At 42.0% G+C, this 273030-nt stretch overlaps 9 protein-coding genes, 1 non-coding gene and 3 pseudogenes across 20 annotated transcripts; 5 read left to right on the top strand and 8 right to left on the bottom strand.

Moving 5' to 3' along the window:
- Nucleotides 1-6594: 6594 nt before the first annotated feature.
- On the top strand, nucleotides 6595-39920 carry HVCN1 (hydrogen voltage gated channel 1). 5 transcript variants are annotated; one of them, XM_053587457.1, is made up of 8 exons: nucleotides 6679-6776; nucleotides 7329-7414; nucleotides 13554-13593; nucleotides 29685-29966; nucleotides 34364-34468; nucleotides 36828-37059; nucleotides 39320-39432; nucleotides 39785-39920. In XM_053587457.1, exons 3-8 carry the CDS (start codon nucleotides 13573-13575, stop codon nucleotides 39848-39850), a joined length of 819 nt encoding a protein of 272 aa, XP_053443432.1. In that variant the 5' UTR covers nucleotides 6679-6776; nucleotides 7329-7414; nucleotides 13554-13572; the 3' UTR covers nucleotides 39851-39920. The 5 variants fall into 5 exon arrangements, with proteins under 5 accessions (XP_053443430.1, XP_053443432.1, XP_053443428.1 ...); XM_053587455.1 differs by lacking the exon at nucleotides 39785-39920 and having other exon boundaries at nucleotides 6595-6706; nucleotides 39320-39539; XM_053587453.1 differs by lacking the exons at nucleotides 6679-6776; nucleotides 39785-39920 and adding an exon at nucleotides 6949-6985 and having other exon boundaries at nucleotides 39320-39539.
- Nucleotides 26219-26325, bottom strand: LOC128585132 (U6 spliceosomal RNA). Its single transcript, XR_008379877.1, has one exon. It is a non-coding gene; the product is annotated as a U6 spliceosomal RNA (small nuclear RNA).
- Nucleotides 39921-40084: 164 nt separating the features above from the next.
- Nucleotides 40085-70334, bottom strand: TCTN1 (tectonic family member 1). Of its 4 annotated transcripts, none has more exons than XM_053587450.1 (15): nucleotides 70068-70334; nucleotides 65552-65672; nucleotides 61071-61201; nucleotides 59716-59867; nucleotides 57047-57134; nucleotides 55350-55459; nucleotides 53625-53645; nucleotides 48355-48489; nucleotides 47216-47341; nucleotides 46743-46828; nucleotides 46047-46187; nucleotides 44215-44377; nucleotides 42077-42202; nucleotides 41068-41212; nucleotides 40085-40225 (listed from the first exon to the last, which is right to left on the bottom strand). In XM_053587450.1, exons 1-14 carry the CDS (start codon nucleotides 70258-70260, stop codon nucleotides 41069-41071), a joined length of 1737 nt encoding a protein of 578 aa, XP_053443425.1. In that variant the 5' UTR covers nucleotides 70261-70334; the 3' UTR covers nucleotides 40085-40225; nucleotide 41068. The 4 variants fall into 4 exon arrangements, with proteins under 4 accessions (XP_053443425.1, XP_053443426.1, XP_053443424.1 ...); XM_053587451.1 differs by lacking the exon at nucleotides 40085-40225 and adding an exon at nucleotides 69366-69457 and having other exon boundaries at nucleotides 41061-41212; nucleotides 70068-70154; XM_053587449.1 differs by lacking the exon at nucleotides 40085-40225 and having other exon boundaries at nucleotides 41061-41212.
- A 4861-nt stretch (nucleotides 70335-75195) lies between these two features.
- LOC128584837 (splicing factor 3B subunit 4-like) lies at nucleotides 75196-76401 on the bottom strand (annotated as a pseudogene).
- A 1927-nt stretch (nucleotides 76402-78328) lies between these two features.
- On the bottom strand, nucleotides 78329-78695 carry LOC128583297 (NADH dehydrogenase [ubiquinone] 1 beta subcomplex subunit 6-like; annotated as a pseudogene).
- A 16410-nt stretch (nucleotides 78696-95105) lies between these two features.
- Nucleotides 95106-143083, top strand: PPTC7 (protein phosphatase targeting COQ7). Its single transcript, XM_053588893.1, has 6 exons — nucleotides 95106-96665; nucleotides 122836-123015; nucleotides 129775-129973; nucleotides 135081-135204; nucleotides 138043-138172; nucleotides 139203-143083. The coding sequence occupies exons 1-6, from the start codon at nucleotides 96437-96439 to the stop codon at nucleotides 139259-139261; spliced, it is 921 nt and encodes a 306-aa protein (XP_053444868.1). The 5' UTR covers nucleotides 95106-96436; the 3' UTR covers nucleotides 139262-143083.
- A 10703-nt stretch (nucleotides 143084-153786) lies between these two features.
- RAD9B (RAD9 checkpoint clamp component B) lies at nucleotides 153787-193988 on the bottom strand. Its single transcript, XM_053589571.1, has 11 exons — nucleotides 193838-193988; nucleotides 190651-190721; nucleotides 188848-188997; nucleotides 188266-188380; nucleotides 185402-185501; nucleotides 178760-178866; nucleotides 175539-175645; nucleotides 175386-175450; nucleotides 174740-174862; nucleotides 172396-172636; nucleotides 153787-154365 (listed from the first exon to the last, which is right to left on the bottom strand). The coding sequence occupies exons 1-11, from the start codon at nucleotides 193872-193874 to the stop codon at nucleotides 154237-154239; spliced, it is 1245 nt and encodes a 414-aa protein (XP_053445546.1). The 5' UTR covers nucleotides 193875-193988; the 3' UTR covers nucleotides 153787-154236.
- Nucleotides 177628-177882, bottom strand: LOC128584575 (40S ribosomal protein S29-like). Its single transcript, XM_053589580.1, has one exon. It carries the CDS (start codon nucleotides 177854-177856, stop codon nucleotides 177686-177688), a length of 171 nt encoding a protein of 56 aa, XP_053445555.1. The 5' UTR covers nucleotides 177857-177882; the 3' UTR covers nucleotides 177628-177685.
- Nucleotides 193989-194095: 107 nt separating the features above from the next.
- On the top strand, nucleotides 194096-216691 carry VPS29 (VPS29 retromer complex component). 3 transcript variants are annotated; one of them, XM_053589577.1, is made up of 4 exons: nucleotides 194096-194180; nucleotides 201114-201305; nucleotides 204025-204260; nucleotides 204809-205315. In XM_053589577.1, exons 1-4 carry the CDS (start codon nucleotides 194178-194180, stop codon nucleotides 204924-204926), a joined length of 549 nt encoding a protein of 182 aa, XP_053445552.1. In that variant the 5' UTR covers nucleotides 194096-194177; the 3' UTR covers nucleotides 204927-205315. The 3 variants fall into 3 exon arrangements, with proteins under 3 accessions (XP_053445552.1, XP_053445553.1, XP_053445551.1); XM_053589578.1 differs by lacking the exons at nucleotides 194096-194180; nucleotides 204809-205315 and adding exons at nucleotides 194191-194458; nucleotides 216447-216691; XM_053589576.1 differs by lacking the exon at nucleotides 194096-194180 and adding an exon at nucleotides 194191-194458.
- FAM216A (family with sequence similarity 216 member A) lies at nucleotides 206871-217805 on the bottom strand. The gene is given in 8 exon segments (XM_053589572.1): nucleotides 206871-207236; nucleotides 209713-209792; nucleotides 210332-210496; nucleotides 210593-210726; nucleotides 212419-212540; nucleotides 215524-215564; nucleotides 217439-217532; nucleotides 217535-217805. Coding segments are annotated over 8 exon segments (1026 nt in total). The 3' UTR covers nucleotides 206871-207117.
- Nucleotides 217756-254618, top strand: GPN3 (GPN-loop GTPase 3). 2 transcript variants are annotated; one of them, XM_053589573.1, is made up of 11 exons: nucleotides 218113-218297; nucleotides 223782-223890; nucleotides 231971-232138; nucleotides 234999-235123; nucleotides 237078-237193; nucleotides 237341-237437; nucleotides 237646-237774; nucleotides 238625-243264; nucleotides 245552-245651; nucleotides 251830-251943; nucleotides 254551-254618. In XM_053589573.1, the coding sequence occupies exons 1-8, from the start codon at nucleotides 218250-218252 to the stop codon at nucleotides 238685-238687; spliced, it is 855 nt and encodes a 284-aa protein (XP_053445548.1). In that variant the 5' UTR covers nucleotides 218113-218249; the 3' UTR covers nucleotides 238688-243264; nucleotides 245552-245651; nucleotides 251830-251943; nucleotides 254551-254618. The 2 variants fall into 2 exon arrangements, with proteins under 2 accessions (XP_053445550.1, XP_053445548.1); XM_053589575.1 differs by lacking the exons at nucleotides 218113-218297; nucleotides 245552-245651; nucleotides 251830-251943; nucleotides 254551-254618 and adding an exon at nucleotides 217756-217976 and having other exon boundaries at nucleotides 238625-242995.
- Nucleotides 243128-257110, top strand: ARPC3 (actin related protein 2/3 complex subunit 3). The gene is made up of 7 exons (XM_053589579.1): nucleotides 243128-243264; nucleotides 245552-245651; nucleotides 251867-251943; nucleotides 254551-254619; nucleotides 255417-255543; nucleotides 256002-256096; nucleotides 256815-257110. Exons 1-7 carry the CDS (start codon nucleotides 243259-243261, stop codon nucleotides 256875-256877), a joined length of 537 nt encoding a protein of 178 aa, XP_053445554.1. The 5' UTR covers nucleotides 243128-243258; the 3' UTR covers nucleotides 256878-257110.
- Nucleotides 257111-262304: 5194 nt separating this feature from the next.
- On the bottom strand, nucleotides 262305-263293 carry LOC128584389 (glyceraldehyde-3-phosphate dehydrogenase-like; annotated as a pseudogene).
- Nucleotides 263294-273030: the final 9737 nt, after the last annotated feature.

Here is a 273030-nt window from a genome sequence, read left to right as displayed (position 1 = left end):
GAGTCTGCCAAACAACAGTGACAACTACAACCAAAAAATAGCCGGGCATTGTGGCAGGTGCCTACAGTCCCAGGTACGTGGGAGGCTGAGGCAAGAGAATCACTTGAGCCCAAGAGTTTGAGGTTGCTGTGAGCTATGACGCCATGGTATTCTGCGGAGGGCGACAAAGTGAGATTCTGTTTCAATTAAAAAAAAAAAAGAATTCAGTCATGTGGCCACAGGAAGCTGGAGGAGAGTAGGTCAGCTAAGCCACGTGGCTCACCTGCTTCCAGCATCACATTTTCTCTGACTCTGGCTCTTATGGGCTCACTCTGATAATGCAGAATAATTTAACATCTCAAAATTCTTAATCCCATGGTTCTCTGCTTATGGTGGGACCTTCAAGGTCAAGGAGCTTCCAATCAAGGCAGAAGGTGAAGAGCGAGCAGGCACACACATGGTGAGTGAGGCAGCAAGGGAGAGCCCATTTCATTCTTCTGCCTCACATTCAAGGTGGCTGTTTACAGCTCTGCCTCCTGCAGTCCGGGTGCTCCTTACCAGGAGGGACCTCGTCCTCTGGGTCTCTCTCCCTCAGCTCCTGGCCTGGGCTTCCCAGATGCAAATAATAGAAACCAGCTCAGGCTGACTGAGGCAGACAGGGAACTGGCCAGACAGTAGTGAGATCTCCACAGGATGAGCCCTGATGGCCCCTAAGCTTGTCCACAGGCACCCAGACCGCAGAGTTTCCCAAATGGGAAGACAGAATGGGAAATGGGCATTGAGCAACACCCCAAACCCAACAGAGGTGCAAGCAAGGACAAGAGCCGGGTGTTCTAGACCGTGAGCAACAGACTTCCTGACCTGGGGTGGGGAACCTACAGCTGGCCACATGTGGCCGTCTAGATCCTTAAGGGTGACCTTTAAAAAATTTTTTTTGGATTCAGTCAAGAGGCCACCCTTAAGGATCTAGAAGGCCACACGTTCCCCACCACTGGAACCTGACTCAACAGTAGAAAAATGGACATGCTCTCAAAAACAGAAGTAGGGAATTGGGGCTGCCCAGAGTGAATGGCCCCAGTGACTCACCACCATCAGGACCCAGGTATTTTCCATCCTTCAGCTCTGCCCTGCTCAAATGAGAGCATGGCCAGGCCTTGTCGAGAGGCAAGAGAGAGGCAGAAGGAGGAGACCACCCCACAAGTCCTGGCAGGCTGCCCTCGGGTCCCACTGGCCAGAACAAAGGGTCACATGCCCTCTGCTGAAACAGACTGTGGTAAGGAGGGTCAGAATCATTGAATGGGTTCAGATGTCTCTCCAGAGGTGGAGAGAGGCTTGGTCAACTTGCACCAATGTCAGCCCCAAGTGGCCAGGAGGGCTGAGCCATGTTGTGGGGAGCAGTTTCTTTGAGTAACCAGTAGGTGGAACAAGGTGATGCTGCTAAATCCTTTAATTTGAGGTTCTGGTCCCTAAAATGAGAAAAATAGACAACTTGCAGGACTGTAACAAACTGGTCAGCATACAGAAGTGGTCAAAATAAGGAACCATGCCCACTTTACTGATATGTACCAGGGATGCATGTCCAGTCTATGAAAATTAGGTCAATTTAGGGAAGTGGTCAGCTATGGAAGTTCTACTGTATTTCCAGTGCCTTCTGCTGCCCTCTTCCCAAAGTTAAGTTGCACCCACTTGAACAGAAAGGAAAGATCCCAGGGAACTGGAGCACCTGACCTGCAGACACTCGTACCCACCGCTCCTGCTACAGGTGGGGCAGGGCCCGCTGAGAAGGTAATCTTCCAAGGCTCAGCAAAAGCTGTGAAATGGGGACAAGACACCTGGCGTGTAGTAAGAGCTGGCTCGGTGGGGATGTAAGAACATTCCAGGCCCTGTGCTAGGTCAGAGGGCGCTCAGAGGGAGCTTTTCTGAGGATGGGGAGTCTTTTCTCTGTGCCCTCCCCATCCATTTTATCCCATCAATCTCCATCTGACACCACTTATCTTCCTGCTTCTTCCAAACACTGCTCTTGGTTTCCAAGATGTTCTCTGTCCTTGTTTTTTCCTTCTACCTCTTAGCCTACTCTTCTGCCTCATTTGGTGCCTAGCACATAGTTGGCACTCAGAAACGATTTGATGAATTAATGAAAGGTCACCTGGTTGACAAAGGAAGTGATGGAGACAGGATTTGAACTCAGGCCTCTTTGATGCCAACATGCATCCTCTTTCTACTCTTAAATGTGATTCTGAACCATGAAGCAGAAGTTTGAACTGAGTATCAGGAAAGGGAGTTGGAGTTAGCCATTCCTTGTTCATGTAGCTACATCATCACATGCAGGCAAGCCTGGTGCAGATTTCATGTGTGGCTGTCACTGCAGTGGATGAATCATATCTGCTGGGGAAACTGCCTCTGGACCCAGATAGCAGATATAACTCTGAGAAATCCCAGCAGAACCCCCTACCCTGTCCCTGGCTGAGCACTCCTCTACTTTTCGCTCCCTCTCTGTTTTCTCACCTTCTCCTAGGGCCAGGATATGGTTTTTGTTCCAGGAAGGGAAGTGGTCAACTGCAGCAGCTGGAAACTTCCCTGGAGGAACCAAAACTAGCAAAGATAGCCTTCTGTCTTCCCACTGGGTAATGCCAGAGCTGGCCACTGCCTTGGACCGCCCCTGCTGTTCTAGAGCTGAACAGGCCCAGACCCCGAGGGCTGCTCTTAGATCTTCCTCAAAATGCTGCATAAACACCAAAGGCAGGACACCCACAGAGCTCCCAGGACCACTGATGGTTGACATATCCTCAACCAAGCTGAGCTCACCGCTTGGTGAAAATGGGGTGGGGAGGGACTCCTGTGTGACAGAACTATAATGGCACTGCCCACATCAGAACAAGCCCTTCCTCTAAAACAGTTCCTAATCTTTGTGTAACTTGAGGCTTTTGACATCTGAGGAAGCTTCTGGACTTCTTCTCAAAGTAATGTTCTTCTTTTCTTTTTTTTTATTTTAGAGACAGAGTCTCACTTTATCGCCCTCAGTTGAGTGCAGCCTCCCGAGTGGCTGGGACTACAGGCACCCACCACAACGCCCAGGTATTTTTTTGTTGCAGTTTGGCCAGGGCCAGGTTCAAACCCACCACCCTTGGTATATGGAGCCGGCGCCCTACCCACTGAGCCACAGGCACCACCCCAAAGTAATGTTTTTCAATGCATAAAACAGAATGCATTTTATTACAAAGGACACCAGTTATCTTGAAATGCAATTTGGAATTATTTTTTAAATTGTGATAAATATATGAAGTTATTTGTTAACACATTAATATGTTAACTGTCATATGAGTTGGTTTAACTTACACTAGTTTTGAGCCTGGGTCCTTGTGAAGCATATATAACTCACTCATCTCTTTTCCTATCTTGACCTAAGAAAACAACATGGCCCCAGGGAAAACTTATGTTTTTCTAGTGTGGCAGTCTATACGTTAATCTATAAGTACTAATACCTGGCTCAATAACTACTATAATTTTTTTCATTCAGTAGGTACTTATTGAGCCATCTAATAAGAGGTCTTTAAATAAAGTGGAAATGAGTAAGACCTGGAGTCTGACATTGGTCCAATAACTACTATAATTTTGAAGTGGTAAGTACAAGTTATATTTTGAGATATCTACAATAACTATATTGTGATTTGAAAGTATCTGTGATTTTGATTAGGACAAAATTATAAGTATTGCTAATGCAACCATGGTTTGTTATCTATATTGCTAACAAATGGAAATGTTAAATTTTAGTTAGAGGTTAATGAAAAAAAGGATGTAATTTTTTTCCCACCTAAGTTCATGAACCTCTTGGATTTTCCCTAAGGATGGTTGACCTTACTTCCCCAACTAAAAAGGGAACACTGTAAGAACAAAGGCTGTTCTTTCATCTTATACTAAGTATCTAGAAAGGGCCCACCACATACTGACTGTCCAATATTAGTCTGTTGGGTCTTTTGGATTTTCTAGGTAGACAATCACATTGATCACAAATGAAAAATTTTATCTTTTCAGTCTTTGTCCTTGTTTCTTTTCTTGTCTTATTGCATTGGCTGGGACTCTCAGTACAATGTTGAATAGTAGCAGTGATGGTGGGCAACTCTATCTTATACTCATTTATTAATTTATGCAATAGAAAATACCTACTATGTATCCAACTCTGAGCTAGGGTTAAAGATGTAACACAACTGAGCTCTTTCCCTGTCTTCCAAAAAGACTGAGTACTAGAAGGATTTCAGTGAAGATAGCAATGTTGAGAAAATGACCAAATTCTCTAGACTTGTTGAGCTATTCCTTTAGGATCATGGTTTCCCAAAAGTATGGAAACAGAACCCTGATGGTAGCCTCAGGTCCCAGATCACAGGTAAGGGTGGGAGTTGCAGGCTTTCCCAGGGCCATTGCAATGTGGGGCTAAGAGGTGAGCATGTGGGAAGAATACGGAATGATACCTCCAGCCAGGGTTCAGCCAAAAGACCAAGCTACGGCCGGGGTTTGAGCTCTGCCTTAACAAGTCTGTAGTAAGCTAATATCTATGGGAAGAACTAGTTAAGACAATAAGAATTAAGCTAACAAGAAGAAGATTGCAGCTTTGAGGTGTGTAGTTAGGCTGGGTACCTGGTCCCTCTTCCTTTTCCCAGTCAGAGGGGACTGAATGCAGAGTAGGAGCTGCAGGGAGCAGTTCCACCTCTTCTCCACTCTTTCTATCTCCCTCTGAGTAGGAGGAGAGTTTTTAATAAAATATAAGGAGGTTAAATTTTAAAATGGACCACACTATGCCTTAGGGATTGGAATAAGAATGTTATAATACATGACTGAGAAGTCAGGAGATCAGACCAGAATTTTTTTAGAGATAGAGTCTGGGTCTGTTGTCCAGGCTAGAGTGCCATGGCCCTAGCCTAGCTCACAGCAATCTCAAAGTCCTGGGCTCATGCGATCCTCCTGCCTCGGCCTTCCAAGTAGCTGGTGGTACAGATGCCTACCACCATTCCTGGCTAATTTTTCTATTTTTTGTACAGACAGGGTCTTGCTCTTGCTGAGCCTGAAGGCTAGTCTCAAACTCCTTCCACGTCAGCTTCCCAGAGTGCCAGGATTTTTCTTTTCTTTTTTCTTTTTGAGACAGAGTCTTAAGCTGTTGCCCTGGGTAAGAGTGCCACGCTGCGGCGTCACTGCTCACAGCAACCTCAAAATCTTGGGCTTAAGCAATTCTCTTGCCTCAGACTCTCAAGTAGCTGGGACTACAGGCGCGCTCCACAACTCCTGGCTCCAGAGTGCCAGGATTACAGGCTTGAGCCACCATACAGACTAGACCAAATCATTTTTTTTTTTTTTTGAGACAGAGTCTCACTGTGTCACCCTAGGTAGAGTATCATGGCGTCACAGCTCATAGCAACCTCTAACTCTTGTGCTTCAGTGATTTTCTTGCCTCAGCCTCCCAAGTAGCTGGGACTACAGGCGCCCATCACAATCCCCAGGTATTTTTTTGTGGTTGTTGTTGTTGCAGTTGCCATTGTTGTTTAGCAGGCCCAGGCCAGGTTCAAACCCTTCTGCCTGGGTGTGTGTAGCTGGCGCTTTAACTGCTGAGCTATGAGTGCCAAACCTAGACCAAATCATTTTTAGGAAAGCTTATGACCCATCAAGGCTGGCAATGCAGAGTCAGCTAAAGCCAATGGAAACAATATCCCCACAGGAGGCAGAATAATGCCCCCCCCACACACAGCATGTCCTAAACCCCAGACCCTGTGAGTATGTTGCCTTAAGTGCAAAGGGCATCTGCACTTGTGATTAAGTTAAGGCTCTTCAGATGGAGAGATTACCCTGGATTACCCAGATGGGTTTGATGAAATCACAGGGGTCCTTATAAGAGAAAGGGAGAAGGTGATGTGTGGAAGGAAGTAGACATGGGAGAAGGAACGCTGGCACCTCTAGCAGCTGGAAGAAGCAAGGGACGGACACCCCTGGAGCCTCCAGGTGGCACAGCCTTGCCCACGCCCTGATTTTAGCTTAGGAGACCCATTTCAGACTTCTGGCTTCTGAGCATAGTTGTGTTGTTTTAAGCAAGTAGGTTCGGGGTAATTGTTACAGCAGCAACAAGAGGCTAGCACAGCCCCAAGGAGTGGAAGCTCTTTTCCCTTTAAACCAGAACCAGAGAATTGTGTAGAGAGTGACTTCTGCCCTGGGAAGTTTGGGACAAGTGGTCTTGGGGGAAGACAGAAGGTAACAAAACAACTGATTACCCAGAGTGAGAGGAGTGCCGGGGAAGCCCGGCTAGGCAGGACCTAAAAGCTGGACCTGCAAGATGGGAAGGAGTCAGTCTGGAGCAAGGAGAAGCAGCCTCCAGGAGAGAAGGCTCCTTCCTCTTGCTAATTTCAGCCCTGGAGCAGAGCAGCCTCTCCAGCCTCAGCCCGCTTCCAAGCCGAGCTCTGATCCTTATGCCTCCACTGCCTCGTGCACAGCAGATGTTGTGCGTAACGAACCAGGGGTGTCGCAGGAAGAGGGTGACTGGGAAGAGGGCTACGGCCGCCAGAGGCCAGCGCTGTTCCCCCACGTGCCTGTGTGTGTTGTGTGTGTGTTGGGGGGGTGGTTCGCCCTCCGGAGGAAGGAAGTGGCTGCCTGCTCCCACCCTTCCCTAGGGCTGGCCTGGGCCGGGATTCTCGTGATTCGCTCCCACAGGCAGGACCTTTGTCCATCTTCAGGACAGCGGGAGGCCCAGGTCAGTGTGTGGGCTGCTGAGTGGGAGCTGATGAGGCGGGGGATTCTAGGGAGAATCGGAAACAGAGGCGGTAAGGACAAGGGGACTGAGATCCAGGCAACCGCCGGGGCCTAGACCCCACCTGAGCCCTGGAGGGGGCGGGGGCGGGGCCGGGGCGGGCCCGGGGCGGGGCCGGGGCGGGCCCGGGGCGGGCCCGGGGCGGAACGGGCGGGGCGGGGCTGGCCCGGAGGCGGCCCGGCTCCCATTTGCAGCCTTGGCCGCGGGCTAGTGGGGCGTTGGGTAAGTCCTCCGGCCTGGAGCAGCCCCACTTCTCCAAGTCCCCCAAGCTCGATCCCTCCGGGGAGAGGGGACTCTCCTTTCGCTGTCCAGTCCTGCTGCGTGCGCCCAGCCCTCAGTTGCCGTCGGTTCTAGCGTCTCCCAGCGCGGGCCAACGCGAGAGGACAGTGATCCCCTTGCCTTGGCGTGGCCGGGCAGCCCCTGTCGGCCTGTTATCCCCCCTTGAACCGGGAGCGCTGATGGGAGCCGCCCTTTGGTACTGAGTCCGGGCTGGTGCCTTTGCTTCCTCACCTGTCCAGCAGCAGCAACAGGTGAAGTCTGAACCGTTATTGTCTCCCTCTAACAGGTGAAGAAGCCAAGACTCAGAGAGGCCAAGCCACTTGCCTGGGGTTACACAGCCAAAGGAGGCAGAGCCAGGATTTTTACACCCAGGTCTGTGTGATACCCCGGATCCTTTGAGTCAAACATTGTCCCTGACCCACCGCCCTCCTGGGAAAGCTGCGGGGAGAAGAGTATGAGCAAAGGCTGGAAGGAGCAGGGTGCATCCATCCCTGCAGGAGGACCCCCCAGGGCAGCAAAGCCTTCACCTGGAAATACTTTAACACTCAACTCAGGAGAAGTGGTACTGAGGAATAAGAATTGTGGGTTGGGCCAGACAAACCCCAAGGCAGAGGAGAGCAGTTTCCCACTGGCAGCACCCCCCACTTAACCTGGTACCTGTGCAGGGTGCAGGGGCTCTTGCAGGCCTAGGCATGTGACTCTACCTGTCTGTGCCCTCTGTTTTCCTTATCTGTCCCTTGGTGTAAAGCATGGGACCTACCTCACAGGCTTACTGAGAAGACTGAGATGCTTGGTGGAAAAGGCTTACTCCAGCCTCTGGCACAAGGTTACTGCCCAGCAGTCTCCCCCTCCCTTGCCCCTTGGAAAGCACTTCTCTGGACGTGCTTTAACCTCAGGTTGTTCAGGGCCATCTGAGAGCTGCAGTTTTTCTGGACAGCTCCATCAGCATCTAGATGCTTCTTGAGTAAGATCAAGGCTGGGGGCAGCAGGGTTTCGAAAGTCTCTGGGCTGAGACTTGCACAAGTCCAGGACTGCTGCACAGCTCCAGCCCTGCCCTGGTTTAGCAAGAAGGAGGAAGCCAGTGTTCTTGCCCCTAGACCTGCTCCTTTCCTAGTCACTCAGGCCACCACCCCGGGAGCCAGCATCCTCCTTTCTGTCTTCTCTCCCCTCCTGCTCAGTGGAGCAGCAGCAAACCCGTAAGCATATCCTGCATCTACGTCCACACTGCCACCCCATTTCCAGGCTGCCATCGTCTCTTGCTGCTTCATGTCTTCTCTGCTGCCCCTCCGGCCACCCCCAAAACTTCTGCATCGCCTGCCATGCTCTCTACCTGATCAGGCCTGTGTGGTTATTTCTGATTCTTCTCTCTGTCATTGTCCTCTTGTCCACTGCTGTCACCTGGCCGCCTCCTTCCAAGTTTTTTGCTTTTTCAAGGCCTCTCTGCACAGTGCACATGCTCTTCCTTTTCCTGGGAATGTTCTTCCCCACAGTTGTCTTGTGACTTGACCCCTGTAACTCAGGGAACACTATAAATGTCACTTTTTTTTTTTTTTTTTTTTGAGACAGATTCTCACTATGTTGCCCTTGGTAGAATGCCATAGCGTCACAGCGCACAGCAACTACCAACTCTTGGGCTTAGGCGATTCTCTTGCCTCAGCCTCCCAAGTAGCTGGGACTACAGGCGCCCGCCACAACACCCAGCTATTTTTTGTTGCAGTTGTCATTGTTGTTTAGCTGGCTCGGGCCAGGCTTGAACCTGCCACCCTCAGTGTATGTGGCTGGCGCCATAACCACTGTGCTATGGATACAAAGCCTAAATGTCACTTCTTGAGACTTTCCTGACCATCCCACCGGAAGGAGCCATGTTCACCTGCTTTCTAGCACATTACTCTGGCTTTCTTTCTTTCCAGCACTTAGTCCCAAGGGATATGATTTTTTTTATTTTTTTTATTTTTTGGTTTTTGGCCGGGGCTAGGTTTGAACCTGCCACCTCCGGCATATGGCACTGGCGCCCTACTCCTTGAGCCACGGGCGCCGCCCCCCAAGGGATATGATTTCTACGTGTTTCCTTGGTTCCTTGTCTCCTCAGCTAAAAGGTAACCCCACCAGGGCCCTGACCTTTGTTTTGACTTTTTGCCCTAGAGTCCCCAGAACCCAGCACAGTGCCTGGCACCTATAAAAGTTTCAGATAATTTTCTTCAATTGTAAGCAGTGTGTAAAACCATCGGAGTTCTGTGTTTCTTCTCAGTGCTTTAACAGCATTTTTTTCTACATTTCTTCATAAACCTCAAATTTGTCATTCTTCTAACACCCCTCTGCCTTTCTCAGCTTTATCCTGAATCTGGGCTTGAGGGCCATTTCTAGGTTCTAGCCATAATATCCAACTTAGCTGTATATATTGTTATCCTATTGTATATGGTTTTTACTATCCAGTGATTTGAGATATGGTTTTCAAACTGAGGAGTTTAAGTCCAGGGTATGATCATTTTGAAGGCTCTTGCCACTTATTACCAGTTGGCTACTTTAAAAAATCATCCCCAGCAATGTCTTCAAATTTGCCTGCAGCCTCACAGCATTGGGTTTTATCCTTTTCGTTGGTTTTGAGTAGCTTAATGAGGGAGGCATGGTAATTGCACGTTTTCTCTTGCTTGAATTGGTGAACCTGGGTGATTTTTTACATGTGTGGTGGTTCCATTTCCTATCCTGTGAAAGAAGGAAGTGTCTAGGTCACTTTCATTCTTTTCTTCACCTTCACTTGTTGTGATGGTTCCACTTGAGCCTCTCTGGGGAGAGAAGGCTGCTATGGGGACCAGAACTAAACTCCGCTGGTTGCAGAAGTGGTTCTGATCAGTCAGCAGGCAAAAAACTCTTTCAGAGTCCTTTGTGCCCTTGGTACAGGCCTGTAAGGAGGGAAATGACTTTTTTTTTAGTCTTTGTGAATTTTTTTTTCTTTCTTTTTTTTTTGTAGAGACAGAGTCTCACTCTATCGCCCTTGGTAGAGTGCTGTGGCATCACACAGCTCACAGCAATCTCCAACTCCTGGGCTTAGGCGATTCTCTTGCCTCAGCCTTCTGAATAGCTGAGACTACAGGCGCCCGCCACAACGCCCGGCTATTTTTTTGTTGCAGTTTGGCCGGGGCCGGGTTTGAACCCGCCACCCTCCGTTTATGGGGCCAGCATCCTACCCACTGAGCCATAGGCACCACCCAAATATTTTTTTCAAAATGGTTAATATTTTTTGTTTGTTTTTTTTTGTAGAGACAGAGTCTCACTGTACGGCTCTCAGATAGAGTGCCATGGCGTCACACAACTCACAGCAACCTCTAACTCTTGGGCTTACGCGATTCTCTTGCCTCAGCCTCCCGAGCAGCTGGGACTACAGGTGCCCGCCACAACGCCCGGCTATTTTTTTGCTGCAGTTTGGCCGGGGCTGGGTTTGAACCCGCCACCCTCGGCATATGGGGCTGGCGCCCTACTCACTGAGCCACAGGCGCCACCAATATTTTGTTTTTTTTAACTATAAAATTTATACAAGAATGCAGGGTTATTCACTGAAACATTGGGGTGGGAAGAAATTGGGAAACAACCTAAATAACTGTTTATTGTTTGTGGAATCCTGGGCAACCATTACAGGGAGTGCACTTAATGTTGAATACCCTGGCATAGAACAGTCTCTGAGATGTTGTGTTAGTCACCTGTGGTTGCTGTAACAAATGGCCACAAACTTGATGGCTTTAAAATAGCACATACATTTATTTATTTATTTATTTTTATTTTTGCCACAGCACTCTACTGAGGGTGACATAGTGAGACTGTCTCAAAAAAAAAAAAAAATCATAATTTGGTTTTGAACTGCCTAGTGGTAGGAGGTGCTCTTTATAATCTTTTCTTTGCAAACATTTAATCCTTGATTTAACTCACCAGCACTATGATTGCCATCACTCACTGATTTACCAAAAATTGGGTAAATAAGTATCTTATTTGTTCTTATTAATCTTCCTTAAGTGTATGTATAGCTCATATTTAGGTATTTCAATGTTTGATACTAGAGGTGTTTGGGGTCTTTATTTAGAAGTTCAATCTTACTTTTGTGACCAGAAATATGCTGTAGGAACTTAACCCTTGTTTGTATCAATTGGTCTACCGTAAAGTTGCGTGTGTTATGTGTCCTTTCACTTAATATGTGAGTTTCCAAGAACCTACCAATGATGGCAAGTGAGGGCTTACTGTGTTAATAAATATATGGAGAGAGAAACCATACACACAAATTGGAAGAGTCAATATTTTAAAAAATGTCAATTGACTTCAAATTCCTGTGTACATTCAATGTAATCTCAAGGAAATACAGCAAGTGTTTTTTTCTTATGTATAAAAATTGACAAGTTGATACTAAGGGCAAATACAAACTAAAAATTAAAAGCAAATTTTTGCAGGACACAACTATAACAGGGACTCTTCCTAACAAATGCAAACATTATAACCTAATTGTACCCTCACATTAATCCCCCCCAAAAAAGAAAAAAAGCCATGTTTTTAAAATTCTCCTTGGTAAAACACAGGAAACAAAAGACTCTTGCTCCTTCCTTTTCTCAGAGCATTTACTTTTTAAGAAAATAATTGTAGGCTCAGCACCTGTAGCTCAGCAGAGCTGGCGGGTTCGAATCCAGCCTGGGCCTGCCAAACAACAATGACAACTGCAGCAAAAAATATCCGGGCAGAGTTGCGAGCGCCTGTAGTCCCAGCTACTTGGGAGGCTGAGGCAACACACACATTTATTATCTTATAGCTCTGGGAGTCAGAAGTCCAAAATTAGTCTTATGGCCCCAAATCAAGGTGTTGGCAGGGCTGCATTGCTTCTGGGGACTGTGAGGGAGAATGTCATCTTGACTTTATTCATTCTTGAGGTGCCCACATCCCTAGAACTGTGGCCCCTTCTTCTGTCTTCAAAGCCAGCAACATGACATCTTCAGATCTCTCTCAGACTCCAGTCTCTGCTTCTAGCCTCACATCTCTTGATCCTCCAACCTCACTTATAAAGACCTTTCTAATTACATAGACCCACCTGGATAATCTAGGACAATCCCCCATCTCCAGGTACTTAATTTAATCATATCTGCAAAGTCCTTTTTGCCACATAAAGTAACATACACATTCTGAGGATTAGGACCTGTGTGTTTTTGGGAGATGCACCTTATTCCGCCTACCACTCCCTAAAGGGAAATAAGGTTCACAGCAGTGTGTGGGTTCACATTTGTGTAAGGAAAAAAGGGGGGTGGGAGGGGAAATATGATGTATGTGTGAAGGCATAGAATACCCTAGAAGGCTACATAGGGAACTGTTGAGAATGGCTGCTTCATGAAAGGAGAACAGGATTGGAAGGGAGACTTATCATAGTATATCTTTTTGTATTATTTAAATTTTTTACTACATGTATATGTCACCTATGTTAAAAATAATCTTCAGAAGTAACACATAGTCATTGTAAAAGCTTAGCTCTCCTAGAAGCAGAGAAGGAAAATACCCACTCAACTCTCACAGCCAGAGCACTCCCCCCTTTCTTCCAGAATCAACCCAGTGTGAAGAGTTTGTCTGTATTCTTGTAGGCAAAAAAAAGCATATCTATTTTATCTATTTTTCCCCTACATAGCTGGGGTCATCCTACACAAACTAGGCTGCAATGTGGTGCCTTTCTCACTGTGTGACTCAGGTCTTTCCACATCCATTCAAAGGTGTACGAGCACTGGCAGCTCCACTGCTCAGACGTATGTTAACTGACTTAACCAGACAGCTGGTGGTGGACACTTAGATTGTTGGCTGCTTTTCAGAGCAACCCCACCTCCGTAGTGTCTGTCTTTTTAAATTGGAATGAAATTCACATAACATAAAATTTACTGTTTTAAAGTAAATCATTCAGTGACATTTGTGTGCAGCCAATACCTCTTATCTAGTTCTAGAATCTTTTCATCACCCCAAAAGGCAACCCTGTATCCATTAAGCAGCAGCTCCGCATTCGTCTCTTCTCCCACTTCTGGGCAACCACCAGTCTGCTTTCTGTCTCTGAACTTGTCTGTTTTGGATATTTCATATCAATGGAATCATGTACTGTAGTGTGTGACATCTTGTGTTGGCGGCTTTCTCTAAGGATAGTTTTTAGAGGTTTATCCGTGTTGTAGCACAATTCAGTAGTTCATTTCTGTGTATGGCTGAATAACATACCATCTTGTAGACATACCCATTTTGCTTTTCCATCATCCACTGATGGACACTGGGTTGTTTCCACCTTTTGGCTGTTGTGGATAATGCTGCTATGAACTTCCACGTACAAGTGTTTGAGTGTCTGTTTCAGTTCTTTTGGGTATATCCCCAAGAAGTATGTTGTTCTACACACATTTTGAGCTTAATAATATTCTCAGACACTATTAAAACTAACTTAGTACATACTAACAAAGCACTTACTAAGGCAAATGGCAGCAGAATGGCAAATCTGGATGAATGTTTTCTTATTTTTCAGATCCAGAAGCAAAAGGAAAATGTCCACCCGGGATGAAAAGGTAAATTGATTCAGCTGGTCTAGTAGCATTTAAAGACTTCCCAGCCTTAACGATAATTCTGTTTGGTGTTTCAGCACCCTAGTCAGGGCGTTTCCACCAAACCTAAGTATTAAAAGTCACAAAGATGAAAAACTATAGGACAACTTCACAGAACCTCAGAGTAGCCTGATAACCTAAATCAGGCGGTTCAAATCCCAGCTCTGCATTTTAATGACTGTATCGTTAGGCCAGGCCCTTCAACTCCCTGCACCTAGTTTCCTCATCTGGAAAATGGTGAAAAGGTTATATACATACTACCTCTGCTCCTGACAAGATTGTCGGTAGGATTTGATGAGACAGTGATCTCACATTAGGCAGATACTAATTCCATACAGGGCTTCTCCTTACCGCCCAAGTTACAGTTAATGAAACTTGGACACAGAGAAGTAAAGCCACCTGCTCAATTTCACACAGCTAGGAGGTGGCAGAAATGGAATTTCAACCTGTCCTGACTCCAAAGCAAATGCTCTGCCTCCTATATCATATGGCCGTCCTGAGTAGGACCAGTGAACTCTGTCCTTGATATCTGTGGTACAGGTTTCTTGGACTTGGGGGGACATTGGTTATGAAGACTGGGGCATGATGGAGAGGAAATGTTGAATTCCATTTCAGCTGTTCTGGGGCCTGGCCCAGTGGAGCTACTGAGGGAAGTACTGGAAGTTCAAGGGAGCTGCAGGGTGAGTGGGGCAGAAACCAAGCAGCAAATGTGAGGGCTTCCAGGACCTCATCAGAGTGAGAACGGTGATGATCTTATACTTTGTCAAGTTGATGGCCCAGTAACTGTAAGATTTAGGGTCCCATGGATTCCAGGTATTATTAGTAGAAAGTTAATACCAAAGAAAGGTAAATAGAAGCAATGTATACTTTACCGTCATTTTAGTTCCCTATTAAATTTGGTGGACCAAAAAAACATGTGGAAATGCTTTATGCCGATTAGACTGTGGTGAGACCAGCTCACTCGACCCTATCAGGAGGAACTGGATCAACCCCTACAACTTTCTGGGAAAAAAACTAGTAGTGTGTCAAGAATCAGGAAAATGTTCATATTCAAGGCTGGTCATCTCACTAATGGGAAAGGAAATAATCCACAAAAAGGAAAAAGTACAATTTAGGCACCATGTTTCTTGACACCTTAGGCACCTAAACCAACAGTGTACAATGCACCATTATTTTATGTGCTATGGGGGGAAAAAGCCAGTGCTGCCATTCACCCTGACGTGAGGTGATGAAACACGGAAATGGATCATCCAGATTTCAGAAATGTTAAAATGTGAGAAAATGTGGTCTTGGAATTGGCAATAAAAGGGCTGAAAGTTAGAAACAGTAAAAAAAAAAAAAAAAAATGCAATAACAAGACTCTTTGGTAAGTTGTTTGCCCATTGAAAAGGCCTAAGTCTGCATATAACTAGAGGGGGAAATAAGTTGCAAAATTGTCTGCAGTCTGTACAAGAAATGAATTAGAAAGAAAGAAGCAGCTAGATAATGGGTGTTCTTGGACTTGGGGGGACATTGGTTATTGGTTTTTTTGCTCATGTTTTCACAATGGTAATAACCAAAAAAGATCTAGGCTAAAGGTCTGTTCTGTGGTGAATCAGAGCAGGTGAAGCTGGGAGGGGGGTGGGCAAATGAGCCCGGGGGTTTGAGTGAAGCTGGGGAGGTGCAGGGACAGCTTGGGTGGGGTGGCACCTGGCCAGAGACCTGTGCTGGGGCACAGAGACAGCAGGGCAGTCGGGGGTTGGAATGTAGAACAAGGACACACCTGGGGCACTTCTAGGGCAGGTGTCTGAGTGTGGGGCTGCTGCCTCTTGGGAGGATAAGCTAACCTTATTCAGTTCCTCTGTGTGGATGATTGCACATCATCTGCCACATCTGGGGACCTTGGGAGACAGCTGCGCCTAGAATCCTTGCAGCCTTTTGGCTTATTTCTCAGCAGGTGTGCAGAGGCTCCAGGCAAAGCTGGGGTTCATTTCCAATGCTGCTTCTCCCCCTCAGCTGGCCACACCCAAACCTATCAAATCAGTCTCCAAGCCTGGGTCTTAGGCTTCCTGGTGTTTTAGAGCTTCCAGGTGCTTCCAGAGTGTGGCAGGGCCAAGACTCTGGTCAGCTAGGCTGGGCACCACTTCCTCCCTCTCTGGCATTTCCATAGCTGAAGCATCATTAGTTACTGGTCCAAGTGACTGAGTCACAGTGGTGATAGCACTTAATTCCTAACTATATTTTTTCCTTTCTGTGCTTTTATAAAACTAATACCATAACTTATGCTTCTAAATGATGGGACTTTTTACCAAACTCACCTCTCTGACAGTTATTCTCAGGGAAATAGCACCCCCGCCCCACCCTGTGTCTTTCAAACGCGTTCGTGGATCCTGAAATCTATATGGAGGGTTTTGTTTTGCTTTTGCTTTTGAGATAGGATCTTTCTCTGTTGCCCCAGCTAGAGTGCAGCAGCTCATCACTACAACTTCAAACTCCTGGGCTCAAGTGATCCACCTGCCTCAGCCTCCCAAGTAGCTGGGACTACAGGCATGTACCACCATGTCTATCTAATTTTAAAATTTATTTCATTGTTGCTATTATTTTTTGAGACAGAGTCTCTCTTTGTTGCTCTGGGTAGAGTGCCTTTGTGTCATAGCTCACAGCAACCTCAGACTCTTAGGCTTAAGCTATCCTCTTGCCTCAGCCTCCTGAGTAGCTAGGAATATAGTTACCACCACAATGCCTGGCTATATATATATATATTGTTTTGTTTTGTTTTGTTTTGTTTTTGTTTTTTTTGTTTTTTAGAGATGAGGTCTCGCTCTTGCTCCGTCTGATCTTGAACTCCTGAGCTCAAGCAATCCACCAACCTTGGCCTGCTAGAGTGCTAAGATTATAAGTGTGGCTCAGTGAGTAGGGCACTGGCCCCATATTCCGAGGGTGGTGGGTTCAAACCTGGCCCCAGCAGAATTGCAACAAAAAATTTTTTTTTTTGGTTTTAGAGATGGGGTCATGCTACGTTGCCCAGGCTGATCTCAAATTCCTGACCTCAAGTGGTCCCAGCACCTTGGCCTCCTAAAGTTCTGGGACTACAGGCATGCATGAGCCACCACAACCAAGCCCCTAAAATCCATTTAATGGGCTACATTCAGCCTTTTTGTTGTTGTTGTTGATATGGGGTCTCATCCAAGCTGGTCTCAAGCTCCTGAGCTCAAGTGATCCTCCTGCCTTGGCCTCCTAGAGTGCTAGGATTTCAGGCATGCCCAGCTGAATTCAGCCTTTTAAGAAATGAAATAGGGCGGCGCCTGTGGCTCGGTCGGTAGGGCACCGGCCCCATATGCCGAGGGTGACGGGTTCGAACCCGGCCCCGGCCAAACTGCAACCAAAAAAATGGCCGGGCGTTGTGGCAGGCGCCTGTGGTCCCAGATACTCGGGAGGCTGAGGCGAGAGAATCGCTTAAGCCCAGGAGTTGGAGGTTGCTGTGAGCTGTGTGAGGCCACGGCACTCTACCGAGGGCCATAAAGTGAGACTCTGTCTCTACAAAAAAAAAAAAAAGAAATGAAATAGGATAAAATGGAAAACATAAGTGTTCCACACACACCTTAGTGACAGTTATAGAATCTTTATGTCAGTGTATAGTAAGGGGCAAGGTATAAAACATGATTTCTTACTGAGAAGCCCTGTCTCAAACTCCCCACCCAGCATGGGGCTTTGCCAGCCATGATCCAGGTGTAGGGCTGGGCCGCGTTCATGAGGGGTCCACAGGGCCCACAGGCCACCAGCAGCCTGGTTTAGAATCCTAGGTGTATTCTTAGTGGCTGTCTGACCTGGGGCAAGTCCTTGGCCTCTCTGTTCCCAGTTTCCTTCATCTGTAAATGGAGACAATGACATCCCCACCTGATAGAGTTGTTGCAAAGTGTTAGGAAGGGCTTTGCACAGAGCTCAGGGAAGGAGCAGGTGCTCTGGGGATAGTTACAGTGACTATGCTCTCCATTCCTATAAATAACTATTTCCCACACAGTCTCATGATCATCTTGCCAGGGGACAGACTTGTCTATCAAGTCAGGAGGTTCCTGACCCAGAAGAGGAAAGAAAGCTTTGGGGAGACCAGGGCCATTGGAGGAGCTCCTCAGCCTGTAAGCATCCCCTCCTGCCGGAACTAGTCAGCTGTCACAGTGGTTGTTTTCATGAACCTCAAACTTCCTCCCCACCCTAGAGAAGGAAAAGACTTCACGCTTATTTAAAGACTTCCCTGATTTTAAAAATAGGTTTTCCCCTGAACATTAACCCCCTGGGGAGGTGTTGAGGAGGTGAGCTTGTTACTTGGTCCTCCTATCTCACCTCCCATCCCCACCCCCAGGAGAGACTTGCTTAAGGGTTTTGTTCCACCACCTAGGTACATGCAGTGGAGCATGTGGCCTGCCAGGCAGAGAGGTCCTGGCGTTGAGCAGGAACCTGTCCAGTCTGTGCCCCTGTGGGTTGGCAGTCTGGTGGAGGACATCAGCCTCAGTCACAAAAATAAGTAGACATGATGCTACAGAGAAGGGTCTGGAGGCCTATGAACTGGGATACTGTGGGTGGGGACTGAAGGAACAAAAGATAAGATGGACCGAGTGTGATGATTGATACACACTTGTACTCAGGAAGCTGAGGCAGGAGGATCGCTTAAGGCTGGGAGTTCAAGGCTGCAGTGGGTTGTGATTGCACCACTGCATTCCAGCCCGGGTGACAGAGCATGAAACCATCTCTAAAAAAAAATACAATAAAGAACATAGATGACAAGGTGAAAGGGGGAGGCACATTCCAGGCAAAGGAATTCACATGTGCAAAGGCCCTGTGGTTGGAGACACCTGTCAAGTATGGAAGGCTAAGGGAGACAGTGTGGCTAGAGCAGAGACCAGTGAGAAGTGAGGTCAGATAGGCAGGCAGAGGCCATGGCACACACAGCAGGAGTAGGCCTCTGGGAAGCTCTTGAGTCTTTTTTTTTTTAAGAAACAGTATCTTGCTCCAGTGCAGTGATATGATCATAACTCATTGCAGGGTTGAATGGCTGGCCTCAAGAGATCCTCCTGCCTCTGCCCCCCAAAGTGCTAGGATTACAGGCACATGCCACTGTGCCTGCCTGGCTGGGCAGGCAGGCAGTTTTCTTTGAAACCAAAGAAGATATTTATTTATTTTATTTTATTTTTGAGACAGTCTCATTATGTTGCCCTCAGTAGAGTGCTGTGGCAACACAGCTCACACCAACCTCAAACTCTTGGGCTTAAGTGATTCTCTTGCCTTAGCCTCCCAAATAGCTGGGACTATAGGTGCCTGCCACAATGGCTGGCTATTTTTTGGTTGCAGCTGTCATTGTTATTTTTAGCTGGCCCGGGCCGGGTTTGAACCTGCCAGCCTCAGTGTATGTGGCCGGTGCCCTACCCACTGAGCTACGGGCGCCGTCAAACTTTTATTTTTATTATTATTTTTTTTTTTGAGTGAGAGTCTCAAGCTGGGTAGAGTGCCGTGGTGTCATAGCTCACAGCAGCCTCCAACTCTTGGGCTCAAGTGAGCCTCTTGCCTCCGTTTTTCTATTTTTAGTAGAGACAGCATCTTGCTTTTGCTCAGGCTAGTCTCAAACTCCTGAGCTCAGGCAGTCTACCTGCCTCGGCCTCCCAGAGTGCTGGGATTACAGGTGTGAGCCACTGCACCTGGCCCAAAAAAGACTTTTGAATAAGGGACTATGTCAGGATTCAGTGACTCATTGGGAGGGCTCCTAGGACTCAGCATATGGATATCCTAATGGCTGAGACTTAGTGCAGCAAAAGGACGCAAATTAAAACCATACAGGGAAAAGGCACATAGGGTGAATTTCGGCGGAAACCAGGCACAAGCTTCCAGAGTTTTCTCCTGGGGAGGGATCACAGAGTTCACATATGATTCTTCCTACAACCAGTTGTGACAAGATGTGTGACATGTTTAAGGCTGGAGAAGTTCATTAGAGACTCAGCACCCAGAGTTTTGGCTGGAGGCTGGTCACATAGGCATCCTCTGCCTGGCACTTAGAAAAGTTCTAGACTCTTCCAAAGGAGAGCAAGTGTTCAATGCATACCATGCTGTTTATACAGTCTGAGCCCAGTGAGCTGTTCTTACCAGGGAATGGTGGGAACCTTCCAGAAGTTCAACTTTCCAGAGGGCTGCTGAGGGCCAGGCAGGCCTTTCTGAGGACAGCAACCTCAGGTTAATCCTGTTGGGTTAGCCAATAGGGAGTGATGTGGTCTTAGGTGACAGAAGAGTAGCAGGTCATTGAGTTACTGAAACACACTGGCCTTAGTGATGGGTGGGCTTTGAGGGGAGGAGGTGAAGGCCAGGATTTGGGCCTTGCCTGGTGGGCCTGAAACCCCCAGGACCAGGAGACAGGAACTTGAGGTGCAAGTCTGTGGTGGGCATCTACTAACTAGTGGTTACCATGTTGCAGGGGCTGAGCTTAGCCCTTTACTGAGGGAGGGAAGGCCCCATCTCAGACCCTGGGGCCTTCCACCTCTTATGACTCCACCTCTTATGATACCATCATTCTTGTCATTTAAAAAAAAACAAAACAAAACTTCGCTCCATGCCTGTAGCTCAGTGAGTAGGATGCAAGCCACATACACCAAGGCTGGTGGGTTCAAGCCTGGCCCAGGCCTGCTAAACAACAATGACAGCTGCAACCAAAAAATTAAATAGCCAAGTGTTGTGACGGGCGCCTGTTATCACTTACTTAAAATTTTTTGTTTAACCACTTTGCATAAACAAGGTCTCAGTATAATAAAAAAGATAGGTAAATAGTAGGTTGAACTTTATGATTACCAATTGCAACCAGTTTTGACCTATAAAAATAGTCAAGTTTTCTTAAATTCTTTTTTTATTCTGTGTTCTATTATTTTGGTCATCTTATTTGGGGATCCCAATTATATACTGGGTGCAATTGCACATGAACTTTATGGATACCCTATATACGTTGGTTCCTTCTGTCCCCACCTCTACTAAATATTTTATTCCCCACTTAACTCTCTGAGTGCTGAGACTCATGCCAACAATGAGAGTTTCTTATGAAAAAAAAAAAAAAAATAGAAAAAAACCCAGCTCTGTTTCCATCCCAGAGGTAACCACTGTTTTGAGTTGTTAATTTTGCCAATTTTCCTGTAACCGTAGATCAAAGACACCTTTCTATGTTGACACATAGGAGTCCACAGCCCTGCTGCTTTCAGAGCAGCTGTAAAGTCTGAAGCGTGGGTCTACTGTGGTGTGTTTAACAAGCTTTGAGAGTGTTTGCAGTTTGGGGCTGTCGTGGCAGGACCATAGCACCCGTTTGCATGTATGAGTCTCTTGTCAGGTCAAATGATAAGGGCAATTTAGATTTTGATAGAAACTGGCTTACTCCCTTCCTTCGCTCCCATACCTGGCATGTCAGAAAGACTCAAAAATTTCTTTCAAAGATAAAAGAAGTTAGCTTGTTACCCTACTGAAAAGGACACACATACTTATGTGCCCACCAAGTGGTATATAAGAGTGTCTTCTGTCATCCTGCCACTGATATGTGGTATGACTTCAGGCAAGTGGTCTCTCCTTCCTGTGCCTCAGTTTCCCCTCCTGCAGAATGGAGAGACTATACTTCCCTACCTATCTGCTTCTTAGCATGGTTATAAGCATCAAGCCAAGAGCACATGAGGTGGCCTGTACCATGAGCCAAAGGGAATAGGTGTCCCTGAGCTTGGCCGTGGTAACAGGCTTCATCCCATGGTTTTGTGACCTGAAGTACCCTCCCGCCACCTCCTCAGAGATGGGGGTGTGGCCCCAGGGATGAAGAGGAGAGCACCCAGTCTGTAGCGGCCCTGTCTTAGGCTGACTCTGATGCACATCCTCTGTATTAGTTTCCAGGGCTGTGACAAGTTACCACGAACTAGGCAGCTTAAAACAAATTTATTCTGTCACAGATGTGGCAGCCAGAAGTCTGAGATCAACGTGTGGGCAGGGTTGGCTCCTTCTGCAGGCTCTGAGGGAGGACTCTTGGGCCTCTTCCCCAACTCCTGGTGGCTGTCCCAGTCCTTGGTGAGTAGATGCATCACTGTGATCTCTGCCACCACCTTCATGAGGCCTTAGCCCCCGTGTTTCCTTTCTTCTTTCTATAAAGACACCAGTCATTGGATTTACGGTTAACCCTAAATCTAGGATGATTTCACCTCAAGAACTTTAACCAATTACATCTACAAAGACCCATATTCCAAATAAGGTCTCAGTCTGAGGTTTTAGGTGGGCGTGAATTTGGAGGGGCCACAATTCAACCCTCTAAGCAGGGAGAGCTCTGGTCTGGCCATGTATTCTAGGACATTGTCTCCAAGTCATACAGCCCCGGGGCCCATCCCAGCTTTTCCATTTTCCAACACTGTGTTACTTTGGATGTGTCACCTCTGTCTCCAAGACCCTAAAGGATGGCCTCAACTGTGATGGTTGTTAGGAGTTACAATGAAGTGGTACCTGGGAGGAAGTCAGCAGCAGTGTGCTAACGGGACGTACAAAAAAGGACAAGCAGTCAGTAGTAACGTGTTGTGACTTATTGGGGTTTGAGGTTAATTAGCCAATCAAGTCTCCAGAAATAGCTCTGGGAGGGAACAAGAAAATGGGAACTCAAGGGCTATTAGGTCCTGGGATTTGGGAGTCAGTCTTTTCTTTTCCTTTTTTTGACAGAGTCTCACTCAGTCACCCTTAGTGGAGTAGTGGAGCGCCCTGGTGTCATAGCTCACAGTAACCTCAAACTCTTGGGCTTAAGAGATCCTCTTGCCTCTGCCTCCTGAGTACTGGGACTACAGACACCTGCCACTATGTCTGGCTAATTTTTTCTATTTTTAGTAGAGACGGAACTCTTGCTTAGTCTGGTCTCAAACTCCTGAGCTCAAGCAATCCATATATGCCTTGGCCTCCCACAGTGCTAGTATTACAGGCGTGAGCCACCCACCTGGCCTGAATTTCTTCAAAAGTACATTTTTCTGCAATTGTTGGATGACCATGCGGTAGGGACTTTCCCCTCCTACAGATGGCAGCGCAAGCACTTGTGAAAATAGCCACGAGAATGTTTATTCTCCATCACTTCCAGGTCTATTTTTCTCTTTTCCCTATTTCCCAAGTACTGATTTTTCTGTCACAGTACCTATAAAAGGGAAGCGGGCAATATGTTTACCTTGAAGGGCAGCACCTATGATTTTGTTGCTCTTAAGTCCTTAATGATTTACTGCCCTGCCTGTGACTGAGGGAGGAGGAATCTCTGCTTTTTTCAGCGTTTGTGGCCCAATGCTGGAGATGGATGGTTTGGAGATACATGGAGCTCATTAGTAATGTTGTGACAGGTTGGGAGGGCCTCACCCAGCTGATGGAGGATGGTAATTGAGAAAGGCCACCCAGGGAAGGTAAAGTCTAGACGTAAGACACGGAAGACAGGGTGAGATAGGTGAGGGGCCTTCCGGCCAGTGGGAGACATGGGGATGGAGGGGGCGTGGAGGAAGGCCAATTGCATGGAGAAAGGATTGGCTAAGTGAAGATGCTGGGGTAGAGTCCAGGCGAGAGAGAGTGAGAAAAGACAATAGGACATGAGGGATGTGGAAGCCAAATCAGTGAGGCTTGAGGTACCAAGAGGGGCTGAGGATGAGCTTCCGTTCTTGGCTGGGGTGGCAGGATGGATGGTACACCATGCTGGGGAGGGAGGGAGGAGGGAAGGATGGATATGGTGAAAGATTAAGAAATGGGCTCAGGCTGGCAGGCTTCATACTTGTAATCCTAGCACTCTGGGATGCCGATGCAGAGAGATCACTTGAGCTCAGGAGTTCACGAACAGCCTGAGCAAGAGCAAGACCCTGTCTCTAAAAAAAGACCTACGCATTTTGGTGGGTACCTGTAGTCCTAGCTACTTGGGACACTGTAGTCCTAGCTACTTGGGACACTGAGGCAGGAGTATCACTTGAACCCAGGAGTTTGAGATTGCTGTGAGCTATGATGGTGCCACTACACTCTAGTTGGGGTAACAGAGTGAACCTTTGTGTGGAAGCTCTCTCTGTGAGTTCGGTTGGGTCACAGCAAACTGATGACTGGGCAGGAACTCAAACATCAGGCTGGAGACTTTGATTTGAATGTGAACAGTGTTAAAGACACAATTGTTGCTGAGACCACCAAAGGGGAAGAGCCACCCAGTGCAAGGAATGGTCCAGCCCATGTATAGTGTTGGGGTCTCAAGAACCTTTGACACGGGGGCAGGGGCATGCTGAGACTGGGAAGGGCAGCCAGAGTGAGATTGTCACGTAAAACAGAGTCAACAATGTCTAAGGGTGTAATAGATAGGCAGGTTGGCACCAGAATCATGGGCTTTGATACAGAAAGGTGACTTTGAAGAGAGGAGTGTCAAGGTATAGTGGGGACAGCCAGGATGCGTGCAGGGGAACTGCAGCTGTGGGGGTGTCCAGTGTCAGCAACTCCACTGGCTTGGATTCTTGGAGCTGCACAAAGGGACTCTGTCAGTTCATGTACCTGGGAAGTCTAGGGGTTGCAGAAAAAAGCAAGAGACGTGAAATGTCCACAGATGGTGAAGTTGGAGGGGAGGAGTTTTGTGGTTAAGAACAGTAACAGCACTTCCGGGAGAGGTTGCTCCTGTGCCTCACCAAGTCAGTCTTTCCATGAGTGCTGAGAGTCCGCGGTGTGTGGTGAAGCTGCTGAGGCCCACAGTAGTTTCTTGATCAGCTATACCTTTGCCTTTTTCTAGAACTTTCTGCTTCTGGCATGACAAACTTGACTTAAAACCAGAATTGTTTTCTGGTCTGCTGAGTGCCACCTATTTTCACCCCATACTACTAAAGTTCCTTCTTTACTGGTGGCAAGATTTTAGAAAGAAAAATTTCCTCTCCTTTAAAATATAAATGTGGTTTTTGCAAAGTACCCTGAGGCTCCCACCATGCTGAGAAATAGTACTGGTGAGGTTTCAGAGGGAAATTATGGGGTTGCTGGGAGGGTTCAGTGCACTCCAGGGCTGGTCCTGGGAAGCCAGAGATGATGGTCCAGCAGAGATGAGGCCACAGCCTGGCATGGGAGGGAGAGTACCAGAGCCCTCAGCCAGCAGGTGCAAGATGGGCTTCTGCTGTAGGTCAGATGTCACACAAGACTCTGACCTTCCTGGAGCATGAATGTCAGAGAGGAGAGAGAAATAATAAATAAATGACTACACAAAACTATTTCTAGTTAGAAATTATGATAAGGACTCTTGAAGGAAAAGTAAAGAATGTGAGAAGAGGTTATAAAATTGGGAGGGGATCTGATTTAGATTTCAGGGGTCAGGGAGGGCCTGAGGAAGTGACACTTCAGCTGAAGCTTCAAGCATGGGTAAGAGTAAGCTAAGCTAGGGTAGGGAGAAGGGCATTCCAGATTGAGAGAACAACCCATCAGAAGGCTCAGAGTTGGGGAGCAGAGGGATGGAAGGGTAGCCAGAGTATGGTGAGTACTGTGGGGAAAGAGATAGGCTGGTCCCCACAGGGCCAGGCGCTACATAGATATATGAGACCACTTGATACTGTCCTCGGCACTCTATTTTTTTCTTTTAGCCCTTTTTACTTGCCATACTTCCACCTGATGTTTTCTGTTGCTCTGTTGTCAAGTCCACTGAACCTTTTTTCTATAGTATACCATTTCCATTTCTCTATTATCATTATTATTATTATTTTAAGTGACAAGGTTCTGCTTTGTTGTCCAGGCTGAGAGGTATGGCAGCATGATCATAGCTCACTATAGCCTCAAACTCCTGGGCTCAAGCAATCCTCCCACTTCAGCCTCCCAAGCATTTGGGACTACAGGCATACACCCCCCTACCCAGCAATTTTTTTTGTTTTTTGTAGAGATGGGGTCTTGCTATGTTGCCTAGGCTGGGCTTGAACTCCTGCCCTCAAGCAATCCTCCCACCTAAGCCTCCCAAAGTGCTGAGATTACAGGCTTGAGCCACCACAGTCTGTATTAAGATTATTTGTTCCTTTAAGATTGTATTTGCTTTGAAATCCTTGAATATGTTTGTAATAACTATTTTCAAGTCTTGTTGGCCAGTTCCGTTTTGTTCATTTTGAATCTTCTACTAATTGATTCTTTACTGATTGTGGGCCACGTTTTTTGCTGCTTCATTTGTCTAGTAATTTTTATTGTATGCTAGACATTATGAATTCTATGTTATTAAGTATATACTGATTGTCTTACTAATAGCGTTGAGTTTTGTTCCAATAGGTAGTTGATTTTATTGGAGATCAGCTGGATCTTTCAAGGCTTATTTTTAACTTTTGTTGGGAATGAGTCTAAGGTAGCCCTTACTCTACGGCTAGAGCAGGTTTACTTTTAAAGCATGGCTTTTCTGGAGTTTCTACTGAATGTGTAGGTGTACTCTTGACTTTTGGAAACTCATACATCTCCCAACCCAGTCCTGGGTAATTTCTGATAGTTGTTTAGTTTATAGCTCCTCCTGAGTTTTTTTCCTGAAAGTTATATTTTGCCCTGCTTTATGGAGTCTTGCTGTGCACATATGAAGTTTAATACTCAGCCAAAGCCTATTTTTTGTTTTTGTTGTTGTTGTTTTAAAAATATGGACTGCTTCACAAATTTGCATGTCATTCTTGCACAGGGCCCATGCTAATCTTTTCTGTATTGTTCCAGTTTTAATATATATGCTGCCGAAGCAAGCACCCGTAGTCCATTTTTTGGATCTCCTTTTCTGCACAGCTTTTCTTTTTCTGGTACTTTGCCATGCAAATTTATGAGGGTCAGGAGCCTCAGTAGCCCTGACTATACTCTTTTTTTTTTTTTTTTCATGATTTTTTTTTTTTATTGGAGACAGAGTCTCACTTTGTCACCCTCAGTAGAGTGCCATGGCATCACAGCTTATAGCAATCTCCAGCTCTTGGAATTAGGCGATTCTCTTGCCTCAGCCTCTGGAGCAGCTGGGACTACAGGCACCCGCCACAATGCCTGGGTATTTTTTTTTTGTTGTTGTTGTTGTTGCAGTTTGGCCAGGGCCAGGCTTGAACCCACCACCTTCAGTATATGGAGCCGGCACCCTACTCACTGAGCCACAGGCGCCACACGGACTATACTCTTTACTTTCACAAGTCCACAAAGTACTTCCAGGCACAAACCCAGGGAGATTCTGAGGTTCACCTCATTTGTTTCTCTTCTCTAAGGGATCATAGTAATTTCTTATGTTTCTCCAGTTTTATGGCAGTAGAGATAATTTGCTACCAGTTACTCTATCGTGTCCAGAAGCAGAAATCTCTTTTTTTTGTATGTTTCCGCTTATGTTTATGTCAAAAATAATGTATAACGTTTTCTATGTATTTTTAATTTTTGGTTAAGTGGTATTTGTTCATATTCTTCTGCATTTTTTTTTTTTTTTGAGACAGTCTTACTTTGTCACCCTCGGTAGAGTACTGTGGCATCATAGCTCACAGCAACCTCAAACTCTTGGGCTTCAGCAATTCTCTTGCCTCAGCCTCCCCAGTAGCTGAGACTACACATGCCTGCCACAACGTCTGGCTTTCTTTTTTTTTTTTTTTTTATTTTTATTTTTGGCCGGGGCTGGGCTTGAACCCGCCACCTCCGGCATATGGGACCGGCGCCCTACCCATTGAGCCACAGGCGCCGCCTCTTTTTTTTTTTAGAGATGAGGTCTTGCTCTGGCTCAGGCTGGTCTTGAACTCTTGAGCTCAGGCAATCTGCCCGTGTTGGCCTCCCAGATGTAGTCTGGCCTACATTGTCGTCTTACACTTGTTTGGGGTTTTTTTGTTGCTTTTGTTTGTTTGCTGTTTTTTTGGCCAGGGCTGGGTTTGAACCTGCCACCCTCGGCATATGGGGCTGGCGCCCTACTCCTTGAGCCACAGGCGCCACCCCACTTGTTTAGTTTTTTTGAGACAAAGTCTTACATTGTTGCCCAGGAAAGAGTGCTGTGGGGTCAGCCTAGCACACAGCAACTTCAAATTCCTGGGCTCACGCAATTGTCCTGCCTCAGTAGGATTACAGGTGTGCACCACGAGACCTAGCTAATTTTCAGCAAACATTCTTGAACATGTCATTAAGAAAAGTATGGTGGCTCAGCGCTTGTAGCACAGTGGTTATGGTGCCAGCCACATACACCGAGGGTGGCAGGTTCAATCTCAGCCCAGGCCAGCTAAACAACAATGACAACTGCAACAAAAAATAGCTGGGTATTGTGGAGGGCACCTGTAGTCCCAGCTACTTGGGAGGCTGAGGCAAGAGAATGGCTTAAGCACAAGAGTTTGAGGTTGCTGTGGGCTATGACGCTACACCACACTACTAAGGGCAACGTAGTGAGACTGTCTCAAAAAAAAAAAAAAAAATGCTAACTTCAACTTGACAATGCCAAAATGCTTCCCCAAATGGAGGTGCCAGTGTCTATTCCTATCATCAGTATTCAAGACACCCCATTGCTTTACATGCTCACCAGCATTTGATGTATAGACTTGAGATTCTCACCAACTTCAGGAGTGAAAAGATGTGTGATTATTACTTCAGTTTTTATTCTCCTGAGTATTAGTGAGGTTGAACATCTCAGTCATTTGGGTTTTCTCTTATGTGACCTATTAATATGCATTGTCCATTTTTCCATAGAGTTTTCTTTTTCTTTTTTTTTTTTTTTTTACTTGTAAGATTTCTTTATATATTTTGGGCACTAAATCTTTATTAAGTATTGCAAATATTAACTCCCAGGCTGTGATGTGTCTTTTAACTTTGTAGGGTTGTGTGTGTACATGTGCATATCATATAAAAGCATCTGTTTTGTGTTTTTTGTGTTAAGCAATCTTTCTCTATCCTGAGGTCATGAAGATACTTGCCCATATTTTGTTGTAAGACTTTTAAAGGGTTTTGGTTGTTTTTTTGTTTATGACATAATCTTGCTCTTTTGCCTTGGCTAGAGTACAGTGGTGTCATCATAGCTCATAGCAATCTCAAACTCTTGAATTCAAGGGATCCTCCTTTCTTGGCACCCAGAGTGCTAGGATTATAGGCATAGCCACAGCTCCTAGCCAAGGATTTTTTAAATAAACTTATGCACATTCATGTTAATGCATCTAAAAATTATTTTTGTGTGCATGGAGTAAGGCAGGGATCAGATTTTATATTTTTCTGTGGGGAAAGCCAAGTGTCCTAACTCTCTGGTCTTTCCCCAGTTATCTGGACTGCCACCGCCTCACCTCCAGATTCCCTCAGGGACACAGATCTGAGCGGGCTATTTTCCTGATCCAGTAATTATATTGCCTCTTCTTGTACTCATACCTTTAAGTTTAAATTACTTTATGAAAAATTTGATACCTGGTAGAGTGGGCTGGGTAGAGTGGGCTGGGTAGAGTGCCGTGGCATCACACAGCTCACAGCAACCTCTAACTCTTGGGCTTACGCAATTCTCTTGCCTCAGCCTCCCGAGCAGCTGGGACTACAGGCGCCCGCCACAACGCCCAGCTATTTTTTTGTTGCAGTTTGGCCGGGGCTGGGTTTGAACCTGCCACCCTCGGCATATGGGGCTGGCGCCCTACTCACTGAGCCACAGGCACCGCCCTCCTTTCTTTTTTTTAATCATCACCCTACTTATCATTAGTCTTGTGACTTTTCTGTGAAAATCTGGGTACTTTTACTTTTGGCTTCTCCTCCCTGCCCTGCCTCTCAGCTCCAGTTTTCAGGTGTGATGTCTCTGAACTGTGGGGCAGCCCTTCTGCTATTTATGCCTGGGCCTGTGGTGGGTATTTTATGACTGGGCTGCAGCACCAATTCTGTTGGTTGGTGCCAACAAACCACAGAGACAGGCCCAGTGGGGTCTGGAGTTTCCTGTTGGCTCATAGGTACTGAGACCCTAGATTCCAAAAATAGAAACATGAGTAACCACTGTGACCTCACGGTGCTCTGAGCACCCGGGGCTGTCTTCATCCACAGTGGCCCAGCCTGGGAGGGGGGGGCAGTGTCAGATCTGAGCAGTCTCCACGGGCTCTGAGAGCCACCCTGCCTGAAGTTTGTGTGCTCTGTCCCTGCCCCTTCAGGCAGTCACCCGAAGGGCCAAGGTGGCTTCCGGCCAGAGGATGAGCAAGTTCTTAAGGCACTTCACTGTTGTTGGTGACGACTACCAAGCTTGGAACATCAACTACAAAAAGTGGGAGAATGAAGAGGAGGAGGATGAGGAGGACCAGCAGCTGCCACCTACGCCAGCCTCAGGGGAGGAGGGCCAGGCTTCGGGCCCAGATGCTGCCCCTGTCCCCGCACCCAGGCCTCCCCTTGACTTCAGGAGCAAGTTGAGGAAGTTGTTCAGCTCTCACAGGTTTCAGGTAGGTGGGGCAGAAGCCCAAGATGCCCCAGGCAGGGGAAGAAGGGCAGGCGGCTGGCCAGGGTGGGACCATCTCCACCACTGCCTCCTCCAGCCCACAGATGTTCACCACGTGCAGGCACCCCATGCCACGCTACGATGCAGTGGGCACATCCTGCATTGTCAGAGGGTAAACAACCATAATCTGAAAGTAAATAAAAGCTTCATTAAGAACAAAATGTGGTCTAGCCATACAATGGAATATTTTTCAGACATAAAAAGGCATGAAATGCTGATCCACACTACAATGTGGATGAATTAGGAAAACATTATGCCAAGTGAAAGGAACCAGGCATAGAAGACCATAGATTCTATAGGAAATGTCCACAACAGGCCCATTCATACAGGCAGGAAGTGAAGTGGTGGTGGTTGCCACAGGTCAGAGGGTTTCTACGTAGGGTGATGAAAATGTTGTGGAACTAGATTCACACAACTTTTTGAATATACTTAATGCCACCAAACTTTATGCCAACTTTAAAACTGTTAAAATGGTCAATTTTACATTATACAAATTTTATCACACACATACACAAAGTAAATTAAAGGGCAAACACTGGAGACAGCTGAGTGCCTGCTCTTGAACAAGACCAAGAGGGTCTCTTGCTCTGGAAATGCATCACCAGGGAAGTCTCTTGTGGAATGAAGCCAGAAGTACCTGCTAGGCTTTAACGCTCCGCTGGCCTCCAGGTATGGTCATGGGGAGAACAGCAGAGGAAGGTGTGGTCCTCACAGATGGGCAAAGGGAACTGACCTTTCTGTGGGGTGCATTGTGAAGGATCTTTCTGATTTCGAAGGACTAGTGCAGGTAAGCCTGGCTGGCCCTGTGGTGGGCAAGTAATGTCTGGAAATACATTTCAATTCATGGGTTCTGCAGGAGGCCTGGTGCATTAGGGAAGGACATAGCTCCTTGGCAGTCTGGTTCCCAGAGGCAAGTAATTTGGGGTCACTGCTGCAAGTAGTCTAAGCCACAGTAAGGCAGCTCCTCCTTAGAGCCCATGCCCCTTCTGAAAGCAGAGAAAGCAGCCCTTTCCTCTCCCATCACTGACTTTGTTCCAAGATGAAAAAAGATTTTTTTATTTTGGTCTTTTTTCTTTTCCAAACTCATGTGGCTTAAAAAAACAAAGCAAGCCAACAGCACTTGCAGCTCATTCCTGTGACAGGAAGGGAAACGTGGTATTAAATCGTTGGGGTTGAAATCTCAAACCTTCAATTTCAGGAGAAGGAAGATGCCAACTTCCTTCCAGCTGCCTGGGGAGCCCTGGACCACCCCTCAGGACATCCCCACCCCAACCGGGCCCACCGAGCCACTTGGCCTGCTGTAGGGAAAAAGGCTTTTGTGAAACAAGATGTTTATCTGCTTACTTGACAGTTGCTTATTGAGCACCTATTATTTACAGCAGCAAATGTGGTGGACATATCCCTGCCCTCACCGAGGTTCTGACAGTCTGTGGAGAGGCATGAGTTACAGGAATTACCACTGAGATAAATACTGGTTATAAATGGAGACAGAAGGGGCTCTGAGAGATCCTGAGGAAGACCTGATCAAGGACTGGAGTTGGAGGAGGTGATAATTCACCTACCACTTGCAGACTGAGCAGGCGGGACCCTGTGGGAAGGAGGGGAAAAGCTTTCCTGGAGAAGGGCTGCATTCACCAAGGGCCCAGGCAGGAAAGAGCCTGTGGCACCGAGGAAGAGAGAAGGATGTCTGTGGCTCAGGTGTAACCAAGCAGAGCCATCACTTGACAAGAGAGGAGGTGAGGGACAGTTATCAGTAGGTAGTGCCATGAAAGGTTCTCAGATTTATAGAGAGATTCAGAGTGGAAACAGGGAGGCCAGGCTGGAGTAGCAGATGAGGGTTCAGGGGTGTTGATCACTGCAAGTAGAATCAGCAAACAGGAATCCCTTTCTCAGGTAGTTTGAGGTGACCAAGGCGACATGATAATTGCTTTTATTTCTGATACAGACTAGCACAACCAAAGGAGAGAACATGGGGTGATTCAGGCTTCCAGGAAAACTCTTAAGAGGACAGGATAGAAGCAAGCCAGGTGGTCCCAAAGGTCAAGGACTTCACTTTTATTCCTTAGCACCGTGGGCCAGGCCCTGTGCTAAACATTCTCCATGCATTACCTCCTGTCATCCTCCCACTGTTGTTCTGGTGTAGAAAATGTGGCCATCCCCATTCTCCCCAGGAGAACACTAAAGCTCATGCCAGGGCCCACACCCTGTACCTCTGGCCTGTGTAGCTGGTCATGGCTGTCTTTGCCAGGGTGAGGATTTGGAATTAACCGGCTTCATTGAATTATTAGCATTTTTCTTTGTGCTGTGGTTCCCCTCAAAACTAGTACTGCCTTATGAATTAGAAATTCAGGGCCTCGGGGATTACCAGGCATTGTAATTTTGTGTACTTGGGTCAGTCTGTCTCCTTTTTCTTTTTCTTTCTTTCTTTTTTTTTGAGACAGAGCCTCAAGCTGTCACCCTGGGTAGAGTGATCTGGCATCACAGCTCACAGCAACCTCCAACTCCTGGGCTCAAGCGGTTCTCCTGCCTCCGCCTCCCAAGTAGCTGGGACCACAGGTGCCCACCACAACACCCCGCTATTTTTTGGTTGCAGCCATCATTGTTGTTTGAAGGGCCCTGGGCTGGATTCCAACCTGCCAGCTCAGGTGTATGTGGCTGGCGCCTTAGCTGCTTGAGCCATAGGCGCTAAGCCAGTCTCATTTTTCTTTTTGGTGGCTTCTTTTGAAAATTAAGGTGAGATTCACAGAAGATTAATCATTTTAAAGTAGATAATTCTGTGGCATTTATTTAGTACATTCACAATGTTGTGATAGTGAACTCACCACTATTTAGTTCCAGAACATTCTCATCACCCCAAATGGAAACTCTGTACCTACTAAGCAGTTTCCATTCCTCCCCTTTCCCAGATGTTGGCAACCATCAATCTGCATTTTGTCTCTAAGGAATGGACATGTTATATAAATGGGATCATGTAATATGTGGTCTTTTGTGTCTGGCTCCTTTCACTTAATAGGATGTTTTCTGGGTTCATCCACACAGTAGCATATATCAGAACTTTATTCCTTCTTATGGCTGAATATCAGGTTTGTTCCTAAAGTCTCTGTGCCTGAATTTTAGACCACGTGAGCGCTTAGATCCCTTTAGCTCTAAAATAAAATGATGGAAGAAAAAAACTCAGCAGAGGCTTGAATCTTTATTAAGTTGCTGAATTTGGATATGTGTAAAAATTGCATTACAAAGTAATTTGCTGGGCAATTTTCACAGTAAACCACATCATCATATACTTTAATTACTGAAATTATTACCTATAGGTTGAACTTGTCAAAGCATTAATAGTTTGCTCTTATATAGGCCTTGTTTAATTTCATCCTGACACTGTGGAAACTGCCAAGATAACAGATTAATTTTCAGAGATCAAAATCTATTATTGGAAAGTGTGAGAGGAGAGGCCCTGGGGGAAGGAGGTGATGGTCCAGAAATTCCTGGGTCCTGTAGGGCAGGGTCCGGTAAGGCTGTGATTCCACCACCATCTCCCAGAATGCTGTCCCTTCTACCCCACCCTTAGTGCTCTCACTGAAGCTTTGGTAATGCTGAGGCTTGTGCCAAGGCTTGTGGCATTATGGAGGAGTTAGGGGCCAGGCCTGCCATTAGTTACCTCTGCCTCTATGACTGCCACCACCACCAGCTATTTCCCACAATAGCCATCAGTGAAACTGCCCACCCACCCTAATCCCCACTTTTCCTCCTCCATCAGCAGGTCACAAAGCCCCCGAGATTATCTTTCCCCCAGCAGCTCTTCTCAGTTCCCTGGGAAATCCTCAGCTCTGATGAGCATGTGAGCCAGGCGAGCACCTCATAGCTCTATGAGAGTTCGTCTGTGAGTACAGTGGCCATTGCTGTGACCCAGTGATCTGCAGTAGGCAGTCCCTTATGTCCCTTGCAGGATTCAGATCACTGAGGCTGGGACATGTTGAATTATTAAGCATCTATTGTGCAGGTACCCTGGCAACAGCAACCCCCCAAAATAGAGGAATAAAAACTTCAAAAATGATTATTTACTTTTTGTCATCTAGGAAGTGGCAGTTCAGTTTAAGAGGCAGCATTTGAGAAAAAGTGGCCAAGGTCAGTACAGAGATGCTCTGGACCTGGGAGATGGCAGGAAGGAAGCAGCTTTTGCTGGAGAGGGGTTGGCCCCCAGTAGGGTCCCTCCCAGCAGTCTCTCCTTCCATCCTTAGCATCTTTACCACTTGGTTTCACCCATCTTTCTAAACCAGCTCTTAATGACAAGAGGAGGGTTCCTGTTAGGTCTCATGGCTTCTGGCTCTTCCCCTCGGTATGCAGGTTATCATCATTTGCCTGGTCATTCTGGATGCCCTCCTGGTGCTTGCTGAACTCATTCTGGACCTGAAGATCATCCAGCCAGACAAGAAAAACTACGCCCCCCAGGTAGTGTGTCACTGCTTTGCTGGGGTTCACTGCTATGATCTGCACTGAGGGGGCTCATGGGGGAGCAACTGACACCCCTTGGGAGTAGCAAGGGCTTCCAGGAGAGTGGTTAGATGGGGTGTTTTAGTCAAGGGACAGAGAAGGGATCTTCCTTTCCAAATTATAGATGAGCATTTACCACAAGCAGGAAATTCCATTTCACTTGGCTTGAATCGTGAGCAAAGCTAGACCCCTGGGCTGAAGCATGTAGCTGATTTGAGAGGGATTGTCCACCAGGAGTGTGATCAGCTCTCCCATTCCCTGGGGCAGGAGGGTCATTTCTCCTCCTGTCTTCTGTTGATGGTCTGTGAGGGTCTTCCCTACCCTCAAGTTACTGGGGCATGTGCTTACCTTGAGTGGTAAAAAGGGCAGAAGGAAACATTAAAACTCCTTAATCCTGGTACCTTCCCAGAGCTACCCTGGGACATCTTCTCTGCCAGCCTGAGACTGTACCGGGAAGGAGGAACATCTTCCCTCTCCATTTTTTAATAGAAACCATTAACATACCTGCTATAGTCACTGTCTTTTTTCTCAAATATGTATTATAAAAATAACACATAGACATTTTGCTGTATTTACTTTATTGCTGTCTATGGCCACAGACACAAAACATTTCTGTCTGACCATTTGCTATCATGACACTCCACCTCTAAATACTTCAACATGCCTAAGATTACTTAAGGTCTTTTCTCCCACAGAGCCGTAAGAGCATTATCATATCTAAAGAAGATCAATCCCATCTAATAACCACTTTTATTCAAATGTCCTCTCTTGTACCAAGAATATTTCTTACGGGGCTTTTTCTCAAACTAGGATTCTATTTTAATCTAGAAGAGTCATCCTACCCTTTTTTTTTTTTTTTTTCTTTTTCCCTCTTGACATTGACTTTTCAGCCAATCATCTTATAGGATGCCCCATGTTCTGGATTTGCCTGATTATTTCCTCTGAGGTCCTTTGACCCTGTGTCTTTATCTCCCTATGTACACTAGAGGATAGGTCCGGTGTCAGTCAGTGGGCATTCTTCATTGATGGTGGTGTCTTCAGGAGGCACATTGTGCCAGGGTCTCAGCTTAGTACCACTCAGCTGGATCACTTGATTTAGTTGGCAAATGCTGGACTGCTCCAGGGGCACTTCCCTTTGCAGTTATAAATGACCTATCTGCTGACACTTTGGTACCAAGCAAATACCCTCTTGGGTATTTAGCCTGAGTCAGCAAACACACTGGCAGATGCAAAGTGATGATTTGCTAGTTCTGTCTTACCTTCTACATTTAGTAGTGGGTATTCTTCTATAAAAAATTTTCCTTTCTTTCCCACAATTGTGTCTGCATGTGTGGGTATGCCTCACTACGGACTTAAGATTATTTTATTCAGTGTGTTACAATCAATGTTAGTCATTTTTGATGTTCAAAGTGTCCCAGATTTGGTTCCTGAGAGCTGCTTCAAGGGAACAAAGCTGTCTTTTTCACTGCTGTCTTTCTGGCACACTCCATAAGTCTTTGAAAGTTGACTTGCTTTCTGGTGCAAGAAATCTAGCACTTTGTACTTTCCCCATCCCAGACCTGGAAATGGTTACCTTACTTTGAGGACTAGTACTTATAAATGAAGATCTAGCAATCTTTTTTTATTTGCTACCTGCCTTGGTAACCATTCATTTTTTTTTTCCCTTGGTAATCATTCTTAATTGGTACACATGGATCTGCTTCAGTCTTTTTATTCTTTATTTTTAGGAAATAGAGTATTGCTGTGCTGCCCAGGTTGGACTTGAACTCCTGGACTCAAGCAATCCTCCCACCTTGGCCTCTGGAGTAGCTGGGATTATAGCTACTCACCATTACCCAGCTTAGTCTTTTTTAACAATTTAACTACAATTGTTAGTGCTCTATATGGAGGTGCCATCATTCATTTGAAGAATGTCTCCTATTGGATATTTATATTGTTCTACAATGTAGGAAATTGAAAATGTCTGGCCCTGCAAACAATGCTTTAGTAAATATCCTTACAACACATCTTTGTACATGTGTGAGCTTAGCTCAAGGATAAATTCTTAGCTGTGGAATTGCTAAGCCAAATCGTATGGTGGATATTTTTTTTAATTCTGACATTGACTGCCAAATTGCCCTTTAAAGAACAGGGACCTTGTCTCTTGTGTTCAAGGCTGTATTTCCAGCACCAAGAACAGCGCCTGGTGCTAGTAGTCAACAAATGACATCACTCTCTGGTAACTGGGCAGGTGCACTGAGGTCAGCTCATCTGTATAACCTACCAGCTGGTGACAGATGCCCAGATCTACTCTGACTGTGGCTCCTTGTCTCTTCAGGTCTTCCACTGCCTCAGCATTGTCATCTTGGCCTTTTTTATGATGGAGATTTTCTTTAAAATATTTGTCTTCCGCCTGGAGTTCTTTTACCACAAGTTTGAAATCCTGGATGCTATCGTGGTGGTGGTCTCGTTCATCCTTGACATTGTCCTCTTGTTCTGGGAGCACGAGTTTGAGGCTCTTGGCCTGTTGATCCTGCTGCGGCTGTGGCGGGTGGCCCGGATCATCAATGGTGTGTCTCCTGGGCTCCTGGGAAGTAGAGAGACTGGGGGCGGGGGGGCCTGTTTTGGGTTGGAGGCATGGCTGCTTTGACACTCAGGGCACATGTGTGTGTGCACCCATGGTTCCCATTATGGAGGCTACCGCCTTCTTCCCAACCTTCTCTTTTTCCTTAAGAGTAAATTGAGGGCAGCGCCTGTGGCTCAGTGAGTAGGGCGCCGGCCCCATATGCCGAGGGTGGCGGGTTCAAACCCAGCCCCGGCCAAACTGCAACAAAAAGATAGCCGGGTGCTGTGGCGGGCACCTGTAGTCCCAGCTACTCGGGAGGCTGAGGCAAGAGAATCGCTTAAGCCCAGGAGCTGGAGGTTGCTGTGAGCTGTGTGATGCCACGGCACTCTACCGAGGGCCATAAAAAAATAGTAAATTGTCTCTACAAAAAAAAAAAAAAAAAAAAAATAGTAAATTGAAGTGGTGTGATCCAGCATCCCACTACCACCTCTGTGGCTACAAATTGAGACCAGAATGTGTGTTCTGAGAAGGAACTGCCTTCTCTATTAGGTTGTATTCTCATGGAAAGGGTTGGCTCGGCGCCTATAGCTCAGCGGCTAGGGTGCCAGCCACATGCACTGGAGCTGCCGGGTTCAAATCCAGCCCGGGCCTGCCAAACAACAATGACAACTACAACTAAAAAAAATAGCCAGGCGTTGTGGCGGGCACCCATAGTCCCAACTACTTGGGAGGCTGAGGTGAGAGAATCTCAAGAGTTTGAGGTTGCTGTGAGCTGTGACCTCACAGCACTCTATTCAGGGTGACATAGTGAGACTCTGTCTCAAAGAAAAAAAAAAAGAAAAAGTTACTAGCCCCTCCTGGCTTTTGCCAGTGCATCTATCTTTTTAATTTGGTGTTTCCTAAGGGGATTTTATCAAATCCTGGCCCACCCTGGGAGGGTACTTTCCAGAAGGGAGGCAAGTAGGCTGAGAAATGCTCTGTGCCGGGTTCCTCCCCTTGATAGAGTAAAGGCACACTAGCACAAGGAAGCCTTGACATCTTTCAGGTTTTCCAAATTGATGTTTTGGTGCTTCTGGGGGAAAGTAACGCCTATTCGCTTGCAATAAGACTCTGGCTCTGAGAATGTACTTTGGGAAATACTGTTTTTCCATATTTCAGGTAAAAATCCTGTTCCTCACACAGACCCTATGGTCCAGGGGCCTCAGTTCCAGAGAAGCAATGCTTATGCTGTGATTTCTCTATAGACGGAGTGGTCTCCAGCTGGTTCTCTGTTCAGCTAGTAGTGACCTGGTCAGAATTGCTCAAATGCCTATCTGTGGACCTGCTGTCTCAGTCACCTTTGAGGCCTTTTTTTTTTTTTTTTAATGAGGAGCCAAATTCAAAGAGTCTGGAGCGCAGCCCAGACAGGGTATTTGTTTTTTGAGCTCTCCCAGGTGCTCTGTGTGTCTGGCCAGCTTTGGGAGTCCCTAGACCAGGGCCCAATATAACAGACTGGATCATTGGAGGAAGACAGAGTGACAGTATGTCTGAGGCAGGCATGGCCTCTGTTGAGTTCCTTCCCTTGGCTGGCTCGTGAGTCCTGTCACAGTGCCCCAGGCTCCATGGCCCTCAGCTCCAGTGTGACCTGGCTGGTAAAGGACCAGGTCTGTTTTGGATGTGGGACTATATAAACAGCTCCATCTGTGGACTCTCGTTGGCTTTAGGAGCTGGTTATGAGCAAGTTTAGATCTTGCAATTAAAGATCATTTAAAATGACTTTTTTTGCAGTTTTTGGCCAGGGCTGGGTTTGAACCCGCCACCTCCGGCCTATGGGGCTGGCGCCCTACTCTTTTGAGCCACAGGCACCACCCTGCAATTAAAGATCATTAATTGCAATTGAACATTCATTTGGATTCTGTCACAGGAAAGAAGGAAGCCTTTTGGTTTCTACTGAAACTGCTCCTGTTTACAGGGAAAGGGAGTATTTCCCACCTGTGCTTCCACAGCATTTTGCACACTGCAGCTCTATGCTGATACTGGCATGAGCAGGTTCTGGATTAAGGAGCTTAACACTCAGTGATTATTTTTTAAGGATTTTCCAGCCATGTAGGCTAAAGAGATATATTGTATAACTGGATACTAAGCAGCTCAGAAAAGAAACCCCAATCAGCCTAGTTCTGCTACCTTTAAATGATGACCATCTCATAGTTCTGTTGTTGTTAACATTAGAAACACACTTGTTACATTAAAAACAAGTATCACTGAAAACCTCATTTTTATTTCAGGGATAATTATCTCAGTTAAAACACGTTCAGAACGGCAACTCTTGAAGTTAAAACAGATGAACATTCAATTGGCTGCCAAGATCCAACACCTTGAATTCAGCTGCTCTGAGAAGGTAAGAGGACACTTGGTGGGGAAATGTTTGCAGTCCCCTCCTTCAGCATGTTTCTGTGGTGCCTTTAGTCTGGAACACCTGTCTCTTGACTGAGTCTTCCTTATTTGGCTTCATATTTGGCTTAGGTACCACATCCTTCCCGAAGAATTGCTACCCCAGGGCTCTGCCAGGTCCCTTAATGAGTGTGTCTGTCAGTGTTGCTGTCTGATGGACGCAGGCTCCTCAGAGGACTGAATTCCACAAAGATTACAGTTTTCATTCATCTTTGTGTCTCTGGTCCTGGAACTCACTAAACGATTGTCACATCCCTGGTGGGACTCAAAGTAAATCCCCATGTTTGCTTTTCCAATAGGAACAAGAAATTGAAAGACTTAACAAATTACTGAGACAGCATGGACTTCTGGGTGAGGTGAACTAGACATGGACCAATTCCACCCCAGAGAGAAGACCCTGCCTCACAGGCCTGAGCCAGGATGAGAGAGACAGCCACCTTTCCTTGGGCCATTTGGTGAGAGGTTTGGTTTGATGCCACGGCTGCACTCTCGTCCAGCTTGGACTGTGGGTAGACACAGCCTTTTTGGGAGGCTATTTCTTCCTTGGTGTGACGAAGAGCTGTCCACCCCATTCCCAACCACAAAATGTATCAAACTGTATTTTCCCATATTGAACACTTTCCTTTGCTTAGAAAGGAGCAATGATGCTGGATCTACTAGATGTATATAAAATTTAATCTCATCAAATGTATAGGTTTCAAATTTCTCATGGAGCTGGCATATCCTTTCATATGCGTATTCTGAAAGAAAAAGAAGCTACTTTAGCTACCGACCCTTTCTAGAAAAGTCTTATTTCCAAATTCTTCGAAACAGCTTCGCCTGTCGCAGTTTCCCCAAGGAGTGTGTTTCCCAGCTGCATCACCCAGACTCTAGCTGGCACCACCTAGTTCTGCCACCTGACAACACTTTTCTCAATTACTGTACAATTATTGTTTAAAATAAACTCTCTCCTTCGCGTGGGCCCTCCTACTATATTCTTTCCTCTGTGGTATCCCCTACCAGCTGCCATTTGGAGAGCTAGCTAGCTACAGTGCCTGGTACAGAAATGGCAATTAGACCCAAGACTGCACTGTAATTAACATGATATTTGGGAAACAATCCCCTCCGGAGGCTTTGTACTCTACTCACATGATTTGATACAATATTTTGCTATTTTTGTACTCATTTCAGTGGGACCTGAAAGAGAACCTGAACTAAAAACAACAAAGATTTTAAAAATAACTCAAAGGCAGGGGTGAGTAAATGGCAAGACCTTCCCACACCTATGCTATTTCAAGATCTGTTTTCTTTACCATCTCCCCAAAGACAATTTGGTTTCTGTATGTGACCAGGTGTTCAGTACTGGAAATGACCAAGACCAGATGTCTCCCCATTCTAAATTAAAACCAAATAGAATTAAATTCCCAAAAAGAAAAAAGTTGGGAGGAAAGCAAGTGGAGAGGGGTAGCATGTTGGTGTGGAGGCAACCTCAAGGGTTAAGAGACATCATTCATTCTCTCTGAGGGACTTCTGGCCCCAAATGTACACTATTGTAAAGGTGAGGACTAGAAGCGGGATACAGTTTCCTTAAGTAACAACTTACGTCAAACGAACGGGAAGAAGAAATTAAAGGGCAGCCTGGCATTGATCGTTGGCAGAGCACGGAAGCCTGCCTCTGCAGGTGCAGACACGTCAACAAAAGTAACCACGGTGGAAATAAGAATCGTCTTTTCATTTCCTGCATTGGTCTGTAATAAAAAGCCAGAAATACAAGCCCCCGTCTGGTGTTTAGCAGGGTAACAAAGATGAGACATTTTCTAATCTCTTCTTCACTCAACCACTGTCAGTTTATGAATCTGATAGGTACCAGAGCACTAATCTGCCTTTAACTTGGATGAAAAGAACAGTGTTCCCTAGGTTGTCCTAATGAACATATCAATATGTGTGGGGAGCAGACTATGGCCGGCAAGGCCCCCACAGCCTGGGAAATACTCAGGGAGTGACCTCCAACCACTTTTCCTCCCTTAATATTATTTTCATCTGTCAGAAGTCACTTAGCCCATGCATACTTTCCTTGCTATCGGCAAGCACACGGTTTTTCCTCTTTAAGGATGATCTCTACCCCATGTGTTAAGATTTATGCAACCTTGTTATAAATAAAGCTGTTGCTGCGGTTCAGGGGCTGGCTGCAGTCATCAGCTGTGTCAGCGCTCCTGACATCATCCTGCCTTTCTTTGCCTCTCCCCGTCTTTCATGGCTTTGTATTTCTCAATTTCCCACCATTTCCACTCAAGTCAACTCTCCCCACTCGCTCCAGGTCTCGAGAGGTCTCTCTCTCATGCTGGTACGCGACAAATATCATTCATAACTCAAATTCATGGGAATTTTAAAGATCAAATCTGAACAGGAATGCCAATGTGAGCAGAACCATTGTCAGTGGAGTTGTTTTGTTCTCTAAAGTAAAAGATCAAGAATGACTTTGTTAAATAGTTTTAAGAACACAGATTGTTTACATTGTAATCTTTTCCATAAAGTAATAAAATTCACCTATCACACTTGAGTTTTGTTTGGACTTCTGTGTTAACCTATATCCAAACTAAAGTTAGGCCTACCTTAGGAAATGAGGATAAAATTAGATTCGCAGTTACATTGACTATCTTGGCCTGTGGGTTTAGTAAGGAGCCATATTTAGTCCACTTCACTTCTATAACCAAAGCCACTGGGAGCTGGCAAGAATCCTGCAAAATAAAATGGCATTAATCAATTTGAATATTACACAACCGCAAGCCAAACTTAATCTGTAGTTCAGTTTTAATTATAAAATGTTTCACATATTACAAAATGTTCTGAACAAGAGAATGAATAGACTATATAAGTTCAGATAAAAACAGCTTAGAAAAAGCTGTATTTTAAAGTCCTCAATGCTCCAAAAATATTTTAACACCTAAAGCATAATTTTTCCATCCCCTTGTATTTCTAAAAAGGCAGCATCACCTGAAATTGTGTGGTATAAGGCCAGTACCCAACTGTGGAACCTTCAGGGCCTTACTTGCTCTAACTTCATCTACCTGTTTACATCTACCTCAGACTTCAGGAGAGAAACTAACCAGGCCTAATTTCTGTCTAATTCCAAAATGGAATTATTAATGGACAGAAATTAGGCCTGGTTGCATATCACTTTGAAATACACTGAGGAAATTTAAGTGCTTTCTTTTCACTTATCTCATTTCATCAATTGGCAATTAAGATATAACATTTGGGTATCCAGGCAGTGTCTGTATGTTGTCAAAAAACATGAACAACTCGTCATCTGCACTGAGGACGCTGAGCCACAACGGAGCTGCCAAGCTTGTTGGATGCTCAGGTCTAAGGCTTTTCCCCAGGACCTTGGTTATGGGCAGCCCCAAGGGGAAAATGGGCAATTAGGCCTTCCTGACCTCCTTGCTCTGCAGTCCCTTTGGTTGGCAAATGTGGTAATTATTAAAACTGCAGGCTGGGAGATGGGGACTCTATGGTACTATTTTACTTCCGTGACTGTTTACCATTTTTCCATAACAAAAAGTTTTTAAATACCTCTTTTCAGGACACGGGCCTGCTAAATTTGGTGCCTGCCAAAAAAGCACTGATGGAATTCTTTAACTTGGAACTGCCTTTTATAATAAAAACCTTGGAGGCTAAACAATCCTTGCAGATGTCCTGTTGTTAGAAGGTCAGCTGGGGTAAGCTGAGCATAGCTGATGCTCTGCACTGGCTTCTACCTGGGTTTCCTGTGGGGTTGGTGCAAAACCCGCTGCAGGCCCTATGAGGCCTGTGCCTGGGACCAGTACAGACCTGGGCAATGCTCTGTGCACACTGCTGCTCTCCTCCCTACCTGCGTCTTCCCTTCTGAGGAGGAATAATAACTGGATGTCTTTGCCCACCACCAAGAAGTCAGAAAAAAATTGTCTGTTTCACTGGGACAGCAGAGCTGAGCCAAGACTCCCAACAGTGGAGTGGTAGGGACTGAACAGTTCAGGGACTCAGTGGGGAGGGCAGGCTTGGAGCTTTGAGCCAGTCCTCACTCACTGTGCCCATGCTATAAATACGCTGAGCAGATAATGAGAGGTTGAAGAAACTGTGACAAGAAAAAGCCAGGCAATTAGAGGATAAGATGGAGAGCACGCCTCCAGTGATGGGACCAGCCTACACTCTGACTGTTAAGACAAAAGGGAAAGGTGGGCAGAGGAATCACATGTGACCAGGGAACCTATTTGTAGGAATGTCAGCTTCCATTAAACTCCTTGGGAAGCTGTGAGAGCTCTCATGTGTGGGCTACCTTCCATAGACTGGGGAACAACAGATGGGAGAAGTCTCAATCTTTGAGACAGGCCTCACACTTGTCTATCATATTGCAGATGCCTAAAAAGGGGGCTCAGGGAACACCAACAATCACAAAGTGATCCTAGGATGGTAGCACCATGTCAAGGCCAGATGAACCTCATTTAACCCTCTCTAGTACCCCATGTAGCTGGTACCATGACTTTCATTCCCTTTACACAAATGAGGAAACAGGCTCAAATCCACAAAATTGCTGGTCAAAGGTGACATTGCTAACAATGTACAAAATCAGTATTAAAAAGTCAGGCCCATCTGATAACAAAGCCCAGAACCAACCTACCTCCCAAATAGGTGGTTTCCCCAGCTCCTCTGTCACCCTATCTGGAAGAGGCAGAGACTGCTAACATGTATCCTTCACCTTCCTCCCCTTTACCTTCATGTTGGATGACTGGGTGACCAAATGGACAGGTACCCAGTCCAGCGCATCCTGGGCTCGTGAATTTCCGAAAGGAGCCACATAATCTGGGAAAGCCTGGCCCTTCAGCAGGCTCTCCACCCTCTGTGCAACCAGCAGGCATGGGAGAGCTCTGGTCAGTCTTAGGGAAGAAAAAAGAGGTCAACTGAACAAGTCTGCTGTTCATCTACCAGCAGTTTTTAAAGGCCTCAACACAAATGCCTTTTCAGTTTCATCATTTTATCACTCTCCAATGGGGGGTTATTTGGACAGAAGCTAAAGTGTCTCTAGGCCAGGCATGTTGGCTCACACCTGTAATCTCAGCACTTTGGGAGGCCGTGGTGAGAGGATTGCTTGTGGCCAGGAGTTCAAGACCAGCCTGGGCAATATAGTGAGACCCTGCCTCTCCAAAAAAACAGAAAAGTTAGCTGGGTGTGGTGGGTGCCTGTAGTCCCAGCCACAGGGGAGGCTGAGGCAGGAGGATCACTTGAGCCCAGGAGTTGGAGATTGCAGTGAGCTATGATGACACCAGTGCACTCAAGCCTGGGTGACAGAGCAAGACGTATCTCAGAAAAAAACAATAAAAACTGATAAAATAAAACAAAACCAACAAAATGTTTCTAACTTTGCATAATCTTGGCCAGGGAGATAGGTCCAAAATATTTTTTCCTAAACTGCATTCCACTGAAGCTCTGTACAAGAAGGGTTCCATGGTCAACAGCTGAGGAAACACTGTACTTCCACATCCCAATGTCCTTCCTGAAGCACATGTACACTTAAAGGCTCTGAGGAAAAGGGAAGGGGGAACGGGTATGGTAAGCTCCCACCTAATACGTACAATGTAGGGGTATATGGCACATTACCTGGGTGAAGGACTCAACTGCAACTTGGACTTTACCTTATAAATGCAAAGAATGTAACCTAATCATATGTACCCTCATATTAATCTGAAATTTAAAAAAAAAAGGCTCTGAGAAGTCCTATAAGAAGGAATCAGGTTTTAACTTTAATTTGGTATTTCTCAAACATACTGGACTATAGGCCTATCCCTCTGACATCTTGGGGCATGTATTCTATGGAACCACCTTTGAGAGACACTGTTCTAAAGGGCTCAGCAAGTATAAAGGGTAACAGTGGATCTACAACCAAACTAATGTTGTAGGCACCCCGGGGAGATGTGGGGGGTGTGCAGGTAGGGGGAGGGGATGAAGGGCTAAGAGCCAAATCATCGTCTTCTAAGGTGGGAACGCAATACAAAATTCATAAAACTAAAAAATCAAGAAGGAGCATTATATGCAAGTTATCTAAAGATCTGGGAGTAGGTTTCCAAAGAACAGGCTAGAAGATTTGCCCCACCAACTCTGGGGTGGGGCAAATTAGGGTAATAGCTACTATTTTTATAACACACTGTGCAGAGGTATTTGACATTTTGTATTATGAGCATATTTGAAAACAAAAAGATAAATTAAAAACAGATCACATATAGGCACTCCCCCCATGGTTTTGTTGTACTGTGTATATTAAAATTTAGAAATATAGAAAAGACTTTTAGAGGAAGTATTTTTGCTATTAACTCAAAGGTTATACAACCTTAAAAAATGAAACAAAAAATCCCTGAGACTTTTACTCTGCCACATTTGATAAGAAAAATGATTGTAATAGTTTTGCTACTATTCATTAATAATGATAATAATCTGTGTGTAGCTTTTGTAAGAGCTCATCAGCTGATGCAGAGGTTTGAATGGGGATGAGTGGAAATGCTTTGTTTTCTGATCAACACAAATTCAAATAGAACCCAGTTATTCACTTACCTTAGTTTACAACCAGATAGCATATTGTAACCAAACAATACTGGGGTCCGGATCCCCTCAACTGCTAAGCAGTCTTGCTCAGCTGTGCTACGAAGAATAGTAAGTTGTCCATATCTATTCATGGTCTGAATGATTCCAGATATTCACAGACAGTTAAGGGATAATCAACCAGTGCTGATTCTCAGGTAAGAAGACAGTGTTACTTGTGGGACATGACTAAGACCCAAATACACCTTCTCTGGGCCTCAGAGATTTTTACAGTTATTTCTTGGGAGAGGGCAAAAATACTTATAACTATTTTCCTTGATTAGTAGACACTTAGAAAAAAAATCCTAAGAAACTGGCCTTTCAAAATTAATTCTAAACTGTAAAAATCACTACATTTATTTAAAAGTCTCTGTTTAAATATGAAATTAAATACAGCTAGATGTCAACTCTTCTGTTGTAAGATCTTCATTTTAAAACACTGACATTTTCTTAGGACATGCTGTTTTCCCCCCTACAGCCAATCTCCACTCAGCCCCACTTGCTGGGCAGTCAGACCCACAACCCGCCAGAGCCACCCAGGGGAATCTCCAGCTAGGACTTATCTCTCTTTCCCACAAACAGGCCCTGGGTCCCTCAGCAACAAAGAGAACTGCAGTCCACGCACATGGACAGGGAAATCGGTCTTCCCTACAGCACCAAAAAGGATATCCCTTCTGCAGCTGGGTGCCAGCAGCTAGTGGGAGCCCCACAACATAACCAGGGTTTCCACTGAGAGGAACCGGCTTTGTATTTTGCTGAAAGACAATATAAAAATGCCCCCACATAATTCTCACTTTAATAAAAAGATGGCAGGGAGAAAATGAAATGCTTTTCATAATAAAATCTGCAATTACCAACCAATAAAAGAATTTCTCCCCCTACTCATAACTATAAATATATCTACTGAGTGTAGGAGTACGTCACACTGTAGAAGAACAAGCTACCCTGGAAGGGAATCTTATTCCCAAATGGAAAAGATGCAAGGACTATACTTAGTTGTATTACAAACTCTACATGCCACATGCAAGCCCTTCGTTCACTACAAAGTGTTAGATGTGATAAGACTTCTAAATTGAGGATTTTTTCACTAGGAAGTTATTAACTTGGCAATTAAATACTTACACAAATTTGACCAAACTTACCTGAATAAAATGAATTTCAAACTTTTGCTGCAGTGGAACTGTTACACTGCTAATTATCCCCAGAAGGAGAGAGAGATCAGCTTTTATAACTTCACCTGCCTCCGTATATGTAAGGCTATACTTTACCTAAAAACAAAATGATACTCCAAATATACCTGTTTCCATTTCAGTAGCTTTATTAATAACTCAAATAAAATATCCACTGGTAGCAAATCTTTTCCCATTTCCCCATTTGTTTAAGCTTTTCTCTGCTATCCAGTCAGATTATAAGGTGTTCCCTCAGCATTACTCCCAGTGGAAAGCCTCTGAGCCTCTCTGTGCCTAGTTACCTAAGTTCCAACTCTTCTGGTTCAAGCAGAATGTAATTAGCCTAACAAAAACAGCAGCAAGAACAAAAAAATTTTGTTTAGAGACTGGATCTTGCTTTGTTACCCAGCTCACTGCAGCCTCAAACTCCTGGACTTAAGCGACCTCTCCTGCTTTAGCCTTCTGAGAAGCTGGGACTCCAGGCAAGTGCCATTATGTCTGGCTAATAAAAATTTTTTTTTTTTTTTTTTTTTTTTTTTTTTTTTTTTTTGTAGAGACAGAGTCTCACTTTATGGCCCTCGGTAGAGTGCCGTGGCCTCACACAGCTCACAGCAACCTCCAACTCCTGGGCTTAAGCGATTCTCTTGCCTCAGCCTCCCGAGTAGCTGGGACTACAGGCGGCCGCCACAACACCCGGCTATTTTTTGGTTGCAGTTTGGCCGGGGCCGGGTTTGAACCCACCACCCTCGGTATATGGGGCCGGCGCCCTACCAACTGAGCCACAGGCGCCGCCCAATAAAAAATTTTTTTAAAGGGGGTTCTCACTATGTTACCTAGACTGGTCTCTGACTCCTGACAAAATGCTGGGATTACAGGGACGCCACCATGCCTGGTCAAAAACTACAAAAATTTAATGTATTCTTGCAAGTCACTAGATTTATGGAGACAAGTAAAAAATGTCCTCTGATGAGATGGTGTAAAGGCAAACAGGATGCCAAGACAAGCAAAGTGACCATAGTATGCACCAGAGCCTCCTTCAGAGGGTGTGCAGTTACCGGCAGGACATGCAGCTTGAGTCCAGCACAAACAGACAAGCTAAACTGGGCACCTACCTCAAGAACGACATTCCTGCAGATGCTAACAGGTCCAGCATTGATGAGCATAGGCCATACTACGCTAGTTCTTTTCAGCTGGGTGAGCGTTTTGTTTAGAGATTGCATGACGATAGACTGAACAGTGATAGAGACCTACAGAGTGAAGAAGACCTGGATGGTTAAAGGCACTGTACACAGAAGTGAGGGGATTAAAATAACAAAAACTTGAAACAAACCTCCACTAACGTCATGCCAAGTGGAGGAAAGCAAGCTACAGAAATGCTTTGTGCTCATATTTGCAAAAATACAGATATTTATATGGAAAAGCCTATGTACACTCACAAAGAAAATACATGGAAGTATAAAACTAAAATCTTAAAAGCAGGTACCTCTGAAAAAATATGTCCAGACAAAAACTTACACACCAGTGGTTCTCAACCTGCCTAATGCCGCGGCCCTTTAATATAGTTCCTGTGGGTCGCAACCCACAGGTTGAGAACCGCTGCTGTACACAAATGTTCATAGCAGCTATACTCTACAATAGCTAAAAACTGAAAACAACCTAAATGTCCATCAACTTATGAAGAGATAATTAAGAGATCGTATATCTATCCAAAGGAATATTATTCATCCATGAAAATGAAGCACTGATTCATGCTAGCATATAAATCAATCTTGAAAACATACTGAGTAAAATAAGCCAAATTTTTGCAAAAGGATGAACACATTATATGATTCCATATATGAAATGTCCAAATAGGCAAATCCACAGAGACAAAAGTACATCAGTTGTTTCCAGTGGTTTGGGGAGAGAGCTAGGGAAGAATGAAGTGTGACTGATAACACATGTTTCTTTTTGGGGTGATGAAATGTTTAGAAGTTAAATAGTAATAGTTGCACCATCTTGTGAATATACTAAAAACCACTGAATTGTATACTTTAAAATGGTGAGGTTTGTGGAATGTGAATTACATTTCAAACAAACCTCCACTGATACACATATACTCTCTCATCCCTAAAATTCAACTCCTCCTGATAAACCCCACACTCCATACGTACATGTGCACATTCCATATTAAGTCCCAGGATATATATCCTTAAAGCTTCCCTAAATGTACACATGACCCTATTATACACAACTTCTACAAACACACACACACACACACACACACACGCAAGCAAAGTGGTTACTTCTGGGTGGTGAGATTATTAGCAAAAGAAAACAATCAGTGAAACCTTTTAAGCACCATCAGGAAGCTCTGGTTATCTCAATGCTATTAAAGGACGTTTTTCATCTATGGGCATCACTAGCAAACTGACAAAACAGTGAGCAACCTTCTAAAGGTAGTTGGACCTTCTCATACTATAGGACAAATCTATTTGCTCTAAATTTCAATTCTTGGGAGCTACTGGTTAGGAAGGAACCTAATGTATCAGCTGTTTATACGGCCTTGAACTTTGCTCTTAATCACATACCATGCTATTTACTATTTTAAAATTACTAAGTATTTAAGCTGTCACTTTAGAGATAAATAAGCAGTCTTTGTCTGCTCCCATGACCAAGAAGACCTGCAACTATCTTTTATATAAGTCAACTACCTCTCACAGAAGAATGGGACATGATTCATGATAAAGACAAGCTGTCATGTGTTGAGAGGGGCAGAAGGCAAAAACAGTCATAGCAAGGCCCTCTGCATAACCAGCTGCACTGATGAGTTTAAAAATTATGTAGAGGCCTGATGTGGTGGCTCATGCCTGTAATCCCAGCACTTTGGGAGGCTAAGGTAGGAAAATTGGTTCAGGACAGGATTAGAGACCAACCTGGCCATGCAGAAAAACCATGTCTCTACAAAAAAAATTTTTTTTAATTAGCCTGGCATGGTGGCATATGCCTATAGTCCAAACTACTCAGGAGGCTAAAGCAGGAGGATCACTTCAGCCCAGAAGTTCAAGGTTGCAGTGAGGTCTGATCATGCCACTGCACTCTAGCTTGGATAATAGAGCAAAACCGTGTCTCTAAAAAAATTAAAAATTAAAAAAAAAGGTTATGTAGGAATTTCTAGGCTTCTAGGCTACAATTTGAATTAATTAGCCCTTGTTTAAGTCATCCAAAGACAACCCTGGATAGCTTCATTGAAACAAACTGACCCCTGATTTTAGCAATGACACCAAGAAAATGCCCACCTTTCCATTTGAGCCTCTGATGGACCACTTCCATGGTGTGTCTTTTTTTTTTGAGACAGGGTTGGGTAGAGTGCCGTGGCATTACAGCTCACAGCTACCTCACACTCTTGGGCTTAAACGATTTGCTTGCCTCAGCCTCCCAAGTAGCTGGGACTACAGGTGCCCACCACAATGCCTGGCTATTTTTTGGTTGTAGCTGTCATTGTTGTTTGGCAGGCCCGGGCTGGGTTTGAATTCGCCAGCTCCAGTGTATATGACTAGCACCCTAGCCGCTGAGCTACAGGCGCTGAGCTGTAGGGTTTTTTTTTTTTTTTGAGACAGTGTTTCACTTTGTCACCCTCAGTAGAATATTGTAGTGACACAGCTCATAGTAACCTAAAACGCTTGGGCTCAAGTGATTCTCTTGCCTCAGCCTTCTGAGTAGCTGGGACTACAGGCTCCCACCACCACACCCAGCTATTTTTAGAGATGGTGTCTTGTTCTTACTCAGGCTGGTCTTGAGCTCCTGAGCTCAGGCAATCCACCCACCTTGGCCTCCCAGAGTGCTAGGACTGCAGGCGTGAGCCACTGCGCCCGGCCTAGTATATAGGTCTTATTGGCAAAAACTGAAGGGTCCAGTTTAAATAAGCTTTGGAAAGACTGAGGGACTAGTGTAAATGGCAAGAACTGCCCCAGTCCCAATGTTTCACTGGAATAGTCAGAAGAATAAAATGGGAGGACTGTTCTGATGTCCCCAATGTCTTCCTCAACCACATCCCATCTCACACCTCCTGCTAGTAAGAACTACAGCATACTTAACCATTAAACTATCCATTTGCTTCTATGATGATAGGAAAGAAAAAAATTAAAGAAAAACCCAACAACAATGAAACTAAGGGCTCTGCTTAAATCTTCTCTGATGGCTCAACAAATACTGACAAGGATACTGGGCAATCATGATAGTCTTCACTTAACAGGGAGACTGTATCCAATTTCTATATTTCTGATCCTCTAACACATCCCTATTAGTTTGTATGCTTGTTCTTTAGAGCTCTGGTCCCCAACCCCCAAGCCACAGACAGTACCCGTCTGTGGTCTATTAGGAAGTGGGCTGCACAGCAGGAGGTGAGTGAATCTTCACCTCTGTTTGCAGCTGCTCCCCATCGCTCAGATCACTGCCTGAGCTCTATCTCCTGTCACAGCCCCCCCCACTCCATTCAGGTCTGTGGAAAAACTGTCTTCCATGAAATTGCTTCCTGGCGCGGCGCCTGTGGCTCAAAGGGGTAAGGCACCAGCCCCATATACCGGAGGTGGCGGGTTCAAACCCAGCCCCTGCCAAAAACTGCAAAAAAAAAAAAAAAAAAGAAAAAGAAACTGCTTCCTGGTACAAAAAAGTTTGGGGACCGCTGCTTTAGAGCACAAGCTTTAGTTCAGAGTTGTGAGTTGGAAGTCCCAGTCTACTATGTCCTGCATAGCTGCAGGATAAAGAGGGAACGTGTGTGAAGCTTGTAACATGGGATGTGCCACAGAGCAGAGCTTAATCCAGCATCATGGTGAAGTGAAGGTCTCTGGGGCCAGACTGCCTGGATTCCTGTCCCAGCTCTGCTGCTTCCCGGCTGTGTAGCTGTGAGCAAGTTAATTCATCTCTCTGCAACTCTTCTGCCAGAGAGTGACAACAACAGGACATACCTCCTGGGTAAGTACATATCCCAGGAAGATATGCCTGTTCTTCAGATATGTACAACACTGAGAACAGGGTCTGGAACCCATTCCATTCTTTCTAGTAATATCCATCATTTCTCATAATAAGTCTTCCCAACTTGATTGGATTGACCTCCTAGTTAATCATCACTTATCACATAACCCAGTGAGTGCCTAATTCATACTGGCTGCTGCCCTAGAACTAAGGTTACATCATGAACAAGGCAGACTGGGTTGCTGCCTCCATAGATAGTTCAATTTTTGAGTAGTAGAATCAAAGTGTTTTCTAGTAGCTAGAGGAACATAAGAACTAGCTCATTATGTGACTTTCGAATTAAGTTCTTGGAAACCCTAGGGTTCCTCAGAGGGACGAAAGGGTGGAGCTGGGAAATTGGGCAGGTAGAAGGCTTCAGGCCCCATCTCTGCTCCAACCAGCATAGCTCCAGATTCAAACCATGATAACACAGGGAGGGTTCTGCTTGAGTCTACATTTGAAAAAAGGGCTGCAAAAGTAAAGCTTGAAAACATCTTCACAGATGAGGGAATCCAGCCTACATACACTACTATAAAATCCAAAGTCACATGGCTATTTCCTTTCAAACTCCTTCAAACATGTTTGTGCCAAAGAGACTTAAGTCAACTGTGGCCAGTGTTGTTACTGTCCCCAGGGTTTTCTGTGCGCACCCTCCCACTCAGCCTTGCATCAAGCCTTTGCACAAACACTCACCATCCACTCAATAAAGGGAGGCTGAGGGGTAAGTCAGATAAGAACATAATGGCAAAGCTGAGTTTTGGACCCAGCTAACAAGCCCCATAGGCTTTGAGAAACTGTGACAAAGCCATTGTGTCAGGCCTCCTTGGGGACTGTGTTCACAGACCGGCCTAGCCATATCTAAAAAAGACCTTGGCATCCTGACCATAGCTTGACAGCAGCCTTGAGCTGGGGGTGACAAGGCTTAGACTGGAATCTACCCTCAAATCAACCCCTGTAGGTACACTCTGCGAGTGCATACCTCCTGCACATGTGTGTACACCCACTGAGCAAAACATTGACAGTTTCTACTCTGGGCAGACAGCATCCTGGGAACTGGCCAGCTCTCTTGACAAGAGACCAAGGGCCACCCTGAATGTTCAGAAGACAATCACACCCATTACCAGTCAAGACAGCTGTGTCACTTAAACACTGAAGAGTGTGGAACCACAACCGAGGGAGCTGGAAATCCTGAAGCGTGATTCCAAAGGAGCATGTACTAATGAGTTTCCCTATTTCGTGTCTGTTTGCTTTTTGACAAGTGTACTTGTTATTGGCAACAAATACAAATTGGTACCTTAATTATAACTACTATGAATATTCATTTCAAAGGGCTCAGAAATAAGACAGTATACTATAAGCTATCTTACTTTCAATTAAGATATACTCTTACCTTTGTTCCTGAATGAGGCACCTAGACAAAAAGAAAGCACAACAAATTGTGTTAAGTACAACAAAGAGAACCATTTTCACTGCTTTTTCAGACCATGGGTTAAATCTTATTCAAGATTTCACAAAGAGAACACAATTTCCTTGGTCAAGGCTTCCATCTACACGGATTTATATCCATGTTGTAATCAAAGAGGTAACTTGCATTTTCCATCTATATTCGTTTCCTTCAGACTGAAGCTCAACAAGTTAGTCTCAGGAAGGTTCCATGCTTCAGTGTCATTGTCCCATATTTCAACATAGATACCACTATTAAAGCACTATGGGGGAGGCACAGGTCCTGCCCTCTTGCTGCACCTGTCCTCACTGTCACTCACTACCATCACCTGCTCAAGTATTTCCACAAACTCCTTACTGCCGCTAGCCCAAACCTGCTCAATGTCAAGTGTCTGTGTCCCCAGAACAGCTGGCACACTCTTTCTGAAGGGTTCACCTCCCTTCATGTTCTGTCCCCCTCTCCCAACCTGTCACAAGACACCCTAGTAAACCACGGGGAGCTGTGAGGAGATAGAAAAATAGACATGTTGGGCGGCGCCTGCGGCTCAGCGGGTAGGGCGCCAGCCCCATATGCTGAGGGTGGTGGGTTCAAACCCGACCCTGGCCAAACTGCAACAAAAAAATAGCCGGGCGTTGTGGCGTGCGCCTGTAGTCCCAGCTACTTGGGAGGCTGAGTCAAGAGAATCGCCTAAGTCCAAGGATTTGGAGGTTGCTGTGAGCTGTGTTACGCCACGGCACTCTACCGAGGGGGATAAAGTGAGACTGTCTCTACAAAAAAAAAAAAAATAGACATGTTTGGGGAGGCCTTAATTGAAAGCGAACTGCACCTGCATGCCTTTGGGACTACTTCCAGGACTCCTTCAGGACTACTTCAGGACAACCGTGAGAAGTCAAACCACCTGGAAAAATTCATGGGCCTAGATGGCTAACTTATAAGAAGAGAGGGAAAGGGAAGGGAGAGGAAAGGTTAAACTTGATTCTAAAAGCGGAAGCCCAAATGAATAATAACTCCATGGACCATATTACCCCTCACCAAAAAGGAAATGGGGTTGACAATAAACATGTGGTTTTTAATCACTGAAAAATGTCTACTCCCCTTGCAGCCCTCCACCTCATCTGTTAAGCAGGCCAGCACCTCACTCTTTTATTCAGTTCAGGTTTTGGTCACTGCAAGAAGGGGCCCCTTCACCACCATGCCCTGTTCTTTTGTTTCCAGCCCTTTTCTGACTGCTATTTCATCTGCCAAAGAGTAGATTTTTTTTCTTCTGGACTATTTCTAGAGAGAGCTTTTTGATACTAAAATGATTATTTCTGTTAGACATATCATATTTATAGGATTTCTAAAGTTTTTAATTATTAGTAAAGATTTTAATTCAGGAGACAGACATTATTGGTTATCTTCATGATGAACCAAAGTAGGAAAAATGAACAAAAGCAAAATATGAGCTAACTGTATGAAAATAAAAATTTCTTAAATTATTTAAGAAATAATTATTTAAATAATTATTTAAATTATTTCAATAATCACTGATACCAAAGTACTGGAGAAAAGAAATTTCAATTTGAGTGTTAGTCATGTACTGAAATTATTCTATACTTGTCATATTTTAAAAGGATACAAAGAACAGAAAACATATCTAACAAATCAGTTCCACTTCAAAATAATTCTTACCCTCAAAATTTCAGGGCTGCTATAATAAGCCATGCGAAGGGCTTCAATTTGATCACACTCTTCTAAATTTATTTCTCTGGTGCACTTAACAGCCTGGTTCACTAGAAATGCTGGAAATCATAACATTCCCAAGGAAAAAAATACAAACAGATGAAAATTTTCAACTGCCCCATGGCAACTAAAAAAAACATAACCTAGGTAAAACTACAAAATAAGTTACAACACAAATATGTAATGTGTTTAAAATACGGTTTTTAATTACTTTCAAATAGGTATTCAAAATTCACAAGATTCAAAATTCAAAAGGCACAAAAAGATAGTGAGCAATGTCTCCCTCAGGAAGGTTGAGAACCACTGCTCCAACGCCTTTCTTCCCCGCTGCCCAAGCTACTCCCAGTCCCCTTCTTCAGAAACAGTGAAAATGAAGTGTCTTGTGTATCATTTGGAAATGTTCTATGCAAATAAAAGCAAGTGTGTATGCCAAAAAAATTTTTATTGTTTTCTTTACCCTTTTGAAAACAAATACACCATATATACACTATTCTGCTTTTCGGTTTTCTTCGCTGAACAACATATATGGAAGATCAGCCTGTCTCAGTACATGAAGAGCTTCCTCCTCCTTTCTTAAGAATAATTAGTATCCTATTAGAGATGTTGCATAATTATTCCACCAGTTTCCTATTAATGAACACTTAAGTTGTCTCTGTCTTTACCATTACCAACAATGCTGCAATGTATTACTTCATGTGAGCCAGAGTTTCTGTAGGATTAACTCACAGAAGTAGAATAGTTGCGTGAATAGCACATTCATTTGGAATTTTGATACATATTGCTAAATTGCCCTTCACGGAGGTTGTACCAGTCTATAGTCCCACAGGCTATGTAGGTGACTACCTATTTCCCTACAGCCTCAACTTTTTTGAACTTTGCCAATCTGATAGAGGAAAATGGTATCTCAGTTTCATTTTAATTTACACTGTTCCTTGTGTGTGTGAGGTTAAGTGTCTTTTCAATGGAATGTGTTTTCCTGCCGTGCATTATTTTGATAAGCTTTTTGATAGTGAAGCTCACCTAAGTGTGGGAGAGCCAGGCCTGCTGCCTTCCCTTCATATAAAACCCCATTCTGTGGGTTTTACAGGCTCCTAAATGGAGCAGCAAGACCCATGGGAGACCGGGCATTGGAGGAAGCATAGACTGCAGGCCAACTGTGTGGGTTCAGTCCTCATTCCACCACTGCCTGCCTGGGCCTGAGCAAGAAACTGCATGCCACTCAGTTTCCTCATTTAAAAAATAAAGATACTAACCTGACTGCAAAAGATCACTGTGAGGATTAAATGGAAAACACATGCAAGCACTTAACCCAATACCCAGCACACAGTAAGCGCTTACTAAATGTTAGCTGTTGATAAGCTTTAGAATTTTGCAACAATTGGAAGTGTTAAACAACATCTTTTTTCAGATAGAGAGTTCCCCACCATTCCAAGTGCTCAAGCAGCAACTGCATGTGGTAGGAAAGACTCTAGAGCTGGGTAGGCAATGAAACTACATAAACTTGAGGTCTCTTTCAACTTGCAAATTCTGTTTCTAGTTATGAAACCTGTTTAATTATAACTACTATTAATACTCCTAATAGTACTACATAACTACTATTAATAACAGCAAACTGTTTACAGAAAAAAGAATAGCCGATCTCTTACCTGCAGGGTTATTGTCAGTGCACAGAGACGATGTGAGGGGCAAAGGAAATCTCAGAAATGAATCTGAAGTCTGCAGAGGAGCCCCAAACTGCAAATACAACCACCAATAATCATGATGGTGTTATTAAGGAATTCATTCAACACTTACTATGCACCTATATGTGCCAAGCAGCACTGCAGGCATAAGCAACATAGTGATGAGCAAAAGACAGATGTGGTCCTTGCCAACACGGAGCTTACATCAAGCTGCTTCATCCTTTTCTAAAGGAGGTATGTTTCTGTGCATGCATTTTACTGAACTTGCACGCTTTTTAATTACAGGATTTCTCTGGAAGGGTGTATAAGAAGTTGATGTAAGATTTCCCTCTGTACACAGGAACTGGGTGGCTAGACACAGGGGTGAGAGAATTATTTTCCAGTAGCATTCACTATTTGAAGAACACATAAAATATACATTAAATTATAAAAATCAATGTTTTATGACTCATTTTTATGAAAGAATGCCTTCTTTTTCCAATCCAAGTCCTATAAAATTCTTTCTCAATTTTCAAAATCCACATTTGCAGCTACTGGGCATAGAGCTAATTTTCTTGAATTTGAAAGTTTATTCAAATGTCAATGTCTTGGTGCCAGCAAAAGTATGGGAAAACAAGTCCTTTTGTTCACTGGAGCTATGAGTATAAATTACCGTAATCTTTCTGGATGGCAATATCTTACCAGCATTTTAAATTTTCATTCATTTTGACCAAGCTAACCCATTTATAGAGACACAACCTAAGGATTTAATCATACAAGTGTACAAAGATATATGTCTATATAATAATGTTCACTGTAGATTTATAATAGCAAAACTGGAAAGAAATGTCTGCTAAGAGTGGAAAAGCTCAGATACATATACAGCAAGGAAAGGAATACTTCCTAAATTGTAGCTTTAACCCTAGTTCTGACAAGTTACTTTCCTGTGCTTAAGTCTGTCTTATCAGATAAATGGGAACAATGATGGGTCCCTCCCAGGGTTATATATGAGTAATGCCTGACACACAGAAAAATACTCAATAAATGGTAATTTTTATAGTGACACAGCAAGATGCACAATATTTGTCACTGAAAAAGGTATTTTCTAGAATAATGTGGTTAACTATAAATCCTAATTCTATACAAAATTATATGTACATTTTAATAGATGTATTTAACAGTCAGGAAGAATACACACCAATCTTTTCACAATGATTCACAGTGTGAATTTTAATGGAGACAAGAAGCCTTTCAATTTTTACTTCTATACATTTATAATTTTAATCCTTAGAACTAATACATGTTACTAGCTGGGCAAGGTGGCTCACGCCTATAATCCTAGCACTCTGGGAGGCTGAAGTGGATGGATTACCTGAGCTTAGGAGCTTGAGACTAGCCTGAGCAAGAGCGAGATCCATCTCTACTAAAAATAGAAAAACTAGCCGGGCATTGTGGCACACACCTCTAGTCCCAGCTACTTGGGAGGCTGAGTATAAAGTATTACTTGAGCCCAAAAGTTTGAGGTTGCTGTAAGCGGGCACTCTACCCAAGGTGACAGAGTGAGACCTCTATCTCAAAAGAAAAAAAAAAAAAGAACTGGTACATGTTTCTTTCATACTTTTCTTTTAAAAAGATGCTTCTAGGGTGGTCATGGTGGCTCATACCTGTTATCCTAGCACTCTGGAAGGTCAAAGGATCACTTGAGCCCAGGAGTCTGAGACTAGCCCAGGCAACATAGCAAGACTGTATACTCTGTCTCTACAAAATATAGAAAAATTGGGTGGGTGTGATGGCATGCACCTATTGTCCCAGCTATTTGACAAGCTGAGGCAGGAGGATCACTTGAGCCCAGGAGTTCAAAAGCTGCAGTGAGCTATGATCGTGCCACTGAACTCCAGCCTGAATAACAGAACTCAAATCGTGCCACTGAACTCCAACTCTGAATAACAGAACTCAAAAAAAGAAAAAAATAGATGCTCCCCAAAAAGTTAAAGTGTATTCAAAATTACACACATTTAAAGGTATACTAATGAATAAATATAGAACAGCAGTACACATCTTCCAAAGTCTATAAGCAATTTAAGGAAGAGAAAGCATCCAACCAATCTACTTCATGTTCCCTCCCTGCAGCATAACTCAAGCTTATTTTGCTGCATCTTTTTAAGGCTGAGGAGAGCAAAGAATTCTGCAGAGAAAAATGCAAGCTTACCAAAGAATAAACTACATTAAATCCTATATTCAAAATTCAAATACTCATTTTACTCTTCATGATCTTTGATTTGTAGGCATGAACATGCTCACTGCAACCTTAAACTCCTGGGCTCAAGTGATCCTCCTGCCAGAGGAGATCTGGGACTATAGGCACATACCACCTCACCAGGCTAATTTTAAAAAATTTTGTGTAGAGACAGAGTCCCTCTATATTGCCCAGACTGGTCTTGAACTCCTGGCCTCAAGCAATCCTCCCACCTTGGCCTCCCAAAGTGCTAGGATTATAGGTATGAGCTGCAAGCCCTGGCCAACATTAAGTTTTTTAGTCTGTAGTATCAATTCTATGTCTCAGGAAAGCCAGTTAATAACACACAGAAAATTAACTTACAAGGACAGGATATCCATGTCAGGAAGAGCAGACTCAATCAAAATTCTTGGCTCACCTCATATTTTGCGGTATTTGGAGCATCCAACTTGGTTGTGAAGGAAACATCTGATTCAGCATTCAATGTAAAACCATCAGATGTTTTCATCAACTTGTCAAAACTGTTTTCATCAGGTACTTCCGGATTAATAAAGGATAATGCAGGTTTATCTGTTTTCAGAAAAAATATTTTAAATCAGCATAAAATATATAGTATATATGACATAATATTTTGGAAACAGCTTTTGGTAGCATTAAGGCTGATATGGAAAAAATAAAGTGTCTTTTTCCATATTCACTTCTTCTAGCACTTCTTGAAACTTGTTAAATAAATAGGATCCCTACCTTCAGCTTGCTTCTCTAACAGTGGGGGAAATAATAGTCTCCAGTGCCTGTAAGTAAATAGCACAACAGAAGCCAATAATATAATCGATTGACTGATGAGTCTGCTCCATCGATCTGTAAGGGGATGCTCTCTCCAGATGGCTATGGAAATGAAAGAAACCTATTTCTACTTTCACACAGCCACCTTGAAAGCCCAAGAGAAAAATGTGCTGGGTACAGGAGAGAAAGTTGGGAAGAGAGCAGGCTGGTTTGTACACTGGGCTCATGTTATACCAGAGAATGTGACAGTTGCTAGCCAGTCATCACTTCTGATTACAAATTGGGCAAAGCATTCATGTAAATTTTCAATCATAAGGGAATAAAACCAAAAGACTTAAATATATTCTGAAAAGATGAAGTTTAATTAATAAAACCATAAATGTGTCACTAATATTTGATATCTTCATAACATTTTACACTCACGTTCTTTGGATGTAGACACTTATTTGATCTTAATACTCATATAAAAATAAGATCCTGTTTTCATGCAAATATTCTTAGTAAAAATAAAAGAGAAAAAGGAAATAGAAACCACAGGTAATGTTCAAAGCAGAACTTGATTTTCTTTTTTTTTAATTTTAACTACATTTCTCTTCTTTATCTCTTAGTGGGCCTGATCATTACACAACCTGATTTTCAACCATTAATCCTGGAGGAAAGAAAGTAAAAAAACAAAATGTGTATATAGAAAACAATTATAAATTTTATGTATGTCTACATATTACAAACACCTCTGAAATTATAAACTCCTCTGAAATTAAGAGCAAAGGTTTTAAAAGACAACTACACAAGCACAATTACTTTTAAAGAAAATGTGCACACCTACAAGTCTATAAAGTTACCTGTTGAAGTGATCTCAGAAGATATACATTATACATAGAGCCAAAATATAAAATATTTGTTCAAAATCTAACTGAATGTTTTTCCATAAAATAATTTTAAAACAAATTTTCTAGATTTTCACAAAATATATCAATGTTGAATACTTACAGTTTATAATATGAATGCAGAAAATAGACGGGTTGATCTGGTCGACAAGTTTAAATACCCTTTGAGGTGGATCTGCTGTAAAATTCAATGAATAGATGGCTGCTTTTTGACTACAAAACTGGTTATTGCTCCTGAAAATTACAAAAAATAACAACACAAACTTATAAGGCATAAGCATACGATCTTAGTAAGATTATTTTAAAACTGTCAGATGTTTGTGCACTGTACCATGTTAACAGTGCACAAACCTAGAGGACAGTTATGAAAGTATAATGCTAGAAATGAATCCATTTCTTTTTTTCAGTTTATTCAGTGTTAAAATGTTTGGCATTTGAGCCAGGCACAGTGGCACATGCCTGCAGTTCTAGCTACTTAAGAGGCTAAGGACAAAAGGATCACTTGAGCCCAGGAGCTTGAGGCAACACAGTAAGACCCCCTCCTTATTGGAGGTCAGGAGTTTGCAACCAGCCTGAGCGAGAGCAAAAACTAGCCAGGTGTTGTGGTGGGTGCCTGTAATCCCAGCTACTCAGGAGGCTGAGGCATGAGAATCGCTTGAGCCCAGGAATAGGAGGTTGCTGTGAGCTATGACACTTAGGGCACTCTACCAAGGGCAACATAGTGAGACTCTGTCTCAAAAAAAAAAAAAAAAGGTAGCTATTGCCTGTGTACTCTTGCCAAGACTGGATGTTATCATTCAGTTTTTATTGGGCCTTAAGGAATGCACAGGAATCAAACAAAGGGAACAGGAGGCCAGCTAATCCAAGTGCAAGAATAGGATTGGCCAAGGATGGGAATAAATAAATTGATGGTCTTTGGGAATCTCTGAGTACCAATGTTGGGCTGGAGTAGAAGATTTGAGATGGAGGTTAGTAGGAAATAGGTTCTGAAAGAAGTTGGGAATGCATCTGAATGGAGGCTCAAGAGTCTGTAGGTAATGAGACCTTCTCAAGGTTTTTCAGCAAATAAATGATAAGAAGAAGTGTGAGCTTACACAGTGGAAGGGAGTAGTGACAGGCAAACAAAGAGCTATAGTCACAGAAACTCAGAATGGGACCCCTCTTTCCCCTGCAGTCAGCCAGCTCCCTAATCCTGTGCAGTGTCAGTAGCAGATATGGATATTTCTCTCCGGTTCCACCATCCTGTCTTTTGGGGAGGGTAGGATAACCATTACTCCTCATCTTCAATAGCTTCTAACTTGGTTCTCTACTATCAGGCTTGGCCTTTATGACATATCATTCACGCTGCTGCAGAATTCCCTAACACAGAAATCTGATCCTCTCACTACTCTGCCCGTTGCAGACTTCAGGACACAGTCCAAAGCACTTAGCATGCACCCAATGCCCCTCCTCTTCGCCCCCTCACCCCTCCTCTCTAGCCACACTCAGTTAAGCAACAGGGGTATGACAACAGGTCATACCTTTACTCTCCCCCACCAACCCCTTCCCCCAGGACTCTGCTCACATGTCTGTCCCAGCCAGGAATGCCCTTTCCTGATTCCATGCTGGCCAAATTCCATTTGTTCTTCAGGACCCAGTTCAGCTCAGCTTAGTTCATCTTTTCTGGAAAGGCTTCCCTCATGAAGCTGTTTGAGTTCTCCCAGTGCTTGGTGTAGAAAGTGCCACCCACTCATCAGTCTCCCTTACTCAACAGTAAGCTCTCTGAAGGCAGGAGTGTGTCTAAGTCATCTTTATAACCCTGGTGCTGGCATACAGAAGGTACTCAAGAAAGGTGTGATCAGGAGTGAAAGACTGCTTAGACAAGAGAGAAGACAAGGGAGAAGCAGGAGTTAGAAGCCTCCAGGTTTCTAGTCTGATTTCTGTTTACAAGGCTGATGGTAGAGGAAGACAAAAGGGGACACAGAAAGTCATTTAGAAGTAGAGGGGAGAAATTCATTCATACATTCAACTTGTTTTCTAATGAATGCCAACTATGTGTCAGGAGCAGTGCTAGGCTCTTTCATTCATGAAGCTTCCATTTAATAGAGAAAAGACATCAATTCAATAAGCTTATGGATGAATTTATAAGTTAGTAGGTAACAGAATTAGTTGCTAGCTTAACAAATGAAACAAATCTTTTATGAATTGGAACCTATATAACAAGAAAGCTCAATTAACTAGGATTATGACTTTTTTCTCTTTTTATTTTATTTTTTTATTTTTATTTTTTGTAGAGACAGAGTCTCACTTTACCACCTTTGGTAGAGTGCCATGATGTCACAGGACTCACAGCAACCTCTAGCTCTTGGGCTTCAGCCTCCCAAGCAGCTGGGACTACAGGCGCCCGCCACAACACCCAGCTACTTTTTGGTTGCAGTTCAGCCGGGGCTGGGTTTGACCCTGCCACCCTCGGTATATGGGGCCGGCGCCCTACTCACTGAGCCACAGGCGCCACCCTCTCTTTTTATTTTTTGAGACAGAGTCTCTGTCTGTCACCCTGGGTAGAGTACAGTGGCATCACTGTAGCTTACTGTAACCTCAACCTTGTCGGTTCAAGGGATCCTTTCACCACAGCCTCCCACGTAGCTAGGACTACAAGCATGTACCACAATGCCCTGCTCATTTTTCTTTTCTTTTTTTTGAGACAGAGTCTCACTTTGTCGCTCTCAGTAGAGTGCCATAGCGTTGTAGTTCACAGCAACCTCAAACTCTCAGGCTTAAGTGATTCTATTGCCTCAGCCTCCCAAGTATCTGGGACTACAGGCACCCACCACAATGCCTGGCTATTTTTTAGAGATGGGGTCTTGCTTTTGCTCAGGCTGGTCTTGAACCTGTGAGCTCAGGCAATCCACCCATCTCAGCCTCCCAAGTGCTGGGTTTACAGACATAAGCCATTGTGCCTACTTTATTTTTAGTAGAGATGGGTCTCACTCTTATTCAGGCTGTGTGTGGAGTATGACTTTAGATCTGGTTAAGAAAACTCAAAAACTTAACTCAGAAAAACATGAAGTCCTTTCCTGAGGGTACTATAGATTCAGCCTTAACTTCTTTTTTTTTTTTTTTTTTTTTTGTAGAGACAGAGTCTCACTTTATGGCCCTCGGTAGAGTGCCGTAGCCTCACACAGCTCACAGCAACCTCCAACTCCTGGGCTTAAGCGATTCTCTTGCCTCAGCCTCCCGAGTAGCTGGGACTACAGGCGCCCGCCACAACGCCCGGCTATTTTTTGGTTGCAGTTCGGCCGAGGCCGGGTTTGAACCCGCCACCCTCGGTATATGGGGCCGGCGCCTTACCGACTGAGCCACAGGCGCCGCCCACAGCCTTAACTTCTAACTTCTAAATTCAGGGTTTGCAAACCCCACCTGATTTTGTAAATAAAATTTTATTGGAACATACAGCCAAGCTCATTCACTTACATATTCTATGGTTATTTTTGCTGAACAATGGCACAGCTGAGAAGTTAAACAGAACCTATATGGCCCATGGAACTTAAAATGTTTACTATCTGGCTCTGTACAGAAAAAGTTTGCTGACCCTGATCCTAAATAATCTATATCTAAAATTACTGTACTGGCTAATAAAAAATAAATGATATTCTAAAAACAGTCTCAGGCTGAAGGAAAAACCTAACTCTTAGGCTCCTGGACTTATTAAGGCAGGAGAGCAGAATAATTTCCAACAAAGACTGAATCATGCTATAGTCTAAGTAGCAATAAAATTAAACTAACTACAGCATCCATTCTCCAAGTGATTTTATAACATTAGAAATAGATTCAATTCCTCATTGCTCAGTAAAATAGTTTCTCAAGGGGGAAAACCCATTGTACTTCCAAAAAGGATTCAACCTATCAAGTGGTCAGTTGCTAAAACTTGCTCTAAGTCTAAATTTAAATTAGCTATCTCTAAATATTCAGATTGGGACCATTCTAAATAAAATGAATCTTTTCTAAGTGCTGCCATTTTTCTAAAAGTAATCTGAATTATGAGAATAGATCACTCTAAATATGATCTAAAGAACATGATATTTCTTTACCTTGTAATCAACTGGGAATGCCATTTTCCACTGTTCTGTACAATGTGAATGTGAAAATTCCAGGTAGAATTTTGTATCAGGAAAGTACAAAGCCTTCCTGTCTATTTAATTTTTTGTTGTAAGTATTCTGTCTACAACAAAAGCTGCAAAATTAAACTGGACTTTTTCACCTTATGCTATGCATGAGATGAATTCACTGATACAAAAATGGGTTATCTGTTTCACTCAAACTGAAATGTAATTCAGTCTCCAAACACTGACAAATTTCATTATACTATTTAGAAGAGACATACACTCTCTCTTCTTGTCTTGTTTGCCTGCAGTATCATCTAGCTGGATACAAACACGGGATAGCTACACATTTACATATTGGTTTGAAATGGATGGTCTCTGAATCATGCAAAATACAGGAAATCATATTTAGATTTTTCGGTCTAGAGGGTTTTCATTTTCTATTCCCAAATTTGATTATTCTGGTCAAATTTTATCAAAACTGCGTGTGTCATAAACTTACATGACAACTGGAACTGAGCAGGTAGAAAAGACACTGAAATCCACAGAGCTGCAGTCAGGATCACAACAGCAGTTGATGTCACACTGTGCTGGGGACAAGTCACAGACACACAGAGCAGCAACTACAGAAATAAAAAGGGTAGGATCCATAGTATCACAATCAGCAGGTGGTGACTGCCCCCTGTCATTGTAACACACCACAGATTTCTTACAGAAGGTCCATTTTATTTTTCCTATTGCACTTGGGGGGAAATCTGTGAAGTGGAAATGAGTCAGTCTGAGCTCTCTACAGAGATTTCCTCAAAATGGCTAATCATCTGACCTACTTGGAAAGTTCTGTTTGTGCTCTATCTACAAAGACTCTGATTTGGTGAGAAGACTATGAAATCCAGAAATCTGTAATTTGCAAAAACTTTCCAGGTGATGCTAATAATTAAGAACCAGCATGCCTAAACCATAAGAACCTGCCTGACCATAAGAACCACTGGTTTAAAATCACAAATTCCCCAACTAGCTATGCATTGTGCCAGGTGCCTATAGTCCTGGCTACTCGAGAGGCTGAGGCAAGAGAATCACTTGAGCCCAAGAGTTTGAGGTTGTGGTGAGCTGTGAAACCAGGGCACTCTAAGAAGGGCAACAAAGTGAGACTCTGTCATAAATAAATAAATAAAATTACAAATTCCCAAGTCCTCCACCAGAGACTGAGTCAGAGGCAGTACACAATTAATGACTCCATGAAAGAGTGTTTTCAATCTTGTCCCTCTCCTCATATATAACCTGCAGTTTTGAAGCTGAACTCATATTCACAACCTCTTGGCCGGAATCAAATTGGCTCAGGTGCTTAGACTATCTTTGGTAATTTAGACAATAAAGCCAGGGGTAGGAGTAGGAATCTCCCCACTTAGCAACTTTTAAATTATTAATAAAAATTATCTGGATTTTTAGTTCCATATTTTATTCCATCAAACAGAAAAAAAACCTTTTAAAGAAAGAGGAGATAGGTGTGGTGGCTCATGACTATAATCCTTGCACTCTCGGAGGCCAAGAAGGTGGACTGCCTGAGTTTAAGACCAGCCTAAGCAAGTGACCCTGTGTCTACTAAAAATAGTAAAATTAGCTGGGCACTGTGGCAGGCACTTGTAATCTGGGCTATTTGGGACGCTGAGGCAGGAGGATTACTCAAGACTGAAGAGTTTGAAGGTGGCTCAAAGGGGTAGGGTGCTGGCCCCATTTGCTGGAGATGGAGGGTTCAAACCCAGCCCTGACCAAAAACTGCAAAAAAAAAAAAAAAAGACTAAGAGTTTGAGGTTGCTGTTAGCAATAATGAGGCCACAGCACTCTACCCAGGGCAACTGAGGAAGAGAGGGGGAAAAAGGGAGAGGAGGAGAGGGAGTTAAGGGAAGAGGGAGAGAGGGAGTGAGGGGGAGAGGGAGTGACAGGGAGAGGGAGTGAGGGGGAGAGAGAGGGAAGGAAGGAAGAAGGAAAGAGGAAAGAAATAGGAGACCATAGGAATGATAAACACTGAATTCATGGTAGTGGTTATTGTTGGAGGGAATGAATAAGATCACGGTTTCAATCTTGTCTGTAATGTTGTCTTTTCCAAAAAGATTTTAGACAAATGCTGACAGATCCTTACAACATTCATTTGTATATATGTATTATTTCACAATATAAATGAGCTTTAGAAAAATATAGCCCATAATAGGTATAACATACTCTGAAAAAAAGGGTGTGAGGAGAAGGGGGAGGTTTGGTCAATAAGTATGCAAAAATTTCTCAGCCTAAGACACAAAAGTTTAAATTTACTATGCTCTATAGCCAAGGACTCCTCTACGTACTTATTACAATAATGATGCAACTAACGCATGCTTAACGTAAAAAATAAGAAGTGTTTTAGGCTCCCTGCCTTACGTGTTTAAAATTACAATCCGACTTTGTTTTCAAAACTTAAAACTTCAAGACTGTATAAACTACTTATAGGTAGTTTTAAGACTACTAAGGACAAAGCAATAATGTTTAATAACTCCACTTAGGGAAAAAACGGTCTCTACCCAGAATGTAAGTGCACTTAATCATTCAACAAGTTATCTGCTGAGTCCTCACCAGGTCTAAGTAGCACTCAGCTGCTCTTACATGCCTCTTATCGTTTGCATGACTGGCTTATAGAACAGGGTACTGATGAACACAGCTCAGATTCAAGATAGAACAGTTATCACTCTCCCACCAAGGCTGCCTGTAAGCCATTCTGTAAATTTCCATAGTTCTCCACTTTGAGTCAGCCTCTTGCTCCAACACTTACCAGCCATGTGACCTAGAATTAGGCAAATAATTCAGCTACCTGGGAAATGGGGATAACAATACTTACATCAAAGGGTAATTGTGGAGATTAAATGAGATACATCACAGGTGACATGGTTAGCACAGTACCTGTCACAGTAAGCAGTTAATAAATGAGCTAATAGTAGTGATACAGCTAAAGAGGAGTCCTTTAAAAACATGGAGACAAGTCAGGCATAGTGGCTAATGCCTGTAATCCCAGCACTTTAGGAGGCTAAAGCGAGAGGACTGTTTGAGGTCAGGAATTCGAGACCAGTATCTCTACAAAATATATATTTTTTTAATTGCTGGGCATGGTGGTGAGCACCTGTAGTCCCACTTACTCAGGATGCTAAAGCAGAAGGATCACTTGAGCCCAGAAAATAAAGGCTGCAGTAAGCTATGATAATACCACTATGCTTTAGCCTGGGCAACAGAGCAAGACTGTATTAAAAAAAATACACGTATGTGCATATATAAATACATAAGTAAGCAAGCAAGCAAGCCTGGAGTGGTGGTGCCCACCTGTAGTCCTAGCTACTCGAAAAGCTGAGACAGAAGGATCACCTGAGCCCAGGAGGTGGAGGTTACAATGAGTTGTGATAGTGCCACTGCACTACAGCCTGGGGAACAGAGCAAGACCCTGTCCCAAACAAACAAATAAAAAGATTAAGTACATGTAAAAATTCATCTCTCATCTTCAAAAAAACAGCCCTGCCCACATGCCCTAATAATGATGGTTCAAACATAGCTTCATTAATGGATGGAACAGAATATTCACGTGGATAAAAGATAACCCAGTCCAAAAACCTTACAGAGTTTCAGGCATTGAATACTTGGCTATATTCTGTCCCAATTTATCACTGATTTAACTTCCCTACTAATTCATCAAATCAATAGTTTAAATGTAAAACATTTTCATTTCTATAAGATAGCAAATATATTTACCTATTTTTTTTTTTTTAAGACAGAGTCTCGCTGTCACCCTAGATAGAATGTTGTAGCATCATCATAGCTCATAGCAAACTCACACACTCCTGGACTCAAGAGATCCTCTTCCCTCAGCCTCCTGAGTAGCTGGGACTAAAGAAACCTGTCACTATGCCTAAATAGTTTTTTCTATTTTTAGTAAAGACTGGGTCTCCCTCTTCCTCGGTCTGGTCTCAAACTCCTGAGCTCAAGCAATCCACCTGCCTCAACCTCCCAGACTGCTAGGATTACAAGTGTGAGTCGTCCCCAGCATAATTCTCTGTACTTTTTAATACAGACTACTCATAATTTATGAAGAAGGACTTTTGGGGAATAACCATTCAGTACCTGAAGTTAAGTGCTGGAGTGCAGGATGTCAGCAAATGATGACTTTTTTATTTACTAATCGTGAGCCTTTACTTAAGAAAACATCTCTTTCTCTTAAGAAGAAATTTAAGGAAAAAAACCTACGGGGGTTACCCTCAATCCACACAGAGGATTTAAAACAATTTTTTCTTGAGATCACAAACCCTTTTGAGAATCTGTTGACTGCTATGACTTCTTAACTCCAGAAAATTTTGCACTCAAATCTCAGGGGATCACAGCCATTGTCTGAAGTCATCTATGTGAAATCAAATTATATAATATTCATTAAATGTTTAATACTAGGATTAGAAGGAAACTTTCTGAGAAATATGTTAGTTATCCCTAATATGAATTCTAAGAATTGAGCATAACCCCCCACCCCATACCTCCCACCTCCAACTCAACACTGGAGGAATCCTGGGATTTTCATAACTCAAGTCAATGGACAAGAAACTTGACCTAGTCACATTTAGTAAGCTAGACTTTTGGCATCTTTTTAATATAGTCCAATGCAGCCTATGTATTCATTTCCCCTACTGTCTAGAAACTTTCAATTTAATTTCATCTTCGGCTGTAAGGACTCTATTACCTTTAGCATTAATGGTGTCCAGGACCACTTCAAGTACTTTCAAAGATTTGATACTGTCCCCCGTACGCTTTCTGAGCCCTGGTTTCATCTCTATGACAGGGATAGTATCTACCTCTCAGAGTTATTGTTAAGAAATTAAAGTCTACGGAACACTCATCAATATCTGCACACAGTGAGTGTTCAATAAGCCTTAGTTGTCACTGTTATATCCTCACTCGGGCTATCCCCTCCAGGTTGGATTACTGTGACTCCCCAGCAGTTGACACTTGGTACCCACCGTCCATGACCGGGGTAGGCCTGGGAAACCCGGGGGGTCTAGCCGACGGAGAGGGTCCGAGAGTGGCCAAGGCTGTCTCAGTGGAGTTGGGGCGCTCTGTCGTCACCGCCGGGGTGGCCCAGGTCTGGGCGCTCACGGAGGCGCAGCAGCCGGAGAACACCAGCAGGAGTGGCGGGAGGTCTTGCTGCCCCATGGCCCAGACGATCCCACGCCGCCAGCCCTAGAGCTAGTACGTTGCCCGGCAACCACCACAGCCCGGCGCTAGGCATCACGGGAAGAGGCCAGTGAGCCCGCGAGAGGCCTCGGGAGGAGGGCGGGGGCGGCGGACAGAGCGGGGCGAGGCCGGCGAAGAGGGGGCGTGTCCATCCCAGCTTTGCGCGATTCCCAGCCGATCCGCGGAGCCTGTTAAAAAATGCGGTTTCCCTCCTGTGACCCACATTTGGGGAACAGAAGATAAAAATAAAAATATAGGGCGCCGCCTGTGGCTCAAGGAGTAGGGCGCCAGTCCCATATGCCAGAGGTGGCGGGTTCAAACCCAGCCCCGGCCAAAAAAAAAAAAATATATAAAAAATGCGGGTTTCCGGGCGCCACCTCAGGAGACCTCCTGAGTCAGTAAGTCGAGGCAGGGCCCAGGAATCGGTAATTTTAACAAATGTCCTCAGGAAAGCTGGTGATTGGACAGAAATTTGGGAACCGCTATCCTAACGCGACTGACTGTGGGTCTTTTGGAGGAGCGTGGAGATCACATCCCCATCCCTGAATTCTATCCCAGATCCTGTCGATAAGGGCTTCCCATTTTTTGTTTTAGGTGTTTCTCACGAGGTCGCCAGATAACTTCTGTTCACCGTGTTGTAAGGACGCAAATGAACACTTTTTCCATACAAAAGAAAAGCTGACAAAAATTGAGTGGAATAATTTATCCTCTTTATAAAATTGCATGTTAACATAAGAGTACATACGATTAGGTTACATAAATTGCTTTTGTGATTAAAATCCGCGTTGTAGTTGGCACCCAGGAAGTATGCCATATACCCGTGCAGTATACCTGTTGGGTGGGAATTTATCCAACTCCTTCCCCGTCATTTGAATTTACTTTTTCTCTCAGGTGAATATGTAGTTGTTAATCCCTAGTTTCAAACTGGTACTGAGTACGTGGCCTATTTTTTCATTCTTGTGATTCTGCTTAGAATATTCTCCAAATCTGTCCAGATTGTTACAAAAGATGCAAAATTTCCATCTTTTTTATGGCTGAATAGCATTCTATTTTATAAGACTTAAAGGAAAAACCAAAGCAAATTTACTATAACACTACAAAATGACCAGGAGAACACAAGATTTGGGAAAGCCCCTTCATTCTAAACTGGCTTAGGAGGTACACAAGCTCAGAGATATTGGCTACACTTTTGACACTTAATCTTCAGAAATAGATGTCAAAATATTTAAACATATCATGGTATTTATTCAAAGAAACGCATTTAACAATTCAGAAGAATGCCAAGCAATATATATACCTTGTTTATTAAATTTATACAGCAAATCTAGGTCATCAAAGTGACATCTTTAGCACCTTCGTGTGCCATTCCAGAGACAGTATTGCTTAGGTTGGTCTCTAACTCCTGAGCTTAGGAAACCACCCTCCTCAGCCTCCCAGAGAGGACCACTTTTAATAACTGCTCAACTGTAATCCCAGGTATTTGGAAGGCTGAGGCTGAGGATTGCTTGTACCCAGGAGTTTGATATTGCAGTGAGCTATGATGCTGCTGCTGCACTCTAGCCCTGGCAACAAAGTGAGACCTTTTCTCAAAAAACAAACATACAAACCTATGTTTTACAAACCTTTATCTTGTAACTTTTTTTGGAAGTATTTTTATTTGACATGTTTTCAGGGTGCTCCTTTAATTTTTAATTTTAATTTTTATTTAATTAATTTATTTATTTGGGAGGGGGAGACAGAGTCTCACTTTGTTTGCCCTTTGTAGAGTACTGAGATGTCATAGCTCAGAAACCTCAAACTCTTGGGCTCAAACCATCCTCTTGCCTCAGCCTCCTGAGTAGCTGGGACTACAGGCACCTGCCAGTTTTTTTTTTTTTTTTAAGGGAATTTAGCCTCCCAGAGTGCTGAGATTACAGGCATGAGCCAATGCCTTCATCCTTGTTTTATAACTTTTAAATCTAGTACTTACTTGTTTTTTAAAATCATTTCTTTACTTCCAGCCTCTACCTTCTAATAATATTTGTGAATCACTTTGTCCTATTTTCTGTTTTGAAGTTTTAGCCTGCTGGATTAAATTTTGATAAAGTGGGCCAGGCACAGTGGCTGGCACCTGTAATCATAACATTCTGGGAGGCCAAGGAAGGAAGATCATTTGAGCTCAGGAATTGAAGACCAGCCTGAACAACAGTGAGACCCTGTCTTTAATAAAAACAGAAAAATTAGCTGAGTGTCTTGGTGGGCACCTGTAGTCCCAGCGTCTCAGGAGGCTGAGGCAGGAAGATCGCTTGAACCCAGGAGTTTGAGGTTTGGTGTGAACTAGGCTGATGCCACAGCACTCCAACCTGAGTGACAGAGTGAAATCTTGTCTCAAAAAAAATTTTTTTTAAATAAAGTGCCTTTTAGCTCTACCAGTTTTATCTTTATAATAATATGATTATATGACCTCTTCAAGCCTGACATCTCATGCTTCCAACCAGGACCTGCTAACATGATGTAGAAAATAATCTCACCTCCCCTCTTTGTCCAATCACACACACTCAAATCCCGAAAGTAATTTTATGACATTCAATTCAAAATGAGGATTGGATTAACCAGATACATTCAGCAAACCTTAGAAACTTTGGAACTTTTCATTTCACGGTGACCTATCATCTTTCAACTCAGAGCATCCTCTCTCTCTCTCTTCCTTTTGCCTTGGCCTGAGTAGGTTCCCTCATTAGGATGGAAGGACACAAAACTGGCTAAGATCTATTTCCATATTTTGTCCAAAACCTCAACATTTGGGCTGTGCACAAATGTTTATGATTTTAAATGTCCATCTGTTTCTCTAGGATTATCGGCATTCTCAATTCCTTATAGTCTGTGCCAACATTGAGAGGAGTGAAGACAATTCAGCTTTTTGGAATATTTGGCTTGGAGCCTGAAAAAAATCAAAGACGGGAGGAGCAGCAAGGTGGGAAAAAAAAACAAAAACTAAAGCTGACTTCATAAGAAAGTGTCAACCACTGTGTCTTGCTCTTTGGTGTGGTTTGAGGTGAGTTGGTTATTACCAATGTTGTTATTATTGCATCAGTGTACAGGAGTTTCTAGTGTGCCATTTTATGAGTTTTTAACAAACACATACGGTCATATAACCACAACCACAATTGAGTTATAGAACAATTTGACTATTGCAAAAAGTTCCCTCAAGCCCCTTTATAGTTCAGCCCCTCCCCATATCCCAGCTCCTGATGACAATGATCTATTTTCTGTCCCCATATTTCCCCCTTTTCCAGAATGTCACACTAATGTTATATAGCTTTTGAGCCCAGCTTCTTTCATGTAGCCTAATTACTTTCAGATTCATCCATGTTGTGCATATAAATAGTCCATTCCTTCTTTTTTTTATTGTGGTAAAAAGCGTTAATTTACCCTCTTACCCATTTTTTTTTTGTAGAGACAGAGTCTCACTGTACCGCCCTCGGGTAGAGTGCCATGACATCACATGGCTCACAGCAACCTCCACTCTTGGGCTTACGTGATTCTCTTGCCTCAGCCTCCCAAGCAGCTGGGACTACAGGTGCCCACCACAACGCCCGGCTATTTTTGTTGTTGTTATTGCAGTTTGGCGGGGGCTGGGTTTGAACCCGCCACACTAGGCATATGGGGCCGGCGCTCTACTCACTGAGCCACAGGCGCCGCCCCCTCTTACTCATTTTTAAATGTATGATTCACACTGTTGTGCAGTTCTCCAGAACTTTATCATCTTGCAACGCTGTACTCCATACTCAGTTAATATTAATTCCCCTCCCTACTACGGCCAGCCCTTGGTAACAAGCTTCTTAATGCTGTTTCCATGATTTTGACTACTTTAGATACTTCATATGAGTAGAATCATACAATATTGGTCCTTTTATGACTGGCTTATTTCCCTTAGCATAATGTTCTACATCCATATTGTAGCATGTGACAGGGTTTCTACCTTTTTAAGACTATATAATATTCCAACCTCTGTAATACCATATTTTCTTTATCATTCATCTGCTGGTGGACATTTGGGTTGCTTCCACCTCTTGGCTATTGTGAATAATGTTTTAATGAACATGTTTTGAATAATATTTGATGCAAATATCTCTTCAAGATAGTTCAAGATAGTTCTTTGCATTCTTTTGATTTATTTACCCAGAAGTGGGATTGTTGAGCCATATGGTACTTCTATGTTTGTTTAATTTGGTGGGGAGCCACCATACTGTTTTCTAGGATGGTTGTACCATTTTACATTCCCACAAACAGTGCACAAGTGTCTCAACTTTTCTGAACAACTTGTCAACACTTGTTATATTCTGTTCTTTTGATAGCTTTAATCCTATAGAATGTGAGGTGATATCTCATCATGGGTTTTGTTTGTTTCTTTGAGACAGAGTCTCACTCTCTCACCCTGGGTAGAGTGCAGTGGCATCGTAGCTCACAGAAACCTCAAACTCTTGGGCTTAAGGGTTCCTTTTGATTCAGCCTCCAGAATAGCTGAGACTATACATACCTGCCACAATAACTTGCTATTTTTTTTTTTATTTTTAGGGCTCTTCCTCTTGCTCTTGCTCAGACTGGCCTCAAACTCCTGAGCTCAAGCCATCCACCTGCCTCAGCCTCCCAAAGTGCTGGGTTTACAGGCATAAGCCTCTGCACCTGGCTTTTATCATGTTTTTTTTTTTTAAACAGGACTTTAGTTTCATTTTGTCTGTCCATCTGCAAAACACTTAGGACCAACTTTAAAAAAGAAATACCTCCTGTGGGAAAAAATTGCATTAAAGGGGAGCAGGAGTGAAAGGGATTAGTGCTTTAGCCCCAAGCATAACAGAAGCTATAACAACTCTGATTGGTCCAAGGACTCAAAAGATATTGGGAGGGTATAACCAGAGGAAGGAAAATGCAAATTTACTGACGGAAAGGGCCCTGGAGCAGGCCATGAGGGGGAACTAGAGGCCGGGGAGTTGGTCTCGGTGGAGGGAGAGGTCCCCTCTGGTAACCATAGGGTGGAGGAGGTCCACACATACCATGTGGGGGCATAAGACCTGGGTGGCCTATGGGAGGCTCAATTGGAGGCCCTGGGGGGAAGGGCTGCCCATTGGAGGAGGTCTAGAATGAGGCATTTCAGGTGGTGGTCGAGGTGGTAGCTGTCCCCAAGAGCCATGAGGGCCATGGTGTGCCAGTTGCATCTGGGACATCACTGGATGGGGCATCCCACCCTGTGGAAATGGGTGAAGATATGAGTGTCCGTGACCAGAATGTCCTGCTCCTGGGGTTCCTGCTGATGGGGTGGGGTGGGGCATGTCTTTCAGCTCCAGGAGGTATAGGTGGCAGAGGCATGGCTGGGGGTATCCCAGATGGGACGGCTCCAGGAGGTGGCACTGGGGTTGGGAAGGAGCCAGCAGGAGGCATACCTGGTGGTGGAAGCCCAGATCTCAATGATAATACCACCGGCTTGGGGCAGATGGTGGAGGATGTGCATCTGGAAACAGCTGATGGAGGTTGTGAGCCTGGGAGAGTGAGTTCTGAGCTGCCAGAAGTTGTTCAGCTGCTGAGCCGTGGCGCTCACCCTTAAGAGTCCTTCTTGAAGGCATAAGACACAGTGATTGGGCAGTTACAAAGGTACTGCCCATTCATAGCCTCAATTGCTGCATCCAAAGCATCAAACAAAACAAAATTAATAAAAGCATAACCCTTGAAGTTGCCTGTGTCAGAGTCCTGCATAATATTGGGGATTTATAAGATGACTCAAAGGTGCTGAAAATATCATAAAGCAGCTTCTCATCACTTTCTGGGTCCAGGTTCCCAATGAAAATGTTGACCCCTACATTCAGGTTTTTGTTGTGAACTGATGCCTTGTTCACACATATTCCCATAGAGTTTGATCATGTTCATAATCTTAATGGTATAGTCAGCATCTTCTTTGCTCAGGAATCCCACAAAACCATAACCTTGATGCTGGCCTGTGACTCTATCCTTTGGCATGTGGGTGTTGACTACTGGTCCAGCTTGGAGAAACAGTTCCCACAGCAGTGGTTCACTAACTTTCTCATCCAGACCCCCCATGTATATGGTGGCATCCTGGTTCCACTCGGAGATCAGCCTGGCAGCCATGGTGAAAAAGCTCCTGCTGTCTCCAAGCAGCAGCTCTGCCTTCTGACCTCCTTCGTCATGGTTTTGATTTGCATTTCCCTAATGATTAGTCATGTTGTTCATCTCTTCATGCACTTATTGGCCGTTTGTATATCTTCTGTGCAGAAATATCTATTCATGTCTATTGCCCATTATTTAATTGAGTTATTTTGTTGTTCTTATTATTGAGTTGTAGGAAGTCCTCATATAATCTGTATATTATCCTCTTATCAGATATATGATTTGCAAATAGTTTTTCCTATTCCGTGGGTTGCTTTCATTCTGTTAATCTGTCTCTTTGTTTTACAAAAGTTTTAAAGTATGATCTACTCCCATTTGTCTATTTTTTCTTTGGTTGCTTGTGCTTTTGTTGTCATATTCAAGAAATCATTGCCAAATCCAATGTCCTAAATCTTTTTTTTCTTCTAGGAATTTAATAGTTTTGGGTCTTGCATTTAAGTCTTTAACCCATTCTGAGTTAATGTCTGTACATGGTGTGAGGTAAGGACTTACCTTCATTCATAGATACCCAGTTTCCCAGAATCATTTTTTGACAAGACTGCTCTTTCAGCTCCATGCCAGTAGCTCAATGGTTAGAGCATCGGCCACATACACTGGGGCTGGGGGGTTCGAACCCTGCCCGGGCCTGCTAAACAACAATAACAACTACAACAAAAAAAATAACCAGGTGTTGTGACAGGCACCTGTAGTCCCAGTTACTCAGAGTCTGAGGCAAGAGAATTGCTCAAGCCCAAGAGCTTGAGGTTGCTGTGAGCTGTGACATCATAGCACTCTACCAAGGGTGACATAGTGAGACTCTGTCTCAAAAAAAAAAAAAAAAGTCAGTTAGCTGTATGTTCAAGAATTTCCTTCAGTTCATTCCTTTTATATTACTAACAAGTATTCCAAAAATGGCTATACTGAAATTTCTTCATCCATTCATCAGTTAAAGCTTCTTCCAGTTTTGGGGTGGTTACAAATAAAGCCACTATACATATTTACACACAGATTTTGTATGAATATATACTTTTTGTTTCTCTTAGAAGTAATATCTCTGGGTTAGATGGTCAATGTGTGTTTCAATTTATAAGAAAAACTTCCCAACTTTTTTCTAAAGTGACTTTCCCATTTTCATTCCAAGCAACAATGTATTTCACATGCTTGTGAGCACTTGGTATGGTAGGTTTTGTATTCATTTTTGATTTTATTTTATTTTTTTTTTTTTGCAGTTTTTGGCCAGGGCTGTGTTTGAACCTGCCACCTCTGGTATATGGGACTGGCGCCCTACTCCTTTGAGCCACAGGCACTGCCCATTAGTTATTCCGATAGGTGTGTGGTGGTATCTCAAATCGTTTTATTAGTTGGCTTTTAATAAATCCAGTTGGCTTGTAATGGCATATCTAAATTCCTTTTAATCTTGGAGTGCCAAAAGCATTTGTCAAATGTTAAACAAAGAAATGAATTCTTCACTTTTCTGTATAGAAAGAGCCTCAAAAAATAGAAGTGAGCTCGCATCTTGGGCCCACTGAGAGACACTTCTGTCACCTCCCCCACCTCTATTTCTGTTTCTATGTTGTAAATATGTTTTTTATCTTTTCCTCAGAACCGTCAGATAGTTCCTCTTTTATTCACTTCCTACTGCCAGCCTATTACTGAGTTCTTCGTGAGCCCTGCACCCTTGTCATAGGATTAGGCATTTCTGTTGCAGCTGCTTTAAAGAACATACCGTTCATTAACCCAACTTCGTTGAGAAGAATGTGGACACCAAAGAAAATCAAACAAGATTAACAGTCTTTTTTTTCCCCTCAGAGTCAACTTTAAAGTTATTTTTCCAAAAAATACATTCAGTAAATATGGTAATGTAGTAATGCACTTGAGCTGGTAAGCGTTCAAAATGTTTAAGTAATCTTCAATGATGTTGATCAGGGAATTCTTTCATTGGTGGAATTACTTGTCTATCCTCCAGAATTGTATCACCTAGGAATATTCTGGGCTTCCTTTCAATGATGGCAAATGGTTTTGTTATCACATGGTGCTGACACAATAATGAACAATCCGGGTAGAAACAAAGACATTCTGTCGGTATACCTTATAGTCCATGTTCCTCCATGGGGTGGGCTTCTGCAAAAACTTATTCTAGAATGCTTCATAGGCCACACCCTCCAGGGGGACAGCCCCAGCTCCTGAGCACTCAGCTCCTGGTCCTTCAGCCATCACCTTCTCAGCTCTTGAAGCTGCTGCAGCTGCAGTTTCTCATCTGGCATGTACCCAGACATGTCGTCACTGGTAGAGATTAAGCCTTTTGACATAGTTCAAAAGCCTCAGCCTCACAGTGTTGAAATATGTTTTCCATACTCAAAATCGGGACCTATGGCCTGACAAGTATGGATGTATTTATGCAGAAAATAAAGAATTTGGAATGCCCTGGACATTTCCGAATTATTGTGGCCATAGTTATGAAAAATCTGAACCATAACCCCCCCCCCAAATTCTCAAGTCCCTTTATTATTGTCAGCTTTGGGGGTGGGGGAGGGGTTGCAGGAGTTGTGGTAGGGAGAAGATGCCTGATGGGAAAAGATAAAATTTATCTTAGTATGTTTGCTACCTCTTTGATATGGCAATCACTTGTGAATTCCCCAAAACAAATAGTCCTTCCAATTTGAACCCAGTGGAGACAACCTGCAACTGAATTCAAACAGGTCAACTGTTTACTTTAGCACCACATTACTCCTATTAACTTCTGTCCCCTCCCAATGTGACTATGACTACAAGTTTTCTCTTTAAATGGTCTCTGAAACACACAAGAGTCTAGTTATTGTCATAGTTGTAATAGTTTCTGGGGAGCAGAAAGGACAGTGATTCTTTAATCCATTGTGCATGTATTACTTTTCAATTAAAAACTAATTTTTAAATTAAATAACCACAACAATAAAACAAATTTTAAAAATCTGGCTAAGCACCTGTAGTTAAACAGCTAGGGTGCCAGCCAGATACATTGGGGCTTGCCCGTTCGAACCCAGCCCAGGCCTGCCAAACAACAATGACAACTATAAACACAAAAATAGCTAGCCATTGTGGCAGGCGCCAGCTACTTGGGAGGCTGAGGCAAGAGAATCTCTTGAGCCCAAGAGTTTAAGGTTGCTGTGAGCTGTGACACTATGGCACTCTACTGAGGGTAACATAGTGAGACTCTGTCTCAAAAAAAAAAGAAAGAAAGAAAGTAAGAACCTTAAAAACCATGTTCTGTCCCTTATATCAGAGCATTCTTATTACCTTTAGGGGAAGCACTTCGCAAACAGGACAAAAATCTCCCTCTACCATCAGCCTTGCCCACCACTCAAACTAGATTGGAAAGCAAATAAAAAACTTGGGAATCACTTATACATCTTTAAAAAAAAACTAGACTGTAGTCCTCTATTGTTGTATTATAAGAAGAGTATATACTTTCAGAAATTAGTAAAAATACATCTCACTGTTCTTAAAAAATATATTATTATTATTATTTATTTTTTTTTTTTGTGACAGAGACTCAAGCTATCTCCCTGGATGGAGTGCCATGGCATCAGAGCTCACAGCAACCTCCAACTCGGGCTCAAGCAATCCTTTTGCCTCAGTTTTTCTATTTTTAGTAGAGATGGGGGTCTCGCTTTTTTCTCAGGTTGGTCTCAAACTCATGAGCTCAAGCAATCCACCCATCTCGACCTCCCAGAGTGCTAGGATTACAGGCATGAGCCGTCTCACCCAGCCTGGTCTTAAAAATTTTTTAAGGGATGGCACAGAAGAACTAGTTGGCTACCCAGCCCACTTCCATTTGGTCACTGGACATGATAATTTGGAGCCTGGCCCTCAGCTTTAAAGTTTCAGAAACAAAATCTTTTTGGGGCAAACCAGGATTACTTGGTCATGGTAATCAGATGTTCTAGATATCAGTAGAAGATATGCCCATCTATTGGTCCTACTTAGCCTTCAAATCTCACTTCCTCTAAGAGACCTTCTGCCCTAACCCACCAAAGAGGCAGACTCTATTGGGCTTTGGAGCAAGACAGTCTGGGTTAATCCTTTTCCATCCCTTATTTAGCTGGATGATCTTGAGCAAGTTACCTAACCTCTCTGAACCTCAATCAATACCTTCATCTGAAAAATAGAGAAACTACTGTGGAGAGGAGTTGAAGAGTTAGATTGAGATACACAAGTACTTAGCATCAGACCTGTCAGTATGCAGCTGCTCCATAAACGGTAGCTCTTAAATGGCCCTCCTACATGCCACCTCTCACAGCTGACTTGATTTGTCCTACACACTGTATGGAACATATACTTTTAAAAAGCTTGCTTATCTGAGAATCACATTTAATTGGATGTCCTGTATTTTTAGTTGCTAAATAGTGTGACAACCTTTCATGGTAAGTTATTATTGACAGGCTGTTTCAGTGGATAGCACTAAGAAATATGTTTTCTTTCAAGATAAAATCCATCATTCTGATGGTTACAATTAAAATCAATGCTACACAGGTTTTTCTTGACCATGTTGACCTTGTACATGTATCTCATTTCTTTCACACCATAAAGTTTAGTTCTCAATAAATGCGATGTAATTTATTATTTGCTTTATCTCCAAATACACATTTAGCATAGCGCTAAATAACAATACTATTAAATAATAACGATACAGAATAACAGTACTAAAACTACTACCAATCATATGATCATTAAAAATAGTTCAAGATTTTTTTTGCTACACATTTCTCATTTGATACCTCTGCTTTTAGAATGGTACCTTTCCTCCACCATTTTCTCTGACTACTATTCTTAAACCCAGAACTTCTCTGGTTAAAGTTCTCCAGAAAATAAATATCTAATTTTCTGCAGTGACTGGGGCAAGGAATTCATAAGGAAGGTAATCTGAGGTCTAAGTGTTCTTCCAATGTTATTTATTTTCAACTAATTATCTGTTTTCTGTCTCACCTTTCACCCCAGGGACCTTCAACCTTCAATTACTGAGCTTTTCTTGGGACTTATCAGCTCCAACTAGTTTATAATTCACTGGCATCTCCTTTTGCAAGAACCGGCGTTTCTCTACTCAGCACGTCCATCCATTTACTTTCTATCTTCCATAAAAGGATTTGAGATCTCTTGTGAGCAGCCTTCTCTCCCATTTTCTGTGGGAAAAAATATGGTACCTTTTAAATTCGTTTACCATATTTTTTGGGAGAGTTTCATGCAAGAACAGAGGTTGAAAAGAACAGACTCAATCTGCCACATATCTATGTTTTATGTAAACATTTACCATATCAGTATAGAGGAAATATAATGAAATGATTAAAAGCACATATTCTATAATGGAGAAGTCTTTGCATGTGTGGGGACAGTGGAAATCTCTGCACCTTCTGTTTAATTTTGCTATGAACCTAAAACTACTCTAAAAAAAAGTCTATGGGGGGGCACACTTTTCTGGAGCCCCCAGAAAAGTGTTTAGATTTAAATCCTTAGTTCTTCCACTTGCTAGCTGTATAACCTCAGCCATACTTTCTGTGTTCAGATTCCACACCTATAAAATGGGGATAGCAGTGGTACAGGTACCAAGGTTAAGTGTATATAGCATGGTGCTACGCACTTAATAAATCATCATAAAGCTTTGAAATGTCTTTTGAGAAAGAATATAGGCTCCTTTATTTGAAAAGAACAAAATGGTGTCAATTAATTCTGCATAAACCGTAAGGAGAAAAATTCTGTTAATGTTGCCTTGAAGTTGACTGGATTCCTCCCAGCTTAGCAGTTTTGAATCATGCCATTTCACCTTTCCCCTGAAGATGGCAGCATTTGTCATCAAAACTTGGTCCCTCTCGCACTGCTGACTCTGAGCATAAGAGGAAAAACCCTTTTCTTTCTTGTTTTTTGTTTGTTTGTTTTAGAAACAGAGTCTCATTTTGTCACCCTCAGTAGAATGTGATGGTGTCATATACCTCACAGCAACCTCATACTCTTGGGCTCAGCAATCCTCCTGCCTCAGCCTCCTTAGTAGCTGGGACTATAGGTGCCTGCCACAACACCTGGCTATTTTTTAGAGTTGGGGTCTTGCTCTTGCTCAGGCTTGTCTCAAACTCCTGAGCTCAAGCAATCAACTTACCTCAGTCTCCTAGAGTGCTAGGATTACAGGAATGAGCCACCATGCCCAGCGAACTCTGTTCTTTCATTGGCTCTAGTTCATGCAACACATATTTACTGAGCACTTATTATGCACCAGGATCCAGAAGCAACAGTGATCAAGCAAATACTGCCATCACCCTCTCAGAACTTCCAGTTAGTAACAGCTCTAGAACTTCATTCTGAGAAGTAGAGGGGCCTTCCCGGGAAAACCTTCCTTCAGAATGGGCCAGTATTTTGCAGAAGTCCAGTATTCAGAATACTCTCAATAAGCAAAAATGATGCTATGAAAACCTTGCTCACCACCAAGGGTTTTTAGGCCTAATTTTACTTAAAAAGAGGTTTCATAAACTCTACCCTCTGAGAAAGGAGTTAGGATATGTAAATTGAACAATCCAAACTTCAGAACTTTAGATTATTCTGAGCCTTGAGAAGAATGTGGCTATGTCGCCTCAGTCGCATAGAATGCAATTGCAACTTCTACTTTTTCCTATAAATGCTTAGGAATCAATTAGTACCAAAGATAAGAATCTCCCCTTCCCCAAGAACATTACTGCTCCTCACAGAATGTTAATGCAATCTTTCTTGAATAGTAGAGCTGTTGTTTTAAGCTATACTAATTAAATTGCTATAACATATATACTGGCCTAGTATGGAAAATATTGCAACTCTGCTAAAACTGTTTCTGACTATGTAAGTGAAATATTAGCTTCACCACTTTGTAACACCTTTTGGAAGACTATGTTTCCCAGGTGGCTATCCTCAATCTTTGCAGTAGAATAAACTTCATTTTTAAGTAGAGCCAGCTGTGGGGGCTCATGCCTGTAACCCCAGTGACTTGGGAGGCTGAAGTAGGAGGATCGTTTGAGTGCGGGAGTTTGAGGCTGCAGTGAGCTATGATTATGCCATTGCACTCTAACCTGGGCAATGAAGCAAGTCTGTCTCTACAAAATAAAAGTAAAGGTTGACAGGGCGGTGCCTGTGGCTCAGTGGGTAGGGTGCTGGACCCATATGCTGAGGGTGGTGGGTTCAAACCCGGCCCCAGCCAAACTGCAACAAAAAAATAGCTGGGTGTTGTGGCGGGTGCCTGTAGTTCCAGCTACTTGGGAGGCTGAGGCAGGAAGCCAGGAGTTGGAGGTTGCTGTGAGCTGTGTGATGCCATGGCACTCTACCAAGGGCGATAAGGTGAGACTCTGTCTCTACCAAAAAAAAACAAAAAAACAATTAAAGGTTGACAGATAGTAAGGGACATTAATATGTTCATTAATGCAGAAAGAGGGTGGTGGAGTTGTAGAGCAAGTGGACAGGAGGATTTAGAAAGTATATGCTAGAGATAACACAAAATGCCCCCAAATATTTGAGCCAAACATCTTTTTTTAAAAGAAAAGTTATCCAAATTTTGGAAATAAGATGAAGAGAGGGCCGTGTAGTCCTGTCAGTGTCATCTAGGATATCATTTAACAAATAGGGATCAGCAAACCTTTCTATAAAGGTCAAGATAGTAAATACTTTAGTCCTTGTGGGCTATTTGCTGTTGACTACTCAACTCTGCCATAGTAGTACTTAGTCACTACACAGCGAAAGCAGAAACAAATGGCTGTGGTTGTGTTCCAATAAAACTTTATTACAAACACAAGCAACAGGGATAGATTTGGCATTTACAGGCCAAATGTTCCATTGTTTGCCTAGCTATTTATTGGCTAAAGGCCCAGATTTTTTTTTTTTTTTTTTTGTAGAGACAGAGTCTCACTTTATGGCCCTCGGTAGAGTGCTGTGGCCTCACACAGCTCACAGCAACCTCCAACTCCTGGGCTTAAGCAATTCTCTTGCCTCGGCCTCCCGAGTAGCTGGGACTACAGGCGCCCGCCACAACGCCTGGCTATTTTTTGGTTGCAGTTTGGCCGGGGCTGGGTTTGAACCCGCCACCCTCGGTATATGGGGCTGGCACCTCACCGACTGAGCCACAGGCGCTGCCCAAGGCCCAGATTTTTATCCAGCAGAGTTTTGAATTATTTCTCCCCAATACAAACAGAACCCCTACTAGCTTGTAGTTTTTATTACCTTGTGGAAGATTAACTGGTTTTGTACCTAAGTTTCCCACTTTCTCGAATATCTACTTCCACAAAATGTTCTTTGAACCAGCTTTACTATCTTACTATTTCCTCATTTACAAGTTAGGTAAACTTTTGATGCGTGTTTTCTATGTGAATGAGTCATGATTTAACCTTTGACATTCTTGTTTATTATACTTTGTTAGTTAATGAATTTTACTGCTAATTACTAGGGGACAAGAAAAGATCCCTATGTTGTGGAGAGTGAATAAAAAAATAAAAAGAAGGAACTTAGAAACTGCTTCCTATTCTGTTGTCAAATTCTGTAATGAGGATAGAGTTTTTCTGCCTTGGCAAGAAATAAAAAGAAAAACTCTATGTAATTTCTTCCCCAAATTCCTTTCCCTCTATTTCAAATAAGGCATATTCTTTATGTCTCAAAAAACAGGATATGAAAGAAGTCGTTCTGTCTCACCCATTCTCAGAGTTGATCTCTACGATTTTACTTCCACATTTTAGTACCAAATTCCTGGCCTCCTTACATCAACTTTTTTTTTTTTTTCTTTTTTTGAGACAGAGTCACTGTCATTCTGGATAGAGTGCAATGGTGTCATAGCTCACAACAACCTCAAACTCTTGGTCTCAAGCAATCCTCTTGCCTCACCCTCCCAGGTAGATGGGACTACAGGTGCCCGTCGCAATGCCAGGCTAGTTTTTCTATTTTTAGTAGAGACAGGGTCTTGCAACTGCACTCTAGCCCAGGTGATAGAGCCAGACATTGTCTCAGTAAAAATAGAAATAAAAATAAAGCGGGCAGTGCCTGTGGCTCATTGAGTAGGGCGCCAGCCCCATTTACCGAGGATGGTGGGTTCAAATCCAGCCCCGGCCAAACTGCAACAAAAAAATAGCTGGACCTTGTGGCAGGGGCCTGTAGTCCCAGCTGCTCGGGAGGCTGAGGCAAGAGAATCGCCTAAGCCCAGGAGCTGGAGGTTGCTGTGAGCTGTGTGACGTCATGGCACTCTATCGAGGGCGGTAAAGTGAGACTCTGTCTCTACAAAAAATAATAAATAAATAAATAAAAATAAAGCAAGCTCCTCATGGAGATATAGGTCTTGGGTGCATTGAGCAAATATGTGTTCAATTCATCATTTAAAAGAACCAGGCCTTGCTTTTTACTTGAAATACATAATTCCTGTGGTTAAGAACTCCAATGCTTCCTGGTGCCTTCGTGTAAAACCCCAAACCCTCAACTTGGCCACAAGACCCTGCATGATCTGCTCTCTTCTCACCTTCTTAACTTCATCTCCTACCTTCCCATAATCCTCAATACATTTCAGCCATACTAGCCTTTTTACTACTCCTCTACCAAGCCAAATTTATTCTTACCCCAGGACATTTGCACTTGCTATTCTCTTTGCCTGGAAAGCCCTTCATCTAGAACTGGCTATTTTTCTCAAATTTCCATGTAGGTCTCAGTTCAAATGACATCTTTTCAAAGAGGGTTTCTCTGCTCACCTTATATAATTTAGCCTCCCTGCTCTGTTTTCCTGATTACTTGTAAGACTGAGTTTTTTCCACATGTTTTTTGGACATTAAGGTTTTCTTGTCTGAATTGCCCCTGCTGGGCATTTGAAAAATATTTTTCTACTTTCCTATTGAGTTCTTTTTCTTTATTAATGTGAAGAAGTTCTTTACAGACTCTGGATACTAATCTTTCCTTGGCTTTATTTATCACACACAAAAAATTTTTTTTGAGAGTGCGGCACCTGTGGCTCAGTGAGTAGGGAGCTGGCCCCATATGCCGAGGGTGGCGGGTTCAAACCCAGCCCCAGCCAAACTGCAACAAAAAAATAGCCAGGCGTTGTGGCAGGCGCCTGTAGTCCCAGCTGCTCGGGAGGTTGAGGCAGGAGAATCACATAAGCCCAAGAGTTAGAGGTTGCTGTGAGCTGTGACGCCACGGCACTCTACCCGAGGGTGGTACAGTGAGACTCTGTGTCTACAAAAAAAAAAAAATTTTTTTTTGAGACAGAGCCTCAAGCTGTCACCCTGGGTAGAGTGCTGTGGCATCACAGCTCACAGCAACCTCCAACTCCCGGGCTTAAGTGATTCTCTTGCCTCAGCCTCCCAAGTAGCTGGGACTACAGGCACCCACCACAATGTCCGGCTATTTTTTGGTTGTAGTTGTCATTGTTGTTTGGCAGGCCCGGGCTGGATTTGAACCCGCCAGCTCTGTTGTATGTGGCTGGCACCTTAGCTACTTGAGCTACAGGTGCCAAGCCTATCACAAATATCTTTTCTCGGGCTGTGTCTTATTTTAATTTAAGGGTTTTTGTTTGTTTGTTTCTTTCTTTCTTTTGTTTTTCGACAGAGTCGTGCTCTGTTGCCCAGGCTAGAGTACAGTGGCATTCTTACAGTTCGCTGCAACCTCAAACTCATGGGCTGAAGTGATCCTTCTGCCTCAGCCTCCCAAAGTACTGGGATTACAGCCATGAGCCACCATACCAGGCCTAAAGCCATCATTTATTATTCCAATGTTCTATTTTTCTTCTACAAGTTTTAAAGATTTGTTTTTCAGGCTGTGCCTATAGCTCAGTGGGTAGGGCACTGGCTCAGTGGGTTCGAATCCGGCTTCAGCCTGCTAAAAATCAACAATGACAACTTCAACAAAAAAATAGCTGGGCATTGTGGTGGGCGCCTGTAGCCCCAGCTACTTGGGAGGCTGAGGCAAGAGAATCGCTTAAGCCCAAGAGTTTGAGGTTCCTGTGTGCTGTGATGCCACGGCATTCTACTGAGGGAGACATAGTGAGACTCTGCCTAAAAAAAAAAAAAAAAAATTGATTTTCACCCCTGAAATTTACTCTTGTATATAGTATGAGTTAGAATCCAATTTAATATTTCTTCCAGAGTGAAGACTTATGTCCTTATACCATTTTTAAAATAATTTGTTTTTCCCACTAATATATAATATCACCTCAGCTTCCTTTCAGGACTTTATATATTGGTGGGTCTCTTCTTCCTCTTATCTACCTAGCTAAACCTTCAAAAATTCATTTCTGGGCACGATGGCTCAAGCTTGTAATCCTAGCACTTTAGGAGTCCCAGGCAAAAGGATCACTTGAGGTCAGGAGTTCCAGGTTGCAGTGAGCTGGCTGTGCCACCAGCCTGGGGACCTAGCAAGATCCTGCCTCTATAAAGGAAAAAAAAATTCATTTCTCTTTTACCTGCCTTTCTCTAGTTTAGTCAGCCAGTCTTCCTTTATTTGTCTTCTAGTCTTGCAATCTGTCCTGATAGAAGCATATTTTTAGAAACAACTCAAGTCCTCCTTGATTTCTCAAGTAAACCTATTACCCACAGCAAAAAGCATCCAGGCATAAGTCTCATTGTCTTCATAGTTTACAGATTTTCATTCACCTTGTCTATCACAAGCCACCAGAAGAATATCTCCTATATAATAAGGACTCTGTTCTTTTCATTTGTTTTCATTAATAAAATACACCCTCATTCTCTGGACAAAGGCAAAGTCTGAACCCCCCAAATCCAAAGCCCTGGGCCAAAGTATATGCAATTAACAAATCAAGTCAATTTGCTCAGCCAAAAGCTTTGTCGAAAGAGGTACTACAAGAAGCAAAAATCTACCCACCAGAGCCTAAAAGTATGTAAACTGAAGCTGTGGCTTCAAACTTGCCTCTGCCCTCTTCGAGGCAAGCCCACTTTGGGACAGAAAGGTTTTTCCCTCAATAATTGAATCCCTGTTCTAGCTGCCTGCTGAGGTCAAAGCTGTGCTCACACTGGTTAGGTCAAGGCCTGCCCCAGAGGCCCTTGTACTCAGGCTCCTGCCAGTTAAAATCACGCTGAACAACTGTAGCAGTCACAAACTGCCCAGGTCAAGAACACATTTGACCCATAATTACCTTTTGTGTGTGTGTGTGTGTGCGGTTTTTGGCCGGGGCTGGGTTTGAACTTGCCACCTCCAGCATATGGGACCGGTGCCCTACTCCTTGAGCCACAGGTGCCACCCAGACCCATAATTACCTTTAAGCTTAGAGTCCGAGTCCTGACAACACCAGAAATTTGATCTCCACGTGCCGCATGTCAGTCCTTATGTCATCTTCAAAAGTTTTTTAAAGAGAAAATTTAAATTTACATGTTGAGTTGGACACAGTGGCTCACACCTGTAGTCCTAGCACCCTAGGGAGCCCTAAGTAGGAGGATTGCTTGAGGTCAGAAGTCCAAGACCAGCCTGAGCAAGAGCAAGACCCCATCTCTATTAATTTTGTGGTATGTACCTAAAGTCCCAGCTACTCAGAAGGCTGAGGAAGGAGGATCGTCTGAGCCCAGGAGTTTCAGGTTGCATTGAGCTATGATGACACCACTGCACTCTAGCTGGGGCAACAGAGTGAGACCTTGTCTCAAAATGAAATAAAATAAAATACACACAAAAAACCCAACAACCCCCAAACAAACAAACAAATAACATACTGGGGTTTATAGGGTGTTAATTAATTATATTCTTCTTAGCCTTTTCTTTTCTTTTTTTGCAGTTTCTGGCTGGGGCTGGGTTTGAACCCACCACCTCCGGCAGGGCCAGTGCCCTACCCTTTTGAGCCACAGGCGCCACCCATCTTAGCCTTTTCTAATTCCAAACCCACAGAGAAGTAGATTCATGAATCAGGCAACTAGAACTGTGAAGTATCAGCTTTATTGATAAGACTAATTGGAGAATATGGCTTAGTTGTGTATGCAATCTCCCTCTGGATTAAATTGATTTACACAGTGGTAGACTGGGTTACTGCAAGCCTCTTCTATAGGGACAGGCTCCCCATGGTGGAGGAAGAACACAAGTGTTTAAAAGTCATGCCATAGTAAAAAAGAAAAAAAGAGAAAGTGATGAGGCAACATGCTGAGCATCTTCTCCCAGATCTACCATTCAAACAAAACACTTCTCATCTCACAGAGGTGCCAAAGAAGGAGACCTCAAGTTTTTATTCAGTAATTTTGGAAGTTTCCTCTCCTCCGTGTAACTAAGTGAAAGATAATTTCCCTCCTAATAGGCGCCTCTGGTTTAGGGAATTGTTCTTGACTCGGTAATTGTAGCTATAGTACCTGCATCACATGATGTGTTTGTCAGGATTTACTGCGTTGTAAGCCAAAATCAAAACGGCTTAAGTGAACTGGGGAATTCATATGAGTTCAAAGACTGATCCTCAGTCAAAGCTGGATTCAGAGGTTTGATCTATTTTCCCAGGTTTGATCTATTTTCTATCTTACCATCTCTGTTTCTCTCAGTATTGGCTTCATTTTCAGGCTGCTTCTTCCCAAGTAGTAAAAAAGATGGCGAAGAGCAGTTTCAAGTTTGTATCTTTGGCAATAATTTCTCCTTCCTAATACTTTGTCAGCAAAATCCCATAATGGAATTTTATTGGTCTGGCTTGGGTCATGTGCCTTCTCTGTAGACCAATCACTGCAACCAAGAGAATGCAATGCTGTGATTGGCTAAACCAGCCTTAGGTGTCCACTCTTGGAGTCCTAGAACCTAGGCGGGTGTTGGATTATTCCTCCAAGGAAAATCAGAATACTATAATCAGAGAAGCAGGGGAATGGATTCTAGATGGAAGAACTATGACCACCACAGAAGACAAAAAGCAAGATAAATTAAATGGAAAGAACAGCCAATGGCTAGTTCCTTCAAAAGGGCTTAGCAGGGCAGGCATTAAGCTTCCCAGAGACACCTTTTCCAGTTCAGCCCAGCTCTGCCTATTAGCTTCCTATGGAATGAACATATTACTCACTGCCTCTCCTCAGCTGTAGAATGGGTTGCTTGTTCTCTATGATCTCTAATGCTCCTTCAGCAGCATTTACCCATTTGGTATCTATTTAGCACTTACATGACAGGCACCATTCGGGACACTTGAAGTAGTTACAAATAGAATGGACAAAATTCCCTGCTCACATAGAACTTATCATTTAGTCAAGGAGGAGACAAACATTAAACAAAATAAATGTCTTGTGTTATGAAGAAAAATGTAAACAGGACTGGTAGGTGGTTTAAATAGATGGTCAGAGAAGATATTGCAGGAAGAGCACATGGTGAGTGCATAGTCTATGGTATCTATTATCTCACTGTCATTACTATTACTATTGTTTTTGAGAGAGAGTTTCTCACTATGTTGCCCTCAGTAGAGTGCCGTGAAGTCACAGCTCACAGAAACCTCAAACTCTTGGGCTTAAGTGATTCTCTCAACTCACCCTCCCAAGTAGTTGGGACTACAGGCACCCACCACAATGCCCAGCTATTTTTTTGTTGTTGTAGTTGTCATTGTTGTTTAGCAGGCCCCGGGCCGGGTTCGAACTCACCAGCCTCTGTGTATATGGACGGTGCCCTAACTACTGAACTATAGGCGCTGTGCCTGTCATTACTATTATTATCATTATTATCATCTGGCATATTAAAGGTATTTGGTGACCTCTTGTTTTCTCCAGCCTTAAGTACCCTTAGCTTGGCATATAAGGCCCCCTGCTCTGATTCCTAAACCTTTTTTTTTTTTTGTAGAGACAGAGTCTCACTGCACCGCCCCCTAAACTATTTTTTAATTGAGATAGAAATTAATACCATACCCAGTGAGAATGGTCCACATCACAAAATCTCAAAACTGCAGATGCTGGCGTGGATGTGGAGAGAAGGGAACACTTTTACACTGCTGGTGGGACTGCAAACTAGTACAACCTTTCTGGAAGGAAGTATGGAGAAACCTCAAAGCACTCAAGCTAGACCTCCCATTTGATCCTGCAATCCCATTGCTGGGCATTTACCCAGAAGGAAAGAAATCCTTTTATCAAAAGGACACTTGTACTAGACTGTTTATTGCAGCTCAATTTACAATCGCCAAAATGTGGAAACAGCCTAAATGCCCACCAACCCAGGAATGGATTAACAAGCTGTGGTATATGTATACCATGGAATACTATTCAGCCATTAAAAAAAATGGAGACTTTACATCCTTTGTATTAACCTGGAGGGAAGTGGAAGACATTATTCTTAGTAAAGCGTCACAAGAATGGAGAAGCATGAATCCTATGTACTCAATTTTGATATGAGGACAATGACAATTAAGGTTATGGGGGGGGGAAGCAGAAAGAGGGATGGAGGGAGGGGGGTGGGGCCTTGGTGTGTGTCACACTTTATGGGGGCAAGACATGATTGCAGGAGGGACTTTGCCTAACAATTGCAATCAGTGTAACTGGCTTATTGTACCCTCAATGAATCCCCAACAATAAAAAAAAAAAGTGAACAAAAAAGGAAATTAATACCATAATATTTACCCTTTTAAAGTGTACAGTTCAATGGTTATTAGCATATTTACAAGCTTGTGCAAACATCACTACTGTTCAATTTCAGAACTTTCTTTTTTTTTTTTTTTTTTTTAAGACAGAGCCTTGAGCTTTCGCCCTGGCCCTAGAGTACCTTGGCGTCACAGCTCACAGCAACCTCCAACTCCTGGGCTCAAGCGATTCTCCTGCCTCCACCTCCCAAGTAGCTGGGACTATAGGAGCCTGCCACAACGCCTGGCTGTTTTTTGGTTGCAGCCGTCATTGTTGTTTGGCTGCCTGGGCTGGATTAGAACTGCCAGCTCATGTGTAAGTGGCTGGCGCCTTAGCAGCTTGAGCCACAGGCTCTGAGCCCAATTCCAGAACTTTCATCACCCCAAAAAGAAACCCCATAACCACGAATAGTCCCTCCCCACATTTGCCCCTCCCCCCCAGCTCCTGGCAACCACTAATCTACTTTCTGTCTCTATGGATTTGCCTATCGTGGACATTTCATGTAAATGGAGCCATATAATAAGTGGCTTTGCATGTCTGGCTTCTTTAACTTAGCATATTGGTTGATTAATTTTAGAGGCAGGGGTCTTACCATTTTGCCCAGGCTGTCTTCAAACTTCTGAGCTCAAGTGATCCTCCTGCCTTAGCCTGGGGAATAGCTACGAGTTCAGGTGTGAACCACTGCGCTTAGCTCCCCCCATTTTTTTACTACTCTTCTCAATCCTAAGATCAAGTTGCACTAGACTGCTTGCAATCACACTTTGCATTCGCAGAATTTTTATTTTATCCTCTTGGAAGGATTATACTTCTTCCTCAGATCTCTGTCTATTCAGGCCTCTCACAAATATCACATCTTCATGAAGTGTCCCTGAATGTTCTCCAACCCCTTGGGTCTCATTTTTCCTCTTCCTAGTCCCCTCTTTTATTTCAACTGATTGTGCTTATTATTCTCTGTATTTACTAAATTTTAGCCCTCCTACTATGACTGTTATGAAGTACAGACTGGCTTTTTTCTTTTTTTTGCTTGTTTTTTTTGAGACCTTAGCCTAGAGCCTTGAACATAACAAGCACTCAACAAATATTTACTCACTTGCATGACATTGCTGTAATCCAGTGGCTCTAAATCCGGGACCATTTTGCACCCCAGAGGACATTTGGCAATATCTGGAGACATTTTTGGTTGTCCCAACTAGCGATGGAAGGGGTGTACTGGCATCTAGTGGGTAGAGGTCAGGGATGCTGCTATGTCCCCTCCAATGCACAGGACAGCCTCACAACAAATTATCCTGCCCGGGTCAAGCAAAGTAGCTCACACTTATAATCCCAGCACTTTGGAAGGCTGAGACAGGAGGATCCCTTGAGGCCAGGAGTTTGAGAAGAGCCTGAGCAACACAGTGAGACCCCTATCTCTACAAAAACAAACAAATGAAAAAGGGTGTTGTGGCATGTGCCTGTAATCCCAGCTACTTAGCAGGAGGATTGCTTGACCCCAGGACTTTAAGGTTGCAGTGAGCGATGATTGTGCCACTGCATTCTAGCCCAGGCAACAGAGCTAGACCTTGTATCAAAAAAAAAAAAAAAAAAAAAAAAAAACCCAAAATGTCAATAGTGTCAAAGTTCAGAAACCTTGCCATAAGCTAATTAGTGCTTCTTTTGACTAGGTTAGCAAAAAAGAAATCCAAAGGGATCAGTGTATCAGTGTACCAGCAGTCTGGCAGAAAATTCTCACTAGGGAAATTCATGGTTTTGTTTTGTTTTGTTTGTGTTTTTGCTGGGGGTGACTCCAGTGCAAAACTCTTCTCTAATGCTATAGAGGTGCTCTGGGAGTGTAGATGGTATTTTCACCACTCATTCGCCTCCGAGAGTGGCAACTGACCTCCCTGGAATCCTCGAAGTGCTAGGAATGTAACTCTATTAAGAAAGAAAACTCAGGACCTTTTAAGTCTAGCAAAGTGTAAAAATGAATTGTGCTCCTCAGGGAGAGGAGGGGAGGTGTTTTACAAAGTACCCTCCCCTAGCTTCTCTCATGATGGTGAAATTTCAGAGGTGGCTCTGGAATAAATGATTCAAGGGAACTTGAGGCCATGTCTCCTCTCCTTTTAAAAAGTGCAAAGGAACTTTGAGAAAGGACTGTGTTTGTAACTTGCATCTGTGAGCAACTCATTTGCCAGAAACTGAAGGCACCGTATCACCTAACCATCAGAACAGAGGTTACTGGCTTTAGAGTCACATCTTGGTGTTCCTACTCTCTCATCTAACCGGTTCTTGTGACTGACACAGAAATTAGGTAATATATGCCTTGAAAATGAAAGGTAGGACCAGTCAGAAGGAGTTTGACAAGGCAAAGAATAGGGGTTGACATACTCTTTTAAAAAGTTTGTCCTTGAGGTAGAATTACCTGACATGCTGGCTGGGATTTGGTAGCGGTGTGTATGCTTGAAAGAACAACCTTTGGCACAGCTGGCAAAGACATAAATGCCAAGCAGAGGATTCCAAGAGGTGCCAGTCCCTCTTCTGGGTGCTCTCCAATTCTTGTGCCATAAAAAAGGGCAACGTGTGAGTGCTTTATTAGAATTGCTATACTTCCTATCCAGAAAATGAGCATTTTGGAGGAGGTCTGTATATTTGACAAAATGCTACTCACTATGTGAAATGATTTATTCAATCCAATTTTGATGAAAACTCTTGAGGACAGAAACGTATAGAGTACTTGGCACACTGTGAACTGCAGAAGTGTTTAATGATGACAGTAATTAGAATAACAGAATAATGTGCATTGAGTGGATGGTTGGCAGGATTTTAGGCCTATTAAGTAAGTATTAAAAAGAATCACTTAAGAACAAGATGGGAGTCCCCAAAGTAACTATGATCCTGTCAAAAGTGAACTGGAAAAGAACTGATGTTTCTGAGTACCATATATTTATGTTTCCTTTTTTTTTTTTTTTTGTAGAGACAGAGTCTCACACTTTACCGCCCTCAGTAGAGTGCCATGACGTCACACGGCTCACAGCAACCTCCAGCTTTTGGGCTTACATGATTCTCTTGTCTCAGCCTCCGGAGCAGCTGGGACTACAGGGGCCCGCCACAACGGCCGGCTATTTTTTGGTTGCAGTTTGGCCAAGGCGTGGTTTGAACCTGCTACCCTTGGTATATGAGGCCGGTGCCCTACTCACTGAGCCACAGGTGCCACCCCATATATTTATGTTTCAATAAAACTAAAAATTATTTCAAAGTAGATTACCCCAAAAGTCACGTTTCTTTATTTTTGTGAACTCCATTCATTCAATCACTCCTTTATTCAACAAACATTACTTTCTTTTACTATTTTTGGTTCCTATTCCAATATTTCTTTTTTATTTAACAGATCATTTACAAGTGTCCTACTGTGTGCCCAACATTGAATTAAATTCTAATAATTCAATGGTAGACAATCCTTGCCCTTGGGGAACTTAGACTCTAGTGTAATATTTACACTAGATTTTTCATTTCGTTTTTTCATTCATTCATGTATTTACTATATGCCCACATGTTGTGGGGATATGGCAACAACAACAGAAAATCAGAGACCCTAAGATAACTGAATTACATTCTAGTGGGTAAAAAGAAGAGTAAGGGCAAAGGTCTAGAGGTAGCTGTGAGCATGGCCAGAGCAAAAGGGAAAAGACACCGTAGGTGTCCCCTTCCATTCTAATAGAGATGTTACATTTTCTCAATTTTTTCTAAAAGATTATGCAAATAGTCTCTTCTTTCCAAACAGATTGCCACCTTAAACCTTTCCAGTACATTAACTGTAAACATGCCACTAGATTTGTGTGTACCTCTGTTTCTCAATTTGTTATTGGAATCCTGGTTTCTTTCAGGTTTTGTTTAAAGGGATGGTGGCATTATTATTTTTTTAAGCCTTTAAAATATACAGTTCAAATAGGGGGGAAACAGCTTCAAACAGACCACCTGTAATTCTCACTAAGTTAACCTAAACCTAGAATGTGGGGAATCTTCAGGTCCTAGACATACAGCCTAAGCAGCAAAGTCAAAAGTGACTACAACTATAGGACTACAACTCCCAGGAGACACTGCGGGCACACCCTCCGCGCACTCTCAACTTCGGTGATTGCATAGGATAGAAACCTCGAGGGGCGTGGCTCTGGTCTGGACCGCAAATCGGGGCGTGTTCAGGGGCGTGGCTAGAGGGGGCGGCGCTGTCGGCGCGGCCCGGAACACGCTAGCGGAGCGGAAGATGGCGGCGGCAGCGGCGGCTGCAGCCTGGACCCCAGTTGGGCTGAGGCGGAGGACCCGCCGGCTCTGACCTCGCTCTGGCTCCGGTGCGCGCGGCTGAGCGTGTGCGAGGCCCCGCGCGTCGGGCAGGGGCGGCGGCGGCCACTGCGCGCCGCCCTGAGGAGCGTCCCGGCGGCGGCGCGGCTGCGGCTGAGGAGAGAGCCGGCTCCGGGCCTCCGCGACCTACTGCTCCCCCGACCCCCCGCCTCCTCGGGGGGGCGGCGGCGGCGATGTTCTCAGTCCTCTCGTACGGGCGGCTTGTGGCCCGCGCGGTGCTCGGCGGCCTCTCGCAGACCGACCCCAGAGCCAGTGGCGGCGGTGGTGGCGGCGGCGATTACGGGCTGGTGACGGCCGGCTGCGGCTTCGGCAAGGACTTCCGTAAGGGCCTTCTCAAGAAGGGCGCGTGCTACGGGGACGACGCCTGCTTCGTGGCCCGGCACCGCTCCGCCGATGTGCTCGGTAAGTCCCTCGCCTGGGTACCCCCCACTCCAGCCCGGGATCCGCCTCCTGGGGACTTCCCCGCGCGGGGCTTCCCCAGTTCCTCCGGGCGGCGAGAGGAGCCCGAGAGCTCACATGTAGGGAGCGCTTACTATGCGCCAGGCGCCGCGCCAAGAGCTCGGAGGCGCGTTTTCCGCTGGAACACCCCCTCCCCTTTTAGAGATGAAGAAACTGGGGTGCAGAGCGGTCTAGCCACGTACCAAGGTCATAGTCTGAGAATGTGATCAGTCTGTCCGAATCCAGAGCCCCATTCTTAGTCACTTGGCTGTGCCGGCCCGCGGCGACCTCCTCACCTCTGTCGGCGACACCTGCAGGCTCTAACCTCGCAATGGTTCCCTCCCTCTTCGCTCTTAGTGCCCTGGTGATCCCTGCTGCTTTGCGTGCTCTTGACGCCACAGCCCGGCCACAGGCTGCGGGATCCCGAGCAGACACACTCATGAGCCGTATTCTTTCGCCGCCTGGATCGTGACCAAATCTTCCGTCCTTTTCGGAGTCTCAGCAGTGAGGGCTGCTGGCTTTGTGGGAAAACTCACCGCACATTTTCCCAAACTGATGTTGTTCACTTGTGGTCACTTAGGAGGTAACAGGGTTAGTCTCCTTGACCCAAAATAGAGTGGCCGAACCTGCTTGTAGACTGCAGCCAAGAAAGCTTTGAGAATTGGTCAAAGGCTTTTCAGGCCACAGGTGCTTCCTGAGACCTATTCTGGTTACACCTTTGGGGGCAGGAGACTAGGGACAGAGCTTGCAGAAAAGGCTAAATAAAATTGACATGCAATCAGAAACTTTACCATAATGTAAATCTTTGGAGACTTTGTGTATACCATAGTATATGCTATTAAAGTTTTTTTCATAAATAAAGCACTTCCTTTGAAGTTGAAGGACATGTCATTGAATTTGGTTTTTTTTTTTTTTTTTTTTTTTTTTTATTTTTTATTTTTTATTTTTTTTTTTTTTTTGAATTTGGTTTTGTTATTGAATTTGGGTTCAAATGTCACTTTGGTTTCACTTCTTAGGTGAGACTGAGTTTTTGGTTACTTTAAATTTCATGTGTTGAGGGAAAATTTGGCATTGGAACAAATGGTTCCATAACTTTTTTTATGACAGTAATTATTTTTTTAATCTGATGTCAGAATAATTGCCAAGTCTTTTTAGTTCTACCACATGTAGTGTTTGTGAACATGGGACTGGAAAGGTTATACTCAGTTTAATTTATGAATGACCCCATTACCTGGCTTGAAAACAAATCATTTGGTGTTTAGGCAATGCTACTAATATTCATCTTTGAAAGAGAAGGTTTGGGAGCTTGTGGATTGAAATTGTGCACATACACTCTGAAGTTAGCATGACCAATTGTGTATTTTTTGAAGGACTATCAGTAGCTATCTTTTCCCAGTGCATTTAGAAGTGCCTCACTGGACAACCTTGTGACCTGTCCTGCTTTTTTTAAGTTGCGTTCATAATTCAACAGGATGAAGGATGAGGGTTCACCTTTTAAGTCTGCTGTATGTTGGCTTTTGTGAAAGATCTCTGATTTGATTGATGATGTGGGGTTATTTAAATGTATCAAGTCCTACCTTAGGATATGGAGAACTTTGATCAAACTCGTTCTAAAAGGTATAAAAATAATTTCATGGTCTGGCATCCTGGCAGAAACCTGGCCTATTTGGATGCTCAGCTTTGTCACTTAGTAGTTATGTGATTTGTGCTCTGGAGCAGAGCCTCTTCATTTTCCTTATCTAGACTAGTGGATGAAGGGAGTGAACTACCTGGTCCTAAGCATTACAGCTTCTGCTCATCAGATCCTAGTTTTCTTTTGTTTTGAATAGATGGTACCCTTTGTTATTTTGCACTGCAAATAACAGGCATTACTTCCTATCTCATTCACATAGACACTTTTTGGTAGATTTCTTCTGTTTCATACGTAGGACTAAACCTGTAGTTCTTAGCTTTCCTTGGTTCACAGCGTCTGAGGATCTTTGGGCTGCTCAAGGGCTTTCGCCTCAGAAGAATGTGTACATAAAAGCTTTCAGGGACTTCAATGACTATATGAAGTCCATTCATGTACTGCATAAAAGCCCATGTATGGGTATTGCATTAAGAACCCCAGGTCTATACACTTCTTTTATTTTATTTTATTTTTGAGACAGAGTCTCAGAGTGCCGTGGCATCACAGCTCACAGCTACCTCAAACTCTTGGGCTTAAGCTATTCTCTTCCCTCACCTTCCCAAGTAGCTGGGACCACAGGAGCCCGCCACAATACCCGGCTATTTTTTGGTTGCAGTTGTCATTGTTTAGCAAGGCTCAAACCCTCCAGCCTTGGTGCATGTGGCCCTTTCCCTACTCACTGAGCTATGGGTGCCAAGCCACTATACACTTCTTTTTTTTTTTTGCTGTTTTTGGCCAGGGCTGGGTTTGAACCCACCACCTCCGGCATATGGGGCCAGTGCCCTACTCCGTTGAGCCACAGACGCCACCCACTATACACTTCTTGAAAGGAATGCCACCAGTCACAGACAGGTGGTTGCTTATATGACCAAGGGATGGTCTTTAGCTACATTTGACAAAGATCAAGCATGAACATAAGCATATATGGAAATGGTGGGGTTGGGGACAGTGAAGGACAGATTTTCCAGGACTGTCATGTTATGGAGGAGCTCATTCAGAAAGCAATCTAGGGAGCCACCTGAAATAACTTTATAAGTTGGCCTTATTTGATCCTTGGCTCCCATGAACCCGTTCATATGATGGTGACTTCTATTGTATTGATACCATTCCACCACAGGATGATCTGATTAGTTCTTGCTATGAAAGCGGTGATGAATCTCAATGAGTCTTTAATACTGCTTTCTACTTTAGAAGATGGAGTTATAATCTGGATTACATTAAAAGGCTATGTTGAGAACTAAAGTTATGTTGAATTTCATTGTTTTTGAACCTTTTGGTTCTATAGAAAATTCATTTTCTTTGGCTCAATGCTGTTTTTATTGCTAAGCATCTGTGCAACACAGATTTATTGTCGTCCTCTAGGACTCCTTGACTGGAATGAAGGCTGTTTATTTCTTTTTATATGAAAAAGAGAAAGCTGTTTTGTTTCTTTAGTTTAGAATTGATCTGTCCTATTAGTCATACAGTGACTAATAGTACTTTGTGCTTCACAACATTTTTGTGGAGTCCCCAGTTGATTTTTTTTTTTTAAAACCAACTATGGTGGGTGTGGTAAGACATAAGAACCACTCCCATCATCCTCTAGAAAATTGGCAGAGGTGCTTTCTGTTTTATTAGGTCCAACAGGAGTGAACCAGTCCCAGCAGGAGCTATGTACACTTTTCTTGTTTCTTCTTCCCTGTGGCTAATCCCAAGTTCTCTTATTACTGTATATGGCTTGGCCTCCTAGGTACACAAAAATATGAGAGCTGCCTACTGTAATCACTGGGTTTCCCATACCTCTAAGCTACTTACCAACAGAATCAAAGACTATTGAGAATTTCGAGACTTAGAATCACTGGAGAGGAAACAGGCCTACAGTGTGTCAAATGACATCCCTAAGGTTACTGCACTAGTTTTTGACAGAACTGGGACTAGCACCTAGATTCTTCATCCCGTCCTCTTTTACAGTACTGGTCAAGTTTACTTGATGACAGGAATTCAGAACCAGTCCATCTCCTGGTACTTTATCCTTCTGATGCATTTCCTGCTTATGTGTGCACAATGTGTGTGTGTGTGTTGTATATGTTTATAACTTCTTTATTCATTCTGACTCATAACTGAGATCTGAAATCCAACAAAAACTCCTCTGCATACTAGACCATAGTTTACAGAAACCACTTATTTTAAAAATGGCAGCGTGGTCTATGCCTTGTAAATTCTGACCTTTGAATATTGAGTTGTAAAGCAATTCTTATAAAACTGTCGGATGTTTATTTAAGCTTGGTTGAACTTGAAACCTAAAAGTGAAATTAAAACAATTTCATATTCCAAAATTTTGACTGTGGTCAGAATTTTGGAGTGTTTTTGTGAGTAATGTCAATCTTAAAAGTAGTTTTAAAGTATAAAGAATATAAAGATTATGTGAACAAAATTATTAAGTTCTAAGTTTTACTTAAGAAGTGAATGAGTTAGGTAGAATTTGCTGTTTTTAAACAGTCATAATAATTTTAATATACTTGATAGAACCTTTATCCTTTTTTTTTCTTTTTCTTTTTTTGAGACAAAGTCTCACTCTGTTGCCCCAGGCTAGAGTGATATGGCATCATAGCTCACAGCAACCTCAAAATCCTGGGCTCATGCAATACTCTTGCCTCAGCTTCCCATGTAGCTGAGACTACAGGCACTCACCATCACACCCACTTAATTTTCCTATTTTTAATAGAGACAGGGGTATTTATTGCTCTTGCTCAGACTGGCCTCAAACTCCTGAGCTCAAGCAATACTCCTACCTGGGCCTCCCAAAGTGCTAGAATTATAGGTATGAGCTGGCCAGTACTTTTATTTTTAAAGTAATTTCAGCATTCTTGATAGTTTCAGAGCTACTTTTCCTTTGTTCACAAATCTTTAGTGATTCTCTAGCTTAGTTTTACATTTTCCTAACTTCCAGCTTCTCTCTCAGTTTGTTAATAATCTCTTAGGCCATTGCCAGAATCCCACAAATAAGCAATGGACCCCTGAGCTCCCACTTTTACTTCTACTCTATGTCTCATGTCTCCTTCTTTACTGTTGTTTCTAACTCTTTATTTCTTCAGTCTAACTCTATATTTCTTCATTTCGCCGGCAGTTTCCACAGGTCTTAGCAGACCCTGCCACTGGGGTGGGACCCTGACACCAAATAGCTGGGACTGCAGCCAAGTGCCACCATGCCCAGCTGTCAGAATGGATTTTTTTTTTTTTTTTGTAGAGACAGAGTCTCACTGTACCACTCTCGGGTAGAATGCCATGAGGTCACAGAGCTCACAGCAACTTCTAACTCTTGGGCTTAGGCGATTCTCTTGCCTCAGCCTCCCAAGCAGCTGGGACTACAGGCACCCACCACAACGCCCAGCTATTTTTTTGTTGCAGTTTGGCCAGGGCTGGGTTTGAACCAGCCACCCTCGGCATATGGGGCCGGCGCCCTACTCACTGAGCCACAGGTGCTGCCCAGAATGGATATTTTTTAAAAGCAATATGCAACCATTGGTTTCCTATAAAAAAAATTATGTCAAATATAAAGAAACAAATTGGTTTAAAATAAAAGGATGGATACAATAATATGGATAAAAAAATAATCTCTTAAAAGGATTCTGGATGACTGCTTGCAGAGCAAGTAATGGAGTTTTAGAAGCATTATACTTTTTAGAAGATAAATTTTTTTAAAGAAATTTTAAATTGTAGCCGATAGGAACTTCTGTGGAGGTTTTTTGGTGGGGGAACCCAGATGGGAGAAGGCTGTACTTTGAATTTTAGTAGTGCTTTATAAAACTAGGCAATACATAACCAGAGTGGTTTCAACAGTATCCGAATGGAGTCTGTACTAATGTGTGATTAGGGAAGCACTACACTGGGTTAGAGTATGACCTATAATTATGTCCTTTGAGTAGATCAAACATTTATGTCCAGTTTAAGCCAGATGTCAAATTCATTTCAAATAGATCCTCATACCTTTTAGATGGGACTTACATGGGCTTTAGATTCAGAATTCTCAGGAAAATGCTTTGGAAAAGTAAGTTGACAGTATTTTATGTCTACAAAAATTTGACTTTCAAACCAGAAATTTTAGTCAATTTAAAATAGTGTGCCTTATGAGTTTGCCTTTCAAAATTAGCTGTTAATTTGTGGCTTTTTAAGAAGTGCCTTGGATCGTGATTTTTTTTATTAGTAATAAAATTTATGGGTTTGTCTTGTTTGGGAGTCATCATATATTTAAAAAATCTGATAGGGAGTTATCTGTCTCCCTGACATCTAAAACTGTTTCTGTTATTAAGAACAGTTCACAAAATTGCATATTATAAATCAAGACTCTATAAAAGCAGACCTACTGCAGAGGTCATTAAGCTAACACACAACTTATTATTTATATAAACTTGAGTTGGCAGTTGGAACAGCTCTTTTCAGTTTAGTTTTAAGATTTTTAAAGAAGAAAGTTGCTAAATGTTTTTGAATAAGATCCCAAACAGCCTGGGGGTGGTGAGGGATGGAAATTGTTCTTTAAGAAATGAAAGTACTTCACTCTGTTTCTTCTAAGCCAGTTATTCAGTATTTATCACAAAGCATTGTTCTACCATCTTACCAGTTCTTTATGTAGTGCTTTAGATTTTACAGAGTTTTTTAATGTTTTACTTATTTAATCTTTATAACTCTATGAAGTAGCTGCTTACAATTCCACTTAAACAGAATCTGTGTCCTCATCTGTGAAGTTGACTCATCAATAAGGTTGGTACAGTTAGTATCACCTTTGGGCTTGAACCTAGGTCTTTTGCTTGCTGATCTAGTGCTTTTGAACAAATGGTTTTGTTTTGTGCTTATAAAAGTTACACATGTTGAGAAGAGTACTATATAAAATACCTGTAACTCATAACTCAGCTATAGCCAGTGTGGTTCCCTCTAGCCTTTGTGTATATAATTGTATGTATCCACATTATTAAATAGCATTGAATTCATGTGTATTGTATTCTGTAATGCTTTTTTTTAATTTAGGTTGACCATGTTTCCATACCGATAAGCATAACTGTATCATATTCTCCTGCATGTGTATAGTTCATATTCTCAATTTTCAAGTCCTTTGATATAAATATTGCCATAGGTCCCTCCAGGAAAGTTCTACTCATTTTCGCAGCTGCTATGAAATTGCTCTCATTGGTAAGTTTATTGTTGATCTTGAGTCTGTCTCGTTTAATAATTTATAAACTTCCCAGGTTCTAAAACAATTGTTTTTGAGGTGAAGAAGTTTGTAGTGGGAGAACTGTTCTAGAGCTGATTGAATTGTTGGTATGAATCCCAAGAACTACAAAATGGCTATAAAAACTTTGCCAGAGACTACAAAAGTGATTTCCTACAAAGAGTGCTTTCTGTTGAAGGACTGAGTACTATTTTTACTCAGGCCGATTCCAACACAGTTTTGCACTAATTTTCTCTTACCCATTAACAGACTGTTTTGTTTTTGTTTTTAGAGACAGGGTCTCACTTTCTGTTGCCCAGGCTTGAGTGCAGTCACTCAATCATACCTCACTGTAACCTCAAACTCCTGGCTCAAGTGATCCTCCTATCTTAGTGTCTCAAGTAGCTGAAACTACAGTCACACACCACCATGCCTTGCTTTTTTTTCTTTTTCCGTTTTTTGTAGAGGTGGGTCTTGCTGTGTTGTCCAGGCTGTTCTCAAATTCCTGGCCTCAAGCAATCTTCCCAAAGTGCCAGGATTCAGGCATGCACTACCATTCCCAGACAACTATTGTGAAAAGAAAAAGAATTTATCTCTTTTTGGGCTTCTATAATTTTACATTTTGATTTTTTTTTTTTTTTTTTTTTTTTTTGAGATAGAATCTCTTTCTATGCCTTGGGTAAAGTACTGTGGTATCATAGCTCACAGCAACCTCAAACTCTTGGGCTCAAGAGATCCTCTTGCCTCAGCCTCCCAAGTAAGTAGCTGTGACTAGTCACTTACCACACTGTCTAGCTAGGTTTTTCTATTTTTAGTAGAGACTTTGTTTTTTGTTTTTTTTTTTGAGACAGTGTCACTTTGTTGCCCTTGGTGGAGTGCCACAGTGTCATAGCTCACAGCAACTTCAGACTCTTGGGCTCAAGTGATCCTCTTGCCTAAACCTCAGGAGTAGTTGGTACTACAGGTGCCTGCCACAATGCCCAGCTATTGTTAGAGGCAGGGTCTCGCTCTTGTTCACACTGGTCTTGAACTCTTGAGCTCAAGCAATCCACCCTCCTTGGCCTCCCAGAATGTTAGGATTACAGGCATGAGCCACTGCACCTACGTTTTGATCTTTAAAGGATAGGATACTGTTATTAGCAAGTTTTTTACTTAACAGAATTAGTCTCGGGTGTTATTTGAGGTCGATGCAAAAAGTTGGTGTAGGGGACACAGCGATGGGAGTAGAAAGGTTGGTGTGCTGAATGAAGTAAACAGAAAGTGCTTCTGTTTTAACATCTGCTATGTTTTGACAGTAGTTTTGGATACAAAAATAGATTTAAGCTATTTCCATAGAGCTGGAAATCATTTATGGCCTCTAGGTTGACCAATGATTGGTAATACAGTCATTGGTCATTCTATGAAATGTGAAAGTATAAACAGGGATGTCTTATGCAAGCCTTGTATTTATTTTTATTTTTTGAGACAGAGTCTCACTCCATTGCCTGGGCTAGAGTGAAGTGACAACATCATACTACAACCTCAAATGCCCAAGCTCACGCAATCCTCCCTCCTCAGCGTCCTGAGTAGCTGAGACTGCAGGCACACACCAACTGTCTTATATTTTTTTGTAGAGATGGGGTGTTGCCATGTTGCTCAGGCTAGTCTTGAATTCTTTGCTTCAAGTGATCCTCCTGCATTGGCCCCTCAAAGTACTAAGATTATAGGCATGAGCCACTATACCAGGCCAATGCTTGTTTTTAGAAATCTATTTCTCTTAATTCTTGAGAGGCCACTTGATCTTATCATTGTTTTTCTTTTTAATACCCACTGAATTCAGTCTTTGGCTTTGAATAACAAGGTTAGTGTGTTTTATAAGTATAATAGTCCCTCCTTTATGCCCTGGGATAGATACTTCTTTTTTTCTTCTAATCATTGTTCTCAAGGAGGGATAAATAGATCTAAAACTCTCAGGGAATGTCTGAATCGCTAGATAGTACCTACTCCCTATGAACTATGTTTTTTCCTATACGTACATGTATATGATGTAACATGAACACAGTAAAGTTTAATTTATATATATATTTATTTATGTATTTATTTATTTTGTAGAGAAAGTCTCACTTTGTCGCCCTTGGTAGAGTACCATGGTATCACCCAGCTCACAGCAGCCTCCAACTCCTGGGCTCTTGCCTCAGCCTCCCCAGTAGCTGGGACTACAGGCGCCCGCCACAATGCTTGGCTATTTTTTGTTGTTGTTGTTGCAGTCGAACCTGCCACCCTCGGTATATGGGGCCGGCACCCTACCCACTGAGCCAAAGGCACTGCCCTAAAGTTTAATTTATAAATTAGGTACAGTTAGAGATTAGCAATAGTAATAATAAAATAGAACAATTTTAACTATATTGTAATAAAAGTTATCTGGTCTCTCATAACTCTGTGCTATACCTCAGGTAAATGCAACTGGAAAGGAAAACCGCAGTAGTTCCCGCAGTATGTACATTCTATACATATTACAGTAGTACTGTACATTCTATACATATTATTTACAGATCATTTAAATTTAGTGAAGTCAATATTGATCTATAACTATCTATTTTTTTTTTTTTTGGCAGTTTTTGGCCGGGGCTGGGTTTGGACCCACCACCTCTGGCATATGGGGCTGGCACCCTACTCTTTTGAGCCACAGGCACCGCCCTATAACCATCTTTTTTTAGAATTTCAAATTGAAAATTGGTCAACCTGACTTTTTGTTAATGTCTTAAAAGAGAAAAACTTTTCCAACATAAAAGTCAGATGTCTACAACTAAAGTGAAAGGACAAGGGGAAGTGTTTCTACTCTCCAGTTCTTAATTGAAATTTCTCTGAAAATGCACACGTGGCAGTGTAATAAGGACAAAGGAGAAATTGAGAAGCCTGAAATGTAACCTTTGTTTCAAAACTGGTTCATGTAGTAAATGTAATACTGTATGTGAAACGTAAAATACACATATTTGTTAATCTTTATTTTTTTATTAAATCATAGCTGTGTAATTAATGCAATTATGGGGTACAATGTCCTAGTTTTATATACAATTTGAAATACTTTCATCAAACTGGTTAACATAGCCTTCACCGCATTTTCTTAGTTATTGTGTTAAGATATTTATTTTCTGCGCTTAGTGAATTTAACATGTACCAATGTAAAATGCACCCTAGGTGTGGTCCCACCAGTTACTCTCCCTCCACCCATCCTTCTCCTCCCTTCCCTCTCCTCTTTTCCGTTCATCTTGGGCTATAGTTGGGTTATAGCTTTCATTTGGAAGTGTGGGTGCTTATAAATTAGTTTCATAGTAGGGTTGAGTACATTGGATACTTTTTCTTCCATTCTTGAGATACTTTGCTAAAAAGAATATGTTCCAGCTCCATTCATGTAAACATGAAAGAGGTAAAATCTCCATCTTTTTTAAGGCTGCATAATATTCCATGGTGTACATATTATTAATTTATTAATCCATTGATGGGTCGATGGGCACTTGGGCTTCTTCCATGACTTAGCAATTATGAATTGGGCTGCAGTGAATGTTTTTAATTGGCTTATCAAAGATCAAATGACGGTAAGTAGCTGGGTTCATCTCTTGGTTCTCTATTCTGTTCTATACATCTACCTCTCTGTTTTTGTGCCAGTACCATTCTGTTTTGATCACTATCGATTTATATTATAATCTGAGGTCTGGTAGCGTGATTACTCCTGATTTGCTTCTATTTCTGAGTAATGTCTTGGCTATTCGAGGTTTTTTTCTGATTCCATATAAAACAAAGTATTATTTTGCATATATATATATATATATACATTTTTTTTTTTTTTTGCAGTTTTTTGGCTGGGGCAGGGTTTGAACCCTCCTGCTTCAGTACATGGGACCAGTGCCCCACTCCTTGAGCCACATTTGAGGTCTTTAAAGTATGACAGTGGTCCTTTAATAGAGATTGTATTAAAATTGTATATTGCTTTGAGTAGTATGGACATTTTAACAATGTTGATTCTTCCCAGCCGTGAGCATGGTATGTTTTTCCATTTATTAACATCTTCAGCTATTTCTTTTCTTAGAGTTTCATAGTTCTCTTTATAGAGATCTTTCACATCCTTTGTTAGGTAAACTCCCAAATATTTCATCTTCTTTGGCACTACTGTAAAAGGAATAGAGTCCAGCTTGACTATTTTTGGCTATATATATATATATAGCCAACAATATATATAAAGGCTACAGATTTGTGAGTATTGATTTAATCTTTATTTTATAAAGAGTTTCTAGAATGGGCTCCTTTTTCTTTCTGGGTGATTTAGAGTCCTAGAATCTTAGACCTGAAAAAGGAACTCTAGAGAGGATGTGTCCTCCTGCTGCTCACTCCACAGATGAGGAAACTAAAGCTTAGAGAAACAATTTGGCCAGTGTCCTAGGCTTAGTTAGTGGAGCAGTGTTATTTCCAGACTATTTTTAAATGCTCTTTCCAGCAGCCTTGTCCCTCTCTCTTTTGAGACAGAGTCTCACTATGTTGCTCAGACTGCAGTGCAATGGCTCTTCGCAGGCATGATCACAGTGTACAGAGCCCTTGAACTCCTAGACTCAAATGATTCTCTCGCCTTAGCCTCCCAAGTAGCTGAGACTACATTTGTACAAGATCTAAAGGTCTGTCATAGGAGCACCTTGTAGTGGGTTCTGACCCAGGAGAGACACCTTGTGTAGTGATATGAGATTCATTCTCTTTTTGGAGTGTTTGGCTGACATACAAGAGGAAAGTTTGTATGTCAGAGTTGTGTTGGTGTGCTAACTTTTCAGTGCAGTCAACTGAACTCGTTTTTCACTGGTTGCTTCCTGTTTGTTAGTCCTTGACAGGTGCTGTGAAGAAACCAAGATGAACAAAACAGTTTAACCCTGAAGTCTTCTAGTCTGGTAGGGAAGGCAAATAAAAGCACAAGACCAGTGTAAAAGAATACATATTAGGTGTTGTGGAAGTGAAGTGAGGCCGAGCAAGATGGGTTTTTCAGTAAACTCAGGCAAATTAGAAAAATGATAAGACTCTCCACATTAGAGGATCAGCAGAAACAAAATATGTTCCCCAAACTATAGCTATGTTGTGGCTTCTGGGGCCAGAATAGGGGGCACTGTTGAGAATTGATTCTAGAAAATAGATTGAGAGCAAATTGTTGAAGGTCACAGTTGCCATGTTAAGGAGTTAGATGTTACATTTTTGTTTTGGTAGGAAACTATAGAGCAGTGGTTCTCAACCTTCCTAATGCCACGGCCCCTTAATACAGTTCCTGTGAGTCATAACCCACAGGTTGAGAACCGCTGCTATAAAGGATATTTTTACTTTTGCTGTTTTTAGTTTGGTTGTTTTTGAAGGGGCTCCATATACAGATGGTTCACAATTTAAAAAGGTGTGCAGCAGAAAGTCTCACTCTACTCTCCAATCTACAAAGTCCCTCTCCTGAGGGGCTACTAGTGTTATTAGTTTCTTTTGTATCCTTCTAAAGCAGCAGTTCTCAACATCCTACATATCAGATATTTACATTGCCATTCATAACAGCAGCAAAATTACAGTTATGAAGTAGCAACAAAAATAATTTTATGGTTGGGGGTCACCACAACATGAGGAGCTGTATTAAAGGGTCGTGGCATTAGGAAAGTTGAAAACCACTGTTCTAAAGAATGTTTTTGCATGAACAAGGAAGTATACTCATATGGAAGGTATTTGTCTATAGAGAAGTAGCACGGGTATATAGCAGTATTTTAAAAAACAAACTGATAGAGGAAGAAGACGACAAAAGACCAGTTAGGAACCTACTGAAATTGAGCTGGAAAGTTCTTGAACTAGAGCAGTGGAAAGTATATAGTAATAGTTAGGCATCAGACCCATTGTGGAGTTGGCAGCAATTGGTTGTAGGGGATGAAAGAGAAGGAGGACTTGGAAGTTGATTTTGTGATTTTGCACCTGGAAGATTCTTAAGTTTTCTAGCCTAGAGCTATGGGTGGTTGGGCTGCCATTAATTAGTCTAGGAAATGCAAGATGAAGGGTCAGATTCAGGAATGGAAAATGGGATTACTTGGTGCAAGAAGCATTTCAGAGGCAGAAGCCTCAGGCTTATGGAGTGCTTGCTTGCATCTAGTTGGCCTAGTGATTCTCAGTAGAATCATTTGTGTTGGGAGGCCCAGGCCCATCCTGGGCACACTGATTCAGGACTTAGAGGGTGGGGCTGGGGTTCCATAGGTAATCTCTGCAGCAAGAATTCGGAACTCCTATGCCTGGATTAGGCCAGCCGGCAGGAATGAAGTAATAGCTAGCAGTGTGAAAGAAACTGGCCCCTCTCAGGGCTCTCAGTATAGAGGGGTAGGAAAAGAAGGGGAGATCATGACAAAGGCACTGTTGTTACTATAGTGGCCTAAGAAAATGATTATGCTCATTTCTTTATTACTAGTTGTTTTAGGATTTCCCATTTAAAATGAGAAATTTTGGCCAGTGCCTGTAGCTCAGTGAGTAGGATGGCAGGTTTGAACCCAGCCCCAGCCAAACTGCAACAAAAAAATAGCCACGTGTTGTGGCAGGCTACTCAGGAGGATGAGGCAAGAGAATCACCTAAGCCTAAGAGCTAGAGGTTGTTGTGAGCTGTGACGCCACAGCACTCTACTGAGGGCGACAAAGTGAGACTCTATCTCTAAAAATAAAATAAACTGAGAAATTTTGGAATTCTGATATACTGAAGGCTGTGGGCATTGAAGGGAAATGTGTTAAATAGGTTACTTCAGAGTCACTTTTGAGGGGAAAAAAGTTCATTTTTTCACAGTACAAATGAATCTTTCTTTGCGTATTTTTGGAGACAAATATATGTTTATTTCTTAGTACTTGAAAATTTTACTGTTGAATGTTATTGGAATGTTGAATAGTGGTGGATGTGTGGCTGGAAGAACTGAATGAACTGCACATCTTTTATATGTTATCTGTGAGTGGGCATTGTCTTTTGGTTGTGACCACAAACTAGTGTTTGTAGAGGCTGGCAGCCTATACACATACACACACACACACACACACACGTCAAAGGTTTTTCCCCCCTTCTCTTTCAACTCCCCCATTATTGCTCCAGGCTAGACTAGTGTATTTGCTACTTGTCCCTTGGTCTTAAAAAAAAAATATTTTTTTGGCCAGGCATTATGGCTCACGCCTATAAATCCTAACACTCTGGAAGGCCAAGCAGGGAGGAGTGCTTGAGCTCAGGAATTCGAGACCAGTCTATGCAAGAGCAAGACTCTGTCATTACTAAGGGTGGCTCCTGTGGCTCAGTGAGTAGGGCTCTGGCCCCATATACCGAAGGTGGCAGGTTCAAACCCAGCCTCAGCCAAACTGCAACAACAACAAAAAATAGCCGGTATTGTGGTGGGCGCCTGTAGTCCCAGCTACTTGGGAGGCTGAGGCAAGAGAATCACCTAAGCCCAAGAGCTGGAGGTCGCTGTGAGCTGTGATGCCACAGCGCTCTACCAAGAGTGACAAAGTGAGACTCTGACTCTAAAAAGAAAAAAGGAAAAAAAAGTTAGCTGAGCGTGGTGGAGAATGTGCCTGTAGTCTCAGCTATTTAGGAGACTGAGGCAGGAGGATCACTTGAGCCCAGGCATTCAAGGTTGCTATGAGCTCTAGCTAGGCTAGAATGCAGGATCATTATAGCTCACTGCAACCTCAAACTCCTGGGCTCAGGCAGCCCTCCTGCCTTAGCCTTCCAAGTAGCTGAGATTACAGGCACGTGCCACCACACCACACCTGGCTAATTTTGTTTTTTTTTTTTTGGAGACAGAGTAGAGTGCTATGGTATCACAGCTCACAACAACCTCAGACTCTCAGACTTAAGCGATTCTCTTGCCTCAGCCTCCCAAGTAGCTGGGACTACAGACACCTGCCACAACACTCAGCTATTTTTTGTCATTTTTATTTGGCAGGCCTGGGCTGGATTCGGACCCACCATCTCTGGTGTATGTGGCTGGTGCCCTAGCCGCTTGAGCTACAGGTGCCAAGCCCACACCTGGCTATTTTTTACAGAGACAGGATCTTGCTCTTGCTCAGGCCAGTCTCAAACTCATGGTCTCAAGCAGTCCTCCTGCCTCTGCCTCCCAGTGTGCTAGGATTATAGGCATGAGCCACTGTGCCTGACCCTCAATGGACTTTCTTAAAGATAGGCCTGAGTCATTTACTGAATGTCCACTGTGAGCTGACCACTAAGGTATGCACTGTGAGCACATTAACCTTTTTCCTCACACTGGCCCAGGATAGTCTATATAATTCCCATTCACAGATGAAGATACCAAAGCTCAGAGAGCTGTCTGAGGATACCTAAGAGGGCGGAAGTTTGAATCCACATCTGCCTCCAGAGCCTATGCTCTTGCCTAGTATACCACATTACCTTTCAAGTTAAAAATGATCATTTAAAACTTAGGTGATTTTTTTTTTCTTTTGTCCAGGCATTGTGTTTCATGCCTATACATTCTAGCACTCTGGGAGGCTAAGGAGGGATTTTGCTGATTCTGAACACTACTTATTTATTAGCTATACTTCAGCCAATAGTTGAGCAAAGCCCCTTACTTAAAATAAATAAGAGGTTCAGGAGCCTTGTTGAGTTTGGTAGCCTCAAACCAGCCTTTACTTCCAGGCTTCCTCTATGTGCTTCAACTCCTGCACTAGATTGTGCTGATGAGTGGTGAGAGTTTCCTGGCACAAGTGTAAGAGGGATTTACCTGGAGGTCAGGTTGCCCTGCTCTTAGAACTCTAACTGGTTATGACTTACACTTTATCCATATTAGTCAAAATTGTAGGGAACTGCTCAAAGTACCTCTCTCAACCTCCTCCCCCACTAGTGTTTTTTTCATCCCTCAAGATTCATTCCAGATACTTCTCCATGCAACCTTTTGTGATTCCTTTGGCTACATGTGTTATCTGACTCTTTTTGGTTTTGTTGTTATTGGTGGATGTTTAATAAGTCATTTATCTTAAATCTCTCCAAACCCCTTTGTCCAACCACAATCTTTAATTACCATCTTATTTTAAGTTCCCACATACAGGAAATTTTATTACACATAAGTGCCTTTAGCAACAGTGTCTTGCATGTAGTAAATGTTAAATAAAATATGTTGAATAGATTTAATATTAAATGTAAGTGTAGAATGTAGTTCTAATTGGATTTATAGAAATAGTATTTGTTATTCCTCCCATAAAAGTAACATGTACTCATGACTGAAAAGTAGGAAAGTATGGAAAATTAAATAGAAAAATATTGCTCAATGGGCTGGGTGTGGTGGCTCACACCTGTTATCCTAGCACTCCGGGTGTCTGGGGCAGGTGGATCACCTAAGCTTGGGAGTTGGAGACCAGCCTGAGCAAGAGCGAGGACCCTCACCCACTCCAACCCATATCTAAAAAGAGCTGGGCATTGTGGCAGGCCCCTGTAGTCCTAGCTGTTTGGGAGGCTGAGGCAGTAGGATCACTTGAGCCCAAGAGTTTGAGGTTGCTGTAACCTATGATGCCACATCACTTACTAGGATAAGAAAGTGAGGCTCTGTCTCAAAAAAAAAAAAAAAGTATTGCTCATTAGTACTCAAAGATAGGGACCTAATTAAAAAATAAGGAGTAAAAATATAACTAGTTCAGAAATTAAGAGACAATTCTGTACTTGGCAGGCTTATTCAAAAGAATGATGTTGTCATTTAAATTTAAAAAAAAGGAACACTTGTGCCAAGTTGCATGTGACTTTTAATGTCTCCCAGAAAGGGTGCCTATTTTAGTCAAGGCCAGTCCTTATTTTTATAGCAAGATGAAGAAAGCAAGGGTTAAAATTCTATCTTCTTTGATATTAAGTCAAGAATATGTAGTTTAATTGTAATAAATATTAAGTTGACCAGAATTTTAGATTTAATATTGTAAATTAATAAACAGGAGGAAAATCTTTCTCTCTGCCTACAGGGCAAGTATAAATACGTGCATATCAGATAGCAAACCTTTAATTGCTTGTTACTTCCCTACTTAAATCTTAAATTATTTGGCATTATAACATTTCTTAACACCAGAAAACTAACAGAAGCCACAACTTTAATAAAGGCCCTTAATTCTGTAACACATTTGGCGCCTTGCCTATACTGTTAATGACTTACAAAAAGTAAAAAAAAGCATGACTTCCCAGTGGTTGCTTCCTGGGTGCAGAAAGCATGGCTAACAGCATTTAGCATTTGAAGAAGATACTGTTGCAGGCCAAAAAGGAGTGCAGTGACCTTTTCAGTGACTTAACCTTCAACTCTGCAGTCTGTGGAAGGAAGGCTAGTGATTCATACCAAGTCTATGAATTATACAAGTTCTCCAAGCCACAGTTGAGCCAGAATAGATAATTCCACATGAATTCTTTGTTTAAACAGAAGAGCTAAAGTTAGAAGAACATTTTTATTTTAGAAAGATGGACTTTTAACTTTTTTCCTTCACTCTATTATTTCTTAATCCTCATTTCAGCACTTTTCACTGCTTTTTAAGACAAAATTGCCCAGAATAGTCTGGAAATTGTCTTCTTTAGTTAATGAAGTATTCTGGACAATAGATGTAAGTATGTGTATGTCTGGGCTAATTAATTTGATTAATTATTAAGTAATTACATAAGTCAACAAGGAATAGCTTGCTATTTTGTTTGGAATCCTAAAACATAAAATGAACCATTTATTCTAGCTTTGATACCTTATTTGAATCTTGTTAACTATCCTGGACAGTTTCATTTCTACTGAGTTTTGCTTTTAGATTCCATTTTCAGTTTTACTACAGAGTTGAACCTTTCTTCATTTTCGTCTTTTGAGCTTCATTCCCTGGGCTTTTGAGTTAATTGTTCTGCTTAGAGATCTTGTGTTCTTGACCTAGACTTGGTCTCTGTAGAATCAAAAGACACCAGACTTCATTGTGATTAATGCAGAGTAGTTGCTTTGGGGAAGCTTCTTGCAAAGGGAATAAATATATACCTTGCTTATTAAAGCAGGGAGAGTGTCATAATCTGTATAATTTCACCTCTAGAGAACTGAAAGGGCTATTAATCAAAGCAAATGGCACTTTTTCTGAATAGACTATTGAATATATTTTTTCAGTAATCCTGCTTTTGTTCACTTTCGAATATTTATTTACAGATACAGTATTTCATAGTCCTTAATCACAGAGGAGTGTTCTTAAATGCCTAGATAGTTGAGGCTGAAAAAATGTTGATAGAAATGTGACCTGTTCCATTTGACAGCAGTTGAGTTTCTGCTTTGATCTCATTTTTCTCTACTTATAATGCTTCAGACTGCGATGCCTCTAGACAAGTAAGTCTGGCTCTGAGAACATCAGATCAGAGTATTTGAAGAAGAACCTCTGCATCTGAAAAGGAACTGGCTGTCACACTGCAATAATGCTGCTTAGCCAGTTTCTCATTAGTGGGCCCTTGCTGCAGAAAGTCTGCAGAAGCAGATACCCTGATTCCTCAGAGTACAGAGGGTCTCCTGCTACTTTTGTTACTCAACTCTTGTGATCCAGCCAGATTTTTATTCAGTTTCTCCTCTGGAGTTTCAGTTCACTATCAAGTACCCATCTTAGTAGACAGTAGATGTGTTTCACAGATGAGAAAACAATTCCCTGTAGAACTAGCTTGCTTTATTGGAGTGTGAGGCTTGATGTAAAATGCCTGGAAAGCATCTAAAGTGCAAGGAATAAAGCTATTTATTACTTTGGGGTACTTAGTAATATTTGAAATTCTGCCAGAGTCTGTGTTAAATACATTTTTGTATCAAGTAAAATTGCTAAGTGTATCTTCATTGATGCTTATATTGAAATTTAGTATTTATTTTCTGGGCATCACTTTCCTCTAGAAAATGTTTGCTTTGTAAGTGACTGCATGTCAGTCAGAAGTGAGCATAGAAAGAGGGCTGAAGAAAAATGGTATCATCATGCTAATGGCTGATAATGCAGGATGATACTCGAGAGATTCATGCTGATGTTGGCTAGTTCCAAAGTCTCTTAGGGTGAGTCTTTTGCAACTATTAACACATAATTAGGTGACCATTTATAATTGGAAAGACAAGATTTTTTAAGATTCTACTATTTGAGTTTACTGAACATTTTTTTTTCTAGTTGACCCTTTTCCACTTTGTAAACTGGTATTTCCATTTAAATGATACAGCTAAAGGGATTTCTGTGCCTTGTAGTCTCTTCTCAGCCTTTCGCTCAGCTATTTCTGATATGTAACCATATCTTAATCTAATAATGGTTTTAATTGGATTTTGGGTCAAAGGAAACACTTAAGTGAGACATGTTCACAGACTGTTATTAATGGAGACATAAGATGATTACAGTGAATTACAGGAAATAGTTTCTATATTCAGTGCAACCTCTGTCTTGGCATTCAAGGCCTTTCTTGTTATTAACTCAGCCTGTCTTTCAGCTTCACCTCTCTCTACCTGTATAGAGATTATATCATTCTGACAAACTGGATACTTGGCTTTAATCAATTAATATATATCTGTGATTGTAATTTGATGCATAAAGTAAGATAGAATCCACAAATGAGCTATTTAGCTAGGAATTCTCATTTCTAAAGTAAGGTCAGTGCCAATCCCCACCCCCACCCCCCAATACCACCCTGACTCTGAATTTACTACTTTCAATACCAGTTTTTTTCAGCCTTTTTTATTTCACAGCACACTTGAAACTATAGTTAAATTTCCATGGCACACTTAAATTATGTTAATCAAAATAAAGAGTGAAAAAAATAATATACTGGCTTGGCACCCGTAGCACAGTGGTTATGACGCCAGCCACATACACCGAGGCTGGTGGGTTTGAGCCCAGCCTGGGCCAGCTAAACAACAATGACAATTGCAACAAAAAATAGCCAGGCATTGTTGAGGGCTCCTGTAGTCCCAGCTACTTGGGAGGTTGAGGCAAGAGAATCGCTTAAGACCAAGAGTTTGAGGTTGCTGTGAGCTGTGACGCCACAACACACTACCGAGGGCAACATAGACTCTGTCACAAAAAAAAAAGAATATACTTACAGTGCTTTCACTATCTTTTGAAAATAATTTAATTAAATCACTGCTCTGTACCCTCCCTGAGCATCTCATTCACACCCAGAATTGCCTTGCTAGCTGCAGGCTCAAAGTTCCTGACTTCCTACAGAACATTTCTACAAAGATGCCCTGATGGCACCTGATGCTTGGCATATCCAACACAGGATTTAATACCTTCTAAAGGCTCTTGCCTACTGTGGAATCATCTAATCAATACTTTTTCATTCCTGAAATCCAGAAAAAGTAGTTCCCCCTTATTTGAGGTTTCAGTTTACTCACAGTACATTATAAGATATTTTCAGAGAGAGACAGAGACCACATTCAGATAAGTTTTATTATAGTATAGTTATGATTGTACTGTTTTATTCTTTTATATTTTGCATCCAGTAATTCTGTTTTATTATTATTGTTAATCTTATTTTGCCTAATTTATAAATTAAACTGTATCATAGGTGTATATGTATAGGAAAAGACAGTATAGTCATCCCTTGCTATCCATGGAGGATTGGTTCCAGAACCCCCACCTCCCATGTGGATAGTAAAATTGATGGATGCTCAAGTCCCAGACACAAAATGGCATAGTAGTATTTGTATATTACTTAGGTGTATCTTCCCGTATACTTTAAATCATTTGTAGATTACTTATAATACCTAATACAGTATTAAGTGTTATGTAAAAATAATAGGCAGTGATTCATGCCTATAATTCCAGCACTTTGGGAGACTGAGGCAGGAGGATTGCTTGAGGCCAGGAGTTTGAGACAGCCTTGGCAACATAGTGAGACCCTGTCTCTACTTATAATGGAAAACAAAGTAGCTGGGTATGGTGGTATGCACTTGTCGTCCTAGTTACTGGGGAGTCTGAGGCAGAAGAATCACTTGGGTCTAAGAGTTCAGGGCTACAATGAGCTTTGATTATGCCACTGCACTCCAGCCTAAGGCAACAGAGCAGGACACTGTCTCAAAAAAAAAAAAAATTGTATCGTTTAGGGAATAATGACAAGGAAAGAAGTCTGTACAATGTTCAGTGCAGACCCATTTTTTTTTTCTTGGAATATTTTTCAGTCTGCGTTAGGTTAAATGGATGTGGAACCAGTGGATATGAAGGGCTAACTGTATCTATATGGTTCAGGATTATGTGCAGTTTCAGGCATCCACTGGAGGTCTTGGACTGTATGTTCCTTAGATAAGGGGCACTGCTATATAAACAGTGGAGTCCAGGAGTCTTTTATTTATTCTTTACTTTGTATTTCTAGTGATTGTTGATTCTACTTACTATCTCTAATCTAAAATTTTACAATTGACTCTTGCAAGATTTCATCCTCTCTTCTCTTCCAGCATATTCTTTATGCTGCTATTAGGGTTATTTTTCTGAAATATAAATTGGCTTAAATCACTTCTACTCAGAAACTTTGACTTTCTCCTGACTATAGCAGCACGGCCTGGTAGAAATAAATATACCACACGAACATATGTAATCTTAACTTTCCTAGTAGCTACATTTAAAAAAGTAAAATGCAACCAATGTTATCAATTTTAATTAATATTAAATTAAGTTTTATATAATTTATATACTTTTATATTTATATAATTTAATTATATATTTATATGATTTAATTAACCCAGTAGATTCTAATATTTTAATATGTTCAGTGTAAAACTACTACTAAGATATTTTACAGTTTTTCTCTTATAGGTACTACATTTTTGGAATCCAGATTACATTTTACACTTAACAGCAAGCACATCTCAATCCAAACTAGCCACATTTCAAACTCAATAGCCTGTGGTTAGTGGCTCCCCTGGTAAACAGCACCTGTTGTTAATACAGGTTACTTTAGAGTTCTCAGATTGACATTCTGGGCCCTCCCTCTACGGCTTCTGCTCCTACCCTGTATTTTTCAACTTCTCCCTGTTCACCCAGCCCTTGCCACATCCAGTTGTCTGCATTTCTATTCTTCTCATTTCTCTTCCTTGCCTGTGGACATTTGACTGACCCACCAGGGCCTACCTGAATGCCACTTCTGAGAGAAGTATAGTTTCTTGTGGTGTCTTGTGTCCTGTAAGCACTGATCACTCACTCCTAACCTTCTTGCAGCAGCATTTATGAGAGCAGTTTGGTTGCTGTTTGAGAACTAACAGAAGAGCTTCTTAGAGGCAGGCGGTCTCCCTAGGCCCTCTTACTTCCTAGCAGTGCATGCAATGTGGTAGTATTTATGGCCTCCATTTGCTCTTAGGGATATCTTATACTTTGGTGTTTGATAGGTGCACTGCTGACACCTTTGGGATGTTAAACAATCTCATTTAACAGTTGTTTTCTTTACCTTTGAAATGTATTCTGAGTGAAATTTCCCTTTGGTCAGTTCCACTGTTTAAAAAGTCTTCTTGCTTTTTGTTGTCTGAAGCTTTTGCTTATGAAAGAGAGGACATATTAATTTATGTGTAGAAATAATATGAATAAAATTAGGTTTCAAGGCTCAGCGCCCATAGGTCAGTGGTTAGGACACCGGCCACATAGACTTGAGGCTGGCAGGTTCGAACCTGGCCCAGACCTGTAAACAATGAGAACTGCAAAAACAACAACAACACAAAAAGCTGGGCATTGTGGTGGGCACCTGTAGTCCCAGCTACTTGGGAGGCTGAGGCAAGAGAATCACGTAAGCCCAAGAGTTTGAGGTTGCTGTGAGCTGTGACACCACAGCACACTACCGAGGACGACATAGTGAGACTGTCTCAAAGAAAAAAGAAAGAAAGAAAAAGGAAAAAAAATTAGGTTTTAAATATATGTGTGGTAGGTTATTGTGGTTTTGGCCTGATTATTATCCCAGATGTGACTCTTCACCCTTTCATAATTTGTTCTTTTAAGTAAATTACAGATCTAATGCTTTTTTCTCACACTTTTATTGAAAAATTTATATGCTCTTTGAATTTCCCTTTCCCCTAAAGAGATTTGGCTAGTCAAGTTCTGCCTGGCATCTTTTGCCCATGTAAAAAGCAAACAGATGCTTGAAAGGTTGTGCTCTATTCTGGGAGAAATCTGATTAATGTTGAAGGTCTGTGTCAGGTCAGATTCAACCTGCTGACAGATTATTTAGTGAGTGCCAGCATCACTCTAAATCTTATCTCAGATTTTAATGGTTTTCTTGTGAAGGACATTTGCAGATGAAACCAATTTGTTTTTAAAGTTAATTGTGGCTGTTGGGCCAGAGACTGGTTAAGAAGAACTTAATTTCTGAGAGCAGGCAGTAATTCGAAAAGAATGAATGATTCATCAGATAATGTGGCAAAGACTGTAATTGTATTTGTGTTATAACATAAACTGTTGGCTTTTGAAATTGTGAAATCTTACCTCCAGTGAAATAAGAATTCCTCAAAAGAAGTTCCTGTTAAACTATCTTAAATTCTTGTACAGGCAGCCCCTGGTTTATGAATGAGGTAAATTCTGTAGATTTGTTCTTAAGTTGTATTTGTATGTAAGTTGAAACAGGTATATTGACCTGTTACCTGCAAAAGCTTCCACTAGTCATAAGTGTGAGTCGTACGTCAGTTAGAAGTTTGTTACTCAGGGTCTGCCTGTAATAAATAGTTTCTGAGATCTCCTCACAACTGCTTTAAAAACAGAGTAAAATGTGATGCTCATTCTTGGTAAGGTAGATCTCTGGTCATCCCTGATGCTTCTCTTTTCCTTACCTTAACCCCAGTTCCACATGTAAGTCCTTCTGTTTCATGAATCCCAAATGCTTGCACCCTCTAACTGCACTGCTAGCATTTCAGACTAGACTATAGAAACAAATGGCTTACTTGTCCTCCTGCTTCTACCCTTGCTCTCCACATAGCAGGCAGAAGGGCCTTTTTTTTTTTTTTAATCTTTTTAAACTTGATTATTGTTATCATTATTATATAAACTTTGTATTATAGAAAATTTCAAATATATATCAAAGAAGATTGAACTTCTCATACACCCTCAGCACTGATGAGCTCATGGACATTCTTGTGTCGTCTAAGCCTCTCCATTTCTCCCTGTTCAATCATCTAGTTATTTTGAAACAAATCCTACACTTTGTATCATTTAATCAACTAATTGGGAATTGCACTGAAGTGAATTTTTGCTTATTGGTCACATAAGGTGGGGAAAGTTGCTACCCTAGGTGGTGATGTTATTTTTTACCCTCTTTTCTGTCTTGCAATTCTGTTTCTTCTTAACTTTTTTCAGAATATGTTCCCTTTCTGTTTGATAACTGCCATCCTCAGAAAAAGTGTGTCACATGTATATTTCATGTTAAGCTTCTTCTTCAGGACTGTATGTACAGATGTTCTCCTACTTGTGTACCAAAAGCACAAGAGGTGTATGAAAGTTCATCTTCAAAAATGTAGATGTGTGTATGGGGAGGATGTTTCAAAGTCTTAAAGATTATAAAATTCTTATTTTCTGGGCGGCGCCTGTGGCTCAGTGAATAGGGCGCCGGCCCCATATACCGAGGGTGGTGGGTTTAAACCCAGCTCCAGCCAAACTGCAACAAAAAAAAAACAGCCGGGCGTTGTGGCGGGCGCCTGTAGTCCCAGCTGCTCGGGAGGCTGAGGCAAGAGAATCGTGTAAGCCCAAGAGTTAGAGGTTGCTGTGAGCCGTGTGACGCCACGGCACTCTACCCGAGGGCGGTACAGTGAGACTCTGTCTCTACAAAAAAAAAAAAAAAATTCTTATTTTCTTAAATCATATAATATACTCATGACAAATTCAAACACTATAAAATAGTAGGGCGGCACCTGTGGCTCAGTGGGTAGGTCGCCGGCCCCATATACCCAGGGTTATGCGTTCAAACCCAGCCCTGGCCAGCTAAAACAGCAATGGCAAATGCAACAAAAATAGCCGGGTGTTCTGGCGGGCGCCTGTAGTCCCATCAACTCTGGAGGCTGAGGCAAGAGCATTGCCCTAGCCCAAGAGCTGGAGGTTGCTGTGAGCTGTGACGCCATGGCACTCTACCAAGGCCAACAAGTGAGACTGTCTCAAAAAAAAAAAAAAAAAAATACAAAATAGTATGAAGTATAAGCAAAATTTCCCCTTTTGTTCGTTGATCATTTTCAGCTCCTATTTACAAAGCAACTATTGTTACTTTCTTATAGATCCTTCTAGAAAGCCCATTTAAAGCCTGAATAATGTATGTGTTTGACATTTTCTCTCAGCTTCTTCAAGTTTAATAGACAAAAATTTATTTTAATGTTGAAAATATTATGCAAGGGATTTGAAAGGGAGATTGTATGATGTTGGCTTTAATGTTTTATTGACCTTTTTAAACACTAGTTTCCTTTTGATAAAGGAGACTTAAAGAAGCCTTAGACTGTGAACTCAGCAACTCTGGACCTGTGAAAATCTCTATACTAGTGATATCCAACAGAAATAGAATCTGAGCCTCATATGCAATTTAAAATTTCCTGGTTATTCTCATTGAATAAAACAGGTGAAATTAATTTTAGTAACATATTCTTTTTAGTTCATTATGTGGCATAATGTATCCATACTATTATTTATGTAATCAATATATAAATTAATGAGAAATTTTACTTATTTTTTGGTACTAAATTTTTGAAATTCAGTGTGTTTTATTTATACTGACAGCTCATTTCAATTTAGACCAGCCCCTTTTGAAGTATTCAATAGTCATATGCAGTGACAGCTATTGTTAAATAGCACCGCTCTGTTTAGGATAGTGGTTATCTCTTAGGAGGAAAAGAGGGTAGGATGTATTCTTAATTTTGTTCTTTATTTTACAGTTGTTGACAATGTTTGGAGTTAAAATATTGCTGCTTTTGCTGTTCTTAATGATTGCCAACTCTGACTCACTTGTATTATCACTTAGTATCAGCACTTTTTAAAAATCAATTTTCATTCTTACAAATACAACAAAGCATTAACTCACATAACTTTATACAAAGATGATAATTCAGCTGAGGCAATGCCACAAAGGCAATGCCACCCTGTGGTAGCTTGAAAGTTTAATCGTCAATATGTGAAAGACCAGATTCTAAATAGAGAATTTCACCTAGAAATATTAGCATACAATGTATTAAGCCTGAGGGCTTTTTATTATGAATTTTAAATGTGTGTATGTACTAGTATATAGTGGAAATTGACTGTTAGGAGACAGGGGCAGGAATTCCTGAGAAGTTGGTAAGACTGTTCTTTAAATGTAATATTATTATCTTTTTTTTTTTTTTTTGTAGGGGTTGCAGATGGTGTAGGAGGATGGAGAGACTATGGAGTTGATCCATCTCAGTTCTCAGGGACTTTAATGCGAACATGTGAACGTTTAGTAAAAGAAGGACGATTTGTACCAAGTAATCCCATTGGAATTCTTACTACAAGCTACTGTGAGTTGCTGCAAAATAAAGTACCTTTGCTTGGTAAGTAGATATTCTAAGTGTTTTCATCTTTAAAGAATCCTAGTAAGGCCTGGCATGGTGGCTTATGCCTGTAATCCCAGCTACTCAGGAGGCTGAAGCAGGAGGATCCCTTGAGCCCAGGAGTTTGAGGTCACGGTGAACTATGATGATGCCACCACACTCTTGTTCAGGCAACATAGTGAGACCCTGTCTCATAAGAAAAAAAAAGTGGGGCAGGGTGGGAGCTAAAAACAAAACCAAGCAAATTATTTAATCATTTATCAGCCTAGCTTTTTTTCTGAGGCTCTTCCTACTAAGAAGAGTTTGGTAGACATGCTGTAGGATAAACCAAAGGACTTAGTACTGTTTGAGTACTTAATACCACTTGGAAGGAATGTAAATAGGTACAGCCACTTTGGAAAACAATTTGATATTACTAAATAAAGTTAAATACCAACATATAGTATACCCCAGCAGTCCCACTTGTAGGTATTTACTCTAGACTAGGAAAAGTCTTGCACATCTAGAAACCAAGAGATAGGCACAAGAATGGTCTAGCAACATTCTCAATAATAGCAGAAATATTGCAGCTCAATTTATAATCGCCAAAATGTTGAAACAACTAAAATGCCCACCAACCTAGGAATGGATTAACAAGCTATGGTAGGTGTATTCAGCCATTAAAAAAGATGGAGACTTTACATCTTTTGTATTAACTTGAACAGAGTTGGAACACATTCTTCTTTGTAAAGTATCACAAGAACAGAGAAGCAAGAATCCAGTGTACTCATTTCTAATATGAAACCCGTAGGCAATCTAAAACACATAAGAGAAAAACTCAAATCAATTCAGTGTAGGGGGGAGGAGAATAGGGGAGGGTGGTGAGTGTGCTCTACTTAATGGGCACAATGTTAGAGTGTATGGCATACCTCTTGGGGGAGGGACACAGTTACAAGAGGGACTTTGCCTAACAAATGTAAACATTGTAACCTAATTCTTCGTACTGTCAATTTGAAATAATAAAAAAAAAATAGAAAACTGGGGACAATCAAAAAGTCTGTCAGTAGACAAAAACACATTGTGAGAAGGAATGACTTAAAGCTACAGGCAATGTTCATTTAGCAACATGTTGTAAATGGAAAAGATTTTCTAATAGTCTGATTCCATATATTTCAAGTTCAGAAACATTAAAAGTTAAAACTGCATTTTATGGCCAGGTACGGTGGCTCAGGCCTGTAATCCTACTAGTGCTTTGGAGGCCAAGGTGGGTGGATTGCCTGAGTTCATGGGTTCAAGACCAGCCTGAGCCAGAGGAAGACCTCGTCTTGAAAAATAGCCGCGCATTGTAGCAGGCACCTGTTGTCCCAGCTACTTGGGAGGCTGAAGCAAGAGAATCACTTGAACCCAAGAGCTTTAGGTTGCTGTGAGCTACGGTGCCATGGCATTCTACCAAGGACAGCAAAATAAGACTATGTCTCAAAAAAAAAAAACTGCATTGCTTAGAGATTCTGAAATATGGTAAATGAAGAAAGAAGAACCAAAGGTTATAAGAAAGAAGGAGGGTAGGATCTTGTCTATAGAATTCAGTTGATTCAGTTCATCACCTGTGGTGAGTTCAAGTTACAGTTACCTCACACTTTTAACAGCTGATTAGTTTGTGAAATATTGTACTAGAAAACTTATAACCAAATACCTGGGGTTTATCTCTTTGTTTATGCTGTTGAAGCATCCTTTGACCGAGCGTCTGCATTTGTTTGTTGAATGGTTTCCTGGAAATCTTACCCAGCCTTGTAAGCAGACTCCCAGAAAGGGTATTATTAAGTTTCCACTAATTGCCAGCATTTTTCTGGTTACTAGAAGGCCTCCTTTCCAATATCATCTACATTTAAAACCAGCCTGTGTTCAGTCTTAATGGAGATTGCCACAGTTGTAGTGTTTGCCTTCAATTTAAATCTTTTGTAAGAGGGGGTTCTTTTTGTCACTGCTGTCAGAAAGTTCTGTGTTTGTGCTGTGATTAGCCAGCTTATTTTCCTTCTAACTGCAGAAAAATCTTTTTTTCCATTTTCAGTATATACTGCTTTGTCTTAATTCCCTGTTTGGATATTTAATTTGGAGATTGCTTGATACAGTGAAACATTCTAGATTCTGTTCTTAACACCTCTTGTTGACTTGTTTGTGTGGCTCTGGGCAAACACTTAACCCTAATCTCCTTGCATCATATGTTAATGGAGAGAGTGAGAGAGCCTCTAGACACAGATGCTAGGGAGGCTGCCTCCTCTGACCCCCAGTCATTTACTTCAACCAGTTATAAAACATATAACTATCCTGATTTTGTACTGTTTAAAAGCTTTGGTTTTTTGCTGTTTTCTCCCTGTCCCTATGTCCCTTCCTATTCACACTCATGTAACTGGGAGATGTTAGTAAATAAAATACACTTACGGAAATGCTAGAAGTTTAGGTATAATTGTAAATAATAATAACAACCTTGTAAGATTAGACAATCCTTTTCTTTTGCCAAAAAGTCTACTAGGGAATCATGGCACAAAGGGCAAGCTTGTTAGCTGTAACTACTTATTTATGTGCATTTCTAGCTGCTTTTGGGTCTGGTTTGGCATCACAGGCTAATTGTTGACATTGATTTCCTCAGAAACCCTTAAGTGGAACATCTTAGGAAGCCAATACATCTTAAAAATTTGAGGCGTCAGTCCTAATAAGGTTATCCCTTTCTCTGCTGCATAAAAGCCTTAGTAGTAGTTTACAAAATAAGAGGCTGAGTGATAAAAAAAAATTTCCATTTTAGTGTAAGAGATTTAGTGTCTGTGTGAGTCAGTCTTCTGAACACCCAGCTCTCTCATTTTCAGCACCTCTTTTCTTGCTCTGCTTTGCCTACTTGTTCCTCTCCACATGAGGATGATGAGCTCTTCTCCAGTGTTAGACTATCTGACCCTGAGCCATGTGCACATTTCAGTAACCTGAGAAAGCAAACAGGGAGAACACCATTCAAGCCCAGATGATTCTGTAAGGCCAGGCTCGCATTCTTTAGTGCTACTTTGGACACTAAAGCTCAGTCACTTACCGGGACCATTTTGATTCTAACTCAGCGAGTTATTGCCACAGGGATAGCAAAATGATAGTCTGGGTTTGTCAGTAATCATGAGTCAACATCAGTCCTCCTTGTAGCAAAATTTTCGAGGCTTTGCTACTCTTTAAGTTTTCATTCTTAATTAGAATTTAATTCTATCAGCTTTCAGAAGATTTTGGGGTGGTAATTCTGTTAATGGTAAATGGTTGGAGTCTTTGTGCTCTGAGTTAGGAAGGAGAGATCTTTATTGTAAGCTATGGAACAGGTTATTGACAGCACTACCAGTGAGTTAAACCCCTGTTTTTGGCCAGGCGTGGTAGCACATGCCTATAATCCTAGCACTCTGGGAGGCCAAGGTAGGAGGATCACTAAGGATATTGGAAATGCAGAACCCTCTCCTAGATCATCATTTATTTTGGAAATATGATTCATAACTTGCTAGGACAGAAAACTGAAAGATCATAGTAAAAGTGAAAAAAGGCCAGGTGTAGTGGCTCACTCCTGTAATCCTAGCACTCTGGGAGGCCAAGGTGGGTAGATCACTTGAGCTAACAGATTCGAGAGCTGTCTATACTAAAAATAGAAAAATTACCCAGGCATCATGGCAGGCACCTATAGTCCCAGCTACTCAGGTAGGTGAGGCAAGAAGATTGATCCCTTGAACCCAGGAGTCCAATGTTGCTGTGAGCTATGATGCCATGATATTCTACTCAGGATGACAGAGTGAGACTTTGTCTCCAAAAAAAAAAAAAAAAAGTGTTTTCTTTGACATTTAATAGATAGGGACTAAATGGATTACCTACCATTAGGGTCAGGATAGTACCAATGCATATACTGTAGATAACAAAAAAGGAATCTCTAAACATTAGGATCAGAAAGATGTGTATCTTTAAGTGTTTTAAAATTATTGTTATATATTTTTTATTAAAGTCAATTTAATAATTATTACACATAATCCCCCTAAGAATACTATTAATACTTTAGTGATTATGCTCCCACAATTTTTCTATATATGTGCATAGAATAATGATAACTCGAATTGAGTCTACTGTATGTTTTCAGCAGCCCCATGAGGTAAGTACATAGGTACTTAATGTTAGTCTCCTTGGCTGGACGTCCATAGCTCAGTGGTTAGGGTGCCAGTCACATGCACCCAGCCCGGCCCTGCTAAAACAAACAAAAAGCCAGGTGTTGTGGTGGGTGCCTATAGTCCCGGCTACTAGGGAGGCTGAGGCAAGAGAATTGCTTGAGCCCAAGAGTTTGAGGTTGCTATGAGCTATGATGCCATGGCACTCTGCCGAGGGTGACAAAATAAAACTCTGTCTCAATTAAAAAAAAAAAAACGGGCGGCGCCTGTGGCTCAACAGAGTAGGTGCCCTGGCCCCATATGCCAGAGGTAGTGGGTTCAAACCCAGCCTCAGCCAAAAACCGCAAAAAAAAAAAAAAAAGTTAGTCCTCATTTTGTTAGGAAGAAACAGACCTTGAGAGAGTAAGTGACTTGCTCATGGTCACAAAGCTAGGAAACAATGGCCTCTTCCACACAGCTAGTTCCACAGTATGTTTGTTTTGCTCTTAACTATCAATAATTTAGACTTTGCCTAGTAAACATCACTCCTTTTGATGTACAGTTTAAGTTTTGACATCCTTTTTGTTGTTGTTAAGGAATCTTTAACACTAGTTTGTAATCTGCTTATTTCCCTTAAATTTTCTTTTCTTTCTTTCTTTTTTTTTTTTAGAGACATAATCTCACTTTATCACCCTCAGAAGAATGCCATGGCATCACAGCTCACAGCAACCTCCAGCTCTTAGGCTTAGGCAATTCTCCTTCCTCAGCCTCCCGAGTAGCTGCGACTACAGGCACCTGCCACAACGCCAAGCTATTTTTTTGTTGCAGTTTGGCTGGGGCTGGGTTTGAACCCACTACCCTTGGTATATGGGGCTGGTGTCCTACTCCCTGAGCCACAGGCGCCACCATTAAGTTTTCTTTTCAAATATATTTCTTTAACATGATTTTAATGACTGTCAAATAGCTATCTGTTACATTTGAAATGATAATTAATTTTAATCCTGGGCCAGGTGCAATGGCTCACACTTACAATCCTAGCACTCTAGGAGTCTGAGGCAGGTGGAATGCTTGAGCTTCAGGAGTTCAAGATCATTCTGAGCAAGAGCAAGGCCCTGGATGTTGTAGTAGGCACCTGTAGTCCCAGCTATTTGGGAGGCTGAGCCAGGAGGATCAGTTGAGTCCAAGAATTTGAGGTTACTGTGAGGTATGATGCCACAGCACTCTACAGAGGGTGACAAAATAAAGCTCTGTCTCAAAAATAAATAAGTGAATTTCAATCCTTAGAAACTACTCTATGAGATAGCTGCTGTTATTCCTGTTTTTATAGATAAGGAAACTGAAGCACAGAGAGGTTAAGGAATGTCCCCCAAATCACACAGCAGGTAAGTAGCAGAAGTAGCATTCAGGGGCAGGCTGATTCCAGAGTCTTTACTCCTAAGTATTATTATGTGATAGTATATAGTATATGACCTTGCACTATACTATGGATGTACTATAATTTATTTAACTAAGGACTTGGTTTTAGATGTTTAGATTATTTCCAATTCTTCCTTGTTTTCAACAGTGTTTTTGCACTTAAGTCTTGTCACTCTGATTATTTTCTTAGGATTACTTCTCACAAGTGGAATTGCTAGATCAAAGGACATGTATTAATACATTTTTCAGGGCTATCTTGCCCTTCAGAAAGGTTGTTTAATTTTGCGTTCACCACCACAGAATAAGAGTGAATATATTCTCTACACTTTTGCCAACACCATGCCTTATCTTCTTTTGACTCTTATTAAACTAAATGACAAAAAAAGTTACTAGTAAGATGGTTATTTGTTCATGTATTTGCAGCTTTTATTGGTCAGCTGCCTATTTTTCTGTTGTGTCATTTTTCTGGTAGAAGTGGGTCAATTTTATTACATGAAACTAATGTCTCTTGGTTACACAGTTAGCCTCATCTGGGGAAGATGGTGTGAGATAAGCACAGCAAAAGTATGCAAACTTTTTGCTTGCTGGTTAGAATGTGGGTTCTTCCCTCTGGACACAAGCAATTTCTAAACAGTGAACAGGTTGATTCTACAAACTACCAGCAAAAATTGGTCTTGTTACTTCATGGTCATTAGTCTATAATAAAAATTCCTCATGGCCTCAACAGATGGAAATTAAAATTGCATTTTTGTGTCCTGTCTTAAATGTTAATGAATTTTGTGAAGAAGGCTTCATGCCAGTGACTAATGAGAAATGTTGGGAGACTGTAGCATTTTCATTCTGGCATTTAAGTATTAAAACGTAATATCTTAATAACATGCTGTTGAGCGTTTGGCATAGGTTATAGCACTATTGAAATGAAATAGCATGATTAAATACCAGTTTTTTTTGTCGATTTCAATCTCAGCAAATGAAACAATTCAGATCATTAGTGGCTCACTTACCCATATGTAATATAAGCTCCTTTTTCTTACTGTGTTGACCTTGATCGGGTTATGACTGACATTCATTGGGTGTGTGGAGAGTAACTAAAAAGGGTTCTGTTTAGAGAAAGGAGATTTAAATTATCTGTTGCTCTTTGGGGTTATGTGATTAAAATGTGTATGTAGAGGCAACCTAGGAAGAGAAAATAAATGGAAATTATTTTTGTTTCTAGGTAGCAGTACTGCCTGCATCGTGGTGCTGGACAGAACTAGCCACCGCTTACACACAGCAAACCTGGGCGATTCAGGCTTTCTGGTTGTTAGGGGTGGTGAAGTTGTACACCGATCAGATGAGCAGCAGCATTACTTCAACACTCCTTTCCAGCTCTCAATCGCTCCCCCAGAAGCCGAGGGAGTTGTCTTGAGTGACAGGTAATCTATCCTCTTAGTCATTAAGTGTGGGCCTGAGCTCATCCATAGGTCTCTTCTCATTTGTTTTGAATGCAGTGAAGACAGGCACTTTCAGGTTTTTGTTTTTGTTCTTTTTTTTTGAGACAGAGCCTCAAGCTGTCACCCTGGGTAGAGTGCTGTGGCATCATAGCTCACAGCAACCTCCAACTCCTGGGCTTAAGCAATTCTCTTGCCTCAGCCTCCCAAGTAGCTGGGACTACAGCCACCCGCCACAACGCCCGGCTATTTTTTGGTTGCAGCCGTCATTGTTGTTTGGTGGTCCCTGGGCTGGATTCGAACCCACCAGCTCAGGTGTATGTGGCTGGTGCCTTAGCCGCTTGAGCCACAGGTGCCGAGCCCCCACTTTCAATTTTAATATGAGAAAAGATGACACAGTGAGAATGTTGTCATCACAAAGACTTTAGTTTGACTTTGAAAAATAGTTTGCTTGAACCAGATAATAAAGTCAAATTGAATTCTGATAAATACCCAATAATTTGACAAGACTGGCCAGGCACGGTAGCTCACATCTGTAATCCTAGCATTGTGGGAGGCTGAGGTGGGAGGATGCTTTGAGCTCAGGAGTTCGAGACCAGCCTGAGCAAAGTGAGACCCCATCTCTATTAAAAGTAGAAAAATTAGCTGGGTGTGGTAGCAGGTGCCTATAGTCTCAGCTACTTGGGAGGCTGAGGCAGGAGGATGGCTTGAATCCAAGAGTTTGAGGTCGCAGTGAGCTAGGCTATTGCCACAGCACTGTAGCCTGGACAACAGAGTGAGACTCTGTCTCAAAAAACAAACAAACAGAAAAGGGCTGGGTGCAGTGGCTCACACCTGTAATCCTAGCAGTATGGGAGGTCAAGGCAGGTGGATCACTTGAGCTCAAGACCAGCCTGAGCAAAACAGAGACCCCGTGTCTACTAAAAATAGAAAAAAGCTTAGCCGGCATCATGGCAGATACCTGTAGTCCCAGCTGCTTGGGATGCTGAGGCAAGAGGATTGCTTGAATCCAGGACTTTGAGGTTGCTGTGAGCTATAATGGTGCCACAGCACTCAGGGTGACAAGAGTGAGATGCTGTTTCAGAAAAAAAAATTGACAAGACTGTGAAATCCTATTTTTGGCTTACATAATATCGTTTTTTTCATATTAGTACCACACGGTACATACAGTGTATTTGTTAAATTGTGCTGAAATGAGTCATTATTTATGCATACCATTGCTTGTGCAAGATTATATACAGAGTGCAGACAGACATCTGCTTTGTTAGAATAACTTCCTGATCTTCTGGACTTTTTACTACATGCATCAAATAGAACTTGCTGGAAGTGATCAAAAGTGGTCTTATATGTGTTCTATGTGATGATTTTGAGGTTTTCTCTTTTTCTCTCTGACATCTTCATTTTTAAATTTTCAAGAGCCTTCTGACTGGGTTTAGTGGCTCACACCTGTAATTTCAGCATTTTGGGAGCTGAGGCAGGAGGATTGTTTGAGGCCAGAAGTTGAAGACTAACTGAGCAACACTGACAAAAATAAAATAAAATAGCCAGACGTAATAGTGCACACCTCGGTCCAGCTACTCGGGAGGCTGAGGCAGGAGGTTCACTAGAACCCAAGAGTTCAAGGGTACAGTGAGCTTTAATGATAGATACCACTGCACTCTAACCTAGGCATCAAAGAGAGATCTTGTTTCCAAAAAAAAAAGAACGTTCCAGGACAGTTGGTACTTTTTTCACTTTTGAATTAACTTTTACAATTTCTTTTCTTAGATGAATGTCCAGAGTAAGGCTAAGACAGTCTCAGATTTCACTGCCTTTAAAATTTTTAATAGAACCTGGTACAAATATCATTGGCAATTCATAAATGTTATTGGATGGGTAGTGAACTTTTTGTAAAAAATACAGACATTCTAGCAAGTTCTTGTTGTCTCTACTTAGCAACTCTTGGTAAGCCTATTCTTAAGTCTAAACTAAAATAAAATTATTATTACCATCTTTTAAACTAGAATAAGCATTTTCTATAATTAGATATTTAGTATTGCCCATGTAAAAAGTCTACTAGACTTTTTGGAAACAAGTAAGTAAGAATACTTTCAGGTTTAGGCAGATTACCATACTTGGGAGAGTATTTGATTATAGGTTCTTCTTTAGTTGGCTTTAATACACATTACTATTAGCCATATAGGAATGGGGTGAATGCAGAACACCAAGGCTTCAGTAGATGCCAGCTTAGATAACAGTTTTTGGGGAAAGGTGCTTTAATTTCCCTTCATTTGATTCTTCTTGTTTGGGGTTCTAAGTGCTTGAATGGCCTTGCCATATCTCACACCCTGTCTTTGGGATAGTCTGCTTAGGGCAGCACTCTACAGCCCTGCCAGTGAGGTGGAGGTGGCTTCCACTTCAGTACAGAGACTGCTTGGTAGCATGTGATTTCAGCTTGTGTTTCAGTACAGTCAAAAGTTTCCAGCAGCACAGTATGTTCAATCAAAATGGGCAGAACTGCAGCTGGCGGAACACCAAGCTCATGGGTGGGAGTATTAGGAGAGGACAAGCTGTCCAATGGGAGCAAGACTCTCACAGGCAGAATAGCAAAGGACACTCCTGGGGAAAGAAAAACCTCAGCATAAAATAGCGCTTCAGTGCCAACCTGGTCATTAATCTACACTTCTAAAATGTGATTCGTTTTCAAAGGCTAAGGAGATGAGAGTGTCTTGCATTGTTTCTTTCTTTATTCCAGGGAAGGAATCAACCTGATTTCCACCAGTTTTTTTTTTTTTTTCTTGTTGCATGTCTCCTTGGTTGTTTGTCACCTTTGTTAACCTTAACTTATAGGTTTTCCTTTAATATCTGTTGTTGTAAAGTATTTATTATATGGATGTACAAATGAAAATTGTCCCCTGCAACATCACAGAACTTTAGTTATGCCACTTAATTTCCTCAGTCAAGTAAAGATGAACCAGAAATTTTCTTAATATATTTTGTGTAAACTCCCAGCAGGCATAGGTGGTTTTGTATTTTGTGTTGATCCTTTCTATTCACAAATTGTATAACATGTCGCTTACACAAGTGTTGAGGTTTTTCTGTGAAGCTTAGGGTACTTTGGTTCAAGCCCCTCCCTTGTGGGTTAATGTCTGACTTTTTTTCCTGGCTTCTATTTCCTACTTGGGCATTAAGGCAGATTATTAGATCTCACCTTGCCCTTTGCTTAAAAGGCCAGAAGCAGTGAAACTGGTCTTCACAAATGGCCAAGAGCCAGCCTCAGAGAGGTCCATGAACTCTTGGAACATATATATATATATATATATATATATATATATATATATATATATATATATATAATCTTTTCTCCCTTGTCAGATAAAAAAATCTCCCATCTTTTTTTTTTTTTTAAGTTATACACAAAAAAATGTAGTGAGAAATCTACCTCCTATCCTTGCCCCTTGTCATACATTACTTTCCTCAGAGAGGCTTCAGGGAGCAGTTTCTTTAACTCTCTCCAGATTTATTTTCTGCATATAGAAACATCTACATCCGTGTGAAATGGTGAAAACACTTTTCTTCCCTTAACAATATATTAAAGAGTGTCCCCCCAATTTAGAAGGTTAAAAATTTTGTTTCTTCATTCTCTTAGTCATTGAACAGATATTTCTTCCTTCCTTTTTTTTTTTTGAGATAGAGTCTCATTTTGTCACCCTCAATGGAGTTGCTGTCACAGCTCATAGCAACTTCAAACTTTTAGGCTCAAGTGATTCTCTTGCCTCGGCCTCCCGAGTAGCTGGGACTACAGGTGCATGCCACAATGCCTGGCTATTTTTAGAGACAGGGTCTCACTCTGGCTCAGGCAGATCTCAAACTCATGAGCTCAAGCAATCTACCTGCCTTGGCCTCCCAGAGTTTTAGGATTGTAGGCATGAGCCTCTGTCCCTGACCTGAACAAATACTTCTTGAAGACTTCCTATGTGCCAGGCACTAATAAATAAATACCCATGTCTGATAAGCAGTTTGTGACCTCTGGGAGACACACAGTCCTTACTGTGCCATTGTAGATATTTCCTTTGAATCACTTCACACAGAACAGGCATGCATTTCTCTGTGGGTGTTCAGCATCCACCCTCTGGATGCTATAGCATAGCCCTCTGAGAGCCAGATTCAAGTTTACAGGGAAACTGGTAAATGAAAAATGAAACAGAGGCAAGGTGCAGTGGCTCACGCCTATAACCCAAGCTCTCTGGGAGGCTGAGCCAGGTGGATTAACTGAGCTCAGGAGTTTGAGACCAGCCTGGGCAAGAGCAGCATTCTATCTCTACTAAAAATAAAAAGCTAGCTGGGGCTCAGCACCTGTAGTTCAGCAGCTAGGGCGCCAGCCACATACACCGGACCTGGTGGGTTTGAACCCAGCCCAGGCCTGCCAAACAGTAACTACAGCCAAAAAATAGCTGAGTGTTTGTGGCAGGTGCCTATAGTCCCAGCTAACTTGAGAGGCCGAGGCAGGAGAATTAAGCCCAGGAGTTGGAGGTTACTGTGAGCTCTGACGCCACAGCTCTCTACCAAGGGTGACAGAGTGAGAGTCTGTCTCACAAAAAAAAACCCAAAAAACTAGTTGGGCTTAGTGATGGGCATCTGTGGTCCCAGGCCGAGGCAAGAGGATCACTTGAGCCCAAGAGACTAGGTTGCTGTGAGCTATGATGATGCTATAGCACTCTGCTATGGCAACAGAGTGAGACTCTCTCTCAAAAAAAAAGAAAAGATGGAATTTGACTCTAAAGAATTAGGAAATAAAGACTTTTTTTTTTTTTAAAGGAATGTTAAATCTGACTCAGAAGAGAACCCAACCCTTCTCCCTTTTAAGCCGTGTATGACTAACCATCAGTCTCAGTTTTATTTGGTAGTTTTAGCTAAGCTTTTCAAACATTTTAGAGTTTTCACTTTTTTTCAGGGTAAGGAATTTCAGAATGACTTTTAAAAATCAACTGTATTACTATAAATTAGTTTTTCTTGAAGCCTTGTTACATTGTAAAATAGTGCCTGTAGGAAACTTTAAACTGTATCTCTAAAAGTCTTTCTTAACTTTTCCCCTTCTCTGTCCTTGCCACAGCCCAGATGCTGCTGATAGCACATCTTTTGATGTCCAGTTAGGAGACATTATCCTGACAGCAACAGATGGACTCTTTGACAACATGCCTGATTATATGATACTTCAGGAGCTAAAAAAGTTAAAGGTAATTAACTCAAAGGTTAGCCCCTGGAAATTGTGGCCCTCTGTGGACTGCTGAGGTTTTATTAATTAAGTTGCATTTTCTCCTTATAGTTTTGGAAAGGAATATTTTGTGAACTTTAGAAAAATAATAGTTCTAATCTTTCAAGCAATTGTAAACAATTGTAAATAGCGTTGGGTCACCATTGGAGAATTTGTGGGAAAAGCGGCTTCCTACCCAGGCCTTTCTTAGGTTGGTAAAAGTAGGAAAAGTCCAGGTAAGGACATTTCTTGGTTGTGTTTTTGTATATTTTTAATGATATTTAATAGTGTTGGGTCTTGGTTGCCTATTTTTCCTCTTATTCTTATAACATAGCCAGCAGGTGCTGAGTCTGGGAAAGACAGAAAACAGTCAGACCAGAGCCAGCCAAGGCAGCAGCCAAGGGCAGCAGGCAGCTAGGAGACTTGACATGGCCTGAGCTATTACCAGTTAGAAAACAGAACAGGCTTTTTCTATAAAGTGGATGGAAGGAGGGGAAAACTGGGTTTTGGGTATATTCCTGGCTTTGTGAATATACTAACTCTGGGGGGGAAAGTCTTTTTTTCACAAGTCTTTACCCTTAACCCGTATGACTGGGTAAGTTTTTTAAAACTGTTTAAGCAACATTTTCCTCACCTGTAAAATGAGGAGTACTACAGGTCCTATTTTATAGGGTTGCAGTAAGGATTGACTAAAACCATGTGTAGGAAATCCTTGGCACTACACCTTATCTGCAGTGTTCAGTCAGTTGTTAGGTACTTACTTGCAACAGGTACTGTGCTCTGTGTGGTAGCAGTGGTGAAAAGAAATGATGTGTCCTTGCCTGCATGGAGCTTACATTCTAGTGGAGGGAAACAGATAACATAGAAAAATAAATCTGATGTAATATTGATGGTTAACAAGAAAAATAAAGCAGATAAGGGAATAGAGAGTAGAGGGTTCTATTCTACAGGGATGGCCTCATTGAGGAGATAACATTGAAGCAGAGACCTGATATTGTATAAGTAATATCCTTTACTACCCAGTAAACTGGGTAGTAGAATATTAGAGCTGAAATAGACCTCATGTTCCCATCCCCATTTTGTAGATGAGGAAGTTGAAGCAGCAAGGATAAAGGTGTGGCTCAAGATGACACAGCTGGGGCGGTGCCTGTGGCTCAGTGGGTAGGGCTCCAGCCCAATATACTGAGAGTGGTGGGTTCGAACCCGACCCTGGCCAAACTGCAACAAAAAATAGCCGGGTGTTATGATGGGTGCCTGTAGTCCCAGCTACTCAGGAGACTGAGGCAAGAGAATCACCTAAGCCCAGGAGTTGGAGGTTGCTGTGAGCTGTGACGCCACAGCGCTCTACTGAGGGTAATAAAGTGAGACTCTGTCTCAAAAAAAAAAAAAAAAAATGACACAGCTGGGTGGGAATCTTTCATTATGTTACAAAATTCTAAAGGTAATTTTAGTAGGGCAGTTGGCAACTCTTAGTTGGAAAGCAAACTGTGGTTGGCTAGGAGTACATTCCCAAGCAGGGAAACTTTTGAAGTCAGGTTGAAAACACTATCAGAATCTGCCTTTTCAATCTATCCATTTTAGTAAGAATACCTTAAGAATTTTGGGCGGCGCCTGTGGCTCAGTGAGTGGGGCGTCGGCCCCATATGCTGAGGGTGGCGGGTTCAAACCCGGCCCCGGCCAAACTGCAACAAAAAAATAGCCGGGCGTTGTGGCGGGCACCTGTAGTCCCAGCTGCTTGGGAGGCTGAGGCAAGAGAATCGCGTAAGCCCAAGAGTTAGAGGTTGCTGTGAGCCGTGTGACGCCACGGCACTCTACCCGAGGGCGGTACAGTGAGACTCTGTCTCTACAAAAAAAAAAAAAAAGAAGAAGAAGAAGAATTTCAAATGGGGGGGCGGCGCCTGTGGCTCAAGGAGTAGGGCGCTGTCCCATATGCCGGAGGTAGCAGGTTCAAACCTAGCCCAAAAGGGCCAAAAACCAAAAAAAAAAAGAATTTCAAATGGGAAAAAGCAAAATGGAAATCCAAATTCAGGGCCCAAGGCCCACCCTAGGAAAGGACTTTCTGATTGATATCTTATGCAGGCAGCAGTGGTATAATGTTTTAATGTCTTCTCTGACTATAATAAAACTTCATGCCTGTAATCCTAACACTTTGAGAGGCTGATATAGGAGGTGGGAGTTCAAGACCAACCTGAACAAGAGTAAAAGCTCCGTTTCTTTCTTTCTTTTTTTTTTTTTGAGACAGAGTCTCACTATGTCACCCTCGATAGAGTGCTGTGGCATCACAGCTCACAGCAACTTCAAACGCTTGGGCTCAAGTGATTGTCTTGTCTCAGCCTCCCTAGTAGCTGGGGCTACAGGCACCCAGCACAACGCCCAGCTATTTGTTTGTTTGTTGAGCAGACTCCAGGCCTGGTTCAAACCCACCAGCCCCAGTGCATGTGGCTGGTGCCCTAACCACTGAGCTACAGGCACTGAACCAGTGAGGCTCTGTTTCTACAAAAAATAGAAAAATTAACTGGGCATAGTGGTGGGTGCCTATAGTCCCAGCTATTCAGGAGGCTGAGGCAGGCGGATCTCTTGAGCTCAGGAGTCTGAGGTTGCTTTGAGCTGCAATGATGCCACTGTACTCTAGCTTGGGTGACAGAGTAAGACACTTTCTCAAAAAAAAAAAAAAACACAAAAAACAAACTCTTCAGTGGTGGAAAATGTGATTAAATAAATGTTACTATCTTAAAAGGTGATATTTGCAAGAAATATACTTGCATGGATAAATCATGTGAGACATTATGGTAAAAATAACTCCTTCATCCTTTCATCTTAGAATTCAAATTTCGAGAGTATACAACAGACTGCAAGAAGCATTGCTGAGCAAGCTCATGAGCTGGCCTATGACCCAAATTATATGTCCCCTTTTGCACAGTTTGCATGTGACAACGGATTGAATGTGAGAGGTAAGCTTTCTTTGAGCAGGTCATAGGGACTAACTGTGCACATGATGTCAGTGGAGTGGGAACATTCTGGGCTCTGGGTAGGTGTCCTTTCCCAGCTTCCCAGCTGAGCACCAGTGGCCCTGAGCAAGGTCAGGAGAGCAAGTGCACGTGGTCATGTCTTTCCCTCAGAGGGTGCCCTTCAGAACTGGACTTGATTGGCTGCAGAGGCTAGGCGGAACCTGAAGCCCTTTATTCCCACCTCTACACTGCTTGAACCTGAGCCCACAAGGTCTCCAACTCTGCCCAGAGGGCCTAGACATTCCTAATAGTTCAACATTTGTCCTTCATGTGTCTGACATTTTGTTTCTCCCTTCCTCTGGCTTTGTGGGACTCATTGGCAATATTTGACTGCCAAATTGCCACAGCAGGTTTTGAAAAGGGCAGCAATGTGAAACTGTCCTTGACCGAAGAGTCCTTCTATCTGCTTACATGACATGTGACTTTGGGAGCAAGCCAGTGGTTCAGTCTCAGGGCAGGGTGATATATTGGTGCTAGCATATCAGAACTAGTAAAATTTGTTAGGTTCTTGCTGATGTAATATTGTAACATGCAAAGCATTTCTTAGCCCTCCAGAAAATGTTAAAATAGAAAAAGGCACATACCATAGCTGGTTGGCAGATTAGAATACAAGGCTATTCCTAGTTTCAAAACATTGGATATATTTGTCCAAGTTGAGATTGTGGGTAGAAGCCTTTAACTTTCTTGTCAGATTTACTGTGATTGATGTAAACAGAGGATGCAGTGGCCATTTTATAATAACAAAGTTCCTATTCTAAAGGAGCAGGGAAGTTTTGTTTTGTTTTTTTAAGCTTCCATTAAATAACATGTTGTTCCTTGGTGTTTTTTGTTTAACCATTTTCTTTTTTCTACTAGGGTATATTGACCAACCTAAACTGCCTGAAATGCAAGCATCTGTCTCCTAGTACTTATTTAAGCCCACATTTTTTTTATTAATGTTTCCTTTTAAAATATATTAATTTATCCATTGTAGGTGGAAAGCCAGATGACATTACCGTCCTTCTTTCAATAGTGGCTGAATATACAGACTGACTCACCAAGCTGTCAACTCCTGCCTTTACTTTCATCATCCTAAATTTCCCCTGCCACATGTGCTGATCCTGCTGGCAGGACCACGTTTCTTTGCCACTGATCTCAATGGCTAGTGATGTAAGCCTTTTGGAGACCTATTGAGATCTTTGTTGAGAACCACTACTGTCATTCACTAGCTCATGTCTGCCGGCAGCAATTGAAGAGAATCAAGATTTGAAGATTGGCCTTCATTTCTCATTGTCCTTTCCATGATGGGGATGGAGGTGTTCAAAGGCGCCATGGCTGTTTATTACTTTTCAGAAGTAGTTGAAGCATTGAAAATTAGTAATGCTGGTAAAGTGAATTCAAAACTACAGTGTGCTAAAGGGATTTTAAAAGTCTAACAAATCATACATAATTATACATCTACTAGAAGCATATGTTATTCATCAGAAGAAATGTTACACGTGTTACTCCACAGGCATAGTCTTTGTTATGATGATTGGGTGTGGCTTTATATTTTCATTATAAACTCCTGTTTTTTAGGGGCTTATAATTCTGTTCTAAAACACTTCTCTGGGCTATAAGATTTTGATCCCTAAAGCTTTTTTGTTACAGATTAGGAGAAAAAATCATATGAGTTCTGTGGATGAAAATATTTCATGCTTTTTTAAAAAAGTGCTTATGTTCCTATGAATAAAATGTTGGCGGTTTGTCAATGAGTCTAAATCACAGGCTATGGCCTGTCCTCCAGGAGGGGTAGGGGAAACTCTTGACCAATATTTTTTATTGGAAATATTACTTAAGATTATAAAACTCCTCAAAGCCTGGAAATTTAATGTTATGGCTAAAATTCTTCCTTGCTGTCTGTTAGGATACCATTGTATGGGAGCACTAGGCCCACTGCTTGAGAACAGACAGCTGTAACTTTGAATTTTGTTGGATTTTAATGGTCATGCTACCTACCCATAGTGTTACTCTCAAACCTTTTATTAGTAGCCTTGCTTTCTATAGAGCATGCACCAAATCCCATGAATCCATGTAGGAAAAGCACTGTGTGCACTGGCAACAGCACAGAAGTCCATGTGCAAGACTCCTAGTGATCTGACATTTGCAATTGCCCCAAACAGAAATTTAGGGGGTTCTGAATCAAGCTTAATGTTTACAGTTTCCAAATAGCCATTTTGCAGTGTATAGTTTTCTTATAAAACTACCCCGCATTCGGTTTTCCCATTATCTGCAAGCTCAAACGTATTTTTAAGGTTTGTGTACAAGTTGACTGCTGTAAAGATATATATTTTTGGGTCAGTTTTTTTCCTTCATTAACTTGGTGGTAGAAAAATATATATACTTAGAAATCCTTAAATTAAAGCCATGTTTTATATATAAGTCAGGTAACATTGGTGTATAGATGAGAATGCAATTAAACCTGATGAGAATCTACTTGAGAATATAGAAAGTCTTTTTCTCTAAAGGAGATACTGACTCCCTGGTTTATTGCATTAAAACTTATGTTTGAGGTTACCTCAACTTGTTTTAAAAAGATTTTGTTTTGTGAATTTGTACTGTATATTTGAGTAACTGTCAAGCTTTTGTTTTATTTAAAATTGTTTAACATGTACCATGTACATGTCATTACTATATTTCAATGCATCATGCTTGTAACAGGCATTTCATTTATAATAAGAATGAGTTATTCATTTGTAAGCCGTTCAGTAATTTATCTACTATTCCTAAATTGGCATAATGTTAGATATCTATTTTGAATCACCTTTAATTACATGTCAGAATGCCTTAACTACCCTAACTTGACAAAACAGAATTCTTTGGTAGAGGAGATGGGGGGTGGGGTGGGAAAGGGGATATGGCGGGAGACTATATTTAATAAGGAGAAATCATCATGCTATGATGAAACATGGAAGCATGAGTGGCAAGTGGCGGGGTATTTATTTTGCACAAACTATTTGTGGTCTCTGTGTATTTAAAAAGTAAAGAAAGTTGCATCCAGAGGGTTTTATTGGAAGGAATACATTTATATTAGGACTGACAACTTCAGCTCATTCGAGTTTTTATAACAATTGATTTTGGTCAGAGGTTTGTAGCCTTACTTGTGATCTGGATATATTTTGCATACATTGTTTGATGCCTACATTTAATTCCTGGCAAAAGCAGTGCTGGTCAAGTTACTGATGTCTGTCTGCTCTCATTTAACCCATCAAACACAATCTTTGTAAGCTAGATTGGTGGTGTTTTACATAACTCAAAAATCAACTTTTTGAGAAATGATTGTTAGAAATTGACATTGTGTTCCAGTGACACTGAAAATAGTGGGACAAGAATTGAGTTTCACAGTGGAATTAACTTTAGACCTGATCCATAGATTAGTGGCATAAAAATATTTTCTTCTTCCCCAGTCCTTTCTGTGTTGTTCACTTAATTTGATGACTGCCAGGTGTCAGCTGGAGTGCTCCTTCACAAGTAACTCCTCCTACTCTCAGTGGTCAGAGGCTGTCTGTGTTGGACCCATAGTAGAATTTTCCAGATTATAAACCCAAGCTTCCATGGGGTATGACTCAGATATATCAGTTGGTAAATCTGATTCTGAACCCAATGTGTGTTAATTGTATTTTAAATCAGCAGTATGCATGTGCACACATACACGCGTGCAAACACACACACACAGGCGTGCACACACATCCTTGCCTCATGTAATGGACTTTTATAACAGAAGAGAAAATTTGGATTTCTAAATTACAAATGGCAAATTATTTATCCCTCTCTGGATGCACCAAAGACCAGTAAAGTTTATAGCTTTTCCATCTATATTTATAAAGCAATACTGTATTATAAAAATCAATATTTTTATCACATGCTTGAAGTTTTTATTTTGTTCTGTTTTAAAATGTGCACTCTAAACATATCAGAACCTTATTTCTTCCTATGAACTTAAGCTGCCTGCGCACAACAAAAAAATAAATAAATAAAAAAACTTACCAAATGGAGATTCAGTAGAGACCATAGGCTCTTAAAAACTGGAAGAAGAAATGAGGGGGGAGAAAACAAGTTGTTTGTCCTCAATTACTGTACTCGCTTGACATGGTTGATGGGTACTAAATCACAAAAGAATCCATTCCAGGTGTGAATTTCTGGGGGCTGGGCTGTGTCTAGATTAGAAACTCGATTTCAAGCTTTGCATGATGGGAGATCATCCTCTCCTACCAGCTGCTTTTATTCTGATTAGTACAATAGCCTGAAGATGGAAACTACCTTCCATCTACCAGCCCATCACATCTAATAACAAAGCAGGAATTGTGGGAATTTACTGAATCAGCTTTGAGTGTTCAGAAGATTGTAAACAAGACTGGCTAGAACTGTAAACGTTTGTACTTTGGATGAGTTCATGGTTCCATGTCACCTTATACCGGCTATCTTTGTTAGAAGCTACAGCATTCAGTTTCTCTGGAAACTACCACATTTTTGCATTTAACCAGTTTTACAATATCAACCAAAATCTGCTTATAAAACAAAATATGAAGCAGAAAATATTTGGATTCTATTTGTTTAAAAAAATTTCTTTTCAAAATTGAAAACTAAAAAGTATCCATATCAAATATCTTGGCTGTTAGCAGGTAGTTTGTGGCAAAGATGGCTAAATACTGAAGCAAATTTGAATCTGTGTATACTAATGAGCTGCTTTTTTCTGTTGAGACTATCATTATCTGTCTTACCCAAGACGCAATTACCTGAATTGGATGTCTGAAATATAAACTTATGCAGGAATAGTTGTGTAAATACATTTAAATAAACTGTAAAGATATTTAATAAATATAGTATTTATACTAATCTGTATATTCCTTTTGGTCTGAATAGTAACTAAATAAGACTCTAGCCCTTGATACAGAGTTTGTTGGTCTCTATCAAGTCCTCATTCCAAGCTTCCTATTTAGTCTAGCAATGAATCTTAACTTCAGAGTTATCATTTTCAGTCCATTGCTATAACTGCCTTAGCTCTTCTTCACCGGTTTACTTCATCATTTACTTCAGTCCATTGCTATAACTGCCTTAGCTGTTCTTCAGCTGGTTTACTACATCACTTAGCTTCCTCAAAAATTCATCAAATATGGAATGGAAAATACAGACATTTTCCCAGTGGAGGCTTTGTACCTTCCCTATAGTATGGAGTGAAGCTATAAAAAATTTTGTTGTACAGTCATGTATCACTTAATAGAAGGGATATGTTCCAAGAAATGTGTGGTTAGGCAATGTTATGACTCTGTGAACATCATAGAGCACGGATACAAACCTAGATGGTGCAGCCTAGTATACACTAGGCTATACAGTGCGGCCAACTGCTCCTAGATTACAAACCTGTACTGGGATGTCATGGTATTAAATGTAGCTAGTTGTAACACAGTGGTAAAGATTTATATCTAAACAGAAACAGTACAATGAAAATATTTTTTAAATGGTACACTTATTTAGGACAGATCCATTATGATACTATGGAACCACTGTCATTTGTGTGGTCCATTGCTGACTAAAGTTGGTACAGGCTCAGCGCCTGTAGCACAGTGGTTACGGTGCCAGCCACATGCACCAAGGGTGGTGGGTTCGAACCCCTCCCAGGCTAGCTAAACACCAACAACTGCAAGCAAAAAATAGCCGGGCGTTGTGGCAGGCACCTGTAGTCCCAGCTACTCAGGAGGCTGAGGCAAGAGAATCGCTTAAGCCCCAGAGTTTGAGGTTGCTGTGAGCTATGATGCCACGACACTCTACCAAGGGTGACATAATGAAACTCCTCAAACAAAAAAACCAAACTTGTGGGCGGTGCCTGTGGCTCAAAGGAGTAGGGCGTCGGCCCTACTATACCGGAGGTGGTGGGTTCAAACCCAGCCCCGGCCAAAAACTGCAAAGAAAAAAAAAATTGTCACAAAGTGCACAGCTGTATTTAAACTTAGCACTCTGTATCCAAGTTCTAAAATCCAAAGCATAACACAATTTAACAGTGTAACTCGCTTGTAGAGGGCAGTGCTGCATCCAGGTGGTTTACTGATGATGCTGCTTTCATGACCTACCCCTTCCCTTTCCTCCATCTGTTTTTTCTTTTCTTTTTTTTTTTATTACTATTAAATCATAGCTGTGTACATTAATGCAATCATGGGGCACCATACACTGGTTTTATATACCATTTGACATATTTTCATCACACTGGTTAAATAGCCTTCCTGGCATTTTCTTAGTTTTTGTGTTAAGACATTTATATTCTACATTTAGTAAGTTTCACACGTACCCTTATAAGATGCACCATAGGTGTGTAATCCCACCAATCACCCTCCCTCCGCCCATCCTTTCCCCTCCCCTCCGCTCCCTCTCCCCTTTCCACATATTCTTAGGTTATAACTGGGTTATAGCTTTCATATGAGAGCCATAAATTAGTTTCACAGTAGGGCTGAGTACAATGGATACTTTTTCTTCCATTCTTGAAATACTTTACTAAGAAGAATATGTTCTAGCTCCATCCATGTAAACATGTAAGAGGTAAGGTCTCCAACTTTCTTTAAGGCTGCATATACCACAATTTATCATGTACATATACCACAATTTATCAATCCATTCGTGGATCGATGGGCACTTGGGCTTTTTCCATGACTTAGCAATTATTAATTGGGCTACAATAAACATTCTGGTACAAATATCTTTGTTACAATGTGATTTTTGGTCTTCTGGGTATATACCTACTAGAGGAACTGTAGGATCAAATGGCAGGTCTATTTTTAGATCCCTAAGTGTTCTTCAAACATCTTTCCAAAAGGAACATATTAGTTTGCATTCCCACCAGCAGTGTAGAAGTGTTTCCTTTTCTCCACATCCACGCCAACATCTCTGGTTTGGGGATTTTGTGATGTGGGCTAATCTTACTGGAGTTAGGTGATATCTCAAAGTACTTTTGATTTGCATTTCTCTCATGATTAAGGATGATGAGCATTTTTTTTCATATGTCCGTAGGCCATACGCCTATCTTCTTCAGAGAAGTTTCTCTTAAAGTCCCTTGCCCAGCCTGAGATGGGATCACTTGTTCTTTTCTTGCTAATACGTTTGAGTTGTCTGTAGATTCTAGTTATTAAACATTTGTCAGAGACATAACCTGCGAATATCTTCTCCCATTCTGAGTTCTGCTTGCTTTACTTACTATGTTCTTGGCTGTGCAGAAGGTTTTTATTTTGATCAGGTCCCAGTAGTGTATTTTTGAAGCTGCTTCAACCCGGAGGTCCTCCTCATAAAATATTCACCCAGACCGATTTCTTCGAGAGTTTTCCCTGCACTTTGTTCTAGTATTTGTATAGTTTCATGTCTTAAGTTTAAATCTTTAATCCAGTGAGAGTCTTTCTTAGTTAATGGTGAAAGGTGTGGGTCCAGTTTCAGTCTTCTACAGGTTGCCAGAGAGTTCACCCAGGACCATTTGTTAAATAGGGAATCTTTTCCCCACTGAATGTTTTTAATTGGCTTGTCAAAGATCAAATAACGGTAAGTAGCTGGATTCATCTCTTGGTTCTCTATTCTGTTCCAGACATCTACCACTCAGTTTTTATGCCAGTACCATGCTGTTTTGATCACTGTGGGTTTCTAGTATAGTCTGAGGTCTGGTAGCGTGATTCCTCCTGCTTTGTTTTTATTTCTGAGTAATGTTTTGGCTATTCGAGGTTTTTTATGATTCCGTATAAAATTATTATTTTTTCAAGATCTTTAAACTATGACAGTCAAGCTTTAATCGGGATTGCATTAAAATTGTATATTGCTTTGAGTAGTATGGACATTTTAACAATGTTGATTCTTCCCAGCCATGAGCATGGTATGTTTTTCCATTTGCTAACATTTTCAGCTATTTCTTTTCTTAGAGTTTCATAGTCTCTTTATACAGCTCTTTCACGTCCTTTGTTAGATAAGCTCCCAAATATTTCATCTTCTTTGGCACTACTGTGAATGGAATAGAGTCCTTAACTGCTTTTTTAGCTTGACTATTGTTGGTATATATAAAGGCTACTGATGAATGTTGATTTTGTAACCTGAGATGCTGCTATATTCCTCGATCACTTCTAAGAGTTTTGTAGTAGAATCCCTGGTGTTTTCCAGATATATAATCATATCATCTGTGAAGAGTGAAAGTTTGATCTCTTCTGACCCTATAAGGATACCTTGATTGCCTTTTCTTCCCTAATTGCGGTGGCTAAAACTTCCATTACAATGTTAAAGAGCAGTGGAGACAACGGGCAGCCTTGTCTGGTTTCTGATCTGAGTGGAAATGATTTCAACTTAACTCCATTCAATATGGTATTGGCTGTGGGTTTGCTGTAGATGGCCTCTATCAGTTTAAGAAATGTCGCTTCCAGGGCAGCGCCTGTGGCTCAGTCGGTAAGGCGCCGGCCCCATATACTGAGGGTGGTGGGTTCAAACCCAGCCCCGGCTGAACTGAAACCAAAAAAATAGCCAGGCGTTGTGGCGGGCGCTTGTAGTCCCAGCTACTCGGGAGGCTGAGACAAGAGAATCGCTTAAGCCCAGGAGTTGGAGGTTGCTGTGAGCTGTGTGATGCCATGGCACTCTACAGAGGACCATAAAGTGAGACTCTGTCTCTACAAAAAAAAAAAAAGAAAGGAAATGTCCCTTCCAATTTTCTTAAGTGTTCTGATCATGAAGGGATGCTGGATATTATCAAAAGCTTTTTCTGCATCAATTGAGAGAATCATATGGTTTTGGTTTTTCATTTGTTTATGTGCTGAATTATACTTATTGATTTACGTATATTGAACCAGTCTTGAGAACCTGGGATAAAACCGACTTGGTCATGATGTATAATTTGTTTGATGTGTTGCTGGATTCTGTTTGTTAGGATCCTGTTGAATATTTTTGCATCAATATTCATTAGTGATATGGTCTATAATTTTCTTTTCTAGATGGGTCTTTTCCTGGTTTGGGGATCAGGGTGATGTTTGCTTCATAGAACGTGTTGGGTTAGTATCCCTTCTTTTTCTGTATTTTGGAACAGGTTGAGTAATATAGGTACTAGTTCCTCTTTAAAGGTTTGGTAGAATTCTGACATGAAGCGATCTGGTTCCGGGCTTTTCTTTTTAGAGAGATTTTGTATTGTTGATGCTATTTCAGAACTTGATATGGGCCTGTTCAACATTTCCACTTGATTCTGGCTAAGTCTTGGAAGGTGACATGCTTCCAAGTATTGGTCAATTTCCTTCAGATTTTCATATTTCTGAGAATAAAGTTTCTTATAATATTCGTTAAGGGTTTATTGAATTTCTGAAGAATCTGTTGTTATTTCGTCTTTGTCATTTCTGATTGATGAGATTAGATATTTTACTCTTCTTTTCCTGGTTAGGTTGGCCAAAGGTTTATCTATTTTATTGACCTTTTCAAAAAACCAACTTTTTGATTTATTGATCTGTTGTGTAATTCTTTTGTTTTCAATTTCATTTAATTCTGCTCTAATTTTGGTTATTTCTTTTCTTCTACTAGGTTTGGGGTTGGAATGTTCTTCTTTTTCCAGTTGCTTGAAATGTCCCATTAAGTTGTTAACTTCCTCTCTTTCTGTTCTCTTGAGGAAGGCTTGCAGTGCTATAAATTTCCCTCTTAGGACTGCCTTTGCGGTATCCCAGAGGTTCTGATAATTTGTGTCTTCATTGTCGTTTTGTTCCAAAAATTTGGCAGTTTCCTTCTTAATCTCATCTCTGACCCAGCTATCATTCAGCATAAGGTTATTTAACTTCCATGTTTTTGTATGGGTATGCAGATTCCTGTTGTTACTCAATTCAAGTTTTATTCCATGATGGTCCGAGAAGATGCATGGAATAATTTATATTCCTTTAAATTAACTGAGGTTAGACTTGTGACCTAAGATGTGATCGATTTTGGAGTATGTTCCATGGGCTGATGAGAGGTATGTGTATACAGTTTTGTTGGGATGAAATGTTCTGCAGATGTCTGTTAAATCCAAATGTTGGATGGTTAGGTTTAAATCTAAAATATCTTTGCTCAGCTTCTTATTGGAGGATTGATCCAACACTGCCACAGGAGTGTTGAAATCTCCTACTATTATGGAGCTGGAGGAAATCAAGTTGCTCATGTCTGTTAGAGCAGACATCCTCAAACTGTGGCCCATGGGCCACATAAAGCAGTGTGAATTGTATTTGTTCCCATTTTGTTTTTTACTTCAAAATAAGATATGTGCAGTGTGCATAGGAATTTGTTCATAGTTTTTTGTTTTAAACTATAGTCTGGCCCTCCAACGGTCTGAGGGACAGTGTATTGGCCCCCTGTTTGAAAAGTTTAAGGACGCCTGTGTTAGAGTTTCTCTTATAAATTGAGGTGCATTTTGGTTGGGTGCATAAATATTAATAATTGAAATCTCATCATATTGAGTATTACCCTTAACAAATATGAAGTGACCATTCTTATCCTTCCTTACTTTTGTTGGTTTAAAGCCTATTGTATCTGCAAATAAAATTGCAACACCTGCTTTTTGCTGATTTCCATTTGCCTGAAATATGGATGACCATCCTTTCACCCTGAGTCTATATTTATCTTTTAAGGTAAGATGAGATTCTTGCATGCAGCAGATATCTGGCCTGAGTTTTTGTATCCAGTCAGCAAACCTGTGCCTGTTTAGAGGACAGTTTAAGCCATTCACATTAATGGAGAATATTGATAAGCCTGGTAAAATTTTGGGTATCGAGTTTTTCAAAAGTCCAGTGGACATATTTAATCCTTTCGCATTATGGAAGTTGGAGTTTGATCAAAAGTTTGAGTGAGTTTACTTTTGTAGTAGAGGATTGGACTGGTTATTATGGAGGATAGGTCTGAGAATATCCTGAAGAGCTGGTTTGGTTATGGCAAATTTCTTCAACATATGAATGTCATTAAAGTATTTAATTTCTCCATCATAAATGAAACTCAGTTTAGCTGGATACAGGATCCGGGGTTGAAAGTTATTTTGTTTTAGATTAAAAGTTGATGACCACCTTCTTCAGGCTTGAAAGGTTTCAGCAGAGAGATCTGCAGTCATTCTAATATTCTTCCCTGAATAGGTAATGGTTTTCTTACATCTGGCTGCTTTCAGAATTTTCTCCTTCATATTAACTTTAGTGAAGTAATTATGATATGCCTGGGGGATGTCTTATTCAGGTTGAGTTGTGCTGGGGTTCTGAAACTGTCTGCTATCTGAATTTCAGAATCTCTTGGCATGTCTGGAAAATTCTCTTTCATAATTTCATGCAGAAAGCCTCTTCATTGCTTTCAGGGATTCCAATGAGGCGGATATTAGCCTTCTTCAAATTATCCCAGAGCTCTCTGAGAGAATGATCTGTTTTTGGTCTCCATTTATCTTCCTCTTTGAGAGTTTGGGGGTGTTCAAAAGCTTTGTCTTCAATGTCAGAAATCCTTTCTTCTGCTTGTTCCACTCTTACTGAAGGATTCTATTGTATTTTTCAGATCTTTGAGGGCTGCAAATTCTTGCTTCAATGTGTCAAAATCTTTGGTGATCTTGTCTTTAAATTCATTGAATTCTTGAGACATCTTTTGAATTTCTCCTTGAATTTCCAATTCCCACTTTTCCTCTATTCTATTAATCTTGTTTGCAATCCAAACTCTGAACTCGATTTCTGACATCTCCACCATCTGTTTATGAATGGGATCTTCAGTTATATCTGCCATATCTTTCCTTGGGGGCAGGGGTTAATCTATTCTGGTTATTCATGTTATCAGAGTTTTTCTGCTGATTTCACCCCATGATTATTTTACACTGTTTGACTAGATGAGTGGATAAAGAAAAGTTGGGTTCGGGGCTTCAGGTTATGTGATTAACCAGCCCTTTGCCCAAAAGCTGGGACTGGTGTCTGTACCTTTTCCCCTGGAGCTTTTCCAACGATCCATACAGTTCGTTGTACAGATTCATTGTACAGTTCGTTGAGAAACTGGGGACCTGCTTGGTGTGGTGGGGCTAAGTGGCTCTGACTTGTTTTCAGCTGTCTCTGTCCGACTCTAGTGAATCAGTTACTCTGGGTTGAAGTCTCAGCTGTGGAGAAATACCAGCAATTAAGTCACCTCGCCCCCCCATAGGCAACAATTGGAAAAGGAAAATCAAACCTTCCTACAACCATACACCCAGGGGACCACTTGGATAGTCCTCGGGCAATTGGCCCAGTTCAAGAGGTCCAAATCAATTGTCTCAGTCAGCACCTGTCTCTGGTGGGAGAGTTTAAAAGGTCTCTGGCAACTAGATCGCAGGGGTCTACTGACAACTCAACTCAAATATGGCTTGCTTCGGTGCTCCATGAGGTCAGGAGGACCCACCCATCAAATAGATTAGTCTGGGAAAGTTGATGCCTCCTTCCCACCTTGCACCTCTGTCACACCCAGTCACTAATAACCCCTCAGGGCTGTGACCCAGTTGCCTCCAATGAGCAGATACTCCAGGGGTTTGCACCTGCCTGAATCACAGGGAGATCTATGTCTCCTCAGCCAGGCCGTTGCTCTCTGCCACTATCATGCAGGGGGAGGTGAGGCCTGACAACCTCCGGCGCTTGATGGAGGCTGGGGCTGTTCACTCAGTCCAGCCTCACCCCTGATTGATGTTACTGAAGAACAGAACAACTTTGTGGAATTTGTTTCTGTCCCTGCTAAATTCCCCTGCAGAAGAGAAGCTGTTTTGAGTTCACAGAACCTGCACTTCAGGCCCTGTCTTGCTGCTGCCCGGTAGCACATTAGCTATCAGTGCTAGCCTCCTGCCCTACTTTGTCTAGGCTGATGATCCCCTGAGGGCCAGGTGCATCTTAGGCTCAGTAAAGTGGTCCTCTGAATCAGCCCCGCCCTGGGAATCTGCCAGCTCTGTGTGTGCATTTTCCAGTCCCCACACTCCACCCAGGCCGGTACCACCTCAGGCAAACCCTTTACTCATGGGGCCTGCGTTTCTGTCCCAGATATTTTCTGCCAGTGGATGCCACCGGAGAAGATGCCTGGCCTCCTCTGGTTGCCCAGAGAGATGAGGGTGTGACTCCAGTATATCCAGGGGTGAGCCCTATTGTTGCCAAAAATGGCTGCTGCTCTGCACCTCAGGGCACCGCCGCTCTGGTGTGGTTCCCTCTCAGCCGACCGTCCTCTCCTCACTCTCATGTCACAGAATCAGCACTGGCCATCAGCAGTCCAGGCCCTGTCCACACCTCTTGAGATAATACCCAAGAATCTGGACTCCTGAGGGACAGGCTTCTCAGAGTGAGAGTGGAGGGGAGTGCTGGGAGCTCGGAATTGCAGGTAGAGGATATATATAGTTTTATGTTTGGCAGGAGAGCGCCATGGCACCCTAGTAGGGAAAGTAGGTCTAGATTTTAGAGGGTCTTTCCTGTGGGATATATTGGGAGGACTTTTGAACTCTGCTCGTTTATGAGGTACTCTGAGCTGTTCTTATGGGGGAGGGGACTCCCATCTGCTTGGTGATGGATTTTATACATTTTGTTTGTATTTTTGGGGTTGCAACTTGCCTCAGTGGGGTTGATTTGCATTCTTCAACCTTCTCTCTTGGCACAGCTCTAATCCGCCAGGTTACTTGCTAAATTTCTATCCTTTATCTCTCCTTCTGGACGGGAGCCTCTGTGGAAACCATCTGTTTTTCTTTTTCTTTTCCTTTTTTCTTTTTTTTTTTTTTTCGATAACAGAGTCTATCCCTCAGTAGAGTGCTGTGGCATCATAGCTCACAGCAACCTCAAACTCCTGGGCTCAAGCGATTCTCTTGCTTCAGCCTCCCATGTAGCTGGGACTACAGGTGCCCACCACGATGCCCGGCCAGTTTTTGGTTGTAGCTGTCATTGTTTTTTGGCAGGCCCGGGCTGGATTCAAACCTGCCAGCTCTTGTGTATGTGGCTGGAGCCTTAGCTGCTTGAGCTACAGGCACCAAGCCAGTTTTTCATTTTTAGTAGAGACAGAGGTCTTGTTCTTGCTCAGGCTAGTCTTGAACTGAACTCAAGCAGTCCGCCTGCCTCAGCCTCCCAGAGTGCTCCTTTATCTGTTTTGACGCATGAACTGGAAACTTAATTCTCAGTAAGGAAACCTACAGAGTTATTGTGTGTAGAAACTCTCTGTGGGCCACACCTATAATCTTAGCACTCTGAAAGGCCAAAGCAGGAAGATCATAAGTTCAGGAGTTCAAGACCAGCCTGAGCAAGATAGAAAAAATTAGCTCATTGCATGTTTTTTTTTTTTTTTGTAGAGACAGTCTCACTTTATGGCCCTCTGTAGAGTGCCGTGGCCTCACACAGCTCACAGCAACCTCCAACTCCTGGGCTTAAGCGATTCTCTTGCCTCAGCCTCCCGAGCAGCTGGGACTACAGGCGCCCACCACAACACCCGGCTATTTTTTTGGTTGCAGTTTGGCCGGGGCCGGGTTTGAACCCGCCACCCTCAGTATATGGGGCCGGCACCTTACCAACTAAGCCACAGGCACCGCCCAGCTCATTGCATCTTGTCCCAGGAAGCCGAGGCAGTAGGATCACTTGAGCCCAGGAGTTTGGTGTTGTGATCTATGAAGATACTACTATTCTCTAACCAGGGCAACAGAGCAAGATTCTGCCAAAAAAGCAAACAACGACAGACTAACAAAAACCTCTCTGTGTAGTCATCTGTATTTGTTAGGAATATCTGAAATGCAGTGTTAATCATCAGGGTAAGCATGAGACATATAAATCTTCAGCCTATAATATGAAAGGACTTAGTTGAAATTATGTGGGCATTGCCAATTTCCACAAAAAGCTTTGTGAAAGCCCATTTTCATTCACTGAGGAATATCTTGGGATGAACTTGAGTTTTTATTAGGTTATTGTGGGTAGCTATGACTCATTACTAAGCTACAAGAGCCAAATTCATTCTGGTTTCAGGGAGAACTCTATTCATAGTTCTAAAGTGTACTAATCCAATTTGCCACCTTTATGAATTTTTCACTAAATATAAAGTACAATTGCTTGTCAGTTAACAATTACTTAGGGTTTAATGTTTCACAAAGGCACAGCAATAAGATGCTATAGAAGTCTCCTTTGTCTGGTTATCAATTGACTGTAAACAGGTTTGGGGGAGGGAAAGGCACACACTAGAAGATATACATAACAACGTTTTCATGCCAGATTTGTAGTCCGTTTATGCAGGTAAAAAGCTAATTCTTAAAGAGCCATTTGTCTTCCACCTCATTCCATTCCAAACCCAGGCTCTCTAGGCAGTAGAGCTTGCTGTCCTCTGTCAGATAATATAGAAATATGTGGCATCACTTACATTAAATTCTGCATCGCATTGCAAAATTAATCACATCTGAAAATCAGAACAATTTAAAAGCTATGAAATAAAATTTTACCATATATAAAGAGACTACAAAGTGAAGGGTATCCATATTTTTATTTTTGATCTTTTTTCCAGGGATTATTTTAAATATTTAAAACAATGGACCAAAAAGTCATAGTATTACAAGAGAAAAGACTGCATAACTCTTTGCTATCTCTGAAAGCACTAAAACCCAAATGTTGGCAATCAAATACAAAAGATAGCTGACCACTAATAACAAAATTCTGTTACAAGCCACCTTGATACATTCCAGTGGCTGCTGAGGAAAATTTAAATACCTTCATAAAACTGGCAAAGAAAATGTTAAAAGTTCTTGGGGGTATGTGCATTGGATTGAAGAGCTCCAATGGGCTTTTTTTCCTGCACAGAAAACTCTTGTGCTTCCCAAGTATAATAGCATAGTGGATTTAAAGCTAATTACATACACTTGACAAGCAGCTATTTCTAAATATGGGTGTTGTATAAGATAATGCCTTTTAGAAAAGCAGAAGCCCATACTCCATTTCAAGGAAGACTGGGACAACATCTTTTATACACTAAATGGGAAACCTCGAGCTTGAGGTTTAAGTGAGCCAGTCGCTGAGCTGGTGGCCAACTCAGCCATCATTAAGCATTTATAATGTGGAAAAATTGCCATTATTAATGTCCTCTTCACTGTCACTTGCTCTTGCCAGACTGTCGAGAGAGTGATTGAAGTGTTCTTGCTGGTCAGAAGAAACTGCTCCAAAGAACATGCAAGAAAACTGGAGGGGAAAAGTAAACTACATTGTTAATTCCAAAGTGAGAATTTCTTCATTAAATGCTCCAGGTGACAGCCCCTTTCCAAAAGGGTGGCTAATGTGGCATCCTTATCTTATTAGTAATGGACACCCAGAACCTTTATTACTGGCCCGACACATCCTTTTTTTTTTTTGAAGACAAAGCCTCAAGCTGTCACCCTGGGTAGAGTGCTGTAGCATCACAGCTTACAGCAACCTCCAACTCCTGGGCTCAAGTGATTGTCTTGCCTCTGCCTCCCAAGTAGCTGGGACTACAGGCACCTGCCACAATGCCCGGCTATTTTTTGGTTGCAGCCGTCATTGTTGTTTGGTGGGCCCAGGCTGGATTCGAACCCACAAGCTCAGGTGTATGTGGCTGGCGCCTTAGCCGCTTGAGCCGAGCTAAAATAGTGTGATTCTGGCGTCACACAGCTCACAGCAACCTCCAACTCCTGGGCTTAGGTGATTCTCTTGCCTTAGCCTCCCGAGTAGCTGGGACTACAGGCGCCCGCCACAACTCCAGGCTATTTTTTGTTGTTGTTGCAGTTTGGCCAGGGCCGGGTTTGAACCCACCACCCTCGGTATATGGGGCGGCACCCTACCCACTGAGCCACAGGCGCCGCCCTGGCCTGACACATCCTAAAAGCAAACCCTTCCCTGACTTGAAAGACACTGATTATCTTCAGTTTGGGATCATTAGACTGCTGTTCACTCCCCCATTTGCACCATCAAAACTTCACCAGGACTGTAATAGAAGAAGACAAAGGGAGTTTCGGCAGGCTGATGTGGGTGAATGGAGCCATTTTCTCCCTTCCCCTCTGCTAGGGCAGAAGCCACCTTTCCAGACTAAAGCCAGCCCTTCCTGCCTCTGCATCCCAGCCCCTCCCATGCCTCTCTTCTTCTAGACAAGAATGTCTCCCATCTTTAAAATACAGAAATAATCTAACCTCATCCCTCTCCCCCCTCCAGCTAGCACCTTATCGCCCCTTATTCTAGCCCTATCTAAAAAAAGCTTCTGGCCTCTTCATCAAAACTGTTATTATTGTCACCAAAATTTGCCAGATCCTCTAAGTCAGTGCCTGTTTTCCATCTTCATCCCATTTGATATTCCCGCTAACACTTCTAATGACTTCCTCATGCCGTAATTATCCTGGCTGCTCTTGGCTCAGCTGGATTGCCCTTTTCTAACCAGTCTTTGACCCAAGGTTTTGCAACCTCAGCACTACTGCTATTTGGGACAGGATGATTCTTTGTGGTGGGGCCTGTCCTGAACTTTGGAAGATGGTGGGCAACATCACTGCTAGTACTCACTTCCTGGGTTGTAACATCTAAAATGTCTCCAGACACTGTCTGAGGTCCCCAGGGGGGTATAATCATCCCTAGTTGAGAACCACTGCTTTCAATGATGGCATGGAAGACTTCTTTTCTGTCCCCCTCCCTAAGAGATTTCATCCATTCCCTGGCTGAAATTACCACCTGTATGCCAGGGAGTCTCAAGTTACAATCTGAACATCCACCCACAGATTCTACTACCTATTTGATTTCTGCAACTTAACATGCCCAAACTGGATTATCTTAGTAAGCCTTGAACATGGTTCTCCAAACCTAAGTCACCCTTGATAGCTCCTTTTACTTTGACCCTCATAACAATCCATTAACAAGTTCTGCCAATTTAGCTGGTTTTCTCCAATTCTCATCTAAGGAATCCCCACCTTTCAAGGTGCCATAACTGGATGACCATTCTTGCCTTACTGTCCTCCACCACAGCTGCAGCTAAAGTTACCTTGCAAACACTGAATTCTGTCAGGCCTCTCTGTTAAAACCCTTCAAATACTGGGCAGCACCCATAGCTCAGTGGGTAGGGTGCCAGCCACCTACACTGGGGCTGACAGATTCCAACCTGGCTCAGGCCTGATAAACAACAATGACAACTACAACAAAAAAATAGCTGGGGGTTATGGCGGACACCTGTAGTCCCAGCTACTTGGGAGGCTGAGGCAAGAGAATCACTTAAGCCCAAGAGTTGGAGGTTGCTGTGAGCTGTGATGCCATAGTACTCTACCCAGGGCAACAGCTTGAGGCTCTATCTCAAAAAAAAAAAAAAAAAGAAAGAAAGAAAGAAAAGAAAAAAGAAAGTCATGTACTATTTTTGCAACTTTTGAAAAGTCTGACATTTTAAAATGAATAGCTAACAAATGAATAAAAATACTATGATAAGGGGGGCGGAGACAAATCAGCCAACTTTCCACAGAGGCTCCCATCCAGAAGGAGAGTTAAAGGACAGAAATTTAGCAAGTAACCTGGTGGATTAGACCTGCACCAAGAGAGAAGGTTGAAGAACACACATCAACCCTGCTGAGGCGAGCTGCGACCCCAAGGATACAAACAAAAGGTACAAAATCCATCACCAAGTGGATGGGAGTCCCCTCCCCCATGAGAATGGCTCGGAGTGCCCCACAAACAAACGAGCAAAGTTCAAAGGCCCTCCCTCTACAGTCCATGGGAGAGACCCTCTAAAAACTGGACCTACCTCCCCTATTAGGGTGCCACGGCGTTCTCCTGCCAGGCATAAAACTGTACAAAACTGTATATATTCTCTACCTGCAACTCTTGAGCTCCCAGCACTCCCCTCCACTCTCACTCTGAGGTCTGGAAGCCTGTCCCCCAGGAGTCCAGATTCTTGGGTGATTTCTCGAGGGGTGTGGACAGGGCCTAAACTGCAGCTGGTCAGTGCTGACTCTGCAGCACGGGAGTGAGGAGAGGATGGTTGGCTGAGAGGGAACCATGCCAGAGCGGCGGTGCCCCGAGGCACAGAGCAGCAGCCAACTTTTGGCAACAATAGGGCTCACTCCCGGATATTCCAAAGCCACACCCCCTGTCTCCCTGGGCAACCAGAGGAGGCCGGGCATCTACTCCGGTGGCAATTACCATGGAACAGATCTGGGACGGAAACGCAGACCCCGTGAGTAAAGGGTTTGCCTCAGGTGGTACCGGCCTGGGTGGAGCGTGGGGACTAGAAACGCACGCGCAGAGCCAGAAAGTTCCCAGGGTGGGACTGACCCAGAGGACCGTCTTACTGAGCCTAAGACACACCCAGCCCTCAGGGGATCGTCAGCCTATAGACAAAGGAAGACAGGTGGCTAGAACTGACAGCTAACTGAATACAAACCTGCAGGAGCAAAGACAGGCCTGAGGCGCAGGCTCTGGGAACTCAAAACAGCTTCTCTTCTGCAGGGGAATTTATCAGGGACAGAAACAAATTCCTGCAAAGTTGTTCTGTTCTGTTCTGTCAGTAACATCAATCAGGGGCAGGGCTGGAACTGAGTGAACACCCCCAAGCCTCCATCAAGTGCCCGAGGTTATCAGGCCTCACCTCCCCCTGCTAGATAGAGGCATAGCGCAGCAGCCTGGCTGAGCAGAAATAGACTTCCTTGTGATTCAGGCAGGTGCAAACCCCTGGAGTATCTGTTCACTATAGGCAACTGGGTCACAGCCCTGCGGGGCTATCAGTGACTGGGTCTGACAGAGGTGCAAGGTGGGGAAGGAGGCATCATCCTTCCCAGACTGATCTATTTGCTGGGTGCGTCCTCCTGACTCCACGGAGCACTGGAGCAAGCCATATCTGAGTAGTTACCAGACCCCTGCGATCCAGTTGCCAGAGACCTTTTAAACTCTCCCACCTGAGACAGGTGCTGACTGAGACAATTGATTTGGACTTTTTGAACTGAGCCAATCACCCAAGGACTACTCAGGTAGTGCCCTGGGTGTGTGGTTGTAGGAAGGTTTGATTTTCCTTTTCCAATTATTGCCTGTGGGGGGGCGAGGTGACTTAATTGCTGGTATTTCTCCACAGCTGAGACTTCAACCCAGAGTAACTGATTCACTAGAGTCGAACAGAGACCAGCTGAAAACAAGACAGAACCACTTAGCCCCACCACACCAAAGAGGTCCCCAGTTTCTCAGGCCATAGCGCTGTATGGGTCCTCGACAAAGCTCCAGGGGAAAAATCAAACAGTGTAAAACAATCATGGGGTGGAATCAGTGGAAAAACTCTGGTAACATGAATAACCAGAATAGATCAACCCCCCACCCCAAAGAAAGATATGGCAGATGTTACTGAAGATTCCATTCATAAACAGCTGGCTGAGATGTCAGAAATTGAATTCAGAATTTGGATTGCTAACAAGATTAATAGAATGGAGGAAAATTTGGAATTAGAAATTCGAGTGGCAATTCAAAAGTTGGAATTAGAAACTTGAGGAGAAATTCAAAAGTTGTCTCAAGAATTTAAAAAATTTAAAGAGAAAACCACCAAAGATTTTGATGCACTGAAGCAAGAATTGGCAGCCCTCAAAGATCTGAAAAATACAGTAGAAGCCCTCAGTAACAGAGTGGACCAAGCAGAAGAAAGATTTCTGACATTGAAAACAAAGCCTTTGAACGCTCCCAAACTCTCAAAGAGGAAGAGAAATGGAGAGCTAAAAACAGATCATTCTCTCAGAGAGCTCTGGGATAATTTGAAGAAGGCTAATATCTGCCTCATTGGAATCCCTGAAAGCAATGAAGAGGCTTTCTGCATGAAATTATGAAAGAGAATTTTCCAGACATGCCAAGAGATTCTGAAATTCAGATAGCAGACAGTTTCAGAACCCCAGCACAACTCAACCTGAATAAGACATCCCCCAGGCATATCATAATTACTTCACTAAAGTTAATATGAAGGAGAAAATTCTGAAAGCTGCCAGATGTAAGAAAACCATTACCTATTCAGGGAAGAATATTAGAATGACTGCAGATCTCTCTGCTGAAACCTTTCAAGCCTGAAGAAGGTGGTCATCAACTTTTAATCTAAAACAAAATAACTTTCAACCCCGGATCCTGTATCCAGCTAAACTGAGTTTCATTTATGATGGAGAAATTAAATACTTTAATGACATTCATATGTTGAAGAAATTTGCCATAACCAAACCAGCTCTTCAGGATATTCTCAGACCTATCATCCATAATGACCAACCCAATCCTATACCACAAAAGTAAACTCACTCAGAAACTTCAGATCAAACTCCAATTTCCACACTGGTGAAAGGATTAAAAATCCCCACTGGACTTTTGAAAAACTTGATACCCAAAACTTCACAGACTTATCAATATTCTCCATTAATGTGAATGGCTTAAACTGTCCTCTAAAGAGGCATAGGTTAGCTGACTGGATACAAAAACTCAGGCCAGATATTTGTTGCATACAAGAGTCACATCTTAACTTAAAAGATAAATACAGACTCAGGGTGAAAGGATGGTCATCCATATTTCAGGCAAATGGTGATCAGAAAAAAGCAGGTGTTGCAATTTTATTTGCAGATACAATAGGCTTTAAACCAACAAAAGTAAGGAAGGACAAGAATGGTCACTTCATATTTTTTGTTTGCTTGTTTGTTTGTTTGTTTTTTTGTAGAGACAGAGTCTCACTGTACCACCCTCGGGTAGAGTGCCATGGCGTCACACGGCTCACAGCAACCTCTAACGCTTGGGCTTACGCGATTCTCTTGCCTCAGCTTCCCGAGCAGCTGGGACTACAGGCGCCCGCCACAACGCCCAGCTATTTTTTTGTTGCAGTTTGGCCGGGGCTGGGTTTGAACCCGCCACCCTCGACATATGGGGCCGGCGCCCTACTCACTGAGCCACAGGCGCCGCCGGTCACTTCATATTTGTTAAGGGTAATACTCAATATGATGAGATATCAATTATTAATATCTATGCACCCAACCAGAATGCACCTCAATTTATAAGAGAAACTCTAACAGACATGAGCAACTTGATTTCCTCCAGCTCCATAATAGTCGGAGATTTCAACACTCCTTTGGCAGTGTTGGATCGATCCTCCAACAAGAAGCTGAGCAAAGAAATCTTAGATTTAAACCTAACCATCCAACATTTGGATTTAGCAGACATCTACAGAACATTTCATCCCAACAAAACTGAATACACATACTTCTCATCAGCCCATGGAACTTACTCCAAAATTGATCACATCAAAGGTCACAAGTCTAACCTCAGTTAATTTAAAGGAATATAAATTATTCCATGCATCTTCTCAGACCACCATGGAATAAAACTTGAGCTGAGTAACAACAGAAATCTGCAAACTCATACAAAAACATGGAAGTTAAATAACCTTATGATGAATGATAGCTGGGTCAGAGATGAGATTAAGAAGGAAACCGCCAAATTTTTGGAACAAAATGACAATGAAGACATGAATTATCAGAATCTCTGGGATACCACAAAGGCAGTCTTAAGAGCGAAATTTATAGCACTGCAAGCCTTCCTCAAGAAAACGAAAAGAGAGGAAGTTAACAACTTAATGGGACATCTTAAGCAACTGGAAAAGAAAGGATGTTCCACCCCCAAACCCAGTACAAGAAAAGAAATAACCAAAATTAGAGCAGAATTAAATGAAATTGAAAACAAAAGAATTACACAACAGATCAATAAATCAAAAAGTTGGTTTTTTGAAAAGGTCAATAAAATAGATAAACCTTTGGCCAACCTAATCAGGAAAAAAAGTAAAATATCTAATCTCATCAATCAGAAACGACAAAGACGAAATAACAAAAGACACCTCAGAAATTCAAAAAATCTTTTTTTTTTTTTATTTTATTGTTGGGGATTCATCGAGGGTACAATAAGCCAGGTTACACTGATTGCATTTGGTAGGTAAAGTCCCTCTTGCAATCATGTCTTGCCCCCAGGTGTGGCATGCACCAAGGCCCCACCCCCCTCCCTCCTTCCCTCTCTCTGCTTTTCCTTCCCCCCCATAACCTTACTTGTCATTAATTGTCCTCATATCAAAATTGAGTACATAGGATTCATGCTTCTCCATTCTTGTGATGCTTTGCTGAGAATAATGTCTTCCACTGCCATCCAGGTTAATACGAAGGATGTAAAGTCTCTATTTTTTTTAATAGCTGAATAGTATTCCATGGTATATATATACCACAGCTTGTTAATCCATTCCTGGGTTGGTGGGCATTTAGGCTGTTTCCACATTTTGGCAATTGTAAATTGAGCTGCAATAAATAGTCTAGTACAAGTGTCCTTATGATAAAAGGATTTTTTTCCTTCTGGGTAGATGCCCAGTAATGGGATTGCAGGATCAAATGGGAGGTCTAGCTTGAGTGCTTTGAGGTTTCTCCATACTTCCTTCCAGAAAGGTTGTACTAGTTTGCAGTCCCACCAGCAGTGTAAAAGTGTTCCCTTCTCTCCACATCCACGCCAGCATCTGCAGTTTTGAGATTTTGTGATGTGGGCCATTCTCACTGGGGTTAGATGATATCTCAGGGTTGTTTTGATTTGCATTTCTCCAATATATAGAGATGATGAACATTTTTTCATGTGTTTGTTAGCCATTCGTCTGTCATCTTTAGAGAAAGTTCTATTCATGTCTCTTGCCCATTGATATATGGGATTGTTGGCTTTTCTCATGTGGATTAATTTGAGTTCTCTATAGATCCTAGTTATCAAGCTTTTGTCTGATTGAAAATATGCAAATATCCTTTCCCATTGTGTAGGTTGTCTCTTTGCTTTGGTTATTGTCTCCTTAGCTGTACAAAAGCTTTTCAGTTTAATGAAGTCCCATTTGTTTATTTTTGTTGTTGTTGCAATTGCTATGGCAGTCTTCTTCATGAAGTCTTTCCCCAGGCCAATATCTTCCAGTGTTTTTCCTATGCTTTCTTGGAGGATTTTTATTGTTTCATGCCTTAAATTTAAGTCCTTTATTCATCTTGAATCAATTTTTGTGAGTGGGGAAAGGTGTGGGTCCAGTTTCAGTCTTTTACATGTAGACATCCAGTTCTCCCAACACCATTTATTGAATAGGGGGTCTTTCCCCCAAGGTATGTTCTTGTTTGGTTTATCGAAGAGTAGGTGGTTGTAAGATGTTAGTTTCATTTCTTGGTTTTCAATTCGATTTCTATTGTCTATGTCTCTGTTTTTGTGCCAGTACCATGCTGTCTTGAGCACTATGGCTTTGTAGTACAGACTAAAATCTGGTATGCTGATGCCCCCAGCTTTATTTTTATTACTAAGAACTGCCTTAGCTATACGGGTTTTTTTCCGGTTCCATACAAAACGCAGAATCGTTTTTTCCAAATCTTGAAAGTACAATGTTGGTATTTTGATAGGAATGGCATTGAATAGGTAGATTGCTTTGGGAAGTATAGACATTTTAACAATGTTAATTCTTCCCATCCATGAGCATGGTATGTTCTTCCATTTGTTAATATCCTCTGCTATTTCCTTTCTGAGGATTTCATAGTTTTCTTTATAGAGGTCCTTCACCTCCTTCGTTAGGTATACTCCTAGGCATTTCATTTTCTTTGAAACTATGGTGAAGGGAGTTGTGTCCTTAATTAGCTTCTCATCTTGACTGTTATTGGCGTATACAAAGGCTACTGACTTGTGGACATTGATTTTATATCCTGAAACATTACTATATTTTTTGATGACTTCTAGGAGTCTTGTGGTTGAGTCTTTGGGGTTCTCTGAGTATAAGATCATGTCGTCAGCAAAGAGGGAGAGTTTGACCTCCTCTGCTCCCATTTGGATTCCCTTTATTTCCTTGTCTTGCCTAATTGTATTGGCTAGAACTTCCAGCACTATGTTGAATAGTAAAGGTGACAGAGGACAACCTTGTCCGGTTCCAGTTCTAAGAGGAAAAGCTTTCAGTTTTACTCCATTTAGTAAAATATTGGCTGTGGGTTTGTCATAGATAGCGTCAATCAGTTTTAGAAATGTGCCACCTATGCCTATACTCTTCAGTGTCCTAATTAGAAAAGGATGCTGGATTTTATCAAATGCTTTTTCTGCATCTATTGAGAGGATCATGTGATCTTTATTTTTGCCTCTGTTAATATGGTGGATAATGTTTATGGACTTGCATATGTTAAACCAGCCTTGCATCCCTGGGATGAAGCCTACTTGATCATGATGAATGACTTTTTTGATGATAAGCTGTAATCTATTGGCTAGGATTTTGTTCAGAATTTTTGCATCTATATTCATGAGTGAGATTGGTCTGAAATTCTCCTTTTTGTTTGGGTCTTTTCCTGTTGTGGTATCAGGTTGATGTTTGCTTCATAGAATGTTTTGGGGAAGATTCCTTCTTCCTCAATTTTTTGGAATAATTTCTGCAGTACAGGAATAAGCTCTTCCTTGAAGGTTTGATAGAATTCTGGAGTGAAGCCATCTGGACCAGGGCATTTTTTGGTTGGAAGATTTTTTTATTGTTTCTTTGATCTCAGTGCTTGAAATTGGTCTGTTCAGGAGCTCTATTTCTTCCTGGCTGAGTCTAGGGAGAGGGTGTGATTCCAAATATTTATCCATTTCCTTCACATTGTCAAATTTCTGGGCATAGAGTTTCTGGTAGTATTCAGAGATGATCTCTTGTATCTCTGTGGGATCAGTTCTTATTTCCCCTTTATCATTTCTGATTGAGGTTACTAGAGATTTTACTTTTCTATTCCTCGTTAGTCTGGCCAATGGTTTATCTATTTTATTTATTTTTTTCAAAAAACCAACTTCTTGTTTCATTAATTTTCGGAATGATTCTTTTGTTTTCAATTTCATTGGTCTCTGATTTGATTTTGGATATTTCTTTTCTTCTACTGAGTTTAGGCTTAGATTGTTCTTCTTTTTCCAATTCCATAAGATGGCTTGTGAGATTGTTGATGCGCTCTCTTTCTGTTTTTCGAATGTAGGCATCTAAAGCGATGAATTTTCCTCTCAAAACTGCTTTTGCAGTATCCCACAGGTTTTGGTAGCTTGTGTCTTCATTGTTGTTATGCTCAAGGAAGTTAATGATTTCCTGTTTTATTTCTTCCTGCACCCATCTGTTATTCAACAGAAGATTGTTTAATTTCCATGCCTTTGGGTGGGGTCGAGCATTTTTGTTAGAGTTGAGTTCCACCTTTAGTGCCTTATGGTCTGAGAAGATACAAGGTAAAATTTCAATTCTTTTGATTCTGTTGATATTTGTTTTGTGTCCCAGGATATGATCAATTTTGGAGAATGTTCTATGGGGTGATGAGAAGAATGTATATTCTTTATCTTTGGGGTGGAGTGTTCTATATGCGTCTATCAAGCACAGTTGTTCTAGGATTTAAATCTCTTATATCTTTGTTTAATTTCTGTTTAGAGGATCTGTCCAGCTCTGTAAGAGGAGTGTTAAAGTCCCCTGTTGTTATGGTATTATCAGATATCATATTGCTCAGACTGAGTAAGGTCTGTTTCAAGAATCTGGGAGCATTTAAATTGGGTGCATAAATATTTAGAATTGAAACGTCTTCTTGTTGTATTTTTCCCTTGACCAATATAAAGTGACCATCTTTGTCTTTTTTGACTTTGTTGCTTTAAATCCACATGTATCTGAAAATAAGATTGCAACTCGTCTTTTCTTCTGAATGCCATTTGCCTGAAAAATTGTCTTCCAACCCTTGACTCGGAGTTTTAATTTGTCTTTTGAAGCCAGGTGTGTTTCTTGCAGACAGCAAAAGGATGGCTTGTGTTTTTTAATCCAGTCAGCCAATCTATGTCTCTTCAGTGGGGAATTCAAGCCATTAACATTTATTGAGATAATTGATAAGTGTGGTAGTATTCTATTCGTCTTATTTTTGTGAGAGTCCATTGCTTAGTTTTATCTTGTGCATCAGTGTGGAGGTTAGGTTCTGTCCTTTAATTTCTGAGTTCTTACTTTGCTGCTGATCCATTGTGGTGGTCAGTGTGCAGAACAGGTTGAAGTATTTCCCGTAGAGCTGGTCTTGTTGTGGCGAATTTCCTCAATGTTTGTATATCCGTAAGTGATTTGATTTCTCCGTCAATTTTGAAGCTTAGCTTAGCAGGGTACAGAATTCTGGGCTGGAAATTGTTCTGTTTAAGTAGATTAAAGGTAGATGACCATTGTCTTCTTGCTTGGAAAGTTTCATTAGAGAAGTCTGCGGTCACTCTGATGGATTTGCCCCTGTAGGTCAACTGGCACTTACTCCTGGCAGCTTGCAGAATCTTTTCTTTTGTCTTGACTTTGGACAGGTTCATCACAATGTGTCTTGGAGAAGCTCGGTTAGAGTTGAGGCGACCTGGGGTCCGATATCCCTCTGAAAGCAGTGTGTCAGAATCTTTGGTGATATTTGGGAAATTTTCTTTTATAATATTCTCTAGTATGGCTTCCATTCCTCTGGGGCATTCTTCTTCCCCTTCTGGAATTCCTATAACTCGTATGTTGGAACGCTTCATAAAGTCCCATAATTCTAACAGTGAACGTTCTGCTTTCTCTCTCTTCTTTTCTGCCTCTTTTACTATCTGAGTTATCTCAAGAACTTTGTCTTCTACCTCTGAAATTCTTTCTTCTGCATGGTCTAACCTGTTGCTGATACTTTCCATTGCATCTTTAAGTTCCCTAATTGACTGTTTCAGTTCCTTCAGGTCTGCTATATCCTTTTTATATTCTTCATATCGTTCATCTCTTATTTGATTGTTTTTGGATTTCCTTTTGGTTATTTTCCAGTTTATTAGCAGTTTCCTTCATTGTTTCCATCATTTCTTTCATTGCTTTCTTTTTTTTTTTTTTTTGGTAGAGACAGAGTATCACTTTATGGCCCTCGGTAGAGTGCCATGGCATCACACAGCTCACAGCAACCTCCAACTCCTGGGCTTAAGCGATTCTCTTGCCTCAGCCTCCTGAGTAGCTGGGACTACAGGCGCCCGCCACAACGCCCAGCTTTTTTTTTGGTTGCAGTTCAGCTGGGGCCGGGTTTGAACCCGCCACCCTCGGTATATGGGGCCGGCGCCTTACCGACTGAGCCACAGGCGCCGCCCTCTTTCATTGTTTTCAACATGTGCATTCTAAATTCCCTGTCATTCCTAACATTTCTTTATAGGTGGAATCATCTACAGTAGCTACCTCATGGTCCCTTGGCGGGGTTGTTCTGGACTGGTCATCATGTTGCCTGGAGTTTTCTGCTGATTCTTCCTCATGAGTGATTTCTTTTATCTGTTTCCTTGCCCTAATTTTCCTTTCACTTCCTCTTGCTCTTTAAGTTCTCGTGCCTGTGGACGTTTTTCCACTGTTTTAGTCCTCCTCTTGGGGTCCAGAAGTCTCTCGCTGACTCCCTGTATCCTCACAGGGGTGATGATAGGCAGATCCCACCAGCCAGAGATGCCTGGAGTCCTATCTCCCCAGCCTCACGGTGCCCAGATGCAAGGAAGCTGTTACTCGGCCGCCATCTTGCTCCGCCTCTCCCCTCAAAAAATCTTTAAGGAATATTATAAGAAACTTTATTCTCAGAAATATGAAAATCTGAAGGAATTTGACCAATACTTGGAAGCATGTCACCTTCCAAGACTTAGCCAGAATCAAGTGGAAATGTTGAACAGGCCCATATCAAGTTCTGAAATAGCATCAACAATACAAAATCTCTCTAAAAAGAAAAGCCCGGAACCAGATCGCTTCATGTCAGAATTCTACCAAACCTTTAAAGAGGAACTAGTACCTATATTAACCTGTTCCAAAATGTAGAAAAAGAAGGAAGACTACCCAACACATTCTATGAAGGAAGCATCACCCTGATCCCCAAACCAGGAAAAGACCCAACTAGAAAAGAAAATTATAGACCATATCACTAATGAATATTGCTGGAAAAATATTCAACAAGATCCTAACAAACAGAATCCAGCAACACATCAAACAAATTATACATCATGACCAAGTCGGTTTTATCCCAGGGTCTCAAGGCTGGTTCAATATACATAAATCTATAAGTATAATTCAGCACATTAACAAATGAAAAACCAAAACCATATGATTCTCTCAATTGATGCAGAAAAAGCTTTTGATAATATCCAGCATCGCTTCATGATCAGAACACTTAAGAAAATTGGTATAGAAGGGACATTTCTTAAACTGATAGAGGCCATGTACAGCAAACCCACAGCCAATATCGTATTGAATGGAGTTAAATTGAAATCATTTCCACTCAGATCAGGAACCAGAAAAGGCTGCCCATTGTCTCCACTACTCTTTAACATTGTAATGGAAGTTTTAGCCACCGCAATTAGGGAAGAAAAGGTGATCAAACTATCCTTATAGGGTCAGAAGAGATCAAACTTTGGCTCTTCGCAGATGATATAACTGTATATCTGGAAAACACCAGGGATTATACTACAAAACTCTTAGAAGTGATCAGGAATACAGCAGTGTCTCAGGTTAAAAAATCAACATTCATAAATCCGTAGCCTTTATATATACCAACAATAGTCAAGCTGAAAAAACAGTTAAGGACTCTATTCCATTCACAGTAGTGCCAAAGAAGATGAAATATTTGAGAGTTTATCTAACAAAGGACGTGAAAGATCTGTATAAAGAGAACTATGAAACTCTAAGAAAAGAAATAGCTGAAAATGTTAGCAAATGGAAAAACATACCATGCTCATGGCTGGGAAGAATCAACATTGTTAAAATGTCCATACTACCCAAAGCAATATACAATTTTAATGCAATCCCGATTAAAGCTTGATCTTGAAAAAATAATACTTCGTTTTATATAGAATCATAAAAAACCTCGAATAGCGAAGACATTACTCAGAAATAAAAACAAAGCAGGAGGAATCACGCTATCAGTCCTCAGAGTATACTATAAATCAATAGTGATCAAAACAGCATGGTACTAGCACAAAAACAGAGAAGTAGATGTCTGGAACAGAATAGAGAACCAAGAGGTGAATCCAGCTACTTACCGTTATTTGATCTTTGACAAGCCAATTAAAAACATTCAGTGGGGAAAAGATTCCCTATTCAACAAATGGTGCTGGGTGAACTGGCTGGCAACCTGTAAGGCTGAAACTGGACCCACACCTTTCACCATTAACTAAGATAGACTCTCATTGGATTAAAGATTTAAACTTAAGACAGGAAACTATAAAAATACTAGAAGAAAGTGTAGGGAAAACTCTTGAAGAAATCGGTCTGGGTGAATATTTTATGAGGAGGACCCCCTGGCAATTGAAGCAGCTTCAAAAATACACTATTAGGACCTGATCAAACTAAAAAGCTTCTGCACAGCTAAGAACACATTAAGTAAAGCAAGCAAACAGCCCTCATAATTGTAGAAGATAGTTGCAGGTTATGTCTCCAACAAAGGTTTAATAACCAGAATCCACAGAGAACTCAAACATATAAGCAAGAAAAGAACAAGTGATCCCATTGCAGGCTGGGCAAGGGACTTGAAGAGAAACTTCTCTGAAGAAGACAGGTGCACGGCCTACGGACATATGGAAAAATGCTCATCATCTTTAATCATCAGAGAAATGCAAATCAAAACTACTTTGAGATATCATCTAACTCCAGTAAGATTAGCCCATATCACAAAATCCCAAGACCAGAGATATTGGCGTGGATGTGGAGAAAAGGGAACACTTCTACACTGCTGGTGGGAATGAAAATTAATACATTCCTTTTGGAAAGATGTTTAGAGAACACTTAGAGATCTAAAAATAGACCTGGCATTCAATCCTACAATTCCTCTACTAGGTATATACCCAGAAGACCAAAAATCACATTATAACAAAGATATTTGTACCAGAATGTTTATTGCAGCCCAATTTATAATTGCTAAGTCATGGAAAAAGCCCAAGTGCCCATCGATCCACGAATGGATTAATAAATTGTGGTATATGTACACCATGGACTATTTTGCAGCCTTAAAGAAAGATGGAGACTTTACCTCTTTCATGTTTGCATGGATGGAGCTGGAACATATTCTTCTTAGTAAAGTATCTCAAGAATGGAAGAAAAAGTATCTAATGTACTCAGCCCTACTATGAAACTAATTTATGGCTTTCACAGGAAAGCTATAACCCAGTTATAACCTAAGACTATGGGGAAGGGGAAGAGGGAGGGGAGGGAGGGTGGAGGGGGTGGAGGGAGGGTGATTGGTGGGATTATACCTGTGGTGCATCTTACAACGGTATATGTGAAACTTAGTAAATGTAGAAGGTAAATGTTTTTTTTTTTTTTTTTTTTTTGCTTAGAACAGCACACGTTTATTCTCTTACAGTCCTGGAGATCAGAAGCCTAAAATGGGGGTGTCAGCAGGGCTGGTTCCTTCTGATGGCTCTAGGGCAGAGTCTGCCTCCTTGCCTTTTCCAGCTTCTAGAGGCCTCCTGCATTCCTTGGCTCTTGGCCGCTTCCTGCATCTCAAAGCCAGCAATCAATCACTCTGATCTCTGCTTCTGTCATCATGTCTCCGTCTCTGACTCTGACCTTTCTGCCCCTCTCTTATTAGTACCCTTATGATTACATCAGGCCCACCCGGATAACCCAGGACAATCTCCAATCTCAAAATCCTTGACTTACTAATGCTATCTGGAAAGTCTCTTTTGCCAAGTAAGGAATCATATTCACAGGTTCCAGGATGTGGACATCTTGGAAGAAGGGGAGTTGTCCAGACATGGGTCTAGGTGACTAGGCCTTTATTCTTTCCTCATATTAAAAGGTCACTGGAAGGTGTGACTTTGAACGAAGCACTCTTTGTAGCTGAGGCAGACCCTGAAGGTGCTGACAGCTAAAGGGGGCTCCTGAGAGCTCTCCCACAAACTGGGACAGCAAGACCTTCCTTCAAAGGAAGTCTGGGTGGTATATCACAGAGCCCACTACAATGCTCCATCCCCAAATCCTAACATAGTAATGGGGAATGAGTAGGTTTTTTGTTTGTTTGTTTGTTTTGAGACAGAGTCTTAAGCTGTTGCCCTGGGTAGAGTGCCATGGCATAATAGCTCACAGCAATCTCCAGAAGGTAAATGTCTTAACACAATAACTAAGAAAATGCCAGGAGGGCTATATTAACCAGTGTGATGAAAATGTGTCAAATGGTCTATAAAACCAGTGTACGGTGCCCCATGATCGCATTAATGTACACAGCTATGATTTAATAATAAAAAAAATACTATGATAAGAATGTTATTAGCATCATAATAGCTGTATCTTTAGTCCAGTTCAAAGACAAGTATCCTCCAGTGTGCATGGCAAGGACTGTCTGGCCTAAAGTGAAAACTGAAATCTGTTCTCATTATACAAAAGCATTTATTTACCTCTCCTGGTTTTTTGCCACATGTATTGTGCTTAATTTTTCAAGTCAACAACAGGAAATCATTTTCCTGCTGCTTCAGGTCCCTAAAATTCACTAAGATTGCCAAAAAGTATGAGAAACAGGATATTTACATAGTCTGAAAGTATCTCCCCACAAGATTCTTACTAACAGAAAAACAGTAACTTTACAGCAGAGTTAGCAGATAATATAATCAAGTAAATTAAAGAGCTTTCGGGGTTATTCTCAACTCAGCTTGTTCAACCAAATGACTGGTGTGAGTACAATAGAGGAAATCTATCTGTTGTTCCTTCCCTAGTGTGCATTTGGGGGTCTGGGAGCAGAAAAGGAGGAAGCCATGTGAAGATCATATTAAATAACCCAGGGAAGTTACTTAATGCCATTCTAAGGAGTTTAGGCTTAATCTTAATGGTAGAAGCATAACAATCTAAGAGTTTTAAAAGCAGAAGAGTGATAGGTAACAATAACACCCAACATTTATGGAACACAACTATGTGCCAGTTACATCTATCAGTGCAATTAATTGTGTCTGACTGTAAATCTAAGGTTTGGACAAAAGTTTAGTAGACACTGGAGGAGAACCAGAGCAAAAGAGAATGGAGGCCTAGGGGCTGGGTTGAAGACCATAGTAGTTCAGACAGAACTTGATTAGAGTCTACGTCATTTACCCATAATGTCATATCAGCTTTGTAGGGATTTGCTGCATTAAGGCAAACAATTCCCTTTAAAAATAGAGACTTCTTTTTAGAATTTAGTGATATGATAGGAAACTGGAGTAAAGAGTACTATAATGGTGTTCATGGAGCTTATCATTCTAAATGTCACTTTCTCTAGTGAGCAATCTGGCAATCTTAGTGAATTTTAGGGACCTGAAGCAGCAGGAAAAATGATTTCCTGTTGTTGACTATGAAAAAGTAAGCACAATACATGTGGCAAAAAACAGGACATGTAAATGTTTTTGTATAATGAGAACAGATTTCAGTTTTCACTTTAGGCCAACCTAGTAATATACAAGAAGAAAAAATTGCCCTAAGTGTTGGACATACAATAGATTGTCAATAATTATTTATGGCATCAAAATGATTAAAGTTAGTTTACCATCCAAATTCTTCCCCCAAAGTCATACATAGATAGTATAAGATGGTGATGTTCAAAAGTATCATTTTTTCTTTCAACTTTCTAATTTTAAGAAACTCGTATTTCCAAATCCCTAATAATAAGCAACAGCAAAACAAGCTTAAATGAAACATTAAACACATAAAATTTGGATTATCAATATTTCAGATAACTTTGGAAGTTTCTAATAAATTATCTTTACCTTCAATTAGATAGATTTCCTAAGGTTTAATAGCATAGTATTTGTGAAGCTTATCATCTATCTAGTAAAATGTTAGTAATATAACAAAATGTTATTAACTGGGATACCTCTATGAAGGAATATGTGATATTTGTTGGGATGACATTTATATTTGTACCACTATGAATAAAGAATTTCTCAATCAAATTTGAAAAATAAAATTAGAAAGAAACTTATTTGAGGAAGCAAATTATCTAACTTTAGCATATTAATTGTATTCAAAGATATATGATAAACAATCATTTATTCTTAAGGGCAAGTGACCTACCTGAATATATGCTTTGTTAGAAATTAAGTGACTGAGCAATTTAACTATTTTGTGTTGATATTCTATAAATTAATCTTTCTTTCATCTGAGACTAGCTTCACCCTTCCCTTATCAAAAAATAAGAATATTGATTTTCAGGATATTAGGGATAGGCAAGGGCAGGGAGATTGCTAAGGAAAACAGATGATGAGCATCCTTGACTGAGACAAGGTTTTATCTCAACACTTTCCTTTTACCTTCCTGAGATATGGAGACCTTAATACTTCCTCTGCGTCACTGATACCACTCTCTGATACTTTGCTGATGTCTCCAGCCATACTTTTCATTATAGGGTTCCCACAGTTTGCCATCATAGAGATATTTGTGAAAGTTTCCTCAGGATAAAGCCTTTTGGGTGCTGCTTTTCTCGAGATACACTCCAGTGCCTGGCTGGTTACCTTTTCATCAGCCTTTGAATTTGACTGCATTACATCTGACCTAAAGTATTAACAGGGATTAAATGAATGAGCTATTTACTTTAAAATATATTTTTATATAACAATTGTAGCAATGTAGGATGACAATGATAGCACTGGTTTAGGAAAGGTACTGAAATAAAATGGAACTAATTGCTGAAAGTTAAGATTTATATACATGATAATTTGGAAATTCTCTTGATAAATATGCATCTTTCAGTAAAGCAACCCAGTGTGCCTGGGACATCTTGTGATACAATAGGACCACGTTAAGGTAAAAGTTAAATAAATTATTGTTGTCTATGTGATAAAATTTTACAGTCATCAAAAATCATGTTTTCAAATCATAATTAATGATATTAGACCATGCCCATGATAGATTTTATGGAGGGGAAAAAACAGGATATAGAACTATATAGCTATATGATCCCAATCTTGTTTTAAAATATAAGTATATGGGGTCAGGCATGGTGGCTAATGCCTATAATCCTACCACTCTAGGAGGGTGAGGTGGGGGGAGATTGCCTAGCTTGAGAGTTTGAAACCAGCCAGAGCTACAGCAGGACCCCATCTCTAAAAATAGCCAGGCATTATGGTAGGCACCTGTAGTCCCAGCTTAAGCCCAAGAGTTTAAGGTTGCTGTGAGCTATGATGCCACAGCACTCTACCAAGGGTGACAAAGTGAGACTGTCTCAAAATAAATTAAAAAAATAAAAAAAAAAAAAATATATATATGCAAAACAAAAAGCCTGAAAGAAAATACAGTGAGCCAAAAAGTTTACAGTAGCTATTTCTGGGTGATGCAATTAAGAATAAGTTCTACTTTTTAAAATTTATTTTTATTTTTATTTTCTTCTTTGTACTTTCCTCTGTTTTATAAATTTCCCATAAATTTGTTTTTCTCTTACAATGAAGCATCCCTTCCCTCCTCCAAAAAAAGTTATTAAGGAAAAAATAAAAATAAAAAAGGAAGAAAAACCAGCCTGGGCAACACAGGGAGACCCCATTTTTACAAAAAGTAAAAAAATTAGCCAGCTGCCTACACTCTCAGCTACTTGGGAAGTTAAGACAGGAGGATCGCTTGAACCCAGGAGTTTGAGGTTGCTATGAGGGGATGGTACTCCAGCCTGGGCAACAGAGTGAGATTCTGTCTTTAAAAAAAAAAAGAAGGAAGAGAGAGAGGAAGGGAGATAGGAAGGAAGGAAGGGAAGGGAGAGAGGGAAGGAAGGAAGGAAGGAAGGAAGGAAGAGAGGGAAAGATGGAGGGAGGGAGGGAGGAAGGAAGGAAGGAATTGCTGCCCCTATATCGGAGGCCCCTATATCTGAGGAAGAGTTCTAAGGAGTAAATACAGACTTTCCTGTGAAACTTAACACTATCACTCCTAAAAAAACAATTAAAAGTTGGAAATGGGCTCAGCGCCAGTAGCATAGGGATTAGGGCGCCGGCCACATACACCGAGGCTGGTGGGTTTGAACCTGGCCCAGATCTGCTAAACAACAACAACTGCAACAAAAAAAATAGCCAGGCATTGTGGCAGGCGCCTATAGGCCCAGTTACTTGGGAGGCTGAGGCAAGAGAATCACTTAAGCCCAAGAGTTTGAGGTTGCTGTGAGCTGTGATGCCACAGCACTCTACCAAGGGTGACAAGTGAGACTCTGTCTCAAAAAAAAATAAAAAAATAAAAATGAAAGTTGTAAATGAGTTTTGGATAACAACACAGTTAAACCAGACAGTCCTGTTAAATTCTAGTCAGAAGAGAAAAAGCAAATATCCAATGCAAGATTGGCTATGTTGCCCTGGGTAGAATGCCAGAAGTAATTGTAGCTCATAGCAACCTAAAAATCTTGGGTCCAAGTGATCCTCTTGCCTCAGCCTCCTGAGTAGCTGGGACAACAGGTACCTACTATGATGCCCAGCTAATCTTTCTATTGTTAGTAGAAATAGGTTCTCTTGCTCAGGTGTGGTCTTGAACTCTGGCGCTCAAGCAATCCACCTGCCTCAGCCTCCCAGAGTGCTGGGACTATAAGTGTGAGTCACCACGCCCCACCCTCCATAAGTAAATGCTACTGAATTATCTCAGAATTAGATTGTGATGGCTTTTCCCAAACCTAAAACACAGCCTTACCTTTTCTGCTTCTGTGAAAGACACAGTGATTGTGGCGAAGATGATTTACTTGGCTCTTCAGCTAATGTAGCCAAAATAAAATTAGCTTCCAATAGCATATCATCAATACTTAAAGCCAGAGGCCTAAAAAGACAAAGTCAGAGCAAAAATAACTCTGATTTTCAGATAGACATTAGGAACACATTAGAAAATAATACTTAATTCTGAAGTAAAAGAAACAGAAGTAGACAGCCTTTTTATATTTTTGCAAGTTATCATAGTCCTGAAAGCTGAAAGGATCCTTAGAAATCGTCAGATCAAATTTTATAAAACACATTTTAACCCAATTTCATTTAAAATTTTAGTTCTGAAACATGTTCTTAAACATGTTTAAACCATGGATAATTTTCTAATTAAGCAATTAATTCAGCACCATGTCAAATTTATAAATGTTTTACTGTACAGAAGAATATATCTGTCTCAATCAAGGTGCCACTTTAAAAATGCTATGTTTTGGCATCTTTCAAAATTTTAGTTTGCTAAGTGTTACTAGGAAAGGTAAGAAATTCCTCAGGTGTTAATAAATTTCAAAATGATCCAAACAGTTTTATTATTGATACATAACAAAAGAAAAGAAACAAACTCAGAAAAGTTCCCAAGGACCTACTTCCCCGGAAAATCAAAATGAATAGATATAGGAGCATGTGTTGCTTCTGAAAATGCCAGCATCCCCTGAAAGAAGAGAAGAAGAAAAAAAATCTTGAAATCTTTATTTTAAATTACCAGTGAAAATTTGAATTTGATATACATATTTGTTTACCTTCAATTCCTTGAAGCAAAATGTTATTTCAGTGTCCACTCCAATTTGAAAGTAATCAAATTCATCTGGGCTGACAAACATCTCACTGTACACAGAATTGGTCAAATCTGCTTAACATTATACGAAAACAAAAATAAAATTAGTCCTAAAGGTTAGTTGTTAAATTTTAATACAAAAATATAACCCTAAGTGGTAGGTTAAATATATCCACAAATTCTCTGACTTCCTTCGTGAGAGATGCGGTATATTTCTATGTCTGCTGCCTTTGAATTTGGGTGGCTTTATAACTACTCTAATCCATAGGATATGATAAAGTGACTCTGTGGCAGTTTCTGGGCATAGGCCTTAAGAGACTAGCACCCTATGCTTCCTGTCCCCTGCAACACTCTTAGAACTTAGCCACCATGCCATATAAATTCCAATGAAGTTAGATCCCCATCTCTACAAAAAGTTTTTAAAATTAGTCAGGCACGGTGATATGCACCTGTAATCCTAGCTACTTGGGAGGCTGAGGCTGGAGGATCACTTGAGTCCAGGAGTTTGAGGCTGTAGTGAGCTATGATTATACTACTGTACTCCAGCCTGGATGACAAAGACCCTATCTCTAAATATAAATAAATAAAAATAAAAGTCCTTATCTCTGCAGAGTAGATTTCAGGTGACTTGTTTTATTTGTGGGTTTTTTTTTTTTTGGTATTTTTATTTTCTTCAATGAACATGAATTGTGTAACTAGTAAGAACAAAAGTTAAATGAAATATATTTTTAAAAGGACCAGACAATATCTTAAATATACATTCATTTCAAACAACAAGGCTCATGTCACTCCCAATATGCTAGCAGAGAAGAAATTCAATAAGATTAAATAATTGGGTCCCCAGTCAACCATAGCTACAAGTATAAACTATTCATTAGAAAGCTACTCACAGGGACAGTGTCTCCTAGTTACTAAATGACCATCCTTATTCAGAAATGGCATGATAGAACATAAAACAGATCCTTTCACTAGCCAAGCATATATTTTCCAGATAATGCACTCCAGAGGGCCAAAAAAGAATGTTGGATAAGACTTGAGGGAAGCAATAAAAGCACAGTGTTAACGAGCCTACACTTGGAGCCCACTATGTGTTGAGATCATAATCCACCACTTAACGTGTGACACCAGACAAGGCACATAGTTTCTCTGTGCTCCAACTTGTTTGTGTGTAAAATAGGGATAAAAACAGTACCTATATCATAGAGTTGTTATGAAGATCAAATGAATTCATAAATGTAAACTACTTAGACCAGAACCTGGCCTAAACTATAGAAGTCATCTGACCCAACTTAAGCCCTGGTTCCACTGATTTTCCACTTTAAAATAATAATAACAGTTCCTTCCCTGGCATTTTCTCTTTATTGCTATCATCAAAAACAAATTATCCAAGGGCACAGAGTCTCAAATAGCTTGTTATCCCAAAATGATCCTAGCAAATTTTCCTGAGACCAAAACTCCTAATTTAATTGTGCTTTAGTTTTTCCATTTTGTCTAGGTAACAGCTCATCTAGGAAGAGCTGACTTAAGAGAATATTCACATTTTCTGCCCTATATACTTGTTATCTGGAATATATTTCCCATTTCTAATTCAAAGCTACCTTTTCTTCTTATGTTATCAAAAATCATCTCAGTGGGATTGCTGTCTCTGAATTTTTTTATACTAACCACAAGGATGTTAAAAGATGAGAAGCTCACCTTACAATCTTTTTTTTTTTTTTTTTTTGAGACAAGAGTCTTTGTCACCCTTGGTAGAGTGCTGTGGCATTACGGCTCACAGCAACCTCCAACTCTTGGGCTGAAGGGATTCTCTTGCCTCAGCCTCCAGAATAGCTGGGACTACAGGTGCCTGCCACAACACCGGGCTATTTTTAGAGATGGGGGTCTCTCTCTAGCTCAGGCTGGTCTCGAACCTGTAGCTCAGGGCAATCCACTCACGGCGGCCTCCCAGAGTGCTAGGATTACAGGCGTAAGCCACTACGCCGGGTCTCCTTTTTTTGTTTGTTTTTTTTACAACTTTATTTTATGTACATGTGTTGTCCATCTGTGGATGTATTGCATTAGCTTGGTTTCTTTCGTGGCGTCCCCCTGGATAATCCATTCAAGGAAGATTACTTAGTCCAACTTAATGAACCCAATGTCCTTCACGTACTGATGGAAGCACTGGCGGCACATATTCAGGCCGTACTTCCGGATCAGACTGTGCCGGTTTGAACAGACGCGGCAAGAGCGAGAACCCTGGCCGAATTTTCGCGGGTGGCTCCAGTAGAGCTGCTGGTGCCCCATCTTGCTTTCAGGAGTGCAACGAGGCAAGAGCCGGGTCTCCTTTTTTATTTGTTTGTTTGTTTGTTTAGACAGAATCTCACATTTTTGTCCTCAGTAGAGGAGTGCCATGGCTTCAAAGCTCACAGCAACCTCAGACTACTGGGCTCAAGCCATACTCTTGCCTCAGCCTCCCCAGTAGCTGGGAGTACAGGCACCTAGCTATTTTTAGCAGTGGGGTCTTGCTCTGGCTCAAGCTGTTTGGAACCTGTGAGCTCAGGCAATCTGCCCACCTCAGCCTCTCAGAGTGCTGAGATTACAGTGTGAGCCACCTTGCCCGGCCACACCTTAAAATCTTAACTAAAAAACATATTTTTCTCTGTAACCATTTTCCTGATTTTAAAACAACTTGAATTTCAAAGCCAAATACTTTAATTATGGGTTATGTTAAATTTTAAACAATTTTGTGCCATTTCTAAGCACCACAATCTCTTAAAAATGTTTCCAACCAGGCGGCGCCTGTGGCTCAGTCGGTGGGGCGCCGGCCCCATATACCGAGGGTGGCGGGTTCAAGCCCGGCCTCGGCTGAACTGCAACCAAAAAAAAAATAGCTGGGTGCTGTGGCGGGCGCCTGTGGTCCCAGCTACTCGGGAGGCTGAGGCAGGAGAATCGCTTAAGCCCAGGAGTTGGAGGTTGCTGTGAGCTGTGTGAGGCCACGGCACTCTACCAAGGGCCATAGAGTGAGACTCTGTCTCTACAAAAAAAAAAAAAAAAAAAAAAAAATGTTTCCAACCTTTCTTAGATGGGTCTGGGCTTATTATTAGGCAGGAATAAATATTATGCCACTGGTATTTATTGTATGGTTAGTAAGCAAGAAATTCAATAAGTAATAATCTATCAAAACACTGTGACAGATATAATCCTCACCCATTGATTCCTCACTAGAACTCTTGAGACAAAAATTCAGTGGAGTAACAGCAAGAGTAACTTCCTCCTGATTGGATGTAAAAAGAACAATTGCCTCAGCAAGCAACCTATAAAATGTAAAAAGCAGTATTAACATTATTTGAAAAATAAGAAAAATATAACATTAACTCAGATTCAAATCATTAATCTGGAAATAAATTTGTTGGCCTGGATTTAGGAAAATTTACTCAAAAGGCCTATCTTCTTTCTTATATATAAACTGTTATAATTTTTGATATATTTCTAAATTGTAACTCTGTTTCAAGGCCAAAAGAATAGCAAAATATGTCCTTAGTAAAATATGTGAAAGCTACAGTATAAACAAAATATTAGAATAAAATATCTTTAATTCCATGTTCTTGCGTGCCCAATATATTTTTTAAAATTGACCTGAGATCATTCTCTAAAAGTAGATAGTAGGAGTGCGGCCATTTGGAATTCTTCTATGCCGTAAGCTCCTAGCTGGTGAATAAAGCCCTTCCTCTTATAAACACCTCTTAGGTGCTCTTTCTCTCAGTTGGGCCTTGTCTTCCTGCAACATTTTTGGTTCCCTGATCAGGAAACAAGACCACCTGAGGAGAGAACAGGCTCAGATGCACCTGGTAGTTGCCACCAATCCTCTGGACACCCACGTAGGGGGCCATGATCAGCCTGGGCAAAGTGAACCACTAAGTGTGCCATGGAGGCAGCTTGGTCTCCCTGTGTGGATGCCAAGGACAGAGGACCCCCCTGGCAGGTCTTCAAGAGTCAAACACCAGGAGGAACTGGCATGCAGGAACTGGTACCTGCACAGGGAGACATCTAAAGCAAGGACATGATGAAGGCACTGGTTATTTTACCAAGGCTTTGGCTGGAATAGCATTTCCAGAGGTGTCCTAATTGCATTAAGGAATTAAGTCCCTTGAAAAAACTGGTCAGAGAGCAGCGCCTGTGGCTCAGTGAGTAGGGTACCTGCCCCATATACAGAAGGTGGCGGGTTCAAACCCAGCCCCGGCCAAACTGCAACAAAAAAACCAGCCAGGCATTGTGGTGGGCGCCTGTAGTCCCAGCTGCTCGGGAGGCTGAGGCAGGAGAATTGCCTAAGCACAAGAGCTGGAGGTTGCTGTGAGTCCTGTGATGTCATGGCACTCTACTGAGGGTGGTAAAGTGAGACATTGTCTCTACAAAAAAAAAACTGGCCAGATATCCACCAATAACATTTCCTGATGTGATACCTCAGGAAAAATTGGAACCTAAAGGAGAGTTTCCTAGTAAATGGTATGACTGTGACATGGTCTTATAAGTGGTACCATACCCAACTGATGTTCAGGAATATTCACTTGAATTGTCCAGAACTTTGGATCAGTTCTGTGGGAACTCTCAAAACTATGTATTATCTTAAGAACTGTGCTAAGTTTGTAAATAGGAATACTAATGTTCATTGGGTAAACCTTAGCCTCAAAGTCCAGAAACTGTAAATGTTTGTAAGTAATTGCTAAATGGTTTCATTCTCTTACACTGAACACAACCTTGACTTCATCCCCATCAGTGTAAGAGAGACAAAGCCACAAATATATATTAATTCTGTTGTAAAGGCTAGTCCATTGTCAAATTTAAACCAGAGTGGCAATCTAAACCATGTGATGGTCACGCTGGTTTAAATTTGACAATGGACTAGCCTTTACAACAGAATTAATCCAAATGATAGCTAAAGCTTTGAATATCACCTGGAAACTATACGTGACATATAGGCCTCAAAGCTTGGGCAGGGTAAAGTGTATGAACAGGGCCATAAGAGCAAGAATCAGTAAACTCTTCCAGGAAGCAAAGCTTAATTGGCTATAGGCCTTGCCACTGGTGTTGTTCAAAGAGGCCTCTATCAATCCTCTGCTATTTATCAGGGACTCCTAAAAGAACTGGGAGAGACTGAACTGAACAGACAAAAGCCCTAGGAGGAATAGCAAGGAGGGTCTCCACTTGGATAATTAACCTTGTTCTATTTAGTCTTTTGTGTCTGTACATCCTTTCTCTGTGGGATCAAGGAAATCAAGTCTAGGTCAAGGATCAGAACCCGGTCCCCCTCAAACCAAGATAGAAAGAAAGGACTTTACACCATCATCCTGCCAACACTCACAGCAGTGAAGATGAAAGGAATCCTCGCCTGAAGAGAGCTTCACTGCCCCATGGGAAGCAAAGGTAACTTTTAAGATGGTCAACATGCCCTGCTCCAGCCACATACTGGGAGCTAGCTAGTCAAGCATGGCTAAAGCCTAAGGAAACTCCTCAAGGGACTTGTCTTAATTGGATTTTGGGAAAAGGGGAGGAGGGATGTGACACAGGGAAAAGAGAAAACTCATATGTATATTAGCCCACCACAATGGTACAATCAAAGCCTGGATAGAGAACCTGAGAGGAGTCACAGTCCCTGAAATCTGCGAGCTGATCCAGACCAGGGAAATAAAAAGCCCAGCCAGGTGACTCTGAAGTTTACTGCCTGTAGCGCCATGTGACAGTGCTGCAACAGAAGGAACTGGGAAAGAAGCTATAGGACAGATCAGAAATACTTCTGTGCCTTAGATTTTATAGAAAAGTGATGTAAAGTTGAATGTGAAAAGTGATTAATATCAGCACCTGCAGAAGCAAGCTGATATTTAGACCCCAAATTAAAATATATATGAAGTCTCAAAAGGGAGAATGAGAGAGGATACCCGAGAAGGGTGAGGTCCAGGAAAACAGGTCTTTTTAAGGAGCCCACAAGGATACACCTGCAGGGTCTTCTCTTTTTTTTTTTTTTTTTTTTTGAGACAGAGCCTCAAGCTCTCCGCCCTAGATAGAGTGCTATGGCATCACAGCACACAGCAAACTCCAACTCCCTGGGCTCAAGCGATTCTCCTGCCTCAGCCTCCCGAGTAGCTGGGACTACAGGCCCCTGCCACAACACCGGCTAGTTTTGGGTTGCAGCCATCATTGTTGTTTGGCAGGCTGGGCTAGATTTGAACCTGCCAGCTCAGAGGTATGTGGCTGGCACCTTAGCTGCTTAAGCCACAGGCGCCGAGCCTGCAGTGTCTTCTCCATGGTGACTTAGCTCTTGGGAATTTGCAAACTTAACTTCCTGGAACTTGGAAATTTCTACTTCTGTGAAATCCTATAGTTCTGTGGGGGTTGGAACAGCATCTCCCACTTGATTCAAACAGACCAATGAGAATGGTACCTGTGGGTTGGAAATTTCTGACTGGAGATAAAAAGGGAACGAATGACCAGGGAGCACGGTCATTTGGAATTCTTCTATGCCGTAAGCTACCTGCCTGTGAATAAAGCCCTTCCTCTTATAAAAATAAATAAATAAAAGTAGATAGTAGAAAATGAGGCTGTTTAAATACAATTCAAGTTAATTATGTTAGAGACCCACCTGAGTCTGCTCCCTGTATTCTTTCCCTCTGTTACTTTCCTCAAGTATTATTTATTACTTTCAAGGTTTTCTCAACATCCCAAATATCCTTTTATCCTGGGCTTCCTTTTTTTAAAAAAAGCTTTATTGAGATGTAATTCACATATGACATAATTCATAGATTTAAGGTTAATTGATTAGCATTTCCCTAATGACTTCATGATGTTGGCATCTTTTCAAGTGCTTGCTTCCACTTGGACATCTTCTTTGAAGAAACATCTATAAAATCCTTGATTTTTTTTGCAGTTTTTGGTCGGGGTCGGGTTTGAACCCTCCACCTCCACTATATGGGGCCAGTGCCCTACTCCTTTGAGCCACAGGTGCTGCCCCTTTCCTTGATTTTTTTAGTTAGGTTGCCTTTTTATTATTGCATTCCAAGTTCTACATTCTTTTTGAAACTGAGGTGTTGCTGGATAAAACTGACATCCTTTGAATTTATGAAATCTTAGTGTCAACCTAACAATAGACATTAGTTTAACAGTTATTCCTTTTTGTTGTTGTTGTTGCAGTTTTGGCCAGGGCCGGGTTCAAACCCTTGGGATATGGGGCCAGCCCCTACTCACTGAGCCACAGGCACCACCCAACAGTATTTCTTGATGTCAAAATGTCAACACCTACCAAATTCATTTGGGAACTTTTCCAGTTAAGGGGGAATGTTATACAAAACACTAAATAAATTCATACAAAAAAATGACAACATGAACATGCAATTCAAAAGGGAAGAAGAAAAATACAAATTGCTAATAAATACATGAAAATCTTCAAACTCACTAGTAATAAAGAAAACACAAAAATAAAGAACATCTCTTGGCTCAGTGGCTGTAGCTCAGTGGTTAGGGTGCTGGCCACATACACTGGGGCTGGTGGATTTGAACCCAGCCTGGGCCTGCTAGACAACAAGTGACAACTACAACAAAAAAATAGCTAGGCATTGTGGTGGGTGCCTGTAGTCCCAGCTACTTGGGAGGCTGAGGCAAGAGAATCACTTGAACTCAAGAGTTTGAGGTTGCTGTGAGCTGTGATGCCATAGCACTCTCCTGGGGGTTGACAAAGTGAGACTCTGTCTTAAAAAAAAAATCTCATAATACTACCAGGTTAGCAAAACTATCAGGTTGGCAAAATTATTTCAAAATTGATTATATTCTCTGCTTAAAAGGATTCTTCTACACTTTTGGTGGGAATGTAAACTGGCACAAACTTTTCAGATGGCAATTTAGTAGTAGTATCTGTGCAAATTTAAAATTTGTGCAAGTCTTTGACCCACCCAATAATTCCCTTTTTTTGTTCCTTTTTAATTTTTATTTATCTATTTATTTTTTGAGACAGGGAGTCTCATTCTGTCACCCTGGGTACAGTGCCATGGCATCACTGTAGCTCACAGCAACCTCAAATTCCTGGGCTCAAGCAATCCTCTTGCCTCAGCCTCCTGAGTAGCTGGGACTACAGGTATGGCCACAATGCCTGGCTGGTTTTTTTCTATTTTTAGTAAAAGACTGGGTCTCACTCTTGCTTAAACTGGTCTTGAACTCCTGAGTTCAAGCAATCCATCCACCTCAGCCCCCCAGAATGCTAAGATTATAAGCATGGGCCACCGTGCCCAGTGCCAGTAATTCCTTTTCTAGGACTATCTGTATTAGGCAGCCTGAAAGAGGGCCCCAGTGATCCCCACTTCCTGGTATTCAAGTCTATATTTAATCCCCTTCCTTTGAGTGTGGGCTAGACTGACAGATTCACTTGTAACAGAGAAAATGGCAGGGGCGGTAAGATGGAAGTTCTGAGATTATCCACAGAAAAAATGTAACACTTAGGGATAAAATCAGTTCACGTAAAAAAAATATTAAAAGCTGTGCATTCTAAGACTCAAATAGGTATCATATAAATGAAAATTATTATGAGATAATGTATTTATCACTTTTGAGAGAACTTGATGTAGAAAGCCACTGATGCAGCCACGTGTGGTGGCTCACGCCTGTAATACTAGCATTTGGAAGGCCAAGGCAGGTGGATTGCCTGAGCTCACGAGTTTGAGACCAGCCTGAGCCAGAGGGAGACCTCATCTCTAAAAATAGCCAGGCGCTGTGATGGGCGCCTATAGTCTCAGCTACTTGGGAGGCTGAGGCAAGAGAATCTCTTGAGCCCAAGAGTTTGAGGTTGCTGTGAGCTGTGACACCATAGCACTCTACTGAGGGTGACATAGTGAGACTCTGTCTCAAAAAAAAAAAAAAAAGAAAAGAAAAGAAAAGCCCCTGATGGGATATTTTTATATTATTACTGCTACCATCAGGCAATTATTTTTTTTTCTTCTCTACTATTATCTTTTTCAAAGTTTCCTCTTTAAAAAAAAAAATTCCAAGATATTATGGAGGTATAAACTTTTTGGTTACATAAATTGTTTTGTATACTTTAAGTCGAAGTTATAATTGTATTTCTCACCCAAATAGTGTGTATTGTACCCATTAGGTGTGAATTTACTCACTCTCTTTCCCCCTCCCACCTGCTTGATTTCTGATGAATGTTATTTCCATATGTGTACATTAAGCATTGATTGATTAGTTCCAATTTAATACTGAGAACTTGTGGTGTTTTGTTTTTCCATTCTTGTGATACTTTACTTAGAAGAATGGTCTAAAGTTTCATCCAAGTTACTACAAGAGGTATTAATTCACCACTTTTTTATGGCTGAGTAGTACTCCATGGTATACATATACCACATTTTATTAATCTACTCATGTTTATTGATGGTCACTTGCGTTGTTTCTACAACTTTGCAATTGTGAATTGTACCGCTATAAATATTCAAGTGCAGGTGTCTTTTTTATAAAATGTCTTTTTTTCCCTTTGGGTAAATACCCAATAAAGGGATTGCTGGATCAAATGGTAGGTCTACTTTTAGTTCTTTGAAGTATCTCCATAGTACTTTCTACGGAGGTTGTACAAGTTTGCAGTACCATCAACAGTGTAGAGGTGTTCCTATCTCTCTGCATCCATGCCAACATTTGTTGTTTTGAGACATTCTCATAAAAGGCAAAGTTTTCTCTTGACTCTGCAAGATTATGTCTCCAAGTCAAGCTTTAGCTTTAAATATATATATGATAGAAAAAATTTGGCATTAATTCTTTACTTGGTGACCATACTATTAGTATATTCAGAAAAAGAAACAAAAGAGAATTCATTACCTTGGTTGAATCATTAGTGTATTAGAACACATATTCTTTTCAAAAATAACTTGCAAAGGCTGGCTTTCTTGAAAACAGATATTATGAGTTCTTTTAATACCTTAAAAAGAATAAATCAACCTATTAATAATTTTTAAGTGCAAAATGAACAAATTTTAAAGGTCTTTAAGTTTTACAGCCAAAGTAAAATAATAAACTAACATTTCCTATTTGGCAGGAGCATAGTAGACCTTGGGGAAACATCATTAATGAAATGTGTTTATCGTCCCCTAGTGGACACCAAGCAACACATCACACCCTCTGACTAGGCAGTAGCAGAGTTCCAAAATCCCTTTCAAATACAGGTAGTTTCTTCATCCTCCCTCTTTCTTTTCTTTTTCTTTTTGAGACAGTTTCAAGCTGTTGCCCTGGGTTAAAGTGCTATGGCGTCACAGCTCACAGCAACCTCAAACTTTGGGGCTTAAGCGATTCTCTTGCCTCAGTCTCCCAAGTAGCTGGGACCACAGGCGCCTGCCAGAATTCCTGGCTATTTTTTTGGTTGTAGTTGTCATTGTTGTTTGGCAGGCCTGGGCTGGATTCAACTCGCCAGCTTCAATGTATGTGGCTGGCACCCTAGCTGCTTGAGCTACAGTCGCCGAGCCCCTCTTTCTTTTTTTTCTTTCTTTCTCATTCTCTCGCTCTTTCTTTCTGTTAAGAAATAGGGTCTCACTCTCGTCACCCAGGCTGGAGTACAGTGATGCAATCATAGCTCACTGTAGCCTCAAACACCTAGGCTCAAGCAATCCTGCCCCAACCTCCAGAGTAGCTAGGACTACAGGCTTGCACAACAACACTCAGCTAATCTTTTTTTTTTTTTTTTTTTTTTGAGACTCACTTTGTCACCCTCAGTAGAGTGCTATAGCATCACAGCTCACAGCAACCTCCAACTCCTGGGCTCAAGTGATTCTCCTGCCTCCGCTCCCAAGTAGCTGGGACTATAGGTACCTGCCACAACGCCTGGCTATTTTTTGGTTGCAGTCGTCATTATTGTTTGGCAGGCCCAGGCTGGATTCAAACCTGCCCACTCAGGTGTATGTGGCTGGCACCTTAGCCGCTTGAGCCACAGGCACCGAGCCAAAAAATATACACTTTTTAAGAAAGTATATAATTCTATATTAGAACTGTAATACTCAATATATACTGATAACATTTGTTACTTTTTTTTTTTTTTTTTGAGAGAGAGTCTCAAGCTGTTGCCCTGGGTAGAGTGCCGTGGCGTCACAGCTCACAGCAACCTCAAACTCCTGGGCCCAAGCGATTCTCTTGCCTCAGCCTCCCAAGTAGCTGGGACTATAGAAGCCTGACACAATGCCCAGCTATTTTTTGGCCCAGGCTGGATTTAAACTCGCCAGCTCCCGTGTAGGTGGCTAGCACCTTAGCCACTTGAGCCTTAGGCACTGAGCCTGGCATGAACTTCTTATAAGGCCACAGACTCACAGATCAGTTTTGGGCCCAGCAGGCAGTCCACCAACCTCTCAGTAGCATTATAGCAGCTGCTCGTGGCCATGGAATACCTAATGATGCTACGCTGACATTCTGCTTGCCACTTCTATATAAACTCAATCTGGAACTTCCCTCTTTCTTTCTTCCAAAGAATTATTTCAGAGTTCAGCTAAGGGACAATCATTATTTGAGAGATGTTAAATTTGTCAGTTTGGAATATCAGAGGCTAAAAATCATATAAGTTATTAAAATATTTTTACTTGGTTTGAAGTTCCTAGCACATTTGTAGAACAGTCTTTTATAAAAACTTAAAACCTTGAAGTGGGAACCCAGACCTTTTCACATCACTGCATTAATATACATGTATAAATCAGAGTTTTGTTTTTTCACTCAACCCAGAGCACCCTTTTTTGGAGACCTGTCACCTTGATCTAAGATAAAACATTATCAGGTTGAATACATTTAGTATATTATTTAGGAATAGATTCGTTTTCCGCAATTCTGGAACCAATGCAATGTATTTATGTTTCTTCATTTTTTCCTACAAAATGCCAGTGTTTAATAACATTTTCCCTCCTTTGAACTTTTTTTAGTTCATGTAATAGCAGAATGATTCAAAGAGCATGCTTAAAAGCCTTGATGTGGGTGTGAATTCTGTTCCACTTCTTTTTTTTTTTGTTTTTTTTTGTAGAGACAGAGTTTCACTTTATTGCCCTCCGTAGAGTGCCATGGCATCACACAGCTCACAGCAACCTCCGACTCCTGGGCTTAAGCGATTCTCTTGTCTCAGCCTCCCGAGTAGCTGGGACTACAGGTGCCCGCCACAACACCCGGCTATTTTTTTGTTGCAGTTCAGCGGGGGCCGGGTTTGAACCCGCCACCCTTGGTATATAGGGCCGGCGCCTTACCGACTGAGCCACAGGTGCCGCCCCTGTTCCACTTCTTATTAGCTTTGTGACAGCACATAAACTCTCTGAACCTTTATTTTGCTCTCAGTAAAATGGGTATAATCTTACTTACCTTCATGTTATAGAATTGCCATAAGGATAAAGTAAGATCATATCCGGTAATTTATCCTAGACCTTGCAGCCTCCAGTGCACTCTAGCTGGGGCAACACAGCGAGACCTTTTCTCAAAAAAAAATTGCTTTGTCTACAGGTAAAGCTTGTGCCACTGATAAGTCAAAAAGAAAATAATTAGAACCAAACATCTTACAAGACTTCTATAGCTACCAGTAAGACAATACTTACAACTGCTCTACTGTATAATTACACAAATTCTAAGGAATAATGCAATGCAGAGTCTTAATATGCAGTTTGAATATTCTAAACATGAAAAATATTGTGAAAAACATACTTTAAACCACTTTTAATTATACCTACCATATCTGCAGAAGAACTGAATAACTACTTTGCACTTTTCAGATTTGGTGAATATTTTGCATTTCTCTACATTTCTTTCAAGGGAATTTGGACATCTAAAGATGGGCAGAATTGACTGTAACACAAATACATTATACATATTGATCACGTACTTAATATAGTCTTTTTAAATTAGCTTAAATATTAGTTTTTTTTTAAACTAACAAAAGTATGAATATTCATAAATGAATAGACTTGTCTTGCATGTCATTTAAACTACAGGGTGTCCCAAAAGTCACCCCTGAAGTTGACATAGGTATATGGAAAATGGGAAATTGTAGCAGTTAAATGTACTTTTATTTCCAAAATATTCATTACAAAATTTTACAAAGAGGTGGTCAACACACAGAATATTTTGTAAATATTTGTATAATTTTGTAATGAATATTTTGGAACTAAATGTACATGTAGCTACAATTTCCCATTTTCCCTATGTGTGGTGAATTTGGAGACACCCTGTATTAAGTAGAGAATACATGTTATGTTCTGTATAACAAATTTTCTACTGAATAAGAGAAAACCAGGGTCACTTGGTTTATTTACCTTCATTCCCAATTTGCAATTTAAATTCAGTGTTGTGTCATTATCATTGATTTTCATTGAAGCTGACCATTGATAATGTTGAAAAAACACAGGAGAGAACAGGATACATCCATATGCCGATCGAGAAGAATTCACAGATCTTAGAGCAAGCTGGAAAAATAAGATAAAGGCTATTTAGCAGAAAACTACTTTCTTTAAACCATAGTTTAATTTTTAAAATGCCATTGTTTAACATCACAGTGAAATATGTTTAAATAAGTCTATGGAAGGTTAACCATGGCACTATTCAGTATGTGTTAAAATTGCACATGTATATACATGTGTGTATATCAACACTGAATACAATATGTTAAATCTTGGCTTGGTGTCCATACTCAGTGCTTAGGGCATCGGCCACATACACGGAGGCTGGTGGGTTCTAACCCGGCCCGGGCTGCTAAACAATGACAACTGCAACAAAAAATAGCGGGGCAATGTGCTAGGCGTCTGTAGTCCCAGCTACTTGGGGGGCTGAGGCAAGAGAATCTCTTATCTCTTAAGCCTAAGAGTTTGAGGCTGCTATGAGCTGTGACACTATGGCACACTACCAAAGGCAACATAGTGAGACTCTGTCTCAAAAAAAAAAAATCTTAAATCTTGCACATTGAAAATTTACAACAGAAAATGCCTACAGGGGCCTTAACTTTAAAGTGTGAGGTGGCAGTACAAAAGAGCTACAGCATACTGGCAGTCTTATACTTATATTTATACTCCCCTTATTGTGTAAGGGGAGAACTACTTTCAGCCAACTACTTCATTTGGAAACGCAGGCCCCAAAGGGCAGGTCTTCTGAATTTTCACAAGAAGCAGGAAAAATTGGACTGTCTCAATTTTTTTTTTTTTGAGACAGAGTCTCACTATGTTGCCTTCAGTAGAGTGCTGTGCCATCATAGCTCACAGCAACCTCAAACTCTTGGGCTCAAGTGATTCTCTTGCCTCAGCCTCTGGAGTAGCTGGGACTACAGGTGCCCGCCACAACGCCTGGCTATTTTTAGAGACAAGGTCTCACTCTGGCTCAGGCTGGTTTCAAACCTGTGAGCTCAGACAATCCACCTGCCTCAGCCTCCCAGAGTGCTAAGATTACAGGCGTGAGCCACTGCACCTCACGTGGCCTGGCCTGTCTCAATTTTTAATGTTGGAAGTTATTTCAAATTTTTTTAGGATATAAAAGTATAAATTTATTCTATATGAGAGAGAGGAGAGAGAGATGGAGTAAGAGATGAGAAAGAAAAAGAAGAGAGCAGAAAACAGGCAGTGAGAGAGGGAAGGATGGGGTATTATTTCAATTTTTTTCATTTATTAAAATTTCAGATTAATATAAGGGTGCAAATGATTAGGTTACAATGTTTGCAGTTGTTAGGAAAGGTCCCTGTTGTAGTTGTGGTCTCTCACCCAGGTATATGTGTGCCATATACCCTTACATTGTGCCCATTAGGTGGGAGCCTGCCAATCCCCCTCCTCCTCCCCTCTCCCCTTCCTCCTCTTCCCTCCTTCATTATTTCAAATTTTTAAAAAACTGTGCAGGTCTCTTGACCACCAGTTTGTAACTTCTGGTTTAAATCAATTGTTTGTCTGCATGATTTTCAAGTTTACTATGCTCAAAATGTATTCAAATATATAAAATTAAAAACAATGAAAAACGATGAGTACAGTTTCTGGATTTCCTGGTTAACATCCAATGTGGACTGGAATCTTTAAACATCTTCTCTTGCCTTAACACTTTACTTTCTTACTTTACTTCTGTTAATTTACTTTCTTACTTACACCTTTTTCAGATGGGTCTAGCCACAGCTCGTCACTAACTCGTGATAAAGCTTGGATTGCTTTCCCAAATACTATGGAGAAAAAGAAAGGTGCTTTTTCACATTCTCTCCCTCCAACAATAAAAACAAATCATAGAACTATTTCAGCATTCAGAGGACTCAAGATAAAGTCATTTTAAAAACCCGATTTTATAAACTAATACTACACAGCTTTAATACAGTATAATACGCTTGGCGAAATGACAGACACATAGCCAGAACTCCATAAAATTTGCAGTGGTGTGTGAAATTATAAAATTCAACAAAATTCTTTTGTTTATGTTTGTAGTGTTGCATAGAGCTATGATGGCAAGCTAATTTCCATACAGACATATTTTAAAACTTGATTGAAATAACTATTTGCTCTCCTCTCCCAATAATGTGAAAACAGTGCATGGAGAGCATGACAGAAGTGTTTTAGTTAATAGCTTCACAGATAGCAAAGTCAAAACAAATCATGAGAAAGAAATACAAATATTTAAATGCATCTCTGGTGTTGGAGGGCAGCATAAAAGATGCCAGACTTTCCCATCAAACATTTAAGTGCCCTGTCAGAAAGAGATGCTAGGGCTGGATGAAATATTGGTCTGATCCAGTATGATACTGTTAATGTTCTTATGAGTTATGAATAAGTAAGAGCTATGGCAAACAGTTATGGGATACTATGCTGCAATAAAAATGGATGGCCATAAATGGAAAAGTATGAAAAAGGAAAAATAATTCCAGATCATAAAATCAGATTACAATACTTAAGAATCACAAGTGCATACACTGGGAAAGGAAGGCTGGGAGTGATGGGTCATGCCTGTAATCCCCCCAGCACTTTGGGAGTCTGAGGCAAGAGTATTATTTCTTGAGGTCAAGGGTTTGAAAACAGCCTGAGCAAGAGCAAGATCCAGGCTCGGTGCCTGTAGTTCAACAGCTAGGCTGCCAGCCACATGCACTGGAGCTGGCGGGTTTGAACCCAGCCCGGGTCTGCCAAACAATGACAATTACAACAAAAAAATAGCCAGGTGTTCTCACAGGTGCCTGTAGTCCCAGCTGCTTGGGAGGCTGAGGTAAGAGAATCACTTAAGCCCAAGAGTCTTAGGTTGCTGTGAGCTGTGACACCACAGCACTCTACCAAGGCCGACATAGTAAGACTGTCTCAAAAAAAAAAAAAAAGAAAAGAAAAAAAAAGAGCAAGACCCAGTCTCTACCAAAAATAGAAAAATTAGCTGAGTATCTTGGTGAGCACCTATAGTCTCATCTTCTTGGGAGGCTGAGGCAGGAGGATCACTTGATCCCAAGAGTTTGAGGTTGCTTTGAGCTAGACTGACGCCAAGGTACTCAAGCCTGGCACAACAGAGTGAGACTCCCCCACACACACCAAAAAAAAGTAAAGGCATTTCTCCCTTTTTACCACTTGACCTTCAGCACTTTTTCCTGGAGCTGCCTAATGTAGACCTTTTATTCATCCAGTGAATATTTACTGAGCACCTACTTATGTTTCAAGTACAACCCAAGGCACTGGGCTACAGCAATAAGACAGGTACAATTCCTGCCCTCATAGTGCTTATGATCTAAGAGAGAAAACAAAATTAAACAGTTACTTATTGACAACTAAGGTACACTCTGCAAAAGAGAAGTTCGTAGTCCTCTGAAAGCACACAGATGTAGGGAACTTGTGCTTCCCTTTCCTGCTTATTAATACTGCCCCATAGCCAGCGGCTCACGCCTGTAATCCCAGCACTGTGGGAGGCTGAGGCAGGAGAATGGCTTGAATTCAGGAGTGTGAGACTTGTCTGAGCAAGAGTGAGATGAGACCCGGATTCACTAAAAAAATGAAAAACCCAGCTGGCGCACCATTGGGAGTGCCTATAATTCCAGCGGCTTTTGGAGGCTGAGGCAGCTGAATGCCCACAGCCTGAGTCTGAGGTTGCAGTGAGCTATGACACCATTGCACTCTGCTCAGGGCACAGGGTGGGACTCTTATCTCAACAACAACAATAACAAAAAAAGTCTGTCCCATAGCTGTCCTCAACACACCAGAAGCCAGCCACAAGATACCTCTCTATGACCATTTTCAGGTTACAACCTTTAGGAAACCATTGCTTTATAACTACAGTAGTACCTGTATTAAGTTGACTTCCCAAGGGACTGTAACAAACTGGTCAACACACAGAGGAGGCCTACTGTACTGATACGTACATATCAGTGCATATTTGGTCTATGAAAATTAGATCAATTTAAGGAGGTTATCGATGTAGGGAGGTGGTCCAACTATGGAGGTTCTACTGTACTCTTCTGGAGCAACTTCCATTTCTAAAGTTTCATTTACGATAATAATAATAGCTCCTGTTCGTTCCCATCTATTCTAGATCTCTTTATACGCTTTTCCATCTCATGGCTACAACAAACCCATTAGGAAGGTGCAGTTATCATTCCATCTTACAGATGAGGAAACAACCCCAAAGTGATTTAGCGACTTGTCTGAGGTTGAGCATTCAAACAAAAATGGTAGAATTGGGAAGAAAATCCAGCCTTACGTTTTTCTATTGGCACAAAAATATTTTTGCTGCTTAAGGATTAATTATACACCAACTCCTCCCCAAACAGCCCTCACCATCCCGAGCTTGAGGCCCCATGTTACAATTCCAACTCAGACACCGCCCATATTAAATGTTATGCATAAATAAAAGGAGATGGGCCTTCATCCTCCCCTCAGAAACTAACAGGACTTGCAATGGGTTGAGGGCTGGCTGTGACCAGGACTCTTATCCTCACTCCTCGTGCGTAAAGGCAAACTGGAAAAATAACACGACAGTGGAGATGCTCATAAAAATTTGGATTTTCCGGGCGGCGCCTGTGGCTCAGTTGGTAAGGCACCGGCCCCATATACCGAGAGTGGTGGGTTCAAACCCGGCCCCGGCCAAACTGCAACCAAAAAAAAAAAAATAGCCGGGCGTTGTGGCGGGCATCTGTAGTCCCAGCTACTTGGGAGGCTGAGGCAAGAGAATCGCTTAAGCCCAGGAGTTGGAGGTTGCTGTGAGCTGTGTGAGGCCACGGCACTCTACCAAGGGCCATAAAGTGAGACTCTGTCTCTACAAAAAAAAAAAAAAAATTGGATTTTCCTCCTCTACCCCAGAAAGCAAGAAAGGCGTCTCCACCTTTGACTTGACTGCCGCTCATCCCGCACTTCAACATGGCTACAAGCCTTGAAAGACAACGTCTGAAGGCACGCCTCAGCGCGACGGCTCCAAGTGCCCGGATGTTGCCCGCGCTTTTCCAAGTTTCGCGATCTCATCTCTCCACCCTACCTCTCTGCCCCCACTAATTCCCAAAGCGCAAGTTCGCTTTGCGGCTGGGAAGGGCCTGTACGGGCCTCCGTAAGGCAGTTTTCTGTCGACCTCGCTTTTCATTGGTTACGGGTGAGGTGGGCGGGACGCCGAGAAGCCTGAGGAAGAGGGCGGCGGTGGTTGTGGTAACTGAGCGGATCCCGGTGACAGGATGGTGAGGACTGTAGCTGTGGCGACTGAGGCCTGGCTTTCGACCAGGAGCTGCGTCGATGGGAGCCACAGAGAGTCTAAGGGCGAGGGCTTGGGTGATCCTGGAGGCCTTGATGACGCGGCTCAGGCGTTGGTTGGAGAAGGCCCACGACAGGGATAGGGAAGGAAGGGAGCGGCCACCTCTGGGTGCGGCCGGCCCTTGCCTCGTCCTGGGGCCCCAGGCACCAGAGGACGTACAAGGGACAGGGGATGGTCCCTTTTAGCTGCTCGTCCAGTCACGAGGTCCGCTTGCCCGACCCGGGAAAGGCTTTTGGTTCTTTGACTAGAGCGTCCCCGAGAGAGGGGCGACGATTCTTCTGCGTTTCCAGACGTTTCCCTCCTCCTTTCCCGCAAAAATTACCTCCCACTGGTCGGGGTGTACAGGTTACCATCTCCATGTGGCGAGAACTGGCCTCTCGCTTGCAAATTGGGAAGGAGCGAGCAGAATTCCCTGTCCTTTTAAGTTTGCTACGTAGAGAAAGGGAATAGAAACAACCCCCCTCCCCCCGCCCCAAAAAACCGTGCGCGTGCCGTTGTAATGTGAAGTGTGCTCCCCAGAGGGCAGGAGTTGGCACTTAAGATTAGTAGTTCTTCGGGATGCTGCGACCCTTTAGATGGGATTCCTTAATGGTCTGTGAACTACTTGAAATTGTTTGGAAAATGTTGTGAATGTGTACGTTTTTCTGGGGAGAGGGCCAGTGGCTCCAAGGAATATTTTAGAGGAACCTCTATTGTTCATCAGTCTTCCTCAGTCTTCCCCATACAGCTTCAAGCCATCACCCCTTCTCCCGCATAAAAAATAGGGAGTTGCTAATGGAGAGGCCTCATACCTGTAATCATTTTCAAAGGTGTCCTTGACTCTGAAACGTGAACTGTTTCAAGAGGAGCTGTGATTATCTTTGCATTTGTGTCGATAGAGGTTTTCTGAAAAGGGACTACTCTCTCTGATAGGCATCAGTTGCATTTTTGAGATTATTACTATTCCATGACAAACATAGCCTTTTCAAAAGTGGCTTATAGACGTGGCAGCCAAAGATTTATGCTGTTACGTTTCATTATTTTGCATTTTTTGGGGGGGGGGCCAGGGTCGGGTTTGTACCCACCACCTCTGGTATATGGGGCCACCGCCCTACTCCTTTGAGCCACAGGCGCCGCCCTACTTTTTTTTTTTTTTTTTTTTTTTTGAGACAGAGTCTCACTTGGTCACCCTTGATAGAGTGCGGTGTCGTCTTAGTTCACAGCAACCTCAAACTCTTGGGCTCAAGTGATTCTCTTGCCTCAGCCTCCCAAGTAGCTGCGACTACAGGCGCCTGTCCCAACGCCTGACTATTTTTGTTGTTGTGTTGTTGTTGTTTGGCCGGAGCTGGGTTTGAATCTGCCACCTCCGGCATATGGGGCTGGCGCCCTACTCCTTTGAGCCACAGGCACCGCCCTATTTTTTTTTTTTTTTTTTGTAGAGACAGAGTCTCACTGTACCGCCCTCGGGTAGAGTGCCGTGGCGTCACACGGCTCACAGCAACCTCTAACTCTTGGGCTTACGCGATTCTCTTGCCTCAGCCTCCCGAGCAGCTAGGACTACAGGCGCCCGCCACAACGCCCGGCTATTTTCGCCCTATGTTTTTTTTTGTTTGTTTGTTTGTTTTTAAGTAGAGACAGAGTCTCACTTTATGGCCCTCGGTAGAGTGAGTGCCCTGGCATCACACAGCTCACAGCAACCTCCAACTCCTGGGCTTAAGCGATTCTCTTGCCTCAGCCTCCCGAGTAGCTGGGACTACAGGCGCCCGCCACAACGCCCGGCTATTTTTTTTTTTTTTTTTTTGGTTGCAGTTTGGCCGGGGCTGGGTTTGAACCCACACCCTCGGTATATGGGGCCGGCACCTTACCGACTGAGCCACAGGCGCCGCCCTTCGCCCTATGTTTTTTTAAGAGATGGGGTCTTGCTCTGGTTCAGGCCGGTCTTGAACCTGTGAGCTCAGACAATCCACCTGCTTCCGCCTCCCAAGTGCTGGGATTACAGGCGCGAGTGCTATTATATTTTTAATGATTTAATCCCACTCCTGATATTTAGATTATAAATACTCTAAAATAATAATTCAGTTTATTCTCCTAGGAGTCAGTAATTTTAAGACACCTACTCCTAGGAGAAAATGTAATCATTACTTGTCATGATTTCCATAGTCATGTTTCTGAAGTTTTGAGAGATGAACACTTTTTTTTAGAGTATTTGTACTGGAACATCACTTTTCATATGAAATAGTAAAGACTGGGCAAAATTTGGCATTAGCTAATTCTTTTATGATTAAAACTTTTATTTGGCAAAAGAGACACCCACTACACAATATCCAAAATCATGGGCAGCAAATTCAGGTGCAGTTTTAACTGAATGAATGTGTGTGTTTTTATTATCTTTGGCATGTTTATCTCTTGATAATGTATTCATGCTGTTGTGTTACATCCTCTATAAAAAATAATGACCTAGAGGTAGCATGATTTTCTAACTACTAGAATTTTGAATGTAAAAGAATTAAAATCTACACACTTGAGGAAAAGACTCTAATCCAGAAAATGGTAGCCTTTAAGGTATTACTGATGAATTTACAAGTTGTCTTATAAAAATCTAAATTAATTTGTTTTATAAAACTTTATAAAAGTCTAAACAGAATGGAAAACAGAAAACAAAAAGGATGGAACTCAATGTGGAGAACTCTATTAGGAAAAGTAGAAAAAACTGGCAAAACAAATTTATCAACATGTATTTGTGTCATGTTTAAAATACAGCAAATGTTTCTTTTGGTATTGTTTTTAGCACAGCTGATTTTTAACATTTTCTTTCATAACACTCAGAAATCATTAACAGTTTGCATTTTCATTCGTATGGGTTTTTGCTCTTTTATTGGTTGTTTTCTTTTCGTTGCTTTCTTTTAACATTGGTCATGTTTCACCCTTTTTTTTCATCCCCCTGTCTGCAATCAACTTCTTCATTCCACTAAGGCTGGGCACAGAGTAAGTTCCTTCTCTTAGCTCCTACTAACAATGGTGGTTGGGTGGCTAATTACTGACTGGGTTTCTCCTCCTTTAAGTCTATCAAATAGGAAATAACCAAATTCCCATGCTTTGATTGGGTTGGTTCTTTATTTGAATTTAATAAGGCTCCCATTTACAGGATCTTTTGCTTTCTTAAAGGACTCTATCATCTATGTCTAACCTGATTTGTCAAAGTGTGGAATTTGGGCACTAAGATGTGTGTTATTGACACTATTTTCCCTGTAACTTTGTCACCAGCTGGAAACCAGATGATTGTGTTCTCCTGAGGAGCCTTACCAATTTGAAATCATTTCTGTATGGTCATTCATACAATTATATCTTTAGACTGCTAATAGTGTTGAGTTCACTTTGGAATAATCCACTATACTTTACAGAATTTATGTCATCAGTCATTATAAAGTACTATTAGTCTTACTAATGTTCTTTTTGAGTATTTTCATATTGAACAAATAATTGATCGTTAGTCCTAAACAGTTTCAATATATTAATAGGTATATACACTTTTATGAGTTGGGGGGGGTCCTTTTTTTAATATAGAAATCTATTTTTTACCTTTTTCTCAAATGCCAGCTTCCCACATTAACTATGTACTTGAATCCATATCTGAAGGAATGCCCCTAGATTGTCTAAATCCAGGTACTTTTATATGATGACCAGTGAGGGTGGAAACTTCATAGTGGTTTTTAGTTTTAGGGATATTTTGTCCACTAAGATTTGCATTGAAAAAAGTAATGTAAGTCACTAAACAAATGCCAGCTGAAACTAGTCTTTATGAAGAAGAAACTTAACAATTTCTTTTAAAGTGTGGCTCATTTTGTAATCTTGTGTTACTTCATTTACTCTATGTCCTGATAACAGTTCCTTTTCTTTTCAGTCGTTTTATTTTTGTTGTAAGATGAATCAAGCTTGTTTTAGTGATCATTTTAATTTTAATTTTAATTATTTTATTTTATTTTATTGACACAGAGTCTCACTTTGTCACCCTTGTAGAGTGCTATGGCATCATAGCTCACAGCAACCTCAGACTCTTGGGCTTTACTGATTATCTTGCCTCAGCCTCCTGAATAGCTAGGACTGCAGGTGCCTACCACAATGCCCAGCTATTTTTAGAGATGGGGTCCCACTCTAGCTCAGGCTGGTCTCCAACTTGTGAGCTCAGGTGATTCGCCTGCCTTGGCCACCCAGAGCAAAGTCTGTAGTGGCAAAACTATTTTATTTTATCTTACTAGATATTTAATGTTTTCTTTGACAATGTTAAGGGATAGTCTTGCCTTTAAAAGCAGTTGAGGGGGCCAGGTGCAGTGGTTCATGTCTGTAATCTTAGCATTCTGTCAGGCCAAGGCAGGAGGATCTCTTGAGATCAGGAGTTCCAAACTAGCCTAAGAACAAGATTCCAGGATGGTGCCTGTGGCTCAGTGGATAGGGCACCAGCCCCATATACCGAGGGTGGCAGGTTCAAACCTGGCCCCAGCCAAACTGCAAAAAATAAATAAAAATAAAAAATTTATTAAAAAAAATAAAAATGAGATTCCATCTTTACTAAAATAGAAAAATTAGCCAGGCATCGTGGCGAGTGCCTGTAGTGCGAGCTACATGGGAGGCTAAGACAGGACATGGCTTGAGCCCAGGTGTTTGAGGTTACTGTGAGCTGGGCTGACACCAGGGCATTGTAGTCTGGGTAACAGAGTGAGACTCTGTCTCAAAGAAACAAAAAAACCCAGGTAGTTAAAGGGCATCTACATTTATGGATAGGATGTCTGAAAATACACTGTATAGAATGGAGGTGCTTCTGCTAATCAAGATGAAGAAATTGATTCTGTTGTCCTTTAAAAGACAAATACTATTTTTTTTTTTTTGAGACGAAGTGTCATTATGTCACCCTTGGTAGGGTGCCATAGTGTCACAGCTCACAGCAACCTCAAACTACTGGGCTTAATTAAGCGATTCTCTTGCCTGAGCCTCCCAGGTAGCTGGGATTATAGGCACCCATTACAACGCCTGCCTGTTTTTTTTTGTTGTAGTTTAGCTATTGTAGTTTAGCTGGCCTGGGCTGGTTTCGAACCCATCAGCCTGGGTGTATGTAGCTGACACCCTACCCACTGAGCTATGGGTGCTGCCCGAAAAATACTATTTTTAAATGATCTTTCTAATATTATGTTAATGGGCTAAATTAAATAATGTTGTTTATCAAATCTTTTTTTTTTTTTTTTTTTTTGAGACAGAGTTTCACTTTGTTGCCTGGGTAGAGTGCTGTAGCATCACAGCTCACAGCAACCTCAAACTCTTGGGCTTTAGCAATTCTCTTGCCTCAGTCTCCCAAGTAGCTGGGACTACAAGCATCCGGCACAACACCCGGCTGTTTTTTTATTGCATTTTTCATTGTTGTTTTAGCTGGCCTGGGCCAGGTTCAAACCTGCCAGCCTCAGTGTACATGGCCAGCGCCCTACCCACTGAGCTACAGGTGCCACCAACATTTTAAAATTAAGAATTTATAGGAATGGGGTTTTATATTCTTTTCTATTTAAGAGCAAAATTTATTATTGTCACCTGAGGCTATGTTGCAACTCTAAACCACCTCATGCTAAATTCATTACTTATTTAGCTTTCTTTTTTTGTTCAATGGTCTAATTAATGTACATGAAAGATTATGAAAATATTTTTTTAATATGGGAACTATACTGAGGGTGCATAGGCAGTTTAATCCAGACAATAAAAATATGACAGGATTTCTAATAAAATGAAAGAGATCAAAGATTATAATCCAAAAGCATATGTTTACCAATTGAAACTGTGAAATATAAGCTATTTTCATGCTCTGTAATTGATAGCTAATACTTCAAAGTAAAAAAATTGTAAATTTTGGCTACAATACTTCCAAATAGTTGTAAGTCTAGTAAACAAATTATAGAATTAACTTTTTCTCCATTACATTTTTAACAATTCCCTTTAATAATGTTTCTAGAATTGGGCAGCGCCTGTGGCTCAAAGGAGTAGGGCACTGGCCCCATATGCTGGAGGTGGCACGTTCAAACCCAGCCCCAGCCAAAAACTGCAAAAAAAAAAAAAAATAATAATAATAATGTTTCTAGAATCAATATATAGGTTTCACATTACAACTGCAGAAATATGTAGGGATTACCACACCAGTCTTTAAAAATGCTAAATTCCGGGTGGCGCCTGTGGCTCAAAGGAGTAGGATGGTGGCCAGTTTAAACCTGGCCCTCGCCAAAAATTCCAAAAAAAAAAAAAAAAGCTAACTTCCAGGCGGTACCTGTGGCTCAGTCGGTAAGGTGCCAGCCCCATATACCGAGGGTGGCGGGTTCAAACCCGGCCCCGGCTGAACTGCAACAAAAAAATAGCTGGGTGTTGTGGTAGGCACCTGTAGTCCCAGCTACTTGGGAGGCTGAGGCAAGAGAATCGGTTAAGCCCAAGAGTTGGAGGTTGCTGTGAGCTATGTGATGCCATGGCGCTCTACCTAGGGCCAGAAAGTGAAACTCTGTCTCTACAAAAAAAAAAAAAAAAGCTGACTTCCATAGGGCTCAGTAATACACTATTCAAAGTAATTTTTACATCTCTAAACGAATCACTTTGGAATGCTTGATTTTATTCTTGGTAGATAATTAGAATGATTACCTACATTGTGTGCACAATTGTTTATGGCAAAAATAAAATTGATGTAGAACAGAGTACATTACCTATGTTTGTTTAAATGGTCATGAGAAGCACTATATGAATAATTTCTGCTCTATGGAGCTCTGGGTCTCTGATGAACCTAATTTAAAAGGGGAATTGTGGGAGAATGTTTTGATGTCATGTTTAACATTACACTTTATCTCACCTTGACACTTTAAAGTTGGTGTTGGTATTAGGAGATCTGCACATCCCACACCGGTGCAACAGTTTGCCAGCTAAATTCAAAAAACTTCTGGTGCCAGGAAAGATTCAGCACATTCTATGTACAGGAAACCTTTGCACCAAAGAGAGTTATGACTACCTTAAGACTCTGGCTGGTGATGTCCATATTGTGAGAGGAGACTTTGATGAGGTAATGTATTTTCCTTTCCCTTTTTTGATTCTTACATAAACTTTATCCTTTAGATGAGGGTTCCTCAACTAGCAACCTCTCTTTTTTCAAATATAAAAATAACTACATATGCTCCTCTTCCCTGTTTGAAAAAAATGACTAGATTTAAACTACCCAGTAAACATATTTAGTACTTGAGACTGAGTAAAAGTGGCTTTGTTATTGTTTTTTTGGTAATGCTATCATTTAATTTGTATAAAGTTTTTAGTTTTTGTTATGAACTTCTCGCCACCACTACCTCCACTCCATTCTAAGCTGCACACATTTTTTATATTCCAACTTCCTAGTTGTAAACTTCCTCCTTCCACAATTTGTTCTCCAAGTAGCAACCAGAGTGATCCTTTTAAATGAAGTAAGATCATGTCACTACTCAGCTGGCAACCCTCCTGTGGCTTCCTTTCTCAAGAGTTGACTTTATAGGGCATGAGGGAGTTTTGAGGGAGTGAGAACTGAGCTGTAATTTAGATGTGTGCATTTGTGGAAACCCATTGAATTATACACTAAAAAGGGGGATTTTACTGTGTGTAATTTATACCCCCAATAAACCTGACTTTAAAGAAAAAAAAATACCCCTGTAGACAGACACATATGGTATCATCACTATGCTGGGTCTTGTTCTTTATGCATCTACATTACCTGCTATAGAGTACCACTAGGACAATTCAGCAACCAATCCTATTACCATTTCTCAAAGTATGAAAAACTCATCCACCTTCCACATGTTAGAAATGAATGATCACCCTGGAGTTATTCAAGATTTTTCTTGATTATTTCAAAGAAATGGTGTTGTTTCCAAGTTAAAAAACAATAGAACACTGAATCAAGAACTAAGGAACTTTTCAATACTAAATCACAGTAATTATTTTAGATAGTACCTTATTATGTAGATTTAAAAATCAGGTAGGAGGGAGAAGGAGAGGACAGGTAAATTCAGACTTAATAGGTACAATGCACACTATCTGGATGATGTACACAGTTATAACTTTGATTCAAATGGTACAAAATCAATGTAATCAAAATGTTTGTAGCATTTTAATATTCTGAAATAAAATTTTAAAAGGAGGAAAAATAAGGAGTTCTGGAGTTCCACTTTTATTCATTAGTTAATAATGAAGTTTTTAAGACTGGGCACAGTGGCTCACACCTATAATCCTAGCACTCTGGGAGGCCGAGGCAGGTGGATTGCCCGAGCTTGAAGGTTTGAGACAAGCCTGAACAAGAGCAAGACCCCATCTCTAAAAATAGCCAAGCATTGTGGCAGGCACCCCTAGTCCCAGCTACTCAGGAAGCTGAGGCAAGGGGATTGCTTGAGCCCACGAATTTGAGGTTGCTGTGAGCTGTGATGCCATAGCACTCTACTGAGGGCTACAAAGTAAGACTCTGTCTAAAAAAAAAAAAAAAGTTTTTGGCAAATTACTTCCCATTTCTGACCCTTAGTAAATATGATTGGAATAGATGATCTTTAAGATGCCTGCCAGTGCTGACTGACATTGTATGATTCAGCATGATAAACCTGATTCCGGTTTGTAATTTTTATTTTATAGTTCTGGGAATATATACTTTTCATAAAGTAAACTTAGCTGATGGTCTTTAATGGGGTTCCTTTCTACCAAACTTAATGGGCATACTGTGTTTTGTTTCTTTAGTGGATTTAAAATAGAGGTTGGGCCAGGTGCAGTGGCTCATGCTAGTAATCTCAACACTTTGGGAAGCTGAGGCAGGAGGATCACTTTGAGTCCAAAAGTAGGTGACAAGCCCGGATGGAATAATGAGACAGAATTTAGCTGGGCATGGTGGCACAAGCCTGTAGTTTCAGCTACTTGGGAGGTTAAGGTACAAGGATTGCTCGGGCCCAGGAATTTCCCTAAAGACAATTGGAGAAAAGCAAAGTTGAAATAAACCAGAGGTGACATGCAGCAGGGGAATGAATAAGAAGGGTCAAACTTCTTGTCAATTAGAACATAGGTCTGGTTTATTAAAAAAAATTTATATGTGTGTGTATCATTTAATATTATAGCTTCTTTTTGTGATTTGCTGAAGACAGTTTAATTATCAGGAGTTAAATTTTTTGGTTTCTAGTTTGCTAAATTCAGACCCTGGAGCAATACCACCAGGGTTTGGATCTTAGCTCAACCACTTACTAGTGTGTGATATGGGGTAAGATATTTTGTGCCTATTTCCTCATCCATAAAATGGGAATCATAACCAACCTCTTAGGATTGTTTGTGAATATTAAATAAATTGATATTTGTAAAACCTTTACAATAGTAAAGGCTTAGTAATACTAAGTGCTATTATTATTATTTTAACCTATCTACATAATTTTTATATTAAGGCCTAGGATATAATTTGAACACACCCTAACTTAAAGGTGATATGCTTAATGTAGAAGAAAATCACAGGTTGTGGGGAATAATTATTCTTTACAGCATATAGAAAAGAACCCATATTCCGTAGAAATAAACACAATGAGGGGATTGCATGATATATTCCAGTTTACATGGAGTAGGTTTTATTTTAAGCTTAGTTGTAGTCTTAGGGACTGAGAAAAAATTAATATTTGTAAATCTGTTTATTATGGGCCACAGTATCAAAACATCCATGAGACTGAATGTTTAAGTAGGTTGCTTTTTTAAAAACATCAGTATGTATAGAATGTGCATTTTCTTCTGTTTCTTAGAATCTGAATTATCCAGAACAAAAAGTTGTGACTGTTGGACAGTTCAAAATTGGTTTGATCCATGGACATCAAGTTATTCCATGGGGAGACATGGCCAGCTTAGCCCTGTTGCAGAGGCAGTTTGATGTGGACATTCTTATCTCGGGACACACACACAAATTTGAAGCATTTGAGCATGAAAATAAATTCTACATTAACCCAGGTTCTGCCACTGGAGCATATAATGCCTTGGAAACGTGAGTAGTATACACTTTGGGAATTTAGGGACTTTAGTAAATTTAAAAATTGCATGTGCAACGTTTTACAAAAGAGAAATGTGGCTGGGCAGGTAGTGCTGACATTTGTAATCCTAGCACTTTGGAAAGCTGAGATGGATGGATTCCCTTAGCTCAGGAGTTGGAGACCAGTCTAAGCAAGAGTGAGATCCCCATTCCTTAAAAAAAAAAAAAAAAAAAAAAGATAGCCAGGTATTGTGCGGGCACCAATAGTCCAACATACTTGGGAGACTGAAGCAAGAGGATTGCTTGAGCCTAAGAGTTTGAGGTTGTTATGAGCTGTGACCCTATGGCACCCTACTGAGGGTGATACAGTGAGACTGTCTCAAAAGAAAAAATTAAATGAAAAAAGAAATGCAGCTATTTAATTCTAGCCTTTTTGGCAATCTTTTGTTAATTGTTCTTTTTAATAACAGATTTCTCCTCGAATCCAAATTGTCATCTTAAACTGAAATTTGTAGTGCTGCTTTTTAGTACAAAACACTGACATTATTTATTTTTTCTTCTAGAAATATTATCCCATCATTTGTGTTGATGGATATCCAAGCTTCCACAGTGGTCACTTACGTATATCAGCTTATTGGAGATGACGTGAAAGTAGAACGAATTGAATATAAAAAGTCTTAAAGCCAGGCCTGTCTTGATGACTTTTCTGGTTTTGTTGTTGTTGTTCATTCCTCTTCAGATCAAGTAATTAAACATTTAACAGTCACAAAATTGTATCACTTTTATAACATTTTGCAGTAAAATATATCATCTTTGTTAATATTAATACATAATTGCTCTAAGCTTCTTGTAAACTATGAGAATATATTTAGTTTACGTTTATGGCTTGTATGAAAAAATGTCCACCACACCGTAAATGGTCATGTGCTGAGAAAAATTTATCCCTGTAAATACCTTCAAAGTTAATTATTTGGAACTTTATCTTAAAAGTAGTGCATGAAAAGAAAGAATCTAAACTTTCTTGTATGCATTTTTCTCTTCCCCTGTAATAAACATTTACCTTTCATTTATACTTTCTTGATAACCTGTGTTTAATTTTTTTTTTTTTTTTTTTGCAGTGTTTTTTGGCCGGAGCTGTGTGTGAACCTGCCACCTCTAGCATATGGGGCTGGTGCCCTACTCCTTTGAGCCACAGGCACCACCCACCTGTGTTTAATTTTAAAAAACATAAAAATGAAGAACCAAATGAAACTGCTGATGTATTAAAGTGAAGAGGTAGATGAGATAACTTTTCAGAGCTCTCTTCACAACATTCTGTAATGTTTTACTCAGATTTTATTTTCTAAATAATATACTAAATTGACTTTAAATCAGCAGTGATTATCCAAACTGTTGCTACTCCCATTTTTTAAGGTTTAACTAAATATATATGTGCGTGTGTGCATATGTACACATACATACATATATGTATATATATATATATACTTTTTTTTTTTTTTTTTAAGATAAGAGTCTCACTTTGTCCCCCTGGGTAGTGCCATGGTGTCATAGCTCACTGCAACCTCAAACTCTAGGGCTCAAGCAGTCCTCTTGCCTCAGCCTCTCAAGTAGCTGGGACTATAGGCGCCCACCACAGTGCCTGACTATTTTTAGTGATGGGGTCTCGCTCTTGCTCAGCCTGGTCTTGAACTCCTGAGCTCAGGCCATCTGCGTTGGCCTCCCAAAGTGCTAGGATTATAGGCATCAGCCACCGCGCCTGGCCCCCCAATTTTTTTTTTTTTTTAATTGAGGCTGAGTGTGGTGGTTCACACATACAATCCTAGCACTCTGCGAGAGGCAATAGAATTGCTTGAGCACAATAGTTTAAGACTAGCCTGAGCAAGAGTAAGACCTCATCTCTACCAAAAATAAGTTGTTGCTTACATCTAGGAGTTTGAGGTTGCAGTGAGCTATCATTGAGCCACTGCACTCTAATCCAGGCAATGGAGCAAGACTGTCTCAAAAAAAAAAAAAAAAAAACAAAAAAAACTAAGTAGTGCAGCTACTTTTAACTTAGTCTACTTAAGAGTCACAAATTATATCACTTTTTGTGAGTCCAAGCATTTGTGTGGCTGTTTTCATGATAGGGCAAACCTGTATTTACATTTCTACGTTATATTGAAGTAGCAAATATTAATCAGGCACCTACTTTGCAAATTACAGCATCATCTCTATTAAACACTATTCTATATCTGGATATTTAAAAATTTTTCTGGGTGGTGCCTGTGGCTCAGTGAGTAGGGCGCCGGCCCCATATACCGAGGGTGGCGGGTTCAAACCCAGCCCCAGCTGAACTGCAACGAAAAAATAGCCGGGCGTTGTGGCGGGTGCCTATAGTACCAGCTGCTCGGGAGGCTGAGGCAAGAGAATCGCGGAAGCCCAAGAGCTGGAGGTTGCTGTGAGTCCTGTGACATCATGGCACTCTACCGAGGGTGGTAAAGTGAGACTCTGTCTCTACAAAAAAAAAAAGTTTTTCTTAGCCCACTGAAGACAATACTTGTGGAATATTCTAATGTTGCTCTTTTAGGACTTAATATAAAACAGAGAAAGAAGGAATTATACAATGCATTTGTCAGAAAACTAATTTTAAATGACAAGAAACATTTTAATTGTATCTAGCTGAAATTACAAGCATATACTACACATAAATTTTATTACACAAATGTCAGTGGTATATAGAACTATATCAGAACAATTACACTGTTGTAAAAGTTTCTGAACAAACAAAAATTACTTAATGGTGAATAACAATACTATCCTAAACAAGAGAGGATACACTTCACAAACCCTTCCCCCCACTTTTGGCACAAATTAAATATACAAGACAAGACTATCAAGTTAACATCAGATGTTCTCCCTGTTCTTCAATTGACATTGATTGCATACACTTATTTAGTAAATCTTCTTCCTTTTTTTCGTCACTCATGTATGATTCAGAACCATTTGAAGAAACTGAAGGAAAAATAAAGAATTTATAATGTCTATTTTGGAAATAAAGTTTTAAGAACAACTTTCAAAATGACCTAGGTTATTAATAAGCCTGTAGCAAAAACAAATTTTCAAGAGTCTCAGTCACCTCCACATTTCCCAAACCTCTAACTCTTTAAAATAAGATATGCACAAGGCCAGGCATGGTGGCTCATGCCTGTAATCCTAGTACTTTGGGACAGGGCTGGGTGGTGGGGGGGGATGGGTGGGGACAGAGGGATTTCTTTTCTTTCTTTTTTTTTTTTGAGACAGAGTCTCAAGCTGTTGCTCTGGGTAGAGTGCTATGGCATCATAGCTCACAGCAACCTCCACTCTTGGGCTTACTCAATCGATCCTCTTGCCTCAGTTCTATTTTTAGTAGAGACGGGTCTTGCTTTTGCTCAGGATGGTCTTGAACCCGTGAGCTCAAGCAATCCATCCACCTTGGTCTCCCAGAGTGCTAGGATTACAGGCATGAGCCACTGCGCCCAGTCCAGAGGGATTTCTTGAGGCCAAGAGTTTGAGACCAGCCTGAGCAGGAGCAAGACCCTATCTCTACAAAAAATAGAAAAATGGTGGCAGGCATCTGTACTCCCAGCTACTCAGAGGAAGTAAAGGCTGAGGCAGGAGAATTGCTTGAGCCCTGAAGGTTGATGTAGTGAGCTACAACGATGTCACCACACTCTAGCAAGACAGTGTCTCAAAAATAAATAATATATGTAGTGCTGTGTTCTAGCCAAGTTGCTTGCTGTATAGCAAATTTCCTGTTACTATATTCCCACTGATTTTCAAAATCTTTTAGGTAGGGGAGTGGTGGTTCTCAGCCTTCCTAATGCCACAAGCCTTTAATACAATTCCTGTGGGTAACGATCCACAGATTGAGAACTGCTGGGTTAGAGGGACATGAAAGCAGTCTGTTACATATTCGCTTATCTCTCCATTTTCCTTTAGTTCTTTTTTATCTCTTCTGTTGAGGACCACACAGCCTTTTCCCTTACTTGGGCACTTCCTCTAACTGCTCTTATGGGAAACAGACTTACCTTCTCTGCTGCCCTTTTTCTTGGCCAGTCATGTTTACAGCAGACCTGGGTGACACTGTCATACAATGATGGGATATTGATTCAGAAGGCTTAACTTTCCTACTTCCTACCCATGTCCTTAACTACTATAATAATAACTAAGAAATTGGGCGGTGCTTGTGGCTCAGTGAGTAGGGTGCCGGTCCCATATGCCGGAGGTGGCGGGTTCAAACCCAGCCCCGGCCAAAAACCACAAAAAAAATAACTAAGAAATTATTTAACTTAATCCTTTCACTTTGTCAATTTTGAGGGATACTTCTGATTGTCAGTCTGTCTTCCTGTTTTGACTTGTTCATTTTGCAGTACTCTGTACTGTGGCAGAAGGACCCCTTATGCTGATCCTTCCAAAGTCTGGATTTGTTTGAGTTGCATGAGTTAAATTTTGATAACATCACCTGCTTGGCTTGCCTCCACTGGTTTGTTGACTATCAAACAAAATGGTATACAGTAGTCCCTCCTTATTTTTGCACTCTGTGGTTTCAGTTACCCGAGGTAAAATACAATAAGATAATTTGAGAGAGACCAAGTTTACTTAACTATTATTACAGTATGTTGTTATAATTGTTCTATTTTATTTATTTTTAATGTCTTCATGTGCCTAATTTATAAATTAAACTTTATCACAAGTATGTAATTTATAGGAAAAAAACACTATATATCAGGCATCCACTAGGGGTCTTAGAACACATACCTTGTGGAAAAGGAGAGGCTATGGTAAGTGATATTGCCCTTTGTAAACTACTAGATGCTATATAAAATATGTTGTTATCCAAAAGGGACACTATCTCATAAAAGATGTGCTATGGCATGAAAAAGTCATGTTTATGGGCTCTGGGTTCTGAAAAATTCTGACCTTGATACCGTAAATACCTTTATTTAGAATTAGAAACCTCTTGAATCTCACTCCGTTGAGCAGTGTATTCTTTGAAATGAAAATATACACTATATTTCATGTTTAGTTTTTTATTTGGAACAATAGAAGAAAATCTACATTCTAAATTTCTTTTTTTTTTGAGACAGAATCTCACTCTAGATAAAGAGCCGTGGCATCATAGCTTACAGCAATCACAAACTCTTTGGCTCAAGTGATCCTCTTGCCTCACCCTCCCAAGTAGCTGGGACTATAGACACGCACCACAACACCTGGCTATTTTTTAGAGACGAGGTCTCATCCTTGCTCAAACTGGTCTTGACCTCTTGAGCTCAAGCAATCCACCCGACTTGGCCTCCCAAAGTGCTAGGATTATAGGCATGAGCCACCACGTGCAGCCTTACATTCTAAAATTTTTGATAGCCTCATAATAGAAATGAAACTATTTTGGTTTAATGTTTTTTAAGCATAAGATCTTTAAAAATGCATATGTGTAAAATTCCACATTTACCTGGTACGAACAGTCTGCCTGGTCTTCCTAAAATCTTCAGTGACTTACATCTAATTTTAGATGCATATCCAGTTTTTAACCTATAAAAAATGGAAATATCTTCATTGGAGCCCTCAAAGTGAATAGCTGGCTAGGGCATATGGAAGATCACACAAATTCTTTTTATCAACTGCCATCATTACCAAAGAGACCTTTTCCATCCCCAAATTCTCCTGTGATCTATTAATCCTGAAATGCAAAGCTGTTATAGAGCAGTATGAATATCCTTAATCTCTTTTTCCTCCTTTTTTTATAATTTTTGCCTGTGCAGAAGCAATCATGTATTTTTCCTTTTGGATGTATTTGTATTATTTTGAATCTGAGTGGAAATCACATTGAAAAGGGCAATTGTCCATAACTCTAGCTGATCAAGGAATTTTTACAGCTTCACAAAATATGTTCTAAAAATGGCATATTCCAATTAGCTCAATAAGAGAAAGTATGATCCTCTTGTGCTTCTTCTTCATCCTATTATGAATTTAGCAAAGTGAACATATTAGGGAGCACAAGCTGTAATATCACTTAGCCCTTTGAATAAAATGGGTACATTTCCTCCCCTTTTATACAATAAGAAACAGACCCTTCTTTGTTTCTCACTGGTCCCCAAGGTGAATGCTGTATGATCATTTCAGGTGCAGATACAGCTGCAATGTTAGAAGGCCCTGAATCTTCTTTCTCCAGCTGGTGTCGCCATGTAGTGCAGGGATAATGCAGTTTCTGTGAGTAATGAGAGCTGAGGCGGCTCCTGTGTTGAGTTAGGACACCAGTCATACAAATCACCTCTATTAGAAGACCTTCTCACTAATTATAAGAACGAGTAAGAAACCAACTGGAGATGTACCTGCCTGGCTTTTGTGAGCTGCGCTGAATCACATGCACATACTGTCTCTTCATTAACGCCCTCAGATAGTTCACGTTATAGATCTTAGCAATACTGCACAGATAACGCTTCTGGCCTATGGTGAGGTCTGGATGCTAAAAGATGGAATAAGAGGACAGTATGCTTTGTAGAACAGTAGTTGGCAATATTCCTTATCGGAAAGGATGAATGTTCAGAAGAGTTGTACCATCTGTACAATTTACTTAAGCAGATTCAACTATGTTAACTTGACCAAAAGAGAAAGAAATGACCATTTAAACAGTGCAAATGGCTCTGCTTGCCATTCCACTCAAGTGATTCAGAAGCCATATAAGGTTCAAGAACCCACTGCCTAGAGGAGCAAGGAAGGAGTGACTCTGCAGTTCTGTCATCTAGTCTTTTTTTTTTTTTCCTGATACATAGTTTCACTCTGTTGACCCAGGTTAGAATCCCATGGTATCATAGCTCACACTATGATAGCTCAAACTCCTGGGCTTAAGTAATCCTCTTGCCTCAGCCTTCCAAGTAGCGGGACTACAGGTGCCTGCCACTATGTCTGGCTAGTTTTTTCTATTTTTAGTAGAGAAGGGTTCTCACTCTTGATCAGGCTGATCTTGAACTCCTGAGCTCAAGCAATCCACCTGCCTCAGCCTCCCAGAGTACTAGGATTACAGGAGTGAGCCATAACACTGGGCCTTGTCATCGAGTCTTATTTCCTGTGTGCCTCTCCTCCTTCTTTTTTTTTTTTTTTTTTTTTTTTTTGAGACAGTCTCACTTTGTCACCCTTGGTAGAGTGCCATGGTGTCATATCTCACAGCAACTTCAAACTCCTGGGCTTAAGATTAAGCCAAGTAGCTGGGACTATAGGTGCCCACCACAACATCCAGCTATTTTTAGAGATGAGGTCTCACTCTGGCTCAGGCTGGTCTGCAACTTGTGAGCCCAGGCAATCCACCCACCTCAGCCTCGCAAGTGCTGGGATTACAAGTGTGAGCCACTACCCCTGGCTCATCTTCCCTTCTCAATATGACCTTTTTAGATATAACATGGTACTCAACTTTAAATTAAAGAAACAGTCTCTTCCAGCACCATCAGAATAACCATGTTGGACATACTGAGGGATAGTATGTGGGTCTCTGATCTAGATAATTTTGACTGAGATTTTCATTGTATTTCCTTATTTTAGAATAATCATTTAAGATGTAAGACTCCACTATATGTACATGTTCATATAAGCATAGGATTTACTTTTACTGAATAAGTAGTAAATCCAAAGAAAAGTCAAAATGTTAGAAAAATTTACCCTAATTCACGTTGTTCTAGAGATGATACTTTGAGCAAGTACGATCTTCAATGAGTAGTACACATGAACAGTTGTAAAATCTTTATTACCATTTTCTTTACCTGCTTTCTTCTAATTTTGTAGTCTTTGAGAGAAAATCTTTACAAAGTTGGATTTCTATTTCTAAGATGGTGATTTCCTTGAGCATCTTTGTGCTTGGGACATTGATCTTCCTGAGTAAAGATACATTAGCTCTGAAGTATCATAAAGCCTTTTATTGGATGTACAGCATGCAAATATTTTCTCCTATTTAGTAGGTTGTCTGTTCACTCTATTGATTGTTTCCTTGGCTGTGCAGAAGCTTTTTAACTTAATTAGGTCCCATAAGTTTATTGACTGCTACACAATATGCTGGGTATACCCTGTCATCTACAGGGCCTTGCACTCCAAGTAGTTTATTTTCAATAAAAAGTTCAGCTCTGAATACAAAGACTCTTGGTATTTAAATATTTCTCTGTTAGCATACCTTTAGAAAAGCTGCATCCATCATTGACTTAGGGATGTGAATTGTTTGAATTTGAGGAGTTTTCCATAACTCTTGCAGCTTGGCTATGTGTGAGTTCACTTTGTGTCCATCTTTGATTCTATCTGTAGGCAAGGAAATCACGGAAATTTCAGAGGCCTGTTAAGTTCAACAAATTTAGTATTAAGATCTAGGTAATTACATATATCCTATATTTTTAAGTATTTTATATTACACTGTTAAATTTGAAGAGATTCTATGATATGCCATTTAGTTTTAGAGCACACAAACATCTAAGATACTTATACATGTAAATATTATATATATAAAAAACTATACATAAACTATACATCATTATATATGAACTACATTATTTGAACTCAGCTGATGCAAAATATTGACAGTAACCCTTTTTTATCATGTCAGAAATATGTCAAAGAAAGAGACCTCAGTTCTATATCTGCAAGGAATTGAATTCTGCCAACAACCTGAATGAACCAGGAAGAAGATTCTCTCCCACAACCCCCAGATAATAGCCTAAGCAAGCTGACACCTGGATTTTTTTTTTATAATTAAAAGAGTAAATGTTTTATTTTTAGTGTTTAATAAAATACATACCAAGTCACAATTATTCCTTCAGACACAGGGAGGGAAAAGCATTAAGCATTTTCTTTTTTTTTTGAGAAAGAATCTCACTCTGGCACCCCGAGTAGAGCACTGTGATAGCATAGCTCACAGCAACCTCAAGCTGTTGAGCTCAAGTGATAATCTTGCCTCAGTTTTTCTATTTTTATTAGAGACAGGGTCTCACTCTTACTCAGGCTGGTCTCGAACTCCTGAGCTCCAGCAATGCACCCACCTTGGCCTCCCACAATGCTAGGATTACAAGTTTGAGCTACAGCATCAGGCACATTGAGTATTTTTGTTAGACAACTGGTTGTCTAACAAAAATCTCTAGACCATCTATATGGTTGAAGAAATTTTTAAAATTTGGGCATGTCTGAGAAGACTTTGGCAACATCTTAAAAAATATATATTTACAGGGATTTTTTTTCTTGGCTTTTTGTTTCATTGGAGAAGTCTGGTAATCTTACAATTTTTTTCCTCTTGTCTTATATTTTGAGAAAATGGCTCAATAGGCCAGGCGCAGTGGCTCACGCCTGTATCCTAGCACTCTAGGAGGCTGAGACTCTCTCTCAAAAAATTAATAATAACAATAATGAGATCTTAAGTCCAAGTACAAAGGGAAACAATAAAGCACTTGGTAAATATTAGCCCTTTTTTCCTCCAATTATAAACAGTAATACATTGTTCTTAGATTTGTGAAGTATATTAAGTATAAAAAAATGAAAAAACCTCTATCCTACCAACTACTAGTAATTATTTCTAAACATTGTGATATATTGTCTTTCAGAGTTTTTACTAGGCATATCTGTGTTGTTTTTACTTCACATTTTTAGAAACAAGGTCTCATGCTATCTCCCAGGCTAGAGTGTGTCATGGCATGATCATAGCGAATTGTAACCTCAAATTCCTGGGCTCAAGCAATCTTCTTACCTTGGCTTCCCTGAATAGCTGCGATTATAGACACATCACTATGCAAAGCTAATTTTTAAAAAAGTCTTTGTAGAGACAGGCTCTTGCTGTGTTACTCAAGTTGGTCTCAAATACCTTGGCTCAAGCAATCCTCCCACTACAGCCTTTAAAAGCACTAGGATTACAGAGGTGAGCCACGACACTGACCTGTGTTTGTTTGAGTAGGATCCTACAGGATATAATCCTTTCCTTTTTACTCTGATATTTGTTTAGAAATTTTGCTTTCATATAATTGAACCAGTCTACTTCATATACTGATCATTGTTAACATTTCTTCTTTTATTATTTCACTCAACATCTGGGATGAGATCTAATGTATTAATTCTCTTTTCTGTTTGTGTTTTCTTTCTTTTTTTCTTTTTTTTGTAGAGACAGAGTCTCACTTTATGGCCCTCGGTAGAGTGCCATGGCATCACACAGCTCACAGCAATCTCCAACTCCTGGGCTTAAGCAATTCTCTTGCCTCAGCCTCCCGAGTAGTTGGGACTACAGGTGCCCACCACAATGCCCAGCTATTTTTTGGTTGCAGTTCAGCCGGGGCCGGGTTTGAACCCACCACCCTCGGTATATGGGGCCGGCGCCTTACCGACTGAGCCACAGGCGCTGCCCTGTGTTTTCTTTCTTTTTACATTTAACTGTAGTTTGGTAAGAATTTTGGTAAGAAATATAAATTAATGAACCCAAAATGTAATGCATATTAGAAATGGCCATATTATTTACGATGTGTGTATATATGTACACATATATGTGTGTATATTTTTTCCCCAGGTAACTGTAAGAACTATACATTTTACCAGGAAAAAGAAATTGAATCCAGTTTGTGTATCACTAAATGTAAATGAAAAACCTAAAAGCTACTACTATGACTATAATACCATACTTTAATACATATACACATACATCCCTAACATCAGTTAATCCCATCTTCTCCCAAAGAAAAAAAAGCAATTAGTGAGAAGCCTTTGAGGACTTGTCTTACTCTCTTAACTCTAGCAAAAAGAAGTGAGAATGTGAAAGCGCCATCTTTTATTTCAAAGGAGAGAAAAATCTCAGCAATGAGAAATATTTTGTGTTCTTTGAAGCCATTCAGTTAAGAATTTGTTCTTTTAATTTTGTATAAACCCAGGCTGTACTTGTGCTTTTTAACTAACATCAGTTATAAACACAGTTCTTTTAGGATTCATTGCTAATTTAAAAAATATTTGATGTGATACAGAAGAGAAAGAACCTGCCAGATTGCTCTTTGAAATCTTTAATACTAAGTTCAAGGGATGTTAATAAAGTCTATTTTAAAAACTCCATTATAGGGGTGGTGCCTGTGGCTCAAGGAGTGGAGCACCAGCCCCCTATACCAGGGTTGGCAGGTTCAAACCTGGCCCCAGCCAAAGAAAACCTGCAAAAAATAAATAAATAAATAAATAAAATAAAAACTCCATTATAGTAGTTACAGGAAAGTTAGATTCTCTGAATCACCTATTTATAGGTATTACCTGCTTTATCTGTGATACTCACCAGTACTTTTGGAATTCTGGTAATAAGAATGTCCAGCTAATCTGTTAAAAAATATATATAGATGTAAAATATATACAATAATTAAGAGCTTTATAAATACTAAAGAATATATTTTAGGGGTAGTGCCTGTGGCTCAGCTGGTAGGGCACCAGCCCCATATACCGAGGGTGGTGGGTTCAAACCCAGCCTCGGCCAAACTGCAACAAAAAAATAGCTGGGCGTTGTGGTGGGCGCCTGTAGTCCCAGCTACTCGGGAGGCTGAGGCAAAGGAATCGCCTAAGCCAGGAGTTGGAGGTTGCTGTGAGCTGTGACACCATACCAAGGGCAATAAAGTGAGACTGTCTCTTAAAAAAAAAAAAAAAAAAGAATATATTTTAAATGAAAAAGTATAGTATTACATATGCTTTTTACTTTTTATGTTTCTATCAGGCATAATGTCTTGCAAATTTTCTCCTATAATTCTGGTTAAATCCTGATGGCCCCAAGATTTTGCAAAGTGAATTATCTGATATTTTGTCATGATAGAAAGAATGTATTGTGGCCAGATTTGGTCTTAATTTTTGTAGCCTGTCGATCTAATTCCTACAATGAGTTCAATAAAATAGTTTGGGCCCCTGTGCTATCCTATCTTGCTGTCTTTTTTTTTTTTTTTTTTTTTTTTGGTTTTTGGCCGGGGCTGGGTTTGAACCCGCCACCTCCGGCATATGGGACCGGCGCCCTACTCCTTGAGCCACAGGCACCACCCTATCTTGCTGTCTTTAATAGAGTAACTTGGATATTGAAAAGACTATCCTTTGAGTAGTACTTAAGTTGTATTGGAACTGGTAAATTGGATTATAATGTTTCTAATTTTATACAAGTTCTTTTTCTCTTTTCTCAAAACCACTTCCTTCCCTCTTACTGCAATTTATTCAATAACCAAGAATTCCTTGATCTTCTAATATGCAAGGATCCAGCACTCTGCCAAGGACTGTGAATAAAAGAAAACAACATTAAGACTCCATCCCATCGGCAAGAAGTCTTCAATAGCGCCAGATATAAAAAAGATGCCCATGGTGCAGCAGGGGCCATGACTGTGGGCTGGATTGGATAGTAAATGCCCTGCAGCTCTTGTTTTTCAGGAAATAAAGAAGGGGAAAAGGAGGTATCGCCTCCAGGAGTGACTCCAGCAGCTAACTGTCTTCGTCTATAAAGACGTAAATATTCTTCGTAAATATTCTAGTAGTAAAAACCTGCTCAAAATGAAATGGATTTATGAACACAGTAACTTCAGTGAGAAGAAAATGTCAAGATCAGGGTGCCTCTTATCTACCAGTTAACAGTTGCAATACTTGCCAGAGCATTATCTAATGGGAGCAATGTGTACCTCAAGATATGTCTGAAGAAATTGTTAAATGGTTCTGAAATGTCTATAAATAAAGAAAATTTCAAACTTAACCCGACAAAGTTATCTGTCAAATTTTCGAAGGGAAACTTCATTTGGCAGAAACAAGGCTACTGTTTCACATGAGGAACTGGTTTATTGATTTGGAAGCCCTCCATTGAGCTGGGGGACGTTTTCTCCCTTCTCTGTTCCCCGCGGTCCTGGCTTTTTGAAGATACCGTACGGCAATTTCCCCAGCAGGTTTTGCAGCGCCCTCTCGGGGCTGAAAGATGCACGCAGGCGACTGTCACAGTCCCCACTTTTAGTCACTGCACCAAACCCTCCTCGGAAGCTCCGCTCAGAAGCCCTTCCCCTTGACAGTAAGCTTCCATATTTCTCATCCTGTCCACAACAAAGGCTCTCCTCTCCTCTTCCCTGAGTGCACCGCGCACCAGACCCTGAGTAGCAGCCAGCCCCCACCCTCCTCTCCACTAGGCTTGCAACCCCAAATTGGACATCGTCCTCTCGAACCCCCCAAGACCCCAGCCTCACCCGCCGCCGCCACCCTCGGTCCCCACCGCGGCGGAGGAGCTGCTCTCCATCCACTCGGACCCTGGGCCCCGGCCTGGCATCTCCCCGGTGCCTGGCGGCCAGCTGTGTGAGGGAGAAGCTGTCTCCGCTCCCAGCCCGGTCCTCTCGCGTGCGTCAGGCAGGGCGGTACTAGGGCGAAGAGGCGGACCACGCCGGATTCTAGCCCACTCCGAGGCCGTCCGGACCCTGCCCGAATGGCTTCGGGAGGACGAGGGCAGCCCCTCGACCCTGGAGTTAACTTCGGGGCGGGGCGGAGGGTCTCTAGTTGGCTGCGCGTTTGCGCGTCTGCATGTCTCGCTGGAAGCGATGCGTCACAGGAGGGAAACATACATGCTCCCTAAAACAAGAAAGAGGTGTCTTCCACCTCAGTATTCCAGACTCAAAGCAAATTTGCAAATCTGGGATGTCACCGTATAGGTCAAACGTCAGTACGCAAACTACGGACCAAAGCACCCGCCGTAGGGATGCTGAGCGTAGTCCGTTATCCGTTATTGCCCAGGCAACCAGGCTTAGCCCGTATCCTAACAGATGACATCCGATAACTGCTTATGCGCACGCGCAACCCCTTTTGTTCTTCCGCTCTTCTTCACGACGCGTTTCTCACGGGATTTGGACCGCGGAAAGCTCCGTCGTCAGAGGTGTGGCAAAACCGTGGACATACAAATAAATGGGATTGCGATTGGTTCGCCCTTTATGTTCTCGGCACTCAGTGGGCGTCGAGCGAAGGCTGAAGGAAGTGTGACTGGCGGCTCCAGGAAGCCGGAGAGCAGACATGCCTCGGTATGCGCAACTCGTCATGGGCCCTGCCGGCAGCGGGAAGGTGAGGATTTGGGGAGAGTTGGAGCTCATGGGAAGCGGGGGATTCGGTTCCTGAGGGAGGGACCACCGGGCGTTTGTGTTGGGGTCCCTGACACGGCGCGAGTCGCTTCTAGCTCTCTGTGCTTTACTTGTTTTGTTTTTTTTTTTGAAGGGGTAGTGTGGTAGTTGTTAATATTTATTGGATACTTATGACCCGCCTCATTTATTTTCATAATAATCCTGTAAGGTTCTATTATTCCCTTCTTACAGAAAATGAGACACAGAAAGGTTAAGATCTTTGCATGACATTCCACAACTAGTAAGTTGTAGCCGAAATTTGAATCCAGTGTTCTAACCCCAGAATCTGGCCCTGTCTCGCTGCCAGGAGGTTGAAATGGGATCTCCTTAGTTACTGTTTCTCAGAGCTTGGGTTGTGGACTTCTGGTATTGAAGATGATTTTAGATGGTAGGTGAACATTCAGAAGGCAGATGTGGGAGCTCATCTCTATACTCTCAAGAGTTTTGAGAGGTAGAGGTGGGAGCATCACCTGAGCCAGGAGTTCAAGACCAGCTTGGGTAATATAGTGGGACCCTGTATCTCCAAAAAAAAAAAAAAAGAAAAGAAGAAGAAAAATTAGCCAGGCCTGATGTGTGGGCCTGTAGTACTGGGTAGGCTGTGATTGTGCCAGAATGTGCACTGCTCTACCTAGACAACAGAGCAAGACCCTGCTGCAAGAAAAAACAAACAGAAAACAAAAGAGCAAAACAACCCTGGATTTATATCTAACAAGTTCGCAAACTCATCCTAGAAAAAATGCTGCATACCTTATTGTTTAATATCACTACAGTCACCTTGGAAGTACTCCCCTTGGGAAGCTTTGCACCAATGCCAGCTTCTAACACCCTTCAAAGCAATTTTGGAACTCTTTTTCTGGAATGACCATCAGAGCTGTCCTTTGGGATCTGACAATTAAGATTGTGAACTTGCCACTGTTGGCAGCACTATACAAACAACTTGGTAAAATTTCATAACCTTGGTATATCAGTGTTTCACAGCTGTATTTGTGTCAGTGTGTGGTGGTGTCTTGCTGAGTAGTGTTCATTACTGTTGTGTGCTTTGTGTGCCATACAATGACAGCTCTTAAGGTCATTCCAGAAAAAGAGTTCTGAAATTGCTTTGAAGGGTGGACTAGGCCCTGGCATCAGTGCATAGCTTCCCAAGGGCAGTACTTCAAAGATGACCATAACAGTATTCAGCAATGAAGTATGTAGCACTTTTTCTTGTTTCTTTTTTGGCCGGGGCTGGGTTTGAACCCACCACCTCCGACATATGGGGCCGGCACCCTACTCCTTTGAGTCACAGGCACCGTCCTGTAGCACTTTTTCTAGGATAACTTAGTGAACTTAATTGTTAGACCTCATACATTGAAAGGTTGTTCCCTTTTCAGTTCTCTCCCACTTCTTCATTTCCCATTCAGGTGAAATTGTGTGTGGTGCTAGTGCAGTAGTTCTCAACCTTCCTAATACCATGGCCCTTTAATAGTTCCTGAGGATTGCAACCCACAGGTTGAGAACTGCTGTGCTAGTGTATCTTCACCACTTCTTTAATCTTTCTGTCTTTTCAGAGAGCAGGTCTTAGACTCAGCTTTTTTTTTTTTTTTTTACCTCAGCAAATTTTTTTTTTGTTTAATTGTTGGGGATTCATTGAGGGTACAATAAGCCAGGTTACACTGATTGCATTTGGTAGGTAAAGTCCCTCTTGCAATCATGTCTTGCCCCCAGAAGGTGTGGCATGCACCAAGGCATGCCACACCCTCCCTTCTTCCCTCTCTCTGCTTTTCCTTCCCCCCCATAACCTTACTTGTCATTAATTGTCCTCATATCAAAATTGAGTACATAGGATTCATGCTTCTCCATTCTTGTGATGCTTTGCTGAGAATAATGTCTTCCACTGCCATCCAGGTTAATACGAAGGATGTAAAGTCTCTATTTTTTTTAATAGCTGAATAGTATTCCACGGTATACATATACCACATCCTGTTAATCCATTCCTGGATTGGTGGGCATATAGGCTGTTTCCACATTTTGACAATTGTAAATTGAGCTGCAATAAACAGTCTAGTACAAATGTCCTTACGATAAAAGGATTTTTTTCCTTCTGGGTAGATGCCCAGTAATGGGATTGCAGGATCAAATGGGAGGTCTAGCTTGAGTGCTTTGAGGTTTCTCCATACTTCCTTCCAGAAAGGTTGTACTAGTTTGCAGTCCCACCAGCAGTGTAAAAGTGTTCCCTTCTCTCCACATCCACGCCAGCATCTGCAGTTTTGAGATTTTGTGATGTGGGCCATTCTCACTGGGGTTAGATGGTATCTCAGGGTGGTTTTAATTTGCATTTCTCTAATATATAGGGATGGTGAACCTTTTTTCATGTTTGTTAGCCATTTGTCTGTCTTCTTTAGAGAAGGTTCTATTCATGTCTCTTGCCCATTGATATGTGGGATTATTGGCTTTTTTCATGTGGATTAATTTGAGTTCTCTATAGATCCTAGTTATCAAGCTTTTGTCTGATTCAGAATATGCAAATATCCTTTCCCATTGTGTAGGTTGTCTCTTTTCTTTGGTTGTTGTCTCCTTAGCTGTACAGAAGCTTTTCAGTTTAATGAAGTCCCATTTGTTTATTTTTGTTGTTGTTGCAATTGCCATGGCAGTCTTCTTCATGAAGTCTTTCCCCAGGCCAATATCTTCCAGTGTTTTTCCTATGCTTTCTTTGAGGATTTTTATTGTTTCATGCCTTAAATTTAAGTCCTTTTTTTTTTTTTTTTTTTGTAGAGACAGTGTCTCACTTTATGGCCCTCAGTAGAGTGCCGTGGCCTCACACAGCTCACAGCAACCTCCAACTCCTGGGCTTAAGTGATTCTCTTGCCTCAGCCTCCCGCCACAGCGCCGGCCTATTTTTTGGTTGCAGTTTGGCCGGGGCCGGGTTTGAACCCGCCACCCTCGGTATATGGGGCTGGCGCCTTACCGACTGAGCCACAGGCGCCGCCTGAATTTAAGTCCTTTATCCATGACTCAGAGCTTTTACTAGGCACCTGGGTTTAGCTAGAATTAAAAGCATTTTAAAGTTTTATGTAATTTTATAGTTCCTTTGACATTATGATAAATATAACTAGTTTTTTCTTTACAATTGAGAATTTTTTTCTTGTAAACAAATATTAAGGGAATAACGTTAGGGACATGCAGAAAAAGTAGAAATAGAAAATTTCAATCAGATAACAATTGTGGGAAACAGTCTGGAGGTGTTATGTAACTTTAATCTTTAATTTAACAAACACTGTTCTAAGCCATTGACCTATTTCAGTACAGGACATATACGTGTAACTAAGATATGGCCCTTACCTACCGGGAAGAGCCTATAGTCTATTTGGGAAAACAAGTGACTGTCAATTAAGATACAGTGTGATACATGGAGAGAGCATCCAGGTAGAGAACAGTATGTGTAAAGGCACTGAGGGGGAAAGCATGATGGAGATTATTTATATATTCTAGATTAATTTTTGGACTGACGTGTTAGGTCTTTCTATAAATTGGTGATGCTTACTATCAGAAACATTTATTGAGTATGTTTTTTATGCCTGGCCCTGTTTTGGGCCTTGGAGATTGTGTGAGGAACAAAATACACACACACAGAATCCCTGTCCTTGTGGAGCTTATATTCAAATACAATATGTCAGTCAGTTACAAATAATTGCCAAGCATTTATTATGTGCCAGGCAGTGTGCTAGCCATTTTCCAGCCAAACTTCTGGGCACAAGCCATTTTCCTGCCTCAGCTTCCCAGGTAGCTGGAACTACAAACACATGCCACCATGCTTGGCTAATTTTTCTATTTTTTTGTAATGACAGGATCTGGTTTTTGCTCAGGCTAGTCTCGAACTCCTGGCCTTATGTGATCCCCTACCTTAGTCTCCAAAAATGCTGGAATTAAAGTCGTTAACCACTGAGCCTAGAGATTTTAACAACTAGTATGCTAACAACTACATGAGGGATAACTTGCAAACTGGTAGCCCATTGCTGGGCTATTTATTTCTTGAACTGATGTTCCCTTATCTTGGAATGCTGTTACCCTAGGTTGCCAAGCACATTCCTATGTGGTGAAATATCCTGTACTAGGACACATCACCTCTACTACAAGTTCTGGTAGAGGTACTGTCTATTTGGTGCTACACTATATAACCAGAGATCTTCTATCTACCTAGTTGTTTGTTTGTTTGTTTTTGGAGACAGCACCTGGCTCTGTGGCCCAGGCTGGGGGGCAGTGGCCCAGTTGTAGCTAACTGTAACTCCAAGTCCTGGGCTCAAGTGATCCTCCCATTTTAGCCTCCCAAGTAGCTAAGACTGCAAGCATGCACCTGGCTAATTTTTTTTTTTTTTTTGGCCGGGGCTGGGTTTGAACCCACCACCTCCAGCATATGGGACCGGCGCCCTACTCCTTGAGCCACAAGCGCCACCCCTTTTTTTTTCTTTTTGAGACAGAGTCTCTGCCCTTGGTAGAGTGCTGTGTTGTCACAGCTCACAGCAGCCTCCAGCTCATGGGCTTAAGTGGTTCTCTTGCTTCAGCCTCCCAAGTAGCTGGGACTACAGGCACCTGCCATAATGCCCAGCTATTTTTTTTGTCGTTGTCATTGTTTAGCTGGCCCTGGCTGGGTTCACACCCCCCAGCCTTGGTGTATGTGGCTGGCATCGTAACCACTGTGCTACGGGTGCCGAGTCTAATTTTTTTTTTTCAACTTGGCTAATTTTTAAATTTTTTGTAGAGACAGGGTTTCAATATGTTGCCCAGGCTGACTTAGAACTTCTCGTTTTAGGCAGTCCTCTTCTCTTAGCCTTGAAAAGTGTTGAGGCCAGGCCCAGTGGCTCACACCTATAATCCTAGCACTCTGGCAGGCCAAGGTGGGTTAATAACCTTAGTTTAGGAGTTCAAGACCAGCCTGAGCAAGAGGAAGACCCCATCTTTACTAAAAATAGGAAAACTGGCCAAGCATTGTGGCAGGCGCCTAGGGTCCCAGCTATTTGAAGCAAGAAGAACTCCTAAGCTGATGAGTTTGAGGTTGTTGAAAGCTATGATGCCGTGGCACTCTACCCAGGGCAACAGAGTAAGACTCTGTCTCAAAAAAAAAAAAAAAAAAAGTGCTGGGAGTATAAGGATGAGCTACCATGCCTGACCTGTCTTCCCTCTAAATACCTCTTGTCACACGTTAGAGCAGTAAGGAGCCTTAGTGATCACAGAGGACATACCAATTAAAGACAAGAAAATTAAAGGCCAGAGTAGAGGAGTAACTTCTTCAGAATTATCCCTGAGTCCAAGCCAGGTCTAGATCTGCAGTACAGTCAGGTGTCCTGACTCCTGGCCCACCATCTTTCTCCCTCGTTTTCAATCAGCCTCTTGGTTGATGAGGGCATAGCACACTACCTCTTGTTCTAATTTCCCATGCCTTGTGACATTACAGAGCACCTATTGTGCCACCATGGTCCAGCACTGTGAAGCCCTCAACCGATCAGTCCAAGTTGTAAACCTAGATCCAGCAGCAGAACACTTCAACTACCCTGTGATGGCTGGTAAGTCCTTATTAGAGCCTTTCTCCTCCTTCAGGAGTGGTAAGGTTGGAAGAGGCAGTGAATCCTGGCTGCTCAGCACAGAAAGTGAAAAATTATTACTATCTGGTTCTCTAGTTTTATATTGAACAGCATGAGGCTGAGAGTCATTTGGTGACATCTGTTCATGGTGATGTTTGTAACAGTATATTTCCTTGATCTTTGATGTATGATTTAAAAGTGAGTGAGTAGACTCCTGCCTCACCACCCTCCTTGTGTCTTTTTTTTTGAGATAGAGTCTCAGTATGTCGCCCTTGGTAGAGTGCCATGGCGTCACAGTTCACAGCAACCTCAAACTCTTGGGCTTAAATGATTCTCTTGCCTCAGCCTCCCGAGTAGCTGGGACTATAGGCACCTGCCACAACGCCCAGCTACTTTTCTGTTGCAGTTTGGCCAGGACCAGGTTCAAACCAGCCACCCTCAGTATATGGGACCAGCGCCCTACTCACTGAGCTACAGGCGCTGTAACTACTGTGCTACGGGCACCAAGCCCTCCTTCTGTCCTTTTCATGCTTTGTTCTGCTGTAGTGAATGTGGTTTACTGCTGATCATTTCAAGTGAGCAGTCTTTTTTTTTTTTTTGAGACAGAGTTCTACTATGTCATCCCAGTAGAGTGCTATGGCATCAGAGCTCACAGCAACCTCAAACTCTTGGGCTTAAGTGATTCTCTTGTCTCAGCCTCCCAAGTAGCTGAGACTACAGGCACCAGTCAACAACGCCCAGCTATTTTTTTGTTGCACTTGTTGTTTAGGAGACCCAGGCCAGTTTCGAACCTGCCTGCATTGGTGTATGTGGCCAGCGCCCTACCTTTTGAGCTATGGGCGCGAACCCAAGTGATCAGTCTTGTAGGGGTTTTTTTTAAGTATTTTAATTACTCATTAAAGTGTCTATTGGGTACCTGTTTTGTGCCAGACACCAGGGTTGTATCAGAGAACAAGATAGACACTATTCCTGCTCTCATCACCCTCCTAGTGGAGGTAGTAAGCAATAAACAAAATGATAGCAATAAACAGTATGTAATGATATATTGCAGAATATGGTAATGACTGCAGACTGATGATTAGGATTAACCAGGAGAGATTGCTTTAGGGATGTTGACCACAGATGGTGTCTCTGAGGAGGGGATTTTTCTTTTTTTGCAGTTTTTGGCCAGGGCTGGGTCTGAACCCACTACCTCCGGCCTATGGGGCCAGCACCCTACTCCCTTGAGCCACAGGCGCCACCCGGGAATTTTTTTTTTTTTGAGAGAGTGAGTCTCACTTTCACCCTCACTAGAGTGCTCACTGCAACCTCAAACTCCTGGGTTCAAGTGATTCTCCCACCTCAGCCTCCTAAGTAGCTAGGACTATAGACGCCCACCACAACACCCAGGTATTTTTAGAGATAAGGTTTGCTCTAGCTCATGTTGGTCTGGAAACCCTGAGCTCAAGCAATCCACCTGCCTCAGCCTCCCAGAGTGCTAGGATCACAGGGGTGAGCCACCATGCCCAGCCTGAGGTGGGACTTTTTGAGCCTGGACTTGAAGGATGGTAATGTGCTCATGAAGCTGGGGAAAGACCTCCAAAATGAGGAATATCAAGGTCAGTAAATCACCTAGAGGTGAGAAAGGGTTTGGAATGTTCCAGAGAAGCAAAAATGTCAGTGAGCTGAAGCATGGGTGAAGGAAAAAAGTGGGTTAGGGGTAGCAGGATTTTGTCTTGTCATCAGTGGAATGCCACTTCAGGATTTTTTATTTATTTATTTATTTATTTTGTAGAGACAGAGTTTCACTGTACCGCCCTTGGGTAGAGTGCCGTGGCGTCACACGGCTCACAGCAACCTCTAACTCTTGGGCTTACGTGATTCTCTTGCCTCAGCCTCCCGAGCAGCTGGGACTACAGGCGCCCGCCACAACGCCCGGCTATTTTTTTGTTGCGGTTTGGCCGGGGCTGGGTTTGAACCCGCCACCCTCGGCATATGGGGCCGGCGCCCTACTCACTGAGCCACAGGCACCGCCCTACCACTTCAGGATTTTAAACTGGAGAAGATTGACATCTGATTTGTGTTTGTCATGATAACTCAGATTTACAGGTGAAATATGGACTTGAGGAGGTCAAGCGTTAACCAGGGGCTTGGTGCCTGTAGCTCAGTGGCTAGGGCGCCAGCCACACATACACTGGGTCTGGCAGGTTCAAACCCAGCCTGGGCCTGCCAAACAACAATGGCAACTACAACAAAAAATAGCCGGGCATTGTGGCAGGCGCCTGTAGTCCTAACTACTTAGGAGGCTGAGGCAAGAGAATCGCTTAAGCCCAAGAGTTTGAGGTTGCTGTGAGCTGAGATGCCATGGCACTCTGCCGAGAGTGACACAGTGTGACTGTGTCAAAAAAAAAAAAAAAAAAAAAAAAATCCCATAGAAAGAGAGGAGTTGAAGATATCAGAAACAGTGAAAATAGCTTCAGGAATGGCTGCCAGAATGGGGGGCTTTTACCTTTGCTAGGAGTGAGGTATTTCTTTCTCTGGAATAAGAGGAAAGGTGGGTGGAAGGTGTCATGTGGTAACCTGGGAAATTCTTTTTCATTGGCATCTGATTTCTGTTAATGTTGTACGGTGGGGACATTAACTTAGAGTGTCTGCAAGTACATAGGGTTGGAGGAGGCAGATTGAATGAGAAGAGGAGATGTGAAATGTTCATCTTCTGTGAGAAAAAGGCATTGCATTACTTTGGGATTGTTTGGTTACAGCAAACAGAAAGCACCCTAGCTAGCTTTAATAAAAAGAGGATTTATTAGGGGGCCTCTCAAAAAAGCCAAAACCAGGACTTTTTGAGAGACTAGAACCCCAAACACAAATATGAGAACTGAGGCCAGCTTCCTGTTTCTGTCTCTTTTCTCCCCTCTCACATACCAGCTTTCTTTGCTTCAATATGCTTGTGACCTAATAAGGTCACTCCAATCCCCAGTTCATTTCACTTTCTGGTCCAAATGTTTTACTGACTGACAAGTGTCCTCCATTCATCCTTTTATTTATTTTTTTGCGGCAGAGTCTTACTCTGTTGCCCTGGTCGGGTGCCATGGCATCACAACTCACAGCAACCTCAAACTCTTGAGTTTGAGCAACCCTTTTGCCTCAGCCTTCCAAGTACCTGGGACTACAGGTGCCTACCACAAGACCTGGCTAGTTTTTCTATTTTTAGTAGAGACAAGGTCTCTTTGTTGCTCAGGCTGGTCTTGAACTCCTGAGCTCAGGCTATCCTCCCACCTAGGCCTCCCAGAGTGCTAGGATTACTGATTCATCCTTTTAGAAGACCAATTTTATTGTCCCAGATTGGGTCAGTTGTTTATCCCTGGAGAAAGGAGTAAGATGTTACCAGTATAAATGTGTCTGTGAGTAAAGCTCAGTTCTTTGTGAACAGAGAGTATAGGTTTGAGTACAAAAAATAAGGGCAGGTGCAGTGGTTTAGCCTGTAATCCCAGCACTTTCGGAGGCTGAGGTGGGAGGATCATTTGAGGCCAGGAGTTCTAGACCACCCTCGGCAACATACCAAGAAAATTTAAAATATCTAGGCATGTAGTTTTAACTACTCAGGAGGCTAAGGTAGGAGTATCACTTCATTTGAGCCCAGGAGTTCAAGGCTACAGTGAACTATGGTTGCACCGCTGCACTTAAGCCTGGGCAACAAAGTTCGGGTGGGGGGCTCACGTCTGTAATCCTAGCACTCTGGGAGGCTGAGGTAAGTAGATTGCTTGAGCTCAGGAGTTTAAGACCAGCCTGAGCAACAGCGAGACCCTGTCTCTGAAAATAACTGGGCATTGTGGCGAGTACCTATAGTCCCAGCTACTTGGGAGGCGGAGGCAACAGAATCATTCCATGGCACTCAACCCCCAGTGTGACATAGTGAGACTGTCTGAAAAGGGCTGCGCCTGTGGCTCAGTGAGTAGGGCGCCGGCCCCATATGCCGAGGGTGGTGGGTTCAAACCCAGCCCCGGCCAAACTGCAACAACACAAAAATAGCCGGGTGTTGTGGTGGGCGCCTGTAGTCCCAGCTGCTCGGGAGGCTGAGGCAGGAGAATCACATAATTCCAAGAGCTGGAGGTTGCTGTGAGCCGTGTGACGCCACGGCACTCTACCAAGGGCAGTAAAGTGAGACTCTGTCTCTACAAAAAAAAAAAAAAAAATCCTGGGCAACAGAGTGAGATCTCATCTCTTTAAACAAAAACAATAAGTAAAAACCTAAGGTAGAAAATTCTAAATATTGATTTCTAAAAATTAATAAGAAAACCACACATATGTTAGAATTTTTCTAAGCCCTTTAGATCTCATATAGTTCTTTTCTTTCTTTTTTTTTTTTTTTTTTTGAGACAAAGCCTCAGACTGTCACTCTGAGTAGAATGCTGTGGCATCACAGCTCACAGCAACCTCCAACTCCTGGGCTTAAGCAATTCTCCTGCCTCTGCCTCCCAAGTAGCTAGGACTACAGGCGCCTGCCACAATGCCTGGCTAAATTGCAGCCGTTATTGTTTGGTGGGCCAGGGCTGGATTTGAACCTGCCAACTCAGGTGTGTGTGGCTGGCGCCTTAGCCACTTGAGCCACAGGCGCTGAGCCTAGATCTCATATAGTTCTTACCCTTTGACCCCAGGATGAGGAAAGTGAGGAGGGTAAGTAGCTCTTCTAGGATCATTGTGTTAAGAAGTGGTAGTTGGCCTTTACAGTCCTGCCTACAGTTCCAGCAAAATTTTCTTGCCAGTGATTTGGAAATTGCCTTGGAAACTGCTGGAGAAAGCCATAATGTAATTCACCAAATCACTAAGTATTTTAGCTCCCCATAAACCATGGATTCATTCCTAAATTACTCAGTGAATATGCAGCCTACAGATGTGTGAAGTTGGGTGTATTACTCAGTCTTAGTGTGAGCAGTGGCTAAATCCTTTCAGGATTTTTATTTCTTATTTTCTGTCTTTTTTTTTTTTTTTTTGAGACAATTTTACTCTGTCACCCTGCCTAGGGTGCCATGGGGTCATAGTTAATAGCAACCTCAAACTCTTGGTCTCAAGCAATCCTTTTACCTCAGCCTCCCAAGTAGCTGGGACTGCTGGCAATCGCTACAACGCTTGGCAAGTTTTTCTGTTTTTAGTAGAGATGGGTTCTTGATTTTGCTCGGGCTTTTCTCAAACTCCTTTTTTTTTTTTTTTTTGTAGAGACAGAGTCTCACTTTATGGCCCTCAGTAGAGTGCCGTGGCCTCACACAGCTCACAGCAACCTCCAACTCCTGGGCTTAAGCGATTCTCTTGCCTCAGCCTCCCGAGTAGCTGGGACTATTTTCTCAAACTCCTAAGCTCAAGCAATCTACCAATACACCTCAGCCTCCCAAAGTGCTAGAATTACAGGCAGGCTTGAGCCCCCACGCCTGGCTGATTTTTTTTTTTTTTTTTAGAGGAACTTTTCTGCCTCTGTTCTGGTTCTCAGTGTGCCTATTGCAAAATTTGAGTCTAATCAGAGGTTTCAGTAACCTTGGCTGCTATAGACAACATGATAGAAGATGTCTCTGGTTATAGATAAAGTAGTTATAGTAATTAGTTTGGATAGCTTTAGCAAGTAAAAAAATACAAAGATATGTGAAGGATTATTCCCACTTTCTGGGATTAGGAGCTCTTATTTTTTTTTTCTCATAAGCGAATACTTAAAAGGTGAGGATAATTTTTATTTTTATTTCCAATTAAGTGTAAATGTAATTGTCTGTGGTTAGAGTTGAATGCTTCGGGGATGGACAAAACCAAAAGGTAAATTATGTAACCATTAGGTTATATCATTTACACATAAAAGGTTAAAGGCAGAGTTCTAGCTGTGTCCTACACTCTGGGAATGTGCCATATATCCCATGCATTGTACCTGTTGGGTGGGAAGCTACTGAATCCTTTCTCCCTACCTTTCGAATTCGAGATTTTCTCTGATGTGGGTCTGTGATTCTTAATCTTCTTGTTTCAAATTGGTATTGAGTACATGTGAGGATTGTTTTTCCATTCTTGCGATAACTTAGGAAAATGTTCTCCAAATCCATCCACGTTGTTGAAAAAGATGCAAAATCTCTATCTATTTTTATGGCTGAATAGTAATCCATGATATGCATATACCACAATTTATTAATCTGTGTGTTGAAGGGCACGGGGATTGTTTCATTTCTATATCTTTGCTTTGTGAATTGTGTTGCTATAAACATTTCAGTACAAATGTCCTTCCTTAGGGTAAAAAGTCTTTCTTTTGGATAGATAGCTGGTAGTGGAATTGCAGGTTCAAATGATAAGTTTACTTTTCCTGTTTTTTTTGGGGGGGCGGTAAGCATGAAACAAATTTTATTGAGGAAGAGAAAGGTAGGTTTATAGAATAAGAGCAAATTACATTTGCCATGGACACCGAATTGGCCTCCATGGCAGGGAAGTGGGCAAAGGGGCCTACTTTTACTTTGAGGAATAGAGGGATTTCCTTATTAAAATCCTCAACTGAGGGCGGTGCCTGTGGCTCAAAAGGATAGGGCGCTGGCCCCATATGCCAGAGGTGGCGGGTTCAAGCCCAGCCCTGGCCAAAAACTGCAAAAAAAAAAAAAAAAAATCCTCAACTGTTCAGATGAAGTGTTAGCTAGAATGCACTTCATGGATTTCCTCTGCCTCTTTTTGCTCTGTTTTACTACAACTCCTGATTTGTTCATTTCTCTACTATTTTGTAGAAAGATGTGTTGTTTGGCTGCATCGTGTATCAGTAGCAGTTTGCACGGTCTAAGTACAAATAAATAAAATGGGGTGGCGCCTGTGGCTCAAGCAGTAGGGCGCCAGTCCCATATGCCGGAGGTTGCAGGTTCAAACCCAGCCCCGGCCAAAAACCACAAAAAACAAAACAAAACAAATAAATAAAATGCATTTTACCTAAAAAAAAAAAAAAAGGAAAAAATATTGTGGTTGGTTTTCTTTGTTTGGTTTTGTTTTACTATTTTTGGAATAGGTAATATATATGGTTCAAAATGCAAAATGTATAAAAGAGTAAATATGCAGGAAAATGTCTCTTTCCTGCTCTGTATCCCAGCAGTAAACTCCCCTTGCTGGAGGTAGCCAGTGTTACCAGTTTCTGGTACGTCCTTCTGTAGATAGTCTGTGCATATAAAATTCAATACATATATGCAGTAAGTATATGTTGTGAATTTTATTTTATTTATTTTGAGACAGCTCATTTTGTTGCCCTTGGGAGAGTGCTGTGACATCACAGCTCACAGCAACCTCCAACTCTTGGGCTTAAGTGATTCCTCAGCCTCCCAAGTAGCTGGGACTATAGGCGTCCACCACAAAACCTGGCTTTTTTTTTTTTTTTTGTAGTTGTTATTGTTGTTTAGCAGGCCTGGGCCAGGTTCGAACCTGCCAGCCCTGGTGTATGTTGCTGGTGCCTTAACCACTGAGCTATGGGTGCCGAGCCTATCTTTCTTTTTATTTGTAGCACAAATGATAGCATTCTTACATAGTTGCATTTTTGCATACCTGGGAGATTATATTATATCCGTATTTAAAGAGAGCCTCTCCCTAGGTGGGCATTGTTGCTTCTGCCTGTAATCCCAGCACTTGGGAGGCCAAGGTGGGTGTATTGCCTGAGCTCACAGGTTTGAGACCAGCCTGAGCCAGACCAAGACCTCGTCTCAAAAAATAGCTGGGCATCATGGCAGGTCCCTGTGGTTCCAGCTACTTGGGAGGCTGAGGCAAGAGAATCGCTTAAGCCCAGGAGTTTAAGGTAACTGTGAGCTATCATGCCATGGCACTCTACTGAGGGTGACAAAGTGATACTCTGTCTTAAAAAGATAAGTAAATAAATAAATAAAGTCCCCCTTTGCGGTTGCATAGTATTCCATTGTCTCGTTGTGTAGAACTTTATTTGTTCTGTTCCCTATTCATGGTCACTGCTACAATGAAAAACCATGTACATAAACTATTTCATATATGTGAGCTTTTAATATAGTTAATAATTACTAATGAGAATGAAAATTTTCAAATAGATAATTATATTCTAGGTCCTATCTGTCCCTTTCAGACATCCGGGAACTGATCGAGATAGATGATGTGATGGAAGATGATTCTCTGAGGTTCGGTCCCAATGGAGGATTGGTATTTTGCATGGAGTACTTTGCCAATAATTTTGACTGGCTAGAGAACTGTCTTGGTCACGTGGAGGATGACTACATCCTTTTTGATTGTCCAGGTAAGTGAGTAATGTCAATGTGTCATCTTCCTCGAAGTCATGATAGTTGTGTCCTCAGTGAGAGAAAGTAGAAAGAGCATTTGTAGCTCTAAACTATACTGCAGTCAGGTACTAAGCCTTCATGTGTTGACTGTAATTTGTTTTTGAGTTTATCAAAGTCTTGGCTTTGTACCCTGGCAAAGAAGCTACATTTTCTGCCTTCATGGAGCTCTCAGTCCAGCAGAGTTCAAGACAGTATAAACAAAAATTACCCAAATTATATTAAATATTTATTTTGGGCTGGTATCCCACGGGAATAGCACAGATGGTCACATAAGGGTAGCAGGGAGGTTAGGGAGAAAATTAGATATGGTAGCTGGGGCAAGAGGATTGCTTCTGCCTAGGAGTTCAAGGCCCCAGTAAGCTATGATTCTGCCACTGTACTCTAGCCTGGGTGACAGAGTGAGACCTGTCTCTTTATTTTTTTTATTTTTATTTTTTTGAGACAGAGCCTCAAGCTGTCGCCCTAGGTAGAATGCGTGGCATCACAGCTCACAGCAACCTCCCAACTCCTGGGCTCAAGCGATTCTCGTGCCTCTGCCTCCCAAGTAGCTGGGACTACAGACGCCTCCCACAACGCCCAGCTATTTTTTGGTTGCAGCCATCATTGTTGTTTGGTGGGCCCGGGCTGGATTCGAACCCACCAGCTCAGGTGTATGTGGCTGACATCTTAGCCTCTTGAGCCACAGGCGCTGAGCCCAGACCTGTCTCTTTAAAAAATAAAAAAAAAAGCTCCCACCTCCCATTACCCCACATATACACAAAGAGGAAATTGTCATGAAATGGTGCTGGTTGGTAGAGGCCACAGATAATCCCACATAAATTTTTAAGCCAGTTGTGAATTTTAAACTTGAGCCCATGCTAGTGTTGATCATTTGTGGTCATAACTTTTTTCCCTTGCTTTTAATTAAACATACATCTACCCACAAAAAAGCATATGTAAGTGTGCATCTTGAAGAACAAATTACATATATAACACTTTTGATTGATAAAAATCTAAAGTGTAAAGAACCACATCTTTTTCTTTCTTTCTTCTTTTTTTTTTTTGAAACAGAGTCACACTTTGTCACCCTTAGTAGGGTGCTGTGGCGTCATAGCTCACAATAACCTCAAACTCTTGGGCTCAAGCAATCATCTTACCTCAGAGCCTCCCTATTATGTGGGGTTATAGGGACCTGCCACAACACCGACTATTTTTATTTATTTTTTTTTTTTTGAGGCAGAGTCTCGCTCTGTTGTTCTTAGTAGAGTGCTATGGCGTCATAGTTCACAGCACCCTCAAACACTTGGGCTTGAATGATTCTCTTTCCTCAGCCTCCCAAGTAGCTGGGACTACAGGCGCCTGCCACAAGGCCCAGCTTTATTTTTTGTTGCATTCGTCATTGTTGGTTAGCAGGCCCCGAGCCATGTTCAAACTCTCCAGCCTTGGTGTATATGGCTGGCACCCTAACTGACCTCCAGGCACTGAGTCACCCGGCTATTAATATTATTATTATTTTTCTTTTTTTTTTTTGAGACAGTCTCACTATGTCACCCTGGGTAAAGTCTCATGGCATCACAGCTCACAGCAACCTCAAACTCCTGGGCTTAAAGCAATTCTCTTGCCTTAGCCTCCCAAGTAGCTGGGACTACAGGCGCCTGCCACAATGCCCGGCCATTTTTCTATTGCAGTTGTCATTGTCCAGCTATTTTTTTTTTTTTTTTTGTAGAGACAGTCTCACTGTACCGCCCTCGGGTAGAGTGCCGTGGCGTCACACGGCTCACAGCAACCTCTAACTCTTGGGCTTATGCAATTCTCTTGCCTCAGCCTCCCGAGCAGCTGGGACTACAGGCGCGCGCCACAACACCCGGCTATTTTTCTGTTGCAGTTTGGCCGGGGCTGGGTCCAAACCCGCCACCCTCGGCATATGGGGCCGGCGCCCTACTCACTGAGCCACAGGCACCGCCTGTCCAGCTATTTTTAAAGACAGGGTCTTACTCTTGCTCAGGCTGGTCTCAAACTCCTTAGCTCAAGCAGTCCACCTGCCTCAGCTCTCAGAGTGCTAGGGTTACAGGTGTGAGCCACCATGACTGACTAATTTTTCTTTTCTTTTTTTTTTTTAATAGACAGCATCTTGCTTTGTTGCCCAGGCTAGAGTGTTGTGTTGCAATCATAACTCACAGCTGTTTCAAATTCCTGGGCTCAAGATATCTGTCTCAGTCTCCCAAGTACCCAGGAGTACATGTGTGAGCTATCACACCTGTTTAATTTTTATTTTTTTTTTAGAGACAGGATCTTGCTATGTTGGCTGGACTGGTTTTGACTCTTGGCCTCAAGCAATCTTTCTACCTTGGCCTCCCAAAGGGCGGGATTACAGGCATGAGCCACCATGCCCAGCAAAGAATCTCTTTTTTTTTTTTAAGAACCTCATTTTCTACATAAAACTGGATAGTTTGTTTGGGATTCCTATCATGGTGGTATGTCAGATTTTATGATTGCTTTGAGAGGCTATAAGCCCTTAAAATTCAACATATCGTCAGGGATTGACTTTTCATCATTTTTGATCATCTTATTGGGAGAATCTGTTTCTCTGATTTGGTGATTTACCCTATTTCCTGTTTATAATATTCTTGGCCATGTGTGGTTGCTCACACATGTGATCCTGGCACTCTGGGAGGCTGAGGCAGGAGGATCACTTAAGCCCAGGAGTTTGAGGTTGCAGTGAGCTGTGGTAATACCATTGTACTCTAGCTGGAATGATTGAGCAAGATTCTGTCTCAAAAAAATACAAACCAAAATAAAAAATAGAACTATAATATTTTTGTAATGTTCTTTTTGTAGGTCAGATTGAGTTGTATACTCACCTGCCTGTGATGAAACATCTGGTCCAACAATTAGAACAGTGGGAGTTCCGAGTCTGTGGAGTTTTTCTTGTTGATTCTCAGTTCATGGTGGAGTCATTCAAGGTCTGTGGATCAATCTGTTATACATGTTTCAACCATAGGTACAAGTGGATGACAGTCTCCTTTAATTATTATGGCATTCTGGACATTTCACAAACTGTTCCAGAGTTATTCAGTATCCTTTATCATTAAATTATTGTGATAGTGTTATTTTGAATTAAAAAGTAGTAAATTATGGGCGGCGCCTGTGGCTCAGTCGGTAAGGCGCCGGCCCCATATACCGAGGGTGGTGGGTTCAAGCCCGGCCCTGGCCAAACTGCAACCAAAAAAATAGCTGGGCGTTGTGGCGGGCGCCTGTAATCCCAGCTACTCGGGAGGCTGAGGCAAGAGAATCGCCTAAGCCCAGGAGTTGGAGGTTGCTGTGAGCTGTGTGAGGCCACGGCACTCTACTGAGGGCCATAGAGTGAGACTCTGTCTCTACAAAAAAAAAAAAAAAAAAGTAAATTATGATGTCATAAATTTGGGGGAACTGCTTACCAAGAAAAATTAAGGACCTATTTTTAATTTTCTGAGGATCAGGCTGGGCAAGGTGGCTCATACCTATAAATCCTCACCCTCTGGGAGGCCAAGGCAAGTGATTGCTTAAGCTCAGGATTTAGAGACCAGCCTGATCAAGAGTGAGACCTTGTCTCTACTGAAAATAGAAAAACTAGGGCAGCGCCTGTGGCTCAAAGGGGTAGGGCGCTGGTCCCATATGCCGGAGGTGGCGGGTTCAAACCCAGCCCCGGCCAAAAAAAACCACAAAAAAAAAAAAAAAAAAACTAGCCAGACATGGTGGCACATGTATGTAGTCCCAGGTACTTGGGAGGCTGAGGCAAGAAGATCGCTTGAGCCCAGGAGTTTGAGGTTGCCATGAACTGTGATGCCATGGTACTCTAGCCTGGGACAACAGAGTGAGACTCACTCAAAAAACATTTTTTTTTTCCTGAGGACCTTTTGTCCAGTCTGTGATCTATCTACATCAAATTTTATTAATAGTTCTTAAAGAATATAAAATAGGAAAGGGGGTTAGCAATACTGTCTAAATTGGTGTTTGTGATCACTGTAGATTAAAAGATTAAATCTACATTTTTCCCTCTTTCCCCTCTCCTTTAGGAATAAAGGGTCAGGCATTTGCTTAAGGGTAGTTTTTCTTTATTTTGTTTTGTTTTGTGTTCTTTTTTTTTTTTTTGTGGTTTTTGGCCGGGGCTGGGTTTGAACCTGCCACCTCCGGCGTATGGGACCAGTGCCCTACTCCTTGAGCCACAGACGCCACCCTTGTGTTCTTTTGTTTTAAGATAGAGTCCCATGGACGGTGCCTCTGGCTCAGTGAGTAGGGCACTGGCCCCATATACCAAGGGTGGCAGGTTCAAACCCGGCCCCGGCCTAACTATAACAAAAAGATAGCTGGGCCTTGTGGCGGGTGCCTGTAGTCCCAGGTACTTGGGAGGCTGAGGCAAGAGAATCGCCTAAGCCCAGTAGTTGGAGGTTGCTGTGAGCTGTGACGCCACAGCACTCTACCCAGGGCCATAGCTTAAGGCTCTGTCTCAAAAAAAAAAAAAAAAAAGATAGAGTCCTACTCTGTCACCCCAGCTAGAGTGCAGTGGTGTCACGATAGCTCACTGAAACCTTAAACTCTTGGGCTCAAGCAGTCCTCCTGCCTCAGCCTCCTGAGTAGCAGGAAGCATAGGCCTACACGACCAGACCTGGCTAGTTTTTCTATTTTTAGTAGAGATTGGGATCTCCTCCTTGCTCAGGCTGGTCTTGAACTCCTAAGCACAAGTGATCCTCCTGCCTCAGTTTCCAAGTGCCAGGATTACAGGCGTGAGACACCATGCTTGGCCAGCCAGTTTTTCTTTAATATTAGCATTTCTTTTACTTAGGCCAGTTTTGTTCCCATGGGGAATTGAAGCTTCTCTTTATGTAGAGCCCAGGTAACTTTGTTGATTCATCTGCTCTTTTCTGTTTCCTTCTTCAGTTTATTTCTGGGATTCTGGCAGCCTTGAGTGCCATGATCTCTCTAGAAATTCCACAAGTTAATATCATGACAAAAATGGATCTGCTGAGTAAGAAAGCAAAAAAGGAAATTGAGAAGTGAGTTCACTGTTCTGTTGTCTTCAGATCTCAACTGCAGAGATGAACCTTCTGTTTTATTTAATTGTAATGTTTGCTCAGTCTGTAAATCTAGTTTGCTGATTTATTTTTCCTTTTACTCATCAGTCTTCTATCTCTCTTTTACAGATTTCTAGATCCAGACATGTATTCTTTGTTAGAAGATTCTACAAGTGCCTTAAGAAGCAAAAAATTCAAAAAACTCACTAAAGCTATATGTGGACTGGTAAGCTTTTTACATTAGATTTTTTCTAAATGACCTGCTCAAGTGTTTGCCCACAGCCAGTCCACCCTTATTTCCTCCAAAAGGGAAGGGGATAGAAAGGGCCTGTGGTAATCAGAAGTACAATGTCTTTAATACTCAGATATAAGTTTAAAATTATGTATTTTGCACAACTTCAGAATAATCTTTTCTTAAAATCTCCAACTCATAGATTGATGACTACAGCATGGTTCGATTTTTACCTTATGATCAGTCAGATGAAGAAAGCATGAACATTGTATTACAACATATTGATTTTGCCATTCAATATGGCGAAGACTTGGAATTTAAAGAACCAAAGGTAATTTCTGATTCAGGGTGTTTGTTGGCTTTTGATAATAATATTTGTCATCACTCACTGGCCTCCTACAAAATCCAGGCAACTCTTTACGTTTGTGTTTTTTGTTTTTTTCCTGTTCGCCTTGCTAGAGTGCAGTGGCATCATGATAGCTCACTACAGGCTCAAACTCCTGGGCTCAGGTGATTCTCCTGAGCCTCCTAAGTATCCAGGAGTACAGGCATAAAATTTTTCTATTTTTTGTAGAAACAGGCTAATTGCTAATTACCCAAGCTAATTGTGAACTCTTGGCCTCAAGTAATCCTCTTTCCTCCGCCTCCCAAAATGCTAGGATTACAGACATGCACCATCACATCCAGCCTAAATGTGTTTTTTTATCTCAGTGATAGCAGTTATCTGGGCTTTTCTGGGTGATCTCTGCAATAAGTGGTACCAGTTTTACTCTACTTTTTGTTGAGGCAATATTATTAGGTCTCTTTGTACTCAGAATTTGGGTGTATGTGCAAAGAGGAGATAAAATCCAATTGAATTTAGGCTGCCCTCACATGTCATTGAAAAGACATTAATGATAGTTGTTAGTAGGGCAATATCACAGCGAATTAGCTGAGAATCTTTGTGAGGGTAAATTCAAATGAGAAATGTTTCTGAAATATAAGAACATAAATTTACTACATACTTGGAAAAATTATGTCAACCATGCCTTTTCTGACTATTAGAAAGTTACCTATGAGCAACAGCTGGAGCTGGTGCTAGGTATTGGTTTTGTATAGAGCATTATCTGAAAACATCTGAACACATACTAGTTCTGAGGGGAAATGAATGTATTTTCCATTTTGTGTTTCCTTTGTGTCAGGAACGTGAAGATGAGTCTTCCTCTATGTTTGATGAATATTTTCAAGAATGCCAGGGTGAATGAAGAGTTTACTAGAAGCAACTGGATCTGAAGAGCTGTGGCTGTATCAGCAGAATGTTCTCTTCAAAGGATGCAATAGCAGAAGTCTAATTTTTTTTTTTCTTTGTGGTTTTTGGCCGGGGCTAGGTTTGAACCCGCCACCTCCAGCATATGGGACCGGCGCCCTACTCCTTGAGCCACAGGTGCTGCCCAGAAATCTAATTTTTTTAATGAAAAAAAAAAGTACTTGGCTCTTGATCAGCAGCATATCTGAATCAAGTTATTAGTTATTCTGAAACTTTTACTCTTTTTTTGTTGTTGCAGTTTGGCCGGGGCCGGGTTTGAACCCACCACTGTCCGTATATGGGGCCGGTGACCTACCCACTGAGCCACAGGTGCCACCCAAAACTGTTACTCTTAAAAGTAACTGTTACTGTTACTCTTAGTATTATTTCAACAGCATCAATTTCAATTTTTAAAAGTCAAAATTGAGAGGATTGCTCATAGATTTGTATATAATGTAAATTAGTACCTGCTACAGTTAACGCTAGTTTGACCTTATTTTTCCTGGGGTTGTTTTTTACTTTTTTTTTTTTTTTTTTTGAGACAGAGTCTCACTCTGTAGCCCTGGGTAGAGTGCTGTATCATTGTAGCTTACAACAACCTCAAACTCTTGGGCTTAAGCAGTCCTCTTGCCTCAGCCTCCCAAGTAGCTGGGACTACAGGTACCTGCCACAACGCCCAGCTAGTTTTTCTACTTTTAGTAGAGATGGAGTCTACTCTTGCTCAGGCTAGTCTCAATCCTGAGCTCAAGCAATCCACCCTCCTTGGCCTCCCAGAGTGCTAGGATTACAGGTGTGAGCCACCGCACTCACACAGTTTCCTGTTTGTGTTGTTTTTGAGGGGAGAAGTTATTATAACACCTTTTTTTTTTTTTTTTTAGTTTTTGGCCAGGGCTGGGTTTGAACCCGCCACCTCCGGCATATGAGGCCAGCGCCCTACTCCATTGAGCCACAGGCACCGCCCTCTATAACACACACACACATATATATACATACATATATATACACACACATATATATACATATTTATGTATGTATATATAAATATACACACACACACACTTCCAAAAGGAAAAATCTGGAAGGATATAGATAAAACCATTGCTCATCTGTATCTTCCCATTTTCCTATACTGAAAATATATTATTTGTATAATTTAAAAGTAACTATGAGATGTATGTATGCATGTGTATGTGTCATCATAGCTCACTACAGCCTCAAACTATATATAATATATACATAATATGTATATATGAAACAGAAAGGCAGCACTAATGTTTCATTACACTTGTATTTTCCAGGCATTATTTGAAATATTCAGGGCAAATTTTTGAATGAATAAATCTCTCCAAGTGTCAAAACATAGGTAGCAATTGTTTTTAGAAATGCAGTTGGTAGTCCTTGAGCATTTAAAAAATGTCTACATTCCTTGAATAATAACAAGTACACACAAAAATACAAAAGACACAATTTTTCTTTGTAACTTCTTGCCACATTGAATTGTTCAGTATTTCTAGGTTCGTTTGTTTTGGGCATGAAAGCAGGCCGTGGGGCCTGTCAACTAGCACCTGTTATGATCCAGGCCCTACTAAAGCAAAGCTGAATTTCCTACTAATAATCTTTCATTTAAGCCTCATAACAGGCTCAGCCTCCATTGGTCATCTGGTGGCAGATCTTCCACCTGGTACAGATTAAGCCTGTATGGAAAACCAGCAATTCAGGATAAAATTTTAATTGTTCTTGGGCCTACATAGCAGAAGTACACCTGCAGTGTTAAATTTGATTTATTTTAATTAAAGAAGCAACATGTAAGTACCAGTGATAGCTTGAGGGAAAAGTCAGGTATCTATACCACAGTCCACTGATGTGAGCTGTTCTCGCAGGGCCAATCAGGGAAGAACCTAATGAGTAGGCAACATTCTGGGCTGCTTGAGGACTTCCTGTAGTCCTTCATTGTCACATGGGAGGAGGAGAAGAAAGAGGCAACTTTTACTTGCCCTCTTCATTGCTCCTTAAACTGTACCTCCTGCCTTAAGCTTCTGGAAACTCTGGTACATGTTTGAGAAGGGCCAGATTCTGTTGCGTTCCCCTCTAGAACCTAAGGTTTCTTTTTTTTTTTTTTTTTTTTTGGTAGAGACAAGAGTCTCACTGTACCACCCTCGGGTAGAGTGCCGTGGCGTCACACGGCTCACAGCAACCTCTAACTCTTGGGCTTACGCAATTCTCTTGCCTCAGCCTCCCGAGTAGCTGGGACTACAGGCACCCACCACAACGCCCGGCTATTTTTTTGTTGCAGTTTGGCCGGGGCTGGGTTTGAACCCGCCACCCTCGGCATATGGGGCCGGCGCCCTACTCACTGAGCCACAGGCGCCGCCCTAGAACCTAGGGTTTCAAAGATGAATCTGGCAATTTCAGTTCCTTGGGATTGCAGTGTCATAGGTGAGGCTGGTCATGACTCTTCATGCAAATTGACGGCACTGGGAATAGGATGTGGATGCTCAGGGCAGACAAGGCCTTATTTGCAAGGAGCTGCAGTGCTTGACCTGTGAGACTAACAACAGGCAAGGAAACCTGATAAGGGATGGGCAGAAAAGAAAACATGAAATGGAGAGTGACTTAAGGGCTACTTTGGGCTTTTGGTCAAAGAAGATCTTACCTATAAAAGGTGCTATTTGAGGGGGAGGGGAGTGCTGTTTGGCCAGAGACCTGTGAGAGAATTCAGATGTGGGAATGTGGGGCAGAATATTCCAGGCTGTGGAACTGGCAGAAGAAAATATCTCTCAGGCAGCAATGACCTTGACTTTTACTAGGAGTTGCTGTCTAGTAATAGGTTAAAAACTGAGGTTAAATAGGTTAAAATATGGAGCTTTGAGTATGACTCAGGCATGTAAGTTCTAAAGCACTTTATATGTAGTTCATTTCATCTTAACAAAACTATGAGGTAAATGCTGTTCCCTCCATTTTCACTCAATTCCTTATCCAACAATACACAGCTAGTATTTGTTGGAACTGTATTCAAACCCAGAAACCACCTTCTCAACCAGTACACAAAGAATAAGCAGTACTGAGAGTACAAATCTCTTTCATGTGCACTTTATTTAAAAAAAAAAAATTTATTTTAACATTTTTATTATTGTATTTTATTTTTTAGATGGGGGTCTCTTGTCGCCCAGGCTGAAGTGCAGCAGCGCGATCATAACTCATTACAATCTCCCACCAACTCAGCCTCTTGAGTAGTTGAGACTATAGGCGCTGTCCTCCACACTGAGCAATTCCCCGTTTTAAAAAGCAGTGGGTTGGGGGGCGGCACCTGTGGCTCAAGGAGTAGGGCGCCGGTCCCATATGCTGGAGGTGGCGGGTTCAAACCCAGCCCCGGCCAGAAAAAAAAAAACAATGGGTTGGCTCGGCGCCCGTAGCACAGTGGTTACAGCGCCAGCCATATCGAAGTTGGTGGGTTTGAACCCGGCCCAGGCCAGCTAACCAACAATGATAACTGCAACAACAAAAAAAAGCCAGGCTCTGTGGCGGGCGCCTGTAGTCCCAGCTACTTGGGAGGCGGAGGCAAGAGAATCGCTTGAGCCCAAGAGTTTGGGGTTGCTGTGAGCTGTGACGTCACAGCACTCTACCTAGGGCGACATAGTGAGACTGTCTCAAGAAAAAAAAAAAATGGGTTGGGTTCATTCACTATGGGGTGGGATGCATTCGTGCATCCCGAGTGATGCATCCTATCACTCGGGATGCACGGGAGATACAGTGATAACAAAACGGACAGAATCGCAGCCTCTTACGTTCACATGGATGGGCAGACGGGACAAACAGCAAAAGTTAGAAGAGGAATAATAATAACTAAGGAAAAAAGCGAAGGAGGACAAGGCAGGGGGCTGGAGTGGGGTTGAATTTAAAATACTATCGCAGGCTCGGCGCCCGTGGCTCAAGCGGCTAAGGCGCCTGCCACATCCACCTGAGCTGGCGGGTTCCAATCCAGCCCGGACCCGCCAAACAACAATGACGGCTGCAACCTAAAACTGGTCTGGCGTTGTAGCGGGCGCCTGTAGTCCCAGCTACTTGGGAGGCCGAGGCAGGAAAATCGCTTGAGCCCAAGAGTTAGAGGTTGCTGTGAGCTGTGATGCCATGGCATTCTACCCAGGGCGACAGCTTGAGGGTCTGTCTCAAAAAAAAAATAAAAAGAAATAAAATACTATCACCAGGAAATGCTTCACTAGAAAGATGATCTTGAAAATAAGAGGAGGCAATTTGTCTTTGGGATTCTGTAACTCTCAGACCGCGCTAGTCCAAGCGCGCTGTACGCATGCGCGACACTCAGAGCTCAGCAGAGGGCGGGAGCTCCTGGTGCCCCTTCAGATTTGCGCAGCCGCCACAGCGGCCCCTGGACTGTAAGGCCGGAAGCGCAGCGTACTCTCCTTGCCCTCCTCTTCCGGCTCTCTTCCGCTTGCCCCGCCTGGACCGCCAGACCACCGGCGCCGCGCTCTAACGTGATCCTTCTCTGCTGGTTTAGACCCGGGTGCCGCTGAGATGCCGGTGAGGGTTCGAACTTGGGTGTGGGTAGACCGTGGGGTTTGGGGACAGCGACGGGAAATCGTGCGTGCACCAAGAGGAGCGGGCTGAGGAAGGCGAAGAGCAATCAAGGACCTGAAAAGGAGAGAGGCAGGGAAGGGGGCCTTTGGGTGTAGGACAGGGGTGGCCCTAGGACTGTCGGCCGTAGGAGGCGCGGCAAGAGTGGGCCCAGAGTGCGTGAGGAGGCCGCCACAGCACCACCCAGCCCCTCTTCTCCAATCCCAACCCTTCTCTCGCTCCTTCTGCTCCCCCGATCCCCGAACCGGGCAGTGTTCCCAAAGCCACATTAGAGACGCCAAGCCAAGGGCTTCGCTTTTTATTTTTTATTTTTTCATGTCCACGGTCCAGCTTCTCCTTTTCCTGTTAGGCCCACTTCCTCCTCCCCCCCAGGGGACGGTTCTCCCCGCAGTTTGTCAGCTGTCAAAAGCCACTTCCCAGACTCCTCCCCGTGTCGCTCCGGCGGCGGGGTCTATCGCCACAGCCAGCTGGTTTAGGATCCTCAGAATCAAGGTCGGCGCCTGATCTCCAAATAATTCCATTTTCTCATGTATAAGAGTAGGAGTAAAAGTTGGTAATGGTCTGGTTGAAGTTCTGACGGCCAGGCTGTGGGGAAATTTTTTCACCATCATGGTCTCCATCTTGGTTCAGTGAAGTGTGATTATTCATACATTACATTCAATAAACATTACTGAGCGCCCACAGACGAGCACTATTGCTGCAGTGAATAAGGCAAACAAATCCCTACTCTTGAAGGACATACATTCTAATCAGAGACAAGACAATAAATTTGTAAACATTAATAAAGGAGATACCAATAGTTACAGATAGCGACAAATGTTATGAAAGAAATTGATGAATAACAAAATAGTTAACTGGTGAAGGAGAGGGTGAAGGCTGCTTTAGATTAAGCATACGTGTGATGAAAAGGATCAAGGTATAGTTAGAGATATGTAGTTCATTTGACTCCTGAGGAGTGGTAGGCACGCCCTGAGCCACACATTTTATAAAATATCCCGTTTGAGACCAAGCCATTGGCTCATGCCTGGAGTATTAGCAGTCTAGGTGGCTGAGGTGGGAGGATCCCTTGAGTTCAGGAGTTGGAGACCAGCATGAACAAAGAAAGACTTTGCAGAAGAGGAAACTGAGGCTCAGAGAAGTTAAGTAACTTGCACAAGATTCAATACTAGTGATTAAGCTGGGACTCTATAATAAAGTCCTGTGCTGGTCCTAGTTGCACATAGAGCACCCTGGAGTTATATTGTGATTATTTTGTGTCTGCCTTCTCCATTAATCTGAAAATTCTTCAAGAATGAGAACATACTGGTCTGTGTATATTGTATCACCATGTCTTGCACATAGAAGGTGCTTAGCAGTGGTATGGTGAATGAATGAATGTATGTATGAATGGGGCCTGTGTTGTATTGTAAAAAGCCAGTCATCTTATAAAAAGCAGAACTAGGAATCAGCATATAAATTGCTCTCATAAATGTGATATTTTCCCCTCTCCTTTAACTCCCACCTACCTACTGAAGGCAGTGTATATCCTCATTTTATAAATTTCAGAAACAGGCTAAGAGTAGAAAAGCTATGTCTTGGTCAAAAACATAAAGCCTGGGGCTGCGCCTGGGGCTCAGTCGGTAAGGCGCCGGCCCCATATACCGAGGGTGGCGGGTTCAAACCCAGCCCCGGCTGAACTGCAACCAAAAAAAAAAAAAAAATAGCTGGGCGTTGTGGTGGGTGCCTGTAGTCCCAGCTACTCGGGAGGCTGAGGCAAGAGAATCGCTTAAGCCCAGGAGTTGGAGGTTGCTGTGAGCTGTGTGATGCCATGGCACTCTACCGAGGGCCATAAAGTGAGACTCTGTCTCTACAAAAAAAAAAAAACATAAAGCCTGTAAGTGGCAGAGCTGAAAAGCTAGTGCTTGGGGTCCTGGTTTACCTGAAGAGGAGCATACCATAATTTATATGGCATTTGCTTTTTGTACTGGGCAAATATAATTTATTTAATTCTAAGTTTATATAAAAACTTTTTAGAGTGGAATTTAACAACCAGCTTGCATAATTCATCAAAATCTAACAATTGCTGAGCCAGAAAGCCAGCTCCAAAACATTGCTGCTGCCCTTCCTTTTTCTCCTTCCTCTAGTTAATTTTGGGTGGGTCACTCTTTTTTTCCTTTGGGGGAAGGTAGTTGTCTGCCCCAGCGACATTTGTTCTCTTTCTGCTTCTATATTCTTTCTTGGCTTGCTACTACAGGCTTACCATTCTTCTCTCATGGACCCTGACACCAAACTCATTGGAAATATGGCACTCTTACCTATCAGAAGTCAATTCAAAGGACCTGCCCCTAGAGAAAGTGAGTATAAACCCATTATTTTCAAATTTTGGTACAAATCTCTTATCAAATCAGGGAAATTCTTAGCTCATTATTCTTCTCAGATTGCTCTTGTAATTACTTAGAAATTGTTTGCTTGATGGTGCATTCTAGATATTTCAAGGTTGTGGATTATATGTTGTTTTTAATAGGAAACTGTTGAAACTCAGAATACTTGGAACTAATTTTAAAAAATAGGGAACTGTATTTATGCTTTAATTTCTCCAAGATATTTTATTGCAAGGAAAAAGGGAATATGCTTAATTCTGGACACTGTTCCTGTAATTACTATCAAACTGGAAAACACAAAGAAAAAATATTTTACTTCTTCCCCCTCTCAATCCTCAATCTACCTTTTATCCTTTTATTCTGGATCTTCATTTTTAGCAATACCTCTATCTTAAATCTTGTGTACACCATGTAACATTCCTTTTTTTTTTTTTTTTTTTCAGATAGTCTCACTTTGTCACCCTCAGTATGAGTGCCATGGCATCATAGCTCTTAGCAACCTCAAACTCTTGGCTTAAGTGATTCTCTTGCCTCAGCCTCCCAAGTAGCTGGGACTACAGGTGCCTACCACAGCACCTGGCTGTTTTTTTGTTGTAGTTGTCATTGTTGCTTTAGCAGACCGGGCTGAGTTTGAACCCACCAGCCTCAGTGTATGTGGCTGGTACCCTAACCACTGAGCCAACCTCAAACTCTTGGGCTCAAGTGATCCTCTTGCTTCAGCCTCCCAAGTAGCTGGGACTACAAGCACCCACCACAATGCCCATCTATTTTTAGAGACGGCTTCTTGCTCACTCTTGCTCAGGCTGGTCTTGAACTCCTGAGTTCAGGCAATCCATCCTCCTAAGCTTTTCAGAGTGTTAGAATTACAGGCATGAGCCACTATGCCCATCCTAACATTGCTCATTTCTATTCTTGGTTTGTTTTTTTTTTTTTTAGAGACAGAGTCTCACTTTGTCGCCCGTGGTAGAGTGCCGTGGTGTCACAGCTCACAGCAACCTCCAGCTCTTGGGTTTAGCCGATTCTCTTGCCTCAGCCTCTCAAGTAGCTGAGACTACAGCCACCCACCACAAGGCCCAACTATTTTTGTTGCAGTTTGGCCGGGGCCGGGTTCGAACCCACCATCCTCGGTATATGGGGCCAGTGCCCTACTAACTGAGCCACAGGTGCCACCCTGTACTATGCTTTTTGAAATACATTTTACTCTGGTGCCTGTGGCTCAGTGAGTAGGGCCCCAGACCCATATACCAAGGGTGGCAGTTAGGTGCCTGTAGTCCCAGCTACTTGGGAGGCTGAGACAAGAGAATTGACTAAGCCCAAGAGCTGGAGGTTGCTGTGAGCTGTGACTCCACGGCACTCCACCAAAGGCAACAAAGTGAAACTCCGTCTCTACAAAAAAAAAAAAAAAAATACATTTCATTCTTCAGAAAGCCCTATTCTTTTCCAGACACTGTCCAAGACTCTTCTGACACATTCTGGGATGTTCTGCTAACAGTGTAATTTGTAAAATATAGATATGATTTCCCTACACCCACTAAGGGTCTGAACTGAGTTCCATTCGTGGTTTCCAAGACTGTAGTTATAATTACCATTATTGTACTGTTTTACTGGGTCCTGTCTCCTTTCCTCTCCCTGACTATTTGACCTGACCCCTTCTAAATTTAATTTTGTTTAAAACACTAGTTGAAGGCTCGGTAAACTTAATAAATTTGGTGAGTCACCACAATCTTAAGTACTTGATTCTCCGAAAAAGGAACAGATGAGAAAAGACAGACTGGAGAAGAAGAAAAATAATAAGAATTACTTATTAGTGGTAGGTCAGGCACCACTCCTAAGCACTTTGGGAGCCTGAGTCCAGAGGATTACTTGAGAGCAGGAGTTTGAGACATCCCTGGGCAACATAGTGAGACCCTATCTGTACAAAAAAATAAAATAGGCTTGGTGCCCATAGCTCAGTGAGTATGGCACCGGCAACATACACTGAGGCTGGTGGGTTTGAGCCTGGCCCAGGCCTGCTAAACAACAATGACAACTGTAACCAGAAAAAGAGCCAGGCATTGTGGTAGGCTCCTGTAGTCCCAGCTACTTGGGAGGCTGAGGCAAGAGAATTGCTTAAGCCAGAGAGTTTGGGGTTGCTGTGAGCCATGACACTACGGCACTCTACCAAGGGCAACGTAGCGAGACTCTGTCTCAAAAAAAATTAATTAATTAAAATAAAAAAGTGCACCTGGGCTTGGCACCCATAGCTCAATGGTTATAGCACCAGGCACATACACTGGAACTGGTGGGTTCAAACCCCGTCCTGGCCTACTAAACAACAATGACAACAACAACAAAATAGCCTGGGCAGTGCCAGTAGCTCAGTGAGTAGAGTGCCGGCCCCATACACGAAGGGTGGCAGGTTCGAAGCCGGCCCCAGCCAAACTGCAACAAAAAATAGCTCGGCAAAAAAAAAGACAGAACCCTTTGGGCAGCACCTGTGGCTCAGTGAGCAGGGTGCCGACCCCATATACAAAAGGTGGCAGGTTCAAACCTGGCCCCGACCAAACTGCAACAAAACATAGCCAGGCATTGTGGCGGGCACCTTACTCCCAGCTACTTGGGAGGCTGAGACAAGAGAATCACTTAAGCCCAAGAGCTGGAGGTTGCTGTGAGCTGTGATGTCTCAGCACTCTACAGAGGGTGACAAAGTTAAACTCTGTCTCTAAAAAAAAAAAAAAAAAAGCTGGGCATTGTGGCCAGCGCCTGTAGTCCCAGCTACTCGAGGGGCTGAGGCAAGAGAATCGCCTAAACCCAAGAGCTGGAGGTTGCTGTGAGCTGTGACACAACAGCACTCTACTGAGGGCAACAAAGTGAGACTCTGGCTCTTAAAAATAAAAAATAGCCGGGCATTGTGGCAGATGCCTGTAGTCCCAGCTGTTTGGGAGGCTGAGGCAAGAGAATTGCGTAAGCCCAAGAATCTGAGGTTGCTGTAAGCAGTAAGGCCACGACACTCTACTGAGGGTGACATAGTGAGACTTTGTCTTCAAAGAAAAAAAAAAGTGCACCTGTAGTTCCAGCTACATGAGAGGCTGAGGCAGAGGATCACTTGAGCCCAGGAGTTCAAGGTTCAGTGAGCTATGATTGGACTACTGCATTTCAGCCTGGTTGACAGAGTGAGACCCTGTCTTCATAAACAAAAAGAATTACAGTGCAAAGAAAGAATGAATCAGCATTAGTTCAGATTCCTTGAGAAGAATGCTTTCAGTTGGTTACAAGTAACACGTACATGATACACCATGTAGTATATCATATGATACAGTTGAGGCCCATCATAATGGCTCAGACCTGTAATCCTAGCACTCTGGAAGGCCGAGGAGGGAGGATCACTTGAGCTTAGGAGTTCGAGATTAACCTGTGCAAAGCAGGACCTTGTCTCTACTAGGAAAGGAAATAAGAAAATTAACCAGGCGTGGTAGTGGGTACCTGTAGTCTGAGCTACAGGAGAAACTGAGGCAAGGAGGATAGCTTGAGCCAAGGAGTTTAAAGTTGCTGTGAGCTAGGCTGAGGCCATGGCACTCTAGCTCAGGTAATAGAGTGAGACTCTTTCTCATAATAATAATAACAACAGCAAAGGTACAGTTGAAGAAGGACGAAGTAAATCTAATTACCATCTTTGCAATTTTTGAGCCCCAGAGGGATAATGATACCCTAAGAAACCAGATCTTCATGGGTTCTGTGCACAGGAATGACCTTGTCTGTCTTCCCCAGGGCACTGGATTAGAACTGAATTGGAATGGAAGCTGTACTGTGAGCTGGATAACTAGCATTAATCAAATTAATTCATTTATATTCAGTAGATATCATTTGAACACCTCTTATGTGCCAAGTACTCTTATAAGTCCTGAATTCTATGGTCTCCATGGCCTCCCATCACTGCATTTAGAAGAACTGGCTGGTTTTTGTAAATATTATTAACTCTTCTGAGGAAGTTTTCTCCTCATAGATAAGAAAATATTAATAGATTGCAAGGAACATAAGTCTAGAGTTAGAGTTCCATTGAAATTGTTGAGCTGAGGTGAAGGTAATTGAATTGCAGAGTACTAAAGCTTCTGGGTTATTTTGCATTTCTGCTGTGTGAGAGGGATAGCAGTCATGCGTAAGAAATATAAATAACTGTCTCCGCATTGCTGAAACCAGCTGCCGGATATTGAGACCCTGGGATTTTGACCTTTTTAAAGTAGAAAAAGGAAACAAAAATTGCCAAAGAAATTATGTAATGAAATCTGTCTTTGTCATGACAGTATTTCTGGCTTTTCTCATTCTATAGCCGCCTAGAACAGCTGGTACAAGTATATTTTAAATCATAGTTTTTATAAAAAGAAAGATGGAAATCTGAACATGTAAATGCTGAACATCTGAACATCCCAACATGTTTCTAAATAATCAAGACTTTTCCCCCCCTCAAACTACAGTAAGTTCAAATAAAATTATATTGAATACTTTTTAAGAAGCATTTGTCTGTCTGTATTGCAGACTTATTTTTACAAATACATGGAGAGAGGTCTTGAATGATGTTCACCAGATATTAGTAGTAGTTATTTCTGGGTAGTGGTTTTTCGAATGACAATTAAAACTTTTTTTTTTTTTAGAGACAGAGTCTCACTTTATTGCTCTCGGTAGAGTGCCACGGAGTCAGACAGCTTATAGCAACCTCCAGCTCCTGGACTTAAGTGATTCTCTTGCTTCAGCCTCCCGAGTAGCTGGGACTACAGGCGCCTGCCACAACACCCGGCTATTTTTTTGTTGCAGTTTGGTCAGGGCCAGGTTTGAACCCACCACCCTCGGTATGTGGGGCCGGCGCCCTGCCCACTGAGCCACAGGTGCTGTCTGAGCACGCATTATTTTTATAAAACCAATAAAGCTGGGCGGCGCTTGTGGCTCAAGGGGTAGGGTGCCGGTCCCATATGCCGGAGGTGGCGGGTTCAAACCCAGCCCCGGCCAAAAAAAAAAAACCAATAAACCTATAAAAAATTATTTTTCTAGGAATTGTTTCTAAAGACATGTAGCCTCATTTCATTTTATCCAACTCCAGAGCTCTTGGACAGTTGAGCGTGGATTGTATTTTCTTCTTCTTCTCTCTTTTTCTTTTTTTTTTTTTTTTTTTTTGCAGTTTTTGGCTGGGGCCAGGTTTGAACCCACCACCTCCGATATATGGGGCCAGTGCCCAACTCCTTGAGCCATAGGTACCACCCTTCTCTCTTTTTCTTTTTTTCTTTTTTGAGAATGTTGCCCTGGTGTCATCATAGCTCATAACAACCTCAAACTCTTGGAGTCAAGCAATCCTCTTGCCTCAGCCTTTAAGTAGCTGGGACTATAGGCATGTGCCACAACACCCAGCTAGTTGTTTTTTTTTTTTTTTCTCTTTTTAGTAGAGATGGGATCTCACTCTTGCTTAATCTAGTCTCTGACTCCTGAGCTCAAGCAATCCACCCACCTTAGTCTCCCAGAGTGCTAGGATTACAGGCATGAGTCACCATGCCTGGCCTTTTTTTTTTCTTGTTTTAGAAACAGGGTCTTGCACTGTCTCCCCATCTGGGGTATTGGCTTCATTGTAGCTCACTGTAACATTGAATTTCTTCATTCAAGTGATCCTTCTGTCTCAGCCTCAGTTTGTAGTTGGGACTAGAAACACATACCACCATTTTTTGTAGAGACCAGTTCTTACTGTGTTGCCTGTGCTGGTCTCAAAATCCTGGCTTCAGGGCGGCGCCTGTGGCTCAGTCGGTAAGGCGCCAGCCCCATATACCGAGGATGGCAGGTTCAAACCCGGCCCCGGCTGAACTACAACCAAAAAATAGCCGGGCGTTGTGGCGGGCGCCTGTGGTCCCAGCTACTCGGGAGGCTGAGGCAAGAGAATCGCTTAAGCCCAGGAGTTGGAGGTTGCTGTGAGCCATGTGACGCCACGGCACTCTACCAAGGGCCATATAGTGAGACTCTGTCTCTACAAAAAAAAAAAAAAATCCTGGCTTCAAATAGTCCTCCGGCGCCCTACCCCTTGAGCCACAAGCGCCCTCCAAATCCTTGGCCTCCCAAAATGTTAGAATTACAAGTGTGAGCTACCGAGCCTGGCTGGAATTTTTTCTTTATACCTTTCATGTTTTTTTGCATTTAGCTAATGTTCTGTTCTCCTTCTCCTGTGTCCCGCTCAGCAAAAGATACAGATATTGTGGATGAAGCCATCTATTACTTCAAGGCCAATGTCTTCTTCAAAAACTATGAAATTAAGGTAAATTATAGAGCTTTTAATATTTAACTTAGTTTTCTGAGGGGTATAATATCTACCTTGCAGTCATTGTTTGCTGGGAGGAGAAAATAAAATGATAAAAGATTGTGATTTTTATTTATTTATTTATTTTTTTTGTAGAGACAGAGTCTCACTTTATGGCCCTCGGTAGAGTGCCGTGGCCTTACACAGCTCACAGCAACCTCCAACTCCTGGGCTTAAGCGATTCTCTTGCCTCAGTCTCCCGAAAAAGATTGTGATTTTTAAATTTTAGAACAGTGGCTTAATGTTGGAGACTGTATTAATATTAGTTGCTATTTTTTTTTCTCCAAAGTCTACACCAGGGGTTGGCAAACTATAGCACAAGGGCCAAATCTAGCCCATCACTTCTCTTTGTAAATAAAGTTTTATTGGAATACAGCCACAGCTATTTGTTTATATATTATCTGTGGCTGCTTTCACACCACAACAACAAAAATCAAGTAATTGAGACAAAGACTACAATATTAGCCCATAACGCCTAAAATACTACTCTCTGCCCTTTGCAGAGAAAGTTTACCCACTCCTGGTCTAGAAATACCTTTATTTTTTTTTTTTGTGGAGACAGAGTCTCACTGTACCGCCCTCGGGTAGAGTGCCGTGGCGTCACACGGCTCACAGCAACCTCTAACTCTTGGGCTTCCGCGATTCTCTTGCCTCAGCCTCCCGAGCAGCTGGGACTACAGGCGCCCGCCACAACGCCCGGCTATTTTTCTGTTGCAGTTTGGCCGGGGCTGGGTCCGAACCCGCCACCCTCGGCATATGGGGCCGGCGCCCTACTCACTGAGCCACAGGCGCCGCCCTAGAAATACCTTTATTTATTCAACATTAGTTAAGCAGCACCTGTTATATCCCAGCCCTTTGTGTTTGTTTAAGACTAGTCGACGAACAAAAAACTCTACATCTCGTTTTGTTTTGTTTTTTTAATGTATTTCTATAACCTGGACCTGAGATGGAGAAATGACCATAAATGACCCTGATCCTTCCCTGAACCACCTTTTCTCCCTTTCTGCTGTTAGTTCCTGTGAGGAAGGTGGTCAAGTAGAAGGTAAAAGTGGCTGGGAGAAAAGGAGAGGGGAAAATGAAAACCAAAAAAGTTTTCTGTGTTCTTCCTGTGAGCAAGTTATAAGGAATGCAATGAATTTTCTTGATGAAATTCTGAAATACAAAATTTCAACCTCTCTTTGCCAAACTCTAACCTTTGGGGATCCAACAGGGTGTGAAATCTTCATTTATAGATTCTTGGCATGAACTGTAAGTATTCTGTAAGGTTAACAGTGTTTTCTATATCTAATGCATGGTCTACCGAGTGTAACATTGTAACAGGTATAAATAAATATAACAATTCTACCACATTTCATTCTTTTCCATATATGATAGTGCCTTAAAAAATAAGGAAATGTGCAATCTTTTAGTGTTTTTTGACTATAAATCTATATAAAATTTGACCTGAAGTTTGAGCCACATCTGATTAACATCAGTTATCTTCTCCACATTTTTCTCTTGGTTAAGTCAAGACATTGGGCTTATGGAGTTCTTTACAGTCACATGTGGAATAATTGCTTCCTCTTTTAGAGTAATGAATTTTCTGTTCTCAGCAGAGATCCTGGAATGAAAAAGATTTTAAAAATTAGCCAAGCATATGGTGTACCTCAGGCTTTCCAGGCAGCTTTGTTAATTCTCCTTCCTACACAGAGTGAGGGGCTTTTGGCACAGAGAAGCCAAGAAAAACAAGAACAGCACAGTGTTTGGAAGCTGGTGGCTTCCTCCCTGGAACAGGAGACAGAAGGGAAGTTTGAGAAGACTGTGCATTTGGAGAGAGGGAATTTTTGATGCTATAGTAGTATAGTATCTCAGGGGTTTTTTTTATTTGGTTTTGTTATTCTTTTTTATTGTTGTTTTTTGGGTTTTTTTGGAAGACAGATTCTCACTATGTTGCCTTCAGTACAGTGCCGTGGCATCATAGCTCACAGCAACCTCAAACTCTTGGGCTTAAGTGATTCTCTTGCCTCAGCCTCCCAAGTAACTGGGACTACAGGTGCCCGCCACAACGCCCAGCTAGTTTTTGGTTGTAGTTGTCATTGTTGTTTGACAGGCCTGGGCTGGATTTGAACCCACCGGCTCCAGTGTATGTGGCTGGCACCCTAGCCACTGGGCTACAGGTGCTGAGCCTAGTTTTGGTTTTTTTAATGGAGAGTCTCACTCTATTGCCCTGGCTAGAGTGCCATGGTGTCACAGCTCACAGCAGCCTCAAACTCCTCCTTAAGTGATTCTCTTGTCTCAATCTCCCAAGTAGCTGGGACTATAGGCGTGCTCTACCATGCCCAGCTAATTTTCTATTTTCAGTAGAGACAGGGTCTCATTCTTGCTCAGGTTTGGTCTCGAATTCCTGAGCTCTAGCAGTCCACCCACCTCGGCCTCCTTAGCACTCCCAGAGTGCTAAGATTATAGGCACAAGCCACTGTGCCCATCCTGTACTGTCTCAATAGATAATCAGATTGAATTCATTCACTGCATGTGGTTGTTATGTTTTGATGAAGAGTGTTTTTAAGTTTTCTTTTCTCCCTATAGAATGAAGCTGATAGGACCTTGATATATATAACTCTCTACATTTCTGAGTGTCTAAAGAAACTCCAAAAGGTAATTAAACTTGGATGATCATATATCAAGAAAGCAAGTTACTGATAGATGTTATCTTCCTAGCCATTTGGACATGTTGAGAATTTAAGAACGAATAGAAAATATTTTCTGTCATTTAGAGTATGGACTTAAGAGGAAAATATGAATGTAGTTCTCTGAACTTATAGTCAAAGATAAATGTATTGGTGTTTAAGGCTTTGCATGTATTTTATCAAGGCAGAAATCTTGATAAAGAAATGTCTTTCAAGCCAGGATTTCTTAACCTGGTATCTAAGGATACAATTCAAGGGTCTGTGAACTTGAGTGGGGAAAAACTTGTATTTTTCCTTCAATTAACTTCTAACTGAAATTTAACATTTACCTCAATTGTTAGTGTATGCAACAATCCCCAGTATTAATAATACCTATGACTTTTTTCCACTAAAATTCATGATCTTTTAATTTTATTAGAATTGAAGATATTTTGGAATTTTTGTTTATACACATCACTTCTTCAAAATTCAGTTATTAGGCCCACCACTAAATCATATTATTTAGTGCAAAGAACACATGGTGACTTTGTCTTTATATCTTAATTATTGTGTTTTATTATAATTTGTTTCTCTTAATTCTATTTGTTTTTTTCATTTGAAACATTGTTATGAGAAGGCACTCATAGGCTTTATTAGATTGCAGAATTTGGGCACCAGAAACATTTTGCCTCAGCCTTAGCTACATAGATGAAAAAATTACAATTTAAATATTATTCTTTTCCCTGTAAAATGTACGTGTGAATAATTTTTTTGTCTTTTTTTTAGTGCAATTCCAAAAGCCAAGGCGAGAAAGAAATGTATACATTGGGAATCACTAATTTTCCCATTCCTGGAGAGCCTGGTTTTCCACTTAATGCAATTTATGCCAAACCTGCAAACAAACAGGAAGATGGTAAGAACAGGGTCTCCATCCTCCTTCATGGCACAAGAAGATTTTCTCTATTTGACTTTCTACCCACCTCCTTTTCTTGCCTTGATTGGCACACAGATAGAGAGCACATTCATTTGGAAGTAGTACATTATCTTATTAGTCACTTTCACAAAGGTTCTTGCCAATGATTATAACATGCAGAGAATCTTTTGAACCAAATGAATATAGTTATAAAACCATTTGGACTGTCATTTCTATTTCTTATCCTGTTCAAATGTATAAAAATACATTGCTAAGGTCAGTATCCAGACCTGCAATCAGTACATTTGGGATATATTCTTTTTTTTTTTTTTTCCCCATTGGTAAGATAGGACTTTTATTAGAAGTTAGAAAGGAATAGAGAATCGGTAAAAAGCACAAGAGCTTCTGGAAGTAGGGGGATATATTCTTGAATACAGTTTTTTATCATTCTATTTTAGAAGTAATGAGAGCCTATTTACAACAGCTAAGGCAAGAGACTGGACTAAGACTTTGTGAGAAAGTTTTTGACCCTCAGAATGATAAACCCAGCAAGGTAAGACCCTCTGTTTTTGCCTATTTAATTGGTAAATCATATTTTATCTTATAGCCACCTTAAACACACTGAGATCTTCCACTGTAAGAATATTTTTTATATTCTGTGTTACAGTATTGATTGAGTTGGAGTGAGTGCCTAGTAGGAATTCCCTGAATCACACTAAATAATGATTTAAATGTAATAAAATTTTAATTGTGTATTCTTAACATCAAGGTATTGTAAGATAACCCTAGATTTGGCTGGGTGCCCATAGCTCAGTGGTTAGGGCTCCAGCCACATGTTGCAGAGCTGGTAGATTCAAACCCGGCCCAGGCCTGCTAAACAACAAATAAAAAAATAGCTGGGCTTTGTGTCAGGTACCTCTAGTCCCAGCTACTAGGGAGGCTGAGGCAAGAGAATTGCTTGAACCCAAGAGTTTGAGGTTTCTGTGAACTATGATGCCATGGCACACTATTGGGAGTGACAAAGTGAGACTCTGTCTCAAAAAAAAAGAGATACCCTAGATTTTTTACATGAATTCTGTTGTAATTTTAAGTGACCTGTGAGTGTAGAATGTTTTACATGTGCCTTTGAGGAATTTATAATGTGTGAGATACCAGACTAATATTATATGTTGTTATTATTATGAAATAAATTTGAATTCTGACCTTGGCTTTCAAATTACGCGGTGATTTGACTCCCACTGTTCATTCTGTGTTGTCCCCCCCCTTTTTAGTGGTGGACTTGCTTTGTGAAGAGACAATTCATGAACAAGAGTCTGTCGGGACCTGGACAGTGAAAGAAGCCTGGGCAGCCACTATCTCCAGAGCCCTGGACAGCATTTTCTACAAGATGGACACAATCCTTTGCCTTTATTTCATAACATTTTATACAGAAGAGAGATGAGCATGTCTGTATTTGAACAGCTCTTGATCAAGATTTGGGTGGGGGAGGGAGGTGGGTTGTCAACAATGATTGAAATTTTCTGCAGTATTAAGCTGGTGCTTGATACAAGTAATAAAAAAATTTCTATCCATGTCAGAAAAACTTTATTGTTCATCTTAGACATTCACTTAAAATTGTGTTTAAGATAAAGTTCACATACCAAAATATCCTTTTAAAGTGGACAATTCACTTTTAGTATATATAAGTTCTACAACCATTATCACTAATCCACAGCCTTTTCATCACCCCAAAGAGATATACTTTTTAGTAGTCACCCCCGCCCCATTCCTTTCCAACCCTTTTTTCCCCTTTCCACACCCCTTTCCCCATTATTAACCTACTTTCTATCTCTACAGATTTGCTAATGCAAGTTAATTCATATACATAGAGCTATATAATATGTGGCCTTTGGGGGTCTGGCTTCTTTTACACAATGTTTTCTAAGTTCACTTATGTTATAGTATGTATCACTACTTCTCTTCCTGTTACTTGTCTTTTTTTTTCTTTTTGTGTGTGATGACATACATAACACAATATTTCTGTCTTTTTTTTTTTTTGAGATAGAGTCTTGGTGGCGGCGCCTGTGGCTCAAGGAGTAGAGTGCCAGTCCCATATGCCTGAGGTGGCAGGTTCAAACCTAGCCCCGGCCAAAAACCAAAAAAAAAAAAAAGAGATAGAGTCTTGGTTGGATGCCTGGGCTAGAGTACCATGGCTTCAGCCTAGCTCACAGCAACTTCAAACTCTTGGGCTTGAGCAGTCCTCCTGCCTCAGCCTTCCAAGTAGCGGGGACTAGGCACCCACCATCATGCCTGGCTAGTTTTTTTACTTTAGTAGAGATGGGGGTCTCACTCTTGCTCAGGCTGATCTCAAACTCCTGAGCTTCAGCAACCCACCCACCTTGGCCTCAGTGCTGGGATTACAGGTGTGAGCCACCAGGCCCAGCCCATTTTAGCCATTTTTTAGAGTATACAATTCAGTGGCATTAATTACATTCACAATGTTTTACAATTATTCCCACTATTTCCAAAATTTTTCATTATATAAATGGAAACTATAACCCTTAAGTTCCTGGTAATTATAACCCCAACTCCTGGTAACCCCTAATCTTTCCATCTCTGAATTTACTTGTCCTATGTATCTCATATAAGTGGAATCAAACAATGTTTGCCTATGTCCATATCCATGTTATAGCATGAATCAGAACTCTATTCCTTTTTCATGGCCAAATATTCCATCATATATATACCACATTTTGTTCATTCATCAGTTGATAGACATTTGGGGTTTTATTTACTTTTTGGCTATTATGAACACTGTTGCCAAGAACATTAATTTACAAATTTATGTGTGGACATGTTTTCATTTCTTTTAGTTATATGCCTAGGAATAGAATTGCTTAATCATAGGGAAACTCTGTGTTTAACTTTCTGTACAACTATCAGCCTTTTTCCTAAGCAGCTGCACTATTACATTCCCACCAGTAACATTTGGCAGTTCTAATTTCCCCACATCCTCACCAACACTTGCTGTTTGTTTTTTGGTATGGTATGAAGTGGAATCTCCTTGTGGTTTTCAATTGTATTCCTCTAATGACTAATAATATTGGGCATCTTTTCATGTGAACATTGGCTATTTATATATCTTTGGAGACGTTCATTCAGCTCAGTTCCTTTGTCCATTTTTATTTGGCTTTCTTGTTTACTTGGCCTTCCTTCCACCACACCTTACCTGTTTTTTTGTTTTGTTTTTTTTTTGAGACAGAGCCTCAAGCTGTCGCCCTGGGTAGAGTACTATGGCATCACCACTCACAGCAACCTCCAACTCCTGGGCTCAAGCAATTCTGCCTCCGCCTCTCAAGTGGCTGGGACTATAGGCGCCCACCACAACGCCGGACTGTTTGGTTGCAGCCGTCATTGTTTGGTGGTCCCAGGCTGGATTCGAACCCACTATCTCTGGTGTATGTGGCTGGTGCCTTAGCTGCTTGAGCCACAGGCGCTGAGCCACCTTACCTGTTTATGTCAATTTCTTGATGGTGTCCTTTTAAGCATGAAGGTGTCAAATTACACCTATGTTTTTTCTTAAGCATTTTATACTTTTAGCTTTTACCATTAGCTTTTTGATCTATTTTGAGGAAATTTTTTATGTAAGAAGTGAGATAAAGGGTGGTGCCTGTGGCTCAAAGGAGTAGGGCACCAGCCCCATATGCCAAAGGTGGTAGGTTCAAACCCAGCCCCGGCCAAAAAAAAGAAGTGAGATAAAGATCCAGTTGCATTCTTTTGCCTGTGGGTGTCCAATTGTCCCAGCATCACTTGTCAAAAGGCTGTTCTTTTCCCTAACTGTCTTGGCTTTCTGGTCAAAAGTCAGTTGATGTCAGGCATGGTGTCTGACACCTATAATTCCAGCAACTCAGGAGGCTAAGGTGGGATCATTAAAGGCCAGGAGTTCATGACCAGCCTCTTTCTGGTCTCTCAGAAAAAATGAACCAGGCACATTGTGCCTATAGTCCCAGCTATATGGAAGGGAAAGGAAGGAAGATCTCTTGAGCCCACGAGTCCAAGATTGCAGTGAGCTATAATTGTACCACTGTACTCTAGCCTGGATGATAGAGATTCTGTCTAAATTATAAAAGGTTCTCATTGTTTGGCTCACAGAAGTAGCTATTATGGGAGTTCTTCCAAAAATTTATGGGACCAACCACATATTTACTGGTATATTAAAGTTGTAAATTAGATATTTCAGGAAGTGCCCTGAGCCCTTTGGATGTAAAGTCATTGTAGTGCCGTCTATGTTGGACCTTTATGTGTTTGGCATTTAAGAGGCAGTTGTTTCAATATCTATGTTGGGATTATTTGTTGCCAGTGTTTGGCCAGGGCCAGGTTTGAACCCACCACCTCTGGTATATGGGACCGGCGCCCTACTCCTTGAGCCACAGGTGCTGCCCTATGTTGGGATTATTTGATCACAAGTACAGAAAGAGTGCCTGGGGGGGTTTATCTTTTTTTTTTTTTAATTGAGACAGTCTCATTTTGTCATACTTGGTAGAGTGCTGTGGCGTCAAGCTCACAGCAACCTCAAACTCTTGGGCTCAAGTGATTCTCTTGCCTCAGCCTCCCAAGTATCTGGGACTATAGGCGCCCATCACAACGCCCAGCTATTTTTTGTTGTTGTTTAGCAGGCCCAGGCCGGGTTCAACCAGCCCCAGAGCATGTGGCTGGTGCCCTAACCACTGAGTTATGGGACGCCCCTTTATCTTTCTTTTGAATCTGGAAATAGTCCCAAAATGGAGCCACTTAAGAATGTCACTGGGGGGTGGCGCCTGTGGCTCAGTCTGTAGGGCGCCGGCCCCATATACCAAGGGTGGCGGGTTCAAACCCAGCCCCGGCCAAACTGCAACCAAAAAAATAATAGCCGGGCGTTGTGGCGGGCGCCTGTAGTCCCAGCTACTCGGGAGGCTAAGGCAAGAGAATCGCTTAAGCCCAGGAGTTGGAGGTTGCTGTGAGCTGTATGAGGCCACGGCACTCTACTGAGGGCCATAAAGTGAGACTCTGTCTCTACAAAAAAAAAAAAGAATGTCACTGGGGGCTTGGCGCCTGTGCCTCAAGCGGCTAAGGCACCAGCCACATACACCTGAGCTGACGGTTCAAATCCAGCTTGGACCTGACAAACAACAATGACAGCTGCAACCAAAAATAGCCAGGCGTTGTGGCAGGCGCCTGTAGTTCTAGCTACTTGGGAGGCGGAGGCAGTAGAATCGCTTGAGCCCAGGAGTTGGAGATTACTGTGAGCTGTGATGCCACAGCACTCTACCCAGGGCGACAGCTTGAGGCTCTGTCTCAAAAAAAAAAAAAAGAATGTCACTGGGAACAGCACTCCTTTTATCCTGTTCACTCTGCTTTGTATGTGACTCATTCTCATGGTGTCAAGATGGCTCCTATATCTCTAGGTGTGGCAGGAAGACAAAAGGGAGAGCAAGAGGCTGAAGGATATAGCAGTTGAGTACTGTCTGGAAATAATCCTCCCCAGAAATCCTGCCCAGAGACTTACCCCTCTGTCTTGTAGGCCTCTAGTTATAAAGGAGTCTAGAAAAGGAGACTTTTTGTTTTTTTTGGTAGAGATAGAGTCTCACTTTACCACCCTTGGTAGAGTGCCATGATGTCACAGGACTCACAGCAATCTCCAGCTCTTGGGTTTTCGCGATTCTCCTGCCTCAGCCTCCCGAGCAGCTGGGACTACAGGCTATTTTTTGGTTGCAGTTCAGCTGGGGCTGGGTTTGAACCCGCCCCCCTTAGTATATGGGGCCGGTGCCCTACTCACTGAGCCACAGGCCCCACCCAGAAAGGGAGACATTTTAACTGGAAATGTTGCCGCCACCTTCATTATTTGTGTTATTAAGGACAAAGAGAAGACTATATAGGAGCAGAACTACGTCTACATTTTTATTAAAACTGGAGCTTTACAATGTTACTGAGTAACCAGAGTATTTGCATTTCAGTTTTATGGCCAAACATATAATTTTAATGTGTGAGCTAAATACTCTTAGCATCTATTTACTGAAGACCTATATTCTGGACTAATATGAGTATGAATAGTTTACATACTCAAAAGTGTGTATATGTAAAATCTTACTCCATAAATAACAGTTAAACACCATGTGACAAGTCCTGTAGAATTCTAAGACAGCATCCTGGAAGTCTCAGATAGTGCCAAAGAACATAGCAAAAGGAGCAGCATTTTGAAGCCAAGAGTATTATCATTGGATCATTTGTGTGGTTTGTTTGTTTGAGTCGAAATATCACTGTTGCCCTAACTAGAACGCAGTGACCTCATCATAACTCCCACCAACCTTCTGGGTTCAAGCGAGATCCTCCTGCCTCAGCCTCCCCAGTAGCCAGGACTATAAGAGCTCAGAACCACACCCAGCTAATTGTACTATTTTTAGTAGAGACTCTTGCTCAGTTGGTCTCAAACTGAGGATCCTGTGCTCCAGGAATCCTCCCACCTCAAGGGTCCCCTCAAGGGATCCATCCCAGAGTGCAAAGATTACAGGTGTGAGTCACCACATCTTTCTGGGCTAGAACTTCTAGCCCAGAACAGATTCAGAGATGTACCAAAAAAGAAAGAAGGAATGAAATGTGCAGTGATTCATCTCAAGATTAAAGTTTTGGGGGTTTTTTGTTTTGTTTTGTTTTAATTCAGCGAACTTTATTGATGTTACATGACAAGGTGGGGCTCCCTAGGCCCCTCCCATTCTTTAGGAGGTCTGGTGTGGAAACTGTGTCAAGGTGAGATTCTCAGTGAGGTGGGGGACTGAGTAGGCACGGGCACCCAAGCAGCTAAGGGCCTTTCTCTTCCTCTCGTGCTCTGGCTGGGGCTTGTGGTCTGGGGGTTCTTACTCCTTGGAGGCCATGTGGGCCATAAGATCCACCACCCTGTTGCTGTAGGCAAATTTATTATCATACCAGGCAATGAGTTTGACAAAGTGGTCATTGAGGGCAATGCCAGCCCCAGCATCAAAGGTGGAAGAATGGTGTCACTATTGAAGTCAGAGGAGACGACCTGGTGCTCAGTGTAACCCAGGATGCCCTTGAGGGGACCCTCTGATGCCTGCTTCACCACTTTCTTGATATCATCGTATTTGGCAGCCTTCTCCAGATGGTAGGTGAGATCCATGACCGACACATTGGCAGTGGGGACATGGAAGGCCATGCCAGTGAGCTTCCCATTCAGCTCAGGGTTGACCTTGCCCACAGCCTTGGCTGCACCAGTTGAGGCAGGGATGATGTTCTGGAGAGCCCCGCAACCATCATGCCACAACTTCCCAGAGGGGCCATCCACAGTCTTCTGGGTGGCAGTGATGGCATGGACAGTGGTCATGAGTCCCTCCATGATATCAAAGTTGTCATGGATGACCTTAGCCAAGGGGGCTAAGCAGTTGGTGGTGCAAGAGGCATTGCTGACAATGCTGAGGCTGTTTTCATATTTCTTGTGGTTCACACCCATCACAAATAAGGGGGCATCAGCAGGAAGGGCAGAGATGATGACCCTTTTGGCACCCCCCTGTAGGTAAGCCCCAGTCTTCTCCATGGTGGTGAAGATGCCAATGGACTCCACAACATACTCAGCGCCTGCCTCACCCCATTTGATTTTGGTGGAATCTCACTCCTGGAAGATGGTTATGGGATTTCCATTGATGGCAAACTTCCCATTCTCAGCCTTGACTGTGCCATGGAATTTGCTGTGGGTGGAATCATACTGGAACATGTAGACCATGTAGTTGAGGTCAATGAAGGGGATAATTGATGGCGACAATATCCACTTTGCCAGAGATAAAAGCAGCCCTGGTGATCAGGCACCAATACAATCAAAGTCATTTATTCCCACCTTCACTTTCACCAGGGTGCCTCAGGGATGCAGCTGGCGCTGCACTAGAAGAAGCAGTTGTCTGACAAACAGGAGAACCAGAGAGCCTAAAGCTTTGTTTTTAACAAATTTGTCCAGGTGAGGTGGCTTGGGCCTGTAATCCTAGATCTCTGGAGGCCAAGGCAGGTAGATTGCTTGAGCTCAGGAGTTTGAGACCAGCCTGAGCAAAAGCGTGACCTATTCTTTACTAAAAATAGAAAAAGTTAGCCCACCGTTGTGGTGGGGACCTGTAGTCCTAGCTACTTGGCAGACTAAATGAGGCAGAAGGATCACTTGAGCCCAAGAGTTTGAGATTGCTGTGAGCTATGATTCCATCGCACTCTCCCCAGGCCAATAGAGTGAAACCCTGTCTCAAAAACAAACAAACAAACAAAACAAAACACAAATTGTGTGTGTGTGTTATTGCGAATGGAAAATCAGCTTACTCTGGACCCTGTTTCATTAGTGTCAATAGGGGGCGCACAGGCCTAAGGAGTTGGACCCCTGACTTTTGAAATATTTCCTTTTTAGACTCTATAATGGTAAATATTTTGTTCTGATTTGGTGTTTTTGGGGTTTTTTTGTTTTGTTTTGTTTTTTTGGTTTTTGGCCGGGGCTGGGTTTAAACCCGCCACCTCCAGCATATGGGACCGGCGCCCTACTCCTTGAGCCACAGGCGCCGCCCTGTTTTGTTTTTTTGGGACAAGTTCTCACTATGTCACCCTGGGTAGAGTGCTGTGGCGTCACAGCTCACAGCAACCTCAAACTCTCAGCCTTAAGCTATTCTCTTGCCTCAGCCTCCCAAGTAACTGGGACTATAGGTGCCCACCACAACAACTGGCTATTTTTTTGTTGCAGTTGTTATCGTTGTTTAGCAGGCCTAGGCTGGGTTAGAACCTGCCAGCCTTGGTGTACATGGCCCGAGCCCTACCCATTGAGCTATGGGCACAGCCCTGATTTGTTTTTTAATATACATGAGAAAACAATTTCCAAATGATTTAGAATAAACTATACATGAAGTATGTTATTGATTTAGAATAAACTATACAGTAAGTATAGCTTAGGCTAGGCAAGGTGGCTCACACCTATAATCCTAGCACTTTGGGAGGCTGAGGAGAGAGGATCACTTGAGCTTATGAGTTAGAGACCAGCTTGAACAAGAGCAAGGCTTCATCTCTACTAAAAATAGAAAAATGTAAAAATAAATAAATAAATAAAAGAGAAATATTAGCCTGGCAGGCTCCTGTAGTCCCAGCTACTCAGGGGTGGGGGAGGCTGAAGCAAGAGGATCGCTTGAACCCAAGAGTTTGAGGTTGCTATGAGCTACGATAACATGGAACTCTAACCTGGGCAACAGAATGAGATCCCGTCTGAAAAAAAAAATGCAGTTTAATTAAAATGTAATGCTGACATTAGAAAAGATTATTATAGGGATACAATTTTTTTTTTTTTTTTAGACAGAGACTCACTTTGTCACCTGGGTAGAGTGTGGTGGTGTCATAGCTCACAGCAAACCTCAAACTCCTGGGCTTAAGTGATCCTCTTGCCTCAGCCTCATGAGTACCTAGGACTATAGGTGCCTGCCACACAACACCCAGCTAGTTTTTTAGAGGTGGGGGAGTGTCCCTCTTGCTCAGACTGGTATTGAATTTATGAGCTCAAGCAATCCACCCACGTGGGCCTCACAGAGTGCTAGGATTACAGGCATGAGCCATCGTGTCCAGCCGAGGTACAACTTTTTAGAAAAGGCAATTAAATTAAATTTAATTAATAAATTAATTTTTGAGATGAGGTCTCCAATTCCTAAGCTCAAGCAATCAGTTCAGCCTCTCAGAGTGCTAAGATTACAGGAGTGAGCCACCATACCAAGCTGGCAATTAAATTTTTAAATGTTCCTTCTTTTTGATCTGGAAATTCAACTTCAATCATTTTGAATGCTGGGGAAAACCACACACACCTGAAAATAATTCAGCCATCCTTCAATAGGGAATTAAATAAATTATAATGCATCCATAAAATTAATATGATCTAGCCACTAAAAACAATGATCTTATCTGTCCTGTCACAGAAAGATGTCTTAGGATACACCATTGATTAAAAAAAGTTGAGGGTAGTATTATAGTATAATCCCATTCTGGTTTATTTAATTGTATGTACTCCAGGAAAAACTGAGAGCATGTACACCAAACTATTAAAAATTATTATCTCGGGGCGGCGCCTGCGGCTCAGTCGGTAAGGCGCCAGTCCCATATACTGAGGATGGCAGGTTCAAACCCGGCCTCGGCTGAACTGCAACCAAAAAATAGCTGGGCGTTGTGGCGGGCGCCTGTAGTCCCAGCTACTCGGGAGGCTGAAGCAAGAGAATCGCTTAAAGCCCAGGAGTTGGAGGTTGCTGTGAGCTGTGTGAGGCCACGGCACTCTACCGAGGGCCATAAAGTGAGACTCTGTCTCTACCAAAAAAAAAAATTATTATCTTGGTGCAGAAGAGATTACAAGGGCTGTACATTCTTAGTTTTAAATCAAGTTATCTTGATAACTAGGGGGAGGGAGGAAAATAGTCTTTTTTTTTTTTTTGTGGAGACAGAGTCTCACTTTACCGCCCTCGGTAGAGTGTCATGATGTCACAGGACTCACACAACCTCCAGCTCTTGGGCTTCTGCGATTCTCCTGCCTCAGCCTCCTGAGCAGCTGGGACTACAGGCGCCCACCACAAAGCCCGGCTATTTTTTTGTTGCAGTTCGGCTGGGGCTGGGTTTGAACCCGCCACCCTTGGTATATGGGGCCGGCGCCCTACTCACTGAGCCACAGGTGCCACCCGGAAAATAGTCTTTTACAAAAAGATAGAGGCCAGGCACAGTGGCTCATTTCTGTAATCTCAGCACTTTGGGGGACCAAGTGGGAAGGATTGCTAGAGGCCAAGAATTTGAGACCAGCCTGGGCAACGTATGAAATCTTGTCTCTACCAATAAATCAATAGCTAGAAAGGTCCTTAGAGATCATTTTTAAAAAAAAGATAGAAAATCAATTTTTTTAAACTCAAATTATCCAAAACAGTATGAGAATGAGTGTCACCTTGTTCTTTTTTCTTTTTTTTTTTTTTGTAGAGACAGAGTCTCACTTTATGGCCCTCGGTAGAGTTCCATGGCCTCACACAGCTCACAGCAACCTCCAACTCCTGGGCTTAAGCGATTCTCTTGCCTCAGCCTCCCTAGTAGCTGGGACTACAGGCGCCCGCCACAACGCCCGGCAATTTTTTGGTTGCAGTTTGGCCGGGGCTGGGTTTGAACCCACCACCCTCGGTATATGGGGCCGGCGCCTTACCGACTGAGCCACAGGCGCCACCCTTGTTCTTTTTTCTTAAGCATCCTATTTATATTCATCATTTTGATATGCCTCTTATCTAGCAGTTCTCAACCTGTGGATAGGGACCCACAAGAACTGTATTAAAGGGCTGTGGCATTAGGAAGGTTGAGAACCATTGCTCTAATCACTATCATACAGGGTGGATCTAAAGTTTGTGTGCAATTTAAAATAGTCTACCATAGTAAATTGCACATGATAGGTCCACCCTGTATATATAGAAAGATTACAGGACATATATATACTTGAATAATATGTGAATTTTTTTTTTTTTTTTGTAGAGACAGAGTCTCACTGTACCACCCTCGGGTAGAGTGCTGTGGCGTCACACGGCTCACAGCAACCTCCAACTCGTGGGCTTAAGTGATTCTCTTGCCTCAGCCTCCCGAGTAGCTGGGACTACAGGTGCCCGCCACAACGCCCGGCTATTTTTTGGTTGCAGTTTGGCCGGGGCTGGGTTTGAACCCGCCACCCTCGGCATATGGGGCCGGCGCCCTACTCACTGAGCCACAGGCGCCGCCCAATATGTGAATTTTTTATTCTGCATTTTCCTTTTTTTCCATAATTATGAATAATGAAGCCCTTAATAAAAAAGTTTGGAGCGGTGTCCAGAAAGAGATGTGATACTATTACACCAAAGCCATTTGGTTTGCTTCCCTTTCATTTTTGTTTATAGACGTTTGGAAGATTGTGCCATTAGGAGAGTGTAATTTTAGAGTCACATCTGCTCTGTGTTGATGTTGAGATAAATCATCCTTCATGATTTTCCACTTTGCTTTAACTCTGTAGCTCCACTCACTACAGGTGATCTTGTAGTGTGCTAAGCAATTTACATTTTTAAATCCTATTTAACCCTTGCAGAAACCTTATATGGTAAACTCAAGGCCATCCCCTTTTCCAGATGAAGAAGCTGAGGCTACTAAAATTAAATAACTGTCCAAACTCACACACCCTTGAAGTTGGCAGAGTTGGCAATTAAACCTAAGTATGTCAAATCCAGAGCTGTCCCTTTCAGCCAAAATATTCAGTTTGCAACATTCTGGTTTTCAGTGATACACTCATGCAACAAGACTGATGGATTGCTCTCTTTGTTATACCATGCTGGCTTTGGAAAGGATGTACAGGCTCAGCGCCTGTGGTTCAAGCAGCTAAGGCGCCAGCCACATACACCTGATCTGGCAGGTTCGAATCCAGCCCAGGGCCTGCCAAACAACAATGATGGCTGCAACCAAAAAATAGCCGGGCGTTGTGGTGGGTGCCTGTAGTCCCAGCTACTTGGGAGGCAGAGGCAGGAGACTCACTTAAGCCCAGGAGTTGGAGGTTGCGTGAGCTGTGATGCCAAGGCACTCTACCCAGGGTGACAGCTTGAGGCTCTGTCTCAAAAAAAAAAAAAAAAAGAAAAAGAAAGGATGTATAAGAAATTATAAATGTGGTCTCTGCTCTCCAGAATCTTAATAAGGTGGGAAATCGGGCGGCGCCTGTGGCTCAGTGAGTAGGGCGCCGGCCCCATATACTGAGGGTGGTGGGTTCAAACCCAGTCCCGGCAGAACTGCAACAAAAAAATTGCCGGGCGTTGTGGCGGGCGCCTGTAGTCCCAGCTGCTCAGGAGGCTGAGGCAAGAGAATCGCGTAAGCCCAAGAGCTGGAGGTTGCTGTGAGCCGTGTGATGCCACGGCACTCTACTGAGGGCAGTAAAATGAGACTCTGTCTCTACAAAAAAATAAATAAATAAAAAAATAAGGTGGGAAATGTGTATAACAAAATAGACATGGAGAAACATTGCAAGGTTAACACAACTGCCCAGTGCTGTAGAAGCCCAGGGAAAGGCAGGCAGTTGTTGCTGATGTTGTTTGGAGAAGATTTAGCAAAGATGGCACTCAGACTAACTTAGCTCTGAACAAGTAAGCCAAATTGGGCAGCCTAGATCCGTAAAGGGTAGGCAAATGATCCTGGCAGGAAGGAAACCTTAAGGGAAAAATACAGGATGAAGGAAAAGCTGCATTACTAGGAGGAAATGCCCCATAGATTTGAAAGCCAGGGTGGAGATAGAACTTTCAGCTTTATTCTTTTTTTTTTTTTTTTGAGACAGAGTCTCTCTTTGTCACCATTTGTAGAGTGCTGTGGTGTCATAGCTCACAGCAACCTCAAAATAGCCGGGTGTTGTGGCAGGTGCCTGTAGACCCAGCTACTTGGGAGGCAGAGGCAAGAGAATCACTTGAGCCCAAGAGTTTGAGGTTGCTGTGAGCTGTGACACCACAGCAATCTACCTAGGGCGACAAAGTGAGACTCTGTCTCAAAAGAAAAAAACTAGAAATAAACACTGGAGAATCAGAAGGTTCTTGTGGAATTAGGAAATAGAATCAGCATTTAGGGATCAGGAAGAAGGAAGGAATCAGCAAAGAAAGAATCAGCCAGAGAAATAAGACATTGGTTATGGTTAGTAAAGCAATGGGAATCACAGGAGTTTCTTAGAGAGAGTTGTTAAATCTTTAGAAAACTTTTTTTTTTTTTTTTTTTTTTTGGTTTATTTGGCTGGGGCTGGGTTTGAGCCCGCCACCTCCGGCATATGGGACTGGCGCCCTACCCCTTGAGCCACAGGCACCACCTAAATCTTTAGAAAACTTTATGGGAGTTGAACTCATATTGCGGCAAACTCTCCTGACTCTGCATTTGTGTCTGAAAGGGCTCTAATGCTTGCTTGTCTATGTCATAAATAAAATGCCAACCTGGACATTTTAGAACCCCAGAATATGTTGCCTTACCAGACATCCCCCTTTACTGAAAGCAGGGAAAATCGGTCAGAAAGATGGTGATATTTATTCCCTTCAGTTGTTCAGGCAAATTCTTTGTCCTGAAGTTACTTTTCCACTAAAAGGAAGCCTATCACTGCCAGCAGACACTTAAGGGATGTTAAGTTATGTTACCCTTAGAGCAATTTACAAGTGTTGTGCTTTTCCCCTTGTACAAAAGACAGATCTAAGGAAAATGTCTAATGCAGCTGGGAAAGATTTTCATTCTTGGGAGGCTGCTGAACATTTAGAGATAAACCTAAGTGCAGCAAAACGTTTACGTAAGTAAACTGTTCCTCCACCAAGTTTGATTCAACACTCCTCAATGTCCACATCATTCTGTACCTGTTACGTGGCTTATCTAAAAGTTCATGGACAATTACCATCCTAGGACCTCAGTTTCTTCATATAAAATGAAGAATCAAAATGAAATAACTTCTAAAGTGCCCTCCAATTCCAAAATTGTCATTTTAGGAGATGATTCTGAGGAAGAGGAGGTCTTGTTCCCTTGGATATATCTCTCCTGTGTGTCCCAAGTTAGTTTAATGCCATATACTCACTTTGAATTTCATTAAAATTAGTAGGATCTGACTTACATCAGGTTAATGAGACTTAACCATGGAACCTATCCTCTTTTTGGTTAATTAATTTTCAAAATGAAATTAAAAAAATTTTTTTTTAAATTCCAGAGGGTGAAAAAAAAAAAAAATTCCAGAGGATGGCTCGGCGCCTGTACCACAGTGGTTACAGTGTCAGCCACATACACTGAGGCTGGCAGGTTTGTGGCTGACACTAACAGGCCAGCTAAACAACAATGACCACTGCAACAAAAATAGCGGGGCAGTGGCTCGGTGCCTGTGGCTCAAGTGGCTAAGGGGCCAGCCACATCCACCTGAGCTGACGGGTTCAAATCCAGCCCGGCCCGCCAAACAACAATGACGGCTGCAACCAAAACATAGCTGGGCATTGTGGCAGGTGCCTGTAGTCTCAGCTACTTGGGAGGCTGAGGCAGGAGAATCGCTTAAGCCCAGGAGTTGGAGGTTGCTGTGAGCTGTGATGCCATAGCAGTCTACCCACGGTAACGGCTTGAGGCTCTGTCTCAAAAAAAAAAAAAAAATAGCTGGGCATTGTGGCGGGCGCCTGTAGTCCCAGCTATTGAGGAGGCTGAGGCAACAGAATCTCTTAAGCTTTGAGGTTGCTGTGAGCTGAGACGCCACAGCACTCTACCGAGGGTGACAAAGTGAGACTCTGTCGCTACAAAAAAAAAAAAAGGCTGGGCATGGTGGCTCACGCCTGTAGTCCCAGCGCTGTGGGAGGCCAAGGCGAGCTCAGAGGTTCAAGACCAGTATGAGCAGCAGCGAGCCAGAGTAAGACCCCATCTCTACTAACAACATCAAAAACAGAGGGCACTGGGCGGTGCCTGTGGCTCAAAGGAGTAGGGCGCTGGCCCCATGTGCCGGAGGTGGTGAGTTCAAACCCAGCCCCAGTCAAAAAAAACAAAAACAAAAACAGCCAGCACTGCCAGAGGAAGAAGAAAATGAACAAAAAAGGAGTACTTCAAACAAAGAAGAATGAACAAGCAAACTGAAATTAAAAATAAAAAAAAAATTCAAAAAAAAAATTCTAGGGTGGGCGGTGCCTGTGGCTCAGTGAGTAGGGCGCGAGGGTGGCAGGTTCAAACCCAGCCCCTGCCAAACTGCAACAAAAAAATAGCCGGGCGTTGTGGCGGGCGCCTGTAGTCCTAGCTACTCGGGAGGCTGAGGCAGGAGAATCGCCTAAGCCCAGGAGTTGGAGGTTGCTGTGAGCCGTGTGATGCCACGGCACTCTACCGAGGGCAATAAAGTGAAACTCTGTCTCTACAAAAAAAATTAAAAAAAAAAAAATAAATAAATAAAAAAAATTCTAGGGTGGCGCCTGTGGCTCAACGAGTAGGGCGCTGGTCCCGTATGCTGGAGGTGGCGGGTTCAAACCCAGCCCTGGCCAAAAACCACAAAAAAAAAAAAAAAATTCCAGAGGAGGAGAAAAGTCCAATTAATGACAAATATCTCATAATAAAGATTTATTACGTTCATTTAGTTTTTCATGATTTATAAATCATTTTTACATATAATATCTTAAACTTTTTTTTTTTTGTAGAGACAGAGTCTCACTGTACCACCCTCCGGTAGAGTGCCATGACTTCATACGGCTCACAGCAACCTCTAACTCTTGGGCTTACGCGATTCTCTTGCCTCAGCCTCCCAAGCAGCTGGGACTACAGGCGCCCGCCACAACGCCCCGCTATTTTTTTGTTGCAGTTTGGCCGGGGCTGGGTTTGAATCCGCCACCCTCGGCATATGGGGCCGGCGCCCTACTCACTGAGCCACAGGCACTGCCCAATATCTTAAACTTTTTAATTAAATGAGCCGTAAGTGATGAGGTCATTGATGCATGCTTCTTGTTCAAGCCTTATCAAATATATATGTATTTTTTGTAGAGACAGAGTCTCACTTTATTTTAAGCCCTTGGTAGAGTGCTGTGGCGTCACACAGCTCACAGCAACCTCCAACTCCTGGGCTTAGGTGATTCTCTTGCCTCAGCCTCCCAAGTAGCTGAGGCTGCAGGCGCCCGCCACAACGCCTGGCTATGTTTTTGTTGCAGTTTGGTCGGGGCTGGGTTTCAACCCACCATCCCTGGTATGTGGGGCCGGCACCCTACCCACTGAGCCACAGGCACCGCCTGAGCATGCATTATGTTTTATTTTTTATTTTTATAGAGACATAGAGTCTCACTGTACCGACCTCCGGTAGAGTGCCGTGGTTTTACACGGCTCACAGCAACCTCTAACTCTTGGGCTTACGCGATTCTCTTGCCTCAGCCTCCCAAGCAGCTGGGACTACAGGCGCCCACCACAACGCCCGGCTAGTTTGGCCGGGGCTGGGTTTGAACCTGCCACCCTCGGCATATGGGGCCGGCGCCCTACTCATTTAGCCACAGGCGCCGCCCAGAGCATGCATTATTTTTATAAAAAAAGACTCTCTCAAAAAAAAAGAATACATGCATTTTAACCATTTAATTTTATTAGCTCTTAATATTTTCCCACAGGGAAGTTCCTGTCCATCCTTTCCTCATCTCATTCCCCATGCTTCTATCCTAGTAATTCCTGACCTAATTTCAGTGTTTATCACCTCTGAATTTTTTTTCAATCTGGCTAGATATTGATAGATTTTATCGACATTTTAAAAAATGTTCAGATTAATATAAGTGTACATATGATTAGGTTACATTGGTTTCATTTGGTAGGTAAAGCCTAAGTTGCACCTCTGAAATTTTTAATATTTTTCTGAATATGTATATATACTTAAACTATATATAGTATTTCTTGTATGTTTTCAAACTTTGTTTAAATGGTATCATAGGGTGATTTGTTTTACTCACTCAATATGTCTTTACATTTATTCATGTTAATATTAATTTTTAA

Source organism: Nycticebus coucang, chromosome 4 (assembly GCF_027406575.1).
Source record: "Nycticebus coucang isolate mNycCou1 chromosome 4, mNycCou1.pri, whole genome shotgun sequence".
NCBI lineage: Eukaryota > Metazoa > Chordata > Mammalia > Primates > Lorisidae > Nycticebus > Nycticebus coucang.
The sequence above is the reverse complement of the archived record's forward strand: the minus strand, read 5'-3'. Positions and strand labels throughout refer to the sequence as shown.

Coding starts and splice junctions, on each gene's coding strand:
- ARPC3 (XM_053589579.1), top strand. Junction 245,652..251,866: donor AGGACCTGCCCCTAGAGAAA/GTGAGTATAAAC, acceptor TGTCCCGCTCAG/CAAAAGATACAGATATTGTG. Junction 255,544..256,001: donor TGCAAACAAACAGGAAGATG/GTAAGAACAGGG, acceptor ATTCTATTTTAG/AAGTAATGAGAGCCTATTTA.
- HVCN1 (XM_053587455.1), top strand. CDS start 13,573: ATGTCCACCCGGGATGAAAAG. Junction 13,594..29,684: donor TGTCCACCCGGGATGAAAAG/GTAAATTGATTC, acceptor CTGCCCCTTCAG/GCAGTCACCCGAAGGGCCAA. Junction 34,469..36,827: donor AGAAAAACTACGCCCCCCAG/GTAGTGTGTCAC, acceptor TTGTCTCTTCAG/GTCTTCCACTGCCTCAGCAT.
- GPN3 (XM_053589575.1), top strand. CDS start 217,767: ATGTCTCGCTGGAAGCGATGCGTCACAGGAGGGAAACATACATGCTCC. Junction 232,139..234,998: donor CATCCTTTTTGATTGTCCAG/GTAAGTGAGTAA, acceptor TTCTTTTTGTAG/GTCAGATTGAGTTGTATACT. Junction 237,775..238,624: donor TGGAATTTAAAGAACCAAAG/GTAATTTCTGAT, acceptor CCTTTGTGTCAG/GAACGTGAAGATGAGTCTTC.
- LOC128584575 (XM_053589580.1), bottom strand. CDS start 177,856: ATGGGGCACCAGCAGCTCTACTGGAGCCACCCGCGAAAATTCGGCCAG.
- RAD9B (XM_053589571.1), bottom strand. CDS start 193,874: ATGTTGAAGTGCGGGATGAGCGGCAGTCAAGTCAAAG. Junction 175,451..175,538: donor TTTGCTTCAAGGAATTGAAG/GTAAACAAATAT, acceptor CTCTTCTTTCAG/GGGATGCTGGCATTTTCAGA. Junction 174,863..175,385: donor CATTTTGATTTTCCGGGGAA/GTAGGTCCTTGG, acceptor TTGTCTTTTTAG/GCCTCTGGCTTTAAGTATTG.
- PPTC7 (XM_053588893.1), top strand. CDS start 96,437: ATGTTCTCAGTCCTCTCGTACGGGCGGCTTGTGGCCCGCGCGGTGCTC. Junction 123,016..129,774: donor AAATAAAGTACCTTTGCTTG/GTAAGTAGATAT, acceptor TTTTGTTTCTAG/GTAGCAGTACTGCCTGCATC. Junction 135,205..138,042: donor AGGAGCTAAAAAAGTTAAAG/GTAATTAACTCA, acceptor CTTTCATCTTAG/AATTCAAATTTCGAGAGTAT.
- TCTN1 (XM_053587450.1), bottom strand. CDS start 70,260: ATGGGGCAGCAAGACCTCCCGCCACTCCTGCTGGTGTTCTCCGGCTGC. Junction 47,342..48,354: donor GCAGGAATGTCGTTCTTGAG/GTAGGTGCCCAG, acceptor TTTTGTTTTTAG/GTAAAGTATAGCCTTACATA. Junction 46,829..47,215: donor TTGAAATTCATTTTATTCAG/GTAAGTTTGGTC, acceptor ATTGTCTTTCAG/CAAAATACAAAGCCGGTTCC.
- VPS29 (XM_053589576.1), top strand. CDS start 194,426: ATGGTCCCTTTTAGCTGCTCGTCCAGTCACGAG. Junction 194,459..201,113: donor GCTGCTCGTCCAGTCACGAG/GTCCGCTTGCCC, acceptor GACACTTTAAAG/TTGGTGTTGGTATTAGGAGA. Junction 201,306..204,024: donor TGAGAGGAGACTTTGATGAG/GTAATGTATTTT, acceptor TCTGTTTCTTAG/AATCTGAATTATCCAGAACA.